Source organism: Calonectris borealis, chromosome 6, assembly GCF_964195595.1.
Source record: "Calonectris borealis chromosome 6, bCalBor7.hap1.2, whole genome shotgun sequence".
Lineage (NCBI taxonomy): Eukaryota > Metazoa > Chordata > Aves > Procellariiformes > Procellariidae > Calonectris > Calonectris borealis.
This window is the reverse complement of record NC_134317.1, coordinates 14,470,466-14,758,823: the sequence shown is the minus strand read 5'-3', so window position 1 is coordinate 14,758,823 and position 288,358 is coordinate 14,470,466. Positions and strand designations below refer to the sequence as shown.

General features: G+C 39.7%; 4 protein-coding genes and 1 long non-coding RNA gene across 13 annotated transcripts; 3 read left to right on the top strand and 2 right to left on the bottom strand.

Annotated features, from left to right (window-relative positions):
- The first annotated feature begins 29,906 nt into the window (after window positions 1–29,906).
- TMEM177 (transmembrane protein 177) lies at window positions 29,907–34,445 on the top strand. 2 transcript variants are annotated; one of them, XM_075152909.1, is made up of 3 exons: window positions 30,187–30,656; window positions 31,920–32,440; window positions 33,320–34,445. In XM_075152909.1, exon 3 carries the CDS (start codon window positions 33,334–33,336, stop codon window positions 34,261–34,263), a length of 930 nt encoding a protein of 309 aa, XP_075009010.1. In that variant the 5' UTR covers window positions 30,187–30,656; window positions 31,920–32,440; window positions 33,320–33,333; the 3' UTR covers window positions 34,264–34,445. The 2 variants fall into 2 exon arrangements, with proteins under 2 accessions (XP_075009011.1, XP_075009010.1); XM_075152910.1 differs by lacking the exons at window positions 30,187–30,656; window positions 31,920–32,440 and adding an exon at window positions 29,907–29,933.
- A 39,743-nt stretch (window positions 34,446–74,188) lies between these two features.
- PTPN4 (protein tyrosine phosphatase non-receptor type 4) lies at window positions 74,189–193,412 on the top strand. Of its 3 annotated transcripts, none has more exons than XM_075152908.1 (27): window positions 74,189–74,322; window positions 117,751–117,905; window positions 124,973–125,080; window positions 129,154–129,196; window positions 129,293–129,371; window positions 133,356–133,400; window positions 133,648–133,700; window positions 135,907–136,027; window positions 137,136–137,223; window positions 138,397–138,485; window positions 144,688–144,751; window positions 151,053–151,225; window positions 155,169–155,237; window positions 162,356–162,490; window positions 163,762–163,920; window positions 168,996–169,155; window positions 172,127–172,210; window positions 172,296–172,352; window positions 173,727–173,883; window positions 175,411–175,577; window positions 177,033–177,123; window positions 177,207–177,268; window positions 178,033–178,179; window positions 180,532–180,660; window positions 182,113–182,261; window positions 185,408–185,543; window positions 188,080–193,412. In XM_075152908.1, exons 2-27 carry the CDS (start codon window positions 117,768–117,770, stop codon window positions 188,164–188,166), a joined length of 2,790 nt encoding a protein of 929 aa, XP_075009009.1. In that variant the 5' UTR covers window positions 74,189–74,322; window positions 117,751–117,767; the 3' UTR covers window positions 188,167–193,412. The 3 variants fall into 3 exon arrangements, 2 of the variants coding, with proteins under 2 accessions (XP_075009009.1, XP_075009008.1); XM_075152907.1 differs by lacking the exon at window positions 188,080–193,412 and adding an exon at window positions 186,952–187,461 and having other exon boundaries at window positions 74,213–74,322; XR_012674062.1 differs by lacking the exons at window positions 182,113–182,261; window positions 185,408–185,543; window positions 188,080–193,412 and adding an exon at window positions 179,822–179,940 and having other exon boundaries at window positions 74,213–74,322.
- On the bottom strand, window positions 114,986–117,592 carry LOC142083469 (uncharacterized). Its single transcript, XR_012674063.1, has 2 exons — window positions 117,423–117,592; window positions 114,986–117,373 (listed from the first exon to the last, which is right to left on the bottom strand). It is a non-coding gene; the product is annotated as an uncharacterized LOC142083469 (long non-coding RNA).
- A 3,868-nt stretch (window positions 193,413–197,280) lies between the features above and the next one.
- Window positions 197,281–259,290, top strand: EPB41L5 (erythrocyte membrane protein band 4.1 like 5). 4 transcript variants are annotated; one of them, XM_075152900.1, is made up of 26 exons: window positions 197,281–197,355; window positions 198,677–198,861; window positions 209,420–209,524; window positions 214,808–214,850; window positions 215,980–216,058; window positions 218,574–218,618; window positions 218,944–218,996; window positions 221,717–221,837; window positions 222,247–222,334; window positions 222,962–223,050; window positions 225,684–225,753; window positions 226,457–226,626; window positions 227,782–227,888; window positions 228,573–228,600; window positions 231,017–231,059; window positions 231,701–231,816; window positions 242,531–242,697; window positions 243,241–243,335; window positions 248,578–248,706; window positions 249,286–249,347; window positions 249,996–250,106; window positions 250,675–250,768; window positions 251,707–251,784; window positions 252,608–252,649; window positions 253,052–253,185; window positions 254,030–259,290. In XM_075152900.1, the coding sequence occupies exons 2-26, from the start codon at window positions 198,682–198,684 to the stop codon at window positions 254,085–254,087; spliced, it is 2,307 nt and encodes a 768-aa protein (XP_075009001.1). In that variant the 5' UTR covers window positions 197,281–197,355; window positions 198,677–198,681; the 3' UTR covers window positions 254,088–259,290. The 4 variants fall into 4 exon arrangements, with proteins under 4 accessions (XP_075009001.1, XP_075009003.1, XP_075009002.1 ...); XM_075152899.1 differs by lacking the exon at window positions 197,281–197,355 and adding an exon at window positions 197,494–197,574; XM_075152901.1 differs by lacking the exons at window positions 197,281–197,355; window positions 251,707–251,784 and adding an exon at window positions 197,493–197,574.
- Window positions 259,291–262,039: 2,749 nt separating this feature from the next.
- LOC142083467 (uncharacterized) lies at window positions 262,040–280,329 on the bottom strand. 3 transcript variants are annotated; one of them, XM_075152906.1, is made up of 8 exons: window positions 280,268–280,329; window positions 270,470–270,732; window positions 269,614–269,693; window positions 268,726–268,804; window positions 267,135–267,181; window positions 265,542–265,662; window positions 264,443–264,629; window positions 262,040–264,104 (listed from the first exon to the last, which is right to left on the bottom strand). In XM_075152906.1, the coding sequence occupies exons 2-8, from the start codon at window positions 270,630–270,632 to the stop codon at window positions 263,414–263,416; spliced, it is 1,368 nt and encodes a 455-aa protein (XP_075009007.1). In that variant the 5' UTR covers window positions 270,633–270,732; window positions 280,268–280,329; the 3' UTR covers window positions 262,040–263,413. The 3 variants fall into 3 exon arrangements, with proteins under 3 accessions (XP_075009007.1, XP_075009006.1, XP_075009005.1); XM_075152905.1 differs by lacking the exon at window positions 280,268–280,329 and adding an exon at window positions 271,782–272,129; XM_075152904.1 differs by lacking the exon at window positions 280,268–280,329 and having other exon boundaries at window positions 270,470–272,129.
- Between the last annotated feature and the right edge of the window lie 8,029 nt (window positions 280,330–288,358).

Sequence of the window (288,358 nt, the reverse complement as noted above, 5' to 3'; positions counted from 1 at the left end):
AATTAAGCAAATGTAATGTGATTAGCTAAGGCTGTAAATGTTTCTAGGCCCACTTAGAAAGCTACAAAATGCTGAGCATCACAGCCTTTCATTTTGATGCACTTGTGTCATGTGAGATGCTCCTCTGGGGCTGAGATTTTTGTTCTTAAATTTCTGTGTGTGTGAGAAAATAGGGACATGTGATAGAAAGCACTGGGAATGGGTCATATTTTTGTAGTCCTTGAATTGCTGTTTGAATTATAGAAGCTTGAAGAAGAAATTAACGTCTACACTTTTAAAAAACCCTTCTGCCTACACATTTCTTAAATGGATGTAACAAGAACTGCTGAAAGCTGAAATTTTGGTAAGAATCTATACCTCACTTAAGATCTCTACTTGCTTTGATGAAAAATATACACTACTTAGCAGTTAAGGATCTAAACTGGGGTGCTTTAGGCTGTCAACCTGAAAGCAAATGAAAGAGTCATTGGGAACTTGGACATAGAATAAGAAAATTCTTGAAGTTAATTTGAGCGGTATGAACAAGATCTACTTAAGGACTTAAACCTACAGTGGGATGGAGAGGCCTAAATCTAATAGTGTGATGCTGAAAAACCCCTATGCAGCCTCCAAAGGCACCTCCCTTTTAAAGCTCCCCAGATGTTTACAGTTGTTGCGACCTCTGGGTCTCGGAAGTGCTCCCATCCCATCCAGGCTGAGCCGCTCAGCATGTCACGTGCATCTACAGCTCTTTGGGATCCAGAAATTTAGCATTCCTTTCCCTAAATCCCTGCAGCGGCTCAGCCTGGTAGGCATGCACTAAGAATACCTCAGACAAAGCGGCTGTGCCTACACAGGCAGCTTAGCCCACTCTCCAGCTCCTAAAAGGACTTCCTAGCAGCTTGCATCCACGCATGGTTGGCAGCAAGTTAAGCCCGGTGCCTGACGTCTCGCCCTCTGTGGCTTCTGTGCCAATAATCGAGATCGAAGTCCTGGCTCATCACATACCTTCATGTGGATGTAAAAAATAACAAGGACTCAAATCACAAGAGTCATTTCTTGAAGCCAAATTCATTTAAACGAACCATTCCACCCAGCCCTGACACGCTCTGTGCAATCTTTTAAATTATCCAAATTCCCAACTTTGTTTCCAGAAAGCTGCTGGGTTTTTTTTCTCCATAAGAGGAAGAAGTTACCATTGTGGCAGGCAAGGCAAGAGCGGGGATGCATGCCGGGTAAGTTCCTCTCCTGCAAGGCAAAAAAATCTTTAGGGAGCCTGGGGGGGGTAAGAAAGTGCTCCATGCAATCCCCATCTCATTGCTCTCAAATGTCCTGGGGGACACAGGGAGGAAAATGCTACTTGAAAGCACTTGAACTCCCTCCCTGAAACAGTCCAGCACTGCAGATAGCTGCTGCTCTCGGCAGGCAGAAGGAAAGGGCACATGGGAGGATGTTCAGCAGTGGCATCTCACAGCCTGATGCTTTCTGAGGGCTTGGTACTCTGACCACCCCAAGCCTTCCCAGGGAGCCCTTCTTACTGCCGAGGTAGAAACGGAAGGGGGAAGAGGGCTGTTGCTAAAGTTATCCTCTCACATAAATGAACGTGTGATTAGACGTGAGGTTTGCCCTTATGGTGGGTCTGTGGTGCTTGAGACCAAGACTGGGCTCAAGCCAAATGACTGTCGAGACCTGTTAGTAGAGGTGGAGCCACAAACACGCCTGGGTCCTTCTCTTACAACACGCAGTCGCAGCTGCTGGAAGGGCAGCGGCAAGGCCACATTTTGTGTAGCTTCCTAGTGCTGGGATCAGCAAGAAGCAGGAAGCCAAGGGTTAATTCACCCCTTGGCTGAAGGAGATTCAAAGATCTCTCTCATCAAGACAGTGTCTCACCACAGCCTTCTATGAGTTAAGTGGAGAAATTCCCCGTCTCTCCTGGATCAAAAACAGAAAAGGACTCTCAGACTTACATGGCCAAGGAGCACTTGCAGGATAGGATGCAAGGCTGGAACTTTATGTTTTGGGCCTTCACCTGGCTGTTAGTATATTTGAGAGTAAACAGATCTATTGAAACACTGCAGCGTCTCCTAGCAATTGCTGCAGGTGTTTCAAATCCACCTAAAGGGCACAAGTTACCTTTTTTTATGCAGTTAGACCCAAGCCATCAAAAGTGATTCCAATGACATCTCCAGGAGCCTATGACTTACTAGCTTTCAAGGAAGAACAGGTTATCAGCCTGATTTCTAAGGGCGCATCAGCACTGGAAGAGACGTGGGGAAACCTAAGTGGCATTCTGACAAGCTCTTAGGTACCCAGGTCCAGTGAAAACCACGGCAGCCTAACGCATGGGGTATCGTGAAACTCTACTAGGTGTCCCTCTGCTTCTCCAGGCAAGATCCTCTGTAGTGTTTCAATGCCTTTTTAAATCGGTGGTGGTTAGATGGCTCTATGCTTTCAGAAATCTGGCCTCCACCTTTCACAAAAATGGGAATTTTTCCCTGCAATTTATGTTATTGAGGTGTAGCCTCTACCAATAATAGTGGAAACCTAAATATTTTACTCAGAGGACCTGAAGAGCCTTTTTCGTACCTCAGTTTGATGCTGACATTCAGTTAATGTTGATGTAATGTCTCCTCTAAAAAGATTGTAATTATATTTACCAACACGGTCACCGAAGAGCCATTTATAAATTGTATACATAGGTGCAGTTCAGCATGTGCTGCGAGTATTTCATTGGGTTAGTCCTAACATCACAAGTTAATAATACTGAAAACAGGGATATGGGTAAATCACAGAGGACATTGCAGTCAGTATATAGCTAACAGTGATTAAGTAGTCTCTGCTTTCAGAACAAAGATAAGGGCCAAAAAGAATAGGTCCCTCGATAACATCAGGTAATTCTTATGTATGGTCCTTCATGACACAGGCATAAATCACAATAAAACCCATCTGCAGATCTAAAGGGTGAAATGATAAATCCTGCTTTATAAATGAGACCCGCACATCCGATAGTGTACATTGTTCCAGATTTATGGCAGTTGTAAATGATGTACTAAGGTTCACAAACCCATTTCCACTCTCTGGCTTGGAAAAAGGGAGGCAAGATTTTTCCAGGGAGGAGAATGTATTTCAAGATGTGCTCAGAAATGAGAGAGACCGTGTGTGCGAGTGAGAAACTGATGCTTTACACAGACTTGTCATATCTCGACTTTATACTTGAGACTCTCTCCTCTGGCCCCAGTTTCCGTAAATCCATGGCACTGCGCTACGCCTTCCCTTTTGCTCCCAGGTCTGATGGGGCAAATGCAGCTGATGGGGCCCAATGCCCAGCTTTGGCTGGTTGCTGGAGCACACCAGGCTCAAATAAAACCTTTCACGCTGTCCAGGACCCCGTGCCCTTTCCCAGGCTGCAGCTTTGCATGCCAGCTTCTCCCATCAGCGGCGAGCGAAAGCCAAGTGTCAGTTAAGCAAGTGCAGGGCGGGGAGCTGGATGAACCAGCATCCTGCCTGGGTTATGGCCCATGTCCTGGACCAAGTTGGCCAACTTGGCCATCTTCTCCTTCTCCTCTGAGCATTGGAGGGTGCATCTCCCCTGAGACAGCTTCCCTCCAATTTCGGAGCTGCCTCGCGTTTGTAGCCCCTGCGCCCTGCTCAAGGCCACTCATCGTCACGTTCACAAGGTGAAGCATCTCCCAGGGGCTGGTCTCATGATGGCAGGTTTGGGGTTTGGGCCTACCCGTCCCCTTGTGTTGCTGTAGCTCTCCCATGACTGCATTTGGCAGTGCATGTATTCGTCAGCGTGAGACCGATTATTTCCCTGGTGCTCTCCTGTGGTTTGATGAGGCTAAACACATGGTATAGGCTGACTCAGCACCTTTTCACATACGTGGCATATTCTTATTTGGACCCGCTCTCCTTCACGCTGACTCCTCTGCAGGGGTTAATGAGGAGTAAGGTATCCATGCCCGCGCTCCCCTACACACTGCTTTAAGCCTCGGCCTATTAAACTGAGGCATTATCTAAAATGCATGACAGATTATTTAATTTTGTGTTTGTTGTGGGGACTGGGACCTTGGCAACATCCTGGGTTTCTTAAAACATTTATATTTCATGTTCATTAGGATGTCATCCCCACGGCACACTCAGGCTGCAGCTTCGGACAGCCGGAGGAAGGCGGCTCTCCCCACGCAGGGTTTCACTGCAAAAAATCTTCTTGCTCCTTCATTTTTAGCAACTCGACTGTGAACTTCCAGTACGCTTTGCAGCTGAGGGTAGCACAATCCAGCAGCGCTAACTTCTCTCTCTGTTTCGGTATTTCTGCTACACTAAATTTACATTTCTATATAATTGAGTCCTGCAGCTTTGCTTCTTTCAAAGCAGTTGGAGCGCCCAGCGTCAGCTCTCTGTGTTTCCAAATGTCACCTATGTAAAGTTCAGTACCGCCTGAACAATCAAATATGTTGCTGTGTTTTCCTGCAAAATGCCTCAGGGAATGAATGTTTCCGACATGTCAGTCTGAGGAAGAAGTGTCTCCCAAAGGGCGAACGGAGCATGTAGAAATGCGGACTTTGTTTCTCTAGGGGCACCTGCCAGACATCTGATGATGCACATAAAACTATTTGCTATCTGTCAGCTCCCCAGAAATCTTTCTTTTGAAGCTAGTAAAACCCCCTTTCTTTTATTACAGATCTCTTTGGGGTTTTTTTCAGGTATACATAAATGTATGTATATATATAATTCCAGCTTTTTAACATATCTCCCTAAAACGACTGCATCCACGCAGTCCCTCTGCTTGTTTCTCTGTCTGCCCGTGGTAATCTCAATTTCTTGGCCATGTAAACGTATTAGGCAGACGGATGGAGGCCTCTGAGAGAAAATGTTTCCATAAGCTCAATGTAGAAATCCGTGGCTGGAGAGAAGAGAAAATTATTAATGCCTCTACTGAGGGAAAAGCGAGGGCCATCTCTTCTGCTTGTGGCCGCTGGCTGCCAGTTAGCCCTGTGTCACCTTCAGATTAGCCACATCCCATCCTGGCTTTTGATCTGCCAAGAGGCAAAAAAGATGATGGAGGGCAGGGAGGAAGCTGGCAAGTTGGCTTTGAGGTCACATCAGGGAGTGAAGGGCCCAAACACATGGGAAAGAGGAGAGAAAAACATGGGAAAGAAATCACAGAGAGGGGTGAGGAGCTGGGTGTGCTCTTTGGGATGTCCCAGGGAACAGCAACAAGGAGATGGATTATTGCAGTGGGACAGGGCCGGGGGCATGGACCATGAACCCTCAGCAGGTTTGCTGCTTGTGGAAGACTTATTTCAGTGGCGGTGCACCACTCTCCCCATTGCCTCATTAGCCTCTGTTCCTGGGTTCAAAGCCCAAAAGCTAGCAACGTCCCAGCTGCTTTCAGGCAAACTGTTTCTGCGACCCTGTCCATGGCTCCCGGGAGGAATTCCTGAGTGCTACCGGTGCTCCTCAGTCTCCTCCTCCCTGCTGTGGGCACCCGGTTGGCACCTGAAAACTCTTGCAAAAATGATGGTGGGTTTTGGTTTTTTTTTCATTCAGAAGGTTTACAATATGTTTGTCTCCTTTTCACATTCCCGTATCTCACTTCAGCATTTTGGTAGTGTCCATAGTTCACCCCTTTGCCCGAGTCAGCTGAAAACTATTGTCAAGCAATTCAGGACCAGTTACTGTTACAAATAAAGCTGCTTTCTGACTGCTGTCTTCATTAGTTTTGCCGGCACTTGCAGCTAACAAGAACAGAACAACATAGGGTTTAAACCAGCTGTCTTCCGTATTTCCAGAGTTTCAAATCCAGGAGGGCTATTAACTGCTCCATTGCTCCACTTAGATGATTATCTCATTTTATTTTATTAGCAAGTACCACAAATGGTTCACTCAGGACCAGCAGTTGTGGCTGAGGCTTGCCTTATTGCCAGAGCTCTTGCCGATCGGTCCCCTGCAATGCAAACCTTTGCCCAACGTAACAACCAGCCTCAGCTTGCTTGCTGCAGCATCTCTGAAAGGTCCCAACCTCAGTAATAACCTTAATGCCTTCCAGACAACATTTCATAGACGAGTTTTGCCCATAGTCCCCCCAGCTGGAATACAGGGTAAGAGCAGCAGGGCTGGTGCAAACGCAATGCTGAAAGGGGCAGCAAGTGCAGTGGCACGGCACTCTGATGAGCAAAGAGGTGTTAATATTTCTAATAGGTGCTTGTCGTGGTTCCTAGGAGCTAAAGGAGATGTGTCCTGTGGATCAGGAAACGCCAGGAGCAAGAAGGGGGACTTTGCAACTAGCTGAAACAGCAGCTAGGTGCTGGTTGCCTGCCCGCGAGCAGCAATGCTCTGAGTCACGGCCGGGGACTGTTTGTTTAAGTTGCAGTCTGAAGTTGGCTGAAGGAAGCTGTGGGCAAAGTTCTTTTGTTTAGATGCTGGCTCAAGGTCTGCCTGGACCGGAGCTGAGAAAAGAGTTGGCCAGGGAAGCTGGGCGGCCTTTAACCCCTCCGGCGGGCCACCGCCTACAGCCAACAGGCACCACCTGCGCTCTCCAGCGCTATAAAGCCGGGGGAAGGTGGGCTCTGTGGCCCCGAGGGGGCTATTACTTCCCATGGGTGTTCATCTGAACTGTTCTTGCTAGAAATTGAGAGGATAGCATGTGTTGTGCTTTAAGGGCCTCTTATTATCAAAACTTGAAGAATAGTGTTTCCCACTGCTCCCCTTTGCCCCTCCGTCCCTGCCCACCACCGCTCTCCCAGTGCAGCGGGGATAACTCAGGCTGGCACCTCTCGGGACTCTTCCACGTGAAGGTTAAGCCCATGGTTTAGGACTTCCTCACCCACCAGCCTCTCCATCCATCCACACGGTTTGCTGGCAGGAGTCACTGCTCACCCACCCCAGCCGGGAAAGGCTGGTTGGAGGTGGGATACGTTACAGTTTCAGATTATAATTGATCTTCAAAGTGCACATTTAACACTGCTAACCCACTTCAAAGAGAAGCGGTACCTTCCAACCAGCCTCCTCCGTAGCATCTGACAGCTTTCTTGCACTGTTATTTTCCCTGAAGATTCGTTCCACAGCCTTATAGATGTGCTGAGCATCATAACCCTCCCGGATTTCCAGGATCTCCCAAGCTTCAGCTTTCAGCTGCCTGAAACACGGCCTGACCTGTTGGCTTGGCTCCCGTTCCCCGCTTTGATGGATCTGTTCAGCTTGTCCCTGATGACTGGGATACAGTGGTTCTTCCTGATATTATGAGCTGGCCAGTATGGGAGCACCGGACCTGACAGCTGTGGGCACTGTGGCTGTGGTGGAATAAACAAAGACTTTTCTGTTTCGGAGGCTGCCAGGCTGTCAATCTTCAAGCAGGGAAAGGATCACTCACTGTTTCCTTCCCCTCCTGCTCCTTAAATGAATACAATACTCCATTTTAAACGTGCAAAACTCGCCTTCCCCCGCCTACAACTGAGCATCTGGGAACTTACAACAGACTCCCCTAGTAAATAAAAATAAGCAGCTTGATTAGTTTTATGGCAGCAAAAGTGGGTTAATCGCTAAAACTGCTTCTTATGCTGTCATGGTTCAGATAAATGGGTTTAGCGCAGCAAGCAGCCAAAGGGCACGCATTAGCGGCTCCTTCTGCAGCAGAGGAGGAGAGCGTGCTCCGCGGAGCAGCCCTCGGAGGCACCAGCCTGCTGCCTGTGAAGTTGGTGGCAGACTTCCCACTGACTTCAGTGGAGCTGAGATTGGGCTGTAAATAAATATATCTGCTTCCAAAGGGTACAAGAGACAGATCAAACACAAGTGAGCTTTTCCTGTATCTAGTAAGATCTTTTTCCTCTATTTCCTCTATGGATTTCTACAGCATTAAAGTTTCATTAAAAAGAAAGTGATTTAAAAATTGCATTTACCTAGAGCCTTTGACCATATGCAGCCATATTGCCACATAAAAAGCATGCATATTCTCAGCTCCTACTGGAAATAAAGCTATCCGTGCTTCAGCTGTGGCATGTATAGCACCTGGGTATAGCAATATCCACTCTGGCTCCACCTATATAGCAATATCCACTCTGGCTCCACCTATGCTAGCCCTAGATTCAAAGCACCAGCAACCAGCCTGCTGTTTGCACCCCAGAGCCACAGATAATTTAGGATAATTTTGTTAGTCTGGATGCAGGACTTAGACTATGTTAAACGATCAGGTGTTGCCTGGATTTGTTCACACAGCAGTTGCAGCAGTAAAAAGGTATGACAGCCCTGGGGAATGTGAAGAAGTACAGGAGGGAAAAGAGTATCACTTCCCAGCCAGGAGGGGAAAATGCACAAAGGTTTGGTTTAATCACTGGAGTCTGGAGTTTGGCTAAAACTTTGAGGGGGAAACTTTGAAATATAGAACACTATGAGCTTTTTTGATGGTCAGCTTACTGTTGGTATTAGGTAAAGCTGTTGTTCAGTTTGGTAAGTTGGCAAATAAGTGGTAACTAACTATTTGGAAGTATTACATCCATTAGCATATTGCTATGAGGCCTTCAAAGGGAGTTTTATGGGGTATCGAGCGGTGAGAAAATGTAAGGTAGTTTTCCATTTCTTCAGTGAATAACCGTACCAGCTCCTCCAGAACAAATACTGGACGGATGGATATAGGATTTGATTTCTGACATTTCATGTGCAACAGAGGCATTCACTCCTGCAAAGCAGAGTTACTGTTCATGTGCGTTATAACCACAGCAGAAACTCACAGCATTTTAGTGCTTACTGGTTTCAGTACTGGCTTCTGTTGCATTATGTGATTTATCCATTGCTCTGGCAAACTCCCACCTAAAAACAATTAAGACACACAAAATTATTAAGCTGTGGTTCTCATCTCTTGTCAATTCACCACCACCTCAGCCACCAGCAGCCCCCTTCCTGCGGCACGCTGCTCCCTTGGGAGGTTTTCCAACCAGCTTTACTTCTGCTGAGCCCTGGAGATCTTGCCAGACCTGGAGAGGCGGCTGTGACACAGCCACACCGTGTTCCCCTTCTTCACAGAAAGCAATAAACAAAATCTCTACTTTTTACTGACTGTGGCAAACAAGCCATTTCACGTGCATGAGAAAGAGAAGCCATTCGGTGTGGTTTTTCACTTCAGCAAAAGCGTTCACACCAGCTGCAACCCGCAGCTCCGCTCCTGAGCCCTGCACAGCTCTTCCTTCGTCCCCTCCTTTCACAGTACGGGCGCAGGGAGATGCTGCAAAAATCCACTGTCAGAGCAGCTCCCCAGGCTGGTGGGAACTGGCAGATGGTTGCTCTGAAATATGTCCAAAAGAGGGAAAAAACAAGAGCTTCCCAACCCACTGCAAGTCCCTTGTTACGGCTGCATCGGTAAGGCAACGTGCTTGGAGGAACCAGGGGAAGCAAAGGAAGCGAAGAGAAGCGTTAGGTTAAAATAGACACCGAGGCCTCAAATCAGAGTCTTCGATGCAAATTTTTGTGTAATCTAAGTTTCCTTTCTCTTCCCCAATTGCTCAGCTGTTGCCCATTTTACGAGGGGAGCAGACCCAAGCGAATACAAAGCAGAAAAACCTTAGGAGTTTTTCTAGGAATCGATGTTTCTCTTTCAGCCACGGCATTCGGATTTCTTATTTCTTCACTTACTGTTCGGGTGAAACGAGGCAGTGCATCCTAGCCGTTGGCACGGGCAATGGGGAGGCCTCGTCTCTGTGCTGGAACTTCTCACTGTTCAATGGCATGAACGCCGGTGACGCTGTTAGACGCCTCTGGTGTCGCGGGGACTCTCGCACAGGCGGCCCTGGGACAGCATCACGCTGCCAACAGCTTTCAGAAACGCAGGTGGAAGAAACAAAGCTGCAGGCTCCAGGGCAGAGGGGACCTGTAAAAAACCCGGTGCCTCCCCACCTTCCCCAGTCTTGCAGACAAAATGGAAGTCAGGGAGTTGAGGCGGGCTGTGGAAATTACAATGTCGCCCTGAAGTGGTATGACCAAACTTTCGCTGGAGGTTGGGCAATAAATATATTGTCAGGGCCAACCTACGGTCTGCACCAACCTGTTCCCTCTATAGGTAACATCTGCAATCCCTGATATACGTGTGTGCCCTCTACCAGGCTACATGCACTGGCCAGCAAAGGCCTCCACACAGGTTTCCCAGCAAATGCTCGGTGCACCGACCCTCTCCCTCCCACCTCCATCATACTGTAGGTAAATCACCCCGTATTCACTGGAGGGAGGGAGGGCAGAGCAGAGGAAGAGTCTGAGGCTTCACTGAGCAACTGGGACTCCCATTCCTCCTCAAACCAGCTCTTCCTCCACGTGCTCATCCTCCTTCGCTCCCCAGCTCTCTCTCGCACTGTTGGTTCAATGCCCTGACATCCGAGCTTGCCGGTTTTCTTGTAACATCCTCCATGCACAACGACACACTACATCATGGATTCCTCTAGGAATACACCCTTTGCTGAAGCACATTTTTATAGAGAATACAGGGCAGTCCAGCTAAGGAATCATGGGTGCAACACCCACATCCAGGTCAAGCATCCAGAGAGCAGCTCTTGCTCAAATCAATACTCTCTTTAATTACGGCACCAGATTGCAAGCTCTTCAAAGAGGTTTTGGCCCCAGTTCTTCACTGCATCCTACTTTTGGGCAAGTAAATCGGTGCAGCTCAGCATATTGCAAGACGCTCGTGCCATCCCGGTAATGCAATTTCAGCAGTCGCTACTCTGCTCGCAGCTGCGCAAACTGTGCACAAAGGGCTACGTCAGGGGCGAAGAGCGTGCGCTGGGGTGGAGGGTCAGGTGTGGGGCTTTGAAATCCTCCAGCGCAGCTCTGATCCTGCCTGCTGGCAGCCCGCACGCGACGGTCCCGATTCGGGCTACCGGGGCCGGTCGGGGCTGCACGCGTGTGTGACGCCGGCCCTCGCGTGCGGGGGCTGCTGAGCACTTGGCGGCTGACCCGGCTGCAGGGAGGTGGGAGCCGGGGGAGCATCTGTCAGAGCCGCCAGGCCCTGCTGTAGGAGTAATAGTATTGCTGCTCTTAATTAGGGTTGGTATTGCTGCTTTGTGGTGAGCATCCTTACCGTGTCCTTTCATCGTCTCCTCCGTGCCTTTGCTTTTCAGTGTATTTATTCATTTCTCTCCATTTCCAGAGCATAACTATACTGAACATATTCCAAAGCTCACAGTAAATCCCGCCCTGTCCTCAAGGCTCCCCCGGTGCTAACCTTCCCAGCACTTTCCCTGGCCGCGGGATAACCCCTGCACTGCCAGGATCTCTAGACCGCTGATGAAGGAGGTGCTTTAAAGACTCCATGTCCCTACTGAGTGCTTTGTCTTCCAGTATCTTCTCAACTTGGAGTGGATACGGAGCTATCATAGCCCAGAAAAAAGGCTGTTAGCAGGGTTTTTTTTTTGAAGGAGCAAATATCAAAACATCATGCCTTTCTAGCCCTGGGAGATACAGAGATGTCACAACTCTTTGGGAACAGTATTATGCCACAGACAAAAGCTATTTTAGCTTCTCTCTCTCTTTTTAAAATGATATTAAATAGCATTTTCTCTCTCTCCTCTGGGTACATTCTGGCTAATTCACATCTCGCTGTAAATCAAAAGCATTTCCACTAATCTCAGCAAAGACTGACTCAGTGGAGAGTAGGATTTTGGCCAGGTAATTAGGGCATGAAAAACACTATGGTCATGAGGCTTCAAAATTTCTCTCCAATATTTTCACAATAATCTCTCTGTAAAGGTGCAGCAAGGGAACCTACTTAATAATTAACTAAAACCAAGATCCCTCCCCTACGAAAAACCTTTGTTGATACCCAAATTGAATAACCAAAAGCCACTCTTAGATTCACTACTTTGTTACACGCTGATATCTGTGCTGATAAAAACATGGTCTGTTTTAACACGTTTTTATCGTACTGCTCATCAGCAGAGGTTTGATGGTGTCTTCTGATAATTAACAATATAAAATACCAGACTGCTCAGTTTTTAGCCATGTTTCCTTTTCAAAAAATAGGCTTATGCAACAGCACCGTCTGTCATCCACGTCCTTCTCCTCCCAGTCCCATCACTGTCAGCTGCATCACCCAAATTTAAACCAATTGACGGGGGAGGGAAATAGAGACCTGAAATGTATCAAGTGTCCACAGATCTCACGAAATGAGTGGAGAAGATAGATAAATGTATTAAGGATCTCAGGCTGCTGCACAGGGTGGAGAGAAGGGTGGGATGGAGATGACCCTTCCTAAACCTAGGAGAGCCCACACTGGAGCTCTGCCTATACATGAGCCCATGTCTGGTTTCACTCAAACTTTGACGTCTCTGTGCATGCCTTTCTTCCCATCCTGCTTAACTTCTTAGGTGAGAAGGCATCCTTCTATGTGGGCTATAATATCCATTATTTCCACAGGTCACTGATGGGACCATGGGCAAGTGAGTCCTTTCCTCTGGGCCTCTGTTACCCCGCTTTCCTCCCTCTTCAGAGCAGCAGTAACAGCCCCTTCCTCCCCTTCCTACCCCACAGGCATGAGGAGCATAAAAACAGTGAAAATTGTGAGCGACCCTCATCCACCACCTCTCTTGCCTCCAATCCCAAATATATTTCTACACTTTTAGCAGAAATGTCCAAATGCTCTTTCACTATATGTCCCCTCTTACGATGTAAAGTATCTAACTGTGCCTGAACTAGCATGCACGTCCCTGCACAGACCACGTTGTCCAAGCAGGTACATGCATATGCTATGGGCCTTTTGGGACCTATCCTTTACAGAGCAAGTGCATTTTATATAATGTTTATACATGTCAGCACTTCACACTTCCTCCCCCCTCCCCTCTCCGCATTAGTTAGCTCGGGTTGGTAATTCACCATTGCTTTGACATCTGGCAGTACTATCAAAGCAGAATCTCACTTACCGAGGCTGCAAGGCAAGCAAATCTGTGTTTCCTTACAGCTTTGTCACCTCATCCTGTTTCACAGCAGAAAGTTCATAGTTGCCCCTGTGACAAGGCTCTTCTGCTACTAAGGGGATGGTTCCACGTTGGGATTGTTCCAGCCAGTGTAAGAGCTTTCTCCAAGTTTAAGACCCCACCTACGGGTGCTTCACCCCTTTCAGGTGTCCCAACTTAATATTTTCTGTGGTTATGTCCTCAAACTTCTTTGAAATGGATTTGCTGCTGGGGAAACTGTAATATAGCATGTCACACAGATTCACCTACTCTTCCCAAACATGTAAGAGTAACTCTTACTGTATGCTATAACATACTAATGAACGCAGTGAAGTCTGGACTTCAAAAATAATTACCAAAAAAAAGGAAATGTGATGTGTCGTTTTGTATTTTTTGGATGGAATAGAAGCTGATCCAGCTTCTCCTAAATTAGGGTTTATTCCTATGCTTCCTACTCTATAATAAAGTATCTTTGTTTCCAGGCCAGAATGTGCACGCAGGAACTTACTCTGCCAAGTACAGATATATCAAGCAGAGAGGGACGGGAGAGGATCTAACGAGGACTAAGCTCAACCCTTCCCACCGTGCCCGTTCATAGCTGGGTTGTTAAGTGGCACTAAGTCATGAGATGCAGTTGAACACCCAGCTCTGTCCACCAGCACAACCACATCTGACCCTGCCCCAGGAGCTAGCCTGGTCAATGCTTCCAGACAGGCACATCCTTCATAGCAAGGCAATATAAGAAAATCAGTGGAAGAACGAGGCAGCTTATAAAACAGTTACTTGTCAGATAGGTGATTTGTTGGGATCTGCCATCACTTTTGCTGAAAATGAAATAGTTACTTTGGCAATAGCTGCTTATCACCTGTATGAAAAAAAAAAATTGAAATTACATCAGAAAACCAAAGCTAGATAAATTTTAAATTTCCTCTGTTATGGCTCTCTCTTGGGATCTGGCTGATTTTAACCCATTCCTCTTCCTCACCCATGCCATGCCTTATTTCAGTCCATTTAATGTTGAGTGGTGTGGTACTCCCACTAAGGGGTAGGACCAGGCTCTTATATTTGCTGCATAGCTGTCAGTGCTGGCTCTTGCTTTTCTTGCTTTTCACATTATTTGCTGCTCGTACTTTGGATTTCTTTTCCCCTCTTTGTTCCCAAATGCTGCAAGTACAAACGAGCTATCTGTAATCTTACAGTCATTCCTTCATTTACAGAGCAGGCACCAACACATCTCTGAGATCCTTCTGCAGCATCCAAGGAAAAATCAATTCCAGACGTATTGTATCAATTTCAACATTTTGTAGGAACTGGCAGAGTTTAAATCTTTTAGCTCTGTATGTCTTGAATCAAATTTGCCTTTCTGTTATATAGATACAGAGGCAGAATAATCCTCCTAACTTTGAGGGAGTTTAATTTGAGTGCACATCTGTCTAAAGGAATTAAATAAATGTGTTGTGCCCAATTCACATACTTTTTCTAAGGGAGGAGCAAGATGTGACTGCTTGCTTTTGGAGGCCAAATTTTGATCCTTTTGATGAGCATCAGCTAACTTTACCCCAGTCCCTCATTCTCCAAGGGAATCACAATGGAGCAAAGGCTTAATCTTGTTCCCATTCACGTCAGTAAAAAAATTCCCATTGACTTAAATTAGAGCATGAGTGATCCTAAAATATGAGTCAGAATTGCACAATCCAGCTTTCATCGGGTCAAGCTTGAAGGGTCTCTCTTAAACCACAGTCCTGTACGTACTCACCCAAGTTCCTCGCGTGCAAAAATATTGGTTTACAAAATGAGGCCCCCAAACCCTGACTCATTCCTTCCTTAACCAAGCTCCCACTGCAGTACTGTAAATATTATCTAGGGAGTTAGAGATTTGTTCTTTCACCCCTATAGCACCATCGCTTTTTTCCCTTCCCTAAGTCTTCTACTCCGTAAGCCCCCCTGCTTTGCCCTGTGCCTTTATAGAAACAGCAGAAGCAATAAACTTTCATTTCCCTCTACAAACATTATGAAACTGCTTAATTATTAAAATGTCTGTGTTGTTTCACTGGAGGAAAAAAGTCAAGCCCTGCATGTTCTAATAGTTTGTTTTCTTCTCAGTTTCCTTGGCATAGGGTTCGTTCGTTATTTTTTTTTTTAAGCTTAAACAAACATTTCTCCAGTCTCAGCATTCAAAAAGTTCCTGGTGAATTAAACTGGTTGAGGCTCACCAACTTGTGTCTTTCAATGGAGACGTGATGAAGGGAGGTGATCTCATTTTATGGTAACATGTCTCTAGGACATCTCCTGTGAATCTCTGCAACTGGAAGAATGCAGATTGCCATTTAAATCCCAAGAGTTACAGTCAAAAACCTTCTTGAATCTGTAGCTGAGCTACAAGCAACGTGTGGCAGAAAGCATTTTCTAATCAAGACTTAGCTAATGCTGTAATAACCTGTGGTTCTCCAGATCTTTGTGGTTGCCAGGCCCTAGCATGGGGCTCTCTGGACGGAGGCAGCCGCGCAGGAGGCTGTGCAGGCGGGGCTGCCTCCCACACCTCGCCACGAGCACACCTCGCACAGCGATGCAGTACGTCAGCTCCTCTCTGGAGAAGCAGCCTCCTGCCAAGGAGCACAGGCTCTTACCTCCTGCCCCAAACCCCTCCTGCCCGCGCTGGGAGCTGCCCGCAGGAGAAAGCTCTCAGTTCCCTCCTGATGAAAGCTGCCAGTGCTAAGGTTGAGCTTCTCTCTCTTTCTGGATTTTCAAGGCTCCTCAGGCTGTGCCCCAGCAGACGGGCAACACAAACATGGTGACTCCAGCATACCTAAAGCCACCGTGCGGGGGATCTGAGCGTGTTTCATGGCTCCGGTCCAAGTGTCAGCCAACCTGGGAGGGGTTACAGACATGCACACGTTCAGGACAAATGGCCAAAGTCCTTTTCCAGCCTGGAGAAAGTTGGCTTTGTGAAATGTGTCCGGTGAAACCTGGACATATGGTGGCTTTAGCCGTAGAGAACTTCATGTGCATAATCTGTCTTCCCACGCTTCTGTCAGTGACAGCTGGGAGGTCACTATAATTATCCTGAATTTGGATGCTGAGCGGCAGTGAGCACTTGTCTGTTTGGAGGAAGAGAGGAAATCTGTTTGCAAATGGCTTGTAGCTTAATGTCTTGAAAGTGTGCCTGCCCGTTCTTGCTTGTAAGGACCGTGCACTGGGAGATCAGACGGAGGATTAAAGAAGTGGATACTCATCTCCTCATCTACCTGAGATTTTGTTAAAGCTGAGTCAGTAAACCCGATTAGTTGTCAGGATGTCCAGGCAGGATTAATTTGGGACTGGAGATAGGCTGGTAAAGAAATGCTAGGCATGCTTCTCCTCCTCTGTCAGGGCTGCGAGTTGGGTTTCGTGCATGTGGGACGTGGTGTGACCAAGCAGCTAGTCCACGAGGGAGGTTCTCAGCAGTAAGTGGGATGAGATGGGTTACTCTCTAAGCTATGAGGAAAAAAAGAAGGGAGGTCACTTTATTCTCTCTTTGCACTGTTTGCTTGATATTTTATCAGAATTGCAGATGCCTTTTCTATTAAAGAATTATTTATCTGTACTCTAACTTGAACTGTTGATAAGACTGAGAAATTTTAAATTAGAGAGAATCATACAGTTCCCAAATTTCTGCATGAGAGCTAAGTCCATTTCTGTTATTTATCAGGTAACACCCAAAAGATGCTAAAAGAAGCGCAGAAGGATCCAGATTTAAGGGCAAGAAGACAGTGGAGTTGTCCTGGTCCTACCTACCAGAGGCAGAGCACATCATCCCGTGTGCACTACTCCGGGTATAGCAATGCAGATTTTTCAGAACCAAGAAGCACGGCGGATGGTGGCAATCAGAGTGGGAAGCGCACAGCGTGCACTTCTGAGAACGTCTCTCAAAACTATGCTTTTGTGTCAGTCATTTCCTTGGAGAAGCTAAGGCGACTGACACTGCAAGTCAGAAGGCTGCATTCACAGCAGGCACCCCCCAGGGTGATAGTTTGCAGAAGGACTTACTGTACCCAGGACTTTCTCCAAATAATGATCAGGCTTTCCAGGAAAGTTCGGTTATCCAGAGTATGTACAAAAGCATGGTGTGGCGATTTGTGTGAAAGGACACAGCACTCTGTGCTTCAGAATTTGTCCTTACAACGTCCAGCACTTTCCGACAGACAGAATTGGGATTTCCTACCTAGGTTTTACTCTGCTCCTACTCACAGTTACTGAAGGTCCTTTGAAGCAGGTAATCTCACCTGCTCCCAGCTGTGCATGCTTACTGCGCAAGCAAGGCACTGTAACACAGAGCAGCAGGATGGCCCAGAAGAGGAGGGTTTTTTTCACTTTTGACTTGTTAATGACCCATACAGCTAATTTCAGTCATTTATATAATGGTGTTTAGACAGAATGTGTTGATGTCTTGCTCTCTTAAACCCAAAGGGCATTTTTAGGATCTGCTAAGACTCTGTTTCAGTACTTTACCAATGCTTGAAGGAACTCTCTGATAATGACTCCCAGAGTACGGTGCAAAATCAGAAGAATCCCCTCCAAACCATTTGCCATCCTCTGTCAAGTAGAGGTATTTTCCATAAAATATGGAGGGGTACAGAACTGTAAAGAACTGATTTATAGCGAACTGGAGTTCCTACTTGGGGATGGAGGAGAGGAAGCTTTCTGGGTTAGTGCGAAGCTTTAGAAAAAGAGGAGAGAAACACAGCTCTCTACCCTGATGTATTCCCACAACAGTCCTTGGAGGAAAGTATCATTTACGAAGCATTGAGCCTGCAAATTAAATGAGCTATGTTGTGTGATCTGTGCATTCAAGAATGGGGTCACTTCTCACATGATACGTGTGACGCCACAGGCTGCTCTTAGAGAAATAAGTGACAATCCTGGACCGAAATGGTTCACTGTTTCTGCTTTCCAGGTCTTGCTAGTGTGCAGATATTAAAGGATGGAAGAGGTATGGGATACACTGTTTATTGTGCACTGCAGAGAAGCTCCTCCCAGTCACACAACCAAGTTTAAAGCTAAATTGAAATGAAAAGCAATTCATCTGAATAAAGAGAAATTAAAGGTTGCAAAAGATAACACTTCCCAGACAAAGTTGTTGAGGCAAAAGATTTCCTCATCATCCTTGGAAGCAGAAGGTCCCTTGGGAAAAGGCAAGTGGAAATTAGTCAAGAGTGTCTGTCCCACAGCCCTTCACAGGGAACCGGATCAGATTTGGTGGGTGAAAAATGGCAAGGGACAGAGTTCCGCCAGCTGCCGTTTCTCCCTCCCTGCCCACAGGGGATGCTCTGGTACCAAGCTGAAGCCTTTCTCCTAAGAATAATTATCAGGTAGAAACCCCTATGGACTCTTCAAATTCCTTAACTACAACTAATCAGGTCCCTCACTGCGTAAGTGCATAAGACGCTGTCACAGGGGGTGACAAAATGAAACCACCCCCGGAAAACTGACGGGGCTAAGCCCATGCTGGTTTCGGCCAGCTCGTGCTCCACCCTGCTCTCTCATCACATGCGCTAGTCAACGGCCACGCCACAAGCAGACAAATTTCTCTTAACCACTAACTAGGAAACGCAGGGATACCTTTTCCTATTGCCTGGACCATAAAGCACCAGGAAATCTGGCAAGGAAACTCTGGCCTGCTGGTGCCTCTTCTAGCAGTGCCATATGAAAATCTCCAAAAGGTGGAGGGTTAGAACTACCTCTTGCAAGTGCTGCCTGTTTTTGGAGGGCTGGTGCTGATGGAAACGGGCATGTGTGGTACGGAGCCCAGCAGCCAGTGCTGCGGGGAAGGGGTCACTTGTGCGGGGGACAGGTAAAATGCCAACGGGTCGGTAGGAAGAGCGAGATGGCGTGTGTGCATTAAAGGGTGACTGAAGTGGGAGAACTTTTTAAATCATCATAAGGCATTTCCCCCTGAACAGAAGTTCTTCGCTGAGCAGAGGAGATGGAGATGGAATTCAGGACCAATTTTGAAACCATTCTTGTCCATAACAATGCAACAATAACCAGGTGATCGTATTTCTTGTCATGCCCCCTCCCGCGGTGATCTTACTTGGCCCACCTACTGTTTGGAGCCTTGTGTCTAGCTTCGGCTGAAAGGTGTTCAGGGCTCTGAACACATCTGGTTGTTGCATAAAGTCCCCAGCTACTTTAAACGAGTATTACTGCAAGACCAGCATGAGGAAGAACTGAGGTCAGTCTGTTTTTCAAAAGGAAAAAAGTCTTTTTACCTGGACAAGTTTAAGCAGATCACCCTTCTGCTTAGAGAAGGAGAGTAAAACCCAGTTTAAGTAACTGAAGAGCACATGCAGTCCTACTGACCTCCTGGAAAAGATTTTGAATTGAAACTGGTCTATGTGTTGTTTACCCAGAACTGATTATGTCAACACAAATGCACTTATTTTTCTCTGCTGCTTTTCAAAAAATCTCTTTTAATTACCTTGGTTTGAGATAGCATTTGATAGCATCTAACAGCTGAACAATCCCGATCGTCACCTCTGATTACAAGAGACTAGACAGGGTGGGAAACTTGAAGTTTTGCCTTATTTGCTTTAGAGCTTTTATTCTTTTTATGCTTGATCCAAAGCCCACTGGAGTCCAAATGAAAGTTTCCATTTCTTTTAGGCTTTAGTTCAATACCTTTGCCAACAGCCATTTAGTCACAGCCTGACTGCTAGCATATGTAATCCAAACAAGTCTTGCAACTAGATGCTAAACAATATTTGTGGACAGCAGGGGCTCAGCACAGACTTTCAAGCTGGAGAAAGAGGCTCTCTAGGTCACTCCTGAGGTACTTTGGCAGGGTAAAGATGGTGGCATGAGTGCTCAGATGGTGGTGTCGGTCTGGCACGATTTGCCCAGACAGATTGATTCTAAAATATGAAAGCAGCAAACTTTCCCCTAACAAACCCATTCTGATATTCCTTGGCTGGACCTACAATAACCTGGGAATGCAGGTTGTTAAAGCTGAGGCATGTAGTCTCTGAAAAAGAGAAAGCTTTTTTTGTCCATTGCAGCCAGGTTTTGTTACAGCCATTTAAATGGATGAACTCCTACACAGACAAAGTTGGTTGCTCTGTTTATTTTTTTCCCCTATTTTCATGTGTTTAACTTCTCCCTGCAATCCCAGTGGAACAGAAATCAAGCATCTCCTCATTAAAATTCAGAGCTATTAATTTTGGCATCCTCTGTGCAATAAACAGCTTTATTTCAGATTGCACATTGCCTACATTTTGCACCATAGACAGCTTTACAGAACAAAGCAAGAAACATAGCGGTCAATAGTAGAGGCAAAGAAAGGATGAAAGGAACAGGTTGAACCTTTCAGACACTGGGCTTTTTGGGGTAGGAGGTAGGCTAGGACTACATTGTCTTTGTGGTTGTTATTAACAGAACATGGTTGTTAGGTTCAGAGTTTTTATTAGATTCTTTCCCCTACACTAACAATATTAAACATACAATTGAGGTCTTGATTTTTGTGTAAAATGACTAACTAATGATCACATCCTTAGAAATGGTTCTTAATGCTTATCAGATATGCAGGTTAGAAAGGAAACAAGACTCAGGTGGCCTGATCATGAGAGGAATCACTTAATTAATTTGGGGAGATTTAAAGGGGAGAGAGAACTTGCCGGCAAATCAAATGTCTGTTTTAGAAGAAAAGGAAAACACAGAGAAGAAAATGTATGTTTGATTTTTTTCCTATTTTGCTGGTCTTTGTGCAAATGAAGCTTTTCTCACTGCTCCTGACATTACCATGGATAGGCTTGGAGTGCAAACAGGTCTGTTGATTGTTTTATTTTTATGGGTTTTTTTTCCCCTGGGTTACAGCTTTTGTCTGTCTGTATGCATGTTTCCATACAAACTGTTCAGTCTAGTTGCTCCTTTGCATGAAGCAAAAATAAGTAACTGAAAGGTTTGCAAGTGTATTCAGTAAGTCTTCCTGTCCTGTAACTCTTCAGTCGATGAAATATTGACATCTGTGTGCAGCAAATCAGAATACCAAAGTGGTTTGTAAACTAACATCAGTTCTTGCTGGTTACAATGCTGTTCTCCTAAGCATATATATAAAATGCCACCCAGTTTGTTAACAGAGGTGGTGAAAACTATGTCCATGTGAGCTTAAGAAAGGTCTGTTGACAACCTTGCTGCTTTGCATGTTGCTTTGGGCTCTGGAGTTTCCCTTCCCTGCAAACCTTCACGGGCTGTTGCACCTCAGGAACATACACAGACCAAGCAGTGCTCTCCTGCCATGATCCTAGCAAAGCACGCTACCTTTTTAATGTTAACTGAGGGCTGCTCAGTTGTAGTCCAGTGGAGGCCTAAGAGGCATTCCGGCTCATGATGTGTTGTTCCTGCTGTACATATCATCTCCTCAATCCTATCAATGCTATCCCAAGCTGCAGAATCACATGCATGAGAGTGAATGTTTTCTGAGGGCACATCGCCTTATTCTCTGGCCAATACCAATTTTTGGAGCCAAAGGGCTTTATCAGTCATTTCAGTTACTCATTAAGATACACATGGTATTGTGATGTCTACATGTGACTAACACAAATTATCTTGAATGAAGGAGTTTCGGTTCTCTGTTCTGGCTGATAAGCTTAAATCATTCTTCTGTTAATTTTGTATGAAGAAATCACGTGACAGAAATATATATATTCATTAAAACTTTATTCCGTTTTCAAGCTGGGGACACCATGACTCATTCTCACCTGGTTCTTAGATGTCGTCACTCATCTGTGAAGTTGCTCTCTGAAAAACACTTGGATATCTGCTCTGCTGCACTTGATATGGCTGCTCTCAACTTTGTTTTTAGCACTAAATTATCTATGGCAAGCTAACCAATAAGTAGTTATCATAATATATGATAAGTTTTCCTTTGTCTTTATGGATAACATGGACTGCTCCTCCAAATGCAGCTTCCAGCTTTTTGATTGACTCTCCAGTTTGTTGGCTCCCATGTGATTCTCCAGCTGTAACATGTGAGATCAGTCACTGTTATCAACTCCAGATTAGTAGGGAGATTACTTTTGATGAATGCAAACCATTCTTGGCATTTAACAATTTCTGTTTCAGAACGTGAATTATCAGTTTCACAATCTTCTGAAGTGTTATCCCTGTGTCATCCCTTCTGATTTGTGATATACAAATGCAAACCACTGTGATAATAGGCTTTTGCAGGCGCGGTCGAACAATTGCAAGGTTCCTGCCTTGCATATTCTTCGTCACAGTATTTCACGCTTGTTCATTTGCACGTAGTATGTTATCCTTACCATATTCCACCAGCCTTCCCAGCCCTTGTTTTTACTTTTTCCTTGGAGAGTACCTTTAGTTGAGGGGAAAAAGCAACAGTTTCTGTTTTGGATTCGATTAATGTCTCATGAGGAGATTTGAAGAAGAACATGTAACACCCTCTTGAGGGGACTCTGATACAAACAATAGCCTCTCTAAAAACTGTTTTCTGTAAACCAACATACATTCGCCTTCATAGGATGCTGGTTGGCTTGAAGTTCGTCTCGGGGATTTCACAGAAGTTTCTCATCAGGTAGAGTTATTTGGTGGATATGAAAGAATCCAGAAACGTTATTGTTATACTACGATGATGCTTTGTAACTTCCAATGATACTGAACCTGCAGTAATTAACTTTTTCAGCATTCAGACCTGGAATATGATTGTAGTTTTAGGCAGCACTTAGAGGATGGTATAGGAATTTGTTTGGAAGTGACTCTTTCTTTAGAGCTTACCTTTGCAGATGGAATGCTTATGCTTCAAGCCAGGTATAGAAAACTGTATACAGTGTAAACTTCATCAGACATCACCAGCAATACACAATTGAAGATGTATAAATTAACCTGATATTGTGATATCCAGATTTCATTTTAGTACCCTGAAAAAGCTATTGACCTGGAAAGCTAGTACTTAAATAAAGAAACACTGGTAAGCCATGTAAACAAACCTGTCTGCTCCTGATCAAACTTACTGCTTAAACAGGAATGAATCTTTTTGGATGGTATGGCTTTCTTCAGACTTCTAGCTGAGAGGGAATCTCTTCAAAACTTAATTCATTTGCAAGGATGCAGTGCACACAAGCTGATCCAGTCACATTTAAAACTGCAAGATGTCCAGTCTCGGGCATCTGTGCACTCTGAAGAACAGCTCAATAATGTTTCTTAAAGTACTGTAAGATCCTTAAGTCACTGCTGCAATAGAAACACAGACTGTTCAGTGGCCGAACATGTTCTGCTTTTCCCCAAGAAGCGCGTGGGATCAGACCCCTTTCCTCCTACACACAGACACATACCACAGTGTTGATGCAGACGTATTTCACCTGGTTCAGCAGAGCAATTGGTTTATAGAAAACAGCTTTAGTTTACTGTGGTTGCTCTCTGCTTTACACACTCCTTGTAAGACTTGATCAGCTCCCACACAGAAGCTGTTATTTTTCTCCAGTTAAACATACTGTCCAAGAAAAAATGCTGTCTGTTACAGCTATACATCTTATAATGACCTTCTTCTTAAGTATTTTAACTATGACTTTCTGACTGTAAAAAAATTAGATGCCACTTTAAGCGCGGAAAAAATACATAGTTAGGTAGAATTTATTTTTAAATTAGAAACTCCACAGGTTGGGACTGGGAGTCTCCAGCAAAGCACTGAGCAAACTGGCACTCAGTAGGGAGACATAAAGAAAATGCTGGATTTCCTGTGGTGATAGAAAATTATTTCTGCATTAACAGAATGTATCTTTCACTACTATTATCAGCATGAGTCCTCTTTCCCTAGATAGTACAGATGTGGATCTAAGCTTTGGTTATAACACTGAATAAGGCCAATTGGGTTAAACCAATTTGGTTTCCATTAATTCAGTATGTTCCAAATATATCTCACTTTAACATTCACCTTGCATTTCCTCTTCATTTAATCCAGTTATTTCTATTGATAACTCTGCCCCAGAACCGGGGTGTACAAAGTCATGCTGTATTGAGAACACGTGGAAGAAATAATTGCACTTCATCTCAAGTGTTCCACCATACCATCATTCTGCTTTTCTTAAGCAAAGCACATATTTCCAGTTCTTTGGGCACTGCATCCGTATCAACACTCTCAGCTAATGCTTATGTCAGAACACTGTATGTGTTGCAGACAACATTTCTGACTCAGAGATACATTTATTCCTAGGACCTTTATGTTGCCTTTATGTTGTCTTGTTCCAGGTATGTCACTGTGTATCATTCTAACTATGCATAAAATGGAGTATTTAATAATAATCCTTTTCAGAGTATTTTCAATGAAGATAAATCCCCTGAATGCAGTTCTGCTCTGCCTCCCAGCCTTGCCAGCAAGAGCTAGGACCAAGTCTGCCTCTGGGCCAGGATCATAAACATTTTAAAGTTTTGTTCCACAACATAAAACAGAATCCAAAGCCCTGATCCCCAGAGTCTCTGCTCCTCGACCCTCTCCTGCCAGAATAGCCTATATTCTGTTTGCACCTTCCACAGCTACTAATGAGATGACAGGAAAATATATCCTTATCTGCAGTAAGTCCTGGAAGATCATAGTGTTTGCAAAGTACTCCCACCGCAGAGCAGTGACCACCTAGGCTGATTGACTCAGTGAAACAGCCCCAATTTCTGCTTGCTGTCAAATATCATTACCTTTGCAGTAAGGATATCAGGAATGTAAATATTATCAAGGTTAGATAGTATGATTAAATCTGTTAAATATTATAGTATTGCCTCTAAGAATTGGCATCCTCCTCTTCCCAAGACAGCTGCTTCCAATTCTGAAGGGAAATGGTGCTAATTAGCTGTATTATGAAGACGTGTGACATCTTAATTCACTATAGCTACCTTACTTTCACTACAGCTAGCTAATTGCAGGACCAGAGCTCTTCAAAATAAAGACTATATTAGTTATAGACAATGTATAATTGTCCTGGTTACAAGTTTGGTTTGTATGCACTGGCAAAAAATCCCAGGCTAGACAATCAACTTATGTTTGTGAGTTTTGTTCTGATTTCACCAAATGGTATCACAGTGATGTCTGTAATACGACTAGACACTAATGCAATTTAAAATACAATATGGTACAGGGTCTATCTGCACAATGTGGACAGACCTGAAGCAGTTTTAAATAGCAGTAGACTACTTGCAGGACCGCGGAGTTCAGCATGAATTGATGTCCCCAGAATCTGTAAGTGGTTTTGCTTCTCAACATTCTGCTGTTGGTATCCAGATCTTCTACCAGCATCCATGTTAACCTGGATACGTGTCTGTTAGCCTCAGCAGAGATTGCAAAGTACATTCAGATCAAGGATTTTTTGATGATTATTCTTAAGGAGTCCTGTTTGAGAGAAGGATTTTCTTTTACTGCACAGGATGCCCACTCTTTATCATGAACTTCTGGTACATCTAGCTAGAGCTGAGGGAGCTTGTAAAAATTAGTCCCAGGATCTGAAAATCCGGTAGCAAAGCGATAAAACCACGATCACCCACATGTTTTCTTTCCCACATCTGCCACCACAAAGAGCTCGCCTGAGTTTTAGGCAGATCTGGACCAGCAGACGAATACTTCAAAATGTAATGCCAAGGGTGTTTCAGTGGAAGCAGAATTCAGTCCCACAAAGTCATGTAGCCAGCCAAGTGCCTTACAGCCTCTTTGCTGCCTTCTAAAACACTAGCTTTTGATCCTTGACCAATTCCAAGCTGTAGTACATTGGGAAGAAAATGTCTTCCCAGCTCCTCTAAAGACTCTTTGTTTTACTTTGATTGCTTTGATCCACATACCTGCCAATCCCAACAATACAATTAGCCTTCTTTTCACTCCTTCTTGGGTAGTGGGGTTTGAAGGTTTGATTTGACACCAGAAATAGAATTCCCTGTTCTATTCCCACAGCTGTGTTTCTGAATGCTCAGCCTTTGCTATACGTGTCTATGTATCGCCCCTCTTGAGAGGGCAGCAAAAGGTACGTATTTGTCTTTAAAAACATATGCATGCCCCAGGAATAAGATAAATAGTTGGTAACAGATCATCTTTTTCTACAGAAAAGGCTTAACAAGGAGAGAGGAAGCTTTTTATCCTACTGCTTTTTACACATGGCTTTGATTATCAGTATAAAACTGGCAGAGCTTTTGGCATTCCAGCCAAACCTTGACACAAGGGAAAATGTGGATTCCAACCTGTGCTATCTGAGCTCATAGCAAAATTCTAGAGCACAGGCAAAAATTGCAATTGTATCCCACATCAGCTGGACAATGTGAATGTTCCATCTGGGATGGAACTATAAAAGGAGCAGTGGGAATGGGACATGCAAGTAAATATTATCAATATTGGCCAATATCTTCCGTCTTCAGCAACTGAAACTGCTGAGATCTCTACAGGAACTGAGAAATTGCTGAGATCTCAACAGCTGTACCTTCGTGCTTTTGCTCAACGCTGTGTACACTTCAATCCCACTGTCACTTTGCTGCTAGCTGCAATATGGAGATGTGCAGCTTGCTCAGAGTGACAGGCTGGAAAGCCATTTTGCCACAAGCTTTTCTTCCCCTTCAGCGCAGCAAGATGACCATTTAAGTATGAACAGGCTTGACCTTTTGACACCTGTCAAGAACCTTAATGGTCACTTAATACATCAGTTTTCAGTGCATTGTCTGCCGCCTTCTGCCGAGTTGGAAGTACTTCCAGCACTGGTCATTGTAAGTCACCTTAACACAGGTACTTTCTAGATACATGTTTTGCTTAAGGGCCTTGCACTGCTTCTGTATGCGCTCACCACTCATTACTGAAGCACTATGCTCAGCAACGCTGAAAGCAGTCCAGGTAGCTGCACCAAAAAACAGGCTGACATGTCATGTCCTTCCCTCACGACAAGATCTTTCCCAGATCAGCCAACACATCTCACTTCAGGATCTTTTTGCGCTCTAACATTTCCTCTGTTATTCATCAGACTTCTCTGTCCTCATGTCTCTAATTTGACAAACACTCTTGTAGAAACCCCTAATGTCTACACTGTCCAGTCCCTTGTTTTTCGTGATTGCTTCTGCAGATAATTAGCAGGTGATCCCTATCCTGCAGACTTTATAATCTCTCTCTTCCTGCTATCAATGTTACTCCATGGTCATAGACTCACACAGCACATTTTCCTGGCCCCAGAATCCTGCAGGGTCTCTGACACCTGCCAAGAACTGAATTATGTGAAGAAATGTTTGGGACACACAACATTGCATAAACTTGGGCCAGAATTGCAAGGCTCTTCAAGCTACCCTCCATTAAAGCTCATGTCTGGAGGCTGGATTACCCCAAAACTTGCATAAAAGGGCAGATAAATGGACTCTATAGAGGAAGAAGAGTTTGGGGGAAGAAATGTATATATCTCAGACTGGTGGACATTCGCTGACTGACTACATTTACTTTGGAGATCACATAAGCAAAATAGACTGTGAGAGCACAGAAATCATTAAGAGAATCAATGACTTTCAGTTCTGCACTTAAAAATCAACCTTTTTGCTAATGTAGCAATGAGACTTTATATATAAAATTGTAAGTTAGAGAAGCAGGTGATGGTAGGCACCTATATGTCTTCTGGTGAAACATCAGACAGAACTGTAATATATTTTTGAATTAGTAACTTAGAGCATGTCCTATAGCACCACCTAGCAGGCTAATTTAAAAGTAGTCTATATCCTTTGATGCCTGACTATAACGATGTGCTTATGCAACAGAAATAGGGTGCACTTCAGTGTTCTTTCACCTTCCTTGCTGTAACAGCTGCTTCTTGAAACCAGAATCATGCCAACATGGTAATAAGTAAAGTTGGGGTCTCTACTTTTCACAATCATATTTATTATAAAGCTTTTAAAAGAAACCATAGTGCAAACGCAATGCTGTGCCTCTTGAGTTTTTGCATAAGAAACCATTGGTTTCTAGACATCTCCAGGTGGTACAGAAGGCAGAAGCACCTTTCAGAAAGTCAGGCTGTACAAACCCATCCACCCCTCCCTCCATATTCACCAGAAGGATAAGCAAGTCTCAGTGACTCTCAGGCTTTCAAAATCCATCATCACACTGTGTGTTTCAGTTAGTGAGGACTCTGGTCTCCAGCTGTCCATCATCACCTGCATGCACTTTTTCTTTGTACATCTGCATGAAGTATGAATGTCAATGCCAACTTCCACATGGTAAGTTTTGGCAGATGATGAAGCTACACGCCGAGGCTTCCGACCCATGGCTATAACAGCTCTCTGCTGATATAAAGGGGGAGGTGAAGCTCTCCTCTCTTTTTTTCTGGCTGCCTCCCACCTTGTTACAGCCCTGGCACTTTTCAGACTTTTCAATTATCCCATTCAGCTTGCTAACCTGGTAGAAAATGATCCCTTTTTTTCCGTTACGATGTTTTGTGCTGATAGTGCTTTTAGCAGTGCACAAGAGGGTCTGATGGATGCCAGATCTGGCAAAAACTAAGTGGTTCAGAGGGAGACAGAGAGGTGGTGAAGGTGGGATCTTTCCTCTGATTTCTCCCTTTGGGTAGCAGCAAACCATTCACCTGCCTTGCCATATTGCATAAAACCATAATCTAAGGCTAGAACCGTGCCCTCTCACGAAGTAGTTCGTTTTCTTAGCAATTAGCAAATTGTTTATTGGAAGTTAAAACCAAGGCTGTCACTAACAGCCTCTGTTCACAACAGGGAGGGATGCTGGGTATGCCTAGCCAGGCCTGTTTAGCACTAGCATTTCTAAAATGCAGGGGATCATCCAGTAGGAAAAAGATAGGATAAATATCTTCATTAGGACATTAGTAAGTCCTGGAGGCAGACATGAACTTGAATGAAAACTCCTAAGTATTCAATTTATAATCTTAATCTTTTTACGTGAAAGCAAATCCAGGCCAGAAGGTCTAGGGACTGAACCTTTACTTGTAAGAGATGCCCGAATCTGGGGCTGCTACAAAGAAAGAAAGATCTGTCGAAATTAATCTAAGTAGACAATAACCATGGCTTGCTTTTATTTCTATTCTGCTGTTTCTCAAGCCACCACAAAGTGTTATTTCCATTCGGATTGTGAAAACTGGTTACCTAATGACTGCCTGGGTGAAGGGACATTTTAAAGCGATGATTGAGCACCAATGCATACCTTTCCTGTAGATGAGGCAAACCCAATCTTCTACTATCCACTACCCAAATAAAATCTTAAGCTGGCCAAAAGCTATTCTGTGTCCTTGTTTTGCAAGGACCGCACAACCCAGGGGCGAGGCTGGACTTAACGGAGCCGTGCCCGCAGAGGCCAGCGCTGGCTGAAGGGTGCTGCTCCGCCACCCACCACCACCGCACCCCAGCAAGGCAGCGCCGCGGGGGGCAGACCCGGGGGCAGACCCTTCCGGGGCTTTCTCAGAGCGCCCAGGTCGTGGAACAAATCCACGTAGGATTATTGAGAAACTACACTGGCCATCTTCTGCTTTGAGCAAATCGTAACTTTAAAGCAAGCAAAACCCCCGCATGTGTTACTGTCCTGTTAGGGACGACAGAGAAAACAAACCCCGTCTGACGGACGCCAGTTATGCCCTTACTGCCTGCCCCGTAAGCGCTGCAGCGGGAGGGCTGCATCAGTAACGCGCACGTCAGGTATTTCGCAGGAGTAACGCTGGCAGCTACAGCTTGAAACACAAGGACACGGAGCGAACGTGTGACCGCGGGAGAGGGACGGTCCCCTCCCGCCGCCGCCTCTGGGGTGTCCCTCAGTAGCCGTGGCCTGGCTCTCCGCCCCCGCGCCGCGGGTCGGATCTCCCCCTAGGGAGATCCCTGCCGCCGAGTCACTCCAGGCCGCGGCGCACCCACGGGGCGTCAAACTCTTGCAAGTGCGACCAGCACAAACCCCACCGAGGGGACAGCCCCGCCATGGCGGCGCCACCGCCCGCCCCTTCCCCTGCCCCTTCCGCCCGCCGTACGGCAGCCGGGAGGCGGCCGGCCCGCCGGAGCCCCGCCTCGGCCGCGGCGCGGAGAGCCTCGGTAGGTGCGGGCGTGGAGCGGGAGAGGAGAGGCCGTGCTGAGGAGAGGCCGTCCTGAGGCGAGGGGCCGCCCCGGCCCGTCGTCCCCGAGGGACCGTCGGGAACCGGCCCTCAGCGCCCCCGCCGTGGTGGTGGGGGGGGGGAGGGAGGGGGCCGGGGCCGGGGCCGGTCGGGGCCTCGCCCGCCCCTGGCGTAAAGCCGTCTTTAGCCGCCCCCCCTTTTTAATTATTATTTTTCGACACGTGAGCCTTGAAATCCTGAGCCCTGGAGGCGGGTCCAGCCCCGTTTCCTGACTGGTAATGTTTTAAGTTGGGCTTTCCCCTCGGCTACATGCAATTAGAAAAAATAAATTTATTCAAACATTAGGACAAAACCTGCCTGAATGTACCCCGTTTTGGACTTTGACTATTAAAATTCTCAGACTTAAGTGGATGTGCTTGCCCGTAACAGCACGGAGATAAATAGTATTTCAGCACTTGGGAGAGGCCACCTTAGAAACGTTGCTGTGGCTTTATGGGGACGAACTAAACGATTAAGTTTGCAGGATGTGGCCCGTATAAATTGCCTTGTAGCTTCCGGTTGCCTTCCTTATACATAAATTGCACAAAGTTTATGAATAAAAGCAAAGATGCCGCATGCATTTAGGGCTGCAGTGGGATTTTCTGCAGGAGCTGAGAGTCTGTGCTGACCCTGGGGGAAGATTTGAAAGCACGAGCGCTGAAAGGTATCGAGGGCAATTTTCCTTTTATTTTCGTGAGTGTTGACTTCACAAGAAAATGAATACTGCTTATTCTTGCATTATTTCCTGCTTATTCTTGCTTTAGGTGTGTGACAGGACCACAGGGCATAATTCAGTCAAGAATATAGCCTGGGCTGCGAGGCGTCTGTCCACAAAGTTTTGAAACCATGCCTGCACAAAGGTTAATTTAATTTAAAAAAAAATTAAAACAATACTTAGCAGCTGTTACAATTTTTAAGATTGACGGAGAAAAAAGTTAGTGTTAATGCATTGAGGTGTCCCCTGCCGTTATGGCTGTTTAGGAGAAGTGTAGAGATAAGCACAGCTTTCCTGTGGTGCACCCGACGGCCCTGGGCTGCTGGCTGCCCGCCTGTCCGGCTGTCCTTCCCGGCATCCCGAGTCGCTGACCGCGAGGAGCATTCGGCGTCCCATGTTGCGTGGCAAGCACCATTCCATCATGCAAGAAAAGAGAGTAGACTGGTTTTCAGCGTGGTCTGGCCTTCCCCACACTGGTGTGGACATAAGCTGAGGGGCTAAACTTTCTCCTTGCTACGTTCCTAATCTTAAAAAGATCTGTTAGCCAGGCCAAACGAGAGGGCTGTCTTTAACATGAGTGGGAGAAGCTTGGGAAGTCCTTGGCTCAGCTTCACGTGTGGATCAAGTGATTGTCTTCGTACAATCATCCCCTTTGAAGTGCTGTCGTCCCCCCCCCCTCCCCCCGTAAATAGCATGACCTTTTCAATCAGATTTAGACTACCAAATTTGCCAAGAGGTCGTTGACTCCAAAGAGGTCATTTGGGTTTCATATTACCATTTTCTGGTTTTTAGCTCTATTATCAAGGAGGTTTTCTCTTGAAATTGGGTTTCATCCAAGCTCTTGGCTCTTTAGCGTGTTTTTCTTAAATAATTTTGTCAAACAAATCACCACCTCCAGTCTTCACCAGAATGTAAAAATACCTCCACTTACTACACTAAGAAATACATATTACATTATTGTATACTTACATGCATCATTGTTTTTATTAAGCACTCAGTATGTGTTCAGTGCAGTATAAACATTAAATAAGATTATTCTTCCCCTGGTGAATTACAGTCTGAAAGAGCTTCATAGGAAGGAGTAGTAATAACATATTAAAACACCGCCTTTAATTTAATCCCTTTTTGTTTCCCTGTGGTTAATACTCATTTGCTGTTGATCATGACGGTGTATCCTGGCATGTCATCCAGTGCTTTTTTATGATGTTACAGCCCCCAGTTGTCCACTCTACCCCTCTGCGGGAGGTTCTTGTTCAGCATGAGTGGAAGAAGAGAGCATATGTCTGTGTTTCAGCTGCTGCCGTACAGAGTCCAGCAGCATAGCTGAAACCCACCTTTGATGGTACCCCACGCTAAGACCGTGGTGGTTGTATCAAAGCACAGTTTCCTTCTGCCACCTCGGCTTCCTGTGAGGACAGCTGGAAATACTAATGTCTTCAACAGCTGCAGCAGGATTCTCTGAAGCTCATGTGTTAAAGCCCTGAGAGAAGAGACATTGCAAGATGCAAATGGAAACAGGGGCATCCAATTTTCACTGATGTCTGTTGGATTTAGGTGCCTAATTCACTTTTGTATCTTTGTAGTAGTATCATTTTAGGGGAGAATTCTGTAGCCAATGGGATTTTTTAAGAGATTGGAGCTTTCCTGGGCAGAGCACATCATATGGCTTGGACCATAAAAGGAACTGATACTCTCCAAGGGAAGCAGGACTCTTGAACTGAAGGAGTTGGCAGGTTTGAAAGTTCTTAAGTTTATCTGCTTATTTGAAGAGTCACAACATAGTATCTGCCCTGAAACAATTTCTGTTCCAGTTTCTGCTCTGGATTGCATGTATTATCTGTCAGAGAAATTGTATCAGAGACAAATTTTTAAAAGTAGCCACTGAAAGCATGCTGCTTTCTGAAAACAGCTTTTTGCTGAGTAAGCTAGAACTGCTGCCTGGAAGTTGAAATCTGAAAAAAACTAGAAGAAACACATACTGTTCTTTATTTTATTGGTTTTTTTCTTAATAGTGAGGTTGACTATCCATTAAAACAAACTCTAAAGGAAAATTCTGTCTCCTAAAATTTTCCAATCAAAATGTGATCCTATTTTGGAAGTTGTACTCAAGCTCAAGTTATCAAGTTTAGTATTGAGGTTACTGATTAAAATTTTTGGAGTTGTACTGTAGAGGAGGTTAGCATAGGTTAATCTAATTATTAGCTCTTTCTGGCCTTAATATCTGTAGTCTGTGTCTGTAGAGGAGTGCAACAGTAGGATTGTCCTGGCAAGGACTAGACAAGTATATGGGGTAAATACAGAATGTGTATCGATTGCTGGGGGAAGGAGGAAGTATGGTGGCTTTATTGTTGTCTTTATTGCAGTAAATTGATTTACTGGAGGAGAGGGCGAAGTTAATTCACCGTATCAATCGTCTTATGTTCTGAGGCCCTAAAATTAATGAGTATCACTTTCTCTGTAAAGGTGTTTTGTGTTTTGTTAATGTAAAAGAGAGAATGTTTGGTTATCGTATTCTGCTGCTTCCCGTGTTTTTTGTTTTGTTTTTTAAAATGCTACAGAGATGAGATATCTATTTATGCACACTTTAATTCCTGATTTTGTGTTACGAACAGGTTAGGATTTAACTATGGCAGTGCAGTTCCTGCGGAAGGCATCTGCGTGGTTAAAGAAGCGCAAGATCACTTTGTTGGCCGTTTCTTGCGTGGGACTGTTTGGCGCTAACCTTTCCTATCATGTGTTTCCTGAGCAGACATTCAAACTGCTGCATGAGTGCTGGTCAGAGGGGCACCCAGCTGAGCTTTCAGAGAAGCTCTATGGTGTCTTTCAGAATGTCCTTCAAGATACTGATGTGAAGTCCACTGACTGCTATGGAGCCTTTGCAGCTTCTGGCTTCCACCCTGTGAGTGCTGGAATCCCCTGGCTGCCGGCAGGCTCTTTGGTGGGCATCCCGCCTAATTTTGATAGCACAGCTGAGGATAAAAAAGGAATAGTCAACCATGTTGTTGTGATCAATGGCAAGGAAGTAGACTGGGAGAGTAACGAAGGTGTTGCTTTGAAAGAAGCTCTGACATTTTCACTTGAAGCTCAGAAGTTTGCCATTGCCAGAGAAGTTGTGTATTTGCAGAACGGCAGCCCTTTAGCAAGTGCAGTTGTGGCTCCAGCTTGCTTAGCTGGTACATTCCTCTGCGGGAGAGTTATAAAGCTACTTCTGGGTTTATCTCCTGGCCCCATGATACTTCGCACCATCTGTAACCTCATAACTGCTGCTGGTGGACTCATGTGCTACTATGTTTCTTACGATGCTATGACCTATCATCTAGACTGCAAGGCTGACAGAAAGGCAGCTACCGTTTCCAAAGAGTACGCCAGAGGTGGGGTTGAATTTTATGATAAAATCTTATCCCGCAACAGGATTCTTCGTGGTCTGATGGGCAAACAGGGGACGAAAATGTATGCCCCAAGTGGCAACCTTTTCCCAAGGCATTGGTTCAGAATAAAGTATACGCCGTACACTTACCGAAGAGATTTGATTGTTAATATTTTAAGAGAGCTCTAGGCATAGGAAGGGAGTGCTTGATTTTTAAACTTGTGAATTATGTATTCTCTTGGAACACTGCTGTGCTGCTTTTTATTTTTTTTTTCCTCTGTATCTTCATTAGAATTTCGGGGTTTATTTTTGCATATAGTTCGAAAGGAGTTATTGCACATTCTGTGAATAAAGAATTCTCTCTTAAAATATTTAAAGACTCGCTTCAAAAGTGCTCTGTTCTGTGTGCATCTCAAATCACAAGACCGCTGAGGAAAGGAACTTCTCACTCGCTGATCTGGAAGTTCTGCTGCTCTGCTCTGCCTTCCTGCTAGTGTAGTCTGGAAAATGGAAATGGTAAATTCCAAGAGAGAGTTTTGGGAGCATTATGATTTAAACTGGGGTGTTTGTATATGTGTTTCCCGTTCCTCCTATGGAACAACCCAAAGATGTTTAAAAGACTGGGCAGCTGTATCATGCTGTTACGTAAATACCAAGACAGCGTTTCTGGATTTTTCAAGTTCTTCTACTGTGTAAACTCTTACGCTGCAATCACCGTTCTTCAGTAGGGCACAGTAATGCTGCAGTTCATACTAATACAGCTAGATTATTACCAGCAGCTGAGTCAGCTTAAATCTAGTTCTGCTCTCTACATGACATGGTGACTGCAGTGTGGATATCTTAAATGTTTCCCAGCAGTGGCAGTATGTAACTGGCAGTCACGGGTTGGTTGTTTCCTCAAGTGGGATACGCATGTTCAGGGGAGGATTTTCTGTTTGCTTTGGTATGTTTTTTGTTTCCTGTAAAAATACATGTTGGTGTATGTCACCTTTTATGTGAAAGAAGGCAAGGTCTAAGAAATAAATCTGGCATTTGGTGCAGAAACTGGTGAGGTCTGTGATCAGGAGTTGCCAATGGAAATCATTCTCCTGTCCCAGAGTAGCCTAAGAAGGTTTTGTCTGGCAGAACCAAGCTTTGCCCAGGATTACTAATCTTCTGGAAGAAGGGTCTTTACTGCACGGGCAGTAAACTTTCCACTATAGCCTCACCTTGGAACTTTTACGTGATCTCCAAGAAAGTTCTCAAAATTTGTAGTTCCCTATTTTCTGTGTTTCTATTGCAGCTGTTCCGGTAGCCCTCCCTGGTGACATCACAGCAGTTCTCCTCTTCTCATCTCTGTTGTCATTATTACAGGAAACTTCTATTATTTTGTATCTGCTCAGTCACAGATGTGCTGAGTGTCCTCTCTGCCCTGGTTTTGTCCCTTTTTCATCTGCCACAATAATAACTGTCATGCCTGTGTTTGCTCAAAGCATTACTGAGTTCTGTTTTCCCTTTGAATCACACGGTGACGTAAAGTTGATATAGTGGCTGCTGAGGCACTGGTGTTGCTTTACATTGCTGAAGCCATATATATAAGATATTTGGGTGTCTGCTGAAGTAATCTCTGTCACAGATGTTTTTCTGGTCCACGACCTATCACTTGTGGTTGTCCTTGAAGTATCAAGTCATGAGATGCCTCTTAGGTGCTTTCTGGCTGTAGGGCATAAGGTTATTGTTCTTGTGGCCTTTGTGAAAGAGTTTGACAAAATCTCCTAGTCTGTGGAATAAAAGAATACTTTACCTTTAGGCAGGGGCTTTCAAAGATAAGGGCTAAATTTTATGTGACTTCTCTTCCAGGTAAATCCAATATAACAGGTCAAGACAGAGGTTTTTGGTTGAATGATGTAGTGGCTCAAGACTGGAATATAACTCCTGTTTTATATAGCCTGTGAGATCAATTCGTCCCATGTTATTCCTTCAGACAAGTCTAAACTCCATGAAATGTTCTCAGAGAGAACTTGGCCCACTTGTTTTATGTGGTTTAAGGAGCTGCTACTACATAAAGAGTGCAGAGAGGAAACAGAGGCCTTGTGATTTACAACAAGTAGCAGTTTAAACAAAAGTAAATTAAAGAAATCTGCTTGCCTCTTACCACTCCTTACTGCTGCGTTTGATTGAGGTGCTTGCAGCTAGTGCTGTTATTTAACATTCTCAGGTTGTAAAGCCCCAGTGATGCTAATGGGTTTTGCAGTTGTGCACTGTGCTTTACTCTTACAGCTGGATTCCACGTATCTGTAAATGCTGTGTCTGATTTACCCTTCTTTGAATTTGCTGTGGCATATTGGTGTCAGTAAGGGAGGGCTGGCTAGTTTTAAGACATATGCCCTTGCTTTCCAAAGAGGTGTTCTTGCCCGGGGCTTAGAACGCCTCCATCTCTATATAGTCAAGATCCTATTCTGTTGGCATCTGTGTAATCTGGAAGCATAGTACTGTCAATATATGGGAAAGGGGAGTTGAAATCACAACTGCTAATTAGGAATTCCCTGAACTTTGTGCATGTGTGGGTTGTTCTGGAAAAGGTGTGTATCGTGTGTGTGTTGCCAGGTAATTGTCGCTTGCAAGACCACCCATGCTATTTGGCAAGTAAGAATAGCACAACTCAAATATATGGCCATGAAAATACTCATGCAAAGTCTTATAGTATTGTAAATGTTTTTCTGTAGGTGGAACTTCAGATGAAATCAAATAGAAATGGTGATAGAAATGGCTCAAGTTTTGAGAGTACGATAGAAGCAATCACCCCAGAATTAAAGGTGAAAACGTTGGTTATCATGCTCTTCTGTGCTAAGAACAGTCAGATGTGGAAAAGCAGGTTTATTCAGTGGCCCAGAAGAGCCCAAGTGAATCAGCTTGTAAATAGTGTCAGTGAACAGCCTTATAGTGTCCCCCAGCTCGAAGCTGAAACTCTGAGGAGTTCAGAAAACTTGTTTTAGTAATAACTGGCTTCTCTTGCACTGCTCAGATGAGGCAGACTTCGTACAATTTTTTTGTATAGAAAACCAACAGAAAATGTTAAGCAAAGGGAATTGCTAGGAGACGTGTATATAAGAAGTCTAAGCCAAGAAACTGTAAAAGCGAAGGTGTGAATGAAGTAATGAACTCTCATAAAAATGGATATTATCTATAAAAATGAAGCTGTCTTTCTATCTGGTAAAGTGAGTAAAGGATGAAGTATGAGTAGAAAATGACCAAAATGAGTTGCCAGTTTAAATTTATACACAATCTAGTTTAAAGAGAGATTTCCTTGACTGGTTTATTTAGGTTATTACTGAATTTTCTAAATAACTGAAAAGAAAATGATCTTGTAACTTAATTTTTATATAAACGTAATGCTTGCTGCTACGTAAAGCTTTAATGGATAATGCTGCTAGAGGCGAGGGCCACCTAGGTGCTTTGCTCAGAATTCCCACTGGCGTGCAAGAAATGCAGGGTCTGACTCACGTGTTTCTTTCTCTATCCTAAAAATTGTGGTTTCTTGTCATGGAGATGCCTTCAGCTTGTTTAATGGTCAAAACCATAAAAACGTCAGAAACAGAGCAAGACTGAGAGCTAGACAGTTTTCTTGAAGACAAACAAACTATAGAAATCATCTGATTTAAAGTAATTTCCTAATTAGCTGCTATGGGTATCTGGCTCCTCTTGCAGTTTACAGGAAGAAGGAGCTTCAGAGGCGGCTTCCAAGAGAGAAATCTCCACCCAGGTGGCATGTGAGTGAAGAATGTCCCCCATGGTATTGCCACATGGGTTTCAGTTGAAGTGTAGGGTCCTTTAGAAAACAGCACTTTCTATTACAGTAGAGCACTGTTATCACCCCTTTTCACATTACAGTGGTGTCCAGAACCTGACAGATAAGATGGTGAGAGAGCTGACTGCAAAGCTGTGGAGCCTGTTGCCCTACAGGGTAAGCTGGTGGTGGTGGGAGAGGTGATGCTGGAAACCGAGCCTACTGCTGTCGTTTTGCCCTTGGCCATAGCCGTTGTGAAACAACCATTGTGACAAAGTGTGGCTTGGGGGGGAGTGAATTAAAATGTATGAATCAAATCATCATGACTGAATCACAGGCAGCTTTCATAAAAGGAACAAATGCAGAGAATCCATCCCAGAGTGCGTACTGCTCTATGCGGCCGTTGTGGGCATCCATTAAAACAGCTGCAGGCATCTCCACTATGTGGAAATGCAATTCCTAGCAAGCTGCAGACACTGAGACAAGTATGTGGGCCATATCCTGCAACTGTTATCTGCTCGTGTTCGTTAAAAGCGTCATGTAGCAGGTGTGATTACATTAATATAAAAATGATTAAGTTGCAGACAACCTGCCATCCATGCATGCACCAGTTCCTCCTTGATTTCATTGATCTCAGCTGGAAGCGTATATAACTGAAAGGCAGAACACACTGCTAAGTAGAGGAATGCTGATGTAGGAAGACATAATTAAGATCTGAGAATAAGGAGAACACCGTCAGGAAGAGAGAAGCTGAATTTGGTTGTTATCAAAACTAGACTTAAGAACAGAGAAACGATGTAATTATTCTCTAGGAATTGCTATGTTAGACAAATTAAATCTGAAGGAGCTGAAAAATGGCTTATGGATGTTTTGCTGGTGTCGTGGTTTAACCCCAGCCGGCAACTGAGCCCCACGCAGCCGCTCGCTCGCTCCCTCCCCCACGGTGGGATGGGGGGGAGAATCGGAAGGGTAAAAGTGAGAAAACTCGTGGGTTGAGATAAAGACAGTTTAATAGTTAAAGCAAAAGCCGCGCACACAAGCAAAGCAAGGAATTAATTCACCACTCCCATCGGCAGGCAGGTGTTCAGCATCTCCAGGAAAGCAGGGCTCCATCACGCGTAACGGTTACTTGGGAAGACAAACACCATCACTCCCAATGTCCCTCCCTTCCTTCTTCTTCCCCCAGCTTTATATGCTGAGCATGACGTCATATGGTATGGAATATCCCTTTGGTCAGTTGGGGTCAGCTGTCCCAGCTGTGTCCCCTCCCAACTCCTTGTGCACCCCCAGCCTGCTCGCTGGTGGGGTGGGGTGAGGAGCAGACAAGGCCTTGGCTCTGTGTGAGCACTGCTCAGCAGTGACGAAAACATCCCTGTGTTATCAACACTGTTTCCAGCACAAATCCAAAACACAGCCCCATACCAGCTACTGTGAAGAAAATTAACTCTATCCCAACCAAAACCAGCACAGCTGGGCTTCTTTTTCACTGAGAATATATCAGTTTGTTTAGCTGATGAAGTGAGTATATTCAAGCTGCTCAATCTGCCAAACCTGTGAAGTGGAGAAAATGACTAAAATTTGGCTAGAAATCAGTCTGTCTTTCCCATCTGGAAAACAAGGATTTTTTTGGACAAGCCAAACTCTTAAGCTTCATAGCCAGAAATGAACACTGAAATGTTTCTGCAGTTGGGAGCTCTCGCTCTCCTCAGTCAGACCAAGTTTGCCATGATGTATCCTGGTCTCCAATCTTGAGAGAAAGCGTGCTCTTAAAAACTCCATTTGTGTCCAAAAATGCTCTTTAGAAAACACAGCCAGCCCGGGTGTACGTTTATTTCCCCCCACCTTAGTCTTTCTGTACTCCTTACTGCAGGAACCATTTGTGGTGCTATGTGCTTGTGCAGGACTTACTTTAATGCGACCTCTGCCTAGTAGTGTAACAACAAGCTTCCTATATATGGCAGTAATTAAGCATATTGGGCCTAAGTTTTGAAAAAAGAATTGTCCCCCAAATCCTGCTTCCCAGAGAACGTTGGTGGTTTTTTTTTTTTTTTAAATGGCTGACCTTCCATTGTCTGGAAGTTGGGCCCTTTTCCAGTCAAGATCTGGTTACTCGGAGTCATTAGCTCCTTTGGTCTGCAGGAGCATTACTGTGTTAATGTAGTCAAAACGTTAATGGCTTTTTTCAATATAAATGAATAACAGGTGAAGCTGTGTCCTCCTTCGTGTGTGGCCAAGCTACTTCTGCTCTAGATGTCTTGCAAAACATCAGCTCTCATTAGGATGACTAGTAATATTTAGAAAACATAAGACACTGTGAGCCCGATCCCAGGTTCCCAATTCCAGCCGTTCTTGCAGAGGGAACATTAAGAAAGGGTATGCAGCATTATACAGCTTCTCTCTAGTAACTGTCTAGTGGTTTAGTGCAGACCTGCTGGCCTCTGGTAGCTGTGTTTCTATCATTTGCTGAAATAATTTTCCAGTGGGAATGTTGTTGTTTCTTCATTCTCTGTTCCCTTTCATTTCCCCTTGCTCTGCTACTCTAATTGCCTTTGCTGCCTGCTGACTCATCTTGCAAGCTGCTTCAGCTCACTCAAACAAGATTTCTGAACTTAAGCTCTCACTTGCTACTTGCATTTTCATTTGCACTACCTACTTGCTCCTACAGCACTTCCTAGCCAAAGACCACAGCAGCTTGAACTTCTCTTTTGTTTTATTAGGTTTAGTCTACATGTTTTTGCAATGAAAAATGCCTTTGACTAAATGAAAAATAGGCATTGTGGTTGAAAACCTTCTTGTTTTGCCACAAGAAAGAATTTAATATTGCTTTTGAATTTTCCACTTAGCATTACTTTTTGAAAGACGTATTTCTTACTTGCCATGTCTGGCAGCAGGTTCACTTTTGATCTTAATATCATTCGCCTCTGACAATTTTAAGATGCTGCTATTCCCTTTGAGCCCTCTTGAAATTTTGTTTCCTGTTCCGCAGAGAATTTTTTACTTTTATGGCGGATGACGTATTGTGACTTGAGAAATAATAACTAATGTTGTACCATTAACTGCTTGTACTGATGTTGACCTAGCTCAGGCGCGTCCCTGTTACACTTGAGTGCTGCCATGAAGACATATTGCACGCTGGCTTTCAGAACTGTGCCTTCTCAAGTTGCTCATATTGCCAGTTCCACTGCGGATTTTATAGATGTGTTTTAATCACCTGTCACCGAGCAGAAGCAGAGGGGTCTGTTGGTTTTTGATGAAAAAGAACACTTAGTCACTTTTGACAAAAAAATATTTTGAAATATTTTGAATGATTGCTGCAAGGGTGAGGGGTTTGGAATGCAGAAGAAAAGCCTAAGGAAAACCAAGGGAAATAATGCCATGTTCCTTGAATTTTCTAAATCTTGAAGTTGTGCTGTTACAAAGCTCTACACTGCACAAGAATTGCAATAGACTTTTGTAACCAATCGCATCTGATTTCTAGGTTATCCCCCTAACAGGGATAAGCTTTGTGGTCCTGACAGTATGCACAGATACTTAGCTGCTCCTGAGTAGCATCCTTGTGACCGTGTCAACTACAGTAAAACTCCATCTGCTCAGTACATGTCAGGTAGCTCCTTTTCCATCACTGCCCAGTTCTTTGTGTGCAGCCACATTCCGGGAACTCCAGGTAACACACACGTGCCCCAGACAAAGGCTTCTGCTTCGGTTCCCTTACCCACACCAATTCCTCTTCCATGCTCCTTCAGACTGGAGGCAGTTACTCCATAGCCGCCAGAGACTTCAGTGGAATAGCCCCTGATTTAGGGGAGTTGAGAACTGATGGTTCCCTCTCCGACTTCCACTAAGCAACATGTGACAGTTCAATACCATGCTGGCTCTACCGGGTGTGCTGGTTCAAAAAGCCCACGCTACTACTTATTTCCAGCCAGAGAAAATGGAATTTTGCAGAGTTCTGTTACCACAAATATAGCTGTCAATATCAGTGTATATCAGCTGAGACTGAAGCCATAATTTGTGATATAAAATCTAGAAGTGGAATTTCCAGAAGTGAAAACTAGTACATCACTGTAACTATAAAGAGATTTAACGAATGTGGAAGTAAAGATAAAACGATGATCGGCTTTGCTATTGTAAAGCTATATTCATTCTTAAACAGCAAATGAATTGCTATAAAATGAAACACAGAATCAGTTTCTCAGGGGAGATTGAAAATTAAGATCAAGCCATGTTGTAAATAATAATGCTGGTTTTGAAAAGAGGTTTTGTTTTTTCTTTTTTATTCTTCTCTTTGTTTCCTGACTAGACTGGAGGCATCTATAAATATTTCAGAAAACAGAGCAGGGGAAGAATTATTCTGTAGAAAGTTTTCCTTGTAAGATCTCTTCTCATATGGGATAAGTTCCACTGCCTCGCTGACTGTGTTATAAAAGCACATTGGATAATTCTCTGTAGATACCCATAGATAGATGGTTTTTATAGTTTTTAGAAACTTCATGTAGTTTAGGCATAAAACTTAGAGGGTGTTTTATAGTTCCTTATTAATAATAGTTGAGAATTATGCTCATTTAAGGCAGCACACATAAATTCTTAATGTTCAGACATTCATTATATGCCTGTGATGGTTAGAAGATGCCATAGGAAAATAAAAGCCAGTGATCCCAAAGGTTATTTTTTTATATATTCTTTTAAGGAATTTGGAAAATTGTGTTCACCCCTAACACTTCTTTTCCCTCTGCTTCCACATTCTTCCACTTAATCTAAAGATATAATAGTGAATATTGAAAAAGTCAAATCAGGAGTGAGACAAATTTTTTATTGATGAAGTTTTCATTAAGCGTGGCAGTACCTTATAAAAGGAAATGCCGAATTCATCATTTTATGGAGGTTATAAATCCAGGTAGTTTTTTGCAATCACAATTTACAGATCTTAATAGTGTTCACTTGTATCACATGTGAAGATGGCTGTGGCATAGTTGCAGGTGACTAGATGAAAGCTTAATATATGTATGTTGGCTTTACACCTATGAAGCAGGTGAAAAGGCAAAAGTTTTTTCTTACTTTCCTGGCCAGAACATCATTTGTGTTGCAAATTAAAGTCATGCTTTAGCAATTGCAAATTGAACTGTAAAGACATTTCTTCCAATTTTTCTTCCTAACTTTCCAGCAGCATAACTGGATATGCAGAACCATGAAAATGCAAAAGTTTCAGTCTAAGAACAGAATAAGAATGAGAGTAATTGGGATTTTCTACATATTCGGGATTTCTTTCAGTGAGTATTAAAGAAAAGATCTGGGCTGAAGCCTCACAATAGAGGGATCAAAAAAGGTACATTTTCTTCTAGAGTCACGTGGTGACCAAATCTTTTTATCTGCTTCTACTCTGCAGCAAGTAGAAAAAAAAAACAAACCAAATGTGGTGCCACGTTCCAAACAAGCAGTTCTGTTGGCACACGTACTTACTGTTTCCTTGATCCAGATACAAAATTGCTCGCACTGGAGAAGTGTTAAGTGGAGAACCCAGAGGTAAGTTTTCCTGAAGCATGAATTTCCCAAATTAAGTTATGGCTGTCTCTGAGGTTTCTTTCATTCTGAGACTGGAAACAGATTTGATGCAGCTTTGAACCCTGCAAAATACTGTGTGTGCATGTTGTAGGATCGGATTCACTGAACATTTCATCTTGGACTTTCAAATTTGATGTCTGTATGAAAGAATTGTTCCTTACCTGGTATTTTATGGGTATCAGATGCATGATGGCTTCAGCTGAAACTATGGGTATGAAAGCCTCTGGAAAAACCCCAGACCTATGGCACTCTGTTTTTGTTTCATGGCGTTGCTCTGGTTTTAATCTTACAGAGTTTTGCCTTGAATGGTGTAAATAGAGCCAATATCGATGGCCAGATCCAATAGAGGTTCTTGCCTAAAAGCAGCAGCAGGCATAACTGATGTAGTGATACAAATTTGTAATTACAAAACATGCATCACCCAGGTCCGAGCACCTCTGGTTACTTGGCAGTCAGAATTCAGCCGGGGTCTGGAAGTGACCCAGCCGCGCGGCTCGGTGCTGACCAGCGACGAGCCCTGCTCAGCCATGCGTTCGCCGCTGCTGGATCTGCGGAGGTGATGAGTCTGTCCGTGTGCTCTGAGCCGCCCGAAGCTGCTCTGCTAGGGTCAAACCCATCGCAAAGTGCAGCTGCGATGTCCTTTTAACACATGGCTGGAGGAGGTGACGTTGTGCGGTGTTCTGTAACATGCTAGCGTGCATGTTGAGGAAGCAGACGTGTTAAATCGTCTCTTCGGGTTTACGAGTGGTAGGTTTAAACTTTAATCTCCTGGAGATTATTTGAAGGAGGATGTTGTAGGCAAGGATGGATTAGGGGAATCCCTGCGCTTGTTAAATCGTGTTGTGGTGTGGGAGGAAATGCAGGAATTGTGAGTCTGGAAGGGGAAGACACAAGAGTATTCTGGTAGGTTACTGAACAGGAGGAAGCCTGGGCTGCTTGTATCGTGCAATCCAAGGAACATTTACATCATATACTCATTATAGCTAATGTGGAAAGTGTTTAAGTCCTTGGGAAGCAAGAGACTGAAACCAAGTAATCCCCCAAGGTGGGTGACCTAACCATGAAGCACTAATCGGGCTCTCCTTGGACAGATTATTTTCAGTAGTGTGGAACAGCGTCCCCTCTGCCTACTTCTCAAGTCTTGGTTTTCTTTTAATGTTGGTGTCCTAGAAAAGGGGGGAAAAAAAAAAACCCACACCACTTTTATTGCTACTAAAAGAGGTTAAGCAGAGCAAAACACCACTAAATTTTTTCATTATGACCCAAAAAAATCTTTCCATAGACTATAGCACAGAAGTATTATCACCTCATGTGTCTTACAATTTTCCATCTTTACAACGGTATTTGTTAGCACTTTGTAACTTCCTTTAAGTTAGTCTCTATCCAGGCTACCAAAGAGCATGGAATATAAATTTCCTATTGCAAAAATAGGTTCCCTGAAAAGCAACATGTAAAATACAGATCGTGTTGTAGCTGTTTTATTTGCTGTCATTTAATGTGTGCATCCAACATGACATCATAAACTCATCAAGCGTTTTGTAACTCAGCTATTAAAAGTTCTTCCGCCCTGCAGTTGGTGGATGGGTTCGCAGGCTGTCAGCTATAAACAGTGATTCCCTAGTTTAAAAAACAGTCTGTTCTGTTCTGCGTCCCTGTAAGTAATTCAAGGAAAATCACCAATTCAGAGGTTTCTTCCTGCCCCTTTTCTGATGATAATAATGTTGTGGGCCAAAGAGCAGTGATCTGTCAGGCAGAGAACATCCTAGGTAAGCTTCTGTGCGTCAGATGTGAATTTTGTGTACCTCTTGGCAGGCAGTCACTCACGCGAGCGCTGGCAGCGAGTTGGTGAGCATATGTGCTCGAGTAGCTCCTGCCCACTGGGAGTAGCACTTGACATTGTCTCTGAAAGAGAACTTTTTTTCAGGAATTCAGCAAAGCACGTAGACTTTGAGGACATGACTGCTTTTCCTGGAGTTAACAAGCTGAGTTGAGTTGCAGGCTGAGATTCTTTGGTTCAGCTAACGTTACATCTGCCGTTCATAATACTTACCGTATTTTTAAGTGCCAAGGCCATGCTGGCAGGAAAGCTAGCGACTAGCTGGAGGGCTTGATTAACAGGAGTCTAACCAAAGGGAAGGGAGACTGGCCCAAGATTGCTGTCATCTATTAATAAAACCAGAATGAAGTCTCCACACTGCGGCAACTATGAATTATTTAGTTACCACAGATGGACAGCATGCCATTTGAGTCAACGGGATTTGGCCAGAACCTCCCATCAGAGATCTGGCTTTGCTTAAAGCCTGGTGTAAGGCATATGCAGCAGGTGTCTCACCAACTGAGACATTTTCTTTTGCCCAGTGAGCTTTGGCCCTTTAGCAGCATGCTGGTTCCTCAGAAAGAATTGAACCACCCTCTGCTAAGAAGCGGGATTTTTATTTGTGCCAAGTTTGCCACTCAAGGAAATAGCGGCAAACAGACAGCTGACTGTAGATCCAAGGTTTCTAACCATGTTCTGTCCCTGGTTGAGGGGAAAAGCCCCTGAAAGGTCCTCTTAATTTGTGCCAAGTAGCATCCGTTCCTAGAGAATCCTCCTTGAGCTAAGTATAGCTCCTTCACAGCATCCCCTCCATCCTCCTACACAGCTCCAGCCAGGAGCTAAGGGAGACCAGTGGATGAGGAGCCAGCTACAACAGCTCTACTCCATTGGAGAAATAGCACTGGGATCCTTCTGGTATAGCAGGAGGTAGGGTAGGCTGGGAAAAATGCGGTTCAAACAAAGACTAAAATTTGTATTTGATCAATAATGGAAAGCCCAGCATTGCTGTTGCTCTGTGGTATCTGTTTGCCAAACGATGATACTGTAGGCTTGATAAGTGTATTATTTTCAGGCAGCTCTCAGTTTGTTCTTACTCTGCATCATTTTGGAAAAATAACTTGCCATAGGAATGACCTATATAACACAGGAGATCTCAGTGTTTTGTGTTTTTGGTGAGAATGACATAAGGAAGAGGAGAGAATATTTGAGCAACCTGACATCTTGACCGATATGGTCATTCTTAGGTTGACCCAATACCTTCGTCCAGATTGTGGGTGGATGCGTCTGCAGCCTCTGGAGAGCAAAGCCTGCCGGCTTCCCCGGAGCAGGGCCTGGCTGAGCTCTGCGTGGGCTGGCAGAAAACTCCCATCCCCGCGCTGAGGAGGGGCAGAGGCAGAAGATGGGCAAAAGGTAGGATCAGAGGGGAATGTGCAGCTGCAAGATGGGAGTTTGAAAATGAGACTGAAAGCCACTGTCTCGACTTTTTGGCCTGAGCTAAAAGCACTAGAGTTTGAACTTTGAATCCCCTGCCGCTTTGGTTATGCGGTTTGGTTGGTTTGGTTTGGGTTTTTGGTGGGGTTCAGAAGAATAACTACACACTTGCAATGATCATCTACAACAGCCAGTTGAGGTTTACTGGAACCAATATTATGGCACTCCTGGACCAGTGAGATCCAACCCCTGACTCAAATAATTTTACAATATAAAATTCAATCCCTCTGGCTAAAGAATCTCCTTCATCTCAAATAGTAATTTTTCCCCTTCTACCCTTGATGTATAGGGACATACATAGAAAAAATGTCATGGTTATAACTTCCATGGGTGCAGCCCAGGGGATCTGGTGGGCACAGCATGCCTCACAGTTTTCTGTGTTTAATGACAGCTGCATGCTAGCTTTTTTCATTCCTGTTGAACATGCGTAGAGGTGCCAGGAAGAGGCTTAAACCATTAGAGAAAACAAATAGGGCTTAACGTGAAAAGTTTGAGAACTACTGTTGAAACAGATTTGTTATGTCATTGCTGAAGGCATTGCCTGCAGAAGTCAAGGGTGTTTGTAGCTTCTCTGCCCTTTCAGCATCACTTTGGGTGATTCTCCTCTGGACTCTGCTATTTTTAATCTAGATAGACACAGTCTCTCCTGGTATTCTCAGCTGGAGATGTTATTTGTCTTCCTGGGCTCAAATGTTGTGAAGTGGCCATTAAGAATTGCCTGGTGTTGCCATACAGGTGCCTATGTTTTAATGATAACAAAGTGATTTCTGTCCTTTGTAGGGCATAGACCCCTGTCCTTGTCACTGATAGAATAATGGGGGGCTATCAAATGAAGGGGACCAGGCTGACTGGTATTGTCAGTGTAATTTGCACTGAAGTTACACAAGAGATGCCGTATATTTTGCCAGAACTGCTTTTGAACCACATCTTTAGTGGAGGTCTTTTACCAGAGGACTCTCAGGAATATAGTTAGAATGAAATTTGCTTCCACCTGCACTGGCCTCATTGGATATTTTCTCCCTCAGGCCATCCTAAAATTCAGAGGCTGAAGTTTTAATTCTGTTGGTATTTATTGACCTAAAGTTTTGTAACATTTCATTTTCTTTCTGCTTTTGAATGGAGGTGGGATGGGAAGGGAAACACACCGATGGAGATCGTTACATGACAGCTGCCCATGTATTTTGGGGGTTGTCCATCCTCAGAGATTACCCATTGTGGGACCTCTCAGTCCAAAAAGGATGATGAGAAACTGGAAGGGTCCAGCAGGAGCTACCAAGGTTATCAGAGACATAGAGCACAAGACCTAGAAGAGAGGTAGAGGCAGCTGGGCTTATGTAGTCAGGAGAAGAAAAGGCTTAGGGGTAAGGTGTGACTGGTGGCCAAATGAAAGCTGCAGGATCTGAGGTTGGATCCTACTTAGGACAGTTATGTCAGAGTGAGACTAATTGCCACGTAATACTGCTAATATGTTTGTAACAAAAATTGGATCATATATAAAAGCAATCCTGTAAGATTTTTCTAAACCTATATTGTGGGTGAACACCTCCTTTCAGCTCTGCAGAGAATTTTCATATACTTCTTTATGGTGATTTTCATCAGCAGACCCACTCTCTAGTTTTGTCAAACTCTATTGAGGTTTTTTCCTGGTCCACTGATTTTCCTGCCTACAAAGTGCTGGCTTTCACTACTCTCTCATTACTAATTCATTAATAAATGTAGCAAATCAGATTGGTTCTAGTATGGTACATAGGGGTATTCTGCAATCAACCTTATGTGACATAGAAAAATGACCAAGTATTTCTATTTTTTGTTTTCTGTCCCTGAGCCAGCTTCTCATTGATTGGTATCCCCTGACCACTTCTCTTCAAAAGCAGCCTTTTGCCAGGAGAATATAAATTTCCATTAAAATGGTGATACTCATTTTCTGATCACTGTTTTGTTTTCTGAATCACAGAAAACTAGAAAAACATCACTTGCGCTAGAAAAGCCACGTTGTGTAACCCCAGCCATAAGCTCCATCTTTTGCAGATCTTTAGGTGATGAAAACTAGCATGACTGCCCTATTTGTGGTGGAATAATGCTGACTTGTGTCCAGTGAGAATCTCAATTTTTATTAGCAGCGACCATAAATGGGTAGGAGTTATCTAAGAGGTGAGACAGGGGCATCAGAAAGGACAAGTGGGTCTGGTGCATAATAAGAAAGGATATATGCACTTTTTCTAAAGTTTTCTTCTGTGGACATGGATTTAACATGTTCTGTTTCTTATTGATGCTCTGAGAACAGCATCTTTGCATTGGGGAAATCAAATTTTCTGCTCACAGCTTCCCACAACCAATTAATTATTCAGTATTTGAGAACTTTGAGATTTCCCAAGCAAAAGTGATAGGGTAGGAGTGAAGGGAAGTCACAGCATGTAATGCCACAACTCAATAGATCCCAAAGTGGTAGTCAGTTTGACTGTCCTGAAAGCTAAGCTAGTCTAAACAGAAAGGTCTACTAGCTGGCAAGGAACAAATAATGAATATTTTATACAGCTCTTCCTGTTTCTTGAATTTGGTCTGATCGTTATTACGTAAGGTGACTGGCAGGTTTCTGTTCAATACAACAAGACTTCCAGTAGATGTCCTGTTCTCTTTCCAACGCAGCAGAGGTGGCTGCCGCGCAGCAGAGCAGGGAGCAGCAGAGGTGGCTGCCGCGCAGCAGAGCAGGGAGCAGCAGAGGTGGCTGCCGCGCAGCAGAGCAGGGAGCCGTTACCACATCCCGGCCTCGGCTGCTACCTGGGGATTTCCAGAGTGCGGTGCACGCCAGCCTGGCGTGGGCTGGGCAGAGCGGCCACCACCAGCAGAGTCCCCTGACCTCAAAGCATAATGGTTTTTGTTCACCATCAGCCTGAAGGTATCGTATTTGGTCCGGTTGGTTTGGTGACTGGCATGAACAAAAATAAATTTTATAGAATAAGCATTTTGCCCAGTTTAAGTATTCATCACCAAGCTAGTTGCTGCTGTGCAGATTTCAAAGCATCTCATGTAACTTCATTCCTATGTGAGGAGGAGGATATCTCCTATTGGGGGATGCTTCTCTGATGGCTGTCCAGCTTCTTTCATCTTTCTCATATCACAGTGGACTATTAACATGGTGTAGTTTCGTAGACAGATAGAATCTGCTTTCTTTATGTAAGTATGTATTCTGAGTCACCTTGAGACTGTCTAAACCTATAATCTTTTAATGTCCTAAATCTCTGTTACCTAAACTCAGTCTTTTTATATTACGGTAAGCTTGTCATAACTTGCAGGCTGGTAAATAGTGCATCTTATATTTAGTAAATAGGAAAAAAAACCAAACATTAAACCTTCCCTCTAGATTTTTTTCCACCAGAATACTTAAGCTTACTGGAAAAATCCAAGATGGCATAAAATGTCAAGTGCCAAGACACAGCTAATACAGTGCAGCTTTTTCCTGGGGATGAACATTCAAGGACATTCTAGCCTTTCTGCTTAAATTCTGAAAAGGATGCAGACAAAGTAAATATTAGGTTTGTGCTCATTTCTTTTCTTTGCACATCAGGTATCAAAGCTCTTGCCAATTTTTATTTTGGCAAGCCTGATTACCAGGTTTGCTTGCCAAGGCTGTAGAGAAACATCCTTTGTTGGCAAGATGGACTAGATGACCTAATGCTCGTAGTTGTTCCTTTCTACAGCTTCTCTACTTCTGGTAAAGATTGCAGCACCGTAGTTTCGACTTACTGAAATCCTGTTGTTGCTATGACTTCTTGACTACTGAAGTTAAACATACTTGCCCACAACAAAATAAAGTATGTTGTATTTGAAAGATATGAGCATTTATCAAAGCTCTATTACAGTGTTTCAGTGTCTGTGGGCCACATTTTCAAAGGTACCTAAGGGTGTAACAAACACCTAGTGAAACTTGTGAAGTGCCTGAGAAGCTAAGTGATAGTCTGCTCCTTGAACGCAATCTCTTGGTAATGAATGTTCCTCTGTTGAGCAAAAGGACTTGGAGGGACAGATTTCCACCTATTTTACTAGGTGAGAAAAATCTATTAATCTCTCTCTTCTCTCTGCAGGAGTGCTATAAATGCACCAAACCGTGAAGTTAAGTGTTTTTTATACCTTGTAATGACAAATTGTCCATGTTACAGTCCTCCTTTTAAAAGCAGGAACTATGTAAGGCACATCTTCAGGAAATTGGCTTTCTCCTCATTAAGCTAATCTTTTGCCCCAGAACAGAGAGTATTCTACATGTTCACAATTGCTGAAACATGCTCTCACCCTAAAGTCATTAACGAAAGCAGCTAAGTAAGAGATACATTAGGATCATTACCTAGTGAAAAGACAGAAAATTGTTCTGACATCTCACCTCTTAGACTGAAATCTGTTCTCGTTTGGTGTGTCGTTATCAAGATAAGAATTAAAATAATAAAGACAGAATTTAGCAAATTTGTTTCTGATCTTGAAGCCATATGGTCCTACTGCATGATGGTAACTGCTGCAGCCTTCATGAGTAAGGCAATAGCAGAAGAGTAGCGGTGAATAAAAATGTGAAAAAATTCCGATGATTATTCTGAAAGGCATGAAGTAGGTGAATGCAAAGTTGCCCAAACTAGAAGTGGATAACGACCATTTACCTTGGCTGTCATGGGGCCACAGTATCATATCCTGATCCACTATCTTAAAAGTAGTTTCAAATTAGATTTTTCTATGTACAAAAACGATAAAGTCATAAGTATCTGACTTTGTATCTGACCAGAGACCAAGACAGACGGACTTTAAGTAGCTGGCAGAGTAGACAGAGCCCCTGTTTTATGACATTGCTTTCTGTTTTTTTTTTTATTTTGAGGACAAGAGAGGTAATACTCTGTTTTTTTTTTTAAGCAATGTGTGCACGTGTTTGATGTGTTTATTTTCTTTTGCTTCAGCTTCATTGCTCAGCAAACACAAGTGCAAAGCTAAGTACAATTGTGTAGAGGCAGGTATATTGTAACGCTAGTAAATGGTTTGCCAAAGCCTCATCACTGCGAGGAAGCCCTAATGCCAATTTTCAGCTAGAAGCTCTTTTTTAAATAGCATTTCATTCTAGCAGAAGGGAGCTTGATCTGCTGGAGGAGGGTAACATCTGTGCATAGCATTGTAGGGTGCATCTGCACCAGCATTTTAGTTTGGCTCAGGAGCATGCTTTTGAAATGTCTCTCCCAACTCTGCCGCTGTCCCGTGCTTTGGGATGTGTCGCAGAGAGGTCTCACAACACACCAGCTCGTTTCCTGAAGGATGCGCTCTGAGAGGCAGGTGTGGCTCCCATCACCTTAGCTGGTTGTCCAGTGCCAACCCAGAGCCCCACGTTCCTGCAGACCACACACCAGGCCAACAGCATGACCGTCCTGTGAAAGCCTCACGCGGTAGGGCTGCAGCACAGCCGTCATGTTATTTACACACTGAATTGAAAAAAAGCCAGCTCCTTATCATCATCATCGTAGTAGTAATAATAATAATGATGATCATAGAATCATAGAATAGTTTGGGTTGGAAGGGACTTTTAAAGGTCATCTAGTCCAACCCCCCCTGCCATGGGCAGGGACATCTTCAACTAAATCAGGTTGCTCAGAGCCCCGTCCAACCTGGCCTTGAATGTTTCCAGGAATGGGGCATCCACCACCTCTCTGGGCAACCTGTTCTAGTGTTTCACCACCCTCATCGTAAAAAATTTCTTCCCTATATCTAGTCTAAATCTACCATCTTTTAGTTTAAAACCATTCCCCCTTGTCCAATCACAACAGGCCCTGCTAAAAAGTCTGTCCCCATCTTTCTCATAAGCCCCCTTTAAGTACTGAAAGGCTGCAATAAGGTCTCCCCGAAGCCTTCTCTTCTCCAGGCTGAACAACCCCAGCTCTCTGATCATCACCATCATCTCATGATGTCTCACAACAATAAGGGCCATCATGCAGTGTGGGCATGACCTGTCTAACAGAGAGGGAGCCCTGGTCATTACGGATGCAAGCCAGCCTGTGTCTTCAGGAGCTGGGAATCACTGTCTGGCCACATTTTGTTTCGCAGTCTGCACATCTACCCTGTAATTTAGAAGAGGAAATACTTTCCTTGAAATTTATAAACTACAGGTTATCCATAAGGTTTTGCACCACAAAATGCCAGGGCGGTCCTGTTTTGGCCACTGGTGATAAAGGTGAATTTTGTTCAGGGTGACTGTGTGTTAATATTTGAAAATTAAAGGAAAGAAGACGAAACAGCATCTGTGTGTCTTGGGGTTGGGTATTGGAGAATATTTGCATGGCTGGAGAATTATTTGTAGAGTCTGTGCATTTACAATCCTGCAAGCATAGCATTTGATCAGGGAACTAATCGCAAGCAGATATAAATTAGTCAGTCTTAAACAGATAGACAAGAAAATAATGAAAGACTGAGTGTGTTCAGGCATTAAAAGAAGAAAAGGGCAGAGAAAGATCAAAACCAACATAAAGAATGACAGTCAATGGCATAAGGACATATCGTCGAATATATATAACCAGTGATTTAATATTTCTAACTTCTGACTCATTTTTCTTCCTCAGTTTCCTATGTTTTTCATCTCCATTTTGATCCCAGAAATATTGTGGTAGTGTAGAAATCCACTTGTGTGCAAGAGCTCGCATGTCTGAAGCTAAGATTACAAGTACTTTGGGGCTAACGCTATGTCTGTTTATTAGCCTAGACAGAACCAAGCTGAATGAATAAAGAACAATAGTTTATCCTAGGGAAATTTATTTGGAAATAATTATTCAATGGAGGGAAGTGCCAATATTTCAGTGCAACATTTGCATGAAACATTATTTGCAGAGTATTATTCAAACATATATTGAGGTATTGAATAAGGAAAACATTTATCCATAACAAGTATTTGATGAAAATATTGCCCAAATTTGCAATGAATAATTCAGTCTGCATTAGTAACGTGTACGTGACTGTGCACATTATTCATATCTTTATAAATGCTGTGGTAAATTGCTACAGGTTAATAGCTACTTATATCCTTTTCTGTGTAGAATGCTATTAGGTCCCATTTTTCAGAGGAGCTGAGCCACCCAGAAGTTTAAATATAATAATGAGTTGCAGATACTAAGCGTGTGTGTAAATCAGGCCGTGGCGCCAGTCCCAGGGAGGCTGCTTGGGACTGCATGGAAGGATAACGCAGCAGCCTCAACTAGGGGCTCTGCCGAATTACCCGTGTATTCATTTCACCCTAAATATTCTTTTTTTCTCAATAAAAAAGACATATTTAGAACAGATACAATTAAGTGTTCAAAAGCTGATTAGAAACTGAACAGATTGCTGATGGAAATACCAGAAGACGGGTGGGACTGATTACTGGACACTGCGATGAAAGATGACAAACCCTTGTGGAAAACAAGACACAATAATCTAGGAAGCTCACTGCAAAAAGATCTCCCTACCGTGTTTCTACTTCTGTTTCATTATAATTGACGTTTAGGCAGGCAGTGGGAGTCAAGCAATGTAAATAGCTGTGAATCTGGCATCCTGTTGTTAAGCTCTGGACGGGCATTGAAAAAACCCATGCTGCAAGCCACAGAGATGTCTGAGGCATGTATGAGAGAAGAGAGAAAAATAGAATGTGAAACAGTAATAACATTTTTAGATTTAGCTTTTTGCACCGATCCAAAAAGCTCGTCACTCTAAAGCAAACTGGAGTTGTTTGATACCATAAAACGTGTGGTTTCTGAGAGGATTTAACGTTAAGCTGGTTCAATTATTCACTCTTTGACTTCAAAGAGCTCTCTAGGCTGTGTCAACCCATATGTCTGGTTAAAAGTTCGCATATGTTGTAAAGCAGTTTTGATAACACAGAAGTAATATTGCCATAACCGACAGATATTAATAACAGGTCGTTAAGAAAGCATTGTATCTATTTATATCGCACTCTCTCTCTATCTTTGTACACATCCTAACGGACCATTATTTCTGTACATCGAGCTAGCCAGTGACCCTAGAACAGGGATGTACGCATGACTAGATTGTGCTAATAAAACATTAGTTATTTTATCAGGAAGCCGTGCCTTGAAGTCTGCTGAAGAAAAGCAGGGGATTACAGCGCAGGCCACCGAGGGCACAAGAACACGATGATAGCAGAGGCCTTGAAGGTACAGGCACAGGACGTCACCAGAAGCCTTAAGCCCGAATCGCAAGCAGTAAATTACTGATGGCAAGAGAAAGGCAGTCTTGAGAGCGGGGTAGAACCAGTTTTAGGTCTAACTGGGACACGTGTGGAGTTGTGTAACAGCCTGTTGCAGCTGGCTGGCAGCACAGGCGGAGACATCTCTAGATGGTACACCAGATTGCAACAAAACTGACTAGTTGCACAGGAATCTTATTTCAGAATTGGGTATGCGAATTGATCACTCTGATATCCTGTATTGATACATATGGAAACATTCTTTCATCATAACATTTGCTCCAGTGTTGTATTGCTTGTGTTTGGTTTGAGGCTTTGGCTGTGATTTGGAGGTAACACGCAGAAAGCTATACATTTTGGTTTTCCTGGAAAAGAAACATCAACACTAACCGCTGTGTTTCTTAAAACACCTTTGTTTTATACAAAGCTTGCAGCTCTTCATCATCTCAGATGATGCCATTCCATATGTCCAATTCTAGCATAAGGTGGTGTTGTAAATCTCTGGAAAAGACTTAAAGAAGCAGATATGTTTAGATGGAAAATACAGGCTTAGAACCTATACTGTCTTTGCAGGAACAAGATTATGAGCTTGTGACTGATCTTTAAGCTAAAGGAAACTGATTTGCCTCATCTGCCTGCTATTATTTTGTGCTGACGTAGGCTGGTAGAGCAAATAAATAAATAATGTTTACACAAAGCTGTACTAGTATCACTTATGTTTTATAACATTGTCACACCTGCACAGCTTGATGATGTTGAGTATGTAAATTAAAGGTGTTCCTGGTGCATAAAAAGATGCTGCATGCTGGAAGTGACAAAGCTGAAATACTTACAAATTAGCCGAACCATCCGGTGAGCTTGTTAAACAGCATCGCTCCAGAAGACCGTGGTAAACGTGAATGATCAGCCATCAATGCACTTAGTGGATATCCTGTAAAAACAGATCTTGAGCCCACATTTTTTGTCTGCAGACAGTTCTGAAAAACAGTATTTGTGAAATGATTCCTTAGTGCAGACGTTTGGTAGCAGGCTGGTGTAACAGCTCCGGGACTTCCTTTTCCTGACAAGGAGAATAAAGGACTCGACTAGGAAAATGAGTGGGATTCTCATCCACCATACGTTGACAGTGCACATCAGCTGGGGGTCACAGGCAGCCAACCTTCCTTGGGATCACACAGGACTCTGATGGTTAAGGCAAATCCACTTTCCTCCTCCTCTGGGACAGAAGTTTCAACCTGCAGAAACAGCATAACTTCATTCTTCAGCTCGTACTCACACCTCATTGCTAGAGGCATTACTCTCTTGTTTTGAAACCTTCTTATCGCTTTTCCAGATTTGACCTGCTTTTCTTTTGCTTTTTCTTTTTTTTTTTTAATTTTTGAGAGCTGGTGTTACAGTGCTGATCTAAATGAGAGAGTTACCCTTAAACACTCTCTGAGAGATGCCTTCTCAGGTGGTTCTTTTCCTGCGTTATACCTGATGTTGTCTACACGAGCGCTCTGCGTTTTTAGGAAGTCGTTGATCTCTGCTGTATCAAATCTTAGCATCTCCCTTAAGGACCAAGAGTTTCAAACAAGCAGAATCCTCTCCACTTTCCTGTTTTCCTGATATCCTTGGTATGTGGCCTCTGGCTGATGTATTCTGGCTCCCCACGCTGCCTCCCTTCCCTCAACACACTTCATTCTGGAAAGCTTTGCTTGTAAGTACCTGGCTTCCTCGGAGGAGCGGGAGGGCTTTGCTTTTCCCCTCACTCCAGCAGAAAATGAGGTGCTATTGGCAACTCTCAGGAATAAATAGCTGCAGCCTCCAAGCTGAGACGGAAGGACAGGGTGCCTTCAGACCAAGCTCTGGGGTAGCTCACGCTGTGGACCTGAGCAGGTCTAGCCCTCCGACGCGAGGTGACACAGGCCAAGTCAGGGTTCTGCATGCCGTTTTACTGCCAGTGCTTCAGTAAGTGATGGTTTATGTTAGTCGCTTCAGATGTAAGAGCGGCAGGTTGCGTGATGTAAAAGCACAAATGCGTCTATTTTGCTGAATGTCTGAGCGGTTGTATTTTAAATATATATTTTCCATTTATATTTTCTCTTGAGAGGGTATTCATGCATTAATTACCTGGATTGGTTTGTACTGAAAAGACCTAACTTAATGCCATTTTTCAGCTTCAGAAAATATGTTTAAACGTTATTCTAGCAGGATCTAATTCTGTATTTCCCTAAAGCAAACCCAAGCTGTTCAGGCTGTTAAAAACAAACAACAAAAAAACCCCAGCCTGGCAGTTTCAGCAAAAATTTCACAGCATTAAATGATGCATTAGCCAAGACTTCATTACTTTTACCAGATATAGCATGGTGCGTTATAAGTATTATCAAAGCTGACCTTCAGTTGTCAAATTAAGTTAATAGATCGGAAGCCCATTTGGCCAAACCTCTACACTTAGTTTGGCAAGGCAGACCCCTTGGCAGCACTGCCGGTGTGTCGGAGCTGATACCCCGGAGCTGGGCTGGCGCCTCCCGCTCCTGACGAGGGATGGGAAGTTAGAAATCACAAGTGATGGGCCCTGGGCGTCTCTCTGCATGGGGCTAGTTCCAGGATTAGTGGATTTTCGGCCAGAGGAGGCCACAGGGACCAGTCAATCTGACCGTCTGTCTAGAGAATTTCACCCACTGTAGCTGGTAAATTTGTCTTGTACAGCTCAGATTACTGCATCTGTACTGCATTTAATTGAGCACTGTGTTTAAAAAAAAAAAAAAAAAAGATTTCTCTTTTTATTTGAGGCTCAGCTTTTGCAAATCACTAATATACAACAACAAAAAGCTAAAGGAAAAACATTGTGAGCCTTGGGTTAGAAGCCAAAAAGTGTAATTACTGATGCGCGCAACAAGCTGTTGCACGTGTGGTGAAGTGTGATCCTGGCATTGACTTTTCCATTACTGTATCAAACTCCATGTGTGAAGCATTAACAGTGCTTCAGCGGGTGCATATGAAAATCTGTCATTTGCTACAGCTGCCCAGTGCCTGCCTGCTAACAGCCCCAAAACCTGCCCCACGCTCCCCACCGGGTATTTTGGTGGTGTGAGAAATAATTGCTCTTGACGCCCGAGAACCAGATAGAGAGAGGGGAGACGGCAGCACATCCCATCTGCAGGACTGCTCCTGCCACAGCGCCCTGAACGATGCAGGGAAGGGAGTCGGGCTTCTGCAAAGTAGACATTAAAGGAGTAATTTATCGCCTGAGAACAGGAGCTGCCAGTGCCTACGTGCCAGCGTGCCCCGGCACTGCGGTGAGAGCCAGCACCCAGGGATCAGACCTCCTTTGCTCGGAGCTGGGTGAAGCACTCTGTCTTGTCCTCTTATTAAGCCACTGATCCAAGGCAGAGCCTTTCTGATTTGAAACTTCCCACAGTTCCCAATCCTATGTGAGGATATATTCCAGTTCCCTAAGATAAAAGTGCTGTGTTACCCACCCGGTCCACCTGCCGGCAAATTTGGTTTTCAAAGCAATTGATAAAATGGTTGCTCCGTGTGACGCAGCCATCCTGCGCAAAGCCTTACTTCCCCCTCTGCCTCACCTTCACAGATTCTGTGCTTTCCCTAAAATGTGGGTGAGGTGCCTTACTAGGATCCTCAGGGCCACAAGAAAGGACAGCAAAAGGAATCAGAAATGGCACACTGGAACCTTCCAAAAGACGGCTGGAAATTTTGGGAGGGAACAGTGTATAACAAGAGCCGGGGAGGTGGTGTCAGATGCTGTGGTTGGAGCGGTGGTAAGCGGAGGCGGGGGGGGCATCAGGATCGGTGCAGTGTCTGGATAAATCCAGAAATAATGATCTTGTACCTATACCTGCTCAGTCTGGACAAACTGATGAGAGTTCAGGAGGTTACAGGCAAGAAGATAGTAAGCAAAAGATATAGTGGAATTGGGAAAGAAAGGGAGGATCGGGGAACGGGAGGGGATAATGAGAGAAGTTGTCGCAAAAGCAGTGCAATGTTTCTCTAATGTGTTATATAGAAAAGAAAAGAAAAGACAGTGAAAGCCTGTTGAGATTTTATATCAGAGGGTCAGGCTTTCTGGTTTTGTTGCTGTTTCTTCTATGGTTAACTGGAGCATAAAGGTCCACATAACATTTGGGATTTCTCCTTGCAAATAACAAGAATGAGCTCCAACCCAGAGACCCAGGAAAATGAAATGCCTCCTCCCCGGTTTTCCTTAGCAAGCAAAATTTCTCTACCCACAAATCCTGCGACACTGTCCAAACAAAGAAGCCGTCAGCAGAGGAAAGGGAACATGGGAATATTTTTGCTTTGTTTCCTAGTACTTGCAGATAAAGAGTAATATTTATCTGCACTTCCAAGCTCATTTTAACTTTTACAATACTCCATCAAACTCCCGTCTTCCCCCTTGGCAATAACGTGCCACAATTAATTCTGTAACCCTGCCAGCTGAACCCCACTCCTGCTCTGCTCAGGGAGCATCGCGTGCCTCTGTCAGTCTGGCTCCTCGGGAGTCACCTGTCTGGTCCTGCTCGGAGTTACCCCAACTTTCCTGAGGCACTCGGAGCCAGGGCCGCGGGAGAGGAGCCCGGCTCTGCGCTGTTCGCCATCTCTCCCAATGACGGTCTCTCTCGGGGCTGTTCGCTTGCCGTGAATCACGTCTCACAGGGGAGACCTCGGAGCCCTTCTTGGACTTGCAAATGGTGCTGCTCCACCAGCATCTGGAAGACTGAAGTCCTCTGCCTGACCGCCGAAGATGTGTATTTTGAAAAGCAGACATGCAAACCACCTGCTGCCCTGCCACATTCACCTTTCCCCACGGTCTGTGCTCCGGTACACCTCCAGCTCGGCTGGGAGGTATTCTCGTCCTTACGGCTACTTCCCAGCCTGACCTCTCTGTTGGAAGGCTGCCAGCAAAATTAGAAATTAATTTCAGGTCTAGTGGTGGTTTTATGTGATGCGGTGCTTGCGCTGGGAACACGATTCGATCCCCAGATACAGTCGCTGGGCACAGCCTGCGCAGAATAACATTTTTTAATCAATACTGACCTGAGCTGAAGATGAACCCATCCGCGAGACCCGAGCAGCTCTGCAGAGCTCCTATTTACAATTCCCTTTGGCATGCCGAATCCCTACCAACGGCAGATCGCTTCTTTCCCAGGATCGTTACGAAGCAAACTCCATTTCATTTAGGTCATGACCTTTTGTTTGATTTTTCAGAGAATTATGACCTACTTGGTGGCAGGGCTTTGTGCTTGTTTTTAGCTCTTCGGATGGAGAAACTAATAAGTAAGTTAAGTACCAGAGGACAAGCATTTATTTTTAATACTAGCCTCTCAGTGTAACCAATCATAAAATATTTAGGATTCTTCCTTGTAAATCTAACAGCTACTAGTTCTGAGTCTCTGCTGCTTTTTCTCCTGACCTTGATGAAGTCTCCTATACCTCACTGCGAAATATCACGTGAAATTCTGCCAAAATGAAATCTCTGGCCTGGAACACAGTAAAGAGTCCATAGCTTAGAATAATGCTAGCTAAATTGATCTAAGCGTTACCATATCTACGAGAAGAAAGAAAAAAAAAAAGGAGATTTCGCCCCACACACACACTCTCTTAATCCACCTTTCTCTATACTAATCTGAAGATGAGCTTGTGAATGGTCAATAAGGAGGCCGAGGCTCAATGGCAGTTTGCTGAGCATCTGGCCTAGATCCTCAGCTGGTGTAGATCATGTATATTTTGAAGCTCATCACACCAGCAGCAGATTGGGTTCCTGAACAGTAAATATTTACTTCTATAAGGCCCTATTCAACTTCAGCAAAACATAATTTTCTATTCCAGCTCTTGTCCCAGATTAAGTCCAGATAAGCAAATGAAAGCATGTTACGGCAAGATAGGCCAACATAGCAGTGTTTTGAAGCCATGTTTTGATTTTTGCTGGAAAGGAAGCATGACACTGATGTTGTGCCTTAACCAGGTCATATTGAATTTTCCCCAAATGATATTTGCCCCCTTCCTAAAACAATAAAAGTGCTACCAATTGAGCTGTAACACACAGTGCATTCCAAACAGTGTGACAAATGCCAAGGTATATATAATAAGCAGACCTCTAGGAACGTGGGGTAACCAAAGACCTGATAGAGACAGAGCCCTGAAGACCTTATTTTGCTAAAACAGTCTCCGACCTTCACTTCACTTTGTCCAAGTAGAGACTCCAAGACAGGCTGCAACGCATTTATCCGATAAACTTGTCACACAAGAAAGGCTGTGCAGAAGTGCTCGGTCGGGCCCGCCTTCGCTGAAAGGTAAGAGGATCTCAGGTGTTTACTAGAAGGTATTGCACAATTCGCAACGCAAGTTAAAAACCAGGCTGGCAGGCTCTGTGGGAGCCATACTGGATAGCACTTCCCCAGCTGCCTGGGTCAAAGGCTTGCATAACATCAGGAGAAATAATGTTTATCTGTGATATTATTTGAAGTGTAAACCTCATTAAAAATATCATCTACTGTAATTTTTTTCCAGTTAAGTATGTGATTTTGGATTTCTAAGATATAAAGGGAAAAAAAAGGACTACCTAATTGTATTGACATATATTGTTCAGTTAATTTTCGATTTTGTGGCACTCTCTTGGTAAATCATTTCACACATTTGCGTAATTACCTGATACAATTGCACGTGAGTAATAACGCCAGGACGCACAGCCTTGCTTTATCCCTCTTCCATGCAGTGCCAAGTAAGAAGCTCTGATGCAGTCAGTGCAGTTACTCCAACGTGAGATGCGTCATCTTCACACCACACAGATACATAAACAGAGGGATGCTGTCGCTATTTTGTTTTAAACATTGTATTCCGCGCCGAGTCTTCAAATTTATGTTATTTGACTCAATAAATGTTTGATGGTCTCAGTGTAGCATCTAGTGGAGAAAGGGTAAATAACAGAAAAAACGCAAAGCAGAAACGTGCCATTAACCCTTGCGCGCAGCAGGGATGAAAATGTGAACTGTGGGGGAGTGGGAACACTCACTTCCCCAGATCATTCAGCAAAACACTTCAAGGGTTACTCCGAAGCGGCTGCAGTTAAGTGGGTACAATGTGGGGCCTGTAGTCCTGGCAGAGCAGGATGGTATCACCGGCTTGAATTCAGCTCAGGAAGGTCTCTGTGTCTGAGGTACGCAATTGCTACGAAGGCAAATTGTCCTTTAGAAACTTCCCTGCTTAGTTTAAATTTGCACTGGCTCCGGCAGTAGTGTTTCTGTCCTGGCTTACAGTCAGTTTTGTGTTTCTTCTGTTCATGCTAATGCTGTTTCCAGTCTAACTACAGAGCCAGAGCTACCGTTCCCTAAATTGTCCCGACTTAGCCCCTGCACAACCCACATGATGTGGGTGTAACTGCAGCAGCTGGTTGCGCTGGGAGCACCGCAGCCAGATCTGGCTCAGAGTGGGCTTGGCTCAGGACTAGCCCTGCACCCGCGGCGCAGCCAGACCTCGGGGGGCTCGCGGAAATTGTGAGTGTGCAAGCAAAGCAGGAATCGTTCCTGCTGCCTTTCTGCAGATTTGATCTGGGATTCAAGGGCTTAGCTTTTGAGACGTATCAAATCTCAGCAGGTCCTGAAAAATGGGGTCCTCTGTGTAATTATTTAACAACAGCAAAAAAAGCTTAGAGTTACATTTTTAACATCTTTTTTTTTTCCTGAATGTCATTATTACATCCTGTTTATAAACAAATCAGAGTAGAATATGCACAGCAAAAGAGAAGAAAGATTAATTTTCAATAACCGTGAACTTAACAGAGTAAAGAATAGAAGGCTTGTTCTATAATTCTTTTCTCCAAACTTTATTGGGACTTTTCCATGTGCATAATGTCTTTAATATTTTATGGGGAGGTGAACAAAGAAGCACAAATCCATATACCAGAATCTGCCTCTAGGCACAGTTCATAATGGAGAGTCCTCCAGAATCACCACTGTTAGAGGAGGGATAGGGCTATGAAATTAATGATGGGGTTGCAGAGCCAGTTCCTCATTGATATGGCATGGAAATGTGCTGCCTTGGGCAGGAATACAAAGTAGAAGGTAAGTACGTCCCTCTAGAGTACCTCTAGAGAACACTGATTAATCCAAAATTATCTGAGATAGATACGATTTCTTTGCAATTCATGAGGACACTGTATGTTGCCACTGATTTGTACTAGCAAGCAATCACAGCAGCATCTGCATTAGCCTGGTGGCACTAACCAGTATGTAGCAGGAGACTCAAGGGTTACCCATTCTGTATTTGTCCTTGCTAAATCTTCTAAGCAAGATAGAGTCGTGTTCAGGTCTGTTTACTCCTTCATCCCTATTACCCAACCGGACGGTGTAAAGTGGGGGGATTCTCATTTTCCCATCTTGGTGCAAAGAGAGTAGGTGATAGTGCTGCCTGCGCGCAGCGAGGCTGCCGAGGTCATCTCCTGAAGTGCCTTTCAGCTCCATCCTAATCTCAGTCCAACCCCTCATTACTTGACGTTTTCCTGTTCCTCTGAACTGCTGGGGGTCCCATCCGGTGATCCCAGAACAAAAGCCCACTGGAATCAGGATAACTACACTGTTTTCTGAGAACTTAAGGAAGGGCAGCAGACATCATGAAAAACTATCTCCCAGCAGTCCAGTAAGTGACAGAGCCTGGAGCCGGTGAATGCAAGCTCCAGATTTTTACCTTTTTAAATGGAGAGGAATTACATTATGCACGCTTTCTGCTGTCCTAAAGGTGACTTGGGAGTATCAGTAGCAACACTATTGGTAAAGCCAAGCATTCAAAAAAGAGTTTGTTTCCAAGATTGTGAAGTACAAAATATAGTTGCATTTTAATTTGCATTCTGGGTTTTTTTCTTGCTTTTTTGACTTTCATATTTCCAAGTCCCTACAACTATTATGACTAGAAACATCATCATTATCATTCTTATCATCAGTACTATGGCTGCTCATAACCGTAGTACATGAAAGCTAAGATTCTTAGATAATAAGCAAATTTCATGAGCTGTGGGCAACATTACAGACCTGCTATAGATCAGATAAAAGCCACATTAAATCTGCCACTAATTCGTACCTTGGTGGTGGTGTCACCAGAGAGATGAAGCACTGAGCCATCCTGTCCTCAGTGTGTGGTCCCTTTGCGGTTGAGTAAGATAGGTGCAGGTAGAATAGCGGTGTAAATGCAATACAATGCTTTATTATTTTCAATGCAGACTACAGTCCATAGGGCTGATGCTTCACCCTTTATTGGCTTCTCTGTTCTTCTGTGTCCCTGCTAACCCAGAAGCCAGTATTGTGCCCGTGAAAGCATCTTTTCAGGGCTCTATCCACGTAACAGCAGTCAAATAGTTCGAAAACTTTCATCGGCTCTTTGGTCCTCTTGTCTTTGCTGGTTGTTTCAGAAGATGTCATCTAGTACACTCCATCCATACTATTTTTAGGGTACATATATTTTTAAATTAAAAAGAACACATACAACCTTTTTGCAGTCTTGATCTGAAAATAATTTTTTTCACCTGTATTGGGTTTGCATGGCAAGGTTTTGGTAGCGGGGAGCTACAGGGGTGGCTTCTGTGAGAAGCTGCTAGAAGCTTCCCCTATGTCCAACAAAGCCAATGCCAGCCGGCTCCAAGACAGACCAACCGCTGGCCAAGGCCGAGCCCATCAGCGACGGTGGTAGTGCCTCTGGGATAATATATTTAAGAAGGGGGAAAAAAAACCCAACTGTGCAACTGCAGCCAAAGAGAGGAGTGAGAATGTGTGAGAGAAACAACTCTGCAGACAGCAAGGTCAGTGAAGGAGGATGGGGAGGAGGTGCTCCAGGTGCCAGAGCAGAGATTCCCCTGCAGCCTGTGGTGAAGACCATGGTGAGGCAGGCTGTCCCCCTGCAGCCCATGGAGGTCCATGGTGGAGCAGATACCCACCTGCAGCCTGTGGAGGACCCCACACTGCAGCAGATGGATGCCCGAAGGAGGCTGTGACCCCATGGGAAGCCCGCACTGGAGAAGGCTCCTGGCAGGACCTGTGGCCCCATAGAGAGAGAAGCCTACGCCCGAGCAGGTTTGCTGGCAGGGCTTGTGACCCTGTGGGGGATCCACGCTGGAGCAGTCTGTTCCTGAAGGACTGCACCCTGTGGAAGGGACCCACGCTGGAGCAGTTTGTGAAGAACCGTAGCCCGTGGGAAGGACTCACGTTGGAGAAGTTCATGGAGGACTGTCTCCCATGGTAGAGACCCCACGCTGGAGCATGGAAAGAGCGTGAGGAGTTCTCCCCCTGAGGAGGAAGGAACAGCAGAGAGAAGGTGCGATGAACTGACCGCAACCTCCATTCCCCGTCCCCCTGTGCCGCTGGGGGGGAGAAGGTAGAGAAAATTGGGACTAAAGTTAAGCCCGAGAAGAAGGGGGGGGGGGGGGGGGGGAAAGGTGTTTTAAGATTTAGTTTTTATTTCTCATTACCGTACTCTGATTTGATTGGCAATAAATGAAACTAATTTCCCCAAGTTGAGTCTGTTTTGCCCATGACAGTAATTGGTGAATGATCTCTCCCTGTCTTTATCTTGACCCACGAGCCTTTCATTATATTTTCTCTCCCCTGTCCAGATGAGGAGGGGAGTGATAGAGCGGCTTGGTGGGCACCTGGCATCCAGCCAGGGTCAACCACCACATCACCCTATTAGAAAATGCAGTGAGCTGAATTTTGTGTAAATGTTGATGCTTTTTATTATAATTAATCTGGCTAATTTCTATACGATCAGCCCAAGCCTAATAATTTTTGCTATTTATAACATGAACTTTGGAACTATTTCAGGAAGCCAGAAAGTGAACGTTCTATGAATCAAGAATTCAGAACGAGTTGTACAGTTCCTGGAAGAACTTAACCGGTCAAAAATCTCTCTTGACAATTTTAATTACTTTGTAGGGAGGCCAGAATGTGGGTGTACCGGGAAGTAATTTGCACATATGTTTTGTTTAGCTGAGTTGCTGCTGTGCCGCCTTTTGTCTTTTTCTTAGGAAAGGTCAAATTTGGCAGTTTTGTGTACTGCATACTCAAGTAGATGGTTAATGCAAGGTAAAAGTCAATAAACACTCTTTTATTTTTCTCTTTAGAGATAATTGTAAAGAACATTTACTTTTGAAACATGTCATGTTACACTGCAACGAAGAAAGATGTTTTCAGGACTGGAGTTGCATTTCTGGCTATGGCTTACCAGCGGGGGAAAAGCCTTTCACTGGTGCTTGCTGTTGGCAGACAATGTCGACCTCAAAACCTCAACTGTGAAACTGCGGAGCGGTGAGAGGTGACATACGGCCTCCTCTGTGTTTCAGATGAGTGAGTAGTTCTGTGCAAACCTTTGTAAAGAAGCCTGTGAAAGGCCAAAGTAACCAAACACTACAGTATTTTTTTAAATCCCCAGCAACAAAATGGGAAGGGATGACAGAGCAGCCATTTTCTCCTCCCTTTTTTTATATGCATTTGTGTTTTTCAAAAGGTTTCCCAATGTTTTACTTGAAACGGACCTGAAATATGAAAACTGCCCATCTGAAAGCCTGGGCTCATTCCAGTGCTTGCCTTGCAGATCAAGGAAACAAAACCAACAAAACAACTTCTTCACAGAGGTGGAATGTGTATTGCTTATCTACACAGGCTGCATCCCCTTAGAGAATAAAATGCCGTGGCCTTCACTCAGAAGTGGAGATCTTAGCAACAGAAATGTAAATAGCATTGAGTACAAAATGCAGCAACATGTGCCCATGTGGCGTCCTTATTAGAATCACTGCTGACTTTTAGCTTTGAAAGAAAACTGTCTACCTTCCTGAAAGTTACCTAGAATTCAGCCAGATACAAGTCAATGTAAAGTTAGGGAAAAAAAAAAAATTAAAGCCTGTAGAGCTGGTATCTGCATGCCTGAGCTGCTCATTTCAAAATATTAATTGGAATTTTTTTTTGTCACTATAGAAAGAAATCAATAGCAGAATTGAACTAATTTCTTAAAAATTGAGCCCACCGGTACTCTCTTGCTTTTTGCATGTTTCTTTCTCTCCTCTCAAATACGCCAGAAATTTTCTGACAAGCTGCAAAGCCAGGAGGCTTTGGTGGCAGTTCTTAGTTCTGGGTTGCTTAATGATGGACCTAGAAAAGGCAAAAACTATTTTAAAACATGCAACATAGCTCAAACCAAAGTTATAGGCTTGCTGCAGAAATTACTGGGTGAGGTTCTTTGGGCTAAGTCAAAGTGGAGGTCTAACTAAATGGTCATTTTTGGCTTTATATCTATGTAATTGGTTTGCCTAAAATAAGAACACTATGGATCTCATCTCAAAACGTTGATCAAATACCTTTTAAGGTTCTAAAAATGTTCATTAGATGTTTCATTAAAATGCTTTATCAGGATTTCTCATCTTCAATACCCACAGTTCCAGGATATGATAGGAAGCAAAAAGTCCGAGACAGAAGTCTTTCTGCTGCAGCCGTAATATAAGAAAGACTGAATTGAGTCACACCAAAGGTCCAGATAACCTGGCACCCTGCAGTTGCCTATAGTGGAAGTATAAGGACAGAGCAGTTACAGCTTCATTTCTTCTCCTATTTACCATCTCGATTTCTGGCAATCTAAGGACAGAACTGGAGGCTCCGTCCATCTCTCTGCAAAGCAGCCTTTTCTTCCATTAATTTGTCTAGTTACTTCTTGCAGCCCTTAGTATTTTTGGCATCTAAAATACCTCATGACAATGAATTACCCAAGTCAAGCAGTTGTTGTTTAAATAGTACTTCCTTTTGTTTCTTTTACACTTCCATCTGAAAAAAATATTATTAGATTTATCCTAGTTCTCATAAGAAATGAGTACTTGTTCCCTGTTCACCTTTCTCATGTCAGATGTGATTTTTGATACCTGTATTATGTCTCCCATTTGTCGTCTATTTTCCAGGTAGTCCCAGAGTACTTGATCTGTTTTACTTAGAAGTCACTCCATCTTTCTGATCGATGTGGTCACTCTTTTTTCTGTTTTTTCATATGTTATTCTGATGCTTAAGATGCCACCGCATGTCGAGGTGCTATAAGCAGAATTTTGTGTTGTATTAAAAGAAAGAACATGCTTCCTGAGGATTTATAAAGTAGCATTATGTTTTGTTTGCTTTTTCATTCTCTTCCTTCCTTATCAGTCCTAACTGCCTCTCTGAACACTAAGATAACAATTTCAGAAAACTATCCATAGTGACTTGCTGACTGATAGGAACTAATTTAGAGCCTACTTTGTTAGAGAGGTAGAGTGGTTTTTTGTTTTCGTCTCATGGACATCTGTGATCATTGCATTTTAGCTGCTACTTTATCACCTACTCAGTCTTTATCATGAATTTTTTTGCTACTTTGTGCCAGCAGTCTTGGTTTTGGTTTTCCTGAATAATCGTGAATCACTGGAAAACACTGTCATCTCACTGTTCAATCCTGCTTCACTTACCACTTGTGAACATGTTTTAAAGCATAGGTCCCTTTGGAATCTCACTGGTTACTCCCTTCTTTGTGATCATTTACCCATCCATCTTCTTTTTGAATCAGTTACTAATCACAAAAGGAGCTCCCCTCTTGTGCTTTGTAAAAATGTTCGGGGAAATCTGCATACACGATTGCTTAATCTAGGCTGCATGTTAAATGTTCTTCATGTCATGTCTACAGTCTCCTTATTGCGCAGAGTGGGAAGATACCCGGAACAGGCTCTGTCTCCCTCTGTCCCATACATTTGGATTTCCTTTCTGTGGAAATTAGACTGAGAGTAAAGGCAAGCTGGGAAGAGAAAGAGAGGAGGCAGGAGGTAGCAGAAGATGGTACATACTTGGTCTTCTTCCAACAGGGAGTTGGATTATGGCCGAGAAGGACTCCAATGTCCCAATGTTTATACAAAGTCTGTATAAGCCAGCTCTTCTTTATCAATATTTGCTGACATTGCTGACATTTTTAAAGCACTATCAGATTTGCAGTTTCCATCTTTTCCCATTATATGGTGATGAGCCATGTGTTAGACTGACTGGTCTGCCGATTCTCGGTTTTCCCTGAAGTCTCTTCTAAAAGTTGGAATGTCATATGCCACTTTCCATTCCTCCAGAACGGAGTTCACTCCAAACCATAAATTACAAAGCACAGTTAATAGTTTGGTGATTTCAGATGCAAGTTCCTTTAGAACCCCAGGGTGAGAAACATGTCGTCCTGGCAGGCAGGTACCGTACAATTTACTGATTGGCTCCAAAACTGTACATACTAAATTTTGTGAATTTTTTTTTTTTCTGACTGTGCCCCTTAAAAAGGTTTTGTTGTGGCAATCACCTCAAAATCCGCCATAAGGAATAGTGGTGGAAAAAAAGTACTTAGCTTTTCTCCTGTGGTTTCCTTGAATGCTTCTGTTATACCTCTGTTGCCTGCTAGTTCCTCATGTTCTCAGGCAGATCTCCTGCTCTTGATGTATTTGGAAAAGTCTTTATGCTTCAAAATATTTTTTTAGCCTGCTTTGTCATGGTTTTATATTTAACTTGCCAGAGTTTATGCTATTCCTCTTTTGGACAGAAGCAGAAAATAACAATATTCCACAAGTGAATGCACAGATGGCATGCACAAAAGGCTCAGGTATTTGCAGTGGGGATCTAAAAATGCAACCTTGTGGTACTTTGATGCATGTTAAAGGCAAAGGAGTTTGTTGAAGGCTGGCTGGAGAAAAAAGGACTTAGCAAAATGTGGTCCGGCAAGTGTAGCTACTAATGTTTCCATCAGCTTTCATTCTTAGTGTATTCCTAGAGGGTTATCTTTTAAATATATTTTCAAGAGAAATACAGACCGCCTCCAAACTGGAAGATAGCTGCAGCAAGCTTATTAACACAAACTATTTCACAGTAATCTAACAACTGGCATTGTGGAGCCCTATTGCACCAGGTATTGCACCAGGTATCGCACTAACAGGAAAGTTAGTCCGTGCCCCAAATGGCGAAATGATTGTCCCCGCAGCTTACTTCCGACACTGAACAAGCACACTCAGTATTTATGTCAATACTACATTTTAACAGTGATCCCAAAGCCATGTTCCAGCACAAACTTGCCTGCTGTTCACACTGATCAGTGGCACGCTCCACACGGGATTTGGCCAACCTCACTTTAAGGTTGTGCCTGTGCCCCTGGAGTTTCCGTGAGCAAGCTGTGTATGTCTACAAATTAGGACCCCACTCTATAGAAAATGTATCTGCTTTTAAACATACATTATGCTTGATCTTAGTGTTAATCTTAAGTGCCTTGTCTCCTGCCCCTTTCCCAGCTAAACTCTACCTGTGGTGAGAGTCATTCATCTTTAATTGCTTTAACGCAGTGTTTAAGTATGTCATCTTGGCAACAAAGCAGTTTGCATGGTATTTCAGTGAGAGGTTTAAAATCCCATTCACATTTTTAATATACATCTCTCTCACATAAATTATCACAGCTTGGTTGGCAGGTCTTGCATGAGTAATAAGGTTGTTGGCACAAACACATACCACAGATCTATTAAGTAAAGGAGAAGGTTTTCTTTGCTCCTACGTTTATACGAGAGCTGTGAGGTTTAACTTCTATAAAATGGTTTAAGATACTGGCTTTTTACTAGCAGGACATTGTTAGTCATGAGATAACATATCCTCCCCAAAATGCATCAGCGGCATTACAGATAAATCCCCATGCACCAGTTTGAAAACTAAGCTCTTGCTATGTGAAGGATCTATGCAAAAGGCAGCTTTCATTGCTTATATGCGCAGGCAGACTGTAGCCGAAAACTTGCTCTTATATAAAAGAGCCACGCTACTGAAAGAGAAGTGAGCTGAATGCACTTTTTACATATGAAAGGAGTGTGTTCTCTTTCAAGTAAATAATGACAGAGTCACGTTTCAGTTTGCTTTCTCTCATTCATAATTTTGGGAAGTGATCACCCAGGGTATATAACACATAACTCAGAATTCTGCAAAGTAGGTTCTCTGCTGAACTCCACATTATAAGGTCTGAGCAAAGTCTGCAAGCAGATATCCTGCAGTGCAATTTTGCTGCATTTGTGTTGTAAGAGCATGAGCTGGAGAACTTTGTCTCAATATCTATTTTTAAAACATTTAGCGCTCTTGCAGTGTAGGCCTGACCTGAAGTACTTTGCACATGGTGGAAATCACCCCTTTATTTAGGGCTTTGAATCAAGCCTTCTGTAAACAACGAATTATAGGAATAATAATCTATTGCGAGGAAATAACTTTGGAACGTCCATCCTTTAATATCTGTACGTGTCACCGATTTTATGTTAGATTAGCAAAACATATCCTTTCATAACAGCTTAACATTACATTTGCCAAACAAATGTTGTTTAGTTGTACAGTCATATTGAGTGGTTTGGATTGCTTCTCTATTACACACTCTGTATAAAGTAATGTATTAATTATTGTTATTCTCAAATTGAACATAACTGTATGTTTGACATAAACCAGGCACAAGCAATGAAAATTATATGAAAATGCGAGAGGCAGACTTTGAAGCTTATGTGCAAATGGATTAAAATGTATCTATGCAATTTGTGAATAAATTTGCCATGATCTCAAAGAGAATTATCAGGAAACCAAGACAACTCTGCAGCTAAGGATCCCTTTAACCCACAGAAGAATGTATCTTGTCCACCGCTCGAGAGGCTGGCAGTAGTTCAGAAATGCAGAATGCAGTTATTGAATGTCTCTAGATGCACCGCAGTCAGTTTGTCAATACAACTATGGAAATGTTCGAGAAGACCTGGAGCAACGTGGACACAATAAGGAATGGCTTTACTGATGCTGCGTGTGTTATTTTGGGGCTTTATGAAATCAGCCTAGGAATTGTTTATTCCAGGAGAAACATTCACATTTCAAACTTTGTCATCTTATTTATAGAATTTCATTAATAAAGTTTAAAAACAGCAATTTATGAGTGTTTTCTAGTCATAATCATTAAAAAGTCTATTATTTAAAAGTGCTCCAGAGATTGTGCATTATCTAAAATTCCTGCTTGACTGCCTTCCCCAAATTCAGTCTTCCTACCACTGATTCAACTTAGTCCTGAAAGAAGATGAGACAACTGGAGAATCCTGTGTGTCCTAATACTCACTCAGGAAACGGGAGAGAAGGCTAAAAGAGCTTGGACTATTTAGCCTAGTAAAATGAAGGGGGTATGTCTGCTTTCTAAAAAATAATTGGGCTAAACACTGCTAAGAGGGAAGGGCTATTTAAGCAAAAGAACAAAATTGGCACAAGAACAATTAGGCTGGAAACGTACAGAGGGTTTCCAAACATCGAATGAGATTTTAGAAAGCTTCCTAATTAGAAGAGTACATGCAAACTCCTTTAGTATTATTCTGCATCTTGCTATGGTTAGGAATTTAATTGTGAACTCCAAGAACTCATTCCCAGCCATATATTCTATGTGTCTGTTATTTGATAAAGAGGTCGTTGTGAGAGGTTGTATTTTAATAAATGGACATTAAAGACATTTTTAACCAAACCCTTTCACACATAGTATAAATACTTGAAAGCACTGAGTTGTGTTAAACTCTCCTACAAAGCCAACCTTCCCATGGACCACATATGAAAATCTTTATGTGGCCAAGAGGCACAACATGCCTCAGACCTTGGAGAACTCTGGCAAGGACTCACAGGCAGAAATAACTCTCTAGGACATTTGCAGGGTGAGGCTTGGTGGACATGTGGCCAAGACCGAGGGTTACCCCATTAAGACAGCCCCATTCCCTCTCTCTGCCTCATTTCCTCCCACGGTAGGGATTTTGACTACCCGGCAGCCCTGATGTCAATGCAGACTTGCTGCCATTTCAGTGACATTGCCCTGGTCTGGCAGTTGCACTCGAACTGCTTGCAAGCCCCATGAAATCGAGAGGCACCAGTTAGCTGCACGTCGCTGAAGCACATTATTGCTACTGTTCAAGTGAGCAATAGCTCACTGCCCTTGTTAAATGCTTCCCTCAGTTCTGCTCTCTCCTCACACTTCTGTGTCCCTGCCAGCCCCCCGGCCATGGCTGTTCTCCCGCTGTGTCCCTGGGCCTGCCCTCCAGGGAGGCTCCGACCCTGAGCACCCCGACAGGAGGGTCCCCAGGCTGCACCTGAGGGCGCAGAGGGGCTTCACCTCTCCCACACTACCCACCTCAGGGGCACTAGCACAGATTACCGAAGGCTGCGGTTACACCCCGCCTTTCCACAGCCCCATTTCTGAAGAGGGGGGATCCCCGCTCTTCCCGGGCCTCGCTGTCCGCGGTGTTTTGGGTTAACGTCTCGTAAGGGGAGTGGGGGCCAGACCAGCCCGGGGCCGCCCCAAACCCCGATGGAGGGGAGAGCTGCCCGCCGCTGCGCACTGAGCGGCGCTCAGCCGTGACTGACGGCCAAGGTAGCCAATCCACGCTCACGGACGGACCGCCCCCCTTAATTGATGATAGACCCACCCAATCACGCCGCGGCAAGGACTCTCAGCCCTGCCTTCTCCCTTTTACGGACAAGCGACGGGGCCAATGCCAAGGGGAGGACACCGCCCACTTCCCTCTCGACTCTCGCGAGTTTTCGGGAGCTGGCTCCCGTCTCCCCCTCGCCCGCCCGCCACCGGGTGACTGCGCAGCCGCCATGTTGGTTGCTATGCTGCCAGTGCTGCCCGTATGAGGCGGGAGGGCGGCTATGAGGGGAGGAGGCTGCTGTTCCTCCCACCTTCTCCCCCACAGACGCTCGCTCACCGGCAGAGAGGGCGCCTCTGCAGAGCCCCGCCGCCGTTCTCCTCCCTGGTCCCCTCTGCCTCCCGGCCGGGGCTGCGCCCGAGGCGGCTGCCGGTGTGTGTAAGGCGGCGCCGTGCCCCGTGAAGGGGAGCCCCGGCCCGCGCGGCACCCGCCCGCCGCCGCCGCGCTGCCTTGCCCCTGCCTGGCTGCGCCCCGGCTCCCGCCTCGCCGCCCCCTCCGGCCGGTTGCAGTGAGGAGAGAGGGCAAGGAGAGGCCGGAGGGGGGGGGTCCGCCGCCTTCCCCCCCCCCGGGCTTCCCTATCCCTTCCTCCCCCAGCTCTTCCCCCTCCTCCCCCTCCCGGTCCCTCGGCCCAGCCGCCCCAGTACGATGTGGTCCTCGCCGCTGCGGCTGGGCGCGGAGCGGCTGCTGCCGCTGCTCCCGAGGCTGCGGCTCGGGGAGTCGCTGCGGGGGAACTGAAGGCAGCGAGCGGCGCTCCCGCCCGCGGGGGTGCGGTGCGGCGCTGCGCGGCGCGGTGCTGCGCGCGCGCGTGCCCCAGCGCGTGCCCGAGCGCCTGCGGCGCGTGCCCGTGCGCGCGCGGGGGGTCGCGGGGCGGCAGCGGCGAGCGCAGCCCCCGCGCCTCTTCCCTCCGCCGTCCCCGCTCCCCGCTCCATCTGGAAGGACGTGGCTGTTATATGAAGGTAAGGCGGCCGCCGGGGCGCTCGGTCTCCGTGCTGGGGAGGGAGAGGGGCGGCGGTGGGGGGGGCTGCGCGCCGCATTCCTGTGCTGTGACACCCCCCCGGTCCCCCCGCCGGCTGTGGGGGCCGAGGCGCCGCCGCTCCCCCTCAGCCCCGCTCCCCCTCAGCCCCGCTTCCCCTCCCCGCAACTTCGCGCACAGGTCGCTGCTGGCGGAGCGCGGCTTTGCCGAGAGCCCTTTTGGTGGAGGGGCATGTGTGTGGGTGCCCCTTCTGTTCCCCCCGACGAAAAGAAAGGAGATCCAGCTCCGCTCTGGCGAAGGGTTTGGCGGGGGGGTTGTGTGAAACCGGCCGCCGGCCCGCGGAGGGGGCTCGTAAACAGTCTTCGGGGGAAGGAGGGCGGCGGGGGCAGGGCGGGGGCGGTTTGGGGTCTGTAAAATGTGGTAAGCTCAGCTGAACGCCTGAAACGGATTTCTTTTTTGCGTGTTTAATACGAAAGTTTGCGTTCCTGTGCTTTCTAGGCACATGTGCACGTTGCCCTGGTTATGGGCAGGGAAAATGGGTTTGAGTGCTGTCGTTGCATTCCTCTGGTACATTTTTAGTATCTCCCTCCAGCAGAAGGCTTGTATAATCGCGTGTGTCTATATGCGACAGAGGCTTTCGGTGTACCTGGTGACGGGTTAACTGGTATATACTGTTGCAGCACCAGCTGGAAGAGGAATAACGTCTTTTTCCTTTCAAAAATCTCCAAGAGCTAGTTGCTAAAACTAGGTAGCTGCCAGTGTAGGTGAAATGTTCCCACCACTTGCCTATTCAAAGAATATGTCGTTCAGATGTAAAATATACATGAATGAACTTTATGCTGCTACTTATACCCTTCCAGGACTCAACGTGGCCAAGCTGTTATATTTTTTTTAACTGTGAGATAGAAAATATTTATGTGATTTGTGTATTACAGAAGTGCTAATGGATCTCAGCTGAAGAATAATTGTTAGACTACAGTATGCACATACATTTTCTCACCCACGGGGCATTTCTCTTGCCCTGAGCTAAACTCTGTATTGAATGGTAAGGGGTTTTTGTGAGTGCACATGTTTGCCTGCTTGTTATTGGCAAATAACTGCCCTGTAATGTTGGGAGCCACTGGTGTGTTCACACACATGCAGACATTTATGAGCTCGTCACATCGTAAATGTGCGTTGCGGGAATACAAGAATGAGTTAGATTAGCATTGGTAAAACCATTTTCTTATTAGATATGTATATTGTAGGAAAGTTTTCCAGTTCATTGCCTAAACATAAAATATTCAGTATCGTAATCTTATGGATGCCATTTTCTTGACAATGGATTTCTTGCTTCATTGACCTAAAAAGTTGTTTTTACATATTGGCATGACTCTGGCTTGCACCATGTTGATAAAATATGATTCTGGGTGATAAGCTTACAAATATGTGCATGTGTCTATATGTTTCCCAGGCACTTTTATGCTTTATAAACTCAGAAATATAACTGTTGGTCTGATTTTTTGGGATAATTTTGTTGTCATTACAGTTTCTGTATATTTTTAGGTTATGTTCGTATTTTTATTTGTAGTTTTTTTAAGTTAGATTAAACATTGAAATACAAATGTGTTTTCCTCAAAAGCAGAAATGTATTAATATTTTACCTTTTGGTACATTTTCCTTATGTTTGCAGTTAAGTTTGTTTGGAATCAGGTTCACTTCCTTAGGGTTTAGTTTGATGTTTATTTCTTGTTCAGTAAAATTTTCCATGAAATGTATTGTTTGTTGCCATGCTTTACAATTCTGTTGTCCTGCTAATGTCTAATTTAGGTTGTACATAGCAGTATTGATTGAACACCCTTGCTAAAAATACTTTCAGGGTTGGGTATACTGAAGTGTAGCAGCAGGAAAGTTAAGCCGATACAGTTTTTCTGTGACTAGAATTAATTTATTATTAGTAGCTGAATTTGTAAAACATGAATAAAAGCAAAATCCTGTAATCTTAGAAGTAATGCTAATTGCTCTATGGAGTGGATGAGCTCTCCATTAATGAACAGAGTTAATGTAGTACTATTTACATGTCATTGCTATTAGCATATTTGGAATATATGGTAAGTTAATACCCAGGGTACATCATTTTGGCTCTGATCCTGCAGTGACCCCAGTTTGGGCAGAGGGATCCACCTACACAAAACTTGCTGCAGGAATTGGAGCTCAAACATTCATTCCGTAGACGCTAGGCCGATGTTTATCATGAGCATTTGCTGCATGTGAATGTTTTTTATGTTTTGTTGTTAACCTTTGTGTTTGTGTGGCATGTCATATAGGCTTCTGCGTGTGCAAAGAGCTGCAGGGTTGGTGTCCAGAGTAACAGCCGAGTACAATAGTGTGTGATGTGATTATTTTGTGAAAAAGAGGTGTGTGGTTTTTTTTTTGGAAATTGCTTTCATATTGTAACTTAGCGGTGCTGAAAGTTCCTGATCAGCATTTGGGGGGGTCTTGTTATCTCACTAGAGTCTTGTTATCCTTGGTGGTTTATTTTATGAATGTTTTGTTGAATGTACGTGGAAGTTTTGTGCATTGATTTATGCTCACGTATAAAAAGTGGAATGCGTACTCTACAAGCATGTTCTGGAGACTGAGTGGAAGTTACAAGTTTGAATTTACTGGAGGGGAAGATACTTGGGATGGTTCACTTAATCCCGTAAACTAACCTGTGCGTGGGAAACAAAGACAGAATGGCTTGCTCGTGGCAGTTTAGACCTTTGGACGAGGTAAATGGGTTGGGTTAAACGTCTTCTGAAAATTATGGTGGATTAAAAACGCTGTTTTAACTTTTCAGCTGATCAAAACTTAATTAAAACAAATAGTAGGCATGTGCATGCGTTTTTGTTGGTGAAGTCAATGTTAGATTATTTTTCTTAAATTGATAAATAGCATGTTTCTGTAGTCTGTCGTCTTAGGTCTTCATACTACCATTAGTTAGATCCTCTGATAGATCATGATTCTGCCTTGTCCCTCCCTGCCCTCCCCCCCCCAGTTTCGGTTTAAATTTGGTACAAGATCACATGAATCCCATGCCTTCACATCCTGTTTTTGTGTCACCTCGCTTCCATTCTCACCAATTATAAAAATGGTCAAACAAGAGAATCTTTCAGCAGATGGTTGACTGTGCTTTTTTTTTTTAAAAAAAAAACCCCACACTTTCACTCTGGTGCTGTCACTTTTCATAAAATGGCCAGACAAAATTCTCATGGGTTCTATTGTGCTCCAGCCTAAACAGCTGTAAAAGTGGTTTGTGTGTGCATATAATATGGGATTGTTTGTAGTGGAAAGAAGGAACTGTGAAGGTGGAAGAAAAAGGGGAGGGGAGAGTGGCCTGAGCAGGAGACAAAACCAAAAGAGCTGAACAGTGGCCTGGTAATACAACAGCAGGTCTTTGCCATCTGGGCCAGCTGTTCATTTATGCTTGTTTGGGAACAGAGGCTGTTTTTCCTTGAGGACTTGTAATCCACTGAATTAGCACAAAAAAGTTTTATGTAGGCTTTTGAAAGCCTTTAATTTCTAAAATTTTGCAATTTTGTGGAATTTTTCTCTGATATGTCATAGAATTACATATCTGCAGGTACATACTAAAAATTCTTCAGAATTATTAGAAAACTATTGCTATTTGTCACTTACAAAATAAATTACTTCAAGTTTACAGCAGATATTGTGTTCACAGAAGTTTTATTGATGTGTCGACATACCAGAATTAGATGTCCAGATGTAGGTTACAAGAATATGGTCTTTTTATGGTGATCTGTGTTACAGCATATTAAAGTCTGTGCTGATTGTACACATGGTGTTCTGGTACATGCTACAGAATGTCACAGCCGATAGTCACATAGTTACTCAGGTAGATCAGACGAGCACAATTAGATGAGTTTTTGTTTGAGATGTGAGAATTGAACCAGCCTCTCCTTTCTCAGCTTATGCACCTTCAAAAAAGACTTGGGAGGGTGATGCAATTAGACCTCTCTTGGCACACTCTTTGTCTCACACTGCAATTACTTCTTGGACAAGTTATAAGGCGACTGTTGGATGATAAATGTAATTCCATTTGCGTGGCTTATGAGATACTGCCATCTCTACAGTTACATGAGGAAGGGGGAAATGGCTAATATTAATTTAAAAATAAACAGTCTTTTAATTATGAGTGCTTATGTTCTGTAGTGAAGAATGCTCTGAGAAATATTTTCACTGATTGGGGAATGAAGTGCAGTTGCCAGTTAAGAGTTTTCAGGCCATCCAACAGATTTAAGAGGAAAAAAAAATGATAATCTACTTCCTATGGCATCTGTGTTCTTACATTGCCTTTCTGGCCATTCCTATCTTCTGCAGGGTAACTAGCTGAGAGAATAATGACTGAATTATTCTGCATGACCAAAAGCCCAAATCTTCAAATGAAATTCAAATGTAGTGCTGCTAGAGATTAACATTCTCATACTTGGATTTTTTTAATTAGAATGGTGTAGATTAGATTGAAAGAGGATGTATTCAGTTCTCTTATCAATCTGGGATTTATACTTTAAATTAAAAATCGTGAAATATCTGGTATTAAATGCTGAAAACATTGTTCTAAGTGATGCTTTTTGGGGGATGATGTTCCAGTCTGGAGGCCTTAGTTGCATGTAATTTTGCTATTTTTTTTGATAGTTTTCATAAACTAATTTAAAAAATTCATTTAAATGTAAGCTCTTTTTTGGTGTTTGTTAGGAGTAACAATATAAATTGATTTGGTTTCATGTTGTTAACTGTGTTTGGGTTAAACAAATGATCCTCACTTATTTTGTCTCTAAAAAGATACTAACTTTTAAGACAGTTGAGTGTACTTCAGCTTTTCCTGAGTCCTTTGGCCAGTTTATTGCATTTGTGTACTGTCATGTCTCTGCCCTAAAAAAAAATAAAAACAAACCACCAACCAAACACCCAAAGTTCTGTGTCTGTTGCAAAAGACAGAAATGAGAAACAAATTGTATCAGTACCGTACTGAAACTAAGTGTCTATTGAGTGCAATGAAAGTTACATAAAAATGTTTTCTCAGATGAGAAAATTATTCTTAGATAAGTCTTACCATTTTTTCAGTTTGTTTTTTTTTTTTTATGGCATCAGTCAGGTTTAAAACCAGAAATTGAAACTGTATCTGCAGCAGATAGCTCTCCATGTAAACCAAAGCAGCAGCGGGTAAAAGATAAGAGCCTGCTATGGCTCCTTTGTCTGAGATGTGCTTACACACTTTGTCTTGGAAGAAGGTTAACAAGCAAGATTCCTGGGTTTTCTTTTCGCAGTGGAAGGTGGTATTTGCAAAAGAGTCAAGCAAGTGGATTTGATACACTGAAAAGCTGTGTTTTTAAAAGAAGAGATTCAAGTATGACATACCAGAAACTTGTGCTCCCTCTTGTCTGTGCCAGTAGAGATGCAATGCTGAACTAACTTCATAGTTAGTTCAGCCTTGAATAGAAATAGAAATGTTAATTCCTCTGACCTTTACATAGATAGAGAAATGACCAGCTTTTCAATAAGAGCACACAGAAATATAGTCAGTGGAAGAACAGTTATTGCTATTAATGCTCTCTGAACTCCCAGGTTAGCATAGTTTTGTCTGGATGAAGAGATGAATTTCTTGATGATGCTTTGCCTTATATTTTCCTAAGCCATGTCACATAGTTGTAAGTTGAGAAACCTGTTCATTGTAACTTAAAGCTCTTATCATAACTGATTTGAACAAAAAAAAAAAATCAAAAATGGGATGTATCTCTCTTGGGACAGACAAGATGCTCCCCAGGACTTACAGCTGGGACTCAATGCCTTTGCTTAAAAAAAAAGACAAGACAAAACAATTTAGGAGGAAAATCACATAGTAAAACTATGGGTTTGGTTTTTTTTCCCACTAACCTTGTCAGTGATTTCAGAAATGTTTTGGGGAAAAAACCTGCAGTCTTTCCATGAAAAATTGGCTTTGGAGAGAGTTAAAATTAGCATATGTCCCTTTGCATGTCTGTCTTGATACTTGCAACAAGCTTTTAGTGTCATCTGAAAAATAGCGAGATATATTTTTGTCTTTTGATGTGTGAATAGGGTTAAAGATGACCAGTGCTGATGACCAGCAATGTGTTGCATTGTAAGGTTTTTTTCCCATATGGACTGTGTATGTGCACTGCATATGCCAGCTTTGTATTGTGTCTTTAAACTGCATATCGTCTCAGTACTGTTCTTAAAATGTTTTACTGAGTTTATATAGTGCCCCTATTTAGAAAAGATATACTTCAGGAGAAGGGACATGTACCAATTAGTTTGACTTCTTAAAAATAAAATTTTATAGAACTTGACATTTGAGTTTTAAATCACTGTGGCCTGTAACCTCCAAACTGTGAACTGCTATTAAGACTTTCCTTGGAAATGGTTCTTGGCTTTTTTTGGGAGGCAGGCTGCTGTTACGATTGATGCCACAGTCTGTTTTTAGTACTTGAGTGCAAATGAGGCTATGGGTGAGTGTTGGAAATCCTAATCTGCAAGTAATTCCCTACTTACTATGTTTTAGGCTTGCGTGTTTACTCTGTAAGAAGATACTGCATTCTGTTAGCTCGTGTGAATGCACCTGCTTTCCGTGGAGCTGATCTCTTTAAATCTAATGTTCGGAAGGACCTTTCCAGATGTAATGTCTATGAAAAAGGGGTTTGAAAGATTAAAATGTGGCTGCCCCTTTAAAACTGAAGGGATATATCACCTTTGTCTAAGTCTGGACGGAGAAGAGGGGAAAGAGGAAAAGGACAGCTGCCATGCAGTGATTATAAAAAGTATAAGGTTTTGGAAAATATAATTAAAAAGGAAAAGTGAATATGTTTTTTTTGTTTAATATCAGCAAATCTCATGACCTCATGGGAAGCTTCTGAAAAAACTGTGGTACACACAACCACAGGAGGGGAAACTGAAATACAGAAGTGGCATTACAATGGAACAAATAGATCGGTCGGCTATATTATGGGGTCATACCTCCAAATTACTTGAATATTTTTTGGCTCACTTGTTTTCTGTGAGCTTGAGTTAGACAACTGATTTAGATCTTTCAGTATAGGGCTAATACAGTTGCTTCTAGTCGCGCCTCTAGCATCTCTTCTCAAGTTCGCTATATGTGCAACTAGCTAAGGAAGGACAGAACATTAATGGTGGTGAGAATTTTTTTACTTTTTATTTTACTTTTTTAACCTGTCACTAATGAATATTTTGCTTCTATTTTCATTTTACACTATATTAAAATATACCATATAAGTCAAATTCATAAACCACTCAGTTTGGAAGTGGCTTGAACTTTTTAAACTTTCAGGTATTCATATTTTGGACTAAGGAAATAATTTCATTTTGGAGATCTTTGCCAGGAAAACTTAGTATTTTTTGCTTTGCTTTCCTGTGTGGTGTGATCTGCTTACAAATTTTTTGGCACTTTCACTTAATAGATTTGCTATTACTTTAGAGACTTAAGGTATTGGTGATACTGTCTTTTTCCCTTAGCTCCTAGTATAGATTTGAGTCCTTTGTTCTACAGCTCTTAGATCTGCTGGGGGAAGTGGCTTGGTGTGAATGTGTCTGGGGAGAGGCAGAATGCGGTGGATGCTCTCTGGGTTATTTTTGTAAAGCCATTTTTGACTTTTCACAGTCCCTGTGCTTGCAAAAACTGGATTATTTTCAAATTTTGCAATAGTTAAGTAAATTTTACTGAATTGAATAATAGATGTAATAAATATATTGATTAAAATATCTCTGCTTTCAAAAACATGACACTTAAAAGGCTGAGAGAGATACAATAAGAAAATGAGGCATGGGTAACCACTAAGGATATACACAGTTACACTTACAATAGAATTCCTCTGTAGAAGAATAGAAAATAGACTGAAAATTAACATCTGACAAAAAGTCCTCTAAGAGGAAATTCCTACAGGAGAACTTCATTCTTGAGATTAATTAAATGAAAGATTAGAAATTCTCTAGATAGCTGTAAGCTATTTAATAAAACTGAAGTAAGCAATTAAAAGACTCGGTTGTAGTTACCAGCAGAGGCATTGCCTCCTTTTTATGATCCTGGTGCTGCCCCCCCTCCCCGTTACATATGTTCTCCCTCCTTTTACAGGAAAGCTATATGTGCAGCTCACTAATGCTAGATGTTTTCTGCAGCAGGATTTTCATTAAAAGCATCGCTCTCTCAATAAGGGTGTTGTAGATAGTAACTTCTTTGGCATTGAAAATACGTACACAGTCCTGAGAAAATAGAAATAAAAGTGCTTTGTAGGAATTATACCAATGAAATGTATATGAGAATAGCTTGAAAGAGAAACCTGATTAACATCTGAAACTTCAGCTAACATTTAGCCACCTTTGAATAGAACTTATGTTGCCAATAAAGCTACTTTGTCAAATCTCTGGTTTCTATTTCTGAGTTACCTTGATGTAAGCATTTTTCAATCTACCTCTTTACAGTATTTTTTTTTCCTATATCTTCCAGACAAACATATTAGTTCTAACTGTTCTGGGAAATGATTGTAGTTACTCTGGTATCTGCAAAAGGCATTTTCCACTTAAGTCTTTCATATTCATTGTGAATATGTTTTGCATTCTGCTGCACCTGGTGTGCCGTGACAATTGTGTGTGCTCTAGCAGTTGTGTACAATAAGCTGGGATGTGTTATATCACCAGGGATCCATCCCTTGTCTGAGGGCAGTGTGTGATAGCAAAGCACGCCATCATGTTAGGGAGAAAAATGTATAACTGCAAATTGGCACTGGATTCCCCAAAACTGAAAGAGTTGCCATAGTTCAGCAGAATTACTGTGCTACCAGTAAATGGGAAAAATAGAAAAAATGAATCCTTATGTGTACCAAGTAGTGCTATTATAATAATTTTAAGTTGCTTCAGAGTAGGTCACTGACTACTTAAGTCGTTAAAGAGAAGAGCATTCTATGATGAGATTTTTTTTGGAAGTGTTTATTATTTTCCACTCTAAGTTTATGAGAACACAGATGTGGTCTTCAGTGAAAATAAAGATAGGCTGACACAGAAGTTCTGAAGGTAAACTTCTTAATGCTATTATTTTTCTGCTGTAAACAGAAAGCCACGTTCTAAAAATCTGCTCTCTGGACTTAAATGACTATAATTAGTACTCAGAAAAAGCCACAGTAAAACTTTTTCTTTTGGCAATGTATGAATATCCTTATTTTCATAACATTTAACATTAAAACATAATCCATTGTCAGACTTAAAAGCAAAACTCTAAAAAGGAAGAGATGCCTTTCCTAGTGGCCATTTATTGCATTTATAATAATTCTTTGTGTCTAAGTAAAAATAAAAAAAAAAATGTTGACTAATTATTACTAAAATGAATTAGCGTTATTTTTGTTGAGGCTTCCAAAGTACAGAAATGGGCTTTGCTGAGTACAATTAATAGAAAACAAATTGTGCTTTGAAGGCCTAACATTTCTGATGTTGAGGTAGGATTCCTTGTCCCATAACAGACTCATCTCCTTACAGTGTTGGTGGGATATCCAGTTGCCTTGCAAATGCTTTAAAGCATATTTTGAATGGCATAAAAATGAATGAATGCCTATGAACGAGGGCATTAGGGACCCAGATCTCAAGCCTTCAATGCACTTCCAGCACTTGCGAAGAATGTTTTATAATATATGTATTCCTAATAACTGTATTAACTAATGTCAAGCCTAAAATTAGTAGGGAGTTAGCTTTTCAGAAGTGTATCTGTTTAGCGTCCATAATGTAATTAACGTATATTGTACACTTCAGATATATCTGTACACATGCTAAATAAAATATCTTCATATTGGTGTATAGTGGACAAAAGAATGGAGTGATACATTTTAAAATTCTGTAACAATAAATCCATGTTTTACTATAGAACATATTTGAAGAGTATCCCAAGATTTTTTTGAAATAATATTTGAGAAGCAAATACCAATGTTCATGCTTCCTCTTCAGGAGTGATAGGGAAATGTATTTTGTATATTGTTTTTGTATTAGACTTAATAATTTCTGCCAAACAGTGTTGTCCATGCTTGCACTTCAAAAAAAAATGTTGAAATGTTCTGTTGACTTTTTGAAACTTTTTTGGCAATGCTCGGCTTTCCATTTATTTTGTCCCTTGTTTAACAGTTTTTGTGTGTGTTTTCAAAAGCACTTCTATTCACCATTCAAGGAATTCAATAGAATTCTAATAGGAACTGCACATAAATAACTACAGAAATCAATGCTTCAATTCAGCCAAGAGTTTTTTGTGACTTCAAAAGCCACAAGAGCATTTATTATTAGAAACATACAATTGACTTTTCTTGTATTATCATTTTGCATAGTGATTTGGTTTTTACCACCACAACAAGATGTTTGACAGTTTCATTTGAAAATGATGTATTTACATTCAGCGTTCCAAAACAGTGTAATTTTTATCTTTTCTGTGAAGCTCTATTCATGTTAATTTGCATGTTCAGCTCTGTGCAAAGATTGTCAGTGAAATATTCACTGGTGGACTTCTCCTCAAAGATCAACCAAATGTTAAGCATAGTCTCCTATTCCTGTGTTGTAATGAAAATAGAAAAGAAATCTTTGAAGAATGGAGTTGTTGGGTTAATTTTTGTCTGTTCAACTCATACAATGTAAAGCATATCCTCTCCTCCGAAACACTCCATTTCCTGAGTATAAGCACCACAGAAGTAACCAACCTGCGATAGCACAGGGTAGTCTTGGAAGTACTTCCAGCCTTTAGTATTCGCATTACACCTCAGGCCACATAAGCTGGAACAATCTTTTTGATCCTGAAGTTTTTAGATGGGTTATAGAAAGTGAGATGGTCTTGAAGGAGGTTGTTTGAGCACACTAGAAGCTTTAGAAAATTGAAGCTTCTTTTCTTTTGAAACAGCCTGAAGATGATGTGATATGAAATACAGCACTCTGCGTTCAGTAGTGCGTACTGACTTGTAAATGGACCTCTTGAGTGCTGGGGCTTTTGGGCAGCTCTTGCGTGCAGTTTCCATCAGGTAATAGTACAGTGTTATCACCTTGGGTGGAAAGCACATCCAGAAGGAAACAGAGTTTTGTTTGTTGTCAGGAGGGTACTTATAGATTAATGGATTTTTCTGCATTAATGTTTTGTTTTTCACTGTTGCTGATAGTTTGAAAAACAAAGCCAGGTTACCAGCAGGGGCTTTTAGATGGCAATAGCCTTCCCCCACCCTCCCAATCTCCTAATTCCTCCTCACAAGCCCGTCTGGTTCTGGGTGAGCAGGATGAGGTGGTGTTAGCAACTGCTTTGTGGAATTTCATCTTGTGAACCAACTGGTGCTGGGGCTTGCCACCCACCCCTCCAATTACCTTAAGGTGCAGACCAGCAGTCCCATCCTCATCTACCTTGTTGTATGAGCAGGTGGTGGTGGTGGATGTGTCTTTTGGCACTTGAGAAACATTTCAGTTAGGTGGAGAGGTAGGGAAGAATCGCCTGTCTAGTCCTTCCCTCTCCTAACTTTTGGAGTGGAAAGACTATGCAGGTGAAACTTACGCTGCACCTTGAGAAAGGTTTTAATGGTGATTAGGGAGAAGAGAGGCAAGGTAGAGCATGGTGAGGGGCAAGACTAGTAACACAGACAATGTCATAACTGCAGTTCCATTCTGTTCAATGTTGTTGTTACTTGGCATGATATGCATTTAGGATTTGATTGCTGTCATGGTGTTATCTTAAAAAAATGATAAAGGAAGTGAAGTCGGACCTTCTGTTGGTTCCTCAAAGTTCTTCCCCATTTCCTTTTACCACTTCTGTCTAATTCAGATTGCATTTGAGTCAGCTGCTTTCATCTTGACACTTATGTCATTCAAGCATCCACAAAGTTAGTATGCGAATGTCTGCATTTCAACTGACTGATAGGTACACCAAAACCTATGTTACTTTTGTCACTGCAACATGAAGCTTCTTTTAATTTCCCTGGCTGTTCAGCATTCATAGAAAAAGGATAATGGAACGTTGCTGGTACAGTTTGTAAGCCTAATGTCTGAAGTTTATTAAACATGGTTTTCTTCCTGAAATACACTCTGGCCCTTCCTCTGTTCTTGTAGGTGCTTGGCATTTAACTGGTATATAAGCCAGAGTGGAAGAAAAAATAATGGGCATCTAAAAATAATAGTTTTGTTAGGGAAACTTCGTTCTGTTAAGGGGCAAAAAAGGCTTTTTAGATTTGTCTGAAAGCAAGCATTCCTCTGTATTTTTAGGTTTGTGGGTCTTCTGCTTCTTTATGAAACCCAGCTTACGACAGTAAGCAAGACAAACCAGACACCTCATGTTTTTCTTGAAACCATTGTGGGTATTATCCATCCCCTCTTGCACTGCTGTGCTTATGTAGCCAATCCCAAATGTATCAGTGGAAAGGAGAAAAACATCTGTAATTTGTTTTGAATGCAGGAAGGAGAAGCAGAATAGAAAAGAAACAGATAAGAGAGATGGGGAAGACTGGGAAAGAAACAGTCTTCCCAGCTCTTGCAAGTAGTTGCCAGAAAACCTGAAGCATGGAGGTATTAAAATATATTATTGGTATGGAGCAACAAATACTTTATTACTTGATACAGCACACTGTGTTTCGTAGCTCCTCGCTATCACGTCCAGCAGGAGTAGGGAGGTGATCGTCCCCCTATTCTCGGCACTGGTGAGGCCGCACCTCGAATACTGTGTTCAGTTCTGGGCCCCTCACTACAAGAAGGACATGGAGGTGCTGGAGTGTGTCCAGAGAAGGGCAACGAAGCTGGTGAAAGGTCTGGAGCACAAGTCTTATGAGGAGCGGCTGAGGGAACTGGGGTTGTTTAGTCTGGAGAAGAGGAGGCTGAGGGGAGACCTCATCGCGCTCTACAACTACCTAGAAGGAGGTTGTAGCGAGGTGGGTGTTGGTCTCTTCTCCCAAGTAACTAGCGATAGGACGAGAGGAAATGGCCTCAAGTTGCGCCAAGGGAAGTTTAGATTGGACATCAGGAAAAATTTCTTTACTGAAGAGAGTGGTCAAGCCTTGGAACAGGCTGCCCAGGGAAGTGGTTGAGTCTCCATCCCTGGAAGTATTTAAAAGACGTGTAGATGAGGCGCGTAGGGACATGGTGTAGTGGCCATGGTAGTGTTGGGTTGATGGTTGGACTCGATGATCTTAGAGGTCTTTTCCAACCTTAATGATTCTATGATTCTCTGTAATCCCTTTTATTGAACGTTGTTTCAAACTGGTTGAGGTTCCTTATACCCTGTTTGTAGAACAGGTGGTTAGAAATTTACCTCAGAGACAAAAATATATTCCTAAATTTGGACTAAATTCTTTCATGACCACTTTATTTACTGTATTTTGTACTCGTAATTCCTTTTCCAGAAGTGCTTTCTTCTCCTGCCTGGGTGGTGTGTCTGTGAGATTGTTGCTCTCCGTATCATTTAAAAGAAAAAAAAAATCTAATATCTAATTGGTGTTACATTTTAAGGTTCTTAATAAACATTCTGTCAGATATATATGGAGGAAAAATTGTGTTTCAAAGTGCTTGAAAACGGTAATACATACAATTTTTGCAATCTCAGGTGAAACAATCTGAATTCTTTCTGTTTTATCATTATTGTGCTTTTTCAGGAATTTCGTTTTGGTACTGCTTGGTTCTGGAACAGTCTCTTGCTTGTTCTTAATTGATCTACGTCTTTTTTTTAGAAGCTTAAACATGAATCCATTTAAGCTTTTGCAATACTGAGCAGCATGAGAGAGGACCTTCATCTATCCCGTGGGCTGTGTGCCTGACTAAGCATTCCTCATATGAGGAATTCCCTCTCTATAACAGCATGACATAGTTGGTTTATGTTTGTATCTTATGACCTACTAAAAATATTCTCTTTCCTTCCCACTTACCTTCTAAGATCCTCTTCTGCAGAATTGGTGTATAACCACTTTGTATGCAGTTTCGTGTTTTTACAGTGGATTATGCCTGCTTGATACAGTATAGAAATTGTCCAAACTTATAAAAGAAATGTATGTTTTCAGAAAATAGTTTTCTAACGTGTTCTGAAGACACTAATGACACTTTAAGAATTTTTTTTTTTCCTAAATTTACACTTGTGTTACTGGGAATGAAGTAGATCTTATCTAAATTTCAGTAAATGGCTGGATACAGTGTCCATGAGGGCTTGTGAAAGCTATTGGGATTAGTAGAGAAAGCATAAATTGGATCAGAAGCTGACCAAAGAGAAGACTGCAAACGGCTATACTGTGTAAGAGCAACTAACAGGATGGAGAGAGATTTAGTCATGCTCTTCAAAAATCAGTCTTGAAATTAATCCTGTCTCATTACATTCATTAATAACCTTGGTGCAAGAATTATGTCTCTTCTTATTAAAGGCTGTAGATAACACAGAGCTCAGAAAATTTTTTAGTATTTCAGAGGACTGGATTATCCTGTAAGGAAAATAAGATAAACTCATAGATTTGAGTACTAAAAAAATCAATACAATTTAATAACACAAGTATTTAAGGCATAAGAACATTTCTTTGGTTTTAGGAATCATGAATTGGTAAGTAGGAGAGGAATTTGGGAATGCTGATGGTAATGTAAGTAACAGCTCCCAATATGAAGCATGAGCAAGGCTAACCCACCGAATAGTTATCAGTGGTTCACTGTCAGAGCAGAATGTACCTAATAGTTTCTGCACCCAGTCTGCATTGGCTAATGATTTTTATTACTGGCTTGGGTAACAGAAAAGAATTGGGGGTAGCATGTCTTAAGTTTCACCCAAAGCACCAACTAAGGGTGACTCTGAATATGTTGGAGAAAAAGTTTCAATGCAGAATTTTTACATGTTTTTTTGTAAACTTCTCGAGTTTACAAAAGGTAGAGGGTTGAATTCATTAGTGTCTGCAGAACATAGAGTGTATTTTTTAAAATGTATTTAGAAAACTATTTTCTAAGAAATATATAAATCTTTTAAAAGTTTAGACAGTTTCTCTTGTGCTATATTTTTCCAGACTTTCTTTACTTTTTGTGTGAGAATACACCTGGAAACAAAAAGCAGTCTTTGAGAGTTTTGGAATGTCTTAGTTTTTAAAAGGAATTACATAAATCGGATTCCAATTCATAAGACACATTTACAATTTTAATATAAATATTAGAGACTTAGTTTTAACAGTAATCTATATTACAGGTAGATATCCTGATTTACTGAGCTTATGGCAACAAACTGAAATAATGGCCTCTTACTTCAGGAGATTTGTGCTGAAACCAGCTGAGGTCATAAAAGAAATTCCAGTTCTGTCCCCGTTTCTCTGAAAAAGAATGCTGCTACTCAGTGCCCTATTAGGACAGACAAAAGGCTGATCAACAGCAACATCTGGATCCGACTGTCAAATAGCCTAGTGTAGCAATACAACTAATTGCAGCATGCTCTTAACATTTGTGTCCTAGTTCAGATTTACAGCATTTGCAATAAGATTATCAGTCTGTTACGCTTTTTTTTTAATGTTTGGAAAAAAATAAGAAGGGGGAAAAAAACTTTGTTTCTGACCAATTGATGTAATTTTAATAGTTGTGAGGAGTAGATATATGTTCTGTATACCGACAGGATTTCTCATAAAGTATTGTGCATATTAGTTAAATGCTGAATTGCCTTTCCTTTAGGATTTCTGTTCCTGTTTGTGTTTAGTCTCATCTGAGCTTACTTGGATCAGATCTATTACAATACAAAAAAATGTACAGGATTTCTCTACATAGGAATTTCTTGTAAAATAAAATTCTGCTAACAAGCAAAATTGTTTTTTCAAAACTGTTCTTGTGGATGTTCTTATTCCCTATTGAGTGCCTAATTGATTTTCGGTTGAATTCTCTTCTGAAGTGAAATAAAGGCAGCCTTACTGTTGAATAAGTGGGTGCTGTTTTGGATTATGTTAGAGAAGGAAAGAAGAAAAGAGAGAGAAAGAAAAAGATGTGTTAGATTTCTAGTAAACTGAATCGAAACCTGAACATCTGAAGTGATTTGTCTTGAGCTTTTGGGGGAGGCATCTTCTATTTTTTCTTTCTCAAGGAAAAAGATTTTGTGGAGTCTTTTATGCATCTTAAATGTTTCAACTATCAAAATAGATGGAAGCACAAAATATCAATATGTATGGAACATAAAATTAGAACAGGTAAGAAGTGAATATATTTCACGTGATAGTTAAAAAATTTTGTGACTTGACCTCCTAAACATTTACAGTAAAAAAGTAAATTTCTAAAAAGTAAATTTGAAGTATTATTTCAACGTCAATCTCTGCGTTTGTTTTAGAAAGGAAGTTAAATGGTTTTGAAGAGTTCATTTGCCATCTGAAAGGCATCTTACAACTTGTAACCTAAAGCTAACTAAGCTGTCTAATAGATAGGTGCAGCTAAAAATGTATAGGGATCTTAATATTACTCCTTTCCCTATGCCAAACTAAACATTGGCTACTGTGTATAAATATTTTTCTTCTGTGGCAATTACCGTTCCAAGACCTACACCGATGCCTGGTGTAGTCATTTTCCAGAAGATGTTAACTCAGCCACACATAGTTAAAACTATGTCCCCTCAACTCTTCTCATTGACTATAGCAGTAATACATCCCTTGAGCACCATAAACCCTCTGAAGCAAGGTTCTCTATGGCTACGCAGATTCCTAAGCATATTTTTTAATGGAATTATTCTAAATGTTATTTGCCCTTTCAGAGGAATGTATACGTTCACTGACATCTTAAGACTTGTGTTCATACATCAGAACCTTTCTGAACAGTAATATTAATATGTTAAATCTTTCACTTAAAAAGGTTTTGGCCCTTACTGTTGAGAAGAGAAACTTAAGAGCATGTGTATAGCTGATGCAGCTCCCCAAACCGGTAGGGAGCCTGCAGTGGTTCCTAGAGGCACATTGTTTCATCCATTTTAATTGCCTTTGCCTTTCTAATTCCAGTGCCACCATCTCAGTATTTCTTGTGATCTCCTGCTGTAGCCAGGGTGTGATAGAGGTGGTTGGTCATTGCTGATGTCAGCAGACAGGTTTTTGACTAGCGTGGTGCAGCAGAAGCAATTGCACGGAGAGGTCAAGATCTAGGATGCTGCATTCAAGTAACTGTTAGAAACAGCTGATAATGACAAAAGTTTGGAAGGGAAGGAGCAGATCCTGCTTTATCTCTTCCTCCTGCTGCTGCTTCTTTTCTGCTTTACCCACAACTGGGCATGGGTATAGGTCTTTGGAGTCCCTCCCTGTACAGCTACATAGTATTTTCAGGTAGGAGAAGACGTATCATCAACTACATAATCAACTTGGCCTTGCCTACCCCACCCCCTACTGCCTGAGCTGAAAGTTTTACACCAATTATATTAGATGCACTGGCATGAAACTCTTCATAGCACATCATCTTTAATGTCTCTTGTATTTTCATACATCAGAATACCATGCTTTGTCTTTTATTGGCAAAAGTGGTAATGATTATTTTTAATATATGTTTATCTATTTGGACTTGGACATCTGCAGGATAAGAAAAAATGATTGTGAATTAAAAGTCTAGACTCCAGCAATATTCTGGCAAATAGTAAAACTGAACACGCAATAAGAAACTTAAGTGAAAGTTTCTGCTAGAGAGACTAATTGTAGAAAAATGTATCAGCACCAATTACAACAGGAAAGTCTGTCTTTCTGGAAAGGTCTGCCAAAGTCATTGATGAAGATAAAATCCAGTCTTTCCTGAGCTGCTTTGTGTGATTGTGTGCCAAAGATGATATGCTAAAGGGATCACAGACTTTATGCCAAGTTCTGTGGGATTTCAGGATTGCTTGTTAACTAGAGGAAATTTTTTCTTTGCATAAATTAACCTTTCTTCTAACAATTTATCTTTTGTTTATGTATTACTGTTCCTTGTTCATTTGTACTGTCATCATCGTTCTTCTCCCCGCCCCCCCTTGCACTAGTCACTTTGCATACCACGGGGAGAAAAATTCTGCATCAAAAGGACTGGCACAACACGTGCTGCAGATAAGAACCCGAGCGCCGCGTTGGATCAGATTAAAGATCCAGAACTTCGTAATCCTGACAGTGATGAATAACATGGAGAAGTATAAGATACAGGTCCTGTATACAGTGAACCTTCCTTGGTGTAGCCACATACAAACTGGTTATAAATCAGTTTCCTGGTTTTGTTTGGTTTTAACATGGAGGTACTGATGGCTATAACTTTTATTCTGTAGGAGATATAAGTATTTTAACATGTTCACGGTAAACCCAAAAGCATTTCTGGTGTCTTTCAGGCGATGAAGTACCGGACTGCAAAAGGAAGCCACTAGCGTGTTATCTTGTGAATAGAGTGCATTGTATAAGCTTTAATGTTCATTTTCATAGCAAAAGAAAGAACAAGCATAAATTTGAAATTGTGAGGATCATGTTGCTAATACATATGGCATGTAACTATTATAAAAGACCTTATTCTAATGCCAGTACCTGATAAGAACAGCAAGAGATGTATGACCAGTGTGGGCTGCTGCCACTGACTCACTGTGTAATGACAGGCAAATTACTCAGTTTTCTGCATCTCGTTCTACTCCTTTATAAATGAGAAATATTGTTTCTCAGTAAAACTCTTTGAGATCCTTGGATAAAAGGAGATTATTTTTTTTGTACGCCTACTGAGTATATAAATTTGAAGTGAGAAAGTGCAGCAAATAGCAGGTTCTGTGCAAGTCTTTTACCAGTACAGACACAGTACGATGAGTCTTGCTCGTTATGGATTGTATTAAAGCACCTTGTATTCCTGAAGACCTCTGTAAAGCACAAGCAAAAAGAGGGTTTTAGGTCAGACTTGGCACTTGAGTCTGTGTTCTGTTCAAGCCTTTTTGTAGTTAAGTACAGCTTCCATAAAACTTCTCTGACGTGTGCATTGGTAACTACCATTCCGTTTTCTTTGATACGCCAGACACTGTACCACCTTCAGATGAAATAGTACAGGGAGCCTTTTAGAGCAGTTTTCTGTCAGTCTCCATCACCTCTTTCAATTATGTCATTGGCTACGTTTAATCACTGAATTTTCATAATGTTTTGGGAAACCTGACCTTTCCAGCATTGTCTGCGTTAGCACTATAGTCTTAATATTTCCCCTGGCACCTCCTGAAACAAAATACAAAGTAATGATTCAGACACCACAAAACAAATCGCATGCCATTTGTTTCTTCCCAACTATTCTTCCTTGTCATTGTTTGCTGTATTGTATGCAAGTCCTTGTGTATTCTGTGGTGAAAGGGACCTAAATAACACAGGAGATTTTAAGGGGGGGTCAGTAGCAGGTAAGTAGAGAAATGATGCAACAGTTTTGGGTATATACAGAAGGCAGTTTGGATAAACATAAAAAGAATGCCATTATTTCAGCACTGACATTTGGAAGTTAACTTAGGTTTGATGTATAGTTTGGTTTTTAATAAATTCAGACTTATTTTGTGGTAGTCCATAAATAGCTGTGGAAGTGGTGGAGGGTACATGAAATTTCTGGTCTATGGTGCTTCAAGGAAGAATATGCTGTTGTCTCTTCTTGTAAGTGATTGCCCCTCTGTTTTTTCATCTTTATGTCCTTCCATTCCATTTATCATCATTCTTCATCCCTTTTTAATTTGCTGACTTCCTTAGACTTTTTCTTCACAAGAAGTGTCTACTTCAACTTCATCATTTAAAAAAAAAAAAAAGAAAAAAATTTAATCCCGTCAATTACTCTAGCTATTACCCCAAATTCCTTTCCTACAGACCGGGTGCAGAAACTATTAGGTACATTCTGCTCTGACAGTGAACCACTGATAACTATTCGGTGGGTTAGCCTTTGTTGTGCTTCATATTGGGAGCTGTTAATTACGTTACCATCAGCATTCCCAAATTCCTCTCCTACTTACCAATTCATGATTCCAGTCGTGTTCTGCCCCAAATTCAGTATATACACCATCCAAAACTTCAGTTTTGAATTTGTCTTTGCATTTTCCCCCACCTTTTCAGCATTTTCCACTCTTTTATTCTTCTCTTGAAATTGCTTTTACCAAAATGAATGATCTTCACTCGGCTGGATGCTAATACCTTTACTCCATTTTCCTTGTTTTGACCATGAAAGAAACAGCTTCCCCCCTTCATGGCCACCTGCTGTAGTGCTTACGCTGCTGCACAGTGAACTATAGTGGGGAATTGGTCTGACTGAAAAATAATTTTGCCAAAATTGTGTTGCTTCTTAATTCGCCGCTCCAGTTTACCATATGGCTGTACAAATGGCTATGTCAGCAGTAGGGAGAGGATGATGCAAGGCTGGAAACGAGCGGCCAGACTCAGGAGTGGGTCAGGAATGCTGCGTTAGCTAGCAGTGCCAGGTTATATCAAAATAAAGAGTTCATCAGAGTAAAGTCTAATTGTCTCTGACGTGATCACATCCTACTTCTGGAAATCCTGATCTCTGTTGCTTTTTTCCCCTTAACCTCTCTCCCTCTCCCCCTCCCCTTTATTGTTTAACATATTTTTCCAAAGCTGCTTGTTCATCTCTTTCTTGCTATAAGTGATCAATAACAACACCAGTAGAAGCTTCCATTTCTCAGTGTGCACAGGAGGTGGAGCCTGTCATCCTCAGGACATGTTGAAAACCTCCTATTTAAATCATAGCTGTTAAATAATTACGATAAGGTTTAGACTGATAAGCTGTTGGAGTTGGATATGTGTAAGTTTCAAAAAATCAGTAGTTTTTATTTAAATCAGTAGTTTTCCAAGGCAGCACAGTATGATACCTGTTTAGTATGAAATTTTGAAGTCTTAAGCCATTTTGGTAGGATCATTGGCAACAAAAAAGATGTAATATAACCTTATCTATTTTCATAGTCTTTGCAGCAAGGACTGGATACCTTCACAACAAATAATTTTGTTTTTCATGTCCCTGAAATAACAAGGCCCACTTTGTCTGTAAATAAACACACTAAATAATCCCACCCTTTTCCTTAGTCTACAGAGATGGACTTTAATTAGTCTGCAATCAAGTTATTAATAGCAGCATAAAAGTGTTTGTGGGGGGAAGGGGTGGTTTGTTTTATTCTACGGATATTAAACTGATTCTGAAATGGTGAAATATACATCTGAATTTAAGTTACTTGCAAAGCTGGGCATTTTCGGATCTGAGCCTAGGTTAAGGCCTACAAAGGATATGAATTCACATCTAAATCCAATTCTGCATACTCCCACGGTGCCGAGTAAATAGACGTTCTGGCTCAATCCAAACCTGTATGTAATGGTGCATACGTTTAAGTCTCAAAATGTTTCAGCTAACCTAAGAATATCTTTTTGTTGTTCTTAAAAAATTCATGTAAATTATGTTCCCTCTATTCCTTTATTTACTTGGAAAAAACTAACAGAAAAAGTGGCATTGTTTAACAGTGATACACACCATTAAGACAGTTTCTGCAACTCAGCTTTGATATTCAGCTGTGTATGTCTCTTCAGAAAGGAATGATATTAATTATCCTCTGGTCAATCATATGAGCTGTAGTTCATTGTGTTGTCCTTGCCTTCTTTCTGGCTGTCATAATCCTGATTATTGACTTTCAAAATTTCCATTTGTTTCTAGGACAAAAAGATCAAACCACAAAGTAAAACAAAAATCTGAGCTTAATGCACCAAACCGAACATGATCTCGCTCAGGCTACAGATGATCATTCAGTATTAGATTTTTTTTCAGTAAATAGGTCATTTTTCAGACTTTAATACCACGATTTGATGCACTGCCCTGATGAAGGTGAACTGTTGAATTCCAGTCTCTTGAAGTATAACCCTAAATCAGAAATGTAAGGCAGACTGTTCTATGGCACGTAAAATGTAAATAAATATGATTTTTTATGGGTTTATGTCCCATGATCTCTACACCTTCTCCCAAAATATCCGAACGCCTTATTATATGTGCACTAGGGGATCTGATGCCCATGTTGTAAGGCTGGCAGCGCTCCCCTGCTTGAGAGCTCTTACTGTCGCCTTCCTCCTATTCTCAGTAGTCACATGATGTCTTTTTAGTCTGTATCCATTCTGTACTGCTCGTACCTATTGATAACATGGATCCTACCGCCCGCTCTTTTCCATAAGCCCTTGAATGCTGTTCTCTTTTCCCTACTGAAAGGAAGGCATGATCATTATTCAGGAGTTGCTCTCGGATTCCTGAGGTAATATTTTTTTTGAATTGCTGCCAGTGGAGGTAGTGGCTGTGTTCTCTTTACCTAAACGTTTCTGTCAAATAGTTTTCTATTTCTCCCCTGTTGCCATGCCTAGATTTTATGTACTTTCCATAGGTGGTGTATTTTTATCTGTAAGTGTTCTGAAAACAGGCATTTAAGTAAAGGCTCTCTGATCTCCCTTAACCCTGATATAGTTATTCTGGAAAGCGATTTTGTATTCTCTTATATTGTCTATCAATCATATTCAATAGAAAACTGAAAGGAACTTCTTAGTGAAGCCACAAAACAGGAAAACAAGCTAACTACAAAAATGAATTTCAGTTAAATGTTCAAACAACTATAATTTTAAGATCTTTCCCATCCCTTGTGGCTCAGACTAAAAATTCAACAGTCCATGGAATTGCAAGATCAGATGCAAGAGCCAGATTTGCAGTATTATTAAAACTTGCCATGTAATGGTGGCATGGCTAACCCTACTCCAGCTACCAGTATCTTCCCATATCATGTTTCAGAGGAGTGTAACAGCAAGTTTACAAAATGGTTTCATAGAATATACAGTGGCAAAAATATTAGTGGTTGTTCATCAATGTAAGTTATTTTGCTGTAGTGACCACCATGTGCCAGAGAGATGTACATGTAGCGTAGCCTATATATCTGTTAAAAAACAAAGCCTACCACAAAGTATGCATAAGCTGTAGGTTTGGGTATCTGTGCTCTTCAGTTACTTATTTTGGATTTCTTGAGAGCTGGATGAGATTTTTCTGGACTTTTATGAGCTCTGTCAGCACTTGTTCAGTCTAGTTGGCACCTCTTCATTTCTCTGTTTTTTTCAGCAGATTTTCTTAGAGAAAGGCGGATGATCTAACACTGTGAAGAAATTCTAATTTGTGTTTCTCTTTATATACTTCCAGAGGACAGATGGACACGTCTGTTATTTAATAATGCTCATGTTACATCCTTCGTAAAGAATCAGAATAGCTCCTAGCAGTCTGCCTGCCTGTCAGTAGCAGACACAAGCTTCTTGCTGGTTTTGTGTTAAATAACAGGGATTTCTGCTCTCTGGGCTCCAGCTTTCGGAGTTTGAGAACAGCGCATTCTCAAATGGACATTGTAGATTCCTCATACTCTTGGCTGCTGAGTAGTTCTCTTTCTTTGAGAGGTTTTTGGGTGTCCTTCTGGTAAATAAACATGCTGTGCTGGTTCTTAAAGAGTGGGAGCTACTTTTTAAAAGGATAAGGCAGTGGTGGTAATAAACTCTTTACCATTGCCTCTCTCTCTGATGCACATAACATCACGCTCATTCTTAAGAAATTGCCAGAGCATCCTGACACCAGCTCCTGAACCTAGGAGGGACAAGCTTTGTTTCATTTGTTTCCCTTGAATAGTCGGAACTGAAGAACTCCTTGGCTTGCCTTCTGAGCCACCCCACCATCAACTAATGCTGAAGGAGTGGCATGGTGCATGGCACGGGCTACTTGCTGTTTCGTGAGTCATGGGTAACGTTTTCAGCAGCCTCGGTTCAGTAATTGAATGATCCAGTTCAAACCGCATTTCTTTTGTTCTCTGGCTTCACAGACTTCAGTTTTGGACCTGCGAGCACTTCAGAGGAGAGGATCTATTCTAGCACTGGGCAAAGCTGAGACTTTTTAAACCTTTACTGGACTATAAAGGGACCCATCGATCTGTGTCTTTCTACTCTGCAACTCCCTGGAGCCACAGAAACCTTTCTAGTCATGGGTTACTGAGGTCTCTTTGCTGTGATCTGGGGAATAAATTGTATGCCGTTGCCGCACCTTTCCACAGGAGGTTTCAACAATTTCATGGTAGGCCAGGATGTTATTGGTGTTACTCGGTTTCCTGACAGTTCTGAGATGGTTGAACTCTGATATTGGCAGCCCATTTCAACAACTGCGTGGTCGTATCTAGATGACTAGTCAGTATTTGCCAACCCATAGCAACAGACACTTGCTGAAGTGTACTTGTTCTGAAGTCAGTATTGCTAATGCCAGTATGGTGGCTGGAATTCAGAAGGGATGATTTGGACTTTGTCGGCTAGAGTGCTCCCCATAATCATAATGCAAATGTAACGTATTCAGATCTCCTTTGTATGCTATTAAAGAACGCAGTTTCTATATCTGCTTCCAGGTTTACTATTCCGTAATGGGAAAAGGATCTTCTCCATTTCATGGGTTGCAGTTTTTTGCCTCTTCGTAATATGGCAAGCTTGTTCATCTCTGTCACAGATCCACTACTAATTATATCAGGAAGGACTTAACTGGGAAAACTGAACTAAGTGGCTAGTGGTTTGGTTTTGGCTTGGCACTCTCAATCTTCATGAGCCTTACTATTCTGGGCTGTTTCCTACATCTTTCTTAAGATGAAGCTTGTTGTTAACTCAGTTTACCACCTCATTTTTGGAAATACTGAATTTCCTAAAGTCCTTATTTAAAATACTTCTTGTGGTGAAAGACTTGGTCCCCCAGAAGAACTGAATCTGATCTGTGATATTCTGATGAGAACATCTTGTTATTTAGAAAGAAAGTAATCACATCCTGTCAACAAATACTGCTAGTGCTTGTGTGATAGTAGTGTCTTCATTTTTGGAAAATACCTCTTCTGAACATCTGTGGGAGCGCGAGGAAGAGCTTTGTGCCTTCAGCTGAGCACAGTACCACCGTGCAGAGAGATGCTGCTCTGCAGAACAACACTCCTGTTGCTTTCACCTGTGGCTCCTGCAGCTGCTTCTAGGGGAACTGGGCTGAGCTGCAGAGCTGCCAGCAGAGGAAAGTGCATGTGAATAGACATTGGAAAATAAAAGAACTCGGTTACTTGGTTTCTTTGTTAATGTGCATATTGTATATCCTGCCATATGTTCCTTTTCTTTAGCCTTTTGATTCTGGGATGTTATAGATGATGCCTTCGGAAGTGCTTCAGTAATGTTAGACTGCGTGCCTGTTGTAAAACACCATTAGAACAAATTAACAAACAATTTTAGGGTAATGTTAGTGTTAATATAGCATGGAAAAATTAACTAAAATCAATAACAACAACAAAAGACCATTTGGTTTTATATTTTATAGTGGTATTAAATGAGACTCCTGAAGTTTTCTTATCTAAACTCTGAGAACCTATCTTTACAGCAGTTGGGAGGAATAATATTTTTCATAGGCAATATAAATAAACTGCACTTCTAAGATAATATAGTTTAACTATTAGCTAAATAGCTTTTTAGCTTAGCCTATTCTTTTTTTAAGGATATGAATTCTAGATAACGAAAAAGTGTTGGAATAAACAGACCAAGACAGTATTACTGATGCTGCCTTATAATAAAAGAAGTCGCATAATAGCGTAATTTTTATGATACTGTGTCTTTGCCTCCGAGGGAAAAAATAGTGATTCTCTGCATGAGGTAGAAGTTTCACTTTTTGTCGTGTAATGCAGAGGGCAGCAAATAGTTTGGGGAAGCTGGCTTTAATTATAGAAGAGTGCCTAAAGAAGAGGGTGTAATAAAGTGATTGGGCCTGACTGCAGAGGCACATGAATGAAAAGAGTTTTTAAACATAATGCCCAAGAGGAACAGTGCAGGTGTGCTGACTTGGAGAGCTCATCACCTTTTAATGCCATCTTCATGGATTCATTTGTATGTTGTTAGACTGTTCCTTCTCAATGCACTTTGTACAATATTTTCGCTTTAAAGAAAAAATGAATGTAATCTTTTATCTTGTGAGTGTCTTTTCACACTTGATAGAAGCTGTAAGTTTCTTCTTTTCTTATGTATCAGAACACTTAGCTACTGGAAAGCTGTATCGTGTTGCTGTCAACATATCAGTGCATGTTGAGAATAGACTTGTACTTAATCAGTTTTCCTGCAAGGATTTCTCTTCTGAAAGTCTTGTTTTGAAGGAGGTCATCCCTAAGCGTTGAATTAATTCTGTTGGCGAGGAGGGTAGAAAAATGAGGCAGGGCTAAGTTCTGAAACCCAGAATTAACTCAAAATTTGTGCATCTGGGACACTGTTAGGGGGAAGTCACTTGACTATGCAGGTCCTTTACGGATTTTTCTGATGGTGTGGGAATCTTTCTGTACCTCATGTTAAAATCTGTGAAATTTAAAAGCCTTTTAATGATTTTTGTTAATGCTGTGTAGGTGGTGATGTTGCCATCCATCCCTTCCATTCATAACCATTGGAAAGCATCTCAGCAGAATGCATCAAGCACCTTACACTTGTGGTGTTACTCTGACTATAGATGTAGCTGGCATCTCTCTTTTAAGCTTGGGAGCAGGCTTGGGCATGGTTCTCGTCTCTTGGGTATAGTTTTTCTTCTTGCCTCCAGGTGGTACATGTTTGGTTTTCTGTGGTTTTGGGGACATTTTGGTAATTTCTATTGCTGTTCCATCTTCTGTGCCCACCAAAGGAGTAGGGCATGGAGTAGCAAAGACAAGGATGGAGCAGGCCAGAGAGAAGTTGAAAGGTGATTAGAGAAATGGGCATAATGTAGGGAAGGATTTGAGTGGTGAAGGGTATTGAACAGTTAGACTGTTAGAGCCTTGAGAAGTGAAGAAGGGACATGGTTGAGGTCTGGAATACTTGAAGGAGAGGAATGGTATGGAACTGATGGTTTCAGTAATAAATAATTATCTTTGTAGTTTCAGCATGGCTACTGCATCAACCTGTTAATCTGTAACCCATGTTTGTACCTGCCTTTCCAGGGAAAACAACAGGAATAAGAGCCAGGCTATTTTAAGATTACTTAATTATTTAAATTGCCTAATGATGCTTAATGACTCTTAAAGTGCTATTAGTAGCCACATTGAAATGTCCGAAAACATAAACTTAACAATATGCTATCTCCACTGTCCACTATCTATTATTTCTTTCAGGGATTATAACATGTGCTTGCTAAGACAAAAAAATCTTGCATTTGATGTCAAATATTCATAGAAGAATGGTTCTTCCAAGAGAGACCATATCTGTCTTTATAAAATGAGAAAATATATTGAGAAATTTTTCTTGTTTATATTATGAACTTTATAGGAATTTTTGTTGTCTATAATGGTATTCATAAAAGTAATTTAAATATTCATTATTGTAACTTGTTTTCATTTCTCTGCAAGTCTGTGCTGATACCTTTGACTATAAGGGCCTTAGCCTTTTATTGTGACTTCATGAACTCTGAATATAAACAAGAATTGTAGCGGGAAATTTTAGAACTGCATTTTCTTTTAAATAAAACATAAATGCCTAGAGTAAGTTCTTTTAGAGCTTTTGGGAAACTAAGCTAGATTCTTCATAAAACTTGCCTCATATTCATCATTTTTGAGGTCTGGTTACTGAATTGATCTTAACAAGTATGATTTCTCATTTGTGCCAGTTAGCACTAGTGGAGGCTAATCACACCTGATCTAATGGTGAACTTTTTTCTGAGGACTGCCCATAATTTTGGGATGGCTGACACCAGGTTGATTTCTGGATGTTCCTTCCTTCTACCATCAACAGTCTCTTCACATGGCATTATTCAGAGGGAGACGCTCCACAGATACTCATTTGTGCTCTGTATTTTGAGAGTTTGTTTTTTTTTTTCCACAGTAGCTTCTATTCCCTTTTTGAAAAGGGAGATGAATCTGTCCCAAAATGTTGACTGCTTGGCAGTTGAGCAGAAAAAAGTGTTCTATGATGGCCTCAAAGGAAAGGTATTTAAGGAAGCAATGATTTTACTTGCTGGCAGCTTCCCTTCCACTGCTTTTATGGAAAACGGAAAAAATTTTGATTCTCAACTTTACCAAAAGGACAAGAAGCTGGGAAACTTGGGTGCATTCTGCAAATCTTTTTCGTGTTAGGGACACTTAAATTCATCACTTCTGTCAAAAGACTTGAATCTTTTTGGCTCCACAGGCTTGGAGGAGTTTCAGAGTTCCTTTGTCAGAGATTCACGTCTCCACATACCAGTGCACACTGGACGTATGGGTCACTTAGTACGTACAGATTCTTGAGAACTGAAATGCTGGTGAGAAATATGCCTACTTACTAAGTCCTTTTCTGTGTTTGGCATGGACCACAATTACAGCTGAGGAAGTAGTTACTTCCTAGATTTAAGAATTGCAGCATGATTTGCATGCTTAGTTTGACTGTGAGCAGTTATCGCTCTTTCTTTGATAGGGGTTTGGGTAAATGTCAGCTGTCTACATAATAGCTTGTACTGAATTTCCAAACATGAAAGGTCTACTATCATAAAAGTACATTGACTTGTTGTCTTACTAAGACACTTGTCAGATAGCTTTGGAGACCGAATTTCACCCCTCGTATAGAAATAACGAATGTGGTAGCAGGGTGAGTTTTATACTGTGACTGTTGCTTAGGCCATCATTGCAGATCAGCTACTTAAATTGTGTGTTCCGTACGTGCTTTTGGAAATCATTGGTATTGTGAATAAGTTTGTTTTTTCTTGCAGATTTACATTACCTTTTTATTTTGACTATGAAATCTCTTTCTGGCATTTGTAGCATGCCAACTTTGCTGAAAACATGCTCACTAAGCCTTGCGTTAGGTCTCCGCTGTCAGGTTTTTGTAGACTACCACATGCTTCAGATGCGTGTTATTTGAAACAGATATTTAGCATAATCATTCATTGTTACTTTTTCAGTAGAATCAAAGGAGAACCGAGAGCACTGAGGGAATTGGTTAAAATCTGTCATTCAGACCTGCTGCCTTGCATAGTCCCTGGCTCAGCAGAGGTGGGGCTTGGGAGTTCAGCACTTGCATGGAGGAGCAAAGAGAACTGATTGCACTAAAGATGGAACAGCCTTGCGAACTTCTGATTTCTAACAGCTTGGGGATTATAACTGGTTTTGTTCAGTTACAATAGTATCTGTTAACTGCAATATAGTGGAAGAGACTATCCAAATGGTTTTTTTGCTAAGCATTTTGTAAAGCTGCTGTATGTTGGAAGGTGAATTAGTTTGCATAGAAGGCTCTTAAATCAATCTGCTGCCTCAGTCATTTGACTTCAAAGAGAAAAATAATGCTATAGCCTTATTTTTAAAACAGTGGGAAAAAGATTGTTAAAGGCTAGGATGTCGCAGTCTCTCCTGTATACAGTTGAACAGTAAAATAACATAGGTTCATTTTTAACAGTAATTTTTTTTTTTTTGCACAAGTAGCGTGAACTTCACTGTGGCATATAAAGCTAAATTAATCACTCGATTAAGACTTCTTTTGAGGTTAGATTATTTTATTATGAATAAGTAGTTGTCTGTTATAGGCAATGTAGTGGAAAAGTTAATTTGTGTTTCACTTAAAGTTTAGTGACTAGACATATAACCACCTCTGTCAGTATGGCTTTCTTACAATTAGGCTTTGGTTAAAAAAAAAAAAAAAAAAAGAAAAATTGGTCTGATCTTTCATACCACAAGTTTGAGAAGGTTTGCTGTGATGATGTGGACATGTGGACTTCTGTATTGGGCTGTGGCTACAGTCAGGTTGGCATTTGTGGTTCTGGTAGGGGAAAAAACAAAAACTGAACTCACCCCCAGTCTCTCAGTTGAGGCATGGTAACTGTGCTTGCAGCCTGCAACACAGTGAAGAGGCTCGGGGTGGGGATTTGAACCATCTTACAGTTCTAGTGGCAGAGAAAAGATATTAGCAGGATACTTCCAGACCTCCAGTTGTTTTACAAAGACGAATGAGAGGTAACTTCATTACTGTCAAGGTATCGTCAGGGGTGATGGGCTCTTCCCATGTTGGTTTGTGGCAGGAGGTATGTGCTAGCTTCCTATCAGGAAATCAATTTGGCCAGATGAAAGTTCTCAGGAGCAGCAAGGTAGTAAGTAAATGAAATTGAAGACACTGTGATATGCAGGTGATTAAACTGCATTTAGGGTTTTGTTCTTGCTTAAAAGCAGTAAATATGTGAGTGAAACCATAAATAGCAGTGTGATAAACAGTAGTGTGACGTTAAGCTTATAAATAGCCTTTTATAATTTTGTAGTACTTTCTCCTTTTAATAGCCTGTTGCTCTTTAACTTCAGCACACGCTAACTCTGCATGTGTATGTTCATTTGCCTTTCTTGGCAATGTTTTATTCCAACTGGAGCTGTGATGTTTCTTTTATTGCTTTGTTTTTAGTTGATTAACTGGCTTGTAATATGGTTATGTGCCTGCTTTTTCAGTGGACATGATACTTCATACTGAACTGAGCCAATATGATAAAGAAGCATTAAAGCCTATGTTGTCTTCCTGAACATGAATGCTTTAGAGGAGATTGTAGAAGTTGTTTTCCTACTAAAAACAAACTCAGTAAATTATAGAATAATTGAATTAATTAATCTCAAACCAACAGTATTGAAAGTTTCGTGCTGATTCTGAATGGCAGCTGATTTTAGAAGTTTCCAGCTCCAAGCAAAATGGCCAGGTAATTTTTCCTACTCAGATGTTTTATTAAATGCAATGACACTAAGTGTTTTTATACAGAAAATGTATACCCCGTACCTGGAAAATAATTCACTATTATATTAGTAAAAGGAATCTAACTTCTAATTAAAGGTCTGAGATTTAATTTGGTGGGCTGAGATGAACAGTATGTAAATACAGAGTTTGTCACTGAATTTTAGTTTCACTTGGGTAACATGGTGTGACTTCATTTTGGTGCCGTAGTGCATTAAAAAATTCCGTCTTTCTAGATTTTGTGCCTGTTCCAGTTGTACACCTGCAACTTTGTGCCTTTACTTTTTGGATGCGGCAATGTAGGGATTTTTTTGTTGTTGTTGCAGTATATTCATTGTTAGTACAATTGACAGTGTGATGTTGCTTTTCACACCATTAATAACATCTGCTATTTTTGTTAAGTTAATTTTGTGGAAACTTCAAGTATTACTGTGTAATTCTATAAAGAACAAAGCTATAAGGAAGAAAACAGTCATATTCAGAAACAAAAAATAAAACTTCAAAGTTTTTTCACAAGTCTTACTTTGATGAACCCTGGTAAGAATTATAAACTTTTTATGTAAGTTTGGATCTTGTCTTTCCTCTTGCATTACATTTCTTCCAACACCTGTTTTTACAGAAGCTTTATATGCTTGTGTAAGTTTGTCAGTTTAGTTTCAAAAGAAGGAAATGCATCCCAAAAGGGAAAGCATTTTTAGATAACTGTTAGAAGTACGCATGAAGGTAATTTTCCCTCTTACTCGTGTATGTACAGAATTGATTGTAATTTAACAATTTACAAAACTCGGAATGCATGAAGATAAGTGCACGGAACCTGCAGTCTGGCCTTAACGTTTAATCATGTCATAACCCCTGACAGGGTGCGACTGTTGAGGTCAGTATGCCACAGTTTTGGAAAACTTTTGGTTTAGCTTTGAGTTTCACTTTGTAAGAAGTACAGATAGAATTGTCCTGTCATTTTCTGGTCAAGATCTTTGAAAATGATCCTTTTACAAAGTAGGTTTGTACAATTTACAAATCTGGGGAGCTTAGACCTCATTAAGATACTTGGCTAAAGAAACTAAACCCCCAAAACTGTGATATTTTTTTTTTTTTTTTAATTTCACTGCAGGTGAATGATTATCAGATTATAACTGCTTAATCACTTGAACATGAGTGATATTTTCATTGCCAGATTCACTCAAATAATTTTGAACTTCTAGTCCTCTTGAGCTGGCTTGAAAATGGAAATTGTTTCCTATAAAGAAAATCTTTGAGAGGAGGCAGAGGTGAGCAGAAAAATACTTACCTGAGCTGCACTGAAGTTGTAAAAATGGGAGAGCTCTTAATAATAAATAAATAAAAAAAGGGAGAATTTAAAACGTGGGATGATATAAATAGGATGATTCTTTTGCTACTGGGCAGGTCCGTCAGCAAAGCTGCTCTCACCCTGTGCGGAGAGCTTTTTGTTCTAGTGCCCAGACGTGCTTTGGGGTCTCTCTCTAGCGCGCACCCCAAGAGCAACCGAAGAGGCGACCTCCTCCACTCTCACACCCCAGGGCCAAAAAGCTGGGGAGAGGCTGATTATCCGGGTGCTCGGGAAAGGAGTGCACGGCAGGGCGGCTGAGAGCCAGGGACACGAATGGAGTGAGGTCACTTCTCTGGGCAGCGCTGCTAGAAGACTTCCCTTGGTTTGTTTTCTGTTGGAGGAGGAAGCGGAGTTGACAAGTGTTTTCCAGGCAGGTAGCCAGACAGGCATTATTTTAATGTTTCCAGCAGAAAATCGGTGGTTTTTGGCAAAACTGATGGCAAAAAAAAATGGCATTTCTGATTAAAAACTAATTTTGATGGAAAGTGTCCAATTGGTTATATTCAGCCTTAGAATTAGTATCTGCTGTGTTTAAGTCTATTGAAGATAATTTGGCTTAGGTTTAGCATCTCTGAACAGAATATACACAGACAACTTTCCTCCCTCTGTCTAATACTTCAGTTCTAATGCCAGCCAAAATTCAACTTCAAGTTGGCTATGAGTAGAATAAAAGCTTTTTCCGAATTTTGCCAGTTTGTTTTCAATTCAGACTGCCTTCAGCTTCAAAGGCTTCACAACACAGATGCCATGGCTGGAACTAAAGCTGCCAATTCCACTAGCTGCTCTGGACTTGAAGATCCTGCTGCATGCAGCAGTATTGATCTGTGGCTGCTTGAGTGGTTAACAGCTAGCCCACAGATTTTCTCCATCGGTATGTTTTCTGTTGATGTTGTCTTCAGATAGTTGTGGTTGATGCTTGTATGGCATATAGGATGTGGGACTTGTGTTCATTTACAGTCACACCAAGTTAGAACACGTATCTTTCCAGCATTTGGTGTTTTACCCCTGTTTTATCTGCTTAGTTGTATACAACTGCTGCAGACCAGCAGTTGTTATTTACATGTAATTTCTTTCTCTTTTTGGCTTCTTAAATTGTGTTAAAAACCCCTCCTATTTGTAGATGGAAAAGCTGAAATCAAAACCTAATTCTCACTTGCTGCGTTCCCTTGATTGAGCATGTATAGTCAGGCTGTTAATAATTAGTGTCCTGAAAGGACTGTACTAGGTTATTATAGCTATAGGCAGTTGTACATTGTCATTAAAAGCTCAAAGATTACCAAGCTCCTTTTAGACACTAAAGAGCTTTTGGTTTCTACTAGGCCTGTAGAGGACTGTAAACTCCTTTTTTAATAGGTAAAGAAATCTTTTTTGGAGTGGTATAGCAAAGGAGAGACAAATTTAGTTACCCCTTGATACTTTTGAGGAAAGCTGTAGGAAGAAGTTTGGGGTTTTTTGGGTTTGCTGGTTGGGTTCTGTTGGGTTTTTTTGTTGTTCCCCCCCCCCCCCCCCCCCCGCTTTCTTAAGCAGGATATGAAATACTAACTTTTTATTATCACCTGATGCTTCTGGTTTTAGTTTGTCTGAACTTGCACTGATTTCAACCCTTTTTTCTTTTGTTGAGTAAATATTTAGGCTTCCTAATCTTAGGGTTGTATGGGAGCCAGAATTTCCTTTTAATGGAAAATCTATTTAAATCTATTTAACCTAGTTTAGGAACATACTTAAAAAAAATACTGCAGATTTATTTTGAGAAGTTTCTATCAAGAAGATATTTTAGTAATGTTTCATTATAGTCCCCATTTATTACATCTTATTATAGCATTGAGTCATTAAACCAAGAATACGAGATCCAGCTCCAGGAATGGGAAGAGTTAGATGTAGTAACCATCTGTGTGAAGGTCAGGGATTGCCATTTTTAAGGCTATTTTCAAACAAGGGCAGGTTATGGATATAATCAAGCTCAAAATATTGGAGGTGGAACTCACTGGAAAACTTTTCTGTTTATTCCTAGTAATCTTTACACATGGTAAGTGCCTCCAAATATCATGAGCTGACAGCTGCATACTAGGAAACAAGGTGGTTTTATGTCTTATCAATGCATTTGCGTCCTTGTTTAATTTATAATATTTTTTAAATATAGAAGGATAGTTAAATTCGCCATTTTGTGATCTTTAAACAGTACTTCTCTTCCTAGTTCTTCTTCCTGGCAGTTTTATCCTTTTCTAACTGCTTCAGCTATCTGCCCTTCCACAGGATTTGGTCTGTATTTTTTTTGTTTTTAATTCTTAAAAATAGTTAGATTTAATTTTTTTTCCCTGCTAGCTTTGCCATTTTCCATCATAAATTGCTTATTCCAGGAGCGTGGGCTGCTGCTAACTCAGTGCACATGTTTCTTTGCTGTCCATCGCACTCGCTGAAGTGGTTGCATAGCGGTGCAGTGACCACAGCCGTGCACCCACGGGCTCTCCCCTCTGTGTGTCTTTGCTGGCTCACAAGCTGGCCACTGCTATAGCTGGTGGTTGCCATCAGCCTACCTACAGTGGGAACATGGTATGAGGAGGTGGGGTGGGCAGAGCCTCTCCCTGGTCTGAAATTGGCTTCTGTCAGTTTTAAGATTTGGTTGTCTTAGTGTTCTGGCCTCCCTGGTGGCTCTAACGTCCACTTGGGGCCCATCCAGTAACATCTGTTAGTAATCTGTTACTTACTTGGACCTTGCTGCCCGCTGCTGGCTCCCTGCAAATTCACAACTTCTGTTTTCATATTACAGGCCTTAAACTATACCAATATCTTTACTTAAAGGCATTTCTAGCTTCAGCTGCTTACTCTCTGTTTCTTTACACCATGATATGCCGTTCCTAAACTATTCTGTAAAGTGGTCGCACTATGATCCAGGTGATCCTGACTATCCGTTATAGTTTATTGCTTAATAGAGGGATAGGTGGTTTTTTTCTAGTTTGTTAAAGGTGCATATGGGTATATTGCTGTCATATAGAAACTTTCTAGACTTATGCTTAAAATAATCTCTGAAACCTCATGTAAACTTCACACATCTTATTCAAGCGTGTGTGTGACTGTTGTTTCATAAAATGTCCCTTACCCCTGAGTATCACCTGCAAATAAAAGGTCTCCGGGTCAGAAACAATATTGGCTGCACAGATTCATATGATGTTTCCAGTCCAACTGTGGCTTCAGTGTGTCACCTGTATGACAGATGGTTTTGTAGTTGTTGTGAATAACCATAGGTACTTGATATGAAGCCTTTTCCTAAAGGCACGTGGACTCTGGACGTTTTTCTTGCATCATTTGGAAGTAATGCAAAAGTCCTCTCTCTTCTGAAGTACTGTTATCACCAGGTCAGTGAGTACTCAGCCTTGAGCTGGCAGGAGCTAGCTGGAAGGAGGTTTTCTGTTGTTTTTGCATTTGTTCACACTCTGACCTGGAAGAAGGCTGTTGCAGTGAAAAGGGAAATGGATTGAACCTGCTGAAGTAGGAGAGGTTTTAAAAAAAAAAAAAAAAAGTTGTCTGACTATTTTAATTCTAGATCTTTCTTAACTGCAGACTTCTAGTGTATTGGGTGTATTTCTTCAGCCTCTCTGAAGCTAAGTTCCCCATCTAGAAAACTGGTCAAAAACTGAAAAAAGAGATCAGATTTACTATGAAGGGATGTGCTATGGAAATCCAGTGCATTTATCAGGCTGCCAGTTATAATGTGGTGTGGACAGGTATTAACTAAGAATAAATTTGAAACTTAAAAATGGGTTTAAAATGAACCATATTGAGCTGTTTGGAGTCTATAAGTCTTTTTTTTTTTTGTCTTTTTTTCTCTCAAAAAATTTTTAATATCTTCACAGGCTGTATCTAATCTAGAGTCTAGTGAAGATGGAAGAGTTACTTTCTTCATATGAAAAATGACTGGGCATAGAAAGGGAGGACAGAAAGGTTTTAGGTTCAAAATAATTGGCAGTGTTGATGGCATGGTTTCTAAGAACTACTTTTTTTATTAGTATTACTTCTAAACTGTGCCAGTAAGCATTATAATCTCAAACTAATGAATTTTATCTTGCTGTCTCTGTGTTTCCTGAAATGTTATGTATAGGAGTGAAGAAAAGCAGATACCAGACTTCCTGCACTGTCCTACTTCAGACCCAAAGCAGAGAAAGGGAGCAGCTGAATTTCTGAGAAGCTTTTTTTGGAGCATTGTGCATACAGTTCAAGCATAATAAGTATTGACATTTAATTAGATAGAAGTGTCATTTGTAATAGGCTTTTCTGTTCGCTATGCTCTTGTTCTTGGGGGAAGGAAGGAGCAAGGGAGGGAACTGTCAAATTGCCAAAATAGTTTATTTTTCAGATGAAATAGTAGATTCCTACAGTACTACCAAACTGTTTTGCTGTGTTCTGGTATACATCCTCCAGCTTTCTCTAACAGATTGGCCACTCTCTTGTGTAGAGTGACCGAACACTGGTTAATTATTATTTTTATGTTGAAAAGAATGAAATTCTTGGAGTGATAGAGCAAGGTGTTTCACCTTTAACCTTTTGACTCTATTAATAATTATGTGATTATAACATTGAAAATCTTGCTTGATATCACACAGCAGTTGTTCAAATTTGAAATCCCTATCCAAAGAAGTAGGTAAAAAGCATTATCAAAGGAGGTCTTCAATAAAGAAGGAGGACTTCTAAAAAGAAGTCCTCTTCTTCTAAAAAGAAGTCCTCACATAATTTTTTAAACTGAGAGTAATTATTAATTTAGGTGTCGAGCCTGTTCTGAAATCCACAGCCAACCCCATGAAATCCTAGTGTTCATAAAACAAGAAGAATTAATAATTTTAAAAACTTATCTGAATAAGTGGATAGAATAAGTGGATAGAATATTAATTCTCTGTTACTGGCTTGTGTGTAGGAGACGCTGATGGTAGAGGAGAGAGGCTAAATTCAACTACTTTTCTCTCAGCTGTTGAACTTCAGGCCCAAAATCTTCAGAAACTGTCAGATGCGCTTTGAGAATTAATGCTTTTTGTGTTAGATCTGGCTCTTTATGTGGTTGAGGATTGAAGATGTAAGAGTAGCACAGTCATTGAAATGCAGGTGAGATCGTGGACATTTTGGGCGCATGTGAGTGTGTTGCTCTTTGTTGCTCTCAAGAGTAAAATACTTGCAGAAGGAATTTCTTTTGCTGTTCTATACTACTTGCATTTGTGAGGGATTTAATCAAGCAGCTCAGAGTGCCCGCAGATAACAGAAGTCTTGAGGGAATGTATAAAAGCAGCTGGAGATTAGATAAGTTTGGTGTACCAGTTTTGCATATGAAGCGTGGAGGCTGCTCAGGGCCAGGCTGTAAAGAAGGGGCTGACTGAGAAGAGGGGTGAGCTTGGAGCCCCAGAGCTGCGAACCCCATGCAGATACCTGGGCTAACGAGAGGACAATTTGGTTACCCACCAGCGAAGAGAAGTTGCTGAGGTTTTGGAAACTACCTTCCTAACTTCCAATGCCAATGTCTCCTTGTATCTAGTGCTCTCTTTTGACAACTCTTTGGGAATGTGGTAGCACTGAAGGAATCGTGCTTGTAGTTACATTGCGCGGTCACTGTAACTCCCAGTTCATCAACAGGAAAAATGCAGTATCTCTCTTTTCCAGTGAAAGTTTTAGGACGAGTTTAATAAGTGGCCATGTGATAGCTTTACAGGAGAATATTATTTTCCTTAAGCAGAATGAATTTGATTAATTTATATATTACAGATAATTAATAAACTTACGAAAGAAACAGAAGATTTTGATAGAGCCCAGATTCATTAATGATGCTGTTGCCTGGCTAGAAATCTAACTTGAACCTTTGCACTTGGTGACAACAAAGTGAAATGACCCAAAGTTTACATGTCAACTTTCAAGAATTATGGATACTTTCCATTGTTTGGTCAGCAGAAAGTAGGAAGAGATGAATGAAGTATGAATCGTTAGAACTGGTTCAGGATTGTAGTGCATGGGTCGATTCACTTAAATGAAAATGCATTTCTACTCTGATTTTGTTTATAAGGAATGTCCTGATTAGGATTGCTGAAAACTTTCAAAGCAAATTTTTGAAAGATAAAAAATTTGAACTTTTATTTGTTGGACTAATGTGGACTTCCCTTAAAATAGTGCACAATCAACTAATGTTTATCATTTTCAAACTGATTTTGGTTAAAACATTTAATATAGTTTCACTAACATGTTTTCAGTAAACGTATATGAAGATGGGTCCTAGGTATAACTCAGTGTTTGTCTGAAATGCGGTAGGTTGTATTACTCTGTTTAAATCTTCAAAATTTTCCTTGTGCTTCTAATAGTTGTTTTTTTTTTTTTTCTCCTATTTGGAATGTCTGGATAATTTTAGTAACCATGGGGTCTGTAATCTATTTAATGTATTCAAGCTACATCATGTTATAAGAATGTGGGTTTTCTATGAGTCTGGCCTACTTTTCCACCTCTTATAGCAAATTCATGTACGATGTTGGACCCAAATCAGCAGGTGGGCGACAGTGGAAATACATGCCTTCTGGGTTGCTAAAATACCAGCTTCTAAACAAATGGAAATCTGGCAATGCATTAGCTTCCTAGCTGCTTTAGATTAGCCATGAAAAATGAAATTTCTCATGTCCTTTAATACATATGTGCGTACTGTACTCTGCTAAGGTGATTGTCTTTGTGTATAGTACACGATGGAAACTCTTTAAAAGAACACTTTACTTCAAGTCGGCGAATCGGTTGCACTCTTGGATAAATTAAATTTCTGTTAATTACCTTCTTAATCAACTGCTTATTTATTAAGCTGCTTAAAATTGGTTGGTTTATTGTAAGCCCAAGCAAATTGTCCTTTTACTGTATACTTTTACATAAAAGAATAGAGTAGAGGATGCTGAAAATTCACTTGTGAAGCTTCTGTATGCTCTTTAATGCCCTAACCAAGCCAGCATTGCAGGAATGTTCTGCCCTTTGATAGAGAACACTCCCTAGAATTGCCTCATCACTTGAAACCTGAGCTCAGGAACTTACTCCCTCCACAGACCTGAGAGGTAAATGGAGTTTCATTGCACAAGTTCTGTTCTTCTCCAGTTCCTGTAGCAGCACGTGCTTTGGATTATTAATTCAAGTGTCTAAATATTACATGCTTAGCAGAAGATGCTGAAAAATTATAAGCAAAAACCTTCTTCATATGCAAAGATTAATCCCATTTAAATCCAATTTAAATAATCCACTTGCATATATAGAAAGATTTTTAGTGTAAGTGGCCAAGGTGCTGTCCGTGACACAGATATGCACACACAGTAGTACCTTGCTTAACGTAACCTGCTGTTTAAACCAGTTGTTCTCAAACTTTTTTGGTTGAATCTCACCTTTTGTCTTTACTCCTGTTTCTTTTGGGGCTGCAGATTTTGCTTTGGAGCTTGAAGTCAGTCCTTTACTTGTTCCATCCTAACTTCAGCTATAACATATCTTCGTTTTAGAAGTTTGCAACCATCGTAGCTGAATTTTTATCAGTTTTGTAATTTTATAACCAGTATTTGCTGGGAAATCAGATAGTTATGATTTATAATCTCATAAGCAATAGCTAGCCATCTCACTATTTTGCTAGTATGTTTTCAAAATGTATAGCAAGAATGGCAATACCTGGTCAGGAGAAATAATATTGTCTGTGTTCTTGGTGCATATATTTCTGGAAGAAGAGAGTAATAAAGATGATATGGATACAGTTCAGGGCCAATTATATTGTAAAACAAGTATATCACAGTAAGACTAGTAATTGCAGGGTCTGTCTGTGCTTAACAACTGCGTCCTTTTTGTATGTACGTATGCTGATAGAGGTGTGAATATGGGTTGTGTACACATGATTGGCCACAAAGCAGTTATATGTAATAACCCTGGTAGATCTTAGAAGGAGGAGTATTTTTGAGAGAGCGTGTGGTGGTGAAGGCGTTTTAACATAATCCCTACATACTTCCATAGTTTCTTTGCTGACATATGGGGAAAAAATAACTTTGAATGTGGTTTGCAAAAAATAGTCTGTCTTTCGTCATCTTCCTCTCTATTACTTTCATGGCTGTTATATTTCCATTTTGTACAAGTATTTCAGGATTTCAGTTATTACACTTAGTTGTAAAACTGTATTTTACAGTTGCAAGAGCCTCTTAGTTTCATGGAAGAAGCTTGTCTAATACAAGATGGCTGTTCAGGCTACTACATAGTGTATGTGGGTCATGGAATATAATGCTTCATTGCCTAATCTGAAGTTCAAAACATGATTTCCTAAGTCCATGAAGAAAACATTCATGAATGACTGATGTCCAGCATGGTGTGAATATGAGCTTCACACGAGGAAGATGCTAAACTCCAGACTGTGGAACAGTATGTGAAAAATATCTTTTTGTGTGTGTCCTATTCATTTTTTCCTTACTTAAAGAGAGTGAGAAGGCATTGGCCTTTCAGGTCTGCGAGCTAGATGAACCATTGTTCTGACCCAATATAGCTGGTCCTGTTTCCTCAGCGAACTCATGATACAGTGCCTTTTTTCTTGAATTTGACCATTTCATTTATGTACATTAAGAAGGACCTGAATCACTGTCTGCGACTATTCGATGTTCTTTTTTTTGGTTGGAGTGAAGATCAACTGTGTTACAGCAGGAAACTTACTGGGTCTGCAGTTGGGTCTATTGAAGGACACGGTGAATGGTTGCTTGGTATTGAAGGATTTTGAGGATCACTGAGGGCAGATTTTCTCCTTGCTCACTCTTATGAATTTGTTGCTGTGTTTAAACCCAGAAGTTTTCTGTCTAGTTTAAGGCAGTGATGAGGAAGGAAGAAATATTGTTGGTCTTGATCAGCAAATAAGACAAAAATAGGGAAGAGAACAGGAGGGAAAGGTGAGATTTGCCTTTTTGCTCCCTTAAAGCATGATGGTTTCTGGCCTTTAACAAATCTTTTTTCTGCTGCGAAATTGTGAATTGTTGAGTTAGACCCTTCCAGTTCACTACCAAACGGTTTTGTGAGGACTGCAATACTTATTTGGAAGCTAAACAGTCCTACTTTGTGCACTGGTGTTTGCATTCGTGGGAAAGGACTCTGAGATAACCCTCACTGTGTCTTGGTTGATTTGTCACTTATGCAAATCATTGTAAAATATGCCTGTCGAAAGGTTGTTTCTGTGGTATGGATAAACTGTTTTTAATGAAATTGCATGCTTTTCTGAAACCTTCTTTGATTCAGCACACAGGCAAATACCGCTCTAAAGTCTTGGCTATAGTTATTGGTTGTGTAGCTGCACTGATAAAGATGCTGATCTTTACGCTGTTACGGCTAGTAAGGTGATTGACTTTTAGATTGTGTCTATGTGACATAAAATATTGTTTGTGAAATGTTATGTTGTTGGCTCAGATCACTGGTATGGACGTTCAGTTACCTGTTTTTCTCTGTTAAAGGTTTTGTTCTGCCTTTTATTTTTGAGACTTGTCGAAGGCCTAGTGGAAGCAGCCTCTTCATGAGGAGTTGTCAGATGTGTACTTTCTTGTTAGGCTTTACTTTGGATTTTTAATGTTTGTGACACAATTTTTCATTATTTTATCATTAAGAGAAAGTTAAGAGTTCAGCTTGCAGCTGGTGGGTTTATCTGGTATCTTTATCCTTTCTCAGTTTGTCATGTTGGTTTAGCAAAACAAAAATAAACTTGCTGTAATTCTGCATGAATACAGCATTGCAGTTCTGAAGCCAGAGTGACTGAGTAGCCAAAAAAAAAAGCTGTTTGGTAAGGAAACAAGTACTTTTTAATCTGAAAATGCTGGTTAAGTCAAAACTGAAACATCTTGCAAGCATGGATTATCGTCAAAAAGATTTTTTATGTCTGAGATGTGTGGTCATGCTGAAAGAGCTGAAGACGTACTCTAGAAAAACAAAATACCTCAGGGATTTTTAGGGCAGTTGCTCGGGAGGTTGGCTGCAGGCGGTGGGAAGAAGGTTAAACTGCAAATTCCTGGCCCTTCCTGATACAGGCGGTTTGGACCTTGGTCTTCCACTTTCCCACAAGGGCCTAAGTATCTAAGCTATCAACTCTTTAAGAGGGGATTGATCTTTGACTTGTTACCCTGATTAATTTCTGTATATTGGAGCACAGATATCTCTTATGATCCAGGCAAGCTCTCTAATCACTGCTGGGATGTTTGCTGTCCTCTGCTAAATTCTCCTTTTTTTATCATGATACACACCCACCCCTCTCAAAATAGGAAGCAAACATTTAAACATTTTTGAAGTCTTCATAATTTTTCACAGAATAAGGAAAATCAATCATTTTATATTCAGTTTTGAGAATATCTGTTTTCTTTTACTAGTTTTTAAAACACTTTAGTTTTCTATCTCAATGTATTCTCTACTTAAGTTATGAAACTTTCTGTTTGCTTACACCCTTGTCAAAGGATGTAGAAATAGTTTGCCGAGTGTGTAATTAAGTGAATCACAGGCCCTGATCCTGCGAAGTACTTAAGAAAGTAACTAGTATTGTTGGATAGGGCTAATAGCATCAGGTGTGCACTAAGTGCTTTGCTGGACTGGGGTTGTGGGATGTCAGCACTTAGCACAGGGTGTAGACTTCTGTTGGTCACGGTTCCTTATTTGGAGAATAAGAATTGTTTGTGCTTCCAAACTAAATATGTAAATCCAGTCAAATTGACCTAGACAGAAGATTCAGTAATTTGACAAACCTTTATCTATTCATGTTGTAATTTAAAAAAAAAAAAAGCAATGTTAATGTTTTTGTTATCACTGTTTATTCTCATGTCTGATTATTATACAATGAATGCACAACCTTTGCAGAATAATGCATCAGAATCTTTGTGTATTTGCTGTTCTCTTTTCTGCATGCTTTTTCTCTATAAAGCTTTTTGATGTAAGCATTTTTTTTCTGTTTTGCTCTGAAATTAATTACTTAATTGCCTCTAATATTGGGAGCCTAGTAGCCATGATGCCCAGCAATTACAATGCTTTTTGAAGGGAAAATGCTGATCTGAATCTTTAAAAAAACCAAAAAACAAAACCCAAAACAAAAAACACCAAACCAAAAAACAAACAAAACCAAAAAAGAAACAAAAAACCAAACCCACAAAACAACCTTAAAATAGGGAGGAAGTGGACAATGGACAGACAGTAAGGGACTGAGTATTTTGGAATAAGGTTGTGTTGTAATTTGTAAGACATTGTTTCATCATTGGATACCATGAATTTAGTAGTAATTTTTCTTTTGTCCGTGATGAAGTTTTTTAACAATGGACTTACTGTGCGTTGACCTTTCTTTGAAGTACGACATTCTTGCAGTTGCACTTTTTGATCTTTTTTAATTTTGTTTTTGTTTTGCCTAAAGACTGTGTGTGGACAGTAATGACCGCACGTTTCCGATTGCCTGCTGGCAGAACCTACAATGTACGAGCATCTGAGCTGGCACGAGACAGGCAGCATACGGAGGTGGTCTGCAACATTCTTCTCCTGGATAACACTGTACAAGCTTTCAGAGTTAATGTAAGTAATTTGCTTATTGCAAATCAATATCGCTGAGCTTGCTTTCCTTTGCTGGACTTGTATGGCTAGAGTTTGACTTTCAAAATAGTGTTAAGTACAGAATAGAAGGGGAAGTTATGTTCAGGCAGGCATGCTTGTACATGTTACGTACTAAGTCACTGTGAATTTAGTCTTCTGGCATCCTCTATAGTACTAAGAGATCTTCATTTCAAAATTGAATATACAAAGCATAGTTTATTTCTAGTAATTTTCTTCGTGGGCTGAAGTTGTATAGTGGAAATGGAGGGCAGTTTTGCCACTGAGTTGAATGAGAAGCGAGCTTTTGTTTTACTCTGTTCCGTTTTTTGCATTTTGAGCATGAGTAAGATGTAATGGTAACTCTTCTCTTGACTGTGTAGCTAACTATGTTCAATCATGTGTAGGATTATATGTGGTTACAGCTATTGTCTTAAAGTTTCTCTTTCCTTTTGCTTTTCTCAGATTGTATTCTTGTTCTGTGATTTCCCTCGCTTAAAATCACCACCTTCTAATGCACTAATGAGGATGGCAGGAAAGAAAATAGGAAGCTAGCTGCTGAATGCTGAGGGCTGTTAATGGGAAAAGTGAATAACTTCTACATATGACCCTGGAATTTAAAATAGGTTATTCATCAGAATTTCTAATCTGTAATCCTTTATAAGGAGTTAAAATGAAAATGTTCCCCACAAACAACAGGCAAGGACCTCACAAGAAAACATTAAAGTATTTAAAGTGATCTTTGTGTGAGAAGAACCAGAACTCAATAGGAAAGCAGCTGTGGGGTGTCCTGGGGCAGGAGAACTCAGCTTTTACTTTATAAGCTATAGAATTGATGACTTATGTGGAGAAAGGCTGAATAATGTGATGGTAAAAGTTACAGATGTGGCATAATTATTAAAGTTTTTCAAGAGAAAATTAGAATTCAGTGAATGGAGTGAAGGAGTAGCTCGGTATCAAATAAGGCCGTGGGACTTCAGCTGGGAAGTGAGGGAGAAACAGAAGCAGTTCTCAAATCTGTGTGAACAAGTTTAATTTGGACTATTTGAAAAAGTTGCAGTGCTCAGTAATTATATTGTATTCTAATATCCAGTGTGTAGTGAAGATATTGATACATTCTAATGTTTTAGGGAAGATTTGTGACAGTGATTACATTTCTCTGTTCTGTAATCAGGTGGTTAGAGCCTGTGCAGCCTGCAGCTGCCTATCAGAGGAGCGAAATCTGCTACCTAGCAAAAACTTGCAAGGGCCCAGTGTCGAGTGGCTTAAGATTTAAAGGTAGACTTGATGGTTATTTGGTTTAGATTTTTCAATCAAGATAGAAGGTTTTGGGATGCAGTCTTCAGGCATTTTGCCATTCATTCAGGAGCTATTTAACTTTTCGGGACTTCTGAATAGTTAAGGGTGAGAATTTTTGATGATGGGGGGGGGGGGGGGGGGAGTGTCCTGGTTTCATCTGGGATAGAGTTAATTTTCTTCCTAGTAGCTGCTATAGTGCTCTGTTTTGGATTTGGTATGAGAAGAATGTTGATAGCACACTGATGTTTTAGTTGTTGCTAAGTAGTGCTTACACTCATCAAGGACTTTTCAGCTTCCCGTGCTCTGCCAGGTGCACAAGAAGCTGGGAGGGAGCACAGCCAGGACAGCTGACCCAACTGGCCAATGGGGTATTCCATACCGTATGATGTCATACTCAGTATATAAACTGGGGGAGCTGGCTGGGGAGTAGCGATCGCTGCTCAGGGACTGGCTGGGCATTGGTCGGCGGGTGGTGATCAATTGCATTGTGAATCACTCATTTTGTATATTCTATCATCATTATTATTATTTTCCTTTCCTTTTGTGTTCTATTAAACTGTTTTTATCTTAATCAATGAATTTTACTTTTTTTTTTTCCAATTCTCTCTCCCCTCCCACTGTGGGGGGGTAGGCAGTGAATGAGCAGCTGTGTGGTGTTTGGCTGCCTGCTGGGTTAAACCACAACAGGAAGGGACAACCAAAGACTTTAACTGATCCACATCAAGCCTCATTATCCTTTCTAGGATAACGTCTCCTACATACCTTTTCCCTTTTTCTCTACAATATTCCACTGCTCTTCTATATCTCTCATCTTTTCATTCTTGCTAACAGGTCTATACTGCCTGCCAAAAAGCAGTATGTGCAGAATGCGGTTGGAGACAAAGCATTAAAAGTGCATGAGAAATTTTAAATGTTGTGTTCTCTCCTTTCAGGTGCATGAGTTTTCCAATAAAATATCTATATTGCAGTTTTTTGTTTGTTTATAAGAGTTGGCTAAAATAAGGAATAATTGTTGTACAATAGGTGTGGGAGGTTATGCTTCTTTTTGATCTAGGGTTCAAAAGCTGTGTGTTATTAGAGAATGCTAGTGCCTGTCTAGAGTAGAATCACCAGTTATAAATCCTCAAATGTCTATTCTGTCTCTCACAGAAAAATTTATGTAATATGTTCTTGCCACCTCCCTAGTGTACTAAGTATTTTAGTTGCATGGATCACGCTTTACTGCTTATATAGATCAACCTGCAAGTTTGTCTATTAAAACTGAGTTTAGTGAATAAAAAGTCCCTTGGTGCTCAACATTTTGATCTTGGGTCTTAGCCTTAATCTGTTTTTTCAAAAATAGTGTTCAGTCATAGAAAATATATGCTAACCTACATGGTATACAGGTTTTCAGGGTTTATAGCTTTGTTTTACTTTATTGTGGTTGACACAATACTTGGCAATAAATATTTATGGAATTGTTTTCAAAATAGGAAGAACAAAGATAACATCAAATAAATTAGCAAGTTTTTTTCCTCCTGGTGATTGCTATAAGTATTCTGTATGCTAATGATGGTAAAGCTTAATCTTCTGGAGTATGCAGTGCTGTATTAATAAAAATGTACTCAAATGCTGTTTCTTCTCCAACAGAAAAGTACTGATCACAGACAATGTCTCTTGATAATTTATGTGACGTGTTCTGAGTTCACATGTCAACCAGCCTTTTCCACTGATCTGCAAAATAGGCATTCTTTGTGCTAAGCCTTACCTTGTCTAAAGCATAACAAATCAAATCAAATAATCCCTGTGGATTGTAGCCAGACAAAAGTTATTTTGGTTGCAGGCAGAAGCATCAGTTGGAACTAACCTGTGCATATGTTTGAAGAATAGAAATCCTTTGTATAAAATGCTCTGCTTACTAAATGAAGAACTCCTACTTCGACCCTGAAAAGCATACTTCATAGAAAGCGTAGCTGGAAGAAGTGAGGCTGACTTGAGTTAATAACATGATCAGGATGATTTGCATTACCATAAACCGGCTTCTTCAAGACCAAATTGCTTTAATTAGTTTTAATTAATTGTTTAAATACCTCAAATTGTATCTTTTTCATGCAGGCTGACTTAATTGTATTCCCTGAAAGCCAGTACATAGATACGGAGATCACACTAAACTTGAGGGAAAACTAAGTCAAGATAGATGGGATGAGTTGTTCTGTAAACAAGGCTAGTGGGTTAGTGGTCATGGACAAATGTGTCAATTTGGAGCCTTTATTATCTCAGAATTCTCCTCAAAGTTAATGAATTTACACTCTAATGGAAGTAAAATCTAAAAATCTGTAAAATAACCCAAACCAAAACAAAAAACCCCCACACCAACCCCCTGTAATTCTAGAAGTGAAATTTTTCAATACTTTAATCTTCAGCATTACTTAGTTGCTTCCCTTTTTTCTTTGACCAAAAAAACAAATAGCCTGGAAACTTTTTTTAAAACAAGATAACTTTTTGCAGAGCTCACGTAAGCTGTAGAATGAAAGGAGACAGTAGTGCAGTGCTGGCGGTTTGGGGGTGCGCTTGCTTGAGTCGCAACACAAGTATTGTGGTGGGCTGCGCGAGGAGAGGTTCCAGTGTTGTCATGAGTGAAGGAGCAGTGCAGCCTCCCACAGACCTGTGAGCCGCAGAGCCGTCTGACCCAGGAAAGCCTGGGACCTGCAATCCCATTCCTCTCTCATCAGAAGTCCCAATTTGTTTGGACGGGCACGGCAGCAATATCTCCTGGTGTTTGCTGTAGATATGGCCAGTTCTATAGGCCAGCAACAAAACCAGAATGTCAGTAGTATATATTGGGAAGATTGTGGTGGTAGTTGGTAAGCAGGCATTAAACCTAACTGCGGATGTTTTCCTAAATTTTCAAACATGGGTGTTTGTAAACAGCTAACAATATCTTGCGATTAGAAATTAATGTGTATATATCTAATGGTACTATACGTTTGTCACTAGATGATAGATACTTCATAAAGTGCACTTAATATATTGATGTGTAGTGTTGATGTCAAATTTGTTCTGAAAGGCCGAAATTTGTTAGACGTTTTGCCTCCAGCAATGACTAATAAGTACGCATAACATTCTAATACTCCAATTCAGAAAAAATGTGGATGTTTTGGATCTAACTACTGCAGCTTTATGTTAGATAGTTCCATTTTTTCACATATTTTTCCATTATTCCCTGTTTAAACATTATTATTTCATTTTATCTGTAGGAATAAAGCAAATTTCTTTCTATGTTAATCCACATTTATTTTTGCATTTTTATTAAAAAAAAGCAAAAGTAGAAACTTGTTATAATACTTTTTATAATTTATAGCAGCTATTCAGTGGTTATGATAGTATTACAAATATTTTGGACCTTTCACAACAAGCAGGATTGTGACCTTCACCTGCTCTGGCAAGCTGCAACATCATTATATAAATATCAGAGATGGGTTAAACTGAGGTCTGGTTTTACTAGATGCTTATCTTTATTTTGCACTGAGAGTAAAACATTGTGATCAAAACAACTGCTACATGTTGAAACTAGCCTTCTCTTACCAAATTTGCTGCTCTATTGCAGGAGAAATACCTTCCTTGTGGTCATGAAATGACTTTCTATATTACTAAATTCAAACTAATCAGCAAGTTCTAAGCTTTTTCGTTAGGAAACTTCTACTCAGATATTTAAGAAACGGTATAAATTCTCATGTTTAGATTGGAAAAAAGCTACAGAATTGATATCTGCATGTTATTTGAAGAAGTAACGTGTCAGCTGTGGTAAATGTAACCCTAAACTTGGGTTCCAAATGTCTCTTGTTTTCTGATAGTTACTGTCATAAGTTCTTAGTTTGAGTTCTGATTTAAATCTACATGGGGAAAAATGCCAAGAAGCAATTAGCTTTGCTATGTAATTTTAAAATTAGTTTTATTTGCTGAAAAAATTGTACTGATTACTGGTTTATTTCAAAATATATCAGAAACTCCTAATTTAGTAAAAATGAAAGTGACTATTTTTGGATTGTACATAAAAATTGCCTTATGCATTTATACTGTTGTGTATTTATTATGTTAACATCTGGGGTTTTTTCTTTGCTTATTTTTAGTTATTTGAAAGTAAATTGTTCAGTAGTTAACTTCTTAACAATGGTATTCCCACTGGCTGTTCATTGCATTAAACATCAAGAAATTTTCTCTGTATACTTTTTTTAAAAATTAAGATCTTCTTTCAAAGTAAATATGGCAATTCTTAGATCACTTTAAGCCAGCCAAATTTATATGGGACCTGAAATATATGCCTTATGTAATTTCAGCTTAAATATGCAGAGCTATGGTTATGATTGTCCTGCTGGGATCATTTCAAGCATAATTTGTTGATAACTATTTTCTAATTTTTTTATTATTATGAAATAAATTATGAAGCTTCTTGGAGTTTTTAGTCCCCAATAAATGATTTTGACAGTTTACTCAACATCAGTGTAATTTCAGCTGAACAAAAAAATGAGTTTTGATAGAATGCTATTAGATGTTAACAAATGTCGGAATGTGATTTGTAGATTTTTCTCGTATATGGATATTAATGAAGTTCTTGCAACCTTCTTTTGACCTTTTAGTTATATACTTCTATTTTAACGTCTGTAAAAGTAAACTATTGTATAATCTCTGAGAAGTGAAGTCATTAAAGTTTTAAAACTTAAAAAATATCTTATTGCCTACAGTAAACAAGGCAAGATGTATCAAATCCACTGTAGTATCAGTAATACTTGGCACCTAGAAGATTGTTAGAAGCTTGCCTGGTGCCAGAGAAGTAGAAAATCTGAGTGGAAAATGTATCAATCATTTCTTTAATAATTTTTTTTGTTTGACAGTTGTTCTTGCAGAATTTTTCCTCATCTTTTGTACTTCAAGCAGCTATGACACTTTAACTTCTTTGGGAAACTCCCTTCAGATTTCACCAAATGTATTTATTGAGTCCTGTCATAATGGCACACTCAGCGTTTCAATACTGTGTTGGCAGTATTTTCAGGTTGGGCAAAAAATCGCTAGGTACCAACAACTACAGATTCTTTTTATATCGTTTTGTGGGTAGGATTTGTCCCTGTAGTAGAAATCAATTTTGTTCACTTGTCTCTGAAAAGCAATGTTGCTGTTATTCATTTCATTTGAATTAGTTCATTTAGAGTGAAGTAGTATCTTTGAGAGAACGGATTTAAATGACACTTCTCAGTTAGATATTTGGCTGCTTCAGCTGTCTATGCCATTTAACTTAGGAAACATTTTCAATACGCTGGTTCATTTAGATTCAGGAATAGATTTTTGGATAAAATAAGTAAGAATAACTTGTACAGACCTGTACTTTTAAATTCAGTGACCCAAACAAGGCTACAAAGTTCTTTGTCAAATCCTAGCCTTTTTTTTTTCTTTTCTTTTCTTTTTTTTCAGGACTCCTTTTAAATATCAAATTTGGCTAATGAATGGCTTTCAGGAATAATCATGTAGCTAGCTGAGAAGTGAGAAATTGTTACTGTCAGAAAATGACAAAGGGGAAAAATAATAATTCCTTACATATGTTTCAAAAAGAGAGATGATGCTCATTTAAAAATAGTGCTCCTGGGATACACTTTGTGATATTTAAAATTTAGTCTGCTAGAGCACAATTGAAAGAATGTGTATGTGCTCTGCCTGCCTGAAGTCTATGTGTCCGATTATATATTTGTTCATTAAACAATATATGTATTTGCTCTCTACAGAAACATGATCAGGGACAAGTTCTGTTGGATGTAGTCTTCAAGCATCTCGATTTGACAGAGAGAGATTACTTTGGCTTACAGTTGGCTGATGAATCTACTGATAACCCTGTAAGTTGACTCTCTTTTATAAATATGATTTTATAAATCATAATCATGTTCATCACTGTGCTCTGTGTCATTGTAAAGAGAAGTAAATAGAAGCCACTGCACCGTTGTGCCATCTTCTCCAACTGTGTCATTTGAGGGGGTCAGTATCACCTTGTAGTTAAAATAAAACTAAATGTTAATAGTTACAAGTTTGGAGTAAAATGTTGAGATCTGTGCTTATGAAATAATAGCTTAAAAGGATATTGCTTGTTTTATTGTATCTATTTACTAGACTGCGTGATCATTGTCAGTTGGGATAAGAAATAGTAACTCTTTTTTAATTATTTTGGTTTTTTTTATTAGGACTTACAAAAAAATGAGGGATTGTTAGATTGTCCTGTACGGTGTTTTTGTTTCTAGCCCAGATACCTGGTAGATCTTTTAATAGTGCTTCATATAGTCCACTATCTGACAAGGGCTGTCAGCTCATCACCTTAACAGAAAAAGGAAGGGACACCTTTGAAAATGAGTGTTTATAATGGTTCATGCGCTTTAATTGAAAGGAAATGCCATAGGACTGAGGCTTTGTAAATCGCTTTATAATTCACCAGTAGAAACTAATAGATCCAGCTGTGATGTTCAGTGACTGTAATAGTTATAGATGTACTGCTGAGATTATGATTGCTTGAAGAATACTTCTTGAATACTTTCTTTTATAGGTATCAATTGTTCATACTTGTTTTAAAGTGCAATTTAACTGAGTATTATTCCTTATAATACAGTTCTTTACTTAATTCCCATTATATGCATGTCACAGTGATGGGGTCTAAATTTATCTCCCAACTTCTGTGTCAAAAGTAATTTTTGTTCACAAAATGTGCAGGATGTGATCTATAGAGATAAGTGACACTGTAAAGTGTTAATCATTCAGTAACTAAGGTGAGTTTCAGAAGATAGTGCAACATTCTTTGGTAAGTGCAGATTTGGTCTGTTGTTTTTACCATCAAGAGTGACTGTTTTAAATAGTAAGATAAAAAAAGTATTCTTTCTAAAAGGTTGGGTTTTTTTCTTTTTACTTATTTTTAATGTCTTTTTTAATGTAGAACAGGATGAAAGAAGTCACAATACAGCCATAATTTTTCTTCTGCATGAATAGTGAACTATTTTCGCATTTCTTTCTTCTCTAGAGCAAATGATTCTTAATTATATTCTTTTTCTAAATTCTGGTAACATTAAGATTATAAATACGTATAAAGCTATATAGCACAGTTGTAGATATTTAACAAAGTTTTCGTTTGTAACTTTGTGGATAGTTCTGTTATAACATTGGTAAGCTGGCCTCATTTAATCTTTTTATTCTAAACTTTGTTTCCAGGCTGAAAAGACATAGGCATGCTGTAGAAAAGGCTGAATTACTTTTCAGCTTTGTTTAAGAAGTATTTAATTGAATATCACTCAATATTTTACTCAACATTCAGAAATTTGTAGTGTTTCTCATTCTCATTTATCTGGTTTTCCAAAGCTTAAACGTCTAAGCTTTCTTTTTTTAGTTGATCTATCCTGGAAGCAGCTGAACACAACACTGTAATAGAAGGTTCTGGTTAAGAGTTAGTCTGAAAGAATAATGACTTCATAGCTATTTGATATAAGCACATGCTTTAAAGGTTTAGTATTTTTTGACTTCTAAATACTTTGGCTTTTCAGCACTTATCTAGTTGCCGTGAAAACAATGTGTCAGAGCTAAATGGAAATTTTACCAATATTAGTCATGTAAGCTTGAAGAATCTATGGGTTTGACTAATTTCAGTTTTTGATATCAGTTTACTTTTACACTTAGTTCATTTGGGCAAACAAACGAGATTGTATTGACAAATATTCTAGTTACTTGTGAAATAACACAGCGGAATATTACTAAGATATAGTCAGTACGGCAGGAGATAAAGGTGATGGGGAAAAGGGAATTCTGCTAATTGAGTGTGAAACCTCTATTATTGTGCCTAAGTGTGGATTTCATGAACTGCAGAAGCTTTGTGTTTTTGTATAATATTGTCACAGTAAAAGTCAATGCAAGAAAGCATTGATGCTGTGTACAGCTGGAGTGGTGTATTTGGCTAGGGTCTTGGGCTGTGGATGTCTGGAGCAATGCCGAGAAGGGCGTATTGGTGCGTAGTGGGAGTGAGGGTGCAGTGAATACTGTCAGTGCGGGTGCTGGAGCGCCCTTGGCAGGAGGGAGCGAGGCAGGGATCGTTGCTGCAGGAGGAGAGGGTACAGAAATGACACTCCAAGGGACTGGGGTGCAAACTTCATGGATTCCCAAATCCACCTGCCTCTCAGACTTACTGGGATGTAAATGAGATAACGTCTTGCTAGCAGCACTTTGATTCATAAAGTCCTGGTACTTTTGCCTAAATCCTGTCAGCTTCAGCTTCTTTACAATATTAAGTGGTTTAACCCTCTGCAGTTTCCCAGCGAGAAAATCACCTTTTGCGTTTGGATCCAATGATATCACTTGAAAGCATGGATATGGCCTGTTAAATATGGTCCAGAAAAAAGTTACGCTTCTGTGGTTTGAGCTACGCTAATACCCACCAAATCTTTACAACCAGAAGGAAACGTAAATGCAAGCTTTTCCGCTAGGCATTTCAATTCCAGGTTTTCTGGATTAATTGTAATCCCAAACGGTACTTCCCACAAAAAAAAAAAATCAGAGGATTATCAGTCACATCTGTGCATTATCAGATATATTGGATCATAATGCCTTGCTTAAAGATACTCAAGTATCTTTCACCATGTTTTGAAAGTTTCTTATATAAAATTCACGTGTATCCCCGTCTGGAGAGTCCTTTCTTAAGCCTTTACATTTAGTCTTAAAAGTTAATTGATCCTGTGTGAGGTTTTTTTGAAATAATCACACTCTTTAAGCTGTATCAAACTGTCTCTTTAGTTTCTCTTAAGTCATCTGTTACAAGGATACAGCATTTGGACGTAGTCATCATTATTTGTTATTCCCAATGAATAAAATGACTCAGAACTAACTTCAGATCCATAGTATGTCTCAGATAGCTCAGGTACCTCTGTGTGTTTGCTTCCTCCTCCCTCACATGAAAAAAAAAAAAAGCCCTGTGATAAATGTGAGGTAGTTACATGCCATACAGGGTTAGGTCTGTGTCACTTCCTAGGAACTGTGGCCTTATAACCGTTTCCTGAGGCTTGTGGGCTTGCATTGCAAGGCAGGATGAGGAATAGAACAGTATTTATATCAAAGATAGACTTATCAGTTAACTGAACTACATTGGTATGTGCAGAGTCTGCTGGGTTGCTGGTGGGAAGTGGTTTAAACAACTTGTAGGGCTTTCCAGAGAACCATACTTCTCTCTGAAATTTGGAGCATTGATTTTTATAAAGATCTGTCCGCACTTCCCCACAGCAGCGTGTTCTTCTGTAGAGACGATCAAGTTTGGGTGCTGTTTGGTAAAATTGTTCTGTAGTCCTTAATCCAATAGGCTGAGTGCTGAGCCTCTGGTTTCCAAGATCCCACTTAGCGACTTACCAGAGATGACACTCGGACTGACAATTTGAAGAGAATCTGTAAGCCAGTGGGATCACTCCCTGGATGTGTCAGACCTGCAAAATGCAGAGTCAAAAGTACTGGAACTAGTTTAAGCAAATTAACTTCTGAGTTGGGTAAATTAGCCTGCTTATAGCTCTTCACTGCCACAGTTAGTTCACCTTAGATAATCAGTTTGAAGAGTAGCTGAAGATTGTTAAAGACACCATAATTAAGTTCTGACCTTTCTCAGGCTCACGTGACAATCATAAAACCAAGTCATAGTTGAATTAGCACTGCAAGAGACAGGTATCTGGACAACAGAGGTTAATCTCAGGGAAAGAACAACAATAGCAACTGTTGATGGTAATGTTGGTGTCTTTCCAGAATCAGTAAGAAGACTTTGTATGCCAGTAAGACATTTTGGTAGAAGACCAAGTAAAAAGTAATAGAAAAGCAACTTGATTTATAAGTTACTTGATGTGTAAGGCTATAATTTGTACTACTTTGTTTCTCTGAAGTGGTGTTATAATTTGTCTCTTTCCAGAGGTGGTTGGATCCAAACAAGCCTATCAGGAAACAATTAAAAAGTGAGTACATGTATGTATTTGGTCAATTCATATGTCATTATTATGCTGTTTTCCAGGGTACCCTGATTAATTAGAAATAACTTTTCTTGACCATAGGAGGATCGCCTCACAGTTTGAACTTCAGAGTTAAGTTTTTTGTAAGTGACCCAAACAAACTCCAAGAAGAATATACAAGGTAGGTCTAGTTAATTTATCAATAAAACATTTTTCTAGAAGGCTTATGTTTAAGGGGAAAACTATTGTTAAATTTTAAGGTACAACATGGAAATTTTCTTTTAAATAATTTTTGTGTCATATATGCAAGCTTCTAATTTTTGCCTAATAATTACAGATATGAACTATGCAGTTACACCAAATCAATATAACAAAAAGCCTCTGTGAATAAATTTATAAATTTATATGCAAAGTGAAGTAATTACATGAAGAAAATACTACCAAGTAGAAACAGAAAAGGGAAAATAGAGGAGAGGAAAAACTTAATCCCACTATTCACCAATGAGTACAAATTTAATTTTATCCTTACTTGTGTTCTCCTTTGTGATTAAAAAGTTCGTGAGCTTTCTGCATTTTTTTTCTTGACACACACCCCTCTTCTTCTCCCCCCCCCCCCCCCCCCCCCCCCCCCCCAGTTTTCTGCTTGGCACTAATAAAATTAATCTCTGTGTGTATGGTTGTAGTCCTAGCTTGAAGCATGTAAGCTTTTTTTGATAGCAGTGTGTTGAAGTCTGTTGAAGAAAATACTCAGTGCGAATCAAGATAGGAGGCTTGTGAGTTGCAATTAGTCCCTGAAGAAATGCCTCAAATTTTCAGTATTCTTAATTAGTTCTGGTCCTCTTCATAACTGGCATGATTTGACAGATTGGAATTTTTGGATGCCAGCCATTCTGAAAACAGGTCAGCCCCATTCAGAAAACAATATCTAAATCATTAAGGATTTAGAAACGTAGGTACCAAAACTGTGAAAATTTGAGTCCGCATTTTGTTTATAATTTCTTTTGATTTGTCATATTTTGGACAAAATTTTACACACATCTATGCAGACAGAATTTACTAAAATGAGTCCCAGAGATCCTGGATCAGGCTTTGTTTTATTGAAATATTTACTCTGAGAAAATTTGGCAATTTACTATATCTGAATAATGAAAAATGTGTTATTTGAATTAAAGGACAATATGTAATATTCCTAAGGAGATGGAAAAAACAGTAAATGTTGATCAATATGAAGTAAACAGTAAAGAAAATATAGAACTGTTTACTTTAAATGTTATGCTATAAATACAAAGTATAAATACAGCATCCTTTTAGATGAGAAATAATGTATGATTGCTGTATCTAGGTCAGCTCTGCCTTTTTTGCTAATAGGCCTAATTGCCCCTGAGAAAACTTGTTTGTATTTGGAATTATTATAAAGAGAGAGTATTATCCGTGGGGTTTTTGGGGGTGAAGTTAGGATGCCATGTCACAAATACGGGGTCCTTTCATGTAATCAGTATTCGCCCTTTAAAAAAGAAAAGAAATGAAACAAAGTGCAAACTTCTGACAATTCCACTCAAGCTGAGACTTTTCAAAGATGCTCAGTTCTTGTAAATTTCATGAAAACAGAGGAGTGAGTTGTCACATGAGGCAGTATGAATAGACATCAGGGAAAGGTTCAGTGCAAGCTCGTGTCTTATTAGACCTCTGCGAATTCGTGTGAGGGAGGCAGGTTATGAATGCCCCAGGTCAGGAAAGGTCAGCTCACCTTGTGTTGGAGAGTTTAACTTTAGGAACTTGTCTTGGTAGGAAATGGAGCTTCATTAGTTCTGCTCATGGCAGAAAGACTTGCTTATTAACGTTGACTCCAGTTAGCAATAACTCTGTCTTACCCTTTTCGAGAGAGAGAGAGAGAGAGATATAAGGAAGACGAAAACATTGTAATGCAATGCCACCTTCATTGTTTTAGCTGAATTTGTTCTGCAGGCTTTTTCAGATCTACATTGCTAAAGCTTCTATTGATTTCCCATTTTGCTCAATAATATGCAAGGCTTCCGTGTTCAAACTGGGGTGGTTAGCTAACAAGCAATTAACTTGTTTGCTGAAAACACTGGACAGAAAATGAACTCTGCTTGGTGTTCCTTCATCATGAGGTCCCTTAAATACTGTGGAATACTTCTAATAAAGCATTACACCAAAAAAAGTAAAATAAAATGAAGGTGCAGCTGCACATACAGAACATTTTTGTCCTACATTTTTGCAGCTGTAAATGTTAAGTTAACAGGAAAAATTGATTTGTTCAGTATATTTCTGGAGATGCTCAAGCTAAGCATGTGAAGCATATCCTTTTAATATATGAATTTAACTTGTCATTGCTTTTTTTAACAGGTAAAGAACTTTTGCTTTATCTGTCTCATTTTTTTTTTGGTTTCATATGCATTTTAAGGTGGAAAACGAAAAAGTATTTTGAGGTTCTCTAAAGCCTGGCTAATGTCTTAATTTTAACTTCTTGAGGTTAATGCCTTAAACTAAGCTTCTTGCCATTCTGGTCAGCCAAAGAACCTCTAGGCGGTTTTGTAGGAATTGAGCACATGGGCTAATATCTTTGCTTGTAAGTTTGCAAGTGTTTTCCCTCATTTTCTTTCAAATGCGGAATGTTTTACCTTTCCACTATATTTAGCTTGTAAATGATGGGATTTATGTGTGTGTATTTGTAAATGTTTGTGGAAGTCTTTAAAGTGGTAGTTAATCCACTTTCTGAAGACTACAAAATTATGAGAAGTCATATTATGTGTAAAAAGTGATATATTTTGTTTTTAATTTCTTAGTGCAAGTTAATATTGGGAAATATTTAATGTTTGGTTTCAGTTGAACTTGAACTAGGTGGTTTTGATAAGTAATTTTGATGAGTGTTTATAATGAATGGGTATGGCTGACTCTCTACTTTCAAATCAGAACTACAAGAAGGAAACCAGGTGATATTTATAATAATAGTGTAGGAGGTCCCAAAACAGAACAAATTTATAAGAAAGCAGGAACAATGTTTAGATTTTCCACTCAATGAAACTTTTTTTTAAAATAAAAAGGCATTAGAGTCTAAATTTTACAGCTGCTGCTATGCCCTGTTGTAAGGGGGTTTTGCTGAAAGTTTAAGCTTGTGCTAACGTCCTGCCATCTCAGTAAGTCTTGTTTGTTACCCCACTTCAGTCTCTGTCAGTGGAGGTTTATAGCAGGTGTGATTTGCCACTTGATATAAACATTTATACTTTGAAATTGTCTAAAACCTTTGAGTGAAATATGAAGGAACTAAATTGAATGAACAAAAGATTCATCCCGAGATGTTAACAAAATATTTGGGTTTTGTTGAAGAAACAGAGGAAGTAATTTGGAGGGAAATCTGTTTGCAGTTTCAGGTTTGTTGGGGTTTTTAAGTCATAGTGTTTCTGCTGCTACTGTTTGGTGGGAAATAGTTCTTGGTTTAAAGTGTTCATCTGTTCCTTTTGCTGTTCCCATCTCCTTCTTGACTTGAAAGGGCATAGGAAGACTAGATGAATTTCTAAAACACGCTTTTCTCACATCATAATTAGAGAAAACTTCAGAAGTTCAAGAGAATTCAGTTGGAAGGCATTTGACATAATAGAATCCACAACTTTTATTTAAGAATGTAGCTCCAAAATATTACGAGTAATTAAATTAAATGAAAACAGAGTGATATCAAATACTCAATGAGAATAAATTAATTTTATCTACCTGGAGTACAAATCATTCTTACTAAGGTATCTCCATACACAGATGCAAACTTCAACTTTTGGTTGCCATACTGAATAGTTCTGTGGTTCACACTCATTCATCATGAAGGCACTTCTTTTTCCTTTTTTTAAACTCTAAGTTCAACATAAATACTGGAAAATAAAGCAGGTAGAATGTGAAATTTGCAGCCTTTTAGTGAAATATAATGTATAACTTCATAGCCTGTAATTAGTTTAATTTACAAAATTGTATTATTATTTTACTAATCACAGTTTAACTTCTTTCCCGTAGGAATTTAAGAAATAGCATGCAAAACGTAAAGTTTTAGTTTTGCACTAACTGAAAGCAAAATGCATTAAATTGATGAAAAATGCTAAAGAATTTTATTTTTAATTATAGTGTTTTTCGTTTTGTTTTGTTTTTTTTTTTAAATAAGGTACCAGTATTTTTTGCAAATTAAACAGGACATTCTTACTGGAAGGTAAGACATTTTTGTTGTGTTAAACATTAAATGCAACTTTGGTTGATAAAAAGTTAATGGTGGGGGATTTTACCTGCAAAAAAAAAAATTTAAAATAAATTACTATTTATGCAAGTAGAATTGTTTATAATAATTATCTGTCCAATTTGTTCATAGACTGTGAAAGATTAGGCTTTTCAAAATAACCACATTTCATATGAAATATGTAATTTTATTTGTTTCTCATTTTAAAAACAAAACAAAACAGATTGCCCTGTCCTTATAATACTGCTGCTCTTCTGGCTTCCTATGCTGTTCAATGTAAGTATAATTAGTATTCATGTACATATTAGTACTGAAATATATAAAAAGCAGTATTGATTAGTTTCTAAAGAATGTAGTTTGTATAGCACTATATTGTGATGTTTGTGGACATGATGCTACTTTTTTCATGATTAAGGAAATATGGTTGGTTGGTTTTCTCCCCCAGCATATTTTGCTGTGAATTAGATACGGAAAAAATACTGGTAATGCTCTCTGCTTTCCTACTTTAAACCCATGCAGTTAGAAAACCCCAGAACAACCTTCTTGTATTTCTCTGTGTTCTGAAGTGTGGGGTTGGTTTTTTTTCTTGAGAATGATACTAAAGCATTTTTTAGACACTTAACCATTTTTAACATACCATGTTAAACCTCCACATAGGTGTGGAAAAGGGAAATCTGGTCATATCTGGCCAAAAAGTTTAATACCCGTGTTGTCAATTTTAAGCCATCCAGTGAGTAGATAAGTCTTGAAGACTGTGATTTCATCCTTTTCCTTTCTCCCCATTTTCCTTCATAAACTTAAATTGTTCAGTGGGAAAAAAAAAACCACAACAACCAACCAAGAGACTGTTCAGCACTTAGTTCTTGAAATTTGTGGTTGTCAGAAATTCAGTTTTATAAGCAATCCTGATATATCCATCTGTATTAATGTATTTTTATGCTTTTAGATACTTATATCTACATTTAGTACTATGTATACTTTGTACATATCAGAGAAATAGTGTCCATGTTAATCTTTTCAGGGGAAAAACATATAATAATGTTAATGTAATGTTTTGTGCATAGTTTTGATAAGTGGTCACCTTTTTCCGGATTAATCAATAGAGCAGTTTCTCTTAAACAAAACTCCTAAACTCCAGCTACTTGGAAATAGTATATGTACTGCAAGTGCTGTCATGCCTTAGGGATTTGCCTTAGAAGAGATGAAGTATTTGATGATGAAGCAGGCACTATGAAAAGTTTATAACATTTTAAGCTTTTAAGAATGCATTGTGTTTATTTTTCAAATATTGTGGAAGTGATGGGTATGCACAGTGCATTGTAGTTACATTTATATATGAGATCCCGCTGCCCTTAAGTTCTTCATCTGTCTAATAATTTTCTGTGCATACCTATTACTAAACTTTCTCTGGGTTTAGCTCTTGAGATTCTTTATAAATATAGGTAAATAGCAGATGCAGATCTCACAGTCCTGTATTCTCTGTAGTGGATTTTAGCAAGGCATGCACTCTGTTACGAAACCTGGTCCCATTTTCCAATTTTTAACTTATTTAAAGTAGGATCTGTTTCTGGGGATGCAAGTGCCCCCAGACTTCTTTCCTACCTTCCCTTCCCTTGCTTATCCTCCTGCTCCACGAGTGCCTTCATCCCTCCTGTCAGTTCTTCCATAAAACTGTCAGTAGGCCTGCCCAAGACCCCATGTCACGCTGCGTTGCTGTGAACTTCCCAGTTTTCACATGTTACGTTACTTATCTATCACTGTAGATCTGTTATATCGTTGCAGATATTTAAAGCTGAATTTTTTTAGATTATAGTTAGAAAGCCTCAAAGCCTGTATTTTTAGCAAATGTTGTTGTTTGTATGTTTTTTATTCTGCCAATAAATGTGATTTTAATTTATTTCTTATAATTTTAAGAAGGTGTTAGAAATTATATAAATGCACTTTTTAGTAGTTTCAGGTAAAGTAGTTTCAATGTAGGTGTATGTATGCATACTTTTTTTCATACATACAATTGAATGTGCAAAAAAATATTTTTCTGATGCTTCTGAATATATCTTGGTACAGAATGAGTTGGTGGTTTTTGCAGATCTTAAGAAATAGCAGTTGTAGTGTTAAAAATATATATAGTGTGTAATCACATGAAAGCAAGCAAAGGTAAAAGAAAAAATCAAATAGCTTGAAGTATACTATTTAGTGCTAGCCATTATGACAGCATTTATGAATTAATTTGTGATAAAAATTAAACACTTTATAAACTTCCTTCATAAATACCTACTCAAAGCTCTCTTTAAATGATCTCCACAGTATTCACTGAGAATGTGACTGTTTATTCAAAAGGGAAAAGGGGAGTTCAAATGTCTTCTCTATTTTCGTTTGCTGTAGATCATAAAGTATGTGGGAGCAGACTCTTGTGAATTTGGGGGCATTGCACAATGCCAAGTACATCAGTGATAAACAATAACCTCTCTTTTTAATATTTTAGCCGAGCTGGGAGACTACAACCATTCAGAAAACTTGCCAGGCTACCTCTCAGACTATTCTTTCATCCCTAGCCAGCCTCAAGACTTTGAAAAAGAAATAGCAAAATTACATCAGCAGCACATGTAAGGATTTACAGCAGAAGATATTGACTGACTTTGTCAAATCCTGACTGCTGGTGCTGTGCTATTATATAAAAAATGAGTATTTTGTCTTAAAGGTTTCTGGGGTTTTTTGTTGGTTATTTTTTAAGAGTATGTTTAATGTGATTTTTTTTGTAGATTGTCTGTTTAATAAGTACCACTGATACTCTGCACAGATAGAATATCTATGACAGAATGACAGGGAAAATAAGTGAAAATGAACACGTTAAAGGTGCACTGAAAGCAGTATTTGTGTGTGTATTACATAGGATATTAACTTAGCAGGATATAATTTCTTTAAGAGTTTTTTCAGTCTTTGAGAATGCTCTGTGCATAAAGGCTTTGTTTTCATGGTGCTCTCACCAGTAAACAAGAGTTACTTTAGAAGTAACAAAGTCCTTTTCTTCAATATCTACTCTTTCCTGTGTGCAAGTCTGTGACCTTTTACTAAAGAGGAAAAGGCGATGAAGCAATGGAAAATATTTTTTTTTCAGTGTGTAACATTGTGGTGCTTTTTCAGTGATGGTTCCTTGGTATTTTAGAACTTTTAGTGCTTTTTGTTAGAGTTAAATTTAACAAAATGTAAGCTATATTTACAAAAACATTTGCTTAATTGGGGCATATTGTTGGCTTTAGAAACTACTGTATGTTATGTTACATTTCAGTCAATGGCTTAGCAAATTCTGTTAGGTAGGGTAAAGAAATTAAAGTGAGTTGATGGCAATTTAAACTTTAAGGGTGAGCCTTGGAGAGAAATTGCTGTTAACAATATAAAACACAGGACTGCAAAAGTAGTTTCCAGATTTTAGAGCTCCACAGACATTTAAATGATACAGTGCATTAGAAGTAAAACGTGTGCGTTTGCAAGCTGTGTTGCGGACTCTTGTCAAGACTTTGTCTATGTGGAAGCACAAGTTTTTTTCTGTTAAAATTTTTGGGATACAGTCCGTTTATGGTGAGAAAGGAAATTCAGCTTTCAGGGTGGGGGTAGAAGTAATAAAACAAATGCAGATTTTCTGTTTTAGCTCACTAGGGAGCCTGATGTCAGGGGTTATGTTAGAATGTTTCTGATTTAGCTTCTTTCTTTCAGAGGGTTGTCTCCTGCAGAAGCAGAGTTCAATTATCTCAATACAGCACGTACTTTAGAACTTTATGGAGTTGAATTGCACTATGCAAGGGTAAGTTTGGATGAAGTAGTGTTGTAATGTAAAAATGGATTCCTCTGAGATTTATGGAAAAATAAATATTTACTTTTAGTGAGCCTTCCTGGCTGCTGCTTACAAGAGAAAAAAAAATGAAAATATTATCTTATTAGGTGCCTAACTGTGATTTACCAATTTCAATAGCCACTATTTCACTCTAGCGAGGGTATTTCTTTGCTTAAATTTGGTCTTAGTTACATGTGTGTTAATCAGGTTGTGCCTTGTTGGCCTGAATGCCAGTTCCGTTGGCTACTGGTGAATAAGAAAAATGTACTTGTTGAATATACTTTTGATATTTGAGGATCTGTCAGCTTTGAAAAATATTTAATTTGGTTCCAGTTAGAACCAAATTATAAATCATTATATAATATGAACTGTTAATGAAGGTGAGCATAGTATAATTTGATATAGTGTCAGTTTTAGCTGGTGAAGCAAGTAGTTCGAGGTTGTGACTGAAACGATCTTAACCTGTCAGTACAGTGCTACCATTTCTTCAAAGCTTCTGAATAATAATTTTTAGTAACTAAGACACCCCTGTTTTTTAAATATTCTTGTCCTACTCCATAAGGTTAGAGAAACTTGCAGTAGCATTTGAAATATACTCTACGTCACTATTCTCTGTATCCTGCTGTTGTTTCACACATATTGATAGATGATAGCAGGTGTTTGATTAGAGTGCAGAGATATTTCAGTAAAAATGTCCTATTTGAATATGCTTACAACATTGTTTGTTTTAGAATCTCTCCTCTCTGTATTCTGAGATTGTAATTTCCTTTCAGGGAAAAATTTAAGTTGCTGGTTGCTTTTAGTGTAGCAAACATCAAGCCAGTCTGTTAGTGATGTTATTTGTAATAAACTGCTAGAATACCCTATATTGTGTATTTCTTCAAAGCTGGTGGAAAGCAGAAGAAAGTATAATTCTGTGGTAGCTTATAAAGAACTGGGAGCGAACATTTGGGCTTGTCCTAAATAGGAATGAATAATTTAATTCTTACTTGTCTTATTAAAACATATTTCCTTCCATGTTAATTGAGATCTGTTTTACTATGGTATTTGTGTATTGAGAGAGAGAGAGGTGAGAATGAATATATATGAGGTTTCAAAGATATTTATATTGTTCTTCAAGTAATTTTCTCTTTTCTTTTACAGGATCAGAGTAACAATGAAATAATGATTGGAGTGATGTCAGGTGGAATACTAATTTTTAAGAACAGAGTACGAATTAATACCTTTCAGTGGTAAGGACAGCTGTTTAAGCTAATGTTTTTGTTTGGTATTTCAAAATATATTTTTATCACTACCAGTGTCACATGCTTTAAAAAAGACTGAAACTTAGTTGTAGCATATCAAGTTGAAATGATTTACCTCATGCCATGCTATGGGTAATTTTAAGATGGATTTATGTCCTGTTCTGCATGCTGTGCTCTTAAATGATTGTGGTGCAAACTAGAATGAATTTTAATAACTTTTTTCTTCAGGAGTTTGTAAGCATACTTTACGTTTAATTAACTATATAGCCAGGGCCAGTGTTACGGTCTAGCTCATGGTCTTTAAAGAGACAACTGAATTTAAAAATATTAACCTGGAGAGTGATTGCTCTTATCTGTTTTGTCACATATAACTTAATTGTGCTGTGTGTGTTAAATTTAATGTAGGTGTGGCACTTCAGGATAATTGAGGTGGAGCATTGAGGGTATTGTCATCTCTTCATCCGTAGATAACCATTTTCATGTAAGGATCAAAAAAGTGCATTTATTGCAGAAAAAGCTGTCATTTATTTTACCTCTTAACTAAAATAGGTTTTAAAGCTGTTCTGTAAACGTGGGGTTATCCTCATTAAATGTGTTACGCTAGTTATCAGTCTTCTTAAGTTGGGATCCTGGTTTTTATTTATTCATGTAAGAAGAAAGATCTAAGACAAGTCCTGTTCTGCACTATAACTTCTATAGTACTCTATAGAAATGTACTATAACTTCTGTAGTGCTCTACAGAAGTTAGGTCACCTTCCCCCATGCTTTTTTTACTTACCTCAGAAGTAACTTTCCCTTGGTTTCCTTTGCCTGCTTGGAATCCACTTTGACAGCCTTACTTATTACACATGTTGTTGAGTATGCTCTAACAACATTCTGCCAGCCATATAAAGTCAGCCATATAAAATTATCATAATAGACATTAGTTTACCAGGCACAAAAGCTGTTCGCTCCAGAAAAATGATGAAAAGTTTTGCATTTTCATTTGCCCAAGCACACACATCAGTAGCAATGCAGCACAGGACTTTTCTAAAGTTCTTGGCTGCTCTGTCATCTTCATATAAACAGATTAAATTGATTACCACAACTGAAACTGGAAGAACTTTTCTCTGACTTCAAACTGATACCAGCAGTTGAAATCCTTGGGTTTTTGTTGTTTTCTGTTAGCACAGGGTAAGATCCATTACCTACAATCAGTGACCTGTTTTCACTTAGGAAGTTCCATTGCAGAGATTCAAGATGTTAATCACAGTCTTGATCTTTCCTGCAACCCAATCAATTTCTGAGACATTCTGGTTTTCTGTGCTAAGCTTAGTCTCAAGTTTTGTTGTAGGATGTTACATATTCTGCGGTTGAATATGGTTGAATACATATTCTGAGACTGTGGAATATTCTCAATACATGTTGAGAAACAGTGTGAATGGTCAAATTTTAGTAGATTTTTGGAGAGAGAAAAAAAGACAAAGCTATGACATAAGCGTTATCCACAGCCAGATACAATTGAGCATGGTAAACCTTTTGCCTGTAAGCATTCAAAGAAAAGTAAGCCTGAGGCAATTATGGAGCATGTAAATTTTCAATCTCCATGGTTAGTTGGGTAAATTAAAACTGGATCTTGCAATGATAAGTCTGGAACTATTGTGCTAGTCAGTCAGACCTGCCTTTATAATAGTGACATGTTCTAAGAAAGATATCCTTTATCTGGTAAGAGTTTTGAAGTCTTAGAGCCATTTCTGGGTTAAGGCTGCTTTATAAACACAATGCTGTAATAATCAGGATGGTTTTAATTCAGGCTGCTTTTATTGCTGTTTTTTTTTTGGGAAAACAGTAATAGTGGAAATAGGTTCTATAAAACACGCTGGTAAATTACTGAGTACATACAATGTAAGTCATAATTAAGCTACATGTCCCTACTGGAAGCTAGAGGTTTCTGTGAGCTCTGCTTCATATTGTTTGCATGCCAGGGATGGTGATCTAAATTCTTAGTGTGGTTTTTGTGTGTGTGTAATTACCTAAACAGTTCTTCTTTGTATGCAACTATATCAGCTGACATCAGGGATATTAATTTCTTCCTGTGAAGACTATAGTACCAACATAATTGGTCTTTACAAAAAAAAGAACCACCCCCCACCCACATACACCACCCCTCACCCCCCCACTTTGTCCTATTACAGGTTTTCTTTTGCTATGAGTAAGGATCTGAAATGTCAGTTCTCACAATATAGCTCAATCAATACCTATTACCTTTCCTTTTTATCCATAGTCATGCAGCTGCTCCAGTGACACCAGTCCTGATACTTATTCTTTTTGCTTCTACTTACTCTTGCTCCTGTGCAACTGGAGCTGTGTAATGTCTTCCCAGTGCCTTATGGCTACAGTGAGTATTTAGATACCCTTTTTCAGCACTCCTGAGCTGAGTTTTGAGACAAGTGAGAGGATAGATATGCATGTATGTGGGAAGAAATAAAGGTTTAACTGTATTGCTCAGAGAAGAATCAAATAAAATGTCTTTGCCCTCTGCCTCTTAATTTGATATTACATCTAAATTGCATATTGTGATCCTTATGATCATGGGGAGAAATTAAACAGGAGGGAGACAAGGCAGGAATAGGGCAAAACAAAGGAGACTGCCTTTTATCCAATGTGTCCTAACTTGATCTTCCTGTATGGTGGGTAATTCCTCTTTTCCCCAAACTGTGCTATCAGGCACAGAGACCTGGGAATCCAGGGAGCAGATCTTGCCCTTGAAGACCAAAGGAGAAGAGCGTGGAGTACCTCAGCCTTTGCTTTGTTACTAGATCACCTGTTCAGCAGTGGAGACACGCTTTCCTTTGCCTCTGTTTTGCAGTCGGCATACCCTTAGAAAGCTTTGTTGCCTTTCACACCCATTGCCAATTGGAACTGCAGTTGCACTTTGGCTTTCCTAGTTTTATCTCTGAATGCCTAGGTAGTACTTCTGTGTTCCTCTTTGGTCATCTGATCCTGCTTCCACATCCCGTATGCTTACTTTTGTGTTTGAGCTCCATCAGCAGTTCCGAGTTCATCCAAGTTGGCCTCCTCCCATGCTTGCATGTTTTCTAGCACATCAGGAGTGTTCTGAATTGAGAAGATTGTCCTTTAAAATTGGCCACTTCTTCTCAGTTCTTGTGCCCCAAAAGGCAGCTTCCAAGGGATTTTGCCTACCAGAGCTCTGAGCAAGCTGAAGTTTCTTCTCCTGAAATACAGGGTTGTTTAGTCTGCTGCATACCTCCTCACTTCCCTCAGGGTTTTTAGCTTCTCCATCTCAGCTGCTGGAGCCAAGTTTGCCTTTGACTGCTAAATCTGGTCAATCCTTCCTTGTTTGAGAGTTGTGCTACCAAGAGCATCTTCCCTAGCTGACAGGTCCAGAACCTGTGTCAAAGAAGTCTTAGTTGAGAAATTTGCTGGATTGCTTGTGTCCTGCCTTATCACCCTCCCGGTAAGGGTTGGGGTGGTAAAGTCCTTAGTGAGAACCAGGGCTTGATATCATGAGACACCCTCCACATGTTTGAATACAGTCCTCACTTTAGACTAGGACTTTTAAATATCTCTTCATTTAAAGAGATATGATTTAGGATGCCTGAAATGACTGGAGTCTGGAAAATCACACCAGGAAAATGTTATTGATGCCTGCCTGTTCTTACCCTTTTCCTTGGATATGCACCGTTTCCAACAGTTAGAGAAAGGAAACATAGGCAGACATGACTTTTGCTTTCGCCGAGTATGGATATTTTTATTTAATGACTAGCAGGGTATTAGCAGTGCATGTGAACTCTCTCTTATCTGCTCTATTTTTTTGAAAATAGCTGAGATTCAGCTTTGCTGAGTCATTTCTTTGTACTTGAACGGTGACTCTCATGGGTTGAGTTAGACCTTATTGCCTAATGTTATAGTTTTGAGTCTGTTCCAAATGGTTTCAGGCTTAAAAGGCAGCTGACCTCACTCTGCTTAAATTGTGGGGTAGGATTAAAAAACAGTGTGTGTAGCTTTCATCCTTATAATTCTTTAGTCTGTAAATCACCAAAGGCAGTAATTTCTGTAGCAGAAAAGGGAAAAAAAGAAGAGTAAAAGGTAGTAGCATGTTTTTATAAATGGAATAATTTTGATTTATTTTCAGGTTTTCTGTTGGCATGCAAAGCAAATCTGATATGTTGTAGAGTATGTGCAGTTCAGTTTTTAGAAAAGGTATATATTAAAATGTTCTTTTAATTGCCCTGTACCCCAAAATTTTAGAAAATTAATCACAACATACTTCTAGTTAACTGCAGCCTAAATAGTCTAATAAAACTTTTTTCTGTTTTTTTCCACAGTCAGACTGCTATAATCACTAGTGTCTATCTCATCCAGCAAATTTAGGACCCATCCCTAATTATTCTCAAGCAATTGTTTGTCACAGGAGGTGCTAAGAAAATTGCTGCATTGCCAGTGGAATAATTTGATTTCAGTAGACAAGTTGTAGCCCCCTTTATAGTTTCTAATCCTTGAGAAACTAACTTCAGTAGCCACAATTTGTTAAGAATTGGGGAAAAAAAAAAGGGGGACAAAGTTATAGCTGCTGCTTTTTTTTTTTTTTAAACTAATGGCAAAGTTAGGAAAGAAAAAAGAACTGGGAAAAGATTTAAGTAAGCATAATTTAAAGGCTAATATTCACAGACTCCTCCCTTTATGTTACTGGAGATAGAAACTCTCTCAACAAATTAGGACATCGAAGTTAGGTTCCTGCTCTGAATAATCCCCTGGAGAAAAATGTCTCCATTTGATTAAGTTAAGAAGATAATTTCTATATATAGATATCCAACTTAGGTGTCTGTTAATGTTTTGCTTCTCATCCTTCCTAGTCTAGAGGGTTTTTTATTCAACAAGGTGATTAATATACAAGTAGTAATTCCAGTCACTGTTGAGGTCCCTGTATGTTCTTAATGAATAAGTTTATCTCAAAAATTGTAGCACTGTCTTCACTGACGCTTTTTGTTGTTGTTGGTTTTGGTTTGGGTTGGTTTGTTGGTTTTTTTCTTCTTCCTTTTGTAGCTTTACCAAGCCAATATAATAACTTGAAGTCCAGGGACCGTCAGAGATGACTGTTCAGATTAGTAAGGGTGCTCTGTATAAACATGCTGTGTAAAAGGTTGATCGTAACCAACCCCTGAAGAGTTTGCTGTGTAATTTCCCGCAAGTTAACTGTGATCTAGATTCTCTTTTGCTTTGAGTTTCATGACAATTGTCAGTGAAATCTTTGAGTGAGATAGAATTTGAATTGTGTTCTACAGTTTGCAGTAGCATATCAGTTGTTCCTTTTCAAAGTCACGGAAGTTACTGTTTTTTCTTGTTACAGTTGTAACCTTACTTTTATTCTTGACCAAAATAATACTCCTGTATATTTAATAAAGGCTGTGCACTATCCTAATATTGCGTTTCTTTGAAAAAATATATAATTAGATTGTGATGGAAAATAGGGCCTGTCTTTTCCCATTTAGCGTAACTAGCATTGCAGTGACCGTCCAAAATTGTCTGGAATTACTGTCAGCATCTCGTATGTTTATAGTTAACCTGCAAGACAAAAAGATCTGTAGGCTGATTGTTTCCCTGTCATGTGATATTTTAAATGTTTTTTTCCCTCCTCATAGTGTGATGATTTTTTGGTTTTTTTTGTTTTTTAAACTTTATAAATACCAAGATTGCAAGTCCTTATCTCCATGCTTATATCTTGTCTTAGCTATTTTACTAAAACAAGTTCTGGTTATACTTAAAGACATGTGAGAACATGGAGAAAGAATGTTTTTCAGGAATCAGGTGAAGTTCAAAGTATTTTTTTTGGTGTTCTAAGGGATAATGAAAGCGGTCTCAGGAAAGAGAACATCTGCTTGGAATGAACTGGGGACAGAATAGCTCTTTGGACTTTGGAACTGGGAAAAGATACTTAAATTAGCAACTGCCTTGGATTTAGGATGGAAACAAGTGAATTTGATAGATAACTTAAATATATGGCTCATAAATTTCAAATTATTCAAGCTATTTGATATAATCTTTGATATCTTCTTTTTTGTCTATGGAGATTTCATGGAAATGAAATCTGTTCTCTCTAGAAAGTATATTTTCAGTAGGTGTATTTAAGCCTTTAACCATGATTCAGTATACTAAGTGTTTAAATATTGTGATTTTATTTTTCATTTAGGTTGAAGATTGTAAAAATTTCTTTTAAGTGCAAACAGTTTTTTATTCAACTTAGGAAAGAATTGGTGAGTACTGTCTTAAATTTCATCTCAAAAAATGAGAGCAATGAAATTTCTCCATATTGCGCATCTGCATTATACCGACTGATATCATGTTGATTCTTGCCTTTATCTGCACTTAAAAGTCCAGTTTCACCAACATTCTGGCTATTTCAGTTCTCAAATGGGCCTTTACAATGCTTTATAAGACTTTTTTTCATTTGATTTGCCTTATATTTTAGATATGTTTAGTTTTACACTTGTATGCAGGAAATGTAACTTGCTTAAATAAGATGAATGTTGAAAAGGTTGAAAGTAAATCAATATTAAATTTAAATTTCAGAAGAAACCAAATTAAAATTAAAGGTAATGCTTAATGCTGCTTCAGTTGTATATGTGTTTGTAAGTAAATGTTTGATTAAAACATGCTGATTTGTATTATTCAGATTTAGTAATACACAAGTTGGCTTTATTACTTATATTTAAATAGAAGAGATAAGAATGTCTTTGCAGTTTTAAATTTCATATGGTGATTTTTTATGCCTACTGCTAAATTCATTGGGGAAAAAGTTGAAGCTTTTTGTGAAGAATGTGTATGTTTCACTGCTTGTGGTGTGTGTTTGCTACCCTGTGAAGCACCACAGGGCCACTGTGCATTTAATTCAGCAAGAAATGGATTGTTCCACTCTTCCAAGAGATTAGAGTCTAAACCCATCACAGACATATCACTAGGGAAAGATGGAAGAATTAATTAAAAATATGACTATGTGATTAACTTATCAGATTAGTTAAAAGGTTTTCTGCAGTTCTTACAGCTGAAAGGATTTGAAGACCTGAAATGTAGAGTTACTGGCTAGATAAAAAGGATGGATTCTAGGCAGAAATGCATCCTGATACTATAGGACTATTCCAGATTTAGAGACAATATGGTTAAACAAGAAAAACACGAGGAGGAAACACCTGTTACGTCAGATCAGGCCAATGGCTGGTGACTAATACTAGTACTGAAAACAGGAGTCAAATGTGTATCTTAAAGGCAGATCCTTTGAAATGAGGCACTGGGGTTTGCAGTTCTCACAAATGTAACTACCTGTTCACATGTAGACGCTTCGTTGTGTGTTACTTGACAGGAGAAGCGTAACCCGTGTGCTTGGAGCAGCGTGAGTATCAGTTCAGAAGCGGGGTAGCAGGAGTTAGATTTTGGAGTAATTATGTGTAGAAAGAAATGAACTTTGGCTATTACATGAAATAAACGGGAGTATCTGTCAACATGAGGAGACATCATGCAACGTGAGCAGAAAAATGGTAATGATTCAAAAAGGGGGGCAGGGGGGGAATGTTTCATCGTGGTGACACAATTATTACGTAATACCCTGCAGGAGCTATAGGCTAGTTCTCAAAGGAGAACTGATCTCTGACAGCCCAGAGGTCAGATTTTGTCTTGATACTAGTGTGTGTAACTTCCATTACAACTGCAGGAATGTTGTATTTAGATCCGAGATGAGAATTTTGGGTTTTTATTTGGAATTCAGAAATGATGAACTGCAGTTGTTTTCTAAATCAGAACTTGAGGAAAAGGCTGTAGTAGCAGAGTTCAGGGCCTTGAAGATTGAGATACCTAGATATAAAATTGGACTGGGTACTGTACTTGAGTGTTTTCTCTATTTTCTGCAGAAATATATTTATATTGAAGCATATAATTGAAGGTAATATAAAGATGGCTTTCTTATCTTGTTTTTTTCTGTTGCTTTTTAATACTCTGCATATTGTTACTTGCAGCAGAATGTAGTATATGTAGTGTAATTTCTCTTCTGAGACATCTCATACAAGCCAACAAATTAAGAAGCCTCGTACTGTTTTTCTTTAAACTCTATGTATCAGATGAAAACTGATGGCAAGAAATTAATTTTCATTCATTCCAAGTCATGAATATCTTAAGATCAAAGCTCAAATTTGACTTCCAAAGAAGGCATACGTAAACTAATTTTTTAATCAAACCTAATATTGAAATTGTTATTTCCAGAGTTACTTTGCCTGAGTAGACTCATAGGATAAGATTCATCTCACCTATATTCAGCTTCAGTTAGGTTAAAAGAACATATTTTCTGTTTCTTGATAATTAGCTAACCAAAGCTAATCATTAGACTTACTCTATAGTAACCAGACACATGCAAAGGGTGAAACATCTTGCATGAATTGGAAGTACATTTTAGGATGGTTTAAGTTGCTCTCTGGTGGTATATGCTTACTTTTGCTTTCACTCCCATTAACAATAAAGGGAGCTTAAATGGCTCTTTTTAGGCAGCAGAAACTAGGTGAAGTGACTCAGTGATTGCACATTTGGTGCAAATATCTCTGGTCTAGTGCTTTGTGTGTATATTTAAAAGCACTGATTTACGATATGGCAGTAAAAATACATTCATAATACGCTGATGATGTGTTTCAAAGTTGTGTGTAAATACATAACAAATTGTATAGCTGAGTAACCATATTTATTCTGATGCAAAGCTGAGATGCTATAGGATATTAAATTAGTGGACTTGGGAGAGGAATTTTCTGGTGCTGTTTATTCCTCCCCACCCCCCAAACTGGGCTATATATGCTTTAAGTAGTCCTAAACAGATATTTTCAAATACTGCTAATGAGTGTTGAGAGCTTTTAATTGCAACTGTCCTCAAAAGTGCAAGTACCTTATCTTTTAATCACCTATTAAGTTTATTCCCTGACTTGGCATTGCTTAGAGGCATCAACATAAGTAAAGAATTATTTGCCTACTTTTAATAGATTGTATCTGTGTTTAAATAAATCACTTGAAGTCAGATGAAGCAGTTTAATGTCAAAGTCATTTTCCACTGGTAGCATAATACAATCTTGAATGGAAGCTGGTTGCATATTCTGACAATTGTATAGCTGGAGCACGCATCCGTTGGAGTAGATTTTCTTTCCGTTATTTCTTCATGATTTTGTGGGGGGAAAAGAATGTTATACATAGGACTTCTTCATCCAACATTAGAAGCCCCTGAGCCATAACTTCAATGGTGGTTTTTTTCACCATATTTCTGTGTATTCTGCCTGTTCCATATTTACATGCTTTGAGAATAATTCAGTAGTTTCATTTGTTTAGATGTTTCCCTTAAGCTTCTCTGTTTTTAGTTAGTTGCATCCTTGGCTGTTGTAATGTCAATAGTCAGCATCAAACTCTTAATGCTGTCCAGCCTACTTTAGTGGTCTTGATTCTTCGACACCCAAATAAGCTGTTCAGCATGTTCTATTGCTCTTTTAGAGCCCAGATGTGCACTGAAAAGTTATTTGAGTCTGTTACAAAACAATATCATAGGTTTTGTCCATGACAAAGACCTGGTTTCAGTGTGTGGCCAAAATGACTTTTTTTTTTAAATTATAGATTATGTATCTGAAGTTTGTGCTTTGAATTTTTTCTTCTTACTGACTTTTAAAAAGAACTTGGGCTAGAATCACAAGGTGATTATCTGCCCAAGTACATACTTGATCTTAAGTAATACTGGCATTCATTAGATGCCTAGTTGATTGTTGCCTAATCCTATCAAAGTTTGTGCCATTGGGTTTTTGCATTAAAAGCAGATACTGTTGGCACAATCTGTGTTGCATTTAAGCTTCCACAGGACTTTTGTCCACTATTTGTGGAATATCTTGTGTCTCTGGAGCATCTGCTGCTTATAAAGGGCAAGTCTATTTGTCTTTCTCAGAGATGGGGGTATGGAATTTTTGTTTTGTTCTGGGATTTTTCCTTTTTAGGCAAAGTGAAAGAAACCCACTAGAGAATATGTTTTTCAACCCAGTTTCTCTCCTGAGCAGTGAGAGATCTGCTCTGAAGTCCCTATTTCAAGTCAGGCAAAGGTGGGTTTGAATGAATGTCCCCACTAAGGTGAACGTTCAGGGTGAGAGAGGCGCCAATATCTATTCTGCTTTTTTTGTTTGTTTTTTGTCCTTTTAATAAAAGGAACCACAAACATGACTTAGACTTGACTTTGCCCTATCCTTCCAGTATTTCTTCTTGGATTCTATTTGTAGCCTGGCACATGGTGTACATTTGTAAGGTTATGATTTAAATTATCTTACACGGTGGTATTGGCTTACCTGTAGTTTCACGCTTGAGTCCTGAGCTTCATCACTGGTATTGCATTCCAGCTGCTTCACTCTTCTCCCCCTCCATAGCAAGCAGACTGTTTTCCTCCCTCTAATAGGAACCATGGACACAATTAGTAAGATAGTAATTTCAGAGCAGAATCCAACTGTGACTCCCTGAGGTAGTCTTCTAACACTGTTTCAACAGACCTAAAACCCTGAAATACCTGTATGCCATTGTCATATCATAGAGCATTCAGCATCTTCCTGCAGCCTACTACATTCCCATAGGCTGCACTATAACTATCCTGTTATTTTATGTGCTTTTGTCTGAAGTACTATGGACATTGTAAATGTTGCCTTGGGGTCTTATGCTGAGCCCACATTGATTCAAGCCTACTATTTTCAGGGAAAACAGGGGCAATCTTATTCTAAATCCAGCTACCAGACAGCAGTAGAACCAGGGCTTGCACCCGAGAATCGTCAGCAAAGATGAATTTCAAGTGCCCAACTTACGCTTGGGTATTACAGAACCTGCAAGGGTGGATAGGAAAAGGATGGGTGCCCTTAGGAGCCAATATCTTATACTCTACCTTAAAGATTGATTCCTAGCTGTAACTGAGATGAAGGGTAGGGTTTGAGAATCAGTTCTCTCTGCATTGCAATGAAAGCCTTAAAAGCTATGAATAGAACTATTGTTAAGGTACCTTTAAAGCTCTAACACACCAAGTTCCTGTGAAAGTGCTGTTTCGCATTGCAATTAAGCTGATCTAGCTGCAGCTCCCTCTCATCATGCGATACCATCTCCTCCTTCATGCTTCATGTCTGATCCTAGTGATCAGATGGTGGCATGAGAATCAGATCAGCTCGTTCTCTGGAATACAAACCAGGGGAAACAGCAGGATTCCTCCTCCCACCAACCCATAGTTATAATGCTTTGAGTGACATGAAAATGCATGAACATCAGCTCATATAACTTGTCAAATTCTCTTTTCCAAAAGTGTAAAAGGCTGACAGAGCATTAAAATTTGCTACATCATGAGAACTTTTTGCTGGAATCTAAAATCGTAGCTGGTTTGTCCTTTACTGGATCCAGATGAGGCAGTCCATAATTTTACATAGTTGCTCTCTTGCAGAATAGTAATATATCTTGTTTATATTATTGTACATTTACATTGTTGATAAAGCCTTTTTTAACTGAATAGGTAATGGACTTAATTTCTCTTACTTTGTTTGCGACTTTTAAGTACTTCTGTTAACATGTCTAGAAAATACAGGGAACAGTTGGCAATACTTGGAAATTAAGAAGAGAGATATAAGTAATTTTTGTAAATTGAAGTAAAATATTAGGTTTTAGTTTCTTGCATATAATTACTTGAATTTCATCAATAGATACTCAGAATTTGCTGTTTACTTTTAAAATCCATTTTATTCTTTACCCTAAATTCATCATGTGGCTGAAAATACATCGTCGTTAGACACGACGACAACACTGGGAGAAGAGTTGCAGGTCTATGCCCCGGTATCTCAGCAGATCTAAAGATTAAAGCAGGCCAGCAAAAGCTTAACTTGGAAGAGGAGTTTACTGCTAAGTAAAAACAGTTAAGGTGTACTAAATGTTGTGGAGGATTTAGTACTGTGAAGAGAAAGCAGAGTGCTGATGATGTTTTCTGACCTACAAAGGTTGTAATCAAGCTCCCTCAACAGGCAGAATAGCTTAGCTTGCTTTGCAATTTTGCTTCTTTCTTTTACCAGGAACTTAATTAATCATTTAGAAGTAGGCACATCAGTTGCTTTTGAGATCAATACCTGTTCCCAATCTCTAATTGGCATGTGTGCATGACAATTCCTCGTCTTAACTGTAGTAATCTTGAAACAGGGAGGCATGTTGCCTTTGAGTTCTTGAATCACAGAAATTTTTTAATGTAGTTTGGGTCCTACCTTTTGAGACCATTTCTTCCCATCTAGACTTGTTTCAATATCAGTAAACAGACTGTTAATCTTTGAGCAGGCTCATTTAAAAAAAAAAGAAAAAAAAATTCCTTTAAAGAAAACTTAGAGATATTTTAAAAGGGTTTGTAGTACATAAAGTTAATGTAGAATTAGACAACCACTTCAAAAAGCATAATTAAAAAAAAACAAAACCAAAGCTAACAGTATTTATCTTAATTTTAAAAGTAAGTGGGAATAATTTTTATCTGAAATAATTTTTTCTCATTTTTAGCATGAATCTAGAGAAACGTTACTGGGATTCAATATGGTGAATTACCGAGCATGTAAGAATTTGTGGAAAGCTTGTGTTGAACATCACACGTTCTTCCGTTTGGACAGACCACTCCCCCCTCAGAAGAACTTTTTTGCACATTATTTCACTTTGGGTTCCAAGTTCCGGTACTGGTAAGTGCTGATTTGAAATATATGGGAAAGAATATAAGAGAACAGGCAACTCATCCAATAAACATAGGGAATTATTTTGAATCTATATTAAAAGGTGCCATAATTCAAGTAGCTTTTGAATCCTGCAGCTGTTCCCCTCCCCTGTTGACCCAAGTTTCAAATGTTGTCAGTAATTTTCTAGGATATCTTGGAAATATAATTATTGTATTATTTAGCAGTCGTTATTGAGCTAGTACTCTGAGATTGTCTCACAAGCTGCATTTCTTCACCTGCTTACCTGCTGGGTTATGTTTATCTTAAAAATGTTGTCTCAGAACTTCAAAATCTTTGGCCTGGTGTTTTTGAAAACTGATGGATCTCAGACCTTGTGTGCAGCAACAAAACAGACCTAAATAAAGATCAAATAGAAACCAATGAAAGGAAGCTTGTACGAGTAAAGCGCACTTAAGCTACATGCATACAAATAGGCCACTAGGTGAAGACAAAAGACATGCATGTTCTGCACCAAAACCAGAAGTTTAGAAAATAAGGATGAAATTAAGTCCATAACTTTTAAGCATGAACTTGACATAATAGGCAAAAAGCTTGGAGGTACAAAGAATGACTGTGGAATAACTTGTGTAATCCCCAAGTGTAATTTCTGTTCTAATGATGGAGTGGGTGGTTTTTAAAGTTGGTTTTTAAAGTGTTTTATGCTTTTTATAAAAAAAAATTCTTAGTTAAGTAATTGAGTTGACTCTGCAAGTAATGCAGAATGCCGATAGTTTAAATCGTGCCTGAAGTAGAGAATAATGGAGCTACTACTAATCGTCCATCTAAAATGGCAACAGTGTCTGTGATGTACAAACGGAGATGATGAAAAGCTAGAAAACACAGTAACAGACTATTTCTGTTATACTTGTGAATTGCATAAATGTATAGAGGAAAGTAATTCAGTGGCTAAATTTTTATACCATCTGGTTTTTTGACCAGCATTCACAGCACCCATCTGAGAAACAGCATTCTGTGATCCTGAACAGTGTTTGAGACTTGGTTCAATGTTGTTGTAGTGAATTTGAGGGAACTTTTTCATTTCTGTAAAGATTTTGAAATTGAATCATTGTGGTTACTATTACAGAATAGCTCTTAGATGATGATATTCAGCTTATATTAATGTAAGATGAAAAGGGAAACTGCATAAAAATGAAGAAGGTCATTAAAGTTAATGAAGCAGCCAAAAGGCTAGAATTTCTGCAAGTAGTTTGAGAGATTGTTTAAGCAGCATAATAGTAGTAACATGGCACACAAGGAGAGGTTAAGGGCACTGGGCTTGTTTAATCTGGTGAAGAGGAAGCTGAGGGAGCATTTAGTAGCAAGCCTAAAGCTACTTCAAGGGCAGTTTCAGAAATGATAGAGCCAAACTTGTGCTGGTAATGGCAGGTGATAGAACAAGGGGCAACAGCCACAAATTTCACCTTAAAGATTCTAGCTGGACATTAGGAAGAGTTTTTGGGTTTTTGTTTTTCTAGAAGGGTCGTGCCTTACTGGAACAAGTTACCCAGAGAGGTTGCGGGATCTCTATTTTTGGAGGCTTTCAAAACTTGGCTAGACAAAGCCATGGCCAGACATGACCTAGTGTTAGCAGGAGATTGGGCTAGAGACTTCTAGCCAACATTTCTGTGATTAAAACAGACTAATAAAATACTAAACTGCCAGGGCTAGACAGAATTATCTCCAGTTCTGAAAGAAATCAGACATGAAATGGTTGAACTATTAAATGTGTTTCGTAATCTGTTATATCCGTTGGACTAAAAGATTCTAATGCAGCAAATTTTAAAGCAAGGTTTTTTTTAAAAAAAGGGAAAAAAAAAAAAAAAAAAGAGCTTCCAGGAGGGATCAAGAAGACTACTGATGAGAAAATCTGACTTCTGTACACTGTCCTTGGATTTTCAAAGTGGTTCTAATAGTATTCCTCACCAAATACTCATTAAAGAAGTTAAACTGCCAAAACAAGAAGAGTTTTATTGTGTATTAGCAACTGTTCTAACCAGATGGGAAACAAGTAGGTCCATTCTTCACAGCAAAGGAAGTTACCACTGAAGAGATACAGGTTTTTGTAGTAAAAGCTGAAGTTGACCGTAGAAAGTTTCGGTGGTATGTCGCAATGATGGGTGAGTAGACAATAAAATGGTAGATCAAGTTCCATGTCCAAAAATGCAAAATAATCTACACAGGGAGAGAAAAGAGGAGGAACATCGATTATAAATAAGCTATTACTGTCTTGGAGCTTTGTAGTTAGTTCTCTGAAAACGTTAAATCAATTATTAGCAGCAGTTAGAGAAAGACAAATACAATGTTAGAGTTACTGCAAAGGAATAGAGGAAAATACAGACCATTTGCTGCTTGTCAGAGTTAAAAATGTGTAACTCCAGGAAGTTAGCAGGCAGCAGGTTTGAAAAGAGAGATTTCTTAGAATCGCAGCATGGCAGAAGTTGGAAGGCAGCTCTGGATACTTGTCTAGTCCAATGCCCTGTTCAAACAGGGTCCACTATAGCAGGTTGCCTAGGTCTATGTCCAAACGAACCAGGTTTTGAGTCTCTCCAAGGATGGAGGCTCCACTCCATCTCTGAGCAACCTGGTCCAGTGTTTGACCACCTTAACAGTAAAAAAGTTTTTGTTTCATGTTTTTGTTGTTGTTGTTTTTCCCCCCTCTGTTTAAGTAGGATATCTCATATTTCAGTTTGTGCTCATTGCCTCTTGTCCTGTCTCTGGGCTCCCTTGAGAAGAGTCTTTCTACTTCAGGCACTTATACACACTCATTTGAATCCCCCTGAGCCTTCTCTTCCTGAGGCTGAACAGTCCCAGCTCTATCAGCCTCTCCTCATACATCAGATGCTCCAGACCCTTAATTGTCTTAGTGGCCCTTTGCTTGACTTGGGGGACCCTAGAACTCGACACAGCACTGCAGATGTGGTCTCACCAGTGTTGAGTAAACCTGCTTTCCGGCTAGTTGGCCCTCAGCCTGTGCATGGGGTTATTCCTCCCCAGGTGTGGGTCTTTGCGTTTCCCTTCACTGAATTTTGTGAGATTCCATTTGGCCCATTTCTCCAGCCTTCACACATCCAGTAGTTCTGTAATATGAATATGAAAATAGCTAATTATTCTTTCATTTCGTAGTGTAAATGTCCCTGTAAGGGACAGAAAAGAGCAGAGTTTTAAGTATCAGATTCCTTTTAGGACATGTATCCTCTGACTCTATGTCTTGGTATGTAGTTACAAATGGGGAAGTGGCTGCACGAGGGAGTTTTGCCTGGTATCTTGCCACCAATTCTTAACTGCTGATAAACACTCAAAAAAAAATTTGTGTTTTTTTTTAAAAACAGAGATTATGAAATATTATAAAGGATCTTTGATTTGACACCAGACATCTGGTCTTACATGAAAAGACAACAAGTTCCAAGTTCTAATCTTGGTTTTGACAAGTTGCGTAGACTAATACAATCCTGATGTGCTTATCATCTAATTTCTTCATGATATTTTGCTGAACTAAGTAGCGACTTAAGTTATTAGCAATTCAGGGACTAGTTTACGAGGAGTACGAAGGAGATGCTGTAACTTTTGATTGTGGCTATGTCAGGAAAGATTACAGTGTTAAGTGTTATCCAAAGATCCAAGCAGAACTTTCTTATTGCTTTCGATAAGAAGAAAAAGGAAGAGAAGAGAAAGCTTTATGTTATGCCTAAAATTAATTGGTCTTTGTTACAGTTAGACTCTAGTGGGAAAGAAGACCTACACTTACCCAAATGCTGTCTAAAGTTATACTGTACTGAAGCTAGCGCAATTGCTTGAGCATGACTGAAAATAGAATTTAGGGTTTTTTTTGTTGAGGTGGTTCAATTTTAAGTGAGAAATTGTTATCCTAAGTTTGTTGCATTTAGTGGTTTTGTTTTGTTTTGTTTTCCAGTGGGAGAACAGAGGTCCAGTCTGTGCAGTATGGTAAAGAAAGAGCAAACAAAGACAGGGTATTTGCAAGGTAAGCAATTTATATTTGTACAGGATCAGTAAGTCTTCTGTTTGTATTTTTTAAGATGTTATGGGATCATTGTTCTCTGTTTGCAAAAATGTAAAATAAAGAGTAACTGTTGTTGACTGTTGCTGGTGGCTTGACTTAACTATATTAAGGAGTTTAATTTTGATATGGGGGAGTGTCTCTTTGGGGCAGCCAGAAATGGGGGAGAATCGTAAGACGTAGAAGTTAATAAAGGTATTCCTTAATAATTCCCCCTATATATATTTCTAAAATTCAGAATTGCCTTCCATCTGTTTGTTGTTACATGTACTAGCCCTCTCTGTGCTGTCTTTGTTGCAAAGAATGGTCTCTTTAACTATTCCATTAAAATATTGAGTTATTGGGTATGTTTTATCCCTGATAACAACCTACAACTGTACACACATATTTCCTTTAGAATAAGGTACTCTGAATGTCTGATTTGGTGCGAACAGCTTTATCACTATAGTCCCAATGAGGTATTTTACTATGAAAAAATTTGACTGGGAGTGAGCTGCTTCTGTCACAGAGTAGTTGGCTAATCATAGAATCTATTACTTAATTGTGTTTCAGACTCCTGAGGGGTTTAGTGATTACAAGAAAACAGTCAAGACATAGATTTAGTTCTTCATTCGGAAGTGATGATACAATATTCAAAAGTACAACTGCTGCTGCATCCGTTTGGCAGTCTGCTCTGATCATTAATAGAAAGAATCCTTATGAGCAGGGAGCGTGCTCCATGCTTTTTTTTATGCTTATACTTTTACTGAGATGGGGAATGTCTTTTACCATAGTTATCCCTTAAGGAACTCTGGAGTTCAAATTTATGCTGGCAGACTTTTAGTAATAAGCCCAGCAATCTTTCTTAAGTACCTGCAAACAATGTTTTTCAGAGCATTGGTGAATTCTGCCTTGATTCCCTGCCCTTTGCCGCACGTCTGTCCCCGCCCCCTTTTTTCCCCCTGTGCAATGTAATAGAATTTGAGTTTTTAGCTGGGCACACCGTAGATACCCAGCTCCGTATTAGAATTTGAGGGCAGAAGCGCTGTGATATGTTTGTTCAACAGGTAGATTTTTATAAGACCAATTTGCTCTGTGTGCTGTAGAATTATTTTTTGCTCTATTTAATTTACTTTGGGAGCCTGGTTAGATTTTTACTTGGGGCAACTTTTTTAGTACTCAGAAGACTCAACACTGACAACTGAGTTTTATTTATTTAAATGACAGTTACAAATCAGTTAAAAACTATTTTTCTTGTTGCACTCCGAACTTAGTAATTCCCCACAAGTAAGTAGGGTGGAGGAGAGCTGATACTTGGTTTTGACGAGTATATTTATCGATTTAGAAACTCTTATTCAGTAGATGGCACTCTTCCCTTTGAGTCAAAACTGAACAAGTGGTGCTGGGGTCACTTGTATTTTGTAATACATACTCTGGATAAAATTGAAAGCCATGGCTAGAATTGCTCTGATGTTTTCTCAAGTCTTTTTGTCTTTTTTTAGTTAATAAAATACTTGGCTCTTCTGTCCTCAGTAATTTTACTTTCCACTGTTGCTTTTAGATTAAGGAATACAGCATTTATCCTCACCTTTTGAGTTGTTTAGTAATGTTGATGACTGATAAATGTCTGAGGCGTATATGTGTACGTCAGTGAACTGAAATAAATGGCGTATTGTAACAAATACACCTTAAAAGACTTTTAATAGATTGTCTGTTTCTTCCTCTGTCCTCCTCATCACAGTGTGCAATTAATGCATTTTCAAATTTAAAGACTGAATATTTTCAAGGGTGAAAAAACTTGAAATACAAGACATACCTAGAACACCTTGTGGTTCAAGCAGCTTAGTCTAAGAACATTATCTCTAACTCTAAGAACTTTATCTCTATCTTGTTTTCTAAACATTTACATTTCAAGTTGAAATAGTGAGTAGGTGTTAGCCCTTTTGTATTCATACAGAGGATAAATTTTGCTTTTTAAGGTTTTCCAGGTATATGTGGTTTTTGTTCCTGGAACCTGCCTTTTTCTTTCTCAATGTGTCTTTCTCAAAGTCATCGTGTTGTTGAACAGCTTTTTAAGCTGTCAAGCAGCGGGCTTGTTTTAGTTGCTTTTTAAAGTTCTGCTAGGTATTGGTTGCCTTTTGTTATGAAACCAGTAGCGTGCTAGCAATACACTCAGGTCTTTCTTGAGAATTAAGTGGACGCATAAAAAATTTAAATAATTACTGTTGCTTGTATTATTACCACATCAGAAGATTTATTCAAGATAAAAAAAAAAAGATGTTTTCAGGATTTTTTTTCTAGAGCTATCCAGATTTACACTCTGTTTTCTCATCAATATCCAGCTAGAAACTGCCTTACTTGAGCTAATACTGTCTAAGCAAACTTTTGAATCATTTAATTGTAAGAAAATAACACCAATGGTTACATAGAGATGTTATTTGAGTGATCTATTTGTTCTAAGTTGGGAAATGGTGCCACAAGCAATGATCATCTAGCCTTTGCACACTAAGCGGAACATAGATACAGAGCACAAGACATGGAAATAAAATTTCTTAACAGCCATTTGAATAAAACAAACAGCCTACAATTAGCAGGCTTAGCTGTTTGTCCTCAGGATCTAACTTTAAAATTAGCTGAAGTAGTATTCATGGATTTTTTTTTTTTTCCCCAAATCATAAAAACATTTAAAAATTAATTTTAAAAATTGAAATCTATTACTGTGAAGGAGATAGTCTGTGATAAATTTGATACATACTGTAGATGCTGTTTTCTTAATCTTCATGCAGCACTAACTTCAGCATTTAGAAGACTCTTGCTACAGTTGTTTAGATTTTTTTTTTTCATCTTCATTACAACTATTCTCTTGGCCTCATTTGTTGCAGGATATTCACAACCCAAGAAAACCCATAAGAATTCCCAGGAGCATAATAAAAGTGAAAGTAGATAATAAAAGTGAAAAAAGTTCGATCAAGTAATGAATTGAGAGATTTCTTAGAGAGCACTGTTGTCTCTTAGAGTCCTTGCAAAATATTCTAATTCTGTTCGGTTCTGATGGTGTGTACTGGAGCTGAGAGAAGGTAGTTTATGCACGTTGTATCATAGTGAGTGGGTATCTCAGTCAGTCATTTGTATTTGCAAACTCCCTAACATTAAGTTGCAATCTCTGTTTCAAAAAATCCAATCTTGCTTCAACCATGCATTTATTCAGGTTAATTAAATAATTCCTCATTGCTTTAAACTTGCATGTGTCATTTGTGGCGTATCTGCAGATTTGTGTACAGTTTCAGTCTCTCTGTCTGAAGCAGTAGTTGCCAGTTTTGCTGAGAAACACATTCCCTGTACTCCTTGTCAAAATACAAAGCGAGGCTGTGGCTCCAGGTTATATTTCTTTTTGGGACAGAAATGATTTAAAAGATTCCCACATGTATTCCCAAACAATACACTGTTTCTTTCCCAGCGCCTGTGAGAATTTAGCACTTCAGCTGTGGGATGCAAAACAAATTCTGTCTTTGAAAGCTTTTGTGTACTGTAGCTGAGCTAATATAATTTGTCATGCTTTTTTTTTTAAGTTGCATTATGTAATATCATCCCTGCTACTTGTGGGGGGTTTTTTTGTTTGGTTGGTTTTTTTTTTTTATTTGACATAGTATCATAGCTTGTAAGACTGTTTTTGATTTTGGGGGCAGGTAAAGTTTTTGGTCTCTGTCCCTGCTCAGATAGATAGGATTTCTTCCAACTTTTTTAGGAATGTCTCTGCAGATGCACCAAAAAATAAATCTGAAAATAGTTTACTCTGTGTTAACTAGCAGATCCCTGTGCTGAGGAGCAATGGAAGCATCCAGACTGAGCAGACAAACGCGGAATTTAGAATTTCAAAATTTATCAAAGCATTTAGAAAGTTTTCTACAGCTTACTCCCCCCCTCCCATCTCCTCAGCTGCACTCTGGCACAAGAAAGTTTTTTGAATATTGTGAGGAATTAATGATACAGGAGAAATTTGCAGGAATATTTCACAACATATCTTAAAAGTTAATAAAAAAATAACATTGTTAGATTTAGAAGTGTTGGCAGGAGAACTAGTATCAAAAAGCCACAGCACTGAGAAGTTCGGAGCTGCAGTGTGGTAATTTTTTCTTTGAAATTTCTGCAAAGACAGGAAATGGAGGCAACAAACATGAGTGGGTGGGACTCTGAGGTTAGAGCTGTTAATAAAATAATTGAAACGAACCTTTGCTGATAAACTCTGCAGCTGTTTATCATGGTAGTAAGGTATTGTTTCTGAAAGACCAGACCCTATCCGCAGTAAAAGGTGAGTTTTCTTAACATTGGATTTTTTTGATGGGGAAGAACATGATGCTTCTCATTTTAGAGTTATGTTCATTTGTTGCATAGATTGAGGAAGTTTTCAAAAATGTAGTTACAAACTATGACTTAAGATACAATGCGGTGGCTTTTTTTTGAAGCAATCAGGAATTTAATTTTTGGAAAAACTTGTTTTTTCCTCTCCCTATATACTTTTGTGTCTCTCTCTGTAATTTAATTTGTTTAATACAGGCAAGGATAGTGCCCTTTCACTGTTGTTGCACGTTTAAAAAAAAAAATTAAAAAAAAAAAAAAAAAAAAAACCAAAAACCCACCAACTTTCCTGTAGTCTACTTGTTGCTTTTTCACTGGAGGTAAATAAGGTTCAATAGCTGCCTTTACGTGTCTGTCAGAAAATACCGTACCAGCAGTCCTGTATTTACTTAATTTAGCATTGGATATATTATGTTCCTCTGCATTTTTCCCTCAGCCTGTTCTTTGGTTAGTAGAATCTGCCTCTTGGCAGAGCTGGCCCTTGGTGCTAATCTGTTGACTGCAAGCATGCTGTCAGCAAAGTCTAGCTAATGATAGCTTTGATTAATAAAGGAATAATGAATGGTAACATTAGACATGCATTTCAGTTCTGCTGGTTTCTTGTTATTTTACCTGCTCAGAACTGCTCAAAATTGCTGGTTTATGAAGGAAAATGTGTAAGTGGTTTGAGTTGCTCACATTTGAAGCAAATTACAAAAATTGAAATGTTGTTTAATTGACATGCTATCAAGCTAATTACTAAACTATCAAATTAATACTGCTTAGAATACATGCTAAGAAACTGGATGTGTTTTTCCTCAGGAATTAAATAATTTGTATTTTCCCTGTTTTCAAATATCAATATAGCATTAGATTTTTTTCCCAAGTAGAATAAGACCTGAAATAGTAGTATTTAGAATAGCCCATCTCACTTAACTGTCTGAAATTTGTCAGCTATTATTCAGTAAGTCTTTAGAGCAGCAAAGCAGCATGCAATACATGTTCAGAACTGTTTGGGGGTGTAAAAACAAAAATAAACCCTCGACACACAGATCACGACTCCTTTAATATCAAACAAACACTGTTGACATTAATAGGACTTTTGTATTTCTGCATGTGAAGATGGATTATTCGATATGACGCTTGGTTGGTTATTGTTGTAGACTTTTTTGATAATACTGAGGACAGTCTGCTTAAGGTGGTGGCTTGCATTGAGTTTTAAGTTCCGTGAGAAGCAAAAATGTATTTGTAACTAAGGTTCTCATTTTCACAAGGATATGTAATTTGTGTGCGGGTAGTTCCTTAATTTCTCAAAGTTCCTTCTTTCTGGACTTGCACTTTCAGTAAGTTGGTAAGGTGATAATGATAAGAAGAAGATAAAGAACAGTTACCATGTGTCCCAAGAACAGCACAGGCAGAAGTTATTTTGTGGTATGGGTGTATGGAGCTGGTGAAAGAAGTGGAGGAGTTACGCTGATACAATAATATGTTGTCACCTCATTGTACAAAGCTGGAGAGTAGAGAACAGTGATAGAATATAAAGGCACATGGGAATGAAATGATCGTGGCACAAAAGACTGATAAAATTGAGGTATCACTGGAACAAGAGAGGGCTGGGTAATGATAGAGGAGAAATTTGAACTATATAGCACCATCAAAGTAGTAGAAGTAAAGTAAAAACCCAGTAACGTAAAATACAGAGGACATATATATAAGGATTGTTTAAAAGAATTTTTGTTCTTGGCTAAGGAATTTTCAGTTGAAAACAACAAACAGCAAAAATCTGGGTATGTTTAGTCGCGGGATGACTGAACCATCCCATGTGATGCTAAGAAAAAAGCAACCACAATTCTTGAATGATTCATTTGATGATTTCCAGTGTAAAAAGGGAATATACTATTTCATGAGAGATTGCAAGTATGGTCTCGTTTGTGCTTAAGAAATAGGTGAAAGAAACAGCAGAAGGGGATTGTACGTGTCCTGAGATGACTGGAGAATGAGAAGAAAAAGTTTCCTCAATATCGAGAAAGGGCAACGAGTAGAAAATACAATTCCTTCTGTATAAAAACACTGGCGATAACGACCTTTAACCTGAAGGACATTTCTGGCACAAAACCAAATGAAGTTTGGTTACCCACAAAGGAGTTTAAATAGGATGATTCATCTACCTTACAGGTGACAGAACATGTTCTGGAAGGAAGCATGTCACCTTGATGGAAATCCCTGATGAGTAAACAAAACCCAGCTGCTCTGTTGCCATATTGATGATTACCCCATTCTCAGTTCTGTGGGAGTTTTTTTGGGCTGATGTTTCCACTGCTTTATTTTTCCTGAGATGGCTGAATAGTTGTATTACTTAGAGGTTTTTTGGCTTGGTGTTCCACCCACCCACCCTCCCCACCCCCATTTTTAAGTTCAGACCTCTCTGACTATTCTGTTGAAGTCAGATTCTTTTTGAGGCATTAGAAATGCCTAGTGAACTTTAGTGGGTTCCTCTTCCATCTTGCCTGTCTCACTCCCAGCCAACAGTATTTCATTACTGTTTTTCATTGATATTCCTGTACGAAGTACAGAAAATGAATTACAATATATTGAGGAAAATACAGAACTGCCCATGTAAATATAGTTTTGCATTATTACATTTTCTTTCGTCCATATAATTTGGTTTCCTATGATAGAACATCCACAGTTTCATTGTGGTGAATTTTATGTAATTTTGTTCTTACCTCATGTAATTTTTGGTTTGTCATTTTACTTTCTTCTTCTAGATCGCCCAGTAAACCCTTGGCACGGAAATTATTGAGTGGGATGGACTGGGAAGTAGTGAGTAGGAACTCACTGTCTGATGATAGGTTGGAAACACAGAGCCTACCATCACGGTCTCCACCTGGAACCCCAAATCAGTAAGTAGCATCAAATCTTCTCTCGCTAGAAGTGACTTTCTACCTCTAATGTGAGTGACCTACTTGTGTAATAAAAGGATTAATGCATTACAGAGACAAATAACTTCACAAATTATGTGCTGAGTCGTTCTCTGGAACATTTAGCTCCAGATAAGAAAAACTATTTGGGGGTGAATTTTAGGTGCTTCTCACTCAAACTCTAAAAAGTGTAATATGTAGCACACTACCCTAAATTTGGGAGCTTGAGTTTTCTCAAGCACAGTTAAAACTAAATTGTTCATTTGGCTAAGAAAAAAAAAGGATAATAAAATCTGTGTGGTATTTTAGAAATAATTGATTCTGGTTACTACCACTTCTTAAAACATTGGGGAAAATTACTTAATCAGAAATCCTTGCAGGTTTATTTCCCTCAGTTTTTCTGCATTACCTTTCAAAGCTTACTCTTTTCACACGATAGAGCTTTCTGTTTTATGTTTATAGTAAGTGAAAAATCATTCCTGATTTCTTTTGGAAAATAACCAATTTCCTCGGTGTGTTGAAACTGGCTTAAGAATCGGTATTATCCAATTTTGTATTGCGTAAACCAGAAGGTTTTAAGATTCTTTGGCATTGCAGCATATTATTCAAAAGACTGTTGTTGTAAGTATCTGTAGCATTTAAAAATTATTGTAAAAATTGTGTAATAATGATGCTTATAGCATTACATAACTTAATCATTCATGTTTCAAACCATTTTAAGAGAGATGCCTATGTCACTATGCTAGTTTTCAAATGGGAAAATTTCATGTCACAGAAATTATAAGACTCTTAGTGGAAAGCTTATGATTCTTCCAGGAGAAGGTGCAGGGGGTAAAATGTTCATCTTAATGAATTCTCGTTAAGTTCTGCCATGAACAGAGCCAGGATTTTTCTTCTTGGGGATTCATTTTTCTTCTCATTGACTGGACTGTCAGTCCAGTAGCCTGTTCATTGGACCATAATACTTTCAGGATTTTTTAATTAAAAAAAGACAAATATTGGCCATTTAGTGTTTATGAAAATGTTTTTTGAACACTTTTAAAAAGAAAATTATGAAATATAGCATGTTGATCTGACAACGTAATTGTTTCAGTGATTTTTGAAAGCTTAAATTATTTAATAAAAATATGTATATGAACATATGCTTGCACTGAGAGGAAGTAATTATTTTAGCATTCCTTTGTAGTGGTATAAGAAATGTAGATTAATAATAATATTCTTTTCACATTGCACTGCTATGCTTTCCCTCTTAGTCGCAACTCTGCCTTCACTCAAGAAGGAGCCCGGTTACGACCCTCATCAGTTGGACATTTAGTGGACCATGTAGTTCACACTTCCCCAAGTGAAGTATTTGTAAATCACAGATCTCCGTCTTCCACCCAGGCTAATAGCATCATACTGGAATCATCACCGTAAGTTCTGTTGGTCGTTACTGTATGGTAGCATGCAGAGCTTCTGAAGATAAGACAGAAATCTTTGCCGTTAAGAATTCAGTGTTAAATTGGGTCAGGGAGAGCCAGAAAATCTAATAAAAGGGTAGCTGTTGTTTAGGGAGTATCAGTATAGGTCTTACTGAAAATTAAATGATACAGAAGTAAAGACCTATATCTGACATGTTCCTGGTGCAGGATTACAATACCTTCCCCACCCACCCAAAATGTGTGTTTGCTTTAATGTGACCATCAATGTCTGGATGTGGAAGTGAAAGTTATTTTTCTGATAGAACTGAAGTATGTTGTTTTGTGATAAAAGTTTTTAATTCCCATGAGTTTGGAAATTTTGCTTTTTGTTAAGGCACAGAAGTACGAGTGAGCTTTACAAATTACTTAGCCAAATACCTTTTTAGCACCCCAGCATTCTGAGGTTCATAGTATGTTTTGTATATTGTTATAGAGTATATATATTTTTTTTTTTTAAGACAGCACTATCAGGCTTTTTTTCTGTTATGCTGAATATTCTTGATACTTAAGTTTACTATGCTATGGTGGGCAAAATAAAAACTATTATTGTATATTAAGTCCAGAAGGATGACAAACAAAAAAACGTTGAGTTATTCAAAGATTTGAACTACTCAATAACTTGTGGCTAAAGTACAGATTAATTGGTGGAAAAAAGTGCGCAATATACACGTTATTAACGCTGCCACAGTACCGTCTTATATGTAGCTATACATGTAATGCTAAACTTGCCCACATAACTTTGTATAATCTCTGTTAGCAAGGAAATTGTGCAGATGATTTAAAAACCATCTGAGAACTATAAAACAGCACATACATAATTACATGTTTATAAACAAATCGTGTGTTTCAGGAAAAATTACTCTGGGAAGGTATTTGAACACCATTTTAAAACCTTGCTTGGACTGTACCTTCAGTTTTAACAACTGTGCGTAACTTTGGGGAGGAAAATAGAATACAAAATTTTTAAAGTTTTGTAAAATAACACAAGATGCTTTTTATGATAGGGTACAATAGTTACAAATTGACCATCAGCTAGTTATTTAGCTTTCAGAGTTACAAAACAGTAATTTGGCCTAATAATATAAAATCCCCCTTTTTGTTGGGCTTTTTTAACCTATTCACATGGCAAGGGAGTCTCAAAACTGGAACATTTGTGAATCTTTTCTCATATTAGAGTTTTGCTGTACAAAGGCCACACAGGGTCAGGTTCCTTCTGTTCCAAGACTTTCAACTGAAGTCAGTTATGAGAAACACTTACTGAATGATAGAGTGATACAGTGAAGTAAGCACAATTCTTAAATATTCTCTTTTATTCATATGCCTTTACTCTAAGTTAAGTTGTAAAAGATGTTCCTGAGTGTCCTTGGGATTTGTTTATTTAATACCTGATTTCTTGTGTAAGTCACCATAGAAATGAGTCTTAAAAAGAGAGGGAGTGGTTTTGTAAATTGGTTATGCAACTATGGCTGTTCTTTTTCATGATTTTGCACTCTTTATGCCCAAGCAGAAAAACTATTGCTCTTCCATCACTAAGTTTTGGGGTTTTTTTTGTTTTTTCTCTTGTTGGAAGCTTAAAAGTGGAATTTAATCTCCCAGCATAGATATCTAGCATAAGATATTTTTAAGAATGAGAATGTTGACTGTCAAAAATACATGAACCCCATTAGGGTCTTCTGAAAGTTTCAGGTGATGTTATTGATTCAAGATTTGAGATTTACGGAAGAAAGTAGTAGTTATGAAGTTCATATTAGCTATATAGTTTAAAATTATATTGGTTTACAGTCCAAAAAGCTATTTCTTAAACAATTTGACCTTTCTGAGTGAAAAGATTTGAGGAGTCCATCTGCTAATTTGTTGGGAATTTTTATTTATTGATCAAATTTACATATGTAAGAAGTCAGAGGGGCTAACCTGACAGGCAGTAGGTGTAGTGATCTCTTTGAGTTTGGAGTCAACATAGCAAAAGAAATTAGAGTTTCAATGCAGTTTAGAAGGATATTATAGCTTAACTAATACAACTTTTAATTCCACATTTTTTTTTCTTTATCTGCATGTGCTATTCAAAACTAAATTGGGAGATTTCTGCTTGTAGTTCCCTGAGGTAATTATAACCTTAAATTCCAAAAGCACGTGATACGTGTTTAGTTTAATAAATTTATGGGGTGTGTATGAAACTTTTGCTTAATATATTAAAAAAAAAGGTCAGACCGGATATCTGTCACAAAAATACCCAAAGCTTGTCAGTGCCAGGGTTTGTGTGTTATTTTATTATTATGTAAATTGCTGAATGCAGTAACAGGGAGCTGCTTTGCCTGCAAAATAGGCTGCTTTCACTGCCATTGTCTAAGCATTCATAAGGAAATTCAAAGCTGACTGGGCAAATATAAAGCAATGAAGTTTTTGCCCAAGGCTTGATTGTTAGTTCTCACAATTCATTATGCTAATATATTACAGTACTGGCATTGCTGCTTCTAAAATGCTCATTTAAGTAACTTTTCAAATCTTTTCTATAAGTTTGTAGGTTCGGTAGGAATTTATTTGTGTTTGTTGACGTGTATGTACAGACATCTAGTCAAACATAAGATCCCATCTTTTACTTCTATCGGAATGACTTCTTTTGTCTCTCTACTCCATGTTTTCTGTTCCTTTTTTATTCAGTTTAAAACTCTCAGGAATAATTGTTTGCAGGAAAATACATAACTATGTTGCCCTTCACTTAAAAGGCTGAGTCTGTGCTGGCCAGACTTGAATGAATAAAAAACTCTGGGTGACCTTTAAGTCAATGTCTAAATAATTTATAGCTGCCTTGAAAATTCATTTTGCAAATGTTGGCAATCATCATATTTTTCTCTTTCTCCACAAAAAAATGAATTTAGAAAAGCTGCTTATCCTGAAGAATAAAATATGAGGATGATATGCTCTGTTTTACTGTCACTTGCATTGAAAAGTGTTAAGAAGTATTATTTTTATTCCCTAATGTGTTTTGAACATGAGAGTCTTCAGACATCAGATACTGAGTAATTAGTACTTTTTTTTTTTCCTTTTTCACTGCATGAAAAAAAATTATCTTCTGAAAGTTGAAATTAAGCAACAACATACAGATAAAACATTGTTAGGATCTTTTCAAATGTACTGTTTTCATACATTGACAAAAAAATTTTACCTATATTTTGTTTTCTAAGAAAATTGACTAAATTTTTAAAAACTGAAATGGAAATCATGTTGTTTTTCAAAGTGAAGTGTTCCATTTCCCATTCAATTTTCATGCTCTTTGAAAGAGGTTCATCCTTTATTTGAAATCACTGAAGACAATTGTGATCTGATTTTTTGTTTTTATTTGAAAACATGTGTCTAGGATCTGCCTTTCTTTAATTGCATAGAAACAAATTGTACAGTATGGAATTTGATATGTGCCTTAGTTTTCTAACCTGCAGCAACTCGAAATGTTATGCTGTCTCATAACGAGAGTCTTACCCTGCTAACAGTTTACTGTGGCTAGACCAGCTAAATACAGTAGGACGACTCACGTGGTTACCCATGCTTTTTAGGGGGGGTCCTATGCTATGAGTTACCGCTACAGCTTGCTGATAACGAAAGGGGCGGTGTCCTATTTCTGGCTTCTGGGAGTGTACTTCCCTTCCCCGTGGTGGTCGACCCTGTGATGGACCAGTTCACCTTGTTGAACTAGCAGAGAGCTACCCAGGCTTGTCCAAAAAGTCAGTGTATTTTTGCTTGCGTGGTAAGCTGCCTTAGCAAAGGGAGGCGCACCGCAGTACTTCAAGGAAGGCGCCGTGGGTGTGGGTGAAAGAAAGAAAGGAGGCCCTCATTTTTGGTGTTCTCTTTAGATTTAGCTGTAACCTGTTACTTCATTCTTGGTGTTTTTTGGATTTGTCACTAGTATCAGTGGCTGTTGTCTTAAGTTGTTAAATTACTTAATAATACCTTTTAATGTGGTTCGCTGGGGAGGAAGGCATGTATCCTCGCTGGTATTTAGAAACTGGCATTCAAACTAAGTTAATGGGAACGATGTGCTAACTGCCCTTTTGGGCCTCTCAAAATGTTCTTCTTAAATCTTAAATATAAAGCTATGTAATGAAAGATGAATCATATATTTAGGTAATACAAATTATACAGTTAAGCTTTTATTCCAAAAGGACTAATAAAGGAAATTATCCATATTATACATAAACACAGAGAACATTTTTATTAATCTACAGTAGAGTACTTGCAGATCTAACACAGAAACTTTCTGCTATTTCATCTTCAGTAATGGTCTTATAACTCAACTAAAAATGCATGCAATGAATGCCATTTTTACAAATGTTTCAAAGCTGTGCATGTTTCAAAGGGGACTATGTTCAAGAGGGGGGAAAAAAACAAAGTTCTTTTGAAATGTATACATGTATACATGAAATGTATACTTTTAAATTGAAAAATTAAAATTTAACACTGTCTTTTCCAGTGGGCATTTCAAATAAATGCAGGGGGACAGTTGAGTTGTCTTCAACTTGCACTCCTCCTATTTTTAGATCAAAAGCCAAAAACTAGTGTGGGAGCACTTTATTACGCTGCTTGTGTCTGGTTTTAAGATTTAAATTGCAGGCATTAATTTAAAATGCAAACTAATTGATTTTCCTAACTGAGGAAATTAAGTGACATCTATTTTAGAAATAATTTTTTTTTTTTTAGCAAGAGTGCAGAGTATAAATACAGTGAATTTTATAATTTTCCATTATAAAGTGGGTTAAGAGTGCTAAAACCATTTAAAAAGAAAAAGCCATGTGTAAAGGATGAACTTACTGGTGCTGCGTACAGTTGCTTGTCAAGAAAAAAAGCAGTAACATATCCAAACATACACTTCCAGTATTATTCCACCACAGTACATTTTTGAGATTCTAAAAATACATACAGATATTCAGCTCTCAAACTCTTGAGTTTCTTCTAGCATTTTCAGTTTATTTGGAACCCTGAAAGAACTGTCAATATCTCACGATCGTTCCACTTCATACTTCTATTTTGGTATTTAGATCTCAAGAGACTCCTATAGATGGGCAGCCTCCTGCGTTACCACCCAAACAATTTAAAAAGAACAGTTGGAACCAAATTCATCATTCACACTCACAGCAAGAACTGGATAACCATATTAATGAAACATTTGATGTTCCTGCATCACCTGAAAAATCCACAGTAAGTTTTTGGATCCAGTTTAACCATTCTGCTTTTTATCAGAATGATAGTTCTACTTTTCATGAGCTTGGTTCTGATGCATTTCAGAGAGTTGGTGTGTTTGTGCATTACATTGCAGCATTTCTGTTATACATATTGTCTCTTTGCTAGCTCCCACTATTTTTTCCACCTGCCGGAGCAGTCCTTTGTCAGTTGTCATCAAATGGTTACATTGGGATGGATATGCAAATATTTTGAACATTAGCTTTTCAGCACATGCAGAAATTTCCACCTAACCTCTTCTCTGAGAAGTCATCTACCATCAATTTTAAAGAAGACATTGCAGACACTATGTGTTTAATCTAGCTTTTATCAAAAAGCCGAAACTGAAAGTGCCTACCAGCTTCTAGAGCAGTTTTGTCAGGAGAGGCTTCTTGAATCTGTGGTTGCATTTCTCATCAGAATTTCCAAGAAAGAGACTCTACCAAGAGACCTGTGACAATGAATGTAAAAATGTGAGCAAAAGTTCTTTTTCCACACTTAAGCACCTGCTAGATGAGTAAGCTAGTCAGTTGATTATTGTCTGACTAAGGTGAGATCTCACTGACCATTTTTGTGATTTTTGTCCTTCCAGAAGTTTTCAAGTAGTTCTTGGTTTTATACTGATGTGGGACAAGAAACGTTTTGCAGGATGGGGAAACTATTTAACATCCAGATGTAGGCAAATACTGTATAAACATTTTTGCCAACCTCAGACATTCAAAATTATGAGTCAGCTCCCCAAATTGATATTTTAGAAATGCCTTTGGTTATTTTTATTTGCATTCTGAACTCTAAGCCTAGGGTGTTCTCTCCGGCCTCGTTACAAAGATTCCCATAAAACCCATATTTAGTTTTATAGCTGGGGTTTTAATAAAACACACAAAAGTGAAACTTGTAAATTTATGAGCATTTTGGAAATGTTGTAAAAAATTTTGCTTTAAATAATGAAACAGAATTTTTAACAGCTTTGTCTTCTGTCAGTGCTTACCTGAGTCATATTAAAGTACTGTTCTGTTTTGAAAGAGAACACTACTTTACTCATCAAGTTTTTCTGCTCTGTATTCGGTTGTCTTTACTAAATTGACAAAAATAACTTTTAGTTGTTTTTTTAACTCCTTTTAGTTCTGCAAAACCAACACAGCTGTGTGAGAATGAGATTTTTTTTTTTTCTTTGTGCATTGTCAATGTGATTGTTCGCTGTGGTCCAATGGGCCACATTTATGCAGCCTCGCTTAAGGCATTACACTGTTGTAATTGAAGATCTAATTTGATCTGATGGCTTTTTATTTTGGATATTAGAGAAGAAGGAACGCAGCATGACTCTGAAATTTTGTGAAATTATAAATTTAGAATTTGGAATGTGGTTTTTTTCAAAGTTGCTTTTCTGACCAGAATGTACTTCAGGTTCCTCCACCACTAAAATCTCTTGTGCTGCTCCATCTCAAATATTTTAAGGAAAACCCCTCACCATTTTGACTTCATTTAGCTATTGAATTTCTTTCGTCTGTTGTATGTATGGAAAATCTATTTAGAAAGGTAGTAGGACAGGTACGGGAATGACAATTTTTTACTCCATCTGCAATCCCCAACTATCCAGTCTGAGAATGTCCAGAAGTATTTGAAAACAGGTGTGGCCAGGAGTCCCTTCAGTCAAACAGGTTAATGATGATATACAGTGCTCTCTTCAGGTTTTTCATTATAAACTGCTGCTCAAAATAGCCTGTTATAGCAGGAAATTATTATTCCATTTTTGTCTGGGGAATGCAATGACACAAAATTTGCCAAATGCTGCAGGTGAGCACTTGGTTGTTGTTCATTCTGCCCAGGAACCCGAGTCTGGTCTCCCGTGCCAGTGAACATAGGCTAAAATGATTTGCATATGATCAGGCTTCCTAAGCACCCTTCCTTCTCATTAACATATCTTATGCTGTTACTTTCCTCTCCTTCCTTAAATTTTTCATCTTTTCATTACTATGAATGTGTTCGGGGGGCGGGGGGGTTGTTTTGCTTTAACCAAGAGCTTAAAACACCTGGAATTGTGTTAACTTTTTATGAGCCAAGTTGAGCAGACTTCTTTTACTTTCTTACATACAGAAATCCTTGCTTTAATAAGATTTTTTGTTTTCTTCCTTTCTGAGTCTTATGGTTTGGCTGTAATTGGTAACATTGAGAACTTCCTTGAAACAAATTTCTTTAATAATACTTTGCATCCTCACCATAGAAACTACATGAAAATACTAGCTAGTGTTCAGTCTGTGAAATAAATATTGATGGGAACAAACTAAAAATCACTTCAATGGCACTAAGTGGATTTTTCGAGATTAAAAAAGTATCTAGTATTCCCCAGTTTATTGGTAGTTCCTTGAACAGTGGTGGTGTGATCAGAATGAAACCAGAAAGAAAGCAGCTAGTATTGTCAGAGCCTGGTCAGTGCAGAGCATGTGTCACTCCTCATACTCTACTGCACTGAAAATGGAATAGGGTATATGGAATCAAGATTTTGTTGCCAAACTTGTTCTTGCTTATTATTGTCATATTGCTGTTAATAGAAACAAAAGTATACCTTCAATTACCTTATTTTTTATCATATTACATTCTTACTGCAGGCTTTTCACTGCGGTCTTAATTAAAACGAATTTAAGGAGTTTCTATTTAGTAAACTGTTTTTCTTAAGACTGCTTAAGCCAATTAGTCTTTTTTAATACTGTTCTTTACTTTGAGCTTGCTTTGACAGAACACAGTTTTAACTTAGTTATGTCCAAGACTTTTAAATGTGTAACTTTTTCCCTCTATGCAAAGCGCAAGATAAGATGTTTGCACTATTGATGTTTTCTCAAGTGTCCAGGAGCAATTACTTGATGAGGAAACTGCAAAATTATTACATACAATATCCTCAAAGTCTAACTATGAACAAAATATATATTAATATAATATAATTTTTGTCTACTAGCCCAATGGTGGTGTCCCCCATGACAATCTTGTTATGATCAGAATGAAACCAGATGAAAATGGAAGGTTTGGCTTCAATGTAAAGGTAACAGTACATCTATTCCCTTCATGTCTATTAAGATTATTTTCTGACATTTGCGATTTATTACTAAATTAATTTGTTTTTAAAGGGTGGATACGATCAGAAGATGCCGGTAATAGTGTCCAGGGTAGCTCCAGGAACACCTGTAAGTTATCAAAAAACCAAACTTGATAGCAATATCTGTGTATCTTGAAGTATGTATTCAAAACTGTAAGTCATTTCATAGCTGCCTATGAAAATTAGTTTGTGCTGTACCATTATACTAACAAAGCAAATTATGCAGTAAGAATTTGATGGGGCTATATAACGTATTTTAAAAGATCTTCAATCCTCAAAAATATTTTTTTCTTACTGAAACAAAATTTAATTCCTGAAAATTACAGGGAATTACAGATGTTCAGTATGCACTGTTTCATGAGCTGTGTCATCCTAAAAATACATTTACTTTATTACTTTTTTTAAATATAGGCATTCATATAATTTCACATAAATTATATATTGAAAGAGTCTTTTAGTATGTTAAAAATAACTAAAATAGCAAATCTCTCTTATTTTAGTGACAGATGTAGCTGAATAAAGCCAAGATTTAGATTAAAATCAGACATCATGAATCATTCATCACGTCTGATTTGTCTGTTATTACTGGTGTTTAGTGACTATCAATGGTGTCTTCAAACTAGGCACAATATTTTGTCAGTTGATTGCCAAAAATACTGACCTAGTATTCAGCTGACTGGAGTCAGTTCTGTTTATACCTTTTAGAGTGAACTGTTTATTTGCTAACATTTAAGTAGTACAGCTTTTTTTTTTTTTTGACTATTTGAAACTATTAAAATGTTTTCCAGGAGCATTGTTCTTTGTCCCTGTTAATTATTCTCTCTGAAATATTTAATAACGTATATAATTTTGGCTGAATGCTTTAAACATCCATTTTCTAAGGAGAAGATATCTGGTGACAGCATGTGCTCTTTCTTTTTTGCAACAATCTTTAGACTATGATTATAATAATGATTTTTATCACATGATTCTTCACTCTGGGATTACTGGGATTTGTGCATTGTCTTCAGTCCTTGTCTTACTCTTGTCATTACAGTTGCGATATTTCACACCTGAAGCATTTAAGCCAATGAAATTGATTTGAACAAAGCTTTGCCATGTTATTCCCTTCCCTTCAAAGATAAGAACATCCTGCTTTTTAATTGCCCACGCAAAATGTGATTCAAACAGAGGAGCTTTCTACTTCAACCAGAGGAGTGGAGTAACAGCTGCTGAAAAACATGTTACAATGACAGTCATCTCCCAGTTGCAAATTGATTTGTTCGTGTGAATGGCACTGTTGTGTAATACTTAAATTTATCATTTGAATACAATGCAGCAACCATAGCAACTAGGCTGTTAGGATTCAAGTCCCCAAGTATAGTTACTTTAAGTTGCTATTTTAGGGTGAGAAATTGGAAATGGCTTGTTTTACAGATTTGATTTTTTCTTTTTTTCCTCCCCCTTCCCCCCGCCCTTGCAGGCTGATCTCTGTGTCCCACGTTTGAATGAAGGGGACCAGGTTGTGCTGATTAACGGCAGGGATATAGCAGAACATACCCATGATCAAGTTGTTATGTTTATTAAAGCTAGCTGTGAGAGACACTCAGGGGAACTCGTGCTCCTAGTTCGACCCAATGGTGAGTGATTTGTACATAATAATAATAATTAAAAAAAAAAAAAGTCCACACCTTGCTTTCATTTGCCAGCCTCCATTTTATGTCCTGAGATGGAATGCTCAACATTTTTGTAAGAAAGAATTCTCTTCCTTGAAAAGGAATTGCAACAACACAATGTATTGTACAAATCTTGATCGATCCCATACTCTAAGGAGCTGTGCATAACTAAGTGTTGAAAATGAATAGGAAAGTCAGAGATCAATTATTTCTAACAGAGAGCTAATTTAAATTTTGTTCTCACTTTCATTGATAAAAATGTTCAGAAAGCTCTATGGATATTGAATGCAGTTTCTGAGGTTGCTGTTATTCCCTTAAAGAAAATAAAAACAAAACACAAACAAACAAAAAACCCCTCACCAAACACCCAGTGTTTGGATGACTTTGGAGGTCAATACATGCAAAATCCTTCCATATGTTTTTAAAACAATCCAGAATGACTGGTAACATTTCTACTTGAGGAGGCTTAATAGAAGAAAGTGCTAAAAATGCAGTCTAAATAACAGCTTGTGCAATATATTCATGAAATACGCTGTTGGAGCATTGCCAGCAGATGGTCACTGGATTTAATTCTCCGGCACATCCCAATTATAATACAGTTGCAGAAGAAAAAGCAAAATGAAAAATAATTATGTTTAATTGGAATAATTGAAATTACTTTAGGAGGGTACCTCAGCCACCTCATAAACAATTTTTCCTTTATTCACTTATTTGCGCTCCCCGCTTACTTGTGCTCTCATTCTGTGTGTAAGTTGTCTTGCAGATTTTGTGTGCTTACTTTCTTTTTCAGATAAAATCGTTAGCTTTGTTTTCAAATTTACTGAAACAGTTTCCCCTTGTGTGTTGATTATCTTTGTATTCTGGATAAAAAAATTTGAGTTGTAGAAGTGAGAAGTTGCTAGTTTCCTCCTTCGTGGTCATGGGTTATCATTTAATAACAGGCTTTCAAACAGCATGTCTGTTATGTGTAGTAGAAGATGCACATTATTTTTCAGTTTATTTATAGGCAGGGCACGCGTACAGCATTGATAGCATTATAATGGCATATATAATGCCGTTTTCTCAGGTGGTCTGCACATCTTGCCCTAATTACTGAAGCCTAAAATCAGTTCAAAGTGAATTAAAAGTAAAAATGTAAATGCAACTGTAATGATTTCAGAGGCATGATGTGAGAATCTGAGATTAGGGAGTTACATCAGACAAGGTAGGGTATAACATGAGTTTTGATCAAAGTTTTAGCAGTCAGTGATGTGCTTTCACTTAAAATTACTGTTAAACAAAAAAAATAGTTTTGTCATGGATTGTAATGATCAGTAAAGGCTACTTGCCCTTGCTGATGGGGACTAAAATCAGTGTGTTAATAGATGTGGATTTTTCTACAGGAGAAACACTTGGTTTTTTTGTTGTTTTAAATAAATGACTTAGAGTCATGTAACTTTACTTGCCAAACAGCATGTTCAGTCAGAGTGTTCATACCTTTATTTGCTATAGCTGTCTATGATGTTGTGGAGGAGAAGCTGGAGAGTGAGCCTGACTTCCAGTACATCCCTGAGAAATCTCCGCTTGATGGTGTCCATCAAGATGATAATGCTCTGAGGGAATCCATGATTCAGCTAGCAGAGGGGCTTATCACTGGAACTGTTTTGGCTCAATTTGATGTGAGTACCTTGTTGCCTGTGGCTGTGTGCAAGTTCCGAGTCTTTTGGGATAGTAATTATTTCAAGCAGAGCAGATTTCAGTTAAATTTCTGTAGAGGCAGCATCTTTTAGCAATTGTCTTTACAGTCTCAAAAGAAAAATAATAAAAAAAATCCAATCCTGTATTGTATGTGCAAACTTATGGCATCGAATAATCCTAATACTAGTTTTTAGTGGTGTTTGTTACATATAGCTTTATTGATTACTTACAGCTTTTTGTGGTTATCAGGTACCTATGCTAATAAAATACTTTCATAGACATGAAGACTGAAAAATGTATACCAAAATATGTGTTCTGTACTCAGACCTTGATTCCATATCTAAGTTACTGTAGAACCTGAATGACAGCTGAGCTGTTGACATTTTATGGACAATTTCAATGAGGGAAGGTAAAATTACCAGTAGAAAATACAGCCTAATTTTAAGGGTTACAACTCTAATCTTCAGGGTTAATGTAACAATGTCTTTTATAAATAGTTTATTTTTTTAATAACACATTTCAAAAGACCAGTGCACTTCCTGTGGAGTCCTAAGCTACTGATAGCTATAGTCTTTCTTTAGCACTAACTTGTACCTTGATGATGTTCCATCTTTAATGCATGAGATCAAGTGACTTAAAGCAGGAAGCAGTAGGTTTCTAAAACACAGCAGTGTGAATTCTGTGAATTCCTCACCAAACGGAGACCTAGCATTATGTATTACAACATATATTTATAAAATATATTGATATACTATTCTTTAAGGACTTTGGTAAAATTTTATATATAGAAAGAAAATATTTTCTCAAAGTGATTTAAAATCCCTCCTTAACCATACATTTTCAGTCTCCCAAACAGGTTCAATGTTTAAAAATTTTTGAAGTGCTTTTTATTGAACCTGCATCATTTCACCGATACTGTTTGCAGTGCAAGGGTTGTGGCGACTAAGGCATGTGAGAGGGCAGGAACCTCTCAAAGGAGATTTTGTGCAGGAAAAGCACAAGGTAGCCCAGGATTTGCTTTACAGTTATTGAAATACGGAAGGACATCTTGGAGGGGGGAGTGAAACAACTGCAATGTAGGTAGATGCCTATACACAACACAATCTGCTTGCCCCAAATCACTGTGTGGAATGTGAGTATCAGTCAATTCCCTTACCAGTATACAATATTGACTTTTCTCTGGATCAGTGTTCTTATGGAAGCTTGAAATGTAATGTTCAGTTTGTCTTTAAACAAATTGTGATGACATCTTGATTATTTTCAGTGATCCCACAGCATAACTAAATTTGTAGTGCTTTCTTTTGAAAAGTGTTTTCATGTGTGTTGAAGCTACCATTGCTCAGTAGTTTTATGTTCTAAAAAGTACCTCTAGGCAAATAATATACTAACAGGTCTTTTGCATCTATTATGGTCTGACCATCGGTTTTGTCTTTTAGCAATTATACAGGAAAAAGCCTGGAATGACAATGTCTTGTGCCAGATTACCTCAAAACATTTCCAAAAATAGATACAGAGACATTTCGCCTTGTAAGTATGTGTTTGTATATGTGTTCTAAAAGTATTTTACTGTGGTCAGTAAAAAAGTAACATCTTTTTAAAAATTTTTTCAGATGATGCTACACGGGTTATTTTAAAAAGTAATGAAGATTACATCAATGCAAATTATATAAATGTGAGTAGTGTTTTTCAAAAGACATTAAGTAGTTTTGCAGTTTTTCAATTGAGAAGTTGATTTAAATAAAAAAATTTTTCATAAATTTAGTTCAGACTAGAATGGCTGATAAACCTGTAGTCAGATGGTTTGAAATTTACTGTAAGTATACTTATTTGCTAATGCTTTGTGGCAGGTGTTTTTATAAATGAAACCAAGAAAAAGAAGAAATGCTGAGAGAAGCCCTCTACCAGAGGAATTCATTCTTCTTTTCTGATTACTAATGTGGCAGTAGTGTTCGACATCAGTAAAGTTTAATCTGGCAGCACTTTTTCACATCTCTCTCTTTTTTTTTTCCCCTTCATTGTCAGTAACAACAAAATTACAGCTACTTACTTTTCCTTTCAGGAACAAAAGACAGAGATCAAATTAAATTCCAGGATCAGTATTTTAAAAGCTAATGTCAGAAACCCACAGAGCATGAAATGTTTGCATCTGAATTATTTGCCAACTGGTCTATCATTTCTTTTTTCGACCATTAATCTTGATTATGGCAACTACATAACTGTCAGTTAATATGTGAAATGTACTTGGATCTTTGTAATAATTTTGCATATGAAACACTTGGAAGAATTTTTATCCGTGCCAATCCATATTTGCTAACTTATAATAAATAGAATTAATATATTGATGCTTTTTTAATGTATTAGTTACTAAACAGTAAATATCTGATACCTGACTTATATTTGCGTAAGAATTAAAATAATGACTTTGTCTTCTCTTAGATGGAAATCCCTTCTTCCACAATAATAAACCAGTACATTGCTTGTCAAGGTCCATTACCGAACACTTGTCCTGATTTTTGGCAGATGACTTGGGAACAAGGCTCATCTATGGTTGTAATGTTAACGACTCAAGTTGAACGGGGCAGAGTAAGTAAAAGATTTCCTTAAGCACTACTTTTATAATCTTCTAAAAATCTGTTTGTGATTAGCCTTTAATGGATTAGAGGAATATACTATTATGACATATAATATGACAAGGGATAATGGTTTTAAACTAGAAGATGGTAGATTTAGACTAGATCTAAGAAAGAAATTTTTTACAACGAGGGTGGTGAAACACTAGAACAGGTTCCCCAAAGAGGTGGTAGATGCCCCATCCCTGGAAACATTCAAGGTCAGGTTGAATGGGGCTTTGAGCAACCTGGTCTAGTTGAAGATGTCCCTGCTTATTGCAGGGAGGTTGGACTAGATGACCTTTAAAGGTTCCTTCCAACCCAAACTATTCTGTGATTCTATGACTTTTTTTCATAAGGGCAGTGCATTCCTAATACTGTTGCAATGATGACTCCTACATTTTAAACCTTCTGATAGTGTTAACGTAGCTAAAATTTAAACTCTGTTCAGTTCTGAAATACATTGAAGTCTTCATGTATTTCTTAAAATATTTTTAGGCTTCTTTGTTTGATTCTTTATTGTAAAGTAAAAAACAATGAGAATTTACCTTCATAGGAATTTTTTTCTCTAAACTTCAAGTGAAGGAACTCCAAGAAGTTTTGTCAGTTTTTGTAGATTAGCTCTTCGATATGTAGAGAGATTAATTTTTTAAGGCAGCTTTGTAGTGTTAAGATCCCATGCCTGGATGACTGTCTTTAAAAGAATCCTTGATAAGCTTCAAATCTAAAATTTTCTTCTGTGGCTATAAATATTTGTTTAATCATATGAAAGAAGCATTGTCCTTTAAGTCATTTCCAGACAAAAATGTGTAAAAATAGAGTAGTACTAGTAATAAAGTAATTAGAGTTATAAATTAGTAAAAATAATTGTGTATGGTCGTGTAAAAGGCTTCGGTGTATTTTGTGGTTGATTTGGTTTTGGTTTTGTTTTGTGGGTAGTTTTTTGTGGTGGGTGTTGGTTTTTTTTTTGGGGGGGGGGGGGGATGTTGTTTTTTTTTTTTTTAACCTATGGTTATTCCTTAATAGCTTTATTTGTAATGCAGCTTTGTCCTTTGGAGACAGGCAAAACAATCAAACCTGGTCATACACCCGATGTAATTCCAGAGTTATTTCAGAGTCTGGAGCCTTCACAGTAGCACTGGCTGGTTGAGTGTGTGGACAGAAATGACAGTCTGGAATAATAATTTAGTGGAATTTCTTCACATTCAGGATTTCTTTTGAAGATGGATTTATAGTAGGTTGTGGGTGTTCTGATCAACTTGGACTGTAGTTCAACTGTCTGTAAATATTCTAACTTTGTAATAACCATATATTTGCTGGGAGGTCAGGCCTCTAAATATAATTAAAATAATTGAAGGGGAGTTGCAGCTTTTTTAAACCATTTTTCAGTGACTCAGTGTTAGCATGATGCTGCCTGCTCCCAAATAAACATGATTAGAGGGAATTTCAGTACAAGTGCCCTTTTAATTTGAGTTTTCTTTGCAGATCTGCTAAGAACAGACTTGCAATAGCAGTTCTCTGAGGTTCCCCCACCCCTTCAGTAATGATATTTGTGGAGTTCTTTGGAGAGCTGCTTAATAATGAAATAAAAGGACTTATCTGTCTTATACCCATAGGCAGACTCCCTGCTCTAAAGCTGATCATGAGGCTACTGACATCACTATCCCACTGCATGCCGGAATGTCTCAGTGGAGCAGGAAGTCTGCAAATCTGGCTGCTCTTAAAGAATCGCCAGGTGGGTTGGAAAAACAAAAGTACACTTGAGCTGAAATGACCTCTGTAATTAGGCAATATATCTGAAAATTTTAGTGTTTGATGTTTTCATTCACATTTGATTACTTGATCAAGAGTCGTTGAAGTCCACCATCTGCATCCGCCTAATTTCTGCATTAGTTTAGCAACTTTTTTGTTGCTTAACACTTTTTTTTTTTCATTTGTTCTTTTCCCATATAAATGTCCTTTGAGAAGTTCAGATTAGGATTTTGGAGGTCAGAAATGTTTATAAAGCAGCATCTTTGTCACTCAAGTGTTAAGATGGAATAGTTATAGATATACTTTTTTTAAAATTGTAATGAAACTTAGAGGCATCCATCTTCAGCTAAACTAACCTCAAGAGCTCTCTTGAAAAGAGAACCAGGAAATCTCTGCGATACCTTGTTTTATAAACAATAATAAGATAACACAGTCTATTTGGTAAGTAAATTAATAGTGATTACAAAATGATCAAAGTAGTCTTTAATGAACAAAGGTAAAAGGAACTAGATAGAATGAAAATAATACCCTGTGAATTTAAACATGGGCATCTTTAAAAATGTGTTGACTTTAGGTTAAATGCCATCAGTACTGGCCAGAGCCATCAGGAAGCTCATCATATGGGAATTTCCAGATTACCTGCCATTCAGAAGAAGGAAATCCTGCTTATGTCTTTCGAGAAATGACATTGACTAATCTGGAGGTAAAATCATAATACATATTTTTAAGTATTAATCTGTGAAATCCTCACAGACTAGCTAAACTTACTTAATCAGACTTTCTTTTCAACTTGGTTGCATATCCACATAAATAGAACTGTTTATTTCTAGAAGCCTTTAGAAAACTACTCATATTGCCATGTACTTACCTAGTATAAATTCTGCTCTTATAATGATAACAAACCTTTCACTAGCAAAATATCACAAAGATTCAGTTTCCATAATCATATTAATTGGTTTTAAATAACATCAAAGATGTATTATTTGTCTTAAAAGTCTTTACTGTCTTTCATGCCCTGGCCAAAGAAAAAGAGTAATTAAAGAAGTTGAGAAACTTGTTATTCCCTTGATGTTTTCAAAACATGAGACACTAGAGGTATTTTGTTATTGCAAGTGAAATTCTGTCTTTGTAGAGGCAAACAGTTCTTAATAATTCCATCTTGGAGAATATGTGCAAGTAGGTGGAAGATAGATCCTGCTGAGAGAAAGATGAATTGGGATTGGCGACTACATGTAAACAAGGACCTTCTTGAACATCATTGCATGATTTTCAGGGCATGTGTAGTTTTCAGAGCCTCCCCAGCTAGCATTTCAATCTCAGAAATGTTTGGAAATGAGTATCTGGAAATTAGTTCACATACTGATTTCTCACTGCTTGGGTTACCAGGTGAGATGCCAGCTTTTAGAGCTGCCTTTTAGTCAATTTGCAGTTAAAATTCCTTCCCTGTGTCCTGTTGAGACAATTGCTCATTTGTTATAAGCAGTGGAACCTCTGTAAATGGTTCCGTGCCTTTAAGGTTATTCCGGTTCTTTGAAATGCTGCTTTTACACTGATTGTGTGATCTGTCCCCTCCACTAAACAGAGGCAGATTATGTTTGTGATATTAGAGCAAGGGGCAGGAGGGAGTCGAAAACAAAGGCATTCTGCATCTTATGTATAGTACGCTGGATAAAATTAAGAGGTGCAGATAAAGCCAAAACAATGCTGCTGTTCTCATGGGGTCTGAAGGAAAGCTTTTATGTCTGAAAGTCCGGCCTCTTCCCTCCCTGCCCTTAGTTCTGGCATTTGATCTAGTAAGATAGTACCTTCTTTCTGTTAAATTTGTTTTGCTAAAAATTTGACCACCTTCTTGTACATCTAGTGTTCAGATAGATCATTGGTATCCTCGAATTGCTTTGCTATTAACGTGGCGTCTAATTTTTTTAAGCTGTTGAAGGTGTAAACATTTGTGGATTGCCTTTTTTGTTTTTAAGAAAAAAAATGTAATTTTAAAATCCAGATGAGCATTGATTAACACTAATAAAGTGCTGCTAGTTACCCTATTATTACGGGTACAGGTTGCTGTAAATACCATTGATTTTTTTTTTTTTTATTATTGGCTTTTTTTTTAATGGGACCTGAATTACCCTTGAATAAACTTCATGTTTCTGATTAGAAAGAGGAAAGCCGCCAACTAACCCAAATCCAGTATATAGCATGGCCTGATCATGGAGTTCCTGATGATTCCAGCGATTTCCTAGATTTTGTGTGTCTTGTGCGAAAGAAGAGAGCTGGCAGAGAAGAACCTGTTGTTGTTCATTGCAGGTATCCATGTTTTTCCAACTTTATTATCAAACTGAACTTATTTATCAACAAATAGCTTTTTTGTGCTTGGTTGCTGAAATAAACATTTAATTGTATTGCTTTAGGGATGACAGGAGAACTCAACATTTAAATTAAACAATTACTTAAAATTGTAATCACGTTTCAGTAAGCAAATTTTTAAGTATCTACATGCATTGATCTGTGCAGGGATTTTGTTGGTTTTGGTGTTTTGTTTTGTTTACAGTTTAAATGCTTGTGCTAACAGCCTATGTAATAATTCAGGGAAATGCCAAAAGATACTTAGGAACCTTTTCCTCTTGATGACTATTCCACAAAACTCGAGAATAGCTGTAGAAATAATCCATAGCAGAAAACGTGCAATGATCAAATAAAAGACACTTTCTCTCAAGTCTGCAGTCTTAGGCTACATGATATTTTCATACATACATTAAGATGATACATTTTTCTCAACAATTTACTTTTGTCATGAATTAAAATAACGCTGTTACTCAGATCTTTATGTACACATGAAATATGGGTTTTTTTGTTTTTCTTGTGCAATAGTTTTTAATAGCATTCTACATTCCTATAGTAAATTCCAAAATCTTAATCCTTTAAAATACCTAATTAGTAAATTATAATAATGCACAATGCCAAATGTCTTCAAATGAACATGTGCTATACCAATTCCTGGTGTGCAGTTCTGTGAATAAAATTTGACTCCTAAATTCCCAACTACTTCCCAGACAGTCAGTGTTCCTGAGTCAGGTATGCATCGTTCCTGTTTCAGAGAGAAGCTGAGAGCTTTAGGGGAGAAATCAATTTAAAGACTATCTAATCTACAAGTAAACTAGACATTTATTGAAGAAAATGAAAGAAAAATGCTTTCTCTTTTTAATACTTTGTGTATCAGAAATTGTATTTAATTGGTTTTGCTCTCTCTTCTGCTTTATGGTGGTCAGGGTGAACCTTATTAACCAGGGAAACCAGTACCAGGATGCCACTGTCTTAAATGATACTGTTCCTCAACTTCCATTATTGATATACTTTTGGTTGATATGGTTGTGAACAAATAGTGAAAATATCAGCCAAATATAACTTTTACAATATAAGGTGTGCAAGTCTGCAGAGACACTGGAACAACAACATTGGAGAGTATGAACAGTTTCATTCATCTCAATGGGACATCAATTCAGCTCCAACTGATAATTTCAATACCAACATCTATAACAGTTTTATGTTTCACAGAAGAAAAGAGAGGGAATATCACAGTTCAACATAATTTACTTAATTGGCCTAACTTGGTGGCTGTTGGGAAGTATAACCAAATCCCACCAGTGAGTCAAGCTGGAGGAGCCCAGGGGTTCCTTCATATGGTGCGTGCACTCTATTTTAAACGTCTCTTCGCGATAGTAGGACAAGGCATTAGTGCAACAAAATGGTGAAACATGTTTTCAGAACTAAGCTACCAGCTTTAGTGTGGGCAATCCAAGTAGCTGGTAGAGCAGACTTTTCTTTTGTACAATAGTAGTTTAAAAACAAAACCAAAAAAACAGATTGTAAAGCAACAAAAACCTTAAGAAATGGGAAAGGTTTTTGTTATGTTGAACTACTTAAAACACTAGTTTTCAAGCTTGTGTTCATGTGTTTTGTTTTTATTTTTACAAGGCTCCTACTAGTTTAGTTGAACAGTTTCTAAATCACGTTCTAGATGAGATTGTGAGCCACCCATCCTGTCCATACCCTTCATGATTTTCATGTCCTGTCTCAATGTTCCCCTCCATCAGTCAATTATTTCTTTTCCCAAGCTGAAGAGTCGTGGCCTACCTGATATTTATCATATGGAAACTATCACACTTTCCATCATTGTTGCCCTTCTCTGAATCTTTTGAAGTTGTAAAATGGATCATTAGGTTCTTTGACAGATGCTGTTCCTGTTTGGATTTGATAAAGCATTCTGCATATAAATTCTATACATATAAATTCTAGAAATATAAAATGCTATTGAATAATTTTACATAACCAGCACATTCACATCCTGTCATAAAATTCTCATGACATCACTGAAATATATAGTAGCTTTAATGCCACCTTCTGGGCAAAGATTTAAAGTAGTAGTTTGGGCAGACTTAATTTGAAGTTCCGCTTCAAAATCAGAACAATTAAGTTTCAAAGTTTGGAATGTTTATATTAAATAATTTAGAAGCAAGCACTTTCATTTATTGACTAAAATGCTAGTTGTATGATTTGAGATAATGCTGGCATTTGAAAATATGGATTTGGTCCTGTATTCAAATATCGAAAAACATTGGTTTTCTATTTCAAAAGTGCAACGTAATTTTCTTGAATATGGAAAACTTGAATTTGAAACTGATTATGAAGTTCAAGGTTAAATATTCAGTCTTTGAGGATTGCTACTTGTGGAAAAGTGCATGTAGATGTAGAACAATGCAGATAAATCTTTAGATTTATTTTTAAGCTAAAAATGATTCATGTAAGGTCTCTTAACAATTTTGCCATTCCGAGATGTATATGTTATGGTTCCTCCTTGTCTCGAAAGGGATTGCTAGCATGTATTCCTTTTCAATCTACACAAGTTAAATCTCTCTTGTACTTTTTAATACTAAGAAAACTATCATTATTGTCATCTTCCAAAGGTTTCTAGTAATTGTTCTATTCCTTATCCTGAAATATGAAGGTATGGATCACTTAAAGAACATAAACATGGTTTTATCAAATCAGCCCAACATTCCAGTAATGGTCATTCCAGTAATGGTCAAATTGACACAAAGTGCACAGTGTATGCTAGGTATCTCTGTGTTTTGTTATCATCTAGATATTAGTATGGTTTATAATATGATCTGGATAAATATCTGTTTGTAAATTCGGCTCAAGTGAATGGCTGGGTTAAGACAGTCCCTCTTCAAAGGATTGACAATTCTGCACTGATTGTTTTTTGCTCTGTTCAGACAGGATGGAGGCTTCCAGAGACGCAGACATAATCTGTCTAGCCCCTGCCCCAATAGCATGGGAATCATAATGATCAATCATGAGAATCCTTGAGAAGGAAGGTCTTTAAGTATGAACTATATTCCAGACACTTTGTTTCATTTTCCATTTTGGGTTTTTTGTTGATTTTTTTTCAGTGCTGGGATTGGACGGACAGGAGTTCTTATCACTATGGAGACAGCTATGTGTCTCATTGAGTGCAATCAGCCTGTTTATCCGTTAGATATTGTAAGAACCATGAGAGATCAAAGAGCCATGATGATCCAAACACCTGTGAGTATCATACTTGCTGTTCTATGTTGCAGAAGAACAATTTCCTATTATCTAGTCACATCATTAGACGGATTTTTAATATACTTGCTCTTGATCATATTGTAAAGAGGTCACTTTTACCCTTTACAGTGTAGCTGTAGCCTTGACTCCAGGCAGGAATAAATTGCTAAGGCTATTGGAAAGGAGCAATTCTGTAAATTTCTACAAAGAAAAAAGCAGCAGCTGTTTCAGGTATACCTGACAATTAATGTCAAATAGGGCCAATTTTCAGTAGCGTAAAAATTACTCAGTGGAGAAAGCAGGAGCCTAATTCCAGGTGTTAAGAATGGGACTACTATAAAAGGTAAACATGGAAAGATCCAAGACATGCAAGAAAAACCTTCAGTGATGCAATTCAGTGATTTTATGTTGCTTTAGTTATAATGAAAACAAGCCTTAACTCTGCCCTGTAGTGACTCAATTAAAGGGAAATAATCAGAGAAATAATATCTTTAAAAATCTGATGCAAGATACATCAAAATAATTTTAAGTATATTCAGTCTAAAAAAAGTAACTTGCTACCAGGAGTCTTCTGGTGCTCTCTTCACATTTGATGTATCTTAAGATGCTAGAATTTTTCCTAGATCTATAATGTTTGGGTTTTTTTGGCGTAATTGCGGTGTTGCTTTAGTGTAGTGTATTTCAGAATGTAAAAGTTTTAGAACAGATCTAGAAACTTTTTATTTGTATCAGTTAGGTGCTACAGTTTGTGTTTACATTTGTAGAAAATACCTAAAAAGGGTCAAAAGATTGAGTTGTGTTGTCTTTCAAAAAAAAAAAAAAAAAAAGGGTTGGACTCTTGGTTGTTCCAAGCTTTGACCAGTTCCAGGTTTTGGTTGTTTTTTTGAATCAGTAATCACTTGTATAGTTTTACTGGTATGATACAGCATTTAAAGAGAAACTATTTTGAAGGCGCTAGATCCAGTATGAAATCTCTCCCACAATTACCTGAAGGTAATTACTCATTGTAGTAATTTTCATGTCCCTGCTGCTGTTCCTCTAATCAAATTTGAATAAACCTTTTGTGTTCTTCAGAGAGTATTCAGACTGACAAAAAGTATGTATGGGCCTCCATTTCTAGGTCATCTATCATTCAGTGCTCCTGTCCAGTATTCATGTTCCACTAAAAAAAAGTTGCATTATTCAGCTAGCACAGGAAGGATGAGGAAGATGATGATACATGAAAAATAATAAAGGATGGCTCTTGCTGTTTGTGATGACTATGCAGTATGAATAGCATGTGTCTCTGGCATACAGAGAGAGGAAGAGAGTTTTATTAGTAAAGGTAGGAGGTGCAGTGGTAAGGGTTTTAAGTATATTTTTTTCATGGCATGTGCTAAATATCTTCTGGTCTTCTCGTTTTTCTTAGAGAAATCAGAATTTTCAAGCTTTGGTGAAACGCAGGTGTTTACTGCATCAGAGGGAGAAGGAATAATAAAAGACTTGAAGTGGTTTTTTTTAAGATTTCATAAACATTAGCTATTATAATTTCTGCCTTGGCACTCTCTTCCTGATTTTGTATACCCTGAAGGATTCACTCAATGTCCACAAGATGGCCTATGCATGGCCTATGGGTGTCTGCTGTGTGTACTATATAAGGAGAGTTCAGAGTCTCCTTCAGGGAGCACTGGAGGAAAAATAAGTATTTTACACAACTATGTATTAATTTCACTATTTTAATATACATGCAACAATACAGTAAATAATGATTCTATTCCTAAATCTGTTACTGTGCCCATTTAAGATCTGACATCACTAATTACTGCATAGAGAGAGATATTCCACGACACTGAAAAGGCAGGCATGCTGGCTTTCTGACCAGCATATACACCATTATGCAGTATTCAATGTTAGTTGCTGTGCTTTACAAAACAGTGATTTTATTTCATTTTATTTTAATTGTATTCCAATTTGATTACTGTTGGGTTTTTTAGCTATTATATGTTTAAAACAAAATAATAGTGGCCTCTATGTATGCCGGTGCTAGACTTGAATACATTGAGGAGTTAGACATTATATAATGTTAAGAAACTGGAGTTCTGGCTTTTTAAAACATGAAACAATTTTATTTTTTATCGAATTCTGAGAGGGAGGTGCCGGTAACATGCCAGAATTTTAATGCAAGTATGAAAAAGTGTTTTGAAACTATAGCTTCTAAATCCAAGTGTATGGAAACCTCAGGTCAGTGAAACTTCAGCAATGAAATGAAGAGCAGAAAATTACTAAATAGGTGATGTTGTAATAATAGTATTGGGTTTGTGGGTATGACTTTTGGTATATATATTTGAAAGTGCCATTCATCCCATTCTCCTGTTGAGAAACAAGGTGTTCTAATATAAAGTTTCTGTTGTTTTGTGTTTCCTAAACTAACTTTGAAGCACAGCTCTTGGCCTGTCAAGAGAATGGGATGGGGAAATCTTAGAGGCCTTTTCTGCTTCCAAATGACGTGGTTCAATTACATTTCTTTTCAACTGACTGAATCTACTTTCCTTTTCAGAGTCAATACAGATTTGTATGTGAAGCTATTTTGAAGGTGTATGAAGAAGGATTTATTAAACCTTTACAAGCATCACTGCATAAGTAAAAAGCAAAAAACCTAGGATATCAATTGAGGAATCTGGTCCTCTATAATGAACTGGCAGCATTCTTTGTGCCATAATACTGCTTGCAGGAAATGATAGTGAAGTACAGCAAAGAATTGACAAAGGACTTTGAAAACTTCAGCACTGTTGCACTTTACGTTGAAACAAAATCAGTCTCTGAAACTCTTCTAACCTTCATCTGTTTGAAGACTTTATTTTCGTGCTTTGCTCAGAACAAACCATAAACTGAAAGAACTAATTGTGTTCAGGGTAATCTACGATATTTCATTGTAGTGCCATGTACTGCGCTTCTGGTTGAATTGCTACAAACAAGGCTTGGAATTATTTCACTCTGTTTTACACCCATGTCTCTTAAAATGAAAAACAAATGAAAAAAATACACTAAGCCATGGTCTTTTTCCAGTGCTAGGTTTATTTACTATGTACAGACTCTCACTGTTTTGTTTTTTACATCATTAGCAATATTGCTGATACTAGATAGATACACACTGCCTACTGATGCAGCACACTTTGTCCTACACCCTTACTAGAGACCAGCTGGTTGTTAGAGGAAAGCTGGCGTCTGTGTTAACCCAGCAGTAGCTGCATAATGCCCCCTTACCAGCATCTTGTACAAAATAATAACAATAACAATAAAAATAAAAAAAAAATTAAATAAACAGCATTTCTTTGACACAGCTTGTGTGTCATACACTGGTGTATTCTGATTCGTGTGACTTAAGATTACGTGATGGGAACTAGTGCATGCATTATGTCTTAACCCCTTAAGTGCCTTGAGACTTACAGCGTACATCCAGTGAAAGGCACTCATGATTCTGTGGGGGTGGTATTGTCCTGTCATATTTATCTTAATGGGTTCAGATTTTAAAAACGGCCCTTGGTGCTTGGAATGTGTTACTGCAAGGGGTCATGGAAATACCATTCCCTCTTTCCTTATACAAGTACCTGCGTGCTACTCCCAGTAGCCAACTTAATGAATGAGCATTGTATGCTGCTGTGTTGTAATTATGTGAAAAATCTGACACATTCCTTCCAACTAGTAACTTACTAGCAGCTTACTATGAAATGCTGGTAGGTCATTAGAAGCTGATACTTTGTTTTATTCTTTTATTGAGAATAGCTGTCTTACCCGATTAGAACATAACTCTTTAATAGCATCGATAATTAAGTTGAACTTACAATCAGATGTGATTTAATTCCATTATCTGCTAACCAATTACTTTTTAAGTCCTCATAGTTGATTTCAAGCCGTGTTCGTACAGGTCTGCCTTTTATTTTTTTTTTTAATTGTTTGGGTGGGGGGGAAGGGAGGAGAACACTATGAAGTTGTCTCAGAACTTTATTTTAATTCCATAATGACCCCAGTCACCTTCTGTTATGCTTGTGCAAAATTGTTCCAGTTGGTATGGGTTGCTTCTTATTTAAGTAGGTAGAAGATTTGTAAGAAATGTCTGTCTGATACAGTATCTGAGCTCATTCTAAAGATACATAAATGTCCCAGTTTTTTAATATTTTTCCAGTATAGGAGAAACCAAGTCAGAAGCAAGATATCCAGTGTAATATACTGTAAGAAAAAAATCAGTCACTACTTTGACTGCCCTGTGACAAAATAACTTTGTGCCCTCTATTTAAAAGTTTTAATTTATTGCATTGGTTTCCTGAAAATGTTTATCCAGTAAATTTTGTTGTAAGCTATATAGAGCATAGAATTAAAATGGAAAGTTCTACACTAAATAATTTTTAACTATTGAAGAATTATATTATATAATATACTGTGTTCTGTGGACATTTGAAAGAGATCAGCTATGAACTATTAAGTGAAAAGGGATTCAGGCAAAGTGAAATCCTGGCTTATGACTTAGTAATAAATGTGAACCACAATGCCAAATGGAAGATAGAGTTTTAAATATTTTTAGAAAACAAAATAATATTAGCTGGCCTGTGGCCCTGTTACTTATATTTCTAAATCTGATACTTAAATCAATATTATCCCTCAATGAAAAATGAATCTTACAAGAATCTCTAGATCTGATAAACTAAAAGAGAGTAATAAGGTAGCTTTAATCTCAGTTTTATTTTAAGCCATTTGCAGCAAAAGAAAATTCTTCTTTAGGAAAGTATAAGCTTTAACTTCCATGTGATGAGATTATTAGCTGAGATGCTGGCTATTTGGAAGGTTATTTTAAACTCAGCACTTAATGTATAAAAATTAAAATAATTCATCCATTATATTGAAATAAATTTTCTTCATAGTCAAGTTGTAAATGAAAATAGCATTTGCCCTTTTTTTCTGAGGGAAATCAGAAATGAAGTTTATAGCAACATTATATAGTGTTGTATGTCACATATTTAAATATTCTTATGTAAAGTTGCCAAAGCAGTTTGAGTTCAAAAGACCCATTTATACCACAATTAAGTGTGGGATATTTATTGGTTGTCTATCATTACTGTTTTGATTACAAACATAGGCAAGAATAATAGGTCTCTTCAAAATCTTCCTCTGCACTGGCTTAAGCTGATTTGTAGTGTATTAAGTAGTTGCGCTGGGAAAAGAAATTGGAACAAAGTAACTATTCTTAGATAATTGGCCATCAGCGCCGTACTGGCTTTTTGGCTTCTCGAAAGCTAGAGTAGTGGTAACCAAAAACTGATTGGGAAAGAGAATAGCATTGAAGCCTTTCTGCACCATAAATCATTCATTCATTCATTCAAATGTTTCTACTGTTGTGGTATAAATGGCCTTTAAAATATTTTTATATGGCCAAAAAAAGCAAAACTGCTAAATATTTTACTTTGGGTTATGAAGATCTGTATCATCCTTAAGAGTTTTTTAAAGGAGTTTTTGTATGTTTCATGCTGTACAAAACATGAATGTATCTTTCAGACATAATGACCTATAGACCTATACATGATTGGTGTTATGACTGTTGGATTTTATGAATAATTATTTTCATACCATTTGATTAGGAAAAATGTTGGGTGGGTGTGGGAAAGAGTATGTTTATAACACTTCCATGATACAAATCCAGGTTTAAAAAAAAAGAAAAAAAAAAAAGGAAGTTTTCATTGTAAATAAGAGCAATATTATGACAATTTTGTGCCAATGTATAATGTTAAGACTTTTGTTTTCCTTTTAGGTTCAGATTGAAAACTACCACTACCATCTCTTGTTTAAAGTGGATTTGCAGGGGTTTTTTTAGTAGAAAGACATGGGGCTGTAGCGGGGGCTTTGAGTGTTTTGGGGGCAATTTTTATTTTTGCTAAATATGAAATAAGATGCAGGTATTGTTTAATAAAACACCTACAGATTGTCAGCCAATCCACTTTGAGAAATACTGTTTTAGATATACTGCATAACTGAGAGCTGAAGAATTCATTTATCCTGAATTTGGAAGCATTTGGTATTTTAAATAACTTGCAAGTCTTAAGCAGTAAAATACTGCTTTTATGCATTTTATTTTTATATATTCTCTCACAGTTATGAAAAAGAGAAAGCCTGATTTTTTTTTTTCTCACTACATTTAATGCTAGCTGTGACATTTCTTCCACATTTCTCTGTTAAATCTTGAAAGCTTATGTCCCATATAGATAAAGCCATAACAACTTCTTCTAGAATATCTGATTACGGTCTGGCACACCATCTATTAGAGAAAAGGTGAGAAAGCAGTTGGGAGATTAAGGAACATGAGGAGTTTGTTATGGAGCCCATGTAGCCGGCAACTTTCTGTGGAGACCTTCCAAAAAGATTCGTGGTACCCATGGAAGGGCCAAAGCGCAGCGAACCCGCTGCAGTTGCGCTGCCCAGGGAGACGGGAAGTAGGGAAGGTCTGGCACAGAGATGCTGGAGCTCCAGGTATGCTGTGGAGCTGAATTACGTGATGTTTTTATGCTTCTGCAGTGTGTGTGCAGGTGTGTGGGCGATGTTTGATGGCTCAGGGAATTAGCATGAGCATGAAAAACTCTACAGATCCACCGATTTCCAAGCGAAAGCAGGTTGTCCAATACACATGCTGCAGTTTTGACTGTAGAGCCACTATGCAGGCAATCTTCAAGACCCTCAGCCCTGAGGATAAAGGGAGGGATTGGGTTATGGTCCAAATTAAAATTGTGCATATTTGGACTTCCACAAAGTACAGGAATGGTGCCCTCTAATGTCACTTGTAGTCTTTCTGTAGCTCACATCTCAGGTCCCCGGTTGGCTGGGTGTATTTGCTAATTTAAGTACCCACCTTTTGTCTTGAGACTGGAAAATCTCTTTTCCATTGCTACTTCTAGTGCTAGGATCCAATATCAAAATCTGGTAAAAACATATTCATTGATTAGATGTGGATCTTGCAAGAAATTGCAGGGATTATAATTAGTGGTGATTGGGAAGCTGTTAGAAGGGGAAAATGGTTTGTTTGTTTCAGTATAACTGTTCTGTCCAGTCTCTGTTATCCCACTGCAGTTATAAATTGAAACTGATCTTTTTTTTTTTTTTTTTAGCAGTCTGCAAAGGAGGCCAGTTTGTTATCACTGGATTTTACCTCTGTGCTGGTTGCTACCACAAGTGTGCATCTTTTCAGTTCATAGGGCTGCTCCAGCTACAAGTTTTTAATTGGTGTAAACTCTGGCTATTGGCTTTGGTATGTTTTGCTCATTGAGAGCTCAATGGTAAAAATTTGAGATAAATCACTTTTTTTAAAAAATGCTGAAATTTTAAGTTAAAAAAATTTGGACTTTTTGATTTCTTTGAGCCAGTAGCCTCACTTGAAAAAAAAAAAAATTGCCACTAAAATATCTATCATTCTGGTCTGCTATAGCATGAACTATGGTTTCACAGGCTGGCTGACAGTTTGTTGGTTGTGTTATTTCATATTTAGCAAGCTTACATATTTTAAAGGGTAATTTTTTTTCAAAGTGTTTTGATGTTTGAATAGTAGCACTTTATCTCATGCTTACTACTGACTGAACTATTGGACAAAATAAATGGAGAGAGATGCTTAAATTGGAGAGAGATGCTTAATGGGTTTCTGTACAGAGATGATTCGGATTACACCCTGGTACGAATGCTTTCTGTTGCTCCAACCACTTCTGGTTCATTTTTCATGTGTTTCTGAGGGATTTTCAGAAAGTAGATATTAATAAGGTGTTAATAATTCTATCATCTCAATTTTCCTGTCTTAAAAAGAATATAAAGCTTGCATTTGAAAAAAAAAAAGGAAAAAAAAAAAGGTGCAAATAGAAACTACAGGGTACTTGTAAATTTATCTCTGTGATCTCTCTCAGCTAGCTGCAAATTAGCTATGTTTACTGTAAATGTTTCTGCTAAGCATTATTTTTAACATTAGATCAATTACCTGGAAATCAGTATTTTTTTTTAACTTAACTTATTTGAATTTTGATAACTAAAGATAATGCACAACAAAGTTTAAAGAAGTTGTCACCCTTTTACTCCTAGGCCAGGGGCCTAAGACACGAGTGAAAGGGTTAAACAGTTTACATTAAGCTGTTGTTTTCTTTAACTAGAATATATCCACAAAGACTAGACTATAAATGATCCAGTGCAATTATCTCGGTACATTGGGGCACCACAGTAACAACCCATAATAATCTTACAGGAAAATTAAGGTAAGAAAACGAAGGTTTTATTTTATCCAGTGTATCCATATTTGTTTTCCATTTGGTTTGGTTCGTTTACCAGTGATCCCATTTTAACCAGTCAATTTGGCAGGGCTGTTTGTGTAAGGTTTGGGGTTTTTTTCTGTAACAGGTGCTATACTATGTGTAAATACAAAGGGAAGAATATTATTTAGATCATTATTAACAATCAGATGGTGGCAATATTTTTTGCTAGTTACTTCTGGTAATTAATTTGCATTTCCAGCTGTGGCTTTCAGTTGTCAAATTTCATCTCAGTTTATACTGCTGAATGATGGACTGCAAGTGTGAAGTAAATCATCTCAGAGTTGAATTGCTCTTTTGTTGTTTAGACTAATTCTTGTGTATCTTTATTAATGTTGGGGGGATGGGAAGGTTCTTCCCATAAGTAGACTTTTGCCTATAAATTTGTTTAAAAGCACACGAGGGGAAGGGAAAAATAATAATAAAAAAAGAAACACAATACATATTGGCTAAACAGCTGGGGTGCTTGATTGAAAATGATGGAAACTTGAAATTGGTCAACACTGGACAATGTGAAAATAAATTCAGCTTTTGTCACTGCAGCTACTGTATGCTTTAAAGGGCCTTACGTATTTGTCCTCATTTTGATAAAATGAAATTTCTTGCCATTAAAATGATACACTAACTTCTACCGAAAACCAGCAGTTCCCAGGATAAATATGCTAATTAACATTTAACAAGTTTTGTTTTAGTCTTAAGTAAAATTTCATTCTATTATGTGAAAAAAGCTGTTATGCATATTTTGTGGATATATTTAATTTCAGTTGACAAATAGTTGTCTAGGTACAGACTTGAAAATATATATATAGTTTACTTGTGGATCTTAATTGTTTAATTGCAAAATAAAGATGTGCTTTAGTAATTTAAAGTTTGGTTTTTTTGTGATATTCTTGCTACTGTACACACAGTTTTGCTATGGTATTTTTATTACACTTCTGATGCCAGATAATGTTCATCTTGTGTTTTACTTTTTGACATTGTATGCCATAAATACACCTCTATGGATTGAGCACTAGAAGAGGATGCTAAGTTATCAGGAATGAAATGGCTTGGCTACAGAAGCAGCATGACAATATCAGCCAAAGTTTTTTACCTGAAAATACACACTGCAGTTTTTCTCTAATGTAAGAATAACTCTTTATTTATCTTTCATACAGTGAGTGTCTTGGAGACAGTGTTCAGTAGAGATTATAGTCTGATCACAAAACTTGAGGGTATGAGGAATACTGATGTGAAGGACAAAAATTCCAGATGGAAGTTTGTGATGAAATATTTGCTGCCAAAAAGTGAGGAGATATTCAAAGCAAAAGTAGGAAAAGAAGATTTAGGAGGCAAGACAAAAGTCTCAGGAGGGATGGGAGTCTAAGAAGAGAGAGAGACCGCCATATGTTCTTAATTTGGCTGATTAATTTAGGACTTTAAAGTGAGGACAAGGTGTTTGGATTTGAAGTACAAAAAGATAAACTACTGGGAAAGCATTCAAGGAGAGAAACAGAAGTAAGAAGAGATGTTAAGTAGGAAGAGATTTGTTCAAACTGGAGTAGGAAGATTGGATAGAAGACGTGCCACAGCTGCATGCGCATACACTTGGATTGTATCTGGGTAGCAAATAGTGAGGAGGGAGTAGACTGCAATTACATGGAGAGTAGCGAGAGGCTGGTGTGAAGTAGGAAGAGCAAAACTGAGCAAAAATGTTTGTGTTACTGAAGTTACAGCAAGGAAGCTGGGAATAATGCGAGGTTTTGGTGGCGACAAGGGAGCTTGTGAGTGACAAGAGTGGAAAGAAGCTCAATTTGAGGAAATAGTTGAGATGGGCAGAAAATTTAGGGACAGCCTCTAAGAATCAGGTAATTTATTCTCCAGAATGCTTTGTCTAGTAGGAAAATGTGAATTGATGTAGACTTAATAGCAAGGAGACTATCATTTATGTGATGGAGATCTCTGCTAAAAGCTAAGCATCCTTGTGCAAATGATCAGTTAATTGATCTGCACTGAGAATTCATCAGATATCTGAAAACCTGTCATAAATTTTCTTTTTTTTCCTTTATAGTAAGATTTTGTATGTTTCCCCTAGGTACAAGGAGCAAGCATAGTCCCTGCTCCTCTGATAAAAAGTATTCAAATCCCCCCATGCCCTGTTTTGTGATCTTGGTTCCCGAGTAAATAACCAGGCATGAACCTGAATCTCACCTTTCCCCTAGGCTTGCCTTGCTCCTTCTGCTTGTGGCAGGAGGGTTGCTCTGTTGTCAACACAGGGGTGCTAAAATAACTGACATTTAACATTAAAATCAGCCTGTTGCTTAGTCAGCAAATACTGGACAATTATCTGGCAGGGTTTTTTTTTGCCGTTTCAGCAAATAACATCAAGATAACTCGATGTATATTCGGGCACTGGAGCTGATTTTGCTATAGCAATGTACTGTCCGGTGTTTCATATGCCAGTTGCTCTGCGTGGCAGGTGAGTGACTGGTTATCTCGGACTGGGTTTCATAGCTGAGTGCAGAAAATGCTGCATTATTGCTAGCAAAAGCGGTCCCAATAACGAGCCAAAGTCTCCGTTTTCCCAGACAGTTACGTAGACTGGATTCCCGGTTATCCTGGGGTTTTGAAGGAGGCTGGAGCTCATTTACCCAGAGCAGTCTCTCCGCTCGCCAGCACTATACTTTGCAAGCAGAGTTTATGTTGCCTTTCCTGAAGTTTTCTATTTGGAGATCCCAAATACAGCTTGAACACAAATATTTATGTACTCGGAAAACACAGTGAAGTGCAGCCCGTTGTAACTGCTGTGGCTAATGCCAGTGAGCAGCAGGGCTCCTCCCCTGAGGCTGGAGTAACCAGTAAGAGAAAGGATAGAAGTGCGTACAGATCGCTGGGACAAACCGTCCTCGTACTTCCTAAGGACATGAGATTACAAACTGCATCTTGTCATGATCTTCTTTCAGTGTATGAATACTAGCAGCGTTATTTAATGTATCGCTACAGTTATCCTTTCAGGCACTGTTTAAAGAGACGATTTTCTCCTAAACTTAATGGTGTAAGAGCGCGTTTGCCTGAGCCTGGTTGTTACTGCTGGCCAGCTGAGCGCTTCTTACGGTTCTTGGTGAACAGCCGAGGGCGACGCGGCCCTTGTCCGGCACGGCGGCCCGTCTCCTCAGGCGGCCCCCGGCCGCTCTCCCTCTCAGGCCGCTGGTGACCCCTCCCGGCCCCGGGCTCCACGTCGCGGTGACCGCGGGGCCTCCCGCCCCCCTCCCCGGGCAGCACGTGGGCCGCGCCGCGCCCCCGCCGCCCCCCGCGGCGGCCCTTCGCCGGGCGAAACCACCTGGCTCGGGGCGGGGGCGCACCCTCTCCACTGGGATCCGCCCCTTTAAAGGGGAGTTGGCCCCACCGCGCGGCGCGAAGAGCAGCGCTCTCTCTTCCGTCCGCCTGCCGCTTTCCTTCCCTGCCGCCGCCCTCCTCGATCTCCCCTCCTGCGCCGAGCGGCGGCGAGCAGCACCGGAAGCCGCCAGGTGAGTAAGCGTGGACAGGAGGAAAGGGACGGCGCGGCGTTGCCCGTTTAAGGGCCTCCCACATCGCTCCGCCATGTTCGGCGGCCCGCCCCCTCCCGGGGGCTCCTTCACCGCCCCCCCCGCCCGCCCCCAGGGCCTTGAGGAGCCGCCGCGGGGACGCGCTCCCGCCGCCCCCGGCTCCGCCGCTCCCGCCGCCCGGGCCGCGGGGCCGCCCGCCAGGTGAGCGGCGCGGGGAGCCCGCTGCGATCGCCGCCAGCGGCGCCAGGGAGGGTCGGCGGCGCCGCGCCGGTGCCCGAGCGACCGCGGTGGTGGTGGTGGGGGGAGGAGGAGGGGGCGCGGCGAGACCCCTGAGGCGAGGCCGCCGGGGAGGCGCGGCAGGAGCGGGGCCGCGGGCCGGTCTCGGGGCTTACGTAAGGGCAGGGGCGCCCCGCGGCGTGGCCTGGGGAGGGGGAGTCGGGCGGGGCGGGGCGGCGGCCGTTCCGTGCCGGGGCTCCCCCAGTGAGGCGGCCGGGCCGCGCCGCGTTTCGGCGCTCTGTGCTCGCTGGCCGAGTTGCTACTCGGGGAGACCGGCCGGCTGTTGGGGTTCGGGGCTGACTCATCGCCGAGCTCCCGGTGTTTGCCGGGCCGGTGCTGCCGCGGCGGCCGGGGACCCTGGCGGCGGGAGGCGCTGCCGCGGCGACCGGGGACCCTGGCGGCGGGAGGCGCCACCCCGGTGCCGGTGACCGGCTGGGAGGCCGCCTTCCCTGCGCCGGCGGGAGCCTCGGCGCAGCCGTGGCCGCAGAGGCGGGAGTCGCCGTGCCCGTGAGGCGCTCGCCTGCCTGTGCAAAGCCTTTCCTTGAGAGGCTCGGCACCTGGTCTGTAAGCGAAGTTCTGGGGCGGGCAGGGTCGTTTATAACTTTTTTTCGATGAGAGATATGGAGTATGTCAGCCAAGAAAATAGCTGGTGGTGTGTAGTTCTTGGTTGTTTTCCAGCTTTGAGAGAACATCACCATGTCGTTGAAGAGCGCAGTAGCATTTGTATTAACGAAAGATTGCAATTAATTGTATGGGATCTACACGATGGCTGTTTTTCCCCTAACGTACTTTCAGATTGTCCCAAAAATCGCTACAACTACTGTCAAAGGTTTGAGCTGAGTGTTTTTCAAAGTAGCCAAAGACTGTGGGTATCTAAATCCAAAGAAGTGAAAGGTCTGTTTGAATCTCTAACAGTTCTTTTTCAAAGTCTGGCATTTTCTAAGAACTTTAAATGCGGGCTGTTACTTTTCTTTTTTCTGTGACAAACTAACATTAACATGTTCTTTTTCTGTCTCGGATTTCATAGCAAAGATGCTGAGCTTTTTCCGTCGAACCCTTGGACGGCGGTCTATGCGTAAGCATGCAGAGAAGGAGCGGCTAAGAGAGGCCCAAAGAGCTGCAACCCACATCCCTGCAGCTGGGGACGCAAAATCCATCATTACTTGCCGAGTAGCGCTGCTGGATGGAACAGATGTCAGCGTGGACTTACCGGTACGAGTGGTGCAAGTTTGTTTTTTAAATACTGTTGGCTTGTGTCAATCTGATTGTGCTCTTTGCTGTTTACAAGTTAGGTAAAGGCGTATCTATTTGTTGTAGCAACCAACTTTGTGACTTGACATCCACTAAGTTACTGGTCATAAAAAGGTACTGAAAGAATAGTTAACTTTGTTTTTCACTGAAACTAGAGAGTGTTTTGTTAGATTGTGCCTTGTACATTTGAATGCTTTCTAGTGTGTTAATGTAATTTTTGTGCTAAGGCTTAACTTGGAGAGGGTAACGTTTCGGATAATTGGATTTTCTTTTCAGTGAGCTGTGTATGCATCTTGAGAAGGAAGGTAAATCTCTTGGTGTAACTCTGTTGAAGAGGAGGGATGAGCAGAAGTACTAGCAGTAATTTCTGTGTGGGTCTTGTTTGTTTTGATTTTGTGTCAGAGATGGATGCAGTTTTTAAAGCTAACTTGAGAGGGGAGGGGAAGAGAAGAATTCTACTTCCTTCCCCTCCTCAGGGCAGACTATATAACAGGGATTGTCTCATAGCATAGTGCTTTGTTGGAAGTGAGGTGTTAGCCGCTGTTTTACATTTCTAAAGCTCCCTTAATATACACGTGTCTGTTCTGCTCTGCTTAATTATATACCTGTTTTTGGCCAACAGGATGAACAGTAGCAATAGAAGTGATGTGCTCTGTTTTTCCATTACCACGTGTTACAGTTGTTAGTGATTTGTTTTGAGCTCACATAGCTGAGTTAGGAAGCTGTGGGTCTCCGAGACCTTCTGACTAGTTCCACAGGATTTCGGCTGCAATAACAGTTGCGCTGACGTTGGAGCAACTGGCTAGAAAGAGCGTGTGGCGCAGCCATTCTTGAAGTGGCTTTTCTTTCCTCCCTTTCTTATTTTAAGCACAATTCTAGAGTGTTTATAATGTTAGGTAGTCTAAGGAAGGCCCAACTTGTTAGAGTATTGAGCGGTGTTGTTGGCACAGTGAGCAGAAATAACTCCGGCGATATCCAGAACCCCAGGTAATCTAGAGTTAAAGAAACAGTTTGGCATCTTTATTTGCGAAATGACTATACAGATAGGCGTTTATAGAGGGCAGTAAAACTAATTTGTACATCTCTGAAACGATGTAATGAGCATATCCAGTGCTGCTTAGTGCCTAGGATGTTTGATTTGAGGCCAGGAATGCCAACAAACACTTTATAGCGAGAGTTACACTTAAAAAGTACTCAAGTTTAAATTGGTGTGTCCACATAACCAGAGCAGTAATCTTTGGAGCTGGAGTTGGCTCTGTAGGCAAATTCCTGGCGCCTCTAACAACATTTCTAAGGCTTTGAGGAGCATAAATTGAACCTGAAGAGGTGTCATGACCTGCCATCTGGACTATAAAACTTAGATCAGAGTGCAGTAGTAACTATTTATTTCTACAGGAAACTTCTTTTCACTGTTTCTTTTTTTCTTTATAAGCCAACGTAAAGGCTTGCTGTGGACATCTAAGTTATGAGTAACAGTAAACAAATAGGCTAAATCAACATAGCTAGATGCAGTAATTACAGTGCATCATCAGTGGCTGACATGTACCTGTTCCTTCGGTGATTAAAATACAATAAATTAAAAGTAGATTAAATGTTTCAGTTCAGACTCCTTAATGTGTTTGTTCTTGTGTCTCCACTTGTGTCATTCATATTTTGGGGTTGACTCTTAAAGAGGAAAGAAAAAAGCCAGGCGGGGGGAGACAGGGCATGAAGTGGAGGGTACAAAGTCCTGGCAAAACAACATTGCTTTCTAAAATCTAAAGCTAAATTAAAAATACATGTGTGTAGAGATAGATTTTTTTTTTTTTTTTTTTTTTTTTTCTTCTTCCCTTTTACAAAAACTTTCCTTTAGAATCATTGTCCTCTTTGAGCCAGCACCTTTTCCAAGACTGGTTCTGTTACTTTATTGGCAGTAGATCTGGTTTAAAATGAACTCTTGTTATCTCAAAGAAGTGCCTTCGGGTCTGCCAGTTCAGTTGTGCATAGTCCCATTGTCTACCTGAGTTCTGTGAAATTGTTTTATTAAAAAAAAATAAATAACAGAAAGTGTTTCTTAAGACTGAATCTCTTAGCAAACAGGTTAGTTCATGGCCAGAGAAAGAGTTGTCTTGGCAGGAATGAATGCCATAGCTTTTTTTAATCCATGGCTACGTAAATACTTTACAGTGGCATAATTTGTTGCTGCCACAGGAAGAAAAGATGTTGCTTTCATTATTGCATTTGTTCTTGGTTTTGCATGCCCCTTGGTAGAAGAAACATTTTTTGGCAGCCAGGCAGTAACCTAAGTCAAGAAAATGCTGTGGCTGAAAATAATCAGTATAATTTTGTTATGTTTGTTTCCAGCTGGAGCGATTCTCCAATCTGGTTCCCCATGTGCCTCCCCAAATGTGGTGAAGCAGCATTTAGAGGCTCTATCAGGCTTATGCTTGCTTAAAACGCTTGTTGAGCTATACTTTTACAGTGAATTTACTACTGAAAGAATAGTATTAATGGAGTTACAGTCATTCATATACTTGAATCTGAGATTGCTGAATTTCTGTTTAAATTAAAAAGAAACAAACCCACACACACACAAAAAAAAAAACCAAACCACAAAAGGAAAAAAACCCACCCCACTACAGGGAACAGTATCACGTAAGCCAAACATGTTTCAGAGTCTTTATACGCAGCAAAGACTTATGTTTTTATGAATATTGACAATGAGACAGAAGGGACATGTTGTAAGTGATGCAGTTGAGAATAATTTATTAAACACAGAGCCAGGATTTGAGCAGTAACTCTGCTTTTTGTCCACTGATCTTATCTATTGTGTCTGTCAAGCCACTTAATCTGTCTGCTTTTCTATTTCTTCTCTTGTTTTTAATGACAAAATTGCCTGACTTGAACTGTTCATCAGCTACAGTCCTACACAGTACACGGACTGGATGGTTTTTAAGAATCTACTTATTTTGTAGCCATGTCAATGACTGAAGAATATCTGTGTTATGTATACTATTTACTGTCACTTGGGTATGTTCAAAATGGGAGCCATGAACTTCATGCGAGTTACCAGTGGTTTTTGGGGGCAGATTGAAAGGTGTGTGGGTTTTTTTCCCCACCTTCATCTCAGATTCTAAAGTTGTGTTTCGACCTGGTAGTTTTCCTCATCTGTTACCACTTTTTTGAAGCTTTATGTTTGTCCAAATGCATTCAGTGATTTTGACAGACTTATCATGTGCTTAGTGAAACACTGAGAAGCTTATTACTATTTTTTTATCAATGAAAAGTTTTTATAGAATATATGGTGTCTGTTAACTGTGTGGCTGTTGATGATGTTAGTCATACACGCTGTTTTACTGTTAACTTACCTTGAGTTCAACTTTAGACAAAAGTTGGGTTGTGCTTTTTCTTCTAATTGTTTAAGATCCATGGGTGGAGTGTTTGCTTAGTGGTATGAGCGGTGAGAGGACAAGAACTCTGTTTTGCTGACATCCCCTATCTCACTTTTAATCCTGTTCCCACGTGAAACTAAACTCCATCTTCCCCCATCGCCCCTCTGGAATTCCCAAAAGCTCAAAAGCCATGAACAGACCCAGTTTAGTACCTGAAGACTCCATCAGCTCAGTCATACTGATCTGGGCTCCCAAGTGAACCCCTCAACAGATGGAATACTGGCTCTTCTGGTGGTCATGGTTCGTGGGGAAAGAGAGGTTGGGGACGGGGAGGGCATCTTAGCAGTGTTTTTCCTTGAAAGCTGTTTTTAATTGGAGTCACCGACATCTTATGAAATACTTATGAACAAAAATGTTTGCCAAGAATTTCATATAAAGTGCTGTTTTGAGTACTGGAGGGCTCCAGAGGATTTTTAAATCAAAAGATAGGAAAATTGAGCATTTGTTGTAGAGATAGTCAATTCTACGCTATTCGGAGTAATAATTGGGAGAGGGAAAAGATAACCTAGAAAAAAGGGAAAAATGGTAAGATAAATAATGTAAATTAAATTACAGGGATACACTTGGAATACACATCTTTTTAAAATCTGTGGATAGCTTTCTGGGGGGGGAACAACGTCAGCCTTACAATAGCAACAGATAGTAAGTATGGGGTCTTGTAGAAGCAGCTCGGTACTTTGTAGAAGCCAGGGGTGTTTTGGTAAAAAAAACACTGACCCTGCTTAACCTACAATTTACATAATCTTCTCATGGATAATAGAGCGTTAATTGTATTCCAGTTTCTATACGTGCAACCTAAGTTTTAGGCAAAATCTTCCTAGTGGTATAAGGTGAAAGACACAACTTATGAGAATGGATGCTCTCTGAGTAGTTTTTCATCTTAGAATATTCCTTACTTATGCATGCATGAAATTTAATATGGAGATTGCAAAATGAGATGGTTTTGACCTTATTATAATGAAGTATCATTAAAACAAGGTCTTATATAAACCAGCTCTGTGGAATAGCAGGAATTAGCTAAGCTGTTTACAGTTGTGGAGTAATGCTTACAAAATAAGATAAAAAGGACTGTATTTGTAGTGATTATTTTAAATAAAATTAAGAAGTATATCTGGAATGCCAAAAACATTGCCAGCAAACTGTTAACATGTGCTGATGGCTTTTTGTGTGGAGGAAGATAATCTGTGTTGATCCAACTACAAGATCAGAGATGTATTGTGATAGTTGTTTTTACTCAGTAATCCACTCTTCTTTTTTTTTTTCCACAAGCTTGTAGAATATTTGTGGCTATTTGCTGCATATTTGTAGCTGTAAATATGAAATACAGAATGCTGTCAGTGACACAGATGCTGATTAAAAAGAAAATCTAGTAATGCTAAAAATGTTGGAAAAATCAGTCTTTGAATAAAATGAGTAATCTTAGTGTTCAAGGCTGGCTTTTAAATTTTCAAAATAAAGCTCAGCTGACAAAAGTAATGCATAAATAAACATTTTATTTGTGTGTGTGTGTGTGTTAAGACTAAAGTTTTGGATTAAAGCTTTTTTCCCCGTGTGGTCTTTGTCTTAAACTATTGAAATGCTTTTGACTATTTGCTTAAACTACTGAAAGACCTTTATGGGACTGAAACTGGAAAAATCAATCCTGAGCGGAGTGTTACAAAGCGGAGGTGCTGTCTGTGTGGTGGAAGGGGGCCCAGCCGTAGCGCAGGTCGATCCAGTGCTTCCTGGGGTGCCAGATGTAAATACATATTGAGATTGAATGTAAAACATGTATAGTACATGCTGAGTCGTTTCAGCACTTCTGAGCAGCAGCAGAATCACAGACGGCCCCTACTGAGTCGTGCTGGGAGTCCAGTCGTTTTGGGTTAAGGGCAGGTGAGCATTTCGGGCTTGCTGCGATGCACGATGCCCTGGCGCGGTTGGGAATGGAGGAAGGGAGCAGCTGGAAGCGAGCTGTGGCTGCTGTCGGAGTAATTTGTTTGGCCTGCCGTGTGCTGCCGAGTGTTTCTGGGGATGGTGCTGCAGGCTGGTTCAGTTGCCTGAAGGTTTAGCATTCCTAACTCGCAGCGTAACAGCAAATTTTGTCTGAAGCCCTGCTTTCCCACTGAACTGCCCCTGTAAAGAGCTCAAAGACTGAGACTCTCATATGCTCTTAACCAGACTGCTCCTGAGAAACCTGCAGGTGGAATATCAAATAAAACTGAAATGTTTGAGAATATACTGGGGTGAGGTATTTAATCTCTAAACCTTAATGCTGGACAAGCAGTTTGGATATATTCTGTATCAGAAAGAACATTAGGAGGTAGGTTCAGAAATTGATTAAATCAAATGTGTAACTAGAAGATACAAACTTTCTGGGAGAGGAAAAATAAGGGACTTGTGGCAAAACAAACTCACAAGTATGAATGTTTTGAATCTTTATCTTCTTATGTGTAGGGTCAATAAACCTGAGCACAGTACATTAAAATCCTTCTATATATATTCTAATAAACGTACAGTTATAATGGGTATTGAAATCAATGCTTTATAAAGAGTTTTGGGAGATGCCTTTTTCTTTCTCCAGAGAATAACAGAACAAAATATTTAATCCCAAATGCTTATCTTCCTATATTTGGGAGAGATTGAGTAAATAGAAGATTTTATAAGCTCTATCTCTGGAGGTAGAAATTACTCTCTGCAGCCTTCCAGCCTGCGGGGCTTTTTACTCAGTACGAGAACATATGGTGCATGTTTGTCAAAGGCTGGGCATAAACCAGAGAGAAGCAGAACTGGTGCTTTGCTGCCAGTGGCATCTTTAGATAAAGGAGAAGATTGACTGGGGAGTTTGGAAAAGTTATTTGAAAGATTGATGCTTGGAGTTTGAGGAGAGGAGCAACTCCATTTGTAGGTCAGTACTTAAACCTATTAAGAAGATCAGGGTGATACAAATAATGTGTGCTTCTAACACTGCCTTTGTAAAGATAGGGGGTTTTAACCCTCCAATTCTCCAGCAAACCTTAATGGTGTTAACTATAGATACTGTTTTCATTATATTGAGATGAAATCTTTTTTCCTTTAAAGCTCACTGTTGGAGCTTTCGCATGGCTTATTTTTGTGAAACTTGTCATTTGGGAGAAGGGGGATTAACTTCATAAAAAAATGGACAGGCTCATCTGCTGCTCCCGCACTGCCATGGTCTGCAAACATGCAGGTGACATCCCAGCAACTGGGTAGCTGTAAATCCTGAATAGGGGTCCCTAACTTTTCCGGGGGGTAAGTGAGGTCTTTTTGAGGAAACTGGTATGAATGAGAATGGTAACACTCTTAATGAGTTGACAAAAAACAGGAAGGGAGGTTTTTGCCCTTCAGTAACTACTGAAGGCAATAGTTACTGTTAGTTGTTACGAATAAGCAATATTAAAATAATCATTTGAAGAAATCTTCTGGCAGAAAAGTGCAGCTGCAAAGACAAGGGTTAATAAGTGCCATGAAGGTAAAGCCTATTCATCTTGTTTTTTCAGAGTTCATGTTATATAAGGACCTCCTTTTCTTCACAAAGAAGAGAAATAAAGAGGAGAAAAATCCTTTTCTGATAAGCATTTTATTTAGTAAATTCATTAGTTCTGTTTTTTTTTTTTTTCCCCAAGTTTTGGAAGTTTGAAGTGATTAAAAACCTGATAAAAACCTTAAAATGTGAGCCATTCAGCGGGTGCCCGCCCAGCACACGGGTCTCATCCCCACTGTTGAAAACCCGCGTTGCTTCACCAGCGCTGGTCTGTACTGGCTGCTGCTGGTACTGAAAATGGCTTTTACATCAGACAGGCAAGTTGTGGAGCACTGGGTTGCTGGCTTATGCTCTTGAATGCGTCTCGATGAAATAACCTTTACCTCTGAGACCATGAGGAGAGGGTATACATGCTGCCTCTCTAGTTTTAGGTAGCGACTGAGGTGCCTGAGCCAAGGTGAATGTCTCCGTGTTACCTCATCCCGGCGATGAAGGGACAAGCCAGCCTGCTGCGGTGAACACCAGAGGTGGCCTTACCCAGCCTTGCTGCTGGGCTACCGGGGTTAAGTCCAGCCTTTGTCACACCTACTCAGCCGGCAATTGCAGTTGTTAAGAGCAGCATGAGATGTCAGTAGGAGGTAGTTGGGAGCATCCCTTCCATTCAGGGGTGGGGGGCACGATTCATGCCAAAGCGATCAAAAGAGGCTTTTATCTCATTCCGAAGTGTGGCAAAACCACTAGATGCCCTGCCCTATATAAATGATATCTTTTATTTAAGTTTCCCAGTTCAGTTGTTGATTCTCCTGCTTTGAGATGTTTGCTGTTGTTTCCTGCAGAGTATAGCAAACTGTGTAAATCAAGTAGTGAATTACAAACCCATGAAGAGTTTAATTTGTGCCCTGAAGGGAGGACCAGCCACAGGCTGGACTGCTTGTGAGTGGAGTCGTTAATAGTTCATCGGTAACCATTAAGCAGCTTGAAAATATTTGTCCTTTGAGAGTAACCTGAGCTCTGCTGTAAGGAAAAGAAAGGGGGCGTGGGGAAGGCATGGGGTAGCAGCAGGATAAAAATGTCATTTAAATTGAATGTTGCCATTAGAAAGTTAGGGTATTTTTTCACCAGAAAATGTAATAAAAGTGTATCTTTGCTATCTCTTTAGAAAACACTTAAGATCGCAGTTTTATTGAATACAAAGAAATTAATTTTGAGTCATAAAAATTGACCGGCTACAAAACAGTAATGTTTTTGGCTGCTGTTTGTTTAAATATAAGGAGATAAGGAGGAAGGACTTTGGTAAGGCTTTAAGAAAGAATTTGAATTTAACATTAAAGCACGTGTGACACTTTTGCTGACTTGCACCAAATACAGCTAGCAAAGTACTGCATAATTAATTCCATGTTGACAGCCTTGGTGATTTAAGTCAGAAAACAACCAGCAGCCCTGCAAACCTTTCCATGGCTGCTCCAGTGCTATTCTTCAGGGACTTTGTCCCACATTAGTCATTCTGGGTCCACTTGATCTTTGAGTCCTCTGCTGAGATTACCAAAATGACGAACATGCTCTGAAACTAATTTGATGCTGCAGAATTTTGAACAATAATAAGTTTTGGTTGTTGGTAGTCTGAGAATAGTACATGTAGTAATTCCAGGCTCGAGTTAAAGTGCTCCGTTGCCTGTCCCTGGGAGGGAATTTGGCCGAGGTAACTGGTTAATTGCAGTTTTAAGAGATGACTTACTGAGGAATTGAGGAAGGATCTAAAATGTTCTGCCCAATAAGGGGAGATTTTCCTCTAGTTTTAGACCAGGTGCTGAAAGCTTCATGCACATTTTTCCAGTTTTACTGTTGTAAATGCTGAATTGATTTCAGTTGTATTAGTATATCTTACTGTTCAAGCAGAAGATATCCTGTGCTGAGAGAACAGTTCAATGCCTTGCTCGTTCAAGAAAGAGGCTACAGACTCAAATAGTGGAAGAAATGTCTGGTTTTATATGTAGGCGATTTGCTTTAAGGCTTCTGTTAGGAGTGTCTTGCTGGTATTTAATAAATCTGCTATTGCCCGAGAAGTACTTTTTCTTGAAGTCAACAGAAAAAAACTTGCCCTAAATGAATTCGATGGGGTCTACATCTCAGCGTTTTCATTATACAACGCTTTGTAGATGCTATGTGCATGTGAAGTTGCCTTTTGGTCTAATTGCCTTCCGTTCCCCCTACCTCCCCCAATACTTGGACATAACTAACTGTGGGAGAACTTGCTTAGGCAGGTTCATTTTGCAGACTTTTTTGAGATTTTGCTTTGAGCTGTGAAATGTCATGTTGGATTTAACTAATGCGTCGAGTAAACCAATGATTATGATTGCAAAGTTGAATATAAAATATTTGAAGATCAGGGTAGAGGAAGGTGGCAAAAATTACACATGCTGTTTTACTTACATGGATATTACTTGGTGATTAAACCAGATTATTTCTGAGAATAAGAATTCTGGCTGGCCCAGAATTTTGAGAGGTGGACTAAATCTGCTAATTAGTAGTTTACTAAAAAATATGCTTAGAAAGTTAGGCCATTTCTCAAGTTGTGAATGTATGAATATTAAGATAAAAGATTGCAAGATGATAGCATTATGGAAATAGAGAAATCCTTAAACTGCTTGCAGAGTAAGCATAAATCCTTTCTGCATTTCTTTGCAGTTAAAAATATTTCTTTTCAATACCGTGAAACTGTACTCAGACCTACTAATTTATTAATGTATTTTTATTACATTTAGGCATCTCAGGTATTACTGTTAAGCTTTTCTTTCAGTGTATTACTATAAAGGAGTTCATATAAAGAAAAACGGATGTGGTGTAGAAACTGCCCAGTGCTATTTACATGCCTTCCCTTTAAAAACAACTGTTTAATTTTTTAGATCATGACTGTAAAAATTATGTTTACTTGGGGCCAGAGCTAAGTTTTTTCATAAATTATGTGTAAGCATATGCGGTGGCTTTTTGTAGCTAGAAGTGAGTTTTATGAACTTATTTTTGTGAATGTGTTATCTAAGTACTATTTGTTAAAGTTGCTTGCCCCAGAGTGTTTCCTGGCAGTTGTTAAAAGCACTTGCTGATGCAATGCAATATCCTAATTCAATATGCTTTGCTACCTGCTTCAAAACCAGTGAATTGCCTAGGTATCAAACAGTAGTAAATTCGTAAGCAATTTGCTGTACTTCGCTCTGAAAATTTTCCGGTGCATTAGTTATTGCAATTGTACTAGCTATGTTTCCAGTTCTATTGAACTTTGGTGAGTAAGGAAAGCCTAAAATAGACAATGATAAAATGGCGTTTTAACACTCTGTGTTGTGCAAGTCAATGTTGACATTTTCCAAAAAAGGAGATTATGCAAGTCCTTTAAGGATATTATGTGTGCTTCTTGTGGGGTGTACTTTTGCCTTTAAGAAAAACAGCCATTAAAAAATAGGAGAGAAAAAAATAATTTCCACATTGTATTTTCAGAAGCTTAATTTTGGGATTCTCTTACTTTTGGAATTACAATATAAAGTATGCCTAGAAGAAGGTAGATGCTACAATAAATCTACCTGCTAAGTATTGAATCCTTTTATATTTTCAGAAAAAAGCCAAAGGCCAGCTCCTGTTTGAACAGATCATGTATCATCTGGACCTTATAGAAAGCGACTACTTTGGATTAAGGTTCATGGATTCCGCACAAGTGGCGGTGAGTAGCAGTGCCTTTTTTTTTTTTTTTAAACGAACAGTCTAAAAGTTCAATTTTAATATAGACAAAATTTCTATAAGAAAGGTGCCGGTTTTGAGTTAATTTTAAGTGACCTCCAAGTTTAATTCCACCTCGAGCACTCTAACGGAATACAACGCTGTTGTCTCTTTCTTTCTTGTTTTCACTTGTTCCTGTCACACTTTCTATTGTCATTAGGCAGGCTGGTCCGGTAGGACCCCAGAGCCTGGCGCGTCATGTAGATATTCTTGATGCCTCTGATGCAGAGAAGAAGGGGCAAAACTAGAGTGTGTGCTTGGCCCGTCGTTCTTCTACAGAGTGGAGAAAGTTTTCCTTTGCCAATGCCATCAACTTTCTCGTCAGCAAAAGTCATCTTGTTAATGTCTGCTTGGGAAATAATCTTGGCAAGTGGGGTATACCTTTGATTTGCTCAAATCAGTTGTGACTCAGACCAGCAACTAGAAATTTTTGGGAGGATATAGGTGTGTTTGAATGTACCGGACAGTTTGAGTAGAGGGTTCTTGCAAGCCTGAGTTTGTTTGTGAAGTTTGTTGTGTGTTTGTAAAAATGTGACTGCTTTTGAAAACAGAAGCACAGCATTGTCTGTCAAAAGCAACCACAGTTCTTTCACTTGTGGGCTGTGCAGTTTCATATTCAGATACTTCTTATGGCCAAGTACTTAATCCTGCCCGCAAGGATAGCTGCAAGTTAAGTGAGGCATTAGACAAGGAGTGGATTTTTGTCTCTGTCCTGCATCCCTCTACCGTAAACTTGTATTCACTTATCCTGACGCCCCCAGGTAGAATGAGATCTGAGTTTTCACACTGTGTATGTCAATCTTATTTGTTAGATGTATGACTTAATTGTTTCTGTGTTTCAAGTCCACTGCAGAATTATGTCATGATTAGGATGGCAGAATTGCTGCTGAGCTAAATACCTGAACTGTTCGAGGTCAGCATGCAAAATGGAGGCAATGACATATATTCCTTTACTTCTGTAAGGGTCCGGAACAATATGAAGGTGATATATTAATTGTAATTAACTTTGCACAATGGCAAGCTTGAATCTTTGAAAGAAGCTGACAGCTTTGGACACAGTGTTATCCATCCCAAAGCACACTTATAACCTGATGGCTTCTTTTCAAAATTATCACAATAGAGTTTTATGCTTAGCTTGTAATTGTAGAGAGCATTCTCTTCGGAGAAAATAATTTGTGTTCAGCATCTGAAACAAACTTCATGGCTAGTGGGATTAGCTGCTGCTGGGCTGCAGTTCCCAGTAGTGAAAGTGATCTTAAAACCTCTTGCAGAACAGAGACATTTAACACTAAGGAGAAAAAGACCATTTTCTCTGCCGGAGGGATGCCATTCAGAACCATGCATACCTCCTACCAGCAGAAATTAGAAAACAGCCCATTGCGTACCATTTAATATATATAAAAATCATGTTAGCTGTGTTAAGCATGTGCAGACTAGGTTGTTGAGTATCGATAGTGAATGACTTACTGCATTTATCTTTTGCTTCAGGAAAAAAAAAATCAGTACTTTTTAGGTATCTTAACTCAATTTCTGCTATGTGGCTTCTCAAGTATTTCCATGTGCCTCTAGGATCTCATAAGAGTTCACAGTGAGTTAGTTGTAACTGGTGATACTATCTGAATGGTAAACTTTTTTCTCTTACTGTTCTCTTAGCAAATAACATCATTTCATCTTGAAATGGGGAACTAAGAGTTAATGTTTTCTGCCTCAGCAAAGGCTCATGGCTTGCTTTTGTCCAGCAAATTGTTACTTCCAGTCCAGACAGCAACTGGTAGAGTATTTGATACTGCACAATCTACCAAGTACAAGCGATTTCGAACATAGTTTGCTTCCTTTTCTTAACTATGTGTGACTGAAAAGAGGCAGAGTAGAGATAACAATCTGTTTAAACTGGACTTTAATGATACACTCTGTATAACGAAGAAGAAAAGATTGCATTTTGCCAGAAGAGCTGAACACAACAGCCAGAGATAATTGCTTTAAGAAATGAAGAACTGTTGTGATGACAGCCATTCTTGCAAAAAGGAGCTGGCACATTCTAGCAGAAACCCAATCTGCAGCTGGAAACAAAGTCAGAGACTAATCTAGTGACTTGTCAAAGATTATTCAGGAGACCTGTTAAATAAACTGTGAGAATCCAGTCCCTTATTGGGGACAGAATTGTCCGCTGGCTGTGAAGGAGATAATCTTTCTGCTACCCAATTTAAATTTAAGTATATTGCCTTACTAGCTAGTTGCATCTGATGATATAAAACACTGACAAACTAGCAATGTGTAGTTAAATAAAAAATCGATAAATTCCCCACTTGTTTTAACTAAATGAGTTTTCCATAGATTCATTTCGAACAACTGAAGGATAGCTTTTTTTCCTTCTTCTGAGCTGCTGAAACGATTAGTAGTTAGGTGTTTGAGTTTATGATGTACTGTGGAGTGGGGGGAACCCAGATAATACAAACTCTTCCTGACATTTTGGGTTTTAGGATTCAAATACTAGCTTCTTTAAAGAAGTTCTTGAAACAATTAGTGAAGTGAAAGAATTGTCATTTTCATGTGATTTCTCTGTTCATTGCTCGTCTGATGGTTAGGAATAGATCCTCCCCCCCAACCCCCCCCCCCACCCCCCCGCCAAGTAAGAGGCAGGAGGTGGTAAAAGGAGTTATTTGCAAGGTTGTCCACCATACATCAGACTTGGCCTGGCAGCCAAGGGAACAGGCTATTGTTAATTTGAGTAACTTCGATTCAGGCTGACAATGAACAGCACAGCATGTTCAGTGACACAAAAGATGAAGATTGCTGTTAGCTTGCTGGGCTATTTGGCGTTTCCTCTAGCAATGCTGGAGAGATGTTTCTAGTAAGGAGGCATTGAGCATTTAACAGGTGGCAAATTTCACATCATACTTACTCTTCCTAATGGAATTGTACAACACATTGGTTTGTTACTCTGGCAGTTTTATCTAATGTAGTGCTTAATGCTGAAAATTATTTGCATAGCATTACACTAAGTATGCACCCGTTAATTCCAGAAAGTATGGGTCCAGTTTTAGCCTCACTGTCTTACTAAAAAACTTGTTTGCTCTACCTTCTTGAAATGTTGCTGGGTTTTGTTTTGTTTTGTTTTGTTTTGTTTTTTAAAAATTTCTGAAGGAACAAACTTTTAGTAAGGACTTCGAGTACTCTATGCAGTCTGTTGTTCATATTGCTTTTTGTTTAGCAAACTTTATCTCTGGATTTCAGAAGTAGACTGTGCTGAGCAAACTCTCATCAAAATGTAAACCTTTTGCCAGGTCCACTTGAATTCCATTTTAATCACTTGGAATAAATCTTAAGTTTCCTGACGTCTGTGTGTCCCCATGCATGTGTTGGGTTTGGTTTGGTTTGGTTTTTTTTTTTTTCTCCCTCCATTTAAAAGCAGTTCTGTTTCCCTTCTTCCACCCACACCCTTGCCATGCGGATGGAGCTCCTGTAGGCAGCGGTGGTAGGAGCCGAGCAGAGTAAAACGCTATCAGTGCCTGTCGCGGGCCTCTCAGTTGCCTTCCCATGGAATGTGGAGGAGATGAGAGAAAACAGGAGGGAGATGAGACAGGCGTGCACAGACAGTCCTGGAGCCTAGAAATGGCACTCTCTGCTATTCCTGTATCTAAATCACCTGCAAGCCTCCAAGTGGGTAATTTGTGTATTTTTGTGTCTCTTACAGCAAGTGAGTTTATGGAATAGGAAGAGAGATTATACCATTTTCTTAAAGAAACAAAAAAAAAATTGCTCAACTCCATTTCGCTGGTAGTGTAAGCAAAGTTGACAGAAATATTTGCTTCATTTTTCCTTCAGCTTTATTTAAAAAATGTTAGATACACTTCAGATAGCTTTCTGTAGCTACTTTAATAGGTAATGAGAGCGTTTTCAGCTGTGTGCACAGCAGCAGTAGATGGTTCAGTTGTTCTGATCTGCAGCTAATACATCACTCACTGCGTATCCTGGCTGTATTACAGGCTGACTTTACACACAAGGCAGGGCTGCTCTGAAGACAGGAACGTGTTTGCACTTGGCATTGCAACCTGAAAATACCGGTTCTTTCTCATACCCCTGTTGCTTTTCTGTCCTCCATGGGGCCTGCTGTGAACTTCACAGCACATAGTTTAACAAAAGGAGTGTTGCTAAGTATATAATTCATCTGTATTAGTTGCAAGGTGACATTTGGGATTGATCAAATGAGGTGGTGTTACCTGGGCATTGTGAACCATGCAGGACATGGTGTGCTAGGTAGTTTGCTCTGGCTGTTGAGTCAATGTAATTATGTTGAATAGGGTGCTGTGTTTACTGTTTAACTGAGTCACCTCCTTTGGAGGAGGGAGCTGTTCACTGTGCACAGCACTTGGAAGTAGGTCTCTACCGCTAGCTGTATGTTAGCTTTCCAGCTTTATCTTTAATTTCTGGTCTAAACTTTTCAGCAGTGGGAGTATAAGCAATTATTTTAGGGAGCATAGTGTATATGTGTAGATGTTTCTCTTAACCTGCCATCTATAGCTTATTTTTCACATGCTGTTGTATGCAGTATAAGTGAAGCCATTATTTTGGCTTCACGTCTAGTATATAGCTTATAATTAGCATTAGTAGGTGAGGCAGTAACTTCTGTCCTCCCACGTGACAGCTGCTAAAATGTCACCTGTGAATAGATTTTGGAGAATTAGGTAGAGCTGACCCTTATGTTTGGACATAGACGGCTTTGCTGTTACTGCATTTGAGTCATCTAAAGAAAATGCCTGAAAGCCAACAATATTTATTTTGTCTCTCCCCTTCCACCCCAAGTAAACATCACACACAACTGAGTGCCAGAGTCTCCAGCTATGATTTATGCCTCTTTGGAACATTGTCACTGGCTGACCTACTAATGTGTGAATTAAGTGTTTGTTTGGACAGGATGAAAATTTTAGTAATTGAAGTGGTTTGTCAGTACTTTTTTTTTAAGTAGATAATGCTTTCTTGAAGGTTGGCCTTAAGTAAGATACTACAGGGTGTTTCTGTTGTTCAAAACCAACATTTTGCATTTCAAACTTTGGTGAAAGGATCTTCGATGAGCACTGTGAATTGTGAAAGATTTGGATTACATTGTTTTAACAAACTACTTGTTATTCCAAGGTGGTCTTCACTAACGAATAGTGTTTTTTTTTTTTTTTGTTCTTTGTGTGAGATTTCTTTATTGATAATTCAATGAAAGTAATTTATTTTTCAGCATTGGTTGGACAACACAAAAAGCATTAAAAAGCAAGTTAAAAGTAAGTGTCCTTTCCGTTTTCTCTTGGGATCTCATATTGAACATACAGGAGGCACAGAGAGTTGAAATGGATGGTGTGGGGCAGTGTCCTGTGGGGGGTGACAAGACCTGGTGACAAAAACCCGACATGGTGCTGCCGATTGTTTAATGACCTCTTCCCTCTGTAGCTCATATTACTTTAGTCTAATGCCCTTAATTAAACATGTTATAGGCTCATTAATTATAGTTTAAATGGAGTCAAGGCAGCTGAGGACGTTTCGGTGTTATAGATCGTTATCCTGACTGTAGGAAAACTTGTCTTGGAGCCTCCGTCCCTTGGGGCAGTCCTGAATGCCCGAATCTGTGTTCGTTCCACCAAGTCCTTACCTGCTGCACAAGGGTTTAGTGTGGCCTGGTTGTTTCGGTGGTGCGCGCTTGGGTAAGCTGTGACATCGGCAGATTTTTGTTTAGCAGCTTCCTTGCTCTGCACTGTGGGAAGTCTTCAGGGATTTGTGGTGCTGTGTTAATACAACAGAGGTTTTGGAAGCACCGAGAGAGAAAATTCCTCCTGTCAAATGCAAGAATCAGCAGAGCGCTGCACATTTTTAAAGAACTGTTAATCCATCCTTTTGCAGAATTAACTCTTTGGTTTCCAGAAAAGGTGATTTTTCCACAGAAGGGTCTGTTAAATCCCCCTGAAATATGTCTAAACTTCTGTGGAATGAAGGGTCCCAAGTTGTCAGCAATGGGTATTTCCCAGAGCCTTGGGAAGACGTTACAGAGACCAACAGGGTGCCTGGGGGTTTGGTCATCTGCAGAGCCAAGATGCACAGCTTTCTTGGTGATGGATAGAGTCCTTAAATATAGGGATTAACCTAGATTCGTGTGCTCTTGGCAGGACAAACCAGCCTAATGTGGTATGGCTCTTGGATTGACTTGTAACATATAAAACTATTTTGTGCATGTATTTAAGTGTCCTTTCACCATGATGTTTTTCATGCATTTCCCTGTCACAAAGGAATTCCTCCTGCCTTAAGACCTTGTGGTAGGACAGAGCCAATTTTAGTCAAGTTTTGATTCTGTGTAATAAAAAAATAAGATGTCTCATCCAGTTACTGTTACCGCTGTCTTGAATTAATTCTACTTTGCAGTTGGCCCACCGTATTGTCTGCATTTTCGTGTAAAGTTTTACTCATCGGAGCCCAACAATCTACGTGAAGAGCTAACAAGGTAAGAGGGATTTTGTGTGAGAGAGAGGTACCCAAATAAGGCCAGGAAAATGTTTTTGTGGTATTTATTTACGCAGTTGTATGATGTTTTGGAGAATTCCTTAGAGCTGCTTGTTTACTTGGCTTTTTGTAAATGTTTCTAATGTAGCTGTCATGAGCTCTAATATAGAGATCTATATATTTACTGTGTTACTCGATGCACCATTTTTCATTAGGCAATTCTGGCTGATCTGAGTAGCTTATACACAATGGACAGAGGTTTTTACTGAAGAGAACAGACATCATTCCTCTTTCTTTATTCTAAGCTGCATTTAGTTTCAACTGTATGCAGTCATCCCATCTCTTTAGGCAGAAAAGTATTGAATTGCAAGTTAGAGCTTCTCTTTGGCAAAAATAAGTTCAGTTAATGTTTCATTACTTCTGTGGTCTTTGCACAGCTTATGGAAAGGGAAAATAGTATTTTACTACCATGTTGAGATGTGAGTTGACAGTACTATATGTGTAGGATTGTAATATCAGATGAACAGCAGTTTCTCTTGATTAAAACATTTCCCAGCTCCGTTCATAATGCTGCATTTCCTGTTGGACTGGGACATACATGGGGTGCTTTGAAAGAGAACACAACCAACCATCTGTCAGTAGTATAAATCTCTTGAAAAAGGCAACGTTTGCGTTGTCACCACTGCTGATGATCTGTTTTGGAGAGAAAACGAAATTGTTATGTTTTCTGGATAGCTGGAGATGCTTCATACCCTCAGCCATTTGTAAGAGCGTGAAGTGCATTTGTTTGTTGTTCAGGTTTATGTCTGTGTGAATCTTTGATCTGCACTTTAGCCAAATCCCTAGAAGTGCTACCAGGAAGATTATAGTAGCATTACGCCTTACAGCCATATGTACCCTGTGCAGCTTCATACTTACATGTGGTAACACAATGTTATAACTGCTCTTCTTTAATGCTTTCCTGCCGATCTGGGAAGAACGTTTTATTTCCCCATTCATGTTTGTGAATAAACATTTAACTGTCTTTAAAAATAGTAACCATAGACAAAATTCAGACCTACATCTGTATCTACCACTCTGAAACATTTTCATCCATCCTGACTGAGTTCTGCCAGTCAGACCTGGCTATACAGGTTTTAGCAAGGCAGGCCTGAAACCCGAGGGCTTTTAAACCCTGTCTGTCTGCTTAGCTAATCCCCCACAACAGGAAAGCGGCAAGTCTTCTGTCTCGAGGAAATTTTATGCCTTAAAGAAGCAGTAGGAAGGGGAGCTCTGCTGTGGGTTATAGGTGTCACTAGCAGGGGCTTTCCGAGGGTTTCACCTTTTCTTTGTGCAGCAGGACACCCAGCTGGAGCCACTTTTCAGCTTCCACAGGTGCAGCGCTTTCACGTTTTCTGCCAGCTTCCCATCAGATGCCACCAGGCAGAGGTCATGTAACACAGCCTGAGCAAGGGAAGTATGCTTGAATTGTTTGCAAGCGTTATGTGGCTGATAAGCACGGACTGGTCACACCCTATATACTGGAGGCCTGTGCTCATTCTTTTGATATCTAGGGTCAGTACCAAACAAATTTATTCCCCAAGTAGAGGCCAGTGTTCAAAAGGCTTCAGATAACAAATGGCTTGGCAAAGTATTTGTGGATTTCCAAGGGACCTGTAGGAAAAATGCCTGCATCTGTTTCGTGTCTATATATGTAAGTATGAGGAGACATATGCACATGTTGAAACAGAAGCATCGGTTTTGGCTTTGTGCGTAAGGCTTCTGTTCATCTGTAGTAGAATTCAAACTGGATGCCATCGCGGATGCCAGTGTTTTAGTTGATGAGACTGCTTCTCTTGTTAAAGGAAAGCTGTGTACCATAATGAAGCAAGAGGGTCACTCTTTGTGGGTATTGGATCGGAAGGATTGGTGTTGCACACCAAAGGGACAGGAGATTTGTATTCAATAGTTGCCCAATTTCTAAGCAAGAAGAGTACTGAATAAGCAAGACAGTGAAGGAAAACTGGCTCTGAAGAGTAAACAAGTTGAAAAGGCTGCAGCCTACTCTTTATTTTTTTGTCACTTTGCAGTCAGCTTTCTGGGTTAGATTTTAACTAAGCAATCCATATTAGGAACATTTATTTTTGAGAGACTTCAAAATATTCATTCTTTTATGAGATCGATATGTCTATGAATAATGAAGAAAATGTGGAAGATGCAAGTTGTTCTTTGTCCAAGTAGGATCAGAAGAGAAAAAATGAGACTTACTTAGGTGTCCTATTTCTTTTTCCGTGCAATACTGTAGTTCAGCTTGTGACAACTTCTAGTTTTGGGTGGACTTCATTTGAAATGTATGCAAAACATACAAACCCAACTGATAAAGCCTTGAAAGATCACAATGCGGTTTCTTCAGTCTTGAAAACCCATGTAAAGAGTAGAAAACATTTTTATTTGTCAGGCTCTAACTTCCTCTTCTTGGCTGAGTGACACGTTAGAACTATTAATCAGTGACTTTTATTTCTTATTTAATCCTACAGGTATTTATTTGTTCTGCAACTTAAACTGGATATTCTTAGTGGAAAGTAAGTATTACCAATAAACAGCCTTTTAAACAATTACAGTGTGTTCAGCATAGAATTTGTTAAACTTGTATTTGGGTAATTAGTAAGTTTTGCTAAGTAATGTAATGGTTTTTTTTTTCTCTAAAATATTACTTTTCTACGCATGAATAGCAGCATAGGAATGCTTAAATAATGTCGTGCTTATCTCTTGTTAATTTGCTGAAAATCTACTAATCCTTTTTCACATTCTTATCCCAAACATTTGCAGTTTCTCACTGTCAGGTATATGCGTTGTCTGCTAAATAGTGTCAGCTAAGGTTTTAACAATGCATTTCTCTTTCGGCAGATTGGAATGTCCTTTTGACACAGCCATCCAGTTGGCAGCTTATAACATGCAAGGTGAGTAGGTACAAGCGGGGAAGGATGAAGTTGTACGAACAGCTTTGTGTAGACTCTTATTACCTCTTTTAGTCTGTCCTCGTTATATCCAGAAAATAGGTTCTGCCCAGACATTAGCAATCCAGTGTGAAACACAGCTCTTTCCGATTGTAATTTTGCCGAGAGCGTATATAGAAAATTAATCGTGAAACAGAACAAGGAGGTTCTGAACATAGACAGCTTTGCCCTAAACTTGTTTTCTCAGGTGCTTGTGTGCAAACCTGTCCTCTTTCACACAAGATACGATGTCTGTAGAATTCCTGAATTGCCTTGATGTAGTAACACAGTTAACTTTTTTTTCATCGTGTAGTTTCTGCCATGTGTTTTCTTTGTTGTACAAATCAGGTACAAAATTATTTTGGTTCTACACTCAACTGAAAAGTCTTGTATATAAAAACCACCAGCTTTTGACTTCAGCGTATTTGTAGAAACATGTTAGTGCCCCATATTTCACGCTTGTACTTGAACATTTATGGTTGAACTGCCCGTGTTGGTATTTCAGATCCTTCTTCAGCCAAAAGAGATGACATACTATATTTTTTCTCAGCTATATAGCACTATGCTTGAGTCATGTGAGACTCTTATTAATGAGTTGTCTTTAACTTTTGATTCCAGTTGAGGCTCCAGCATCCATAGCTTCTCTGAGAACTGTGGTCTGACCTCCATTTGCTTGTATAGGTTGTACATCACTGGTCTTCATGGCCAATGTCTTCTGTTGTTTGGATGAGGGTGTGATCTTAACGAATGTGAAGTTCGCTGTGGTTTCAAGCAGGGGAACTCACGAAAGAGGGGAGGCTTGAAGTTTTAGAAATGTCTGCTAGAGTAGGCTTTTGGATCCTTATTGGAGGATTAGCTATATGGCCTTATTCAACCCAGTTTATGAGTCTACAAAAAATCCCAGAACCTCTGCTGTAAAGCTGTTGTACAGTCCTCTTTGATGAAGAGGGAATTTGGAGATGTGCCATGAGTTTGTGCCACACAAATTCTCTACACAACATTCATCTTATAAACCCAGGCACTGTTGTGCTTACTTTGCAGGAGTTAGGTAATAGGACTAAGTCACTGAAATTCTTTCTCTTATAGATATTTTCCAAAACATATTTTGTTCTTGAGGCAGGAACTACTAATGGTTCTGATCATGTGTAGGTATAGAGAGTTGGGATTAAACTGTAAAGACACTTGCCTTTTTAACCTGCTCTTTTGTGTGGAAGGAAGACAGTTAGAATACATTCCGTAGTTAAAAATATTAGCATCGTTAGAGCCTTAAGATACGGGTTCAGTGGATAAGTTTTTGGAAAAACAAAGTGATCTAATTAGGCCATATATCCATTGTTTTTTGTGCTGGTCTTTTCTTTCCTCTCTCCACAATGAGGCCCGTAGCAGGGCTTTAATCTTACTGTCTGACAGCTGTGTACTTTTATTTAAATCAGCTGGAACCTAAGCTGGCTTTGACAGCATTCCTTTCAACAGAGGCAGGCGTTTTAGTGGGAGTAAATTATTATAGAACTACAGACTTCCTCAGTCAGCATTAAAAAAAAAAAAAAAAAGAAAAACGAGGGAGTGAAAGGACTATTATTATGCTTGCAGTGTTCAGAAATCCAAGAAACAGGTTTTTAGATAGTATGTAGTTTTTGTACCTATGGAATACTGTGTGTATTTATTTGACTTTTCCAGGTCTTCCCAAAGAGGTCACTATTTTTTTCCTACACAAACATCTGTAGTTTCTTTTTTCAAACAGAACAATTATTGGCCTATATCAGATACCCAAGTTCCAAGTTACAGAATTATTCCTAATTTTTTGGATATGAGCCGAACATTAGGAAGCCGCTTGAAATCAGTGGGAGGAGCAAATGGTTAGCGACTCTGAAAATCAGGACATTTTTATAAAGGTTTCTAACTGTGAGCTTCAGCATTTTAGGCATACATCAGTCTTTAAAACCTGGACTTGTTAGCATCTGTGGAAAAAGGAGGTTGTGCTTTTGATGTGGCACACCCATTGACTAGTATGTTCCAGTATGCTCTCTAAATAGCATCTCTTATTGCCCCTGTTGAGCATGCAGCAGGGGACTAGATGAGCCATTTGACTGATCCAGTAGGGCATTTATTATGTTCTTAGATGAAAAGGACAGCAACAAATAACAGCTGCATGATTGTGCCCTGACACAGAGTAATTTTAGCAGGACAGGGGGATTTATAGTCATAAAACCAGAAATTGATTTTTAGAATAGACAGATAGTTCTATGAAAAGTGTCAGAACTTGTTTTGCTTTTTACAAATCTCAAGAAATTTTGTTTTGATAATTTAAGGCAAAATTCCATTGTAACTTTAGTCAGCTGTTGTCTCAGTAGAGACTTCAGTGATAAAAATGTTGAAAACTTTCTGCAAGAAAGAAAAAAGGTGAGTTTCAAGGATGTTGATAACTTCCACTTATAGGAAGCTTGTTAAGGCATATATCAATAGCACTTTGTAAAAATTTATGGAAAGCTTTTGTGCAGACAACACGACCATTTGTTCAGTGTCCATAATTTCCCTGTCAAAAAAGGTGGCACTTCAAATATTGGGAGGACTGGAGGAGAAAATAAATTTAGTATTTTAGATTAACTAGAAAAGTATGCAAAAGTTCCTGTTAATCTTCACTGTGTTTATTGGGAACATTGCTTGACAATGCTGTTCTTTTGTAGCTGAACTTGGAGACTATGATCCTGCTGAACATGTCCCTGAACTGGTGTCTGAGTTCAGGTTTGTTCCCACTCAGACTGAAGAGATGGAACTAGCCATTTTTGAGAAGTGGAAGGAATGCAGGTATTTAATCTTCCAGTGCATGCTAACCAGCTGTTTGCACTGCTTTTTCTGTGAAGAGAATGTATTAAAAAGATGCTGCTGACGCTTCTTCTGTGGTCGTGTTCAGAAACATAATTCTAATATGGTTCTGTCATATTTTGTAAGAGGATATAATGTGAAAAATGAAGCTTTTCAAAGGTCTGAATAAAATGATGAGGTACAGAATCTTGAAATGCAATAATTTTTGCAGCAGCGGTTTCAGATTAAAATTTACAAAAGAGACTGCGATGTTCATGAAAGCGAACAAGTGTCAGCAGTGTTTAGGTTTTTCACAAACTTTCAGGAATTTCTTTTCCTCTTTCCTCATATGCCAGTTTTTCCTTTCTGTGCTTTTTCGGGCATCTACCTAACAGCAAAAAATTTATTTCAGGGGGCAAACACCAGCACAGGCTGAAACTAACTACTTAAACAAAGCTAAGTGGCTGGAAATGTATGGTGTAGACATGCACATAGTCAAGGTATGTTTAACCACAGCATGGTGACCTTTGGAAATGATAATGTTAGCTTTGTCCCGCATTTCAACACAGGTTTTGCTTTGGGGGGGGGGAAGGAATATTGTACTCATCTAAACTGTATAACAAGTGATCTGGCTTTGCATCAACATTCCCCTTTATAGTATACATTTCTAGAAAGTATAACTTTAGTCCAAACATATCTGTTCCATGTTAAATATGTGATTGGTGTGGCAATAAGTACTGCAGTTTGTATTTAGACTAAGAGCTATGTGAAAATCATAGTAATTAAATTAAAATTGGCTGGGGTCCAGTCAGCTGGCAGCCGAAGAACTACAAGTAAAAATAGATCTCCTGTGGAGAAGGAAGTGCAGAGAACTGCACAACGAGGTCCTTATTACACAGACAAATCAAGAAACTTTAATTTTCCACTTTAGTCAGCCTTATTGAAGGGTTGCAAACTAGAAAAATCCATTGCATAAGAGCATTGAAACACGAGAGTTTTGTTGTATAAAATAAGCAGGTATGTGTTTAATAGTAACACTGGGCAAATAAGCTACATTAATCGCTGGAGTAATTTGGATAAAGGGCCAAACACCAAAATGAACATAATCTTTATTTTGTGGCCATTAGGCAAGAGACGGCAATGATTACAGCCTGGGACTAACACCTACAGGAGTTCTTGTCTTTGAAGGAGACACAAAGATTGGTTTGTTTTTCTGGTAAGCTCTCTGATTGTACATTAAAATGTATTTTAGATGTTTACTCTTTTGTTTCTTTTACACTAGCCAAAAAAAATATTTGTTTGGGATATGAGAGCACTGTCAATACTAGGTAACTGCAGAAATATTCTGTAGCCTGTGAGTGTTTTCATGGTGTCCAAAAATATTTCTTTTTTTAACATTCTTGGTTGATATGTTAATAGGCTGTATATATGTAACATGCTAGAGGCAAGTAAAAGATGGAATAACTTTGGGATGTTTTTATTTTTTTTATAGTGTTTTTGTAGTTGTATTTTTGTTGTGGTTTAACTGGGCAGGCAGCTAAACACCATACAGCCATTCATTCACCTCCCCTGCAGTGGGATGGGGGAGAGAATCGGGGAAAAAAAAAAGTATAACTCGTGGGTTGAGATAAAGACAGTTTAACAGGACAGAAAAGGAAGGGAAAATAATAATGATAAAAGAATACACAAAATAAGTGGTGCACAATGCAGTTGCTCACCACCTGCCGACCAATGCCCAGCCAGTTCCTGAGCAGCGGTTGCTGCCCCCCGACCATCTTTCCCCTAGTTTATATACTGAGCATGACATCATATGGTACGGAATATCTCTTTGGCCAGTTTGGGTCAGCTGTCCTGGCTGTCCTCCCAGCCTCTTGCTGACAGGGCATGAGAAGCTGAAAAGTCCTTGACTAGTGTAAGTGCTACTTAGCAACAACTAAACCATCAGTGTGTTACTAACATTATTCTCATACTAAATCCAAACACAGCACTCTTCCAGCTACTAGGAAGAAAATTAACTCTATCTCAGCCAAAACCAGGACAGTATCCATCCCTTATTCTATACCATCTACATCATGCACAGGTCCCACACTTTCCAATACATTTCAGTTAATCACCACCACTTTTCCTGTTCTTTGATACACACACAGAGATATCATTCCCTTAGACTATGGGCCATCCCTTTAAAATGTCCATTGAGTTCATTTAGTCCATGACTTTAGGCTCCATCTGTCATAACGGTTTTTCAGGGCAGGGAAGATGGTGTGTGGTGTTGGACTGTTGCATGCTGAAGCCAGTTCTGGTTTCATTATCGCTGTGGTTGTCCGGTTCTATCATCGCTGCACTTTGCTCGGTTTCATCAAAGTTCGTTCTTCATTAATCTGGGTGATTCTTACTGTAATACCATTGATAAGGCATTTGTTGTATAAAAGTGATGATATACATTATTTTATAGCAATTAACATGATATACATTAAGAAAGCTTGTGTTTCCTTTTTGCTAGTTGGTGGGGACATGGCTGTTATTCTGTTTATCACATCCATTGGGATCTAACAATGGCCATCTTGCCATTTTATTCCTAAACAGCTACTAGGAAGAAAATTAACTCTTATCCCTGCTGAAACCAGGACAATTTTGCACTAGATTGCTTTGGAAACAGAGTATGCACCCAGTCAGTGAAATGAAGCTTCTTCAGGCGTTCTAGACGAGAGTTACACCTTACTGTTGAAAAAGAGGCAAAAGCAATATTACTACTGCAATTTTTACATATAATGTCATCTGGGCAGGCTTTTTATTAAGAAAATGTCTCTTTGTGCCCAGTAAAGGGCAGAAAAGTCCCTTTCTGCCCATCAATAAGGACTAATTAAAACAAACAAACAAACAAACCCCAAACAGCTTACCCTTCTCTCCCTCAAAAGCAGATTTATATATGTCAGGGGATATAGAGCTTCCTTTAGTTTTTATGAACATGTGCTTCTTTATCTGTCAAATACCTGAATAACACCCCACGAGTTCTTAGAAGCATTCTGATGAAATTTTGCAGGGCTTTGTATTACATAAAACACAAGGTGGAGAACCTTCTAGCTAGCATATATGAGTCTGGGTACACAGGCATTTATGGATTTTTAAGTGCTTTATTCTGTAATTCCTATCCAGTCTTTCAAAACGGTACACAAAGAATAAGAAGGCAGATGATGAGGTGAAACTTCATCACATGAATAGTTAGTTTGGGTTAGCCCAGTCCAATTTTATAAACTTATCATAAAACACTCACTTTGTAGCAGAAATGTTATCTGTGTGTCTTGTTCCTCCACCATCAATTCTGGGTATTTTTTTGGTGGGCAGGGAGGAGGGAAAGTGATTGCATTTTTGTGTCACATCATGTTCACGTTGTTCTCTTTGGCTGGGATTTTCTGAAACAGAGTCATCATAGGAATTGTTCTGTGATATATTGTACAGTGACTTAAATTTCTTTAATAAAGCAGAATTATTTTGGCCTGCCTTTGTGTCTTTCTGAGTTCAGTTTTGTGGGCTTGTGGAAGACTAGGCAAGCAGAGTTATTTGGGTGGAGTTTGATTTCAGTTCAAGTAATTTATTATTTTAAGTTCCAATAGAATTCTCTCTTTAGAAGTTGCTGACTTCTTATCTTTAAGGTTTCTAATTAAGTGTTAAATTTTGAAGTGGTACATGGGTATCCACAGGATAATCAAGCCCTACTGCATGAACTTAACACACCCACAAAACCAGAAAAAAAATATTTGGTAGAGAGGCTTGGACCAGCACATCGAACATACCTCTCAGTGAGTTACAAAGAGAGTTAGATGTAACCTGCTTTTTCTGTTCATCTTGCAGGCCAAAGATAACAAGGCTTGACTTCAAGAAGAACAAACTCACTCTAGTTGTTGTTGAAGATGATGAACAGGTAGATAACTATCTGTTTAGTTACATCTCAGTATTGATTATATAGTACTAGTTTACATACTCCTGATCTCTTCCTTTATTTTTAAGTTTTGAGAATTAACGTGGATGCCTTGCAAGATTTTTGCTTGTGACTTGGGGGGAGGAAGGGAATGAAGGGACTTAAGTATAAAATAAATAGGCTCAATTACTTTTTTTCTCACCCTGTTTTTAAAAGGGGAATACCTTGTGAAACTAGTATAGACCAGATAATTTGGAAACAGTGGGCATTGTGCAAGAAGCTTTGAAAAAAGGCCATGTACCACATTTAGTGGAGTGCATTCCTTAAGCAGATGCCAGAATTGTTCCCATGGGAAGAAATTGCTCAGAGATAATAAAAATGTGAGCATTGGTAATTTGAGGAGATCAGATTTGGAAGTGAGATCACGTTAGCCTCATTGAGAAGTACCTTCCTATTATAATGATGTCTAATTCGTAGTTCAGAGGTTTGACTTGTTAAATATATGGGCTCTAGCCCTTTCCAACTTCAGACAATGGAGTAGTTGTTCATTAAAGCTTCTGAAAAGGCTGATTTTTCTGCCTAAAATATTTTTTTAAACATACATTTCAGTATTCATAAAAAACAAATTTTACTTGCTTGCATTGAATTGTAGTTTTGACTTATTCAAGTCCCTTGTAAATCGTCAGCGTGCTTTGTGTGCTTTAAGGGAAAGGAGCAGGAGCACACTTTTGTCTTTAGACTGGATCATCCCAAAGCCTGCAAACACTTGTGGAAATGTGCAGTGGAACATCACGCCTTCTTCCGGCTCCGAGGTCCTGTCCAAAAAAGCTCAAGTCGATCAGGCTTCATTAGGTTAGGATCCCGGTTCCGATACAGGTCAGTGTCATCTGTCATTTAGCACGTATCTTCTGTCATTTCTTGCTTTGCTTGGATTATGCATAGAAATAGGAGAGAACTTGGTATTCATTCACCTAGAATGTATAGAGCAGTGAAACTTGCAAGCTGAGTGAGTTGCATTATTAGTTTTCTTAAATCATATGGATTTTCCTCCTGCATTTTCTGATTTATCTTTAGGTGATTCTGGTCTGTGCAGTAGGAAACCAAAGGTTTCTCAAGGTTTATGTTCCTTACATAGCATATATAGTACACTGTGTTTTATAGATCACTTCATCTTGAAAGCCCACCCTTTTATCAATGAACCATAGAGGATGGATGGTTGACTTGCACAGCTGGGGACATTGCAAGTCTTTTGACTCCTGAGTCCCTGACTGTTGGAGTGATGGTAGTGCTTCGGAAGCCTAAGACAATGCCCATGACATGTTAGGCACTACCGCTGCGTGTAACAGACTTCCCAATGGCTTGCGGTCCCAGACTAGCCTGCAGAATGCTGTCAGTTGCCCTGCCAGAGTTGGAGAGAACATATGGAAGGGGGTGGGGCGTGACCCCAGGCAGTAGGCGTATACTTTGCTTCCATTTCCAGCAACTGCAGCAATACCATCTAGTCTGCTTCAGAAGGGATCAGTGGTACCCAGGAGCCAGCAGCACAGGAGGCTGCTACTGCCTTGGGGGCAGCGTCTGGCCAACCTTGGGGAAGAAAGACTTGCCTGTGAACAAGAGCGTCTAGATGCTGGGTTTTAGTCCTATTATCATCTTTCTCTATGACCTTTGGCAACATACCTTAAGCTTTACTCTCTCCTAGAATTTTCAACCTCCCAAACTGCCTGCACTGTGACCACAAAAATATGCAAAGGGCAAATGTGCTTTTTCAGCAACTTAATGTTTAAGGAGTTGTTGCTTCAGCCTTTTGTCTTGGGCAAATGGGGTGAAGATTAGCATGTTTGTAAAACTTCCCTTTTTTGCGAAAGGCCTTCTGAGGTGTTACATTTGGGATTATTTAATAGAACTGAGATCAGATTATTAAGCTATGAATTTAAAATAGAAATGTGATGTTTTGATGAGCAGTGTCTGTATTCTGTCATTAAAAATAAGTGATTTATTTTATTGTTTTGTACTTTTACATGGCATTGTTAGTGGGAAAACAGAATATCAAACCACTAAGACCAACAAAGCCAGGAGATCGGCATCCTTTGAAAGAAGGCCCAGCAAGAGATATTCAAGACGAACGCTGCAAATGAAAGGTAAAAGACTTTCCGTTCTGAGAAGTATAATCCACTGTGAGAATCAAGTAATCATATCCTTTAGAGGTTCTGTGTAGGAATTCTTCTGTATTTGTTTGCCCTTCTCTTGAATTTTCAGAACTAGGTTTTCTTTGACTTATTTGGCAGACCGCATGTATTCATCAGAAAAAGTTTGCGTCCAAAGCATGTCATTCTAGCTTGCCTAGCAGGTAAAACACCTGTGACTATTGCACAATAGGTCTCTGTATGAATATGAAAAACTTGGGTCTAGGAAACAGCGATATATTAATGATAATATCTGAAATTTGTAAATCAAGTTTGAAACTTTTGTCATTGGAGATTTTTTCATTGTTCTTAGGAGTTGCACTCTGTTATCACAACCTGACAGCATGTGATACCTTGTCTCTCATTCCCACTCTTGCGTAGGTCAAGCGTGACCTCCATGCATGCTTTCAGATACGTGCTTAAATCTGGCTTTTTGGTTTCCTCTTCAGATTTTTTAGTTTGTTTTTCCAATTTAGAATTTTATTTTACACACATTTGACATGGGATACATGCAACTTTTGCTTTTTTAGATGCCTACTTTTAGGCAGTGCTAGACTGTTTTTATTAATAATATACTTAATATTTAACTGATAACCTAATTGCAAATTAAATTTTAATTAACATTTTATATTTTTGCAGCACATGCTGCTAAACTTGAAGAAACAAGGTAAGATGCATTCTAATATTTAAATTTCTCTTTGATGTTTGCCACCTGTACTTGAGCACGTGTCTGCAGAAGGAGGTTATAAGATTAGTTAAATGTAGAAAGCGTTAATTTCTTAACTGTGGTCTTGCTGTGGGTTTTGTGTTTGTTTGCTTTACATAAAATCTACTGTTCAAAGCAAAGTTCCTGTGTTACTGTCATATAGAAGATTTTGCCAGACTTGCTTACTAGCAGGCAAAGAGGTTTGTTTATGACTTAGCTATGATTCTTGTTGGATATGAGTTGTAGTTCTGCGTGCTGCCATGTAAAGAGATCAGGTAGAAGGATGTGAGGATGTCTGCTTTCTGAAATCTGCCTACTCTGGCTATGTGACTGAAATGCATAATCAAGTGAAGGTCAGAGACAGGTAAAATATACAGTAAAATAAATACTTGAAATATGTTGATGATTTTATACTCTGTACTATACTTGCACTTATTTTTATATACTTAAGTATTTATTTTTATGTATTCATATGAAATTATTCATGATCAACATTGAGAGGGAGGCCTTTTGGTTCTTTATTTCTATACCTAGATTCTTTCTGCATGTGTAAGTTCGTACTTGCTGTTGCAATGTAAAATACTCATATGAATTGAATCATGCAGTTTTCATACCTTTTCTTAAGGGAAGAGAGGAAACAAAGCTAAAAAAAAAATTACCTGGTACTAAAGGAACTAAGTCACTCAGTTCTGCTTTCTGTCCTTTGCCCTAGTAACTTGTGAACGTTGCAATGACCAATTGCAATCAAATTATTTTTAAAAAGTAGATACTCATGGATGTTAAGCATCATGACAGTCAGGAGCTGGGTAAGGAATACCCAAATAACATTTCAAAACAACAGGCTTAATACAGCCATATGTTTGTAGCAGCAGGGTTGATTGTTGCATGAGAGGGGGGAGAAGCCTAGGAAGTGTGGGGACAAGTTACTGTAGTGGAGGTCTCTCTGTCTTTGTGACCTTCTGTATTGTCTTTTCTTTTTATAAAATGGGAAAGTACTCTTCAAAACTGGGTGTCATTAAAATGCTTGAAGATCCTCTGCATGCAAAATGTGACTGTCTGATTAATTAGTACTCTCGTCATGCTGTGTTGTCATGCCCTTCTCCGAGTTTCATGCTGCTGAGGTCATTCTGAGAGTGGGAAGAGAAACTTCATATGCAGTTTCTCCTTCTGATAAGACGGCGGTCTTCTGATCTGCACCTAGGTGTGGCACTGTTACGTTAGTCTCCAGAGCAATCTATGCCTTTTCTGAAACTCTACACTCGAGTGTCGCTAATTGAAATGCATCATGAAAGATGTATGTTGTTCCATTCTTTTGTGTTAACTCAGCACAGTGCTACCCAGAAGGCATTCCTTAATATTTCTGTTAAATGTGCACTATTCTGTGGTAACCTCCACATTCTCTCAATAGAGAAAGTGCAAAGTTGGGAAACAGGCAAGGAACAGCTTGTTTGGTCTTGACATGGTATTTAAATAAAAAAATTCTAAAGAATCGCTGAAGTAGATACAGAAATCTATTTGAATTGTCAGCTTGCCAGGTTGGATAGTTATTGTCCAGACCGTAAATCAAAAGATTAATGGGTCGTAAGAGACTGGAACCATTTTTTAAAAGATTAGAAGTCTAGGAAAAAAAGTTTGCTTTGCATGAGATTTATAATGCATAATTATTGTGCAGTTAATTAACAGCAATGTTAATGCTTTTAAGTCTCTCGAAAATGTGAAATGTCTCTTGCAGATTCAGAAATCATCAGCACAGGGATCTTATTTAATTTATGAAATATATTAAATATTTAATAATATAAAATTACTATTAATGTTGTGCTGACCTGCTGTGCACGTAATTTCGAATGGCTGCTTTTAAGACTCTAAAGCAGTAGTTCAGTCCATTAGAGGTTGTATGTAGAAGAAACTCATGAATTTTTCTGATAAACTTTGTGATGTGAAACTTCAAATCAGAAGAGTCCTAGTTGTGGAACAAACATAGTATTTACAGCATGTAGGTGAGGTTTCGACAATGTCACATTTTGCTGGGTGTTTAACTAAAAGTATATCGGTTTTGCTTTAAAAATGCCCCGCCTTACTGCTGAATCAGGAGGACTTTCTAAACTGAACTGGTTTAGGAAAGGAAGAGGAAAAACCAGATGAATTACAGATAAACTACAGCTTGAACAAATGAAAAATAATGTGATAACCTTAGTTACCTAGAATGAGGCAGCTGACCTAAACCATAAGTTTTTAAGTTTTCTATTAGGAACAGTTAAGTACTTTGGAAGGATCTTTGTTAAGCTTTGTGTTTCTTTCTGAAAATCCTTGCAGTTCTGCCAGCCTGCAAAAGTAGTTTGTTGATCTGATTCTGATTTAAATTCTTTTTGTCTTTCAGTGCTGCAAACAATGCTGTTATCAATCAAACTAACGGATCACAAGTAAGGACTCTCTCTTTCATTCTTTTTAGAGGCAGTTTTCATGTATTTCAACAGATTTGAGGATTTTGTTATTCATTCTTAAAATCCAGTGATTGACCAATTGAAAGTTACAAACAGTTAACTACTAAATTGCATGCCAAGAAATGACTACTAATTTACAATCAAGATAATTGGTTAATTTAGCTGCAGTAAAGAAGATACCCCATGCCCCAGTACTATAGAAACTATGCTATTTATAGATATAGATTTTCATAGGTACACAAAGTACCTTTGTGTAAGAGTTGTTATTATTCAAAGCACATTAATTCTATATGCTAAGTAACATTAAAAAAAAAAACAAAAAGGGCATAATTCATCAGCACCTATGTTGATTCCTGCATGAATTTAAAAAGGACACAGCAGGCCATAGCTTTTTACTGAAATCTTTGAGCAGCCTTGGATTCATTATGATCCCAGTACTGTGTGCAGTACTGGAAAAGACTGGGCATAGGCATCCAGTGCTGTGGAAGTAATGGAAGACAACAGCCTTGCTTTAGCTTTGTGCTTAAGGAGAAGTGGTGATATGTTTTGTTATGTTTAATGTGTCATCGCTTCATTAATGCGTGTATAGTAACTTACTTGTTTATATTCTGTCTCCAAAGAGCTGGAATGCAAAGCCAAACCTACCTGTCCTAACGGCGGTTCCTTCTGCCCCAGTTTTAGTGGAAATAGAAAACCTCCCAAGGAGCCCAGGAGCCAGCCAGCAAGACAAGAAGTGGTATGTTCTGCTTTGCTGGGAAATGAATTTTGCTTGCTTATGCATGATTCAAGTGACTGTTTCTTTATCTGCACTTAAATAAGCCACCTTCCTTGTATCTTTAACGTAAGTTGACAGTCAAGTTAGTGATGATGCTGCTGATTTGTTGCTGTGAATGTAGTGTGGGGAGGTGAGGACAATAGGCTTAGGCACTGCCAACCAGAAGAAAATTTCTTCAGGGGCTGAAGAAATGATTAAATCGGGAACAGCATTTTCAACTCTTGGAGAGAGCTGGGTCCTTCTGATGTGCCATAATACTCCTTGTAACCCTTTGCTTGGTATCATGGGGCCCAAGGACTTACCTTGATCCTTAACAAAATATAGAACCTTGTAAACCAGTATCCTTGTGAATCTCTTTTGAACTTTTTGAAATGAGCAAGCTGATTTTTTTCATTCTCTTGGGGAGAACGGAAGCTTGAGGAAAATGACACAAGCTGAAGATAAGAGCTTTGATGTCATGTAATCAGAGTATTTGTTTTATGGATTGGATCAATCTCAAAACGAGGATGATGTGTTTGAACATAAATGTACCATATCATTTATCTTTTCTGAAAGTAATTCTATATTGCAAAGCTATTTCAAAACCAAAACTGACATATATCAACCCAGTACTTGTGCACATGTCGTTTTAGATTTTTCAGCTTCTTGTGCATTCAGAGGCAGTATGGCTTATCCTAGAAGGGTAATTCCGGTTTCTGCGAGACTCTCTAGGAGCAGCAGTGACGGAATGTAGCGACACAAAAGCTCTTATCCTAAGCAGTTTCAGCCCTCAGGAGAAAAGATCCTTCTCCCATTGACTGGCACGTGAACCTACTTTGCTTCAATATCTCTTAAAAGTAGATGATACCTGTTTCTAACAGTGCAATGACAAATGTATTTTAATTTTGTAAATCTTATTGATTAAATACTTCTAATACTATGGATTTTAGATTATAAGGGGGATGATAATTCTGCTTTATCTGTTGCATTTTATTGAAGTTTCAATCAGAACATATGATCAATGCTGTTTTTCTTTCTTTTGCCCTTGATTTATCTAGTATCTGAAATCTGTGCTTGTCTATGGTGAGATCCTGTTGATCGCTCGATTCCATCCATGGTGGTGGGTGAAAGGTGGTGGTTTCTTTATTCTTCAGCATTCTCAATACGGTTTTGTTTTTGTTCTTTTGGTCTAATTGCAAGAGGCGTGCTAGAAACCGGTATTTCCTCTGGTGGAAATGTTTGACTCTTGCTCCAAACAGCTCTTCTTGGGTACCTGATTCGTGCTAGTGTTCTTGCTAGTATTTGCAAGACTTCTGTTGCTTATTGAAATCCTGCTGCTTTTGTTCAGAAGCAGAGAGGACTCTGTAGCCAATCTGTTTCAGTTTTGGTCTTGGTATGCCTGTTTTAGGATTAAGAACTTGAGCCTGTCTATCTTAACGTTGTCAAGGAATCTAAGCTTACATGCCAGCTGCCGCAGTATGTAGCCTTTCTATACAAGAGGGGGAGTGAGTATAAAACATACCTGCATGTAACTGAAAATAGTATGCCGTAAAGAACACATGCTTCCTGGCAATTGATGACTTTTAATTGAGAGAGTAATGCTTGTACTGCATATGTATTACATTTCTTAGACACGTATCATTATTATTGAAGGCAGTTGTCTTCTGGCAAAGGGGTTTTATTGTGTTCACTGGAAACAGTACTGCCTGTAATTAAGGGCAGATCCAGCTGTAGGAAGAAGACAACGGTTTGGAGCTGAGTCAGCAATTGAGCTACATTCTGGTTTCCTAGATGGGAAGTGGGGTTAGGTTAATATAATTGCCAGAACATACGTATTTATTGCGTGGGCTGTAACTTGGCTATTGTGCCTTCAAGTCTTGGTGTCTCGATGCCGCTAACAAAATCTCTTTTCAACTGCTGCTGTCTTTAATTGGCCTGTTTCTGCATGAATTATCTTTGCTTCCTGTCAGAAAAATAGTCTTCTTTTAGAGAGAGTTTGCCAAGGATTGTTGAGCACACCAAAATCTTTTGGACTGGGGATTTTGTAGATGGTTAGGTTGAAGGGGTTTAGAAGTAAGGTCCTGACCTCTTGAGTTTCTGTACTCTGCTTGGCAGATGCCTGTATTGGCTACCTCACAGCTTATATCCCTTCCTAATGTCAATGTTTCCTTTAATTTAAAATGTTAATGCTGCAGCTGCCAACAGCAATTGTGCCAGATAGGAAGGATTTTAGTAGTTTTAATTTTTTTTTCTTTGCTCCATTCCTGTAAAATGGTCAGTACAGGAAAACTGTACTGGTCTGAAAATGGTCTGGAATATTAGCTGCAAGGCAGGGAAGCCTAAGACACAATCAGTGTCTTTCTAACTTTAGTCTTTTCTCAAGAAGCTGCTTCTGTGCTAGGATAGGACAGGAGACAAAGGATTAATAATTTTTTCCTTATTGTGGAATAAGTAGGGGTGGGAGGTTTTTTTTGCTTGCTAGTGGATGTAGCTTTCACTTAACCACTTAAATTAGAGAAATGGGAAAATAATGTAACAAACTGTTGAGGATTGGAGCCTTCAGTATTCACAGGTCACTTCCTCAGCATGTTTCACAAACACCAAAACTCTGAATTTACCCATGGGTGACCTTTATATAAATCCTCTCTCTTTTCTAAAGGAGGACTATCCCTGAATGTTAATCATTTACCACTGTTGTGAATCCTGCGTGCTTTTCTGCTTCCCTGCCTTAACACGTGTGATCTTCCAACCTATGCGCTGGCTGCTTGGCTGTTCTGGCAGGGCTGGGAGAGTTAAACCGGGCTTTCTGGAACATGAGAAGGTGGAATTTGAGCTGGGGGCTGTCCAGGACTCCTCTAGATGAACAACGTTTCCGCTTTGTTTAGATTTGGGTCATTAAATAGAAAATTTTACATTAAACTGAAGGAATACGTTTGTTTTAGGAGTTTCCTTGCTTGAGTAGTTTATGAAAGTGCTTTTTTCCAAGCACGTTTTTGATACCTGACTGCACCTTGCATCAGCCTCTCCCAAAACATACCAGTGAAGGATCCTAGTACAACACAGACAATTGTGATCTTTGTCCATTTTTTTAAAGTCTTTTAAAATTCAACTGTTTCAGTAAATTGCTTATTCCTGCTGCTTTGGAGATGCTTGTGCTTAAAGCCTTACAGTTTTATAGCTAAAGGTTCCTGCATAAAAATATTTTCCAAAACACTGTTTAAAGTGATGAGTGTTCTCCCCTGGTCCTCTTTCTAGCTTTTGGAGAACTTTATTCCAACTGTGGTATAGAGTAGCCATAATTGTGCATGGCATTTCTGTGGTTTTGATTTTAAGAATTCAAAATTTAAAATTTATGAACCGTTATGCCTTCATATGCTAAATTAGAAAGCTTAGTCTGCATTGTGACCTTTTTTAAAATGGTTCTTTTTCCAACTAAATTTTTTATGTTAATCAAGTATAGCTATGGTCAGCTTCTTCAGTAGTATTTAGTCCGTTAGTCAACTAAATTGTGAATGATTTGTGTGCGCTCTACTGTTCCTGCACAGTAATGCTCGCTCTCCAAGTTTGTATTTTCTTCTCCTTTTTTTTTTTAACTTGCATTAGAATCTACATTTTCCAGTGTCTTTGAAAACTTGTGTTGCTTATAGATGCTTGTTTCAGGTGTACATTTAGAGCTGCCACTTAAACCCTTTCAGCTTCCCGTGAATAAAATGCGCTGTATACTTGGGAGGTCTGTGCCTCCATCACGTTATTTTCTCCCGTCTGTAAAACGTGCATGGTTCTTGCTCAGTTTTGTGAAGTGCTTTGAAATATGAAGTGCTTTTCATTTGGTAAGTGTAGACATTGTATACATGAGATAGCTTAACTTGTCATTTCAGACTTCAGCAAAAATGTGCATGATACTGAGCAGAAAAGGGGTTTATTTGACAGCGTCGTCATGTACACGTATACTTGCATGCCTCTTTCCTTCAGTATTTACCTTCCAGCAATGCCCTTTTTCCTTGCCTTTTCACATCAATCTTCTTGTCTTTACCTTTGCTTTACTTTTCCACCCTCTTTTTCATCCATACCTGTTTACTAATTGTGCCCCCTCCCGCTCCCCAATAATCCAGGCCCTTTGACGCTGCCGACCGCTGTCAACGTGGTGGAACCCTGTGGGACACGTGGGCCCCGCCGAGGACCCGCGCTGCGGACGGACAGTACACCGCTTTTGTCCATGAGCGCAATGTGAAGAATGCAGGAATGCATAGCGGTGCTGGTACCTATGCTGTCCAAACCACCATGACCAGTCTCTGAGACGTGGACCTTTGTGGAGCTTGAGACTGCTTTCTAGCAGAGGCTGGAAAATTACATTGAGCTGTCTCTGAGATAAGGAAAATGGACCCAAAGCTGACTATACAGGGGAAAAAAAGCTTTTATTACGAAGGCTCTGCATATCGTGTTGTTGGTATTTAGTCTTTAAAGGAAAAATAACATATAGACCAGAAACCACCCGTCGCTCTTACATTAGAAAGAGTATATGTGTGTATATATCTCTCTCTATATATATCTTTTTAATTGTGTTAAGGTTTTTAATGATTGAAAGATACTTTTTTTTTTTTTTTTTAGCTGGGTTTGAGAGCCGTGCAGGAAGTCACATTTGTAATAAAACTACACATGCAACTAGAGAGTTATAATGTGGTTTCAAAAATCTTAAGAGAGAGAGAGGATGTAACTGCCCCTCCTTTTGAACCATGGTTATTTAAAAATATCTAAGATAGATGGTTGATCTGAAAACTAACCTTTTTTTTTAACAAGTCCTCTTCTGAAAAACACTGTTTGGAAATGGAATAGAATTATTTTAATTTTTTTAAGAATAAAATTATCAGAACTCCTGAAAAGGCGAAGAGTAATATATTTTTTTTTTTTTGCTTTGTAGAAAATTTTCTTTCTTTTTTGCTACTGTGCTTCAGTTGAAATGAAACAGAAATATTTGCTGACAAACACCAGTCCTACCAAATGATTCACAAGGTTAATTGTTAAGTCAGAGGTTAAGACTCCAGCTTCATGGCTCATTGGTGTTCTTGGGGGCCTTTAACAACGTGAATAACTACCTTTACCCTTGAACGCACTGTGTTTTCACGTGTTTTCTGAAGTTAGCTGCTTTTAAATTGCAATATTCTTTTCCTATTAAAAAAAAAAGAGGAAAAGTTGTGGTAGAGCGCTTTTAAAATTCACTTATATTTGGCTTTTAGGATAAAGAAGGTGCTTGAATGATTTTCAAATTGTTTGAGTAAGTTTCAAATTGCCACAGAGCCCAGAAATACAAAACCATTGTTTTCAGATATCCAGCCCTGAAGAACCAAGAAAGTCTCAGCCAGGACATAACTTAATATTGCCTGAGATATTTTGGCCTCCTCACCCTTGCATCTGACAGGGGGAAAGAGATTGCTAATGAAATACGAGTCTCTATTTTACAACGCTGCTTAAAAAAAAATAAAAGGATATGCAAGCCACATATTAAAGATCTGTGGGATCTCCAGAGGTGATTAGAGCAATCTTTTGTGCTATTTTTAGTTTTAGATTTTGCAAGGTGGATGTTGTAAACTTCTGGAGCAAAGCAAACCTATTTGTTTCTTTATTATTTATAAAGTTGCATAAGAATATGCAAATGAAAACAGATGTTTTAACTTTAAAATATCTTAGAATTTCTGTGTAGATGAGGGAGAAGAAGCCATTAATTTGAGTGGAGAAATTTGGGATAGTTTTGTATTTAAAATGCAAGAACATTGTTACAATAACAAGTCACTGTTTTATTGCAGAGTTTTGAGTTCAGATGTGCTTATGTAGTGGTCAGGCCACTGCAAGTAGTGGCTGACTCCTCAGGTATCAGAGAAGTTTTGTGTAGCTATCACAGAATTAAAGAATAGTTGAGGTTGGAAGACGCCTCTGGAGACCATGTGGTCCACCCCCATGCAAAACGCAGGGTCAAGTAGAGCAGGTTGCTCAGGACTATGCAAGCCAGGTTTTGAGTATCTCCAAGGACGGAGATTTCACACCCTCTCTGAGCAACCTGTCCTGGTGTTTGACCAACCTCACAGCAAAAAAGGGTTTTTTCTCCTTGTGTTTAAGTGGAATCTCCTGTATTTCAGTTTGTGCGCATTGCATCTTGTCCTGTCTCTGGGCTCCCTTGAGAAGAGTCTGACTGTTGTCTTTGCTCCCCCTGTCAGTTTTTTATACACATTGATAAGATCCTCCTGAGCTTTCTCTTCTCCAGGCTGAACAATCCCAGCTCTCTCGGCTTCTCCTCCTATGTCAGATGCTCCAGACCTTTTATCGTCTTCGTGGCCCTTTGCTGCACACCCTCCAGTACGTCCACATCTCTCTTGTCCTGGGGAGCCCAGCGCTGGGCACAGCACTCCGGGGTGTCTCACCGGTGCTGAGTAGAGGGCTGGGTGTCCCAGCTGCCTGCAGTGTGCTGACTGTCACGGACTGCCCTGGGATTAGCTGCAAGTTTGGTAATTAAAGCTGTGGCTAAAATTTTCGTAGTCGATTTTTTGCGTCACGGCAGAACTAGTTCAGATTCAGGATAGGGGAAGCAACCGTGGTACCTGAAATCCGTCTACCTTTAGAATTGATTTGTTTCGGTATGGTATATGTTGCATGCTTTTGCCATGTGGCTTTGAATCTCGCATACATCCTGAGGGTCGATTTTGCCCTGTGCTGGGCTTACTTTAGTGTGCCTTTTAGTCACACTAAATGGAGGACTCCCTCTCCGTTGACTTAGGGAGAATTACTGTCCTGGTTTCCACTAAGGTGAGTGACAGCTCTCAGTAGCAGGCGGAGAAGCTGTACCAGCCCAGTACCAACAAGACTTGGCTGCATTTCTGCAGGGGCAGGTCACGTGCCCTAGGAATAGCATTGGGGAAACACACGGATGTCTTTCTAAACAGTATGGTGACAGATCTTTGCTTAATACCCACAAAGGGTCTGCATCTAGCACTTTTTCCAAAGGGTGTTTTCTTTCCTTTCCTGTAGTTGTTGACTTGCGTATATTACGCTATGTCAGTATTTGGAATTAATCTTCAAAAAATGGGAGACAGCAGAAGTCTTGCAATGTGGGACTCGGCCTGCTTCATTAGAAACTTAATACGTGTGAACAGTCTGCATTTGTAGGATCATACATCCCCAGGATTTTTTCTTTTGCCTTCTTCACTTTAAAAGGAGAAAGAAGTTCTATTTTTTCTGAATATTTTGCATTTTTGTTTAGGAAAAAAAATCTGAAAAGGTGACAGGCTTAAATTTACTACTTTTCTTACCTTCAGGTACAACACTGAATGCCCCAAAATGAAGGAAATGAACACAAAATTTCATACTATTTTACTACCTTGCAGAGTCAGGGTGAGAAACTATTTTGTGTCACTACCAGTTTGGAAGAATAAATTAGCTTGCGTAGTGCTCCATACTGTTTCAAATTAGATTACTTGCAAGAGAATTATCTCTTTTGCAGCAGACTGGAATAGTTACTGTATTTTGCAGATTGTATTTCACAAACTAGAATGAAGTATTATTTTGTTTTTCAATTAGGAAATTAAAAAAAAAATCATACCCTTTGTAACTGACAGTTTTCTCAGTCACGTTATGCATTGTATGCTGTATGGTACATACTAATATCAGTATATATGTCAGGCAAAAAGAAGAAATAATGCAGTAGGTAACTCCCTTAACTGTGGGAGTTCCCTGAGCATGTAACGACTTCTGTGTGATTTATTAGTGGGTTGACAAACCTTTCCATGCACCAAAACCCTTTGATTATTCCTATATTCGTAATTTGTATGGCTTGAACTCCTGGTATCATTTATCAGCTTTTCCCTCAGAATATTTCTTAAAATATGCTGATAGAAATTGATTCTGAAGACATAAAGCCTGGCACTTACTACTATGCAAAGTTCAAATATCCCTTTGTACGTGGGTAAATACAGGAACGTGGAAAGCTAATGCCCATTTCATTCTTGAGTACTGCACACTGGCTGTCGTAGAAGTCCTACTTTTACTGGGAGGCCTTTTATTATTTCCCTTATGATTGGCGTGACAGTTCACCAGTGTTTTGTAAGAGAAGTCAGAAATTCTGTGCAGTGATGAAGATAGTGTCTTGTGATTTTTACTTCGGTAGTCTGGCCTGTTATGAAGCCTGCATGGTAGACTTCCTGCTGATGCGCTGAAGAGGGTGAAGAATTTGGGTGGCCTCGAACAATTTAATACTCTTTGGGGAACTCGTCTTTTGTGCCTGCAAATTCCAGTGGCTGAGGGTTTCCCTAGTATGACTTTTCTCCTGTGACTGCCTATCTCAGGGTGGCTGAGTAGGTGTTTCAGTGGGTCTGAAGGCAAAATGGGGTCAATTCCTACTTGAATCTTGGCTTAAGAGGCTTCTCTTGAGTCTGCCTAAAATTCATTTGGTTTCCCTGAGACCCCGCTGTGATGCAGGGGTGAAGCTGCAGGGACTCACCCCAGTTGTCTTTGCTACCTCAGCCAGTCCTCCATCCCATGGCGTAAATGGCAATAAGGTTTTCTACAGACTTTCATCACCTTAATGTAAGTAGTACGCTGCTTTTGGAGCAACGCTGGACATTGAGTGTGCCATTTGAATATGCCACCAGATTTCAAGATTGCCCTCATCTCTAGCGGGCAGGTTTTTGAATCAACTCTCTTGTCTGTCTAGTAAATGTTACTGCAGTTGTCATAGGGGGGAAAAAAGGCTAGTGTGATTATCCTAGCAATTTTCTAATGAAGATAAATTTCACTTTGCACTCATTTTCTCTCCACTATGCTGCAATGCTAAGGAAAGCGTTAGAAGATGACAGCACAAAGAAGTGTTACTGGTGCTCTGCGTCATCTCTCTTATGTGGCGTTCTTAGGAGCTTGTATCTAGTTCCTTCAACATGTCATGGTATCAGCACCTCTCTGTGCTGCGGGCAAAATCTGAACTTCCTATACTCGTCGTCATATTAAACATTTGGGAGGCTATTTACAGAAAACTGTCAGAAAATAGGAAGAAAAATGTTGGCTTCATGTGAAGATTATAAAACATTTTCACTCTCATGCATAGGCATCCTCTGATAGTAAGGTATGGGATTCAGTCTCACTTTCTTTTTTGCCTTAATTGGAAGAGCATCTATTCCTGCCTGATACTTCTAATAATTGAAATTCTATGTATCCATCATTCCCCCTTTGCAAGACTATCTGCCCCTTGCTATTTCCCATTAGTGGTGCACAGAGAGGCTATTCAATCAATAGTAGATTGAAAAGTTTCCTATTATTTGCTTTGCTAGTGGCTTCTTATTCCACTGCTTTAAGAGAATCGAGCAAGTGACCTCAGTTTGCCTCACGGCAATTAATTGTCTTAAGATGATTCGTACATTATTAGCACTAAAACAGTGATATCCTGTAATCTGTTTCCAGAGGTATATATTTAACATTGGAAGGATTCTTTTGGGTGCTTGAGCTGGAGGGAGGAGTTTTTTCGTGGAGCTCTAGTGACAACACGGGACTGCTTCCAAATTCCAGGGGCTGGAGGGAGGCAAGGGGCATTAACCCGTTAGCGATAAGGGAGAAGCTGGTCTGAACTGTCAAGTAGGAAGCGTCTCTGTCCGTGCACAAGGGTAAGTTCTGTTGTGGTGGATACTTGGTCGGTATCATTGTTCTCGTATTTGGGACAGGACTTTCAAAGATTTTTCTTCTTAAACCAATATTGCAACTAAACTGTATCTAAGTGTGATTGTTCATTGAAATGGGAGACAACCAAACTGCAGTTGTGTGCACAGGTTGTCTGATTAACCATCATGTTCTGCAGCAGCTGTTGTTTCTGTATTGGTTAGTTTGCTGTTACGATAGCCTTAGCTGTTACTGAACTTTGAAGAGACAGATGAGATTCCTGGCTGTTTGCACAACATAAGCATCATAATATAAATTTTGGTCTTGTAATTTTTTTTCTGTTTTCATTTTAAATACAGATGCTAGGACAAAATAAAAAGGAGAGGTTTCCATTGGAAAGCAAAGGAGGTGAAATAAGTGATCCTAACAGGGTACAGAGTGCATGCTGTGGTTCACTTAAAATATTGTGACTGCTAAGGTTTCATTCATGTCTCTGCCCAAGTTAATAAAACTGAAAGTAGTTACAGGTATGCCTAACCATAACATAGTGTCAATGCAGAGCTATGCAGTGCACCCTTCTGTCCTCTGTTCTGCTTACAAGTGTTGGGTGAAGTGCTGTATAAACAGCTTTTTGTGAACAGTATCAACTTCCCTCCACCTAGCTTTTTTTTTCCACTTGTAAAAGTCCTAAAGTGTACCTTGAGTTTGTTAGAAAAACTTCAGATGTTTGTTCCAAAAAGTGTATTTAATGGATGATAACTTTCCTCCTTCTCTCTTCAATTTTTCCATTGCAATGTGATAAAGCAGCAGGCAATGTGGACCTGTTCTGTTATGAAGTCAGTTCTTCTACAGATGTGAAATGTTTCTCTTTTTTTTTTTTTTTTTTTTTTTAACCTCGCTGAAAGCCAATGTCTATTGGCTAAACCTGAAATAGTTTTTACAGAATGTTTCTGGTTACCAGAAGACAGCTTGAAAAAAGAGATTGCGTGTATTAAAGCTTTTTCTTGTTATAGGAAGAGTGGTAACCTGATTCTGTGTATCTCTGCCCATCTTTCTGCCTTTGCAGTGTACCTCTTGTTGATTTGCTAGACAGCACGGAGTTGCCAGAAACTTGTGTTGATGATACCATAGACCGTCCAGTTGTTGGCTTGGCAACTGGAGACTCAGAAGAGGCTGTTAGTTGCCCTCATCCTGGCACAAAGGAAACTGCTGCTGAAAAAGCAGACTGCGATTGTAAGCAAACTTACAGATTTTTCCTTATTATCATGACATGTGGGGTCAAAGTTAACTGATTAGATTGTTATGAGGTTGTTTCCTTACAAAAATCCAGAAGTGTTTTAGATTATATGCATAAGGACAGTTTTGCCCACCAGCGGGACAACAAAGTTGGTCAGCTCTCTCCGTTTCAGCTGGAAGCAGCTTATTCCCAAGGACAGAGGTACAAGGGAAAAGTCACAGTTCTTCACAGGATCTGACTTTAGCCACAAATACAATGAAGTGAATTGTAACTATCTGAGCAATTAACTCTTGCTGCTTGCTTGTTCACTGTGAGGCTGGCTGGGTAAATGAACTTGCGGGAGCGTGGAGTGTTGTGATTAGGTACATACAGTCTGTAGGCTTGAAGGTTGCCTTGAAGGTTGAGCAAGTAGCTTCCCCCATCCCTGTGCTTTTTTCCGCAACTTTAAAACCACATAATTAGAGTTCAGGAAGAATGCAAGTTCCAAGTCAGATAACTCCACAGTGATAGGAAGATGATATCTTTTCTGTCTTTTTCAGCATTTGAAGACACGTTCTTAAAACTGAGACAGCTGGAGACAGAGCGCAGCAGCCCTGTGCCAACTGAGCGTCCCAACGTAAACATAAACGTACAGGTACTTGGGCTTCATTCCTTCTGGCAGAGTTGCTGAGTTTTGTTCAGATCATTCTGAAAAGTCTTCCACTTACCTTGGGCCGCTTGCAAGATTTTTAAAAATATGAGTGAGTAATATTGCAGGATAGTAAAGGAAATCCAAATGCTTTGTTACACGTAAACCTGTGTGTGACAGGGCAGTGAGATAGAGACGGGGGGCAGAGGTGCGTGTGCACGTATGCAGGCTGCAGCCTGGTGAAATTTTCTAAAATCAATGGGAGTAAAAGGCATAAATGCTTGAAATGTTCCTCAGTTGTCTTTATCTGTAGGTTACTAAGTGTACGGTATAGTTCACCCTTTATTTTGAGGGGGCGAGCTGCTTTCCTGGTGTTTTTCAGTTGCCTTTGGTAACCCTCCCAGAACGTTGTTTTGACATTTCGTTTTGAGTCAAGTTTGCTGGTGATCGTCCCTCCTGTTAAGTAACCGGTTTTTACCTGCTCTCTGATGTAGCTGTTGGTGTGTGTTGACATAGAGAGGAGTGATGTGGTTTGATTTAGTGCTCTCATAAATCCTTTTGAGCAAGTCAGGCTGCATTTCCATGGCAGCTGAGCCAAAGTACGAGCTTCAGTGCTCTGAACAGGGCGAGGGCTCTCTTCTCCCTCGCTCTTCTTTGCTCTTCTTCACCGGCTTCCTTCTCTCCTGTCACCTCCAGGAATCATTGCATGTTTCGGTGAACCAATGTAGCCCACAAAATGGCAAACAAAAATTTTTTTGCCTTTTTTGTTTTGAACTTTTTGTTAAGGTGTTGGGTTTTTTGGTTTTTGTTTTGTTTTGGTTTTTTTAACTTGTTAAATAGTGAGTTAAATAGGTTCATGGAAGGGGTCAAAGAAATGCCAGAGCCATAGTGAAAATAAGTAGTGTTGCTGGAAGGGATGGAGAGGACAGGAGCCTCCCTTACAACAGCAGTGAACTTTCATAGATTCACCAGTTATCAGACAACTGCACCCATGCAGGATATTCTTCTTTTTTTTGATGAGCTTTAAAAAATTTGGAATTTAGATTTCCACTCTGCTTCCCCTGGTGTTAAAGCTTTAGGTGCTTTACTGCGTTTTGAACAAGCAGAGAGTAAAACACCTGGCAGTGCTATCTCTGTTTGTACTACCCTCCCGTGTAGGGAGGTCCGAGGATTTATCTAACTTTCGGTGAAGCAGCTATGATTTTTCTTGCTCTCTCAATAGTAAACTGAACCAGGTGCCAAGAGAGGTGTTTAGCAGTACGTGTTTGGGCTAAGCCCATTCCTGAGCATTTGTTCCCCCCCTCCGTGTGGGAGAAGGCTGCTGCTTTGGTATGCTTGGTCCTGCAGGCTGTTTGGCTCATGTCCCCTTTAAGGACTCTTGTCAGGGATGCCTTGTGCACCTCTCTGCTTGGTGAGTGCATTACAAAGATTACCAAGTCTCTAAGAAGATTAGTCAGTAGCCTATAGATCCTGTTATGCTGAAACACTGCCTCCGCATAGACTAAAGCAAATGAACACAGTTTATTTCAGAATATTTTTGCCTGTTGAGCTCCGTTTTGGTTCAGACAGAGAGGGGGGAAAAAACATTTAGTTGGTTAAATGGAGAGAAAGGAGCAGAAGTGTCTTAGTGTTTTTTAAATCGTGGCTGATATATAGTAAGCGAGGTAAGATTCCTGTAATGAGCTAATCTAACAAACAGCTGCCAATACAGTACAGTCACAGTTATCCAGCTGCTGTCATACGAGGTGCCGAGTAACTTTGGATATTAGAGGTTACAGATACTGGGGTGATAGTAACCTGATTAGAGAGCAAGAACATTTGCATAACTGAGAAATACGTGATGTATGGATCAACAGTATGACAACATGAATCTTTCTTTGGGTAAAAGAGGCTTCAGCTTTCAAGAAGGAAGTGCAAATTGTATTATGAAGTAGATCATCAGTGGTTTTCCTGAGATAGAAAAGACTGAATAAAGCTTTTCAGCCTATGATGTAGCTTACCAAGAGGTCACTTTAGAGTGTTTGTTTAAAAAGGTAGACAAGGATTAGAGACTGTCTCTGTATACTTTAAATTCTGTATGCTTCAAATTGCAAAGACATGTAGGTTACAGTAGCACCAAATGAGCACACCCAGTTGTGATTAGAGATGGTGGTTAATGGTTTGGAAATGAGTTGTGAAAAGAGTGACCTAAGAATAACTATTAAAACCACTTTGTTTCCTGCTTTTGAAGTCTGCTTTAGAAAAAAATATAAATTTCCACTTACAGAGTTTGTTACAAAATGTACCTATTGGCTCTCCTCCTGCACTTACTTCTGTTCTTAATCTGTTTGTAAAATAGGTGTTTATGGCATCTTCTTCTGACTGAACTGAATGGGACTGCAATATATCCACTAAAACCTTGCAATGAGCTTAGATCCTGGAGCTTGCTGTTACTTCAGATGAACGCAGTGTTACAGTGTTCTCTCTGAAAGTGTATGATGATAAATTTCAGCATGTCTCATCTCCCTTAAGTTTTACCAGTGCATAAGATACCTACCTATGTAGAAATAGTTACAGCACATAAAAGGTTTGGTAAAAAGCATCGGGGGAAAGCATTAGCTTTCTGCTTATGAAGGCAGAGCTGCATCCTGAACTTCGTAAGTGACACTATCAAATGCCAATGATCTGCTCACTTCAACTTTGTTAATAAAAAATCTTTAACTATTTTCCATCAAGGGTTAGAGATGGCCTGACACTCATCTTTACGTAATTCTATACTTGCAATCAATCAATCTTGATTGATTTCTTTGATAGGGAAATATTTATCTGGCTATCTGTGTTTTTTCAGAGAAAAAGAGAAATCTTTCTAGAATGAGAACTGGGAAGGGGGGAATGAATGGCTTCATTCTAAACCACTGCTCCCTGCCAAAATCTGTTGGGATGGAAGAATGCGACTTTGTCGTTTCCCAGCTTTCACTAGTGCAGTGACCAGACCTGACAAAAGAGAGCAAACAGCTCTTAGATACACTGACGCTCCGCTTTCATCAGCTTCTGAAGTGAAATGAACAATAAAAAGTTCACCCTGTTTGCCTGTGTTCAAAGTCTGCTCCAGAGTCAGAAACGCAAGGACGTGAGGGTTTTCTTTTTCTGAATTTGTTGTGATCTGTAAACATGTGGAAGTTGCTCCAAAATGTGTCTGTGTTAGACTCCATCTCCCTGCACAGTGGCACCAGGAATGCTGCTCAAAAGCACAAAGGATGGGGATCGCATGCCCTGCTGCTGCCTTTAATCTTTCCTTCTCTTTTTACATCGCTGCCTAGCTCCATATTTTGATTGAAGAATAGAGTACAAATATAGTTTGTCTAGTACATGGAAACAATAACAATTTGTAACGGGGTAGAATATTGACAAACCCCAGCCGCTTTGCTGTTTTATGTGAAATGTCTTGTAAATGAGACATCTTGAGGCATTATCAGGTGCCAGAAGCTTTCCCTCTAGCTACATGCTCTTTCCATTAAAAAACCCAGTAAAACGCCAATGCTTTTTTCAAGCATAAAATAGAACGGACTGAGAAAAATGTGTCTTTAATATTGATGGAAATATTTCTTTGGTGGTGTAGAACTTACACTTGATTACATTAAAATATTTCTTAATAGTACTAAACTTTTCACAAGTTGGGAATCTAATCGTTAATAGACTAGAGTGACCTAATTAAACTGGTTGTTCAGGTGGAGGAAGCTGAGAGGAAGTTAAACCACATTGTGGTGCTTAAAGCACCAGTGTACTGATGTGCTCAGTTAAAATAATCAGATGTACTATATCGCTGGTACTGAAATAATGCATTAGAAATTCTGTGCAGGGACTGTTCCGTACAGCATTCCGTACCGTTCAGTGAGGTCCACTATAAGGATTTAAGGATTATCACAGTTGGGTACTGTGACTGTACAAATAATAACAATTCAGTTTTAATTATTCCAGACTTCTGGCAATTCCAGCAGCTTCTCTAAAATAAAAACACTTAAATGTTTAATAATTAATTGTTTTGTTAGTCTTCATGAATTATGTGAATGTGCGTCTCTTAATATCTGCTAGCAATAGTCATTAGCGACACTGGTTGTTGGTCCTCATACCTTTTTATGTTGACAGTGACCCTTGAATATTTTGCAAAATTCATTGCTGACTGGGGTCAAAATTTTAAAACGGGTTGTCCTTTAGATAGTCTCATAAGTTCCTATTTGGATACCCTGAAAGGTGATTTAGAGGGAGACAAGAAAAGGAAATGTTTTTCCCTCTCTGAAGACCAAATACATAGAATTTCTCACTAGCGTTTCCAGTGAACGAAAAAAGCTAAAAGAGGATGGAGAGCTGTGTGGGGGACAGGTAGTCACCTCTTTTTAACTTCTCTCCTCTGCTCGCTCTCTATGCGACGGGCTTCATTCCTTCTGGGCACGCTGCAGTTCGTGCAAGTAGGAGTGCAGCAGGATTGTGCCTGCTCCGGGGTGTGTTGCAGGAACGCAGCACTGGCCTCCAGGAAAGAGCCTGCCTTAGCCAGCGACAGTGGCGTGTGGCGAGGAAAGCAGGACTCTGTCTCCCCCTGCTGAGTCATACCCCGAGAAGAAAGGTCACAAGGTTTAGTTTCCACTCAGTTAATTAACTTCTGTCACTAATCAAACAGCAATTAGTAGATTGAATGCTTAATTAACATTTTATAATTAAGAAACGCAATTCACATAATGAAATATACTGTAGTGAAAGGTATCTAATTTTTAATTGTCTTCATTATGTATCTGGCTGCCAGTTTGCTCTGATACAATCAGTGATGGGAGAGGTAGCTAATAGCACATTGAACTGTTGTTCTAATTTATAAGCGGATTTTAAGGTAAAAATCTTCCCGACTTGCATTTGACAGGAAATTATCAACTTATAGTTAGGCTATACTGATGTGATATAATATGATGGCTGCTATATTGATCTCTTATCAGTAAACTAGGCTGCAAATTTAGGGTCCACTTCAGTTCTTGGACGCTGTATTTTTAGCACAGCACTTTGCATCTCCGCTTTTAAGCATTGTGCTTTTTTTACTTTATGTTTTGCTGTGACTTTACAACTGAGTTCCAAAACAAAGGAAAAAATTGCTTTTCATTTCAGTATAAATCTGCTGACTTTCCTCTCACTCAAAGCCTTGTTGTTATTTAGAGACGTTAATAAACTTCAGCCCAGACTTTTCCATGTCGGAACTGCTTCTAATAAAGATGTTTTTCATGTCTAGGATGAAGTGGTAAAGTTGACAGATAAATGTCTTAACAATGCAATTGAGAGCCCAATCGCAGCAGCAACGTGGCTTCCAGCAGATATCAAAAGCAATATCCTGAAGGCCCAGGCAGAAGCAGGGCACAAGGTAAATACTCAACTGATAAGGACTGTGACATTCTCAAACGTTTTATTTCTCTTCAGTTGCCTGGTGTGGGAGGAAGGTGCCTTGCAAGATAAGGGTGCTCCAAGAGCCAAAGTCCAAGGTAGAATAAGAGAGACTTTCAGCCTTTCTTCACAATAATAGTGGTCCAGTACCAGAGAGGTTGCCCAGGGAGGAATCTCCATCCTTGGTGATACTCAACATGTAACTGGACAAGGCCCTGAACAAGCCCTGGTTTGAGTGGTTATTGAGCCAGGTAACCTCCAAAGGTTGCTTTCTAACCAAGAAATTATTCTGTGATTCTGTGACTAAGACTATGCTTCTAGCATGTTCTAGTAAATTCTGTAGCAAATAATGGTGTTTTATTTGGCTATGTTGTTGAATATTTTTATTTCTGCATGGAAGTTTTCACATAGAATTGATGTTTTAAGTCCCTGAGCAATAGATGAACAGCACACTTTCGTGCTGGGAGGGAGGCGCTTGGCCCTTCTGTGAATCTCGGAACTGACACGAAATGGAAACAGGTATTAGAAATTTATATCTTTGTTCATTTTTTCCTCTCAGGTCATAAGAGAAGACAGCCTGACAGGTGTAAAGAATTCCAATATTCAGGATGCTGCTGCCAGGTACTGAATAGATTTGGCAGAAACGCGTGATCTAGTTACCCAAGTACAGCACTGAGAACCTGCAGTTCAGTGTGGTCTTTCAGTGGCTCAGTGGTCATCGCATTTTACCGTGCATAGTGTGGCTTAACCTAGTGAGTGTGAAGTTTTTTTAAGATGAAAACCAGCAAGCACTGTAGTTGCTAAGTTTTATTATATGCAAGGTAATCCAGATACTCTTTATTCTCCCATACTTTAATTTGATAAACATTGTTCCAACAGCAGCTTCAATCACTATATTTCTGACCTGTGAACAACTTCAGTGTGGGGAGAGGGGATGGGTCTGTTTACAGTAGCTGTTTTCTAGTGGAGAAAAAAAAATTGTGTACAAAAATCTGACACTGACAGTTGATTTCTTGAGAATTACTGAAACTCAAGTGATTGCTAGTTCCAGTGGGATTTCAGGCATTGAAAAAGTTAAAGGGTTACAGCATGTAATTTCTTGACCATTTGTGAAGATGAGCATGTGTCAGACCTCAAAGAGCACATGGGGATATTGTACACCTAGCGATCTCAAAAATATGCTGTAACAAGTGATTCATGAAGAGCTTTCCGTGGTGGAAGGTTGTACCTGGTTTTTGTTTTGGTTTGCTTTTTGTTGTTTTGTGCCAGGAACACTCTCTCGTCAGGCAAAACACAGAGTAGTCCCCCAGCAACCAGTCCAGTATTTCAAGACCCAAGAGAGCTGCTGAAAGCAATCCCTGCCTCAAACGCCTTTGTTCCGTAAGTGATTGAGGAGAAACGTGTTTCTGGGGTAAGGGAACCACGTGGAGGTCATCATGAACAGGTCTGAAAAGATGAGGAACAGTTGCTGAGCATTTAGGCTACATCTAACTAAGCAGGTTTACTGATGCATCTTTAATTACTGCTGCAACAGTTAATCAGTGTAGGCCAGGCCTCACGGTGAGGATCCTAGCAAGCAGTAAGCGAATCTCTCGTCTTCTGAAACGACTGAAATATCTGACATCCTGCTGCCCCTGGCTCTAAAGAGGAAGATAAGAGGATGGCAGGGAAGGCTTCAGGCGAATTAGAAACAAGGGCTGAAGAAGCTCCTTTGAGATAGAAGACATTGATACTGTTGGGTCTGTACACAGCTGTAGCTGAAACTGTGAAAGAGAGCAGTAATCTGCGGAGTTGTTGGAAGGCATTTACTTCAGCATCCTCACAAACATCAGCCTTTTGTCTGCCTCACATGGAACTGGTGTCGAGTTTTTGGGTTGAGCTATCAGGGAAGCAGCAGTCTTTCATGCTATCCAGGCAGTGTGCTGATGAGAATGTTTTCTTCTTTCAGTAATGCGTTAAATGAGGACAACGCTGCCTCTAACCATGAGGACCTGCTGATTCCAGCTAGTCTGGCTCCAGCTGAGGAGGCTCCTGTTTCAAAGGTATCGCCACCTGCCAGCCTGGAAGGTTTCTGTGTGTCACGTTCTGAGCTACTGATGCCTCCAGGCAAGCACAGCAGACCTCGCTGCATGCCTCTCATAACTCAATGAATACGAGTCATTGGTGAATGCTAGAGAGTGCTTTCTGGAGCAGACAGGGACACTGATCTCTCCAAAGGCCATTCCTGTGTGTCCTTTCAGGTTCTTTGCCTGACACTTATTTTTTTAAACTGATTGTTTTCCTCACACTGGTGGGGAGCCCCTTATATTCCAATGATTTGATGCTCCAGGAAAGAGACTGCAGGGATGAAATTCTGACATAGGCAATTCCTATCAAAGTAACCACAGAGGGAAAAGTTTTAAATTGAAATGTTTAATTATTGTATTCTGGTTACCTCAAGAATAAGGTAATTTTTAACTGGACTCCATGAAACGCACATAGTAATTCAGGGGTAAACTTTCCTGTGTCCCTCTCCAAAAGAAAAGAGGAGTCCAACACTGGACTCTGCTGTTACTTCAGCAGACTGAGGGGTTATTCTGGATCACCAAAGCACCATGCCCTTTAGCTCTTGTCCCTCTAAACCAGTATTATGTAGTTGATCCCACTGAATAATTATCAATTTAATCTTCTGAGTTCAAATCCTCAGCTCACAGACCTCGCTGACCTTCTTGTCGAATGGCGCAGTACCCCATTTTCCCATAGGAGAATGGGACAGTTTCACAGCTTACATAGCAATGACATTGTTTCCAGTATGTTGATGAGAATAAGTGAAATGAAAAGGCTATTAAAAAAGATCATATGGAAGGATTTGAGAAAACAGACCTGGTAAATAGTGGTGTTCATTAAGGACACTGGTCTATGACTTGGGAAGCCTCTAGAGTATTCAGCAGACCTATCTGCTACTACTGGGAATTCAATTCAAAACTGATTTATTCCATAGAGCACTCCAGATGACCAGGACGTTTCCTTAACATCATTGACAGAGAATCTAATTGACTTTACAGAAGCCACACCTCGGGTAAATGTATTTCAAAACCAAACTTCTTCCTTCACACATACAGTGGTTTTTACTCATAAACTCTCCTCTGGCTTTAGTATCTGTCCACCAGGCTTGGATCTCCTGCAGTAGAGTGAAGTGATGGTTGACCTGGATCACTGCATATGTGCCCCCCTACTTGAAGGGTGGCTGGCGTAGGGTTGTAGACCCTACAGCTTTGTAATGGAAGTGAAGGAACGTGAAGCGTTAACTTGTATCTGTGCCACAAGAGCCTGTAGTCTTATTTCAGTACACCTGCAAGTGCCAGCCTGCTTCTCAGGCTTTTTGGTATATATAATACTTCAGAAATTATACGCAAATGTGTATATGTACACACAGATATAGATGTGTGTGTATATATATAAAATAAATACTTGAAAAATAAACTTTTAATACAAATCAACCCTTTTATGTAGGTAAAAAAAACTCTTATAATTTGTGCTGGCGAAAAAGGAGTTACATTGCATGCACCAAGAAAAAGGGGAAACTGTGCACACAGAAGTGTGCTCTTGGTTAACTTTGTCCACAAAGCAGAAAAAAATGAGTTCAGTTGCCTTTTGGAAGGGAGCACTATGCTGAAACTGCTACCAGTGAGTTTCTGTGAGTGAGCGGGTGTTAGCTGTGTGCTGTGTGGGTGCCATTGACTTTTGGGTATGAAGTCACATCATCTGTAGTTAATCACTAGCATCGTTCAAAGCCTAGCGATGGACAAATATCCGAGATCGTTTTGGGAGGCAATATTGTTTTGAGAATGTTCGCAGCTACTTCCAACCTTTTCTAATGAGCATTTGTTTGCTTTTTGTAGGTGTCTTCCCAGCCCACGATAACACCGAGGTGGATAGTGCCAGTGAGTTATTTGATCATTCCTTAACAACAATAAAAAAGAAAAAAAGAAAGCTCTTGTCATGATTAAGAAACAGGAGCTCAAGTAAAATAGTAAAATATAATAATTTGTAATAATGTGAAAGGCCATAAAATAATGTACCAGACCAAAAATAAAGGAAACTAATTCAGCTGGAGTAAATCAAACAACATACATATCCTGTTAATATTTAAACTTCATTTTCGCTGTGTTACATTGCAGGTAAATGCCATAAAGTTTCTTTAAGAACTTGCATTTAGTGAAGCCCACCCTGGAACTTGATGAAACCTAGTTTTTACTGTTATAAATAAATCATATTGAAAAATTTGCTTGTCTTGTCGTGGCAGGTTTTTATTTCAGTTTCCTGTTTCATTCTTCCCAATTCAGACTGGAGTGATTTCCAATGGGCCTTTGGGAAATGATGTTGCCTTAGCTATGAAGGCAGTGAAAGGCAGCACGGAGGCTCTGTGGTCGTCAGCTGGATTGCCACCGTCCCAGCAGACATCCGAAGTCCTTGCAAGGTAAGGTCTCCTCAGCACTCACTTTGAAAGTCTGTACGGGGTGGAAAGGAAGTATGTGCTCCTGCTGCTTCCACTTAAATAGTTATAGTGGTCATTTAGACACAGTGCCTTGTTTTGCTGTGCCTATAAACTATAGCTCTGTCTGACTTTATAGCATTTTAAATCTTATAAATAAATAGAGCGGCTGATGTGTGTATATTTTTATATAACATTGTTTGAAGGGTAAGAAAACTTTTTTTTTAATTCAAGTAAGTAAAGGAACAAAGCATACAAATTTAGCTGGAGTTGGAGGTAAACCTGTTGTCATTATAAGTGCTATAAAATCAATTAATTCTTTTTAATTATCATTTCACTTCATTTTCTTTCCTTATTTGCTAACATGTTTTACTACTGGACTAAAATTATGGTACAGACGAATTTTCTGAGAAATCTCTTTGCAGTGTTTCAGTACCTGTCAGAGGATTGGCAGGGGCGGGGGGGGGATGTCCCCCAGTTATTTCCAAACTGTAAGGAAGTCAGAGAACAGAACCTGTAGAAACCTTTCGCCTTCCATTCTGCCGTGCTGGTGAGGCAGAACGATGGCAGTGATGATCAGGCCTTTCAGCGAACCTCTTACAGTGCGGATGCGGATGGCAATGATGCTACTGCTGCACTGTGTGAAATTGAGTGTTTGCTCTTCTGCAGTTGTCTGTTGGAAAGGTTTGTCCATTGGTCTCATTAAATTACAAGGGGAACAGCTATTAATGCTCTTTGGAACAATACTCATCTTTTTCTCTTCTAATCCATCATGGCAGATATTTTTGGAGGAGTGTATTTACAGGGCCTCTTTTTTTTTCCCTTTTAGCCCAGTTACTGAGGATGCTACAATAAGAATGAAATGTTTACTCACTACTGAACTCTAGAAGAAGGAGTTTCTGCACTTCCCAGCTTGTAAAAACTTAGTCTTCTAACATATCTTCAAGGGATCCTTCCGAAAGACTTGCTTGGGATCAAACTCTTGCTGAACAGGAGTCAAACAGCCAGCTGGTTTGCTAGGATCCAGGAAGAGACTTCTACATTTATTGCAATCTAACTGGAATTACAGTCTAAACCGGGATATAAAACCACATGCACATGTGATCTTCTCCCTCAGGAGAAGTGAAATACCACACTGGAGCTAGTTCTGAACATGAGGAACAGAATCTAGTTGTGTTCCGCTCACGCTAGGTTTAGTCTTACCTTGTGCTGCCTCTTATGCGTTAACGGAAAGCGTTCACTGTGATGTTAGCTGTGTAGTGTGTGAGCACGGTACCCCTGACCTCTGTAGCTTAATATTGGAAAAATTAGGAGAACTTGCAGGGCCACCTTGTGGCCAGACTATGTACGGTGGCTCACAGTAGTGATGACTGTTTCGTATGGCCAAGGACATTTTCTTCTGTGTGATTATTCCCTCCGTTTTTCCTTTGTTTTACCAACACATACTCTCCTTTTTGGCCTTAAACCCCTTCATAATCCTTGCACCTCTTGTTATAGTACCTGGAAAGAATTAAAATCTAGTCCACCAGTGACCAACTACATTGACTGGATTTGAGCTGCTCGTTACAACCAGGAAAAGGAAAATTAACCTGCCAAACAGCTTATAGCATTAGCAGACTGCAGCAGAGGTCCCACATTTTGACACTGGTTATTTCATTTCCTATATGGCTCAAATACATACATTTTAGGCTAAAGATGTGTATGTTGTAAATGCTGAATCAGTGAAGGTATGAGTACACTTACTTCAGGAACTGCTTATTGGTTAGTTTTGTTGTCATATAGGACTAGGAAGGAAAAGAATTTTCTTGTTTCTATTTCATACTGTTTCTGGGTGTTGTTTCCAGATGCTGTGCTTTGGGAATACTTACCAGGTATGTTAGCCGCATGAGGGTAGAACTAGATCAGTTCTTAACACCACCTCGAATCCTGTTCCAAGTGTCATCCAATAGTTGCGTGTGGAACAAAGAATAAAAACAGTAGGGTGAAAACAGGAAAAAAAGCTGAAAAGTTCCTGTAAGCAGTTCACTTCTTTGTAGAAGGAAGGTAGGAGCACCTGCAAGAGCACGCTCCACAGAGCTGGTGAAGGCCGTTTGGTGCTCAGGTGAAGTACAGGATACAATATGTAAGAGATCATTTCAGTCCTGGGCAGCAGGATCCTCCTGTGGACATGTAGAGGTGAGCCCGTGGACCCTGGGGATACAGCCTGTGAAAAAGGTCAATGCAGAGTCAGAGGGGGCAGAAATACAGAAGCCCGATGATGAACTCCACATCTCCTAACAGGGAAGCACAGATGAAACAACTGGGATCTTCCTTTCTTAGGAAGAGGTTTGTACGTATGCCTGGGGCTGGAGGATGTTTTCTGCATAGTGCTGCTGTTTATAAATATTTATGTACATGTCGTTCTTAGAAACAATTTTAAATGTGAAAGTTGGTTCTGAGACCTGTATGCACAACTTCACTTCTGCACACCGGCTGCGTGCACGTCTCTCAGTGTAGACAAAGATTTGGACCAAACCACTGTGGGTTGCGCAAGCAAGCTGGTGCCCCGCTAGGCTGCTTCTTTCGGACTAGGGCGTTCTTACTGCTGCTCTTGTGCTGGTTGGCAAGATGCTGAATGAGAGTGTTAAGGAAGAAGCCACGTGGCATTTATGTGGCCCACTGCCACTCCTCAAAACCCCCGAGGCCTTAATAGAGAAGCATGGGGAGCTCTTAGGACTGACGTACCAGAGCGACTCTCTGCAGACAATGATTTGCAGCCATTGCCTCAAGAACCGGGAGGCAAAATTGGTGGCAGGCGCTTCAGGTCCCCCCTCCAGCCAGCGCCTAAAGCGCTGCACGGCAGGCTCCCCGCTCCCCGCACTGCCAGCCAGAGGGGAGCTGCTGTTCTGGACCTGTGGAGTCCAACCTTTCTGCTCGCCAGCCGTTCAGCTCTGTCGTTGCTGCTTCCAGTTGAGTATTGGCTTTTTTTATACTTTTTTAAGTCTGAGCCTTATTGCATATTAAAATGTAGAAGGTTCCCGATTCAAGTATCAAGTGTCTTAGTCTGGATTAATAATACAGTTGCCAGCAAAGTTCCTGCAGGAAAAGGGAAGCTATGGCTGCAACAGTCTGCTTCCTGCACAAAGCCAGGACTGTGTGGGGAAACTTGGCACTAGTTATTGATCTGTTTGCTCAGCAGCTGAGCTGGCGTTCGCCAGCTACATGTGTTGCTTTTGTAAATAGACAGAATGCGGTAGCTTTTTCTTTAAGGCATGCTTGATATTTGACTCTTCCCATTGGGTTTAGGAGCTCTGTGAACTGGTAGCTTGAATCCCTCCCAAAAGTAGAATACCAGTTAAAAGCTAACAGTTTTACAGCATTGCATGTTGAATGCCATCCTTAGGTTCCTCCCCAGCAATCACATGCAGCAAGTAACAAGTAAATAACATGTGTGGTGAGTGTGTCCCCTTAAAATCTAAGTGGTTCCAAGTAGGCAACTGTTATTTCAGCATGGGCGGGATAGTGGTGATTGGAGGGGGATGTTGTATTTACACGCATGTGCACGCACACAAAAATTTCAAAGGGGCAAGGTTTTCCTCAATTTTCAGAGCACTAATACTTGAAACTTTATTTAAAAATTCAAAATTTTCAACTGTTAAATTGGGGACTTGCAATTTCGAGTAGATTTGGGGCTGCAAACCCAACTCTTTGCAGTGACATGTAATGCTTCGAGCAAATATTCACTCCATTTAACTCAACGTAGCTTATTATTCCAAATTGTTTATATAGGGAGCCTGGCGAGTCTAAGTCGCCACAGTTACCTGATCTGAACAGACACATAGGTAGGTATCTGAACATCCTGTAGTTTTGCATCGCTGCTTTGCTTTAAAATGATAGCTGTCATGTTGTGTCATGACTGGCTAACAGGTAACGTAGCATTACTCATCACCTGCATTTTATCAAACGCAAATAGGTGTAATAGTTCCTACAGTTAGTGTTATAAAGTATTAATTAATGCATGTGTGACACTGAGAAAAAGGGATTTTCTTACCATTGCTATACTATTGATTGATTGGCTGTAAGGTCTGATCATCCTCTAAAAGTTTATTTTTTGGTATTTATTTAAAGAGATTTATAAATAAAACCTTTGTGTGAATCTGGTGTTGGGATGTTGGCAGGTGTGCCAACCACTTAAAAGCTGCAAGAGTTGACAGGAATGAATGAATGCACATTCTGCTGCAGTCATTTGGAAAAAGCCAGCTCCCTGATTTTAAAAAAAAAAAGTTCAAAATTTTTTCCTAACAAAGTTATCCCCTGTTGACTTGCCAATGCCTGTCCTAGCCTGTACTCATTAACTGGCCTTGCACCCTTTTGCTGTGTGTGCGTGTAATGCTGATCAGAGATGGAGGCTTTTTAACTCTATAATTAAAAAATGATAACTTATACTAAAACCATACGTGATTGGATCTAAAAGTAAAAGCGCTTTTACTCCAGTCACACTCCATAAGTGAGTGATTGGAGTAAAAGATTTTATGGAAATCTTAACATTTATAATAAAAAAAAAAAACCCACCCCCTATCTCGAACTGATTAATCTTGGGGAGATGCTGGACCTCAGCACTGCGTTTCAGTCTCGCCCATTCAGTCCAACAGGAAGAGACCAGAGAGTCCGCACGTGCTGAGGACACGGCAATGGTCTTTTGGAATGGGTGTTGAAATGTGGGAGTTTAGGCCCTCTTACGCTTGAATTAAGGGAATCTATTCTTTACTTCGGCGGTAATGGGGTTTAATATTAGGTAAGTCATATGACATAAAATAACTAGTTACCTGGTAATCAGTCATGGTTAATAAATTAGCTCGAATGTATTCGATTTTAAGCTTAAATTCCACATATACTCTGTCAAAGACAGATGGCGGTGTAAAAGCTATGTTTTGGGCAATTTTTTGGACACAACTTTGGCAAGAAAATTTCCAGCACCATTGGGAGGAGCTCAGGTGAGCGGTCCAGTTACATCTGGGTCTCTTTCCACAAACTATTTTCAGCCCTTGCCTGTTACCCCTTTGCCCGCACCTGGCTCATTCTCGTTTCTTGAGGCAAAGGTGTGCTGTTGAGATCAGCATCTCCTCCACAGACAGCACTGGATGTATTTGTCACATTGTGAACATGCCCTGGTACAACCCACATCTACAGATGAAGCGTTAGCAGCTCTGTTTCACGGCCAGCTAGCATTTAAAGCTCTCTCTGGGCACATAGAGTGTTTGTTAGTCTAGAAAGCTGTAGTAAAATTACATAGCTGTTAGACATGGTAACATCGCAGCTTTCAAATGCAGCTGGACAATCATAACTTTTATACCAAAAAAAATCCATGCTAATGGCCTTTGTGTCGCAGGTGTAATTGGGTGTTTGGTCTGAGTGTTAGCACTGTAGACCTAAGTACAGGGCCCTCCCCACCACCCTCAAACGGAGGTGGGAGTTGGTGCGATTTCAGTAGGTGCTGCGCTGTCTGGTCGCAGTGTTCAGGAGGGAGATCCAAGCGGATCCGAGCGCAGCCTGTTGAAAGCCAGGATCCGTCGCTCAGCGTTGCGCGTGGTTGTGTGTGCCCGCTGGAAACGAGGAGTGGGTGCTCACCCTGCAGCGATGTCGGACCCTGCGCCGCAGGGTTCTCCTACGAAGTTCGCCTCCTTTTAGTGTTTGGCTTGAGCACTCCGCTTCATAAACACACACGCCCCTACCTGTAACTGGACAAACTTATTTTTAAAGTATGTAAGAATATTTTTTTAGCTAGGGTTTTTTTTTTGTTAAAGCCACACTAACTACTGTATTTTTACCTTTTATATGTAAAGCTTGGCAATAGCTCTCAATATATAATTTATTTGTTGGTTTTTTATAAAACAAAGTGCACCCTCTTGCTTCTGTTTCACAACAGTAGTGATGTATGAACTGTTCTAGGCACTGCACTGAGATTTGTATTGAAACTGTACATGGGAACAAGAAACTGTGATTTGTAACCCACTCAACCCAGTCTTTAAACATTTATACTGTAGTTTTGTCTTAAATATACCACATCAGTGCAAAAGTCTCGCAGAGTCATCTTTAAGCACCGCTGCGTTACGCTGGTATGGCAGTGAAAGACCGGTGACTTGGGAGGCGAGCTGCGCCGTGAGGGCCGGCGGGCTGCGGCGCCCCTGAAATCAAAGCCAGAGGTGCGTGGCAGACACGTGCTGCGCGCCGAGCGCTCGCCGATCCCCAGCTCGAGCAGCCTCTGTGGCAGCACATCAACGCTGCAGGACCGTGGCTTTCTGTCTGTATGCTAAGGTTGCTTGGCAGCTTCTAATTTAAGAGAAGGGTACCTGGGTTGGAGAGAGATTTGTAAACTTATTTGGGATGTCAGAACTGCGGGCTGTGTTATACACTTAATTTGTTGTCAATTAAAGCGTCACTTAAGATGGCATCTAAACTTGCAGATCGCTGCTAAAGAATTAAATGCCTTCTTTCCAAAAGAGCTGAGATTGTCCAGGAGGACTGTCAGGTGTTCAGTGGTTTTGAAAATCAAAGTACCGAGGTGTGTGCCCAGAAAGGAAGTTTTGAACTTCCAAGTGTAAATTCCACAAAACGCGTCAGAATTGCATGCCGGTTAGCCCAGTGATCTTGCTTTTATTTCCAGTAAGGGATTGTTTTATGTTTTGACGTCCAGCGGCGCTAGTGATTGTTTAAAGGAAACTGTTTATTTCCAAAACCTGACTTTGGTGAAATGCTTAAGAAGGCAGCAAAGGGCGACCGAATCATTTGATCACCTTCATTTCTCAACTTGGGAAAGTATCAAAAGGAAGTGAAATAATTCCATCCTAATGACTAAGCTCATAGAAAGTCATTTCCCTTGTGGCATAATTTGTTGTGTAGGTCGAACTACGATCCCACTGATAAGCCACTGAATTGTTCTTCAAATCCATTTATAACTCAAAACAATGAAACGTGTTTGGTTTAGGGTTTTCTTTTTTACTATTTAAAAAAAACCTCTCTAAATGTCTATATTTTAAAAGAAAATCCCCCTGCTATTCATGCATTTTAATGTTCAGAAACCGAGTAGTAATTAAAGATAGTTTGTTGAGATAGGCTGATCGATTTGCTCCCTTTTATATAAGATTTATGGTACAACAATGCATTTTGTCTCTCAGATGAGACTACAAAAGAACGCTGCATCCTTCTGCTTTTATTCTATGGATTTGAATTAGACTGTGGGCATATGAAATACATGCAAGCTTCCCTTTTTTTCAGAGACATTTTAAAACAGCTAGCTTCAGTGGCAGCCCCTTCAGGCCGTGCCCAGCCAAAAATGGTGTGTTTTGTTTTGTTTCTAAGTAGTTGCCATTAGCTGGAGTAAGTCCATTCATTATTTCATGCAGGCCACCACAGAGCTTTCAGATGGCAGCAGCTTTTAGTCACTTGCTTGGGCCCGGGATTAATTCTCATCAACTGCTACAGTTATGGAGAAATACCGTAACTGTAAGCACATCCACAGAGACTTTTCCTCTGTGAAAAGGTGATGGCGTTGGATAAAAATGTGCCAGGAAAATGGGAGTGAAACCGCTTGAGATGCTCTGAGAACCCTGTTAAGTGTAGTTGATAGCACTGGTTGAGTTTTGAAAGGGAAGATGACCCAGGAAACGTGATACAGCGGTGTGAGCAAGGATTGTGTGCCTAGGTCTTGGGTACTTGAAACACGGGCATGCATGCCCAGAAGGGACGGAGGTTCCAGGCACTCCTGCCGCTGAGCGGCTGTGGGATGCAGTCGCTTTACATCTCAAACCCCTTCTCTTCCAGCTTCAGCTCACCTGTGTTTTTTAAAGACCTGGGAATGGGCCAGTAAGGGGAGAAATAGCCTCCGGTGGCTTCAGCGAGTCTGTTGTAGCACAGTCCCACTTTCAGGAATGGAGCTCCCTTCTCTTCCATAGTATTATTGGGCCTTAACTGCGGCTCAGCCTCCCGCGAGCGAGCCGTGAGCCCACCTCTCTCCAGCCACAGCCCCTCCTCGAGCTCCTGCGCACCTCGTGTCCTGCGCAAGGGCTGGGGACCAGCGGGGCCCCTACGGCATTGGGCCGGGTTGAGAGGCTTAGGCTCTCTTAGGTGAAGAATCCGGAGCTGTGCCGAAGGCGCTGGTGCAGCCACCTGACTTGGCACGCCGGCAGAGGCGAGGGGAGGAAACGGGGGAGATGGGCACGTTCTGCAAGCTGCTTTTTCCTCCCCGTGCCAAGCCATCGCCTTTGGGCTGGCTCGTGTCCTGCCTGCGTTGGCTCCAAGTAAATGTTAAACCCTTCGTGGGGCTGCCAAAGGGAAGAGAGATTGGGGGGGAGGAAGAAAGGAATGGCAGAGGCTGGATGGCATTTTCCTGGGGCTCTTGCGCATCCCCAGGATACCTGTACTTGCCAGGAGGCCTTCGCGTGACTTGGAAAATCACTGCTTTATTGTTGCCCTTTCCGGTTGAATTTCCTTCCCTCATCAAGCCTAGATAAAAGTCTGTATGTTAGAGCAGCGCTCTCTGGATAATGCCAAAACAGACATGTCAGCCAGCAAAAGAAAAACATGCTGCTGATTTAAGATTGCAGTGCTCTGTACGTGCTCAGCCCGATCGCTGTAGGAAGTCCTTTCCGAACATACCTCCTCTAACTGGGCAATTCCCCCATTCTTGGAGGAGAAATTCAAAGCCTGGGCAGCCCTCGAGGCTGGCTGAAGTGCCATGAGATGACTGGGGCTTGCGGGAGCACGTTCCTTGTTCAGAAAGGTGAGTTCTTTGTTCATTTTGAAAATGTAAATACGTATTTTAAATTCATGAAAGCTCAGAAAAAGAGCACGCACTGATATGAAATGCAGCAGGCTTTATTCATATGGCAGCATGCAATCCTCTCTGTTTCCCAACAAAGGTCACGGCAGGTCCAAATAACTCTTAAGTAGCTTTTTGCGAACCCATCTGTAATTTTCCTATTGAATTCATGTGACAGATACTTGTGAAGAGATGATGAAAGTATCTGTAAATACTTAAAATTCATTATTCCTATGAAACTTTTGAAAAGTGATCTTTTCAAATATTCAGAAGTATTAAATCACGCTTTCCACTAATTTCATACATCAGCATCTCTTCTCACAGAAGGCTGAAGTTCAGTCAGAAGGCCAGTATCTTAGTAACTTCTATGGAAATAAATGCTTGAAACACTGGGCAATATTATCTTTCAAAAAAACCCACTTTTTCTTTTCCACAAAGAAAACCCATACATGAACTCAGGATTTGCTAGTGCAGAGGGGAAATGTGTAACAAATACTGCATGTGTTGACAAAACAGAGAGAGATGGAGTTGGAAAAGCAGAAATCCCTTTGTGACTAAAACCTGAGTTACCAGTCAGAACAGCTTATGTTTTGTGCCACTCCTGTCAAGCCTTCCTCTTCCTTTTTCCAACAGAAAGTCACAACCTTTTGATCCTGTGCTCAGCCATTAAAGCTAGCATTCGCTGGGCAACTCTTTGGTTCTTCCAGGTGTAATGAACTGCCTCTGGTCTAATGCTGCACATGATTTTCAGGGGGGACTCGTGGTTTCGCTTCCTCAGGGTTAGATGTAATCCTTGAATATCTTCTAGATTTCACTTGCTAATTTGTCTGTTGGCTTTATTCTTTGTTATAGGTCACCTCATGTTGTAAATATCTTGCGCAAAGAACACTCTCTGAAGAAAACAAAATCTTAAACGAGATGTTTAGGATTTTAGCAAATGTTGCCATTAAGATTCATCAAATCCCTCAAACGTGACCGTAATGTGCACAAACTTGATTTAAATACAGTTTTACAGGTGCATATTTACAGCTGCATTATTATGCCAGTGCAAAATGAGCAAGCTTTGCACCCGAAATGGCAGTTATGGAGCCAGTAGGGGTTACTCGTAGTTCTGATTTTCAAGGCAGCATCAGCCACTGCAATTTGAAAGGGTATTAACTGGCCATAAGAAAAAGTAACAAAAAGAGCAGCATTCCAACAAGCTCCTCAGAAATTGCAACTTACGTGCAAGTTGTGACTTAAATATATGTCGGGTTTTGTTCACATTGTAAAAAATCTGTTCACAGCAAGTATGAGAAGGTTTAGGTTTTTTTTCCCAGTGTGCTGATAGGAAACTGAAGACAGTTGCAAGCAGTTGGTTTACCACCTACTGGCACGTTGGTGGAAATTTATTCTTTCGCTTTGCCATCAAAGCGATCACAAGCTATCAAACTCCATTTGCCAGAATGAGATCTCAGAGAAGCTGGACAAAGGTTTACCCCCAATGAGCAGCAGCATGTTGGTATCACTGCTAACTTCATCCGCTGCGGTTGCGTGCTGACAGTTGGTTCCCTCCTCTTCTCCCACAATCTGAGCAGCAGCAAAAGTCTCTTTTTCTGAAGAGACAAACAGGCGGAGAGACTTGTCCTTTGACAAAATGCCTGTTGCTCTGTTTTGGTCTAGATCTGCCTCTGAAGTGGTTTGAAACGCACAAAAGCCCCCCGGCTCCAGAGGCAAGCTAAAGGTTTTCATTTCAATGGCATTGCTTTCCTCATTGCTGAACGCTTGGTATGCAGGCTGTTGACGGAAGTAGTTGCAGAAGCGAGTGTGCTTCGGGATGGTCACCAGCTGGAGATGGTCCTTCTGCTTACTCTTCCAATGGCTGGGGCATGTATTAGTGAAATCTGAGGTAGTTTGGAAATCAACACCAATTCCTAAGATGCAGTGATACATTTTAGGAGAAAAGTTTGCCTTTGTAGTACTACTTAGCTTCTTCCATGTCTGCGTACGGAAATCATACTTCCAGAGGTCATCATTAGGACTGGAATTTGAAATCCCTCCACCAAAAATCAGCATAGAGTCTTTGAAGACTATTGAAGCATGACCTACCACTGGAGGAGGTCCTTGGCTAAATGTAAGAGAAACCAGCAGTTAAGGGGAGACCAACAAGAAACTAACACTGATTTTAGCCTCTAGTTTTCTTTTGACTCAAAAGGATGACTGCTGAACAGCTGCATTGGGACATCAAAATTACACTGCTGACAGCTGCATCAACGCGTTGCCAACAGCTCTTCCGAGCAAAGCCAACTGGAGCTCCAGGGATGACAGCAGTACTATGTTTGATCTGAACAGTTCCTACAACCGCCAAAAGGGCAACATCTCCCTCTCTGCCTGCACACAGTATCAAATGGTAAGACTAATTCTCTCTTTCTGTGTTAATTTAGTGCAACAAATAGTATAGTTTACCTTGTTCTGATGTTGGACCAGCTGCTGCTTACAAAGTCCCACCTCCATAAGTCCTTCTGTTCACTCAGCCCCATCAGTCCTCCGAAGAGGTACATGCCTGTATGATAAACCACTGCTGAATGACCATGCCGAGGTCCTGGGCCAGTACTGTGAGATGGGGTGGAAACACACAACCATTTTCTTGTATCTGAAAGCAAAATATTAATTTATAGACATACCAAATTTACCCTAGTATTTGAGAAGGGATTTATTTCAAGAACAAAGCAACTATTCTGTTGGAGAATAAGGGTTTCTGCTCTAGGTTTATTATAATATGTTAACAGCTTGAATTCTGACACTGAAAAAGTGCGTTTAAAAAATCAGTTTTGAAATAAACTTTTAATGAAAATGTCAGATGCTGTATGATAGATGCAATGGAAATTTTATTTACAGAGCAGTTTTTCTGATGGCTTTGTTAATTCATTAACTCTGACACAGAAAGATAATTTCCTGGCTATAAGAGGGAAAAATCAATCAACAAAAACATTCCTTCATTAATGTCTGCGCTTATTCTCCCTGTGAGGGAATGAAGGATGAGAGAAACCCATCATTCATTTCAAAATAGCGACTGAATGGCCACCAGATAACAAAAGCTATCCATTTAGGAAGTCTCTGGGAATCATCTGGTTTGCAACCACCAGATTAGCGATGAATATTCTAATGAAACCATCTCCTGTCAGGCTTGGCTCCCCATGGTCAGTTCTAGATTTGAGATTCAAAAGATGGCATTAATAGGCTGAAGTCAGAGTCTCTGCTACATCTGGAAGTTTTTGGTAATCCTTGAAGAATTTAGTGAATAGTGAACAAAACATTCTCCCTTATTTTCAGCTCTAAAACTGGCAAATACTGCAAAACTTCTTTCAGTATAATACAGTCTAATTCATTTCAGCTGGGTATTAATTTAATTGACAGAATTCATAATTACATGCTGCCAAGAGAGGCCAAAACTAACTTACAACATTTCTACTGAGAAGAATTTTCTTAACAGAGCAAGCCATGCTTTCCTGCAGCAGTCATCATTTTACACTGGATCAAAACCTTATCATGCTTTTTAACTTACCAAAATGGAAAGTCCAAAACTCTTGTGAAATGCCTCTGATGCCAAAGTATCCCCCGTAGACGCACATGCTGGAATGGTACACTACTGCACTGTGACCTTTTCTGTTAGTTGGTGCCGCGCTCTGAAACAGTTTAATAATAAGACGAAAAACCGTTACAGATCAAGTCATATCAGTAGCAATGTCTGTCTTGGGAATATGCCCAAGTAATGAAAACCATTGCTTTGGAATGTGTTAAACTTATTTGAAAATACAAAATAAACCCACCACTGAAGACTTGTATGGATGCAAATGCAAACCATACTCAAATCTAAGCAACCCTCCCTTTTTAAGTGCACCACAATACCACATGCCTACAGCCCCCCCCCTGCACTCACATCAGTAGTACTGCTTTCACAGCTACTGCTAGGCATGGTTTCAGGACATGTAAATATATCGGGCAACTCTTGGGGATGTAATGGGGGGATGTAGCCCTTTCCACCATCGAGCACAGCCTTTCCACACTGAGGAAACTTTAGTCCCAAGAGTAACTCTCTCTCATTTGGCTTGGTGTGGATTTGCCCCGCCACAAGTCCTGGGTTTGCCCAGACCTTCAGCAGGGAACCAGGTGGTTCCCACTGCGTCCGCAGCTGTTTTCAGCACTGCTGAGACTCGTGGACAAACCTGGGGAGGCCCAGCTAAAGCCGAAACAAAATACAAGGCAGGTGCTTGGTTTTGTTCTTTTGTTTTCTGTGTTTTTTTCTTCTCAAACAGCCCATTTTTTTTTTTTTGGGGGGGGGGGGAACCCATGTTCTCTGTATTCAGTTTAGGATAATTAAAAGAAACCATTTACTCATATATGTAAGAAGGAGTTGATACATGATTCCATCATAGTTGTGTACATAAACAAAATTTCATCAACCGTATAACACCTTCCCTGCCCCCCCCCCACAAATGACCCTGCAGTCCCAAACTTTCTCTTGACTCCTCCACCAAACACAGGTAACCACAGTAGTAACTGTGTCACATCTTAACAAATCTTTTGTGCAATTTCATAGTGTAGTAACATTGTGAGGATGACGTTTCAATAGCAAAAAATGAGTCATTCTTTACATGTAGTGATATAAAAACAATCTCGTAAGACCAAGACATAAATGCTTCCACTGAGGTTTCATTTAGAAGTGGCAGTATCTTCATGAGTCCACGTGTTCAGATTGAAGAAATGAAAAATGCTGCAGCACTTCACATTTCAAATTTATTAGCGTGACTGCCAATCTGTGTTCACAACCCTACTTTTAAAAGCACAGACTTCATGTATGGTTGCAATATTCCATTTAAAATTTCTTGATAAGGATTTCAGAAAAACAGAAGCAGTAGTAGAGGAGAAGACTTAACTTCTTATATAGGACTTAAATTTTATGAGCAGTATTTTTAAACACTGTTTTAAAGAAGGAAAAAGCCTTAGTTATTGAAAGTGCAAAGAAATAAAGTATAACCACATGTCTCCGAAGAGATAAGATTGGAACTGTTTGGGGGAACATATTTCAAAGCAATCTGTTTAATCAACAAAGCAACAGGCATTTGATTCACACATTCACCACTTCCTGGCTCCTTACCTCAGTCTCTGCTGGTACGTTACGGCACTCTGTCCATCTTGCAGAATCTAGGGGATTGTTTTAATAAAGCGCAGTTTATATCCCAGACCACAAGAGGACACTCCTCTAACATTAATTTTTCAAATTACAGATCTAATTTTCAAGTAAGTCTCATCCTGGTGTTTTCCACTGACAAGGATGAAGAAATCCGCTTCCCACTAAGACAGCAGTAGCAAGGGACTTACAGGAGACATAGTTTAAATAGTTTTCCTGTATCCTTATCTCATATCGAATCACAGAGATACCGTACTGTATTTCCTGTTTCCTAAGGCTGAATTTCACAATGCAGAAATAATCTGTGATTTTCAGCATTTTCCAAACTTGCAGAATCCCAGATTTGCCGATGGATGTATGGCTCCTTCTGTTTGTTATGCAAACCTTATGACAACAGCCTTATTTTTATTGTTCTTTTTCACAGATCCCTTAAAAGTAGTCCTCAAATAACAGTCAGAAATCATTGATCTATGATCACCATGAAGGAGCAGAAATATCAGATACCCAGCTTCAGAGGTAGAATGAGAAAGCAGTGCAAGCTTACATTAATAAAAGCTATACTTGCCAGGAAAGATTTTAAATAATGACCGTGAAAAAAATAGACACACAACGAATTTTGAATAACTCATTCCCAATTTTCACTGCTAAGTACCATGAGTAGTAAGATGCTTTCTCCTAGGAAATATATTCTATCTGAGGACCTCTGTTCTTTCAGCAGGTAAGTATTTCAGACAAATGGTGGAAAACAAAGGAAGGATTAACCTCATTGACTTAAGGTTACATAGTGAAGTAGCAAAAGAGACCAGGAAAATTAAATCTTGGTCTTGCCACAGGATGTACTAGCTCAAAAAGAAATCAATCTCTCTCCTCTCCATCTGACATCAAAATAAGCAGCCATTACTACACACAGTATTTCCAAAGGGAGAATATATAGCGTATGACATTGCTATTAAATTCAAATGTTGCACTGCTTTTATTAGAGTACACACTTAAAAGATCCCAAATGTTTGTTCTTGGGAAAAAAAACTGTGTTATGAAATGCTGATGTTAATTTCCCACCTTCTTATTTAATTATACTTCTTTTTTTCCGGTTCCATCATCGCTGTTGCCAGCTTATGTATTTCTTCAGTAAAAATACAAAATGAGTCATACTTTACTGATCTACTTTCTTCCATAATAAAACAAAAAGTTTGGCTTTAAAAATTTATGTAACATAAGTAAAAAAATTTAAATATTATATGTAATAATTATTGGGTTTCAAATAGTAAAAAATTGGGTATCAAATAGTAAACTTCGAGAGGGAGGAATGGAAATTCGAGACCTTAAAATTAAACTTTCCCATAAAATGCTTTCTAATTAAAGTAAGAGCTGACTCTTTGATAGCTTAACAGCCTAATTTTAGGGGGAAAATACGCACACAGTTTTACACACATTACTTCTTGTAAAGCCTAGGGAAGGCCATGTTACAAGCAGCAGAAAACAATTTGGTTCTTACTATTTATTAGTACCTATGGACTTGGAATGTCCCATGGAAGAGACTGGCTATTGTGTATCATACCAATGTCGTATATCCAGAGAGGAGTTTTTGCTTGCGTGAAAGCAGAATCCACCATCCCACCAAAAATATACAGGGTGCCCTGCGAAATGCAAAAATATTTGTCACTTACAGGTAGGCATATAGCATAAAAATAATTTTTTAAACAATTCTTAAATGAAAAGGCTGCCATCACCAAAATATAATTAACAATAATGCATATGATGATCTATTAACAATTCAAGAGGCAATCACAAAAAGTCACCAACTTTTAATCACGTCTTTATCCTCTCCCAGTAGGAAACCCTGATGAACGTTGTGCTATTTTAACGGGGATGGCATTCCAGAACCACTCACTTCCTCGTCAGTCTGGGACAGCTTGAGGGATGCGGATCTGGAGCTCTCGGAGGCATTGCTCAGGTAATATTAGATTATGCATGTTTATAGACATATTTCATTGCATTGCAGCTCCTGATACCCTGAATTCTGTTTTCCCCTTACAGGCAAAGCTGTAATTCTTATTAGCCTTCACTCCCCTGTCCCTCTTCTATGCAAGCTCTTAAGTGAATGTTTTTATGCTGTAGCTTATCATGCAAATGAATTCAGAGCAACTGTTACAACCATACAACTAAGTCAAAGAATGTGCTGCAGAGGTCTTTATTTTGTATGACTATTATGTACTGAGCATTGACTAAGGAAATCAGGGAGCTGCACACTGCTGCAAAGCTAAAATACTCTCACTTTATTCAGAAAGATTCCAAACATTGGTACAGCTACATCCAAAACTGCACTGACATAAAAGTATTTTCTGGGTATAGTATTTCAATACATAATAATGTACGGCATTTTATTTCATTGTATAATAGGAAATAAAATGTTAGTATATGGACAATATAAATCTTGGTCTACTACCTTATAAGCCACCATTGAATGTTCTTCCAGTTCTTCTGGACCATCTCTTGAGCAATCCAGCATTTCCCATTCATTTTTCTCTATAAACCAAAGCTGAAGTTAAGACAGCGATGTGCTCAACACATAAACATTAGGGAAAAGGTGAAAAGATCGGCTTTGAATTTGGCTGTGCTGCCAGAGTCAATAGGGGAAAATGAAGCGTTTTGTCATCTTTCCTCTCTGTTAGTTTAAAAGACTGAGGCACTTCCCCCAAAATTAAATATGTGCATTTTTCTATTTAGCAAACTTAAATGTAATAAAAATTGATCTTGTTGCTGCTTTTATTTGAATGCTATACTGTTACCTACATCAAAACCCAACTATTCCATGAGCATGAACCCCAGCACAATTCTATGTTCTATTCCAGTAACAACCACTGAACAGGGAACGCCATACATTAAGTCAAAAAATACAGTGTCATATTTGATAGTGCATTATTAATACAGTCTTACAAGGTATTGTATTCATGTGTTCTCTTAGTGCACTTTTACATGCATAAACTATTCCCATGTTAAAGAGTCAATAAAGCTATGTCTTTGATATCCCTTGCTAGAACTAGGATATCTTAAATGACTCAGTATTTCTGGTCAAAAAAAAAAAAAAAAAGGAACTGAACTGAAATCTAAACTTTCTGGGACACCTGCAACAGGAACAAACTCATACCATTTGCCCAATGAAAAAAATGCAGTTTATCCATCATTTTGATGGAGAGACTTTAAATGGGGATAATCTGTCAACTACTGAGTATCCCCAATTTCATGATGGCTGGATGTAGAATCTCTTTAATCCTGACATACAAGTGAAGGGGCAAACTTACCTATATTGTATCGCCAAAAATCCCCAAGACTGGTGGTGTTCCGCCCTCCGTAGAGATAAACAAATCCTCTGCAAATAATGCAAGCATGTTTGTATCGATCGCAGGGAGAGGGCTTCTTTTGGGGTGCAGATTTCCAATCACAATGTGCAGTTTTTCCTTTCATGCTGACAACTAGGATCTTATCCAAGTATCAACTTGCAAAGGACAGCCATGTCAGGGGAGGGTCCCAAAACATCAGGGACAGGACTTAAACCCTGCTTGGTCTGTAAAAAGACAAAAAAACAGTTTCAGGTTAAAAAAAAGAAGGAAAAAAAGAAGGTAGAAAAAAAGAAAAGTCTCTGTCTTGTGATAAAAGGTTACTGTGTTTTCTTTTCATTCCCATCAAAAGCAACCTGACAATTTTGGCCATCTGTGATAATACGCTAACTGAAGTAACGCATTTGAAATGCTGACTGTCAGAGTCTTATATCGGCGAGACTGGGACGGGAATGTTCCTGGGGCTGAAATTTTTCCGCAGGATATCGGTGAGCTGAAGTGATAAACTGCAATACCCTACATTTGCAATATGGTAGAAACCAAGGCTTGGTCTTTTTTCACTGCGAAAAAGTACTTAAAACAAACCTGTACTTAAAACAAAATTCGGAAGAAGTGAGTATTACAGATGAAAGTAATGCATTAGCAGTTGTCCAGAATTTATTTAGACTAAAACTTTAAACCAGCTGAAATTAGGATGCATCTGGAAAAAATGACACTATCCTTTCATTTGCCACAAGATGTCACTGTGTTCTGTGAAGACCGAAGTACCAGGAACAGCATTCCTCTATTAATCGTCTTTAAAATGTATCATAGCCAGTGTTTTGAAGTAGATTATTTTATGAAGCACTAAAGAAAAATATTAAAAAATCAGCACTAGGCCAAATTCTGGCATTTGTGTAGATAACGTGTCTGAGGTGACACATGTCACCAAATGAGGTGACAAAGACTCCCAGTTCCAAAACTATTTCAGTGAAAGCCAGGTTCGAAATGTATCAAGAACCTAGGATGGAAATTGATAGGTAACAATGTATCAGTATGGACACACTGTTAACTCTTACCTGTTGCAAAGCAATGCCTGTTCTTCCACAGGTAAGTTTTCTAGTTCAAGTACACACATATTTAGCATCCCAGTGGATAAAGTCATATAACTCTCAGCTCAACATAATGAATGTGCAGCAAAACCATTCTTGTGATTTGAGACTGTTTCCAAGGTAAATGCAATAAACCTATGCCTACTTAGCCCAGTTATTTCTAAGTTAAAAAAAACCAGCCATACCAAATATGTCCTGGATGTACAGCAATAAATCCATTCACATCCACACAGAGCTTTCATTACAGCTGCTGCCCACGGCCTTCCTGAGCAAAGCAGTGACAAGGCTGGAAATTTTCCCTCCATCTCTTCAGAAATGGGGTGAGTGTAACACAGCTCTCACAAAGCCTTGTCGTTCATGTCACAAGCAGCAGTGTAGGCAGGCGCTGGGGCCATGCACCAACTTCCAGCTTAGTGCATCAGGGTCTTCAGCCTGTGTGTGCTGAGTGCATGTTTTCAAGTAGCCGCTGTGCGGTACTCAAAGGCAATCTTCCTTGAAGAGATGCCTTAGACTAAAAGTTTCTGTTTCCCAGGTTAATTCACAAGGACACTGCATAAAAGCAGCAACGCTGCTGTCAGATCAGAAACCACTTCCAGGTAAAGTTTGAAATGTAAATTGTTTCCCACAAATGGTAATTTTTAAACTTTCTTTACGTTGGAACAATTACTTAGAAATATAGCAATGACAAGGTTAGGTTAAACGAAGCCCTCTTCTTCAGATCTACACGCAGGTATTTTTACTATATGCATTGCCACAGTATAACTCAAGACATATGAACTGTGCCTTGAAGTTCATTGTGTAAAACTATATTTGGCCATATATATGCCAGTGAAGGTCAACATAAGCACTGTTCACCTGTGCATATCTGATTACAGGATAAGGGGGTATGCACAGAGAGACTAAAAAGTATCTAGATCTCTATGAAAAGTTGACGTGTTATAAAAAGGAAAGAGCAATGTTCTCTTGGATTCAATGATGAACAAGCAGTTAAATACAAAAGAAAAAAATACTTTTGTAAAGTATTTCTGTAAAACCAGTTTATATGTCCATAAACATGCTGAGTAATAGTGGCCAGCTACATAAGCCTTTATTTAATCATTTTCCTATGTACTTCTATAATAAGCCTTCCTTTTTATTTTTCTCTCAAAATCCTACGTCTTCTGTTTCACTGCTGCACTTAAAGCAACATTTTTGTTTCTGAGAGTTTTCAGTATTCCGCCTCTGTGCCAACATCCCTTGTTCAGAGAGGTTTACACATGAAGCAGCACAAATGCATACCCCCTTCTTCAAACGTTTTCTCCTGTGTTCAAGGGTTCCCTTGTTTTCGAAAGCCTGGATTTCTTCCAGGCAAATTCATGAGCCATCATCGATTTTTGCTCCTTCTCTCTACCCATGAACAACGAGGCTCCTCGTTGTCCCTTCCCACCATCTCCTTCCTCAGGGCCCTAGCAGATGAGCCCTGGCAGATCAGCTGCAATGTGACTCCACCAGGTGTAGAGGCAAGGTGTGTACCCACAGCTCAGTCACACCAGTTCACAGCCTGCTGTGCTGTGTGTAGTTCACCCACCCACGACCCCTGCTTGTGGGAAGCACCTGTCAGCAAAGTGCCAATGTAAAACCTGGGAGGAAAGAAGGCCTTTACACCTTAAATTACCATTGAAGCAGGTAGACCACCTGGAGTGATGTGGAGATGCTGGGACTCTGGAGAGGAGTCTGCAGAGCTAGCTCAGGAGTAGATGTCTTAGAGCACTCACTGCATACTGCTTCAAAAACTAGCTCAAGGGCAGAATAACAGTAGTCTCCTATACCGGTAGAAAATGAAGACTGGTATCTACTCAACTCCCTCTCTAAAATCAGATTGACTCCATCAAGCTTGTGCTCAGCTGGTGACAGAAAGCCCAGCTGAGCAGGGCCAGTACCACGGGCGATACAAAGTGCCTTTTGTAGCATGCATATTATCCCAGGTCCTTGGATTTTCTGGGGTATCACCACTGCTACTGTCCTAAAAATACCAAGTGAAGTGTAGCCCAGTATCTCTCTGATATTACTGACCTCCCTCTCTGTTAAATGTACAGGAAGTTAGGACACAGTCTGTATAAAACATAAACAGCTTAACTGTTACTTTGATTCCTGAAATCAAAATAGACACAATGAGACAACATGCTACAGTGAGATGTTTCAGATATTAAATATTTTAGCTGCAAAAGGTGTAAGTCTGTATTTTCACTGTATCTGAAATTGGTACTTATCACTATTTATTCCCATTGTCAGTAATCAAAGGAAGTGACCCAGGAAGTGTTTACAAGATTAATCCTTACTGCATCACTCTCTTCAGGTGCTTGCAGAGAAGTCGAGGGGAAATTGCACATAATTTGAGGAAAAGCGAAGATTACAGTAAAACAAGCTACGGAAGATACAGTCATATTTCATATATATATATTTCATATTAATGCATGTATCTGATTTAATTTAATTTATCACCCAATTTGTATCTAAAAATTACCATTTGTAAGATTGGAATGTATTCAGTGACAAAAACATGCTAGAGAATCTCTTGCAGCATATTCTGGCAAGACTAGCTACTCAAATTGTGTTGATCTTTTTTTATACAAACCAGTATTGTAAGCTATTACTGTAGAAAACTGAAGTGTATTCTTTTTATGTTTTATCTGAAAGAATACAAAATTGGCAGCATTTACAAAGGTGTGCATTTCTCTTGTCCAGGGATTAGCAGCTATGAAGTAGTGACGCGTTATAGGTGTGTAAGTCCATAATACTTTATGGCATGCCATTGAAAAGGGAAAAGCAGCTGAAGTCATGAAATACGGATTCTCTCCATAACTCTGCCAAAGCTTCTGTGTAACCGCAGCCAATTCATCTATTTACTTGCACAGCTAAATGAGGACAAAGACACCTCCTTAGTAAAACACTTCAAATTTGCCGATGCAGTGCTGTGTGAGAGAGCCAAGGTATTACTACTATTGATTTAATTTAAGGTGAAAAAGGTGATAGGTCTCTGCTATTAATACTTTACAAAGGTAAAACAGGCTTGTCCCCTTGAGTCTTGTTTTTTTTCCCCAGCTATAAAACTGGTTATTCCTCTCCCTACATATTTCTGTTTGTTATTCTTCCTACAAACCTTACCTATTATACACACATTCAGAGAGGACGACAGCCCTGATTTCATAGATTAGCAACAAAATCCTGTCCACTTGTTTGTCTACCCCAGCTGAACTCTGTGTAAGGCAGGCGAGCAGGATGGGTTAACAAAAGGCCAATCTGGGATTAACTGAATGGGTGTCTCCTCCCAGTCACACCTTCTGAGCATCAGCTGACCCTTGTGAATCACGGCAGTTCACTCTCTCAGCATAAAGCATTCTTGGAAGCAGACCTACAATCACTTAAACAGATCGGTTAACAAACTGCTTCATTTCAGACTTGGGAAAAAAACCATGTTCAGAGTTAATCTTGAATCTTGCCTTTCATCACTGGTATTTTACATTATAAACTTGACTCCTGGATTGCCTTTCTATAGAACCAGACTCACCAAAGTTCATCTACCTTAACTGTTTCCAAAGAAAAACTGCTACTCTTCTGAGAACAATGTTACCGAGCAATATCCTCTGTGTCCTGCAACACTGACTTCAGCTTCAACTTGGTACAAGCGAGATCAATTTTCCAATAGGAAGCTCTAACTTCAGCAGAATTTCCAAAAAAATACCCAAAAAAGACAACTCAGGACATTTTTATCCAACTTTTTTTTTTTTCCAAAACAGCTGTAGCACACAAAAAAATGGCTGCTGCTCTCCAAACTCTTCTGCCATTTCATTCTAAAAATAGATCCTGTGCAATCAATCCCAATTGTTAAATGGCTGGAGAAGCTGTGAGACGAGGACCTAAAGAGCTGCAATTAGCATGGTAACTATAGCACAGAGTGCTTATCAATTAATGGCACCACACTACTGTTTCATAATACAAATAATTCAGGAAATGTAGAAAGACAGGAATTACTTCAGGAAATGTAGTTTACATGTTCATTATATAATTATTTATATTTCTATTAGATGTGGTTTCTCAGACAAATGATTTATTTATTTCAAGTATTACTTAAATATATCTTCATTAAAGCTTTTTTTCTACCTCGGTCCCCTGATTCATTTCCATCTGTTTTCAATATGCTCAGAGAAGTTTCAGATTTCAGAGGATTGAACCTTTTGAAATATAATGAGATATGAAACCACTTGTATTGGGGGAAAAAAGTAGGAAATCTTTTGTTTGTTTGCTTTCTCAATGTCCCAGTCTTCTAGCTCAACCCTTGAACCCTTATGTGCAGAACACTGTATTTTCTTATTGGGCAACTTGATGTTTTACTGCTCCTAAAAAACAACAACAGATCATCCCGATTCTAGTTATGTTACACACCTTTGCGTTAGTGTGGTTTTATTGTAATGTGTGTTCCAACAGGATTTCCTGCATGAATATGGAGAAAACTTTGACCAAAGACTTGCAAGGCAGTTACAAATTACTAGTTTTAAAAACAAAACCACTTTGTTTAGAATAGTTTAGAGGGCAGGGTGCTTTTTTCAGTATATCACATTTACTTGCAATGCTTTACTATGTGTGAGAGATTTTTTTATATCCTCGGGTTTGCTATTTTATTATTTCCTAAATTCAAATTATTATGAACTGTTTCTAGAGTGGGGGTTTGTTTGTGTGTTTGTTTGTTTGTTTTCAAAATACAGGAATTAATTTTCAGAGATGCTCAGCTTCAGAATTTCAGCCTGAAAGTCCAGAATGGCTTTGGGAATATAGAGTACGTGTAATATTTCTGCATTATTAGAATTCTGAATTGAAATAAGGGCCTTGTTTTGTTATATGTTGTAAAGCATACAGTTACTACATGACTGAGCTTACAACTGAAGTAGTCAAGACAAAGGGAAGGAGATGGAAAACGGTGTTTGTTCTTACAGGGGGAAGCTGAAGGACAGAAAGAGGATTTGTAAAATGACAAATCAAAGCAGGGGACATAGCTCCATCCTGATTTCAGGGTTCAGAAAAATGACAGGTACTTTCAAATAAAACAATAACATCTGTGTCTTTATAAAGCTTAGAGCAGACATACTGAAAATTTACAGAAAAACTGAAAGGCTTTTATATTAAATAACGCTTATCTGAATTTTAACAAGTTTAGGGTAGTATTCTTAAACATTATCATTGTTATATTTCAGTGTTTCACAATGCTTTCTATAGTGAACAGGTATTTCAAAGCAGGTAACTCTTTTAAAACAGTCATGTATAATTACAGTTTCTATATACTGTAAACTTATATACGTAACTACTACTTCTGGAGTGTGCAGTCCTAGACCACTGAGGGCACTGGCACCTTTTCTGCAAAACACATGAGAGCATCACGAATCTCTCCTTGTGAACAGCTGTCTGCCTGTTTCTGGAGCTCTGCAGGTAAGGTAACGTGTTTCTTTAATTCAGATCACATTAATATTAAAGCTCTAATTTTGCAATTTCAGAATAAATTCATATGTTTGCATATAATTGCAAAATTAAATTTTGCAAATTGACATTATTAATATATTCTCTTTTGGGTATTTTCTAGAAGCTTTCACCCAGAAAAGAAATCCTTTATGTTCATTACTGTGTAGCACTACTTGATCTCTATTACAAAGTCAGTTCTTAAGTAGTAATAAATATAAAAATTTATTAAGTAAAGAAGTCTAAATATATCCAGCTTATTTTCTATGTGCTAGGTATATTTCTCATTTTTAAGTAAACAAATACAACTTGGTTTGGGATAATACAGTAAATATTTAATCTGTTTCCCAAACGTGGTGGTGGTGATCTCTGGAAAAAAGAATTCAGTACTTAAAATACTTCTGAGATAGTTACATCTTTATATACAACTCTAATATATGAATCAGGAAATCACCTTTGCCACTGTATTGAAATAAGTTGTATGGTACAGACAAAACATAAATACATCTATATTACCTTACTTTCACAGCTTATTTTCCTTAGTAAATTAAAATTTCGGGCTTTGGTGGGTTTTTTTGTTGTTTCGTGTTTTTTTTTAAGAAGAATGGGGCTTTTTCATTTAAAGAAAATAGAATATATAGTTTTGAGTAGTAGATCTCCCAAGGTAATCTGTTAATTATGACTTCCAGAACTGCAATTAATCATTTGACTGCAACCCAATTTTGAATGAAGTTTCTGAGAAAGAGCTTCCTGAAATACGTATCTGTAGGTGGCACAAGTACAGCACGTTATGGACATATAAATCCAGTGCACCAGCCATGCCTGATCAAAAGTTTATGCTGATAATCAATGTGAGTATATATGGGTTTTATTTATTTTTGGTCCTTAATATTTACTACAGAAATCTAAACTGCTTTTCAAATCTTATTTAAGGTCATGTTGCTAACTCCATCCATAGGCACGTCAAGAGCTCATTCTCTGTTGTGGTCCTACCATGTAACTGGGATAGATGCCCTGACTGTAAAGTGTCACTGCAACAAGATTGCCCTTTGGACGTTAGCTGAAACAAACAGGTAATTTTTCAAGTTCTAGATACGTCAGAGGGAGGAAGTACAGTTCCTGGTCCTCACACTTTAAGATAAAAGAAATGAGAAACTCCCACCACGTTCACAGGGCGGTCTAAGATGTATTTGGCCTTTTACCCTTTCCTTGCAAGTAATTTGTACTGTCACCACTGGAAACAGGTCATTCCAATACGTGGGTCATCACCCCTTCCCCCCAGAAATAGCAGTTTTCAATGTTCCTAGAAGGCATCATTTTGGGGTTTCACAAAAACCTTACTAGTTGGATTCTTTCAAGATACAGTAGGTAGATGCCCTGGAGATTCAATGTAGTAAATCTGTACTTCGGTGTGACTGAATGCATCTTCTTGACAGCTCATGACCTGCTGTTGAAGCAACTTCAAAATACTTTATTTCCTAAGAGAGGCTCTACTTGCGCTAATTCACAAAATTTTCTAGGTTAGGAAGAAAGAATCTGGTTGACAAAGGAGTCAGTGGCTGTCCAGTCTGCCTACTCTCCTCAGGCATGAATTAAGAGTACTGTAGAATATACTTGACAGCTGAGAGTGTATCAGTGAAAAGCTATTATCTTCCATAGAGAAAAAAGAACGCACTGAATTTTACGTGTTTGTCTTTATATTCCCTGACTGAGGAAAAGGAACATCTAATAAAACACTCAGCCACACTTACAACTTAATGCCACACTTCATGGAAGATAGACAATGTGTTTTTCTTGTCCCCAAGACATTTTGCCCTTAGACGAACATAGAGCAATGGGGTAGAGAAGACATACAAGGTTATGAGAATAGCAGAAGCTGTAGCTTGAAGAAATATGAGGAAGGAAAGAGAGGGCATTTGGCAATGAGGATAATAAAATGTTCCAGCTGGCAAATATTAAAACATCCAGATATCATGTTAGAATCAGTATGAATTTAGATTACACAGTATGGGAGAAGTCATGAGAGACTTGCGTGAGAAAGAATCAGCTGGCACAACTGGAAAGACTGTCAGTAATGACTGGAGGAAAAAATGAGTACAAAAAGGATCTTTTATAGGGAAGATGAATTTACACAGTCAGGTGAAAGATGGTTGCATAAAAACAGATGATACAATTGCATAGCTGGAATAGATTGCATAGAAAGGAATAGCTGGATTTTTAGTCTGGCAAGGAAAACAAAGGTGTCAGGCGGGCAAACAGTAATAATAACCGTGATGGTTCACAATAACTTTGATGCCAACAGTTACTGGGCTGCACCAGCAAATGGAAAAAAACCAAACCCACATAATTTCAATATATAAAGGAGACAGAAAGCATATGAGTAACTTTACACATACACGTTGTCGCTCCAAATTCAAATGGAATTACTCATGTGAATAAAACCAGTGATATGCATGAGCCTGCACAATGTAGCCTAGATACCGGAGCAAAAGAAGGACCAACTCTTTTGTTAGAAGCCTGAAAAAATGTTTTGCAAGCTGTTTTCATATTCAGACTCCGAATGACAGGGTCCATTTTTGACTGAAGCCTGGCTTTCTGAAAAATTCTCACTCCCAGCTAACGTGGTCCAGTATTCATCCCAAGCCAGATCACTTTGGCTTGGGTTTTGGATGGTTGCATTGCTTTGTTTGTCTTTTGCTCGACAGAAGGCATTTTGTTGCTTTATGCTTTTTGATTGTGGAAAAGGGAATGAGCAAAAGGAGGGTGGCGAATCTCCTAAATTGAAAGTGAGGAAACAAGAGCTCTGGCCGGCCCTACCACAGACCTCCTGCGCAGCATCGCAGGAGTCGCAGGTCCCCTTTCCCCAGTGATCTCCTGGCTGCAAAGCGCTGACGCCGTTTCCTTCCTTTCATGCACTTTGTTTCGTTTTGTAACTTTGGACGAAAGCAACCTTGTGTACCATTGCACACAGTTGTACAACAGTAGCGTTGTACGACAGTACAACTGCGTGTACTGAAACGTCGCCTAAGCACTCCCTGTGATGCTGTGCGTGCTTTAGAGCCCGTCAGTGCCCTCACCACCTTCCCTCTGCTCCCCTTCTCCCGGCAGCGGTGCTGGCTTCTCCTCGGCGGGTGCTGGGGCCCACCGCCCCGCCTGCTGCGCCCCTGCCCCGGGCAGGCCTCACCTCTGCATCTCCCTCTCCTCTCCGGGTGCTGCCGCTCACCACCTCCGCTGGGGTTTGGTCCTGACAGGGCATGTGGGGGAGAAAAAGAAAAAGGAGGAAAAATAAGACTCTGGTGAGCCCGCATTTGGCCAGGAGCACACCCACCCGGCTGCGCCCGCTGCCTCCCCTCAGGTTTGCCCTCACCGGGGGACACCATACCCTCGGCATCCCTCACCCCTGGCACCAAACGGGTCACACGCACCCCCCCAAGCCCGGAGGAGGAGGAGGGAGGGATCCTCCTCGGGCGGGCTGCACCGCAGTGGGAGCCAAAGCGGCCCGTCCTCAGCCGCGAGCGGGGCCCTTCCGCCCGGAGGCCGCCGGGCACTGCGTGAGGCGAGGGGCGCTGCCGCGGGCGGGCCCGGGGGGGCGGCAGGCCTGTCTCGCCCGGCCGCCAGCGCCCGCGAGCGAAACCCCCTCCCTGGGGCTGCAGCCGGGAGCCTCCGCCCGCCTCCACCCCCTCCCCGGGCTCCCTCTCACCTCCCGGGGGCGGCGGGGCCGGCGGCGAGCCCGGGGCCGGCGGGCGGGCGGGAGGCGCGGCCCCTGCCCGAGCCTGCGCGGCGGCGGCGGAGGGGCGCAGGCACCGCGGGGAGTGGAAGCGGGTCGGAGTGCTGCCGTCTGCCCGCGCCGCTGCCGCTCGTCCCTTGGGTGGGGACGGGCTCCGGGAGGAGCTGGTGGGTGACCGGGGGCAGGGCCGGATCCGCCCGCCTGCGGGGTCCCCGTGCAGGGAAGCGGGGGATGCTGGCGGCAGGAGGCTGCGCCGAGCAGTTGTGAGGGTTGCCGGGAGGAATGTGCCGTAGTCGTCTCCTGCCGTGGCGCAGCCCTGTTACTCACGGGGAATGTACAGAACCTTGCGTCTGGCCTGAACGCAGCCAGAAACAAACTTTTTTTCCTTTTTTTTTTGTTGTTGTTGTCGGGAAGGGGGAGCACGGAGAGCGGTTGTTTGTTTCTGTGCTCAGTTCCAAGCCCTTTTAAGTCAGCATTTAGCCCAAAGATCCCTCTCTGTGCGCTTGCCTCAGGGCCACAGCCCCAGTGCTTGCTTGGACTTGTGTCCTTGGCTTTCTGCTTATCTGCTTCAGCTTCCACGGGGCTTGCTTTTTTTTTCCCTCTCTATTTCTCTTTTACAGCTCCATAAGGCTTCATAAAACAGTCAGGGATGAAACTCCCCCACCCACACGTGCCTCTGTTTTCCATGTTGACATGTTTTCCTGCTTTGGGGTGGAGGCTACTACTTTTTCCTTAGTATTGCTCCTCAAAAAGAAAGAGTGTAACTGTTTTTTCAAGTTAGCGTAAGTGGAGGCCAAGAGATACACCCAGTCCATAGCAATGCAAAGTATGTGGCCTGGACTATATGAATAATATGAATACCTGCAATTATAATACATTATGTATAATACATCCGAGTATGGTACCAATATATGCTTCTGAATTTTCATGCTGGGACTTCAGGCGTTACTGAGAGGCTGGTCCAGAGCTACAGCACAGAACTTTCCCCAGACCCTCTTAATTGCCTCCTGCTAGGAATTAAAAAAAAACCCCAAACCCAAACCCCAAAACAAACCCACACATTTTTCATAAAAAGAACTCTGAGATCATTAGCTAACATTTGGAAGTCCCTCAAATTAACATGCGTGAAGGACTGTGGCCAAACTCCCACTGGCTCCCATAAAAGCAGTAATCAGTCCTTCAAGCAAGATTCTCTACAAAATAACACCCAGAAGCCCCTGCAGAAGGGATTGCCAATCTCACCATCTGACTAGATTAAAAACAGCAGTAACAATGTGATAATTGACAGGAGAAACTTCCCTGACAAGGAATGAATCAGTGTTTATTTTTAGCCTTTTTCCCAAACACTTTATTTAAACAAAAGATTAACTAATTATTTCCGTCGTTATATTGTCCACACTAGAAACGGGAGGTGGCAGATCCTTATGTATCTGCAGGGAGTATTTTGTTTTGGCTTATCCTTTGAGGTCTGCACCCTGGACGGATGCGATTGTGCCAATTGTCCTTTCATTTCTAGTCCAATCAATCTGAAAATTATCAAGGCTTCACTAAATTTAGACACCCCCCCAGTCAATATTTTTTATTTCCTAAATAGCAGCTCTCAGAAAATGTTTCAGAAAAAGTAAATTGTGATTTTCTCTGTATCCCACCTTTGCTCCAAAGCTTCGCTTGAAAAACGAGTCAGTATTAATCCTGTCGCTGCAACTGCCCACTGCAGCCTTTTGCAATGACAGAGCGTTCACATTCCAAGAAGATAAGGTTGCTCTACCTGTGCACAGGAGCCAGCAATAAAATCTTATCTAGGAGAAGGCAGCTCACCTGAGAAAAGACTGGCAAAAGATTTGTCCCGTTTTATGGGACAAATGCAAAGAAACAGTATCAATCCCAATGATACCAAATAATATCTATGTTTCTGGTAATAAGCTTTTTGGGTTCTGCTTTGTTTTGAAGTGGGGGACTTGGAAGTGTTTTTCTTAAATTTTGAATGAATTGTGGATTGCAGCGTGGGTTTCATTAGCAGAGAAGGAATCAAACTTCTTTGAAAATGTCTGAGGATATATTTTTGTGGCTTATCTGCTATGGAACTAAGAAACTCAAATGACCCTTTGTTTCATGGTACTGCATACCTATAATATGAGGATTATTACAAACTATACAAAGAACTGATTTACTGGTGTCTTACTTTCAAGTCTCAAAGCAATTGTACTACACTAAATTAATAGGTCAAATTGTATTCATTTTAGTCCTGAAGAATGAGTCTCATTTTCAGCATCCAAGTATTTATTCTTCAATTGATAATTTTTGTGTAGAATTTCTTTTTCATGCTCCTTAATATGTCAGATAATTTTGGAAATGACTACATGGGCTAGGCCAATTCTAGGTAAAATATTTTATTTGTACCATTTCAGTGCATACCTGATCATTCCTGAACAGAGTGAAATGTGAAGTAGAAGAAGTAGAAGACATCATGGAAAATTATCAGTTTCTTTATATGCAGCCCACTGGTCTCTTAGAGAGGTTAGAGGGAGAAACTTCACTGTTGTATTGCTCATAGGAGCAAGTTGAATCTTCGGTATCTCATCTCACATGTTAGTGCAAGAGATGCATCAAAATGGAATTTTACCTAGAAATAAAAGTATCCTTTCTCCCATTTCTGCATCTCCTTAAGAGAGCATTGCAGAAATGGCTGCTCATCAGGATGAGCGCTCTGCTTTGCAAGTATTATCTGCAATGATGACCCCACAACCCCAGATAATTTAATTTCTGTTCAGAAATAAGATGAATGTAGAACACTAACAAGAATATTATACAAAATGATTTAATCTGTGGGCAATCAGGCCAAACAAATCCATGAATCATTCATAATCATTCATATGCATCTGCATTGCAAGAGATAGTTAACTACAAAGGAAAACATTACAGATGGGGGGGAGGGTGAGGCAGGGAATAAGGTAGATCAGTAAAATCTGCATGAAATACATGGGGTTTTAACCAGAATTTATTTTATTGGCTGCCGGCCAAGTCCAAAAAATAAGGGTTTAGGGCAGAGTTTGAGCTCCTAAATCTAAAACAGAGATGGTGAAAAACCCCAGTGAGCTGTGTCTGACCTTGCATCATGCCTAAATTCCCAAGCCACCTTACATGTTTTTACATAAGCTACTCTGCTGTATAGAGCCTCTCCGTAAGTGCCCAGATCTGCCAGGGCTAAGCAGCTTGGCACTCATTCACATCTCAACTCAATCAGGAACTAAAAACTGTGTGTTACTCCATACAAGTCCCCAGAGCAGCTCAGTTCAAGAGGTAATCTTCAAACCCCTCTAATGGATGCCAGTGGGACTGAGTCTTCACAACTGCAACTGTACCTGTTCCCTCTAAAAAGACATTTTAATGAAATACTAGAGCAGGTAAAGCATTTATCCAGGAAGTGGAAGGTCTGAGTTCAGGGCTTGTTCTTTGCAGATCAGGGATATCAGTAGTCACACTGACTTCTGCGTGCATCAGTATGCACCTGAAACCAGCTTCAAGGCTTGGTCACTCTCATTTGTGACCCTGCACAGGACCTCTAGAGCAGGTGGTGAAAGTCTGTACAAGGATGCTCAAATTAGCATGGACGTGTTCCTGTCAGAACCGGGGAATGCCATGCCACCAGAGAAGGCTGGAAAGTAGCAGAGTTTATTAGCTGAGAGGCAACAAATGTTAAGATGGTGGTACGTACTGCTTCCGAGTCTAGCTAGCCCAGGAGCCTCCCGCTTCAGCACATTGCTACTATCAAGGAAGCAACAATCTACATTCGTTGTCTAAACTACTTCAGTATGGAAAACTGATTTTAAAAAAATAGAAGTAATTGATTTTTAACAGAAGTGTTCCTCTCAGCCTAGCAATAGCTAGTCGGGAGTTTGGATTTGCATCTCTCAGATTGGTAGATATAACCAGTACCGGCTACTGGTCACCTCTCCGGGGATGTCTCCGGCGAACACAGGTTTGGGAAGTACCGCTGGATGGCACTCTGGTGCCACGGAGTATGTAACTGCATGTGAATTTATTTGGCTGCAAATACAGACATCTTTTAAAGACAAAGAACCAACTTCACTTCTTCCTTATGCCGTCATAAATTTGGGGTGACTTCACGTAAGGCATTCAGTTTTATTTAGAGTTGCACCTGCATAACTGGGAGAAGAATACAAACCAGATGTTGAGAAGCGATATTTTGGCTATTAATTCTATCGATAAAGTTTTGAACAATTTATGAAACTTGAATACAAGGAGCAGACATAGAGCTGTGGCCATGAAAGACCAAGAGCACCCAGCTTAGTTCTTCTGTGTTGTTACAGGCTACACTAAATTCTAATAATTGACCTTAATGCTTTTACATGCCAGTGTTCTTACCCTTAAGGCTGCTATATTATACACACTATTCTATAAAGATACAAGAAAATTCTTCTATGGCTGGCTGTAAAACAAGAAGCTATCTTCATTCCAAAAGTCAACATCTGAAGTCTTTGTTTTAAAGTTTCCAGTCTATGTATTTAAAATGTTTGGAGAATGTTTCAATCCTTTCTAGTCCAAAATATTATGCTATTTATTTTGAAATATTTGAAAAATGGCTTAATTATTTTCACATAGAATAATCTTTTGTGAAAGTCAGGATTTTTTTTTTCAGAAAGTATTTAGTTTTCTGAGAAGAAATCAATTTTGGACTACATTTATTTTTTAAAAAGTTGTGACTATCTCAGGTCTCTAGTGAAATAGAATCACATCCACAATAACTCCTTAATAAAGATAAGACGTTTGGCTTGATGTAGCATACATGTGTTATGTATCAATGCAGGGTATGGGAGAATACCAGGAAATTTCTGCAAATACATTTGAACATCAGGGAAATATCTTCATGAAATTTGTGCTTCTGCTCCTTTTCTGTCGGTATAAATGGTGATACCCCTCTGCCTTATAAAGAGGTTCAGTTCCCCCAACCCCAAAGCTGTACAGTACTCTGAATATCAGGGAAGTCTGGTAAGTTCAAGAACTCTTTCAGCAAAGTCATCTTCTCCACCTTTACTTTCACCAAAGCCAACAAGAGAGCTAGTAATCAATTTAAGCTGAGGAATTTTCTATTTTGGGGCTGGTAGCGTATCTCTGGTTTCAGCCAGGGAAGGAAGTGCTTAGAGTGTTTTGTCACAGCCAGCTCTTGTGATTTACTTGGCATAACTGGAAGAAGGAAATTGTGTAAATGTGGGCTAAAGTTTATTCTTGGGAAATGCAGTTCCACGAACTTCAGATCTTTTAACTTATATTTTTGGTTATTACTTGTATACTGTCATTTTCTCTGTTTGTAGCATGAGAATAATATCACACTAATTCTGTGATCCTTGACAGAAGAGTTCCTGTACGCGTGCTAAATGTACTCAGAGGCAAACCTGGCAGGCTTAGGGTAAGGATGCTTCAGCATACCTTTCCTGCCCACCCTCTGAGGGTCATCATGGCCCTAGCATAATTCGGTTGCCCTGGGAAGATGCTCTAAATTAAGGATGGGCTTTTATGGCTGAATAACACAGCAACCTGACTCTATTCAGAGAATAGGATGGAAACTCTTTGTCTTCTCACACTTTTGCCCTTCCATCCCTTGACTTTATGCTGGGACTTACAGCATCCGAGTTGACAGGATGGCCTGCGATTACCCTATAAAGAACCTGTGTCTCCCCCCACTTTCTTTTATGTACTGTTGCCATTTACTGGATAGCTGGTAGTTAACTTAATTTTTTAAATCTATTTTATGGTAATACCCCAGGGTTATGTTCTTATTTATGGTTTCTTTGCACTAGCTATTGTAGATACTGGTAGCTGAGAGAGACACTGCTGTGGAGAGCTTGCAAGCTCTAGGTAGCACAAGTGGAGAACCGAGATCCAGGGAAATCAAGTGATTTGCCCAAGGTCACATGCTAAGTTTGTGGCAGTGTTAATCTACCCGATCTGATTATCTAAGGCATGTAGGCACCAATGCATGTTCTGGTGTATGTATCAGCCACAGGAATGCTAAACTGGAGAAGTCCATTTGGAAAAATAAAAGGGGGGGGGCGGGTGGAAATAAAAAAAGAAAGAAAAAAGGGATTCTTGGCACTACTTGAAGACTTGCAAGACATTTCCACTTTCCCGTTCTTCGAATACTTTGGAAATACATAAATTCTTGGGATCTGCATTTTAAAATGTTGTTTCAAACTGGAATAACATCTGTTAAATGTAGCCAAGAAACATCTGGTTTTCTGTTCCTGGAACCCTGAGCTCAGGCGGCCGTTTTCCTGTCAGCTATACTGTGGAGCGAAATTGGTTCAATAGGTCATTCTGTTCTCTCCATTTCTTAGTTCTCAGTTTCCTATTAAAAAGATGGCCCACAACGAGACTAAGCAGGAGGGGAAAGGAGATTCTGTGTAATGTACATATTAGCATATGAAAAATACCCATTTAGCTTCAGATTAAGTTAGATAACTGGTGAGAGCAGAGCTATTAAGCATTAGAAAGAACACCAGGGATTATATGGAACTGTAAGATTTATTAGCCCCAAAATGGTTTATCTTTCGTCAGTGGAAATAACAATCTCATACAAATTCCACTCAAAACAATGAAATCTCACATTGATAGTCACTGGGCTTTGGATTTGACCATCCCTGGTATCACTGCTAGATGGCCTAGTGGAAGCTGGTCACCAGTATACAGTATATTAATTGCAAGATTGTCATTAACTATCATCTGAGCAGCTCTAGAAAACGCAGTAATTGAAGGGCCAGAAATGGTTGATGCATTGTATACACCGTCTCTTCAACAACCGGTCGCTCCAGTGGAGTCAAACGGAGGACAGCTAGGAGGGAGAACCAGAAGCAGAGTTAAAGGCCTCAAGTAGAGAAGACCATAAGTATATTGTGTAGGTTTTAGTTCTTACATTCCCAGCTCTCCATGCTTTGACAATGCCTTGGACAAACAAATATGTTCTTGAGAACTGCATAATTTTTTCCCTTCATCTTTTAAGAATAGGACCAAGACTCATAAAGGCATTTAGATGCTTATGATCTCCCTGAAATCATCAGGCATTAAAAGCATAAATAACATTGAGAGCGTGCACTATGATCTTATATTTAATTACCAATGAAAATCTGTATCGTTCAGTCAGTGGCATTCGTATTAGGAGACTAGTAACACTGAGGTGGCAGAACCCTCTGTATGTATCCTTACTAAAAAGTGGCAGCACCCTTGTTTTTCAGGGCCAATCTCGAAAACAACTGGGAAAAGAAACGACCTTCTGCCATGAACATTTTGGTGGGGCAAAAAGACTGTTGGAGTCCTGTTTCTTATACAGATATAATTTGCCACCACTCACGTGACTTGAAAAGCAAAACTAATCTGGAGGAAGGGTTTCTCCAGTTTTTGCCTTAGATGTGACCTTTCCCTTCCCAGTCCATGAATTTAAAATACCGAGGAAGTAAGTCCTAATCTGAGGAAGAGTTTCCAAACCAGAATTAGAGATGCAGCACTTTCTGTGGCAGGGTCTTGCAAAGTGCT

Coding starts and splice junctions, on each gene's coding strand:
- EPB41L5 (XM_075152900.1), top strand. CDS start 198,682: ATGCTGAGCTTTTTCCGTCGAACCCTTGGACGGCGGTCTATGCGTAAG. Junction 221,838..222,246: donor GAGAAGTGGAAGGAATGCAG/GTATTTAATCTT, acceptor AATTTATTTCAG/GGGGCAAACACCAGCACAGG. Junction 250,107..250,674: donor GCCTCAAACGCCTTTGTTCC/GTAAGTGATTGA, acceptor TTCTTCTTTCAG/TAATGCGTTAAATGAGGACA.
- TMEM177 (XM_075152910.1), top strand. CDS start 33,334: ATGGCAGTGCAGTTCCTGCGGAAGGCATCTGCGTGGTTAAAGAAGCGC.
- PTPN4 (XM_075152908.1), top strand. CDS start 117,768: ATGACCGCACGTTTCCGATTGCCTGCTGGCAGAACCTACAATGTACGA. Junction 129,372..133,355: donor CTCCAAGAAGAATATACAAG/GTAGGTCTAGTT, acceptor TTTTTAAATAAG/GTACCAGTATTTTTTGCAAA. Junction 133,401..133,647: donor CAGGACATTCTTACTGGAAG/GTAAGACATTTT, acceptor AAAACAAAACAG/ATTGCCCTGTCCTTATAATA.
- LOC142083467 (XM_075152906.1), bottom strand. CDS start 270,632: ATGAAAGGAAAAACTGCACATTGTGATTGGAAATCTGCACCCCAAAAG. Junction 267,182..268,725: donor TCTCTGGATATACGACATTG/GTATGATACACA, acceptor ACAATCCCCTAG/ATTCTGCAAGATGGACAGAG. Junction 265,663..267,134: donor ACGTACCAGCAGAGACTGAG/GTAAGGAGCCAG, acceptor AAACTGTTTCAG/AGCGCGGCACCAACTAACAG.